The sequence below is a fragment of the Acomys minous genome, assembly GCF_964271855.1.
Source record: "Acomys minous genome assembly, chromosome: 10".
Taxonomy (NCBI): domain Eukaryota; kingdom Metazoa; phylum Chordata; class Mammalia; order Rodentia; family Muridae; genus Acomys; species Acomys minous.
The window spans coordinates 55,286,031-55,574,388 of record NC_140491.1 but is presented as its reverse complement, the minus strand read 5'-3'; the positions used below and the strand labels follow the sequence as shown (position 1 = coordinate 55,574,388).

At 40.6% G+C, this 288,358-nt stretch overlaps 2 protein-coding genes and 1 pseudogene across 4 annotated transcripts; 2 read left to right on the top strand and 1 right to left on the bottom strand.

The window, feature by feature from the left end:
• Positions 1–55,198: 55,198 nt before the first annotated feature.
• VRK2 (VRK serine/threonine kinase 2) lies at positions 55,199–155,140 on the top strand. Its single transcript, XM_084799578.1, has 13 exons — positions 55,199–55,380; positions 57,387–57,527; positions 99,247–99,296; positions 99,961–100,030; positions 101,372–101,459; positions 104,137–104,242; positions 106,074–106,166; positions 123,934–124,066; positions 132,949–133,069; positions 135,955–136,013; positions 140,317–140,483; positions 147,612–147,758; positions 154,757–155,140. Exons 2-13 carry the CDS (start codon positions 57,392–57,394, stop codon positions 155,096–155,098), a joined length of 1,512 nt encoding a protein of 503 aa, XP_084655704.1. The 5' UTR covers positions 55,199–55,380; positions 57,387–57,391; the 3' UTR covers positions 155,099–155,140.
• FANCL (FA complementation group L) lies at positions 155,075–221,790 on the bottom strand. 2 transcript variants are annotated; one of them, XM_084799579.1, is made up of 14 exons: positions 219,466–221,790; positions 212,782–212,840; positions 210,936–210,996; positions 208,004–208,060; positions 203,747–203,847; positions 191,364–191,460; positions 184,063–184,131; positions 160,145–160,295; positions 158,115–158,198; positions 157,829–157,874; positions 157,666–157,747; positions 156,795–156,911; positions 155,610–155,681; positions 155,075–155,212 (listed from the first exon to the last, which is right to left on the bottom strand). In XM_084799579.1, exons 1-14 carry the CDS (start codon positions 219,559–219,561, stop codon positions 155,177–155,179), a joined length of 1,128 nt encoding a protein of 375 aa, XP_084655705.1. In that variant the 5' UTR covers positions 219,562–221,790; the 3' UTR covers positions 155,075–155,176. The 2 variants fall into 2 exon arrangements, with proteins under 2 accessions (XP_084655705.1, XP_084655706.1); XM_084799580.1 differs by lacking the exons at positions 212,782–212,840; positions 219,466–221,790 and adding an exon at positions 211,398–211,579.
• LOC311607270 (high mobility group protein B2-like) lies at positions 219,573–231,255 on the top strand (annotated as a pseudogene). Its single transcript has 2 exons — positions 219,573–219,736; positions 230,368–231,255. The product of its transcript is annotated as a high mobility group protein B2-like (transcript).
• Positions 231,256–288,358: the final 57,103 nt, after the last annotated feature.

The following is a 288,358-nucleotide window of genomic DNA, read 5'->3' as shown; positions in this document are numbered from 1 at the left end:
AAGATGGGTCCTTAGTGTTGTTTACCTTTGCTCTAATTGTTACAGATACACAGCTTTCTTTTTTTAATTTTTATTTTATTAATTTATTCATATTACATCTCAATGGTTATCCCATCCCTTGAATCCTCCCATTCCTCCCTCTCTCCCTATTTCCCCTTACTCCTCTCCCTTATGACTGTGACTGAGGGGGACCTCCTCCCCCTGTATATGCTCATAGGGTATCAAGTCTCTTCTTGGTAGCCTGCTGTCCTTCCTCTGAGTGCCACCAGGCCTCCCCATTCAGGGGACGTGGTCAAATATGAGGCACCAGAGTATGTGTGAAAGTCAGTCCCCACTCTCCACTCAACTGTGGAGAATGTCCTGTCCATTGGATAGATCTGGGTAGGGGTTTGAAGTTTACTGCCTGTATTGTCCTTGGCTGGTGCCATAGTTTGAGCGGGACCCCTGGGCCGTAATCTGCCTATCATAATGTTCTTCTTGTAGGTTTCTAGGACCCTCTGGATCCTTCTACTTTGCCATTCTCCCGTGCTTCTCTCATCTAGAGTCCCAATAGGATGTCCTCTCCTCTGTCCCAGTTTCCTGGTAAGTGAAGATTTTCATGGGACATGCCCCTTGGGCTAGGATACACAGCTTTCTTAATTCAAGCTGCTATCCTGCATACATAAGTAAAGACAGTCCTCATTCAGGGTAGTTCATGTGAACAGCATTTGGTCCTTATCCAGAATCCAACATGAAACAATTAGTTCTCCTTTTTGCTTCACACACACACACACACACACACACACACACACACACACACACACACACGCTTCTTTTCTCTCTTTAATTTATTTATTCACTTTACATACTGCTCACATCCCTCCTCTCCTCCCAGTCCCATCCTTCCGCCCTCTACCCCCAGTCCCACTCTCCTTCTTCTCAGAGAAGAGAGCCCTTGCTACGAGTCATCCCACCCAGCCACGTCATGCTGCATCAGGGCTAAGCTCATCCTCTCCCACTGAAGCTAAACAAGGCTGGCCAGCTGGGGGAAAGTGACCCAGTAGCAGGTTACTGCGCCCATGTCAGTGACAACCTCCGTTCCAGTTGCTAAGAGACTCACATAAAGACTGAGCTGTCCATCAGCTCCATATGTGTAGGGCGCCTAGGTCTAGTCCATGAATGCACTTAGGTTGGTGGTTCAGTCTCTATAAGGCCCCATGGCCTATGTTCGTTTATTCTGTTGGTCTTCTTGTGGTGTTCTTAACCTCTTTGGGTCCTTCCATCCTTCCTCCCCCTCTTCCATATGATTCCCAGATCTCTGTCTAGTGTTTGGTTGTGGGTCTCTACATGTGTTTTGGTCCACTGCTGGTGGGACACCACATTTTTTTGTCCCATCAAATACACATAAAGTTGTCCCAATTGACACCGTTAGTTCTTGAAGCCATAGGAGAATTAAGTCACTGTGTATTACCTGAAGATATAAAAGGCTTTTTGTGAATAATGTGTGTGTGTGTGTGTGTGTGTGTGTGTGTGTGTGTGTGTGTGTGCATGCATATGTGTGTGTTTTAAGGTTTAGTAGTGAGTAGTTCAAAAGAAAAGTGAATTCATCTATTTATTTCAAGGCTTCAAAATGGATGCCTTATCAAAATCATAGTGAACTGGGTGGTGGTGGTACAGACCTTTAAATACAGTACAAATACAGAGGAAGGCAGATCTCTGAGTTTGGAGCCAGCCTGGTCTAGAGAGTAGTTTCATAGTTCTATGTCAGCCAATGCTACAAAAAGAAATCTTGTCTCAGAAACAAACAAACAAAAAAACCAAATCTGCGCTAAAATGGAGTATAATATAGTATTAGAACGAGGATATAGGGGATGAGAAGGCAGGGCAGAGGAGGGTTTATGGATAATTAACACTAAACAATGGCCTTTTGAAAGCCAGTCATAAACGTATTTTTGTAGAAGCTTCCCGAAGCTATACATTAAATTTGTTTAAATGGAGTTACCATATAACAATGTGATGTGCTACCAAGCCAAACCCCCACTATCAAGAATGGGTTACATCTTTTAAAACCATTGGTCAAAGAGATGCTATAGACTACATAGCGCTGCTATTCGTTACCCTCACCAACCAGATGGGAAGATCCTTTCACTGAAGACATCTCATATTTATGTCATCAAACATGGATTGCTCAAGCTGGTGCCCAGTTAGAAGGTTTAACCCTCTGACCAGTGTTCATAGTGCAGGAAAGAACTGTACACGCTACAGAAGGAGAAAAGAAATCATCAGTCTCATCCAGATGAAAATCCTGCAAGCTACAATAACATCTTGGCTGCAAGTTATACCCATTGATACAATAGTGGCACAGATGTCATGGGAGTAAGCAACCAGCTTGTTTTGTTTCTTAGCTGGATTAGGGTACACTCCATGAAATGGAACCTGTATCTGACACTGTTAATGAGGCCAAGAACCTGAGATAGGTGATAGGCCCTAAGGGAAAACCTACTACTTTTATACTACTACATTGCAAGAAACTGACACCTAATAACATATTGCTGTATCCATGGTCTAATGAATCACTCAGCTCCCATCAGAGAGCTTTCTTATTGCAGTTGATGGTAATTAGTACAGACACTCACAACTGGACAATGTGCAGAGAGGGCACATTCATCCTTTAAAGGACTGCGTTTATCGCTCCCCTCCCATTAAGGTTCAGGGATGTATTAGAAAGAGAAGACAGAAGTATTGCTAGAGCCAGAGTGGGTAGATGACCCCAAGGAAACAGCACTTGCCAGCCACAGTAGGGCTGATGCACACATGGACTCACGGAAACTGACAGCCTGCCCAAGACGTGCAGAGGCTCAAACAGGAGAGGTGGACTCAAAACCCCGCCCCTGACTAAGAGGTTCCTTGCAACTGAGAGCTGCAGGGGAGAAGGAAAACCAGTTTTCTCCAATGCAGTGATCTGGATAGATCAACCACACTCCAGGGTGGGCCTTAGGCTCAGGGGAACATAAAAAAGGTCTCCACGGGGCTGAGGACTTTAGTTTATTTGGTTGGTTTAGATGCAAAAACTAATTTCCTTCAGGAAGCTGTATTATCACCGGAGATTGAGACAGCTCCTGGAGATAAATGTTTCAATATAGCACAAAGCTTCTAAATTTGTATACGTTCAATAATATAACTTCAGAACTCACAAAGCAATATGCTAAAGTAGAGAAACAAACAATTCTTCAGTTACACTACTGCCGTCTTAACAAACCTATTTCTACATATTGTATTTCATGACAAGAAAATATGAGGAAACTTAAGTTTAAGACCCATCTGTTTTCTGCTTCTACTCCACCAATGTCTGCTTTAACCCATACTGCTTTTAAACAAGTAGTGTTTTACTTATGCGTCTGTACTTGTGTTTAATATTTTTTCTTTCTAATGTTGAGTAACTTAAAGGTACCACTTCCTTCATAAAGCACCAAAACGCTTCCTGCAACTTGTGTCTGTGCTATCCCCCAGAGAATACCTCCTGCTACCCTTTTGTTTGTTTGTTTGTTTTTTGTTTTTGGGTTTTTGTTGTTGTTGTTGTTGTTGGGTTTTGTTTTTGTTTTTGTTTTTTGTTTTTGTTTTTGTTTTTTTTTTTTTTGTTTGTTTGTTTTTGGCTTTCTGGGCTCCAGCTATCTTAATTTTCAATAAACACAAAGGTGTGCTTCTGCCATCTCTCTGTTGTGAGAGCCATTTGTCCATCTGGAGTGCTTGCTATCCCCCACCTCCAGATAGTAAGGCCCAAAAGAAACTCAGGACAACTGGCTATGAGCATACCCAAGCTCACCCCAGCTGCCTGCTTCCTGCACCTGTGGCACCTCTCTGCTCTTGGTTCTCTTGGCTCTGCTCTTGGTTCTCCTCCCTGGCTCCTCTTGCCTTCCTTTCTCTTCTCTCTTCTCTTCCTCTCTCATTCTCATCCTCTCTCTCCTCTCATGACCCAGGTGACTGTGCTGGTCATGTTCAGCCTACGTCTTTCTCTCCACTCTGGACTCTTCCAGATGCCTCTGGCTGTACGCTACCTCACATCTACAATAAAATTCTTCTTTCCAACTACACTTTGGAGTGTTTGTGTCCTCATGTCATTCATAGATACCATTAAATCCACTCCTTTAACTCCTTCAAGACTTTTCAATGAGGCAGAGAGATTCTTCCCAAAAATAAAAAAATGTGGAAATAACAGCATTGCCCTGGGGATGTGTGTGCTAGAATAATTACAAGTGTATTCAAGGAGACTATATTTAAGAACGAACAAGTTTTTAAAGTTGGAATCAGCACGATTGCATCAGATATCTTGGATCAGTAGTCCTAGGTGGTGGGGGCCACAGTTGAAAAGTAGACATTCATAAGACACTTGTTCTTTCAGAAGTGTGTTCTGAAGATGGTTATGGGGGCTTTGGACAAGGTTATTATGCCAACAGAGGATATTTTGATTGTTACCTTCAAGCTTGAGTTTACAATGTAGTTCAATTGAGTGTTTGCCTAGCACACATGAGACCCTGTGTGATCCTCAGCACTGCATGAAACTAGGCATGGTAACAAACATCCATGGGTGTAGGGGCTGTAAGAAGGAGGCTCAGAAACTAAAGGCCATGCTCGGGAGCATATTGATTTCAAGGCCAGCCTGGTCTACATAAGACCCTCTCTATAAAAAAAAAAAACTTTAAAGCAACTCTGAGCTTTAGTTCCTTGTTTGTTATGGTTGAAACAAGCCATTCTGCTTATCCTGGCCACCTACCCACAACATTCCTTAACCACTCCATGCAAAGTAATAGTATGAGCACCTCCATCCTTGGCACTTTCTCCTGGCCTCGAATACTCCATTTTCTCTATGCATTCACACTTTCCTCTGTAACACGCTGATAGGGAGAGTCTATACCGAGAAGCATCAAATGAGAGAGATGGAGACCTGCTTGATCCAAAAGCAAGAGGCTTTAATGTCCCAGGGCACAGGGGTCTACCTACACACAGGAGTCAGGTGACCCTGAACAACAAATTCATAACATTTTTATACTCTAGCAAAGGCAGACTTCAGTAACAGTACTATAATTGGTCTATAAACTGGTTGGCTCAGGCCTATTGGGTGAGAATAAGGGTGTATTTGGAATGTGGAATTTTCTGTGTTGGCAGGTGTTTGGGCCCCCCAGGCAGTTTTTCCTGGTAGGGTTGGGTAGCCGTAACAGGCTGTGGCAATGGAATTTAATTGTATCTAATTTCTCTGGTTGAGTTTCTACAGGCTGCTGGCAGGTCTAGTTTGTCAGCAGTACGTGGTCATTCCCAGAACGCAGGATGAAGTCACCTGGAAGACGGGTTGTCATACAGAATGTAGTATTAAATGCAGAATATAAACTGCATAAAGGATATGCTATTAGTTTTTGTCCCTACACCTTCACCTTGATATTTCATGGTTTTCTACATATGACACTCAGCATTAATGATCAATTGTATCTAAAGAGAAACTTCAAAGTTTCCCAGTGTGTTGTAAGTCTTTGCTTTCTCTGTCACTTGCAAAAGATATACACACCTAACACCAAAGCCCTTCCTTACATTCTACTAATTTATAATTATTTTTCTGCAGAAACAAATGTTTGTTCTTTTAAACACGTGGAGTCAACTATATGATGTTTTCTATCATGTCCACTGCACTGGTTCTGTAGTTCCTATAAAGCAGTTTACCACCCGCATAACTTGAGCTGGTGGCTCATCCAGAGGCTTGAATTTCACAGTATATTCACTTCAGGTTAATAATAGATTCTACCAAGACATAGCACAAGGTTGTGTAATGCTTAAAGATATAAGCAAGAAACAATACAGATGCCACATTTTATTCTGGAAAAGTCTGCCTGCTTTAATCAAAGCATTCAAAAACATCCCTTTTCTTACAGAGCAATTTGGGCTGAGATGCAAGTGAATTCTCAATACTGGCTGTGGAAACTGCTTTCTCAAAGAAGCATTTTACTTTGTGATGTACCATTTTCACACTCAGTTACACAGAGAGAATATATTCATGTTATCAGAGTCTATTCTTCAGCAAGCCATACCCATAAATCTAAAAATTGCAGGTTGATTTACAGAACGCAATCCAGACCAACCGTGTCTGTCCTGCTAAAAGGCATTATGAAGTGTGCTTTCTCCACTCTCTTCCCTTAAAAACACCATCAGCATGATTTACGAGGTGGTAGGGCTCAGGGGTCAGTGTCCCTGAGTCAAAATGAGGTAAGTCACAGGTCTGTCCCACAGCACAGTAAGGCACATGTGTATACTCTGTCACAAAATCTACACAAAACAGCCACCTAACAGGCACAGACTAAATACAGGATGTACTCTTTAACTAATACTTCATTTTATATATTAAGAAAAAAGCTCTCTTTCTTTAAAATATTGTTTATAAGCAAATATATTAAAATTACTTTCAGCGTAGCAAATACCTGTGTCTCTTCTAAATATGTCCCCCCCGGTTTCAAAACATTGGTTTAGTACTTTGTGATGCACTGTGTAGGCTGATTAGACAAATTGAGTTTACTTACATTAACATATAAACTTCTGCCCTCTGGGTGAAATTTTTTTCAAGATAATCAAAATAGGATACAATTTTACTTTCCAAAAAATCTGTGTGTGTGTGTGTGTGTGTGTGTGTGTGTGTGTGTGTGTGTGTGTGTGTGTGTGTGTCTGTGCCTCTGGAGACCAGAGGACAACATTCAGGAACCAGTTTTCTTTGTGGGTTAGAGGAATTGAATTCCTGCTGCCAGGCTTGTGCAGCAGACCTCTCACCAACTGAGACATCTCGCCAGCCACAATTATACATTTCAGTAAAAGCTTCCAACGGCCTCTTAAACGTCTCATCTGAAAGATCTCTGCTTAACGTCCGAGTCTTTGACATGTGCGAACACATGAGTTTTCATCAATAGCAATGCTTATTTCATTATTATGCATGAGACCCACATTGTCAGGCAAACATTTCCATACAGTTGTTTTCAAAGCAGTTTTTCCATGTAACCAGTTTCTTTAGGAAGGCTGCTGCTTTCTTGTTTGTGAATTTTATGGTGAAGAGCCCAGTTATCTATTTTCTTTAGCAAATACACTAAGTCATAATCTTCTAGCAGCCATTAAGTATGTATCTCTCTAACTTTTCAACACTTAACTTTATCTTTAAATACGTGCGTGTGTGAGGATGGGTCTGTGTGCATGAGTACTGGTGCCCTGGGAGCCCAGAGGCATCTGACGCTCAGCAGCTGGAGTTACAAGCAGTTTGTGAGCCGCCTAACGTGGGTGCCAGGAAGCAAACTCAGGTCCTCTGCAAGAGCACATCATCCTCTAAGTGTTGCGCCGTTTACCCAGCCTCTATCTATGTCTGTTTTATGCAGTTCAGATATGTGGGGATGGGGGTTCTGTGCTGAGTTATGTGGGGGGTGGGGGCGATAATGTGTATGTGGTTTTGGTTTTTCCATTTATTATATCGTAAGTTCATAGGAAATGAGCTCCAGCAGCTCAAGGCTCTTTCTAATTGGCTCATACAACCTGGTACTTCAATTACTCCTGACACTTGCTTCTGTGGTTTCTTTCTCTGACATATTAGGAGGTTATTTGTGTATCATTTTGTTTATCAGGAGGCTATTTCATCTCTTAGTTTATGTAATATGCTCACGTTTTTCATTAATTTGGGTAAAAACCTTGCCCTCCTTTGGTTTGAAGAGTGCTATCAGCATCTGTACATCACTGTAGACTCCCAGGTCTGCTGTGGGTGCCTTGTGGCCATTTCTGTCTAAACATACTGTCTCCTGATACCCATCAAATCACTCTTCTGGAAGATTCACATGGATGGATCCTAAAGAGCATCTGTCAGCTAGCTGCCCCTCCTCTTTTTATGATTTTGAGGAGTTACTCAAAGGTGGTAGTTCTGGCTGAAAGACAAGAACCCTTCATCTTGTTTTGAAAAAACAACCTACAATCTAGGTCTCATCCTAAAGGGAAACTATAACTATATTCAAGTTCCACAACTCCGTTAAGCATCATAATTTATGATGAGGTAGCTGGTGTAAATCATGCTTAGTCATTTCTCATGTGCTGAAAACATATCCTATGTATGAATTTAATTTACTAGGCAGAGAACCTATCATGTAAGCACATGCACACATTACTATATTTACACCCAAAAAAGCAAATAAGGAAATATCTGGGAGAGCCATAGCCAGCCTCTGCCAGGACCACAGAACCTTCCATATTCTTTTCTCTGTGTATGACGTGTCTTTACTATCATATATGGCCATATCCAGTGCGGTTTTACAGTATACATTAATAAGTTTCTTTCTGATTTCTGATTATAAAATAGTACAGTTATTAGATCTAGAATGCTTCTCACACTCAGCTCGATCATGCTCCCCCTTCAGTGCTTACGAGTTCCAGTGGGCAAATGTTCTATTTAACTGGGTGACTCAATTGGTTGATTTGGCTCATCACGATCGTGTTTATGTCATTCAATACTTTAGGCCAGTTCATCTTCCATTACTCAAAGTGTCTTTTTTTTTTTAATAGAAAGAGCACAACACAGTTGCCTGTTGTCCTGTTTTCTGTTGCTGTGATAAATAGCATGACCAAAAGCACCCTGGGGAGTTTAACTCAACATATAGGTTCCCTTCTGCACTGACAGACGTCATGACAGGAGCTCAAGGCAGGAACTTGGAGGCAGGAACTAAAGCAGAAATCATAAATGCTACTTATTGGCTTACTAGCGTTAGCTTGCTCAGCTCCCTTTCCATCCCAGGATCGCCTGCCCAAGGATAGCTCCCCAGGAGGTAGCCCCCCTACTACATCAACTAGCAGTCTATAAAATGTCTCACCAGCATGCCCATAGGCCGATCTGAGTCTGTGGGAAGCAATTCTCTAGTTAAGGTTCCCTCTTCTCAGTATATCATGTTGCAAACCAAGATTAGCCATTCCACTTATTAAAATATTACTTCCTACAGAAAGTTCCTTTAAGGTATTTTTCACATTTGTCCTTACTTTCATGTTTAGCACATTCATTTAATTTATATAAAATAACATTTTGATTACTTCTCATGACAATTTACCTAATAGTTCTATTTTTAAGCATACGCAGCCTGTAGGCTATGCGTCAACATTATGAGTAGGTTTCATCCTACCTAGAATGTTGCAAAACTCCGCTTTCATGCCTTAAACCTGCCACACAAGAACTTCACATAGAACCTCCCTAAATGTGTGGTACCAGAAAACATTAGTTTGTCACGAGCGCTGAGGCAGAAGTTTTACTCAGGCATACCACGTGGCATCTCTGTAATGAAGAGCCGTTTGGCGTGTGATATGGAAGAGCCGAGACTCAGATCAGAAGCCTGAGTTCAAGACCAGCTCCACCCCCTATGAGATTCATGACCTAGGAAATAGCCTTACTTGGTCCTTGCCGCAGTGGGAGCAGGATGATCTCCACTTCTCGGGCAGTTAGAGTCTGTAGCAGAGGAGTTGAGCTCCTGCGAGCTCATACCTAGAGCAACACTTTCACCAAGGATGCCGCCATTTTGTTTAATCCTCATACAGTATCAAGTTTCCATTGATTCATCTGTGGGACTCACTTATCTCACTTCTCCTCTTCCATCTTGGCTGCCTCACGTAGTGTGATTTGCCCCCCCCCCCTTCCCCTACTCTAAATCAACAAAATCGATTTAGGCAGGTGCTCAGTTTGGTTTTCCCAGCCCAGAGCCAACATCACCACTCTTTTTGTTTGGGATATAGGTCTCCACTCTGATAGAAGGCTAGAAAGGTGGGCTACCCAGGGCTTCCCTCCTGACTCTTCTGGGCTTGTCCATGTAGCTGCAGGGGCTCAAGTCTGGTTCTGAACACTTCCCAATCTAATCCTGCCAGATAGCTCATTCTTTCAGTTGTTAACTCTGTGGGTCCAGTCCATCCTTAGCACATCAGCTCAGAATAAAACCTCCGAGAAGATGTAGCACATTACAAGCTTTCTGAACAGTTGTGACCAATTCACCTGTTTCTGTGGTTTTTGAGATATCTTATTGGGAAACTGCTTCAGGCAAAACACCTTGGCTGCCTACACAAGACCTCAGTGGTCAAGTACATTGTTTCTAGATGAATCCTTTGATTTCACATTTTACCAGCCAAGAGTTTTGTTGTTGTTGTTTTGTTGTTTTGTTTTTTGGGTTTTTTTTTATTTTTTATTTTTTGGTAATGTTGGAGAAGACAATGGAAGGTGCTGAATTCTTGTAAAAAGTGCCACCTTTTCTTCAAATTCACACCTTCCCTTGACCAGAGTTCCAAGAGCAAACCTTTAGCAACATTGACTCGACAAGAACGAAAACCATGATTGGTGATAGACTTAATAATACTAGCATTACTTTTTGAGTTTCCACAACATCTCTTCAGTTCTAAACATACATACATACACATACATACACACTAGACCAGATGGCCGTGATGCATGTCTTTAATCCCAGCACTCTCGGATGCAGAGGCAGGTAGATCTCTGAGTTTGAGGCCAAGCTGGTCTACAGAGTGAGTTCCAGGCAGCTACAGCTACATGGAGAAACCCTTTCTCGAAAAACCAAAATAAATAAATAAGTAAATAATAAATAAATTTCTGCACATTCCAAACTACAAGTAAAAGGGGTTCTCCCAACCCTGTACATATGAAGAGGGCCCAGGACTGGAATTTTGATCTCTAAGGTTAAGCAACGACTTGGTGCTTCATTGCTCTAGTAAGCTGTAGTAAATTATGCAAAAAGTAAGCAAGCTTTGTTTGCCATGGCTTTCTTGATAATATTTTTTTCCTGTCTTAATTCAGAGCTCTTAAATTCTTAAGAGGATAAGAACCTTATTCATCTCTTCCGGCATTTCATATTGGGGTCTTCTGCAAACTATAAAGTCCAGTTAAGTAAAGCGATATTGTAATAGTTTGGTAACAGCTCTCATGTAACGAACATACAGAACTGGCCATTGGTAGTTGAACTGGATGCTCTGCCAGATTTGAGAAGGAAAGTTGAAAGTTCTAAGCATCCTGCCACAGACTGGCCCAGGCATTTGCACAAGTGTGGTCACAGTCAGGGGCTCATTGTAAAAACAAAAGATGGACTTCAGTAGGGAAATCCCAAGGGCTTTAAGAGTTCTGAGCCAGGGATCAGGAATAAAGAGCCTATTTACTAGTTTAAGATATTTTATGTGGTACAGCTAAATGATAGCAGTCTGCCCACATTATACAGCAAAATTTTAAGTGAAAAAAAAATACATCTAAATCTTCCAGCCTACTTTAATGTGACAAAAAAAATCACTTAAACATTTTGAAATCTGAAAATTCAAAATGTGTAAAGTTTTACAAGTCCAAACTAGAGAGGCGAGATTCTAGAAAGGAATAAATTTTTTTTTTTTAAAAAAGGATGAATTTAAATCTTAAACTTATTCTGTTTTCTGTTGTTCTTAAGTAATTTTATTTCTAGTTTTGGTGAAAAAATTAAAACAAAACAACTACAATATCCAAAGGAGGGAAAAAATCTGTTAAAGTTCCTGTTGTTAAATGTCATACTTTTTAATTGCAAAAAAACCAGAATGGTAAAATGATCTATGGCTATCATTACTGAGTTTTTATCATCCCAGTAGTTTGTGGAACCTGAGCCATGGAGATTCCATCTTCTTGCTAGACTCCATCTTTTTTTTTTTCCTTTTTTTTTTATTAATTTATTCTTGTTACATCTCAATGGTTATCCCATCCCTTGTATTCTCCCATTCTTCCCTCCCTCCCATTTTCCACTTATTCCCCTCCCCTATGACTGTTCCTGAGGGGGATTACCTCCCCCTGTATGTGCTCATAGGGTATCAAGTCTCTTATCGGTAACCTGCTGTCCTTCCTCTGAGTGCCACCATGTCTCCCCCTCCAGGGGACATGGTCAAAGGTGAGGCACCAGAGTATGTGAGAAAGTCATATCCCACTCTCCACTCTACTGTGGAGAATGTTCTGTCCATTGGCTAGATCTGAGTAGGGGTTTAAAGTTTTATGGCCTGTATTATCCTTGGCTGGTGCCTTAGTTTGAGCAGGACCCCTGGGCCCAAATCTGCCTATCACAGCCACTTTGGAAATCTAGCTGATGTTATCTCAGAAAAATGGGAATAGGGCTTCCTCAAGACCCAGCTATTCCACTCCTTGGAATATACCCAGAAGATGCTCCAGCACACAACAAGAAAATTTGCTCAACCATATTCATAGCAGCCTTATTCATAATAGCCAGAACATGGAAACAGCCTAAGTGTCCCTCAGTAGAAGAATGGATAAAGAAACTGTGGTACATATACACTATGGAATACTATTCAGCTATTAAAAACAAGGAATTCCCAAAATTTGTGGATAAACGGATTGAGCTAGAAATGATCATAATGAGTGAGTTAACCCAGAAGCAGAAAGACTCAAATGGTATATACTCACTTATATCTGCATATTAGCCTAAGGGGCATGTCCCATGAAAGCCTCCACTTACCAGGAAACTGAGACAGAGGGGAGGACATTCTATTGGGACTCTAGATGAGAGAAGCATGGGAGAATGGCAAAGTAGAAGGATCCAGAGGGTCCTAGAAACCTACAAGCTAGACTCCATCTTAGGCCTGTCTTCAAGCTCAGCCCAGTTACTGGAAAAACCACAAACTTCCAGGAGAAGAACCACCCTAGGCCTAATCAGGGGACAGCAGGACAGATGTTATCAGATTCCTGAAGCTTTTACGACCAGACTTGATGGTCCCATGGTGCTACCCCATTCTTGCTAAAATTCCTGTAATCACAAAACAAACAAACAAACAAACAAAAAAGCAAAAAACTTGCTAAAGGATAGCTCGGGGCCCTGCTGCTGATCCCACTGCATTGGTAAGGTTCATGAGCCCTCAAGCTTCAGCAATAAAGGCTATTTATTTTGCATATGACTTCGGACTCTCTGGTGGTCTTTGGGGATTGCGAGATCTGGGCATAACATAATTAGCCTGTATGCACTAACATACATAGTTAGCCTATATTCATATAAGATGAATCCAGACTTATCTGTAGCTACCATTTACACATCTACTAAGACCACGAATATTTGTGATTAGGCAGCAATGGTAAAAGGGTTGATGATAGAGATTACATTTTGTATTTCAGTTGTTAATACAGTGTGTAATACTGGAAAAAAAATGCTTTTTCAATGAAAGCTGTATAAATACTTTTGATTAACTGATAATGTAAGGAACTTATATGTTTAAGAAATAGATACAGAAATTGTCTATAAAATATATGCACACAGCACTTTTTACTGTTATGACGAGATTACTCGGATAGCGAGACCGCCCAAAAAAGGCCACCAGGACTCGATACTGATGCAACAAACACAGAGTCCTGCATTACAGGCTCAGAGCTCCGGATCACAATCCTTCCTGAGGCAGCAGGATAGGAGAGTGATACCAGAGCTCCAAGGGCAGTGGGTTTATAAAGAAAAACTGTAATTGGGGTGGGGGGGTCACAGGAAAGCAAGGACAAAACCATAAGTGGGGAGTCGTGAGTCGCAGGAATGCAGTCCTTTAGACAGGCTGGGTGGGGACCGGATCTCCACGGAAAGCTGTGAGTCTTAGGAATGCAGACCTTCCAGCAGGCTGGGTCCAAGAGGCTGAATCTCCAGGGATCATTGGGTGTTAATTGTACCTTCTGGAGAGTGCTGGCAGGTTTAGTTTATGGCAGTGCATGGTCTTTCCCAGAATGCAGGAAGTAGTGAAATCACCTGGAGGACAACTTTCTCACAGACCATGGCATTAATTGTAGAATATAAATTACATATAGAATATGGCATTAATTTTGCCCCTACATTACAACAAAATTGACTAAAATATTCATATTAATTTAGGTTATAATGCAGAATGTTCTCAATTTACCTAAAATTTCCTATATTACAGGTTATCCCCTTACAAATTATTTCAGAAGATAAAAGGACTGTTGGCTACAAATAATGATATTGTATTGTTTCTACTTTATCATAGCAAGGAGCAGCTAATATTAGCAGAGACAATTCTTTACTAATTGGGTCATTTTTATCATTTTTAAATTTGATATGTTTATAGTGGAGAAATATGGGAGTGTATTACATTGTGACTGACTTTAAATAGCACATTGTCTTATCTTCCTAAAAAGACAAAGTATCAAATCTAGACATTGGATAACAGTTACACAAATTAGCAACACTATATAGTTCGGAATAGCTATAATTATGGTGACATACTTTTACCAGATCTACATCGAGCTATTTGCTATTAGGAGATTAGATTCTCCTAATAAAATGATACTGTAGAAATAATATTGCAAGATAAGATTAGATTTGTTTTTTATTTGGTGTAAGAAAAATTATCATAACGATTAACAATTGAAATCAGACATAGTGGTGTGAAGCATGGTGATGCAAGCCTTTAGTCCCAGCACTTGGGAGGCAGAAGCAGGTGGATCTCTGTGAGATTGAGACCAGCCCTGGTCTACAAAGCAAGTGCAGGTCAGCCAGGCCTACAGAGAGAAACTGTCTCAAAAAAACAAATAAAATTAATCAATTAATTAAAAACAACTAGTTAATTAAATAAAATCAGATAGAGCCCTTGTCCTCATGTGCTATCTGAACTAATGTTATCACTTGTTATGTTTTGATTCTATGTGTTTCATATGGACTTATATGGTTAACTTCTTGTGGCAACATACTGGCCCTGTTTGCTGAGGTTCTGGGTCCTGGCTGGCTGAAGAGAGTTACATAGGGGTCGGTCTTTGAGACTTAAGCCCAACTCTGCTTCTGGTCCCACATTATTTTTCTGGTCTGATTCCAAGATTTGAGGATCTCTGGCTTCATAGTCCCTTCTTCCCTTAGCAAGATGAACTAAAATCTCTTGAGACTATGATCAAAAAAAAAAAAAAATGCTCGTTTCCCATTGAGCTACTTCTATGAAATATTTTGTTATAGCAACAAAAAAAAACATAATTAATACAGGAAATTGGTGCGATGAGTGGAGATGTTGCCATGATACAACAGACCATATGTTTTCTAGGTCTTCAGAACTGCTTAATGGGAGGGATGTGGAAGAGGTTGAAGATGCAGGCTAGAGATGTTCTATAATGCTATACTTTCCTCTTAGAAGAATATTCTGGTGGGTGTACAGAAGACCAGAAAGCTAATGGAAATTCGAACACTAACTACTTACAGATTAGAAGCAAGGCTTGGATGGGGAGGGATTGGACTAGAGGCAATTTCTGATACCTTCTGGAAAAGAATATGTCTACGTTATGATCATGCTCTAAAATTTTTTCCCATATGATTTTTCTTTTTTGTTGTTGCTCTTTCATATTCTTCTTTCATACACTGCATCCTGGATGCAATTTCCCCTCCTTCCATTCTTCTAGTCTCTCTCCCCAAACTCCCCTCTGCCCTACAGCAACTCCTCTTCCATTTCCCTTTTTTAAAAAAGCAGGCCTACCAGGGATATCAACTGAACATGTACTAAAATTAGACTAGACACAAACGCTCATATCAATGCTGGACAAGGCAACCCAGTAGGAGTGAAAGAGTTCCAAATGCAGGCAAAACAGTCAGAGACAACCCTCACTCCCTTGGGAGTCTCACGGGAATACCAAACTACACAACTATAACGTATATGCAGATGCTCTAAATGTTTAAATGAAAATAAATTTAAAAGTAGTTAGTGAATTTATTTAGCAAAGAAAATTTCAAGAAATACTGTATTCAGGCTGTGGAGCGAGAACAGAAAGGGTTGTCCAGATGCTTCAGTAGGCAAGAATGCTTGCCGTGCAAACATGAAGACATGGGTTTGAATCCCCAGGAAGCAAAAACCAGACATGGCTCTGAGTGCCTGTAATCCCAGTAAGATGGGCTTTGGAGGTAGTGGCAGAGACAAGCATCAGATTCCAGAAGCTTATTAGTCAACCAGACTAGCAAAAATGGCAAGCTTCAGGTTCGCTGAGAGACCAGGTCTCCAAGTAGTAAGGAGGTCAAAAAGGGAGCACCAGAGTTCATGTCAGAGTCAGTCCCTGTTCTCCAGACAACTGTGGAGAATGTGTTGTCCATTGACTAGATCTGAATAGGGGTTCTAGGTTTACTGCATGCATTGTCCTTGTTTGGTACAGTAGTTTGAGCAGACCCTCCCCCACCCACCAAGTCCAGATCCACTGGCCTTGATGGTCTTCTTGTGGGTTTCTAGGACCCTCTGGATCCTTCTAGTTCCCCATTCTCCCATACCTCTCTCACCTTTTAAAAAGATTTTTAAAATATTTATTTATGTATATATGCTTTGTCTCCATATATATATATATATATATATATATATATCAAACAAATTGACAGAACGGAGCATCCAGAACCCACCACAGTACTCCACATGTTCACACCAACATAAGCAAGTGTACCCCCATGTAAACACAATCATGAATAAATGGATAAATAAATATCACAGAGGAAATAGTAAGTCCTTTGGATCTAGAATGTACTTTGCTTCTGCTGTCATTTTCAATCTTAGATTTGTTTGCTTGTTTGAAATGATTATTTCATTTTTTTATTTGTTTGTTTTGTGGGTATTTGTTGTTGTTTAATTTAGCTGATTTTTAATTTTATTTAGGCAATTTATTCAGATTACTTCTTAATATTATCCCCTCACTTGTATCTTCCTATTCCTTCTACCCTCCCTCTTTTAGCCTATTCCTCTCCCCTAGGTCTGTGACAGAAGGAAACCTCCTTCTCCATCATAAGATCACAGCCTATCAGGTCTCATCTGGGTAGCCTGCTTACACTTCCTCTGAACGCCTCCCTCCCCACCAAGGGGAGGTGGTCAAATAGGGGACACCAGAGTTCATGTCAGAGTCAGTCCCTGTTATCCAGACAACTGTGAAGAATGTGTTGTCCATTGACTAGATCTGAATAGGGGTTCTAGGTTTACTGCATGCATTGTCCTTGTTTGGTACAGTAGTTTGAGCAGACCCTCCCCCACCCACCAAGTCCAGATCCACTGGCATTGATGGTCTTCTTGTAGGTTTCTAGGACCCTCTGGATCCTTCTAGTTCCCCATTCTCCCATACCTCTCTCACCTTTTAAAAAGATTTTTTAAATATTTATTTATGTATATAGATGCTTTGTCTCCTTGTATATATATATCAAACAACCATGAATATCCATTCCACCTTTTGGCAATGGGGAATTGTAATTTTAAAATTGCTTGTCTGGAGGCAAAGATATCTTTTGGATACCCTATGAAAATTGGGATATTAGCCAAGTCCAGGGAAAGCTACCTGTATCTTTTTCTGTCCAGTTCCTGTGTTCTCTGTCCAGTCTCTGTGTGATCAGTCACGTGCACTAGATGTTTTATAGTTGATTTGCATGCAAATTTTGGAGAAATCAGTAACTAAGGCAGTCTGGGAGTGATTCACCTTGGCTGTTAAGAGATTTTCTTATCTTATCTTAGCTAATAAGAGATTTTCCCTGGTTAGATCTAATTTTTATAAGTGTTGCTGGTAACCATATTTTTTTCATTCCTTGTAGATAAATAAGAAGCCTAAACATATCCTCATCTCAAAACTATTGCACACTTCCATTCGCATGTCAACACATCTTTAGACTATATTGGTTAGTCTAGTTCCTCAGTTTTTTCCCCAAATAATCCACTGTCTCTCAGTTGTTGTTTCTTTTTCACTAACATTAAGAAAATTTAAAGTTGGGGAGACCTGGTGGCACTCAGAGGAAGGATAGCAGGCTACCGAGAAGAGACTTGGTACCCTATGAGCATATAAAGGGGGAGGAAGTCCCCCTCAGTCACAGTCATAGGGGAGGGGAGTAGGGGGAAAATGGGAGGGAGAGAGGAATGAGAGGATACAAGAGATGGGAGAACTATTGAGATGCAATATGAATAAATTTATTTTAATAATAATAATAATAATAATAATAATAATAATAATAATAATAATAGGTTAAAAAAAGAAAATTTAAAGTTAACAGAGCATTATTTAGTCTGTCCCCGGGTAGTTTAATCATTACTTTTTGTTTAATAAACATCTCGTTTAAGGTACAATTGGCTCTTTCTGCAACTGCTTGTCCTGTGAGTTGTGTGGTATACTAGTAATGTGCTTTATATTGTAATATGCAAAGAATTGCTTCATCTTACTGGATACATATGAAGGAGCGTCATCAGTCTCAATTTGTGCAGGTATCCCCATAATTGCTGTTATTTCCAATAAGTGAGTAATTACGCAATCAGACTTTTCAGAACTTAAATCAGTTGCCCATTGAAACCGTGAGCATGTATCAATGGTATTGTGTATATACCTTTGTTTTTCAAATTCTGCAAAATGAAAAACCTCAGTCTGTCAGATTTGATTTCTTTTGGTTCCTCTAGGGTTGCTACCAACAAGTACAGGACTTGGGTTATATAGAGAACACATAGGACATTTTAAAAAATTATCTCTTTGGCTTGTTGCCAAGTGACAGAAAATTTTTCTTCAAACCTTTCCCTTTAGCATGTTTCACATGATTTTTGTGGCATCTAACACATTTCCTCATTTCCTTGTGCCAATGGACCTGGTGAACCTGTATGAGACTGAATATATGATTAATATATAGTGGACAGTTCCTACTTCTGATGGCCTGTTGCAATTGCATAAATAACAGAGTTAATTCTGAATTATCAGGAACAAATTCATCAGACTCTATGAAAAACAACTTTTTCTGCACATAATGAATCAGTAATGATATTAAGACATTCAGGAAAAGCTAATGATACCATAAAGAGTGCATACAATTCTGATTTTTGAGCTGAGGTATATTGACTTTTGATAACCTTGCTTATTTTGTTTGATGTATAACCTGCTATTCCCATCTCATTTGTATCAGTATAGAATGGTGCCTCTGGAACTGGTGTTTTCTTTACAATACATGGAAAAATCCAATTTTTTTTTATAAACTGTACATGTTTGGTTTTCATATAATTGTTATTAATTTCTGCCAAGTAGTTACTAAAAGCTCTTTGTCCATCTTCAATGGTTACCTATAATGACATAATCTCAGCATTAGTAAGAGGTACTGCAATATCAGCTGGATTTGTTCCTCATAATTGATGTAGTTTTTAATTTTTAATTATACTTTTATAATTACTTCAGAACTCTTTTCTCTATATGTCTTCATTTTTTTTCACTTTTTTAAAGAGCTAAGAAAATCCACTCCATAATATTATCATCTCTTTGTATAATGAGCCCAGTAGGAGAAAGAATTGAAGGTAAAATGACCAAAATACAATCAAGTTTAGGATCAATTTGATCCACATATACATCTTTCAATCTTTCTTTTACAAGAGTTAACTCTTTTTCTGCTTTAGATGTTAGACATCTTGGACTGCTTAAATTTGAACCTCCTTTTAATGTTTGAAACAAATTATTTAACACTTAAGTACTTAATCCAATTGTAGGCCTCACACAGTTAATATCTCCCATTAATTTTTGAAAAACATTAAGAGTTTGTAATTGGTCCTTACAGATCTGTACCTTTTGTTGTTGAATTTTTTTGTTGGTTGATTTTATAACCCAAATAACTAAGTGAATCTCCTCCTTGTATTTTTTTTCTGGAACAATCTGTAACCTGTAGCCTAGAAGAATTCTTTGTGTTTCCTTAAATAGTTTCTCTAACGTATCTGCATCACAATCAGCCAACAAAATATCACCCATGTAACGATAAATGATAGACTGAGGAAAATTGCCTACAAATTATTTCTAACAGTTGGTGCACAAAATGCTGACATAAAGTTAGACTATTTAACCTTCCCTGTGGAAATACCTTCCATTGGTATCTTTTTTTATTAGTCCACTTTTGTTCAGAGTAGGTACTATCCTGCTCATGCAAGGGTATTGTGAAAAAGGAACCTTTCAAGTCAATTATTATTATAGGCCATGATCTAGGTAGCAAAGAAAATAAAGGAATTCCAGGCTGTAAAGAACCGGGTTGAATTACTGTTCTTAAATCCATTATCATCCTCCACTTTGCCAGTTTCTTTTTACAATGAACACAGGGGAATTCCATGGGCTGATAGACACTTCTGTATGTTGGTACTCCAGCTGTCCTTGTACCAATTGTACCAGTTGTCTGCAATTTTTCGTTTGTTATGAGTCACAACTCGTGCCACATAGGTCTGTTCAATAACCATTTTATGGGCAAGGCTGTTGGTTTCTCAGCAGTGACCCCTTTTATAAATTTGGAAACTCAGTCCCTGCGATATCCTCTGTTCGGACAATGGTCATAGTTTGTGGTTGTTTTCAATCACCCGTATCAATGCCTTCCCCCAGAGCATCTATCATTTCACCACTAATTTCCTTATTTGCTGTCCCTGGAATTTCAGGAATATTAATTTGAGTACTCCACTGTTGTAGAAGATCCCTTCCCTATAAATTTATGGGTATGTCAGGCACATAAGGTCTCAACTTCTTTGTTTGCCCTTCTGGGCATTCACATTTAATCCCACCATACACTTTGACTTATTCGTGATAATTTGCCAATTCCTATAAACTGTGTGTAAACCTTTTGAAGTGGCCAATCTAGATTCCAAGACTTTTTGGAAAGTATACTGATGTCAGCTCTTGTACCCACCAAGCCTTCTATTTCAACACCATTAATTTGTAATATTAATCTGGGACTCTGATGATTAAACCGCTATTTGTCAGAATGCATGTTTTCCAGTACTCCCAAAATCTCTTGTTCTTTCTATTGCAGCAGCCTTGTCCTTGATGTAAGGAAACAGTAACAGCTGAGCAATTCTATCCCCAGCATTAATTTGCATCTCCTTTTTCACGTATGCCATGATTTCAATTTCTTTCTCGAAATTCCCATCTATGATATCTGAGTGCACAATAAATTCTTGAGAAGTTAATCTACTTCTTCCCAAGAGTATTCCTACTGTCCCTTAAGGTAAAGGACCATAAACACCAGTGGTTAATTTGTAACATTCAATTTTTGTGGGTAAAAGACATATCTGTCACCAGATCCAAAGCTGCTCTGCCTTCTGTGGCATGGATATTTTAATTTCCCTGCCCACTTGGTTTGGTACCTCCTGGCTGACCAAAGGAAAATGTCTCAGTTTTTTGCTGTGTGGCCTCAAGCTGACAGGGCCTTTCTGCTCATTTCCTGACGGTAAGAGGTTTACCTTGTATGTCTTTCTTGGACCTACAATCTGTAGACCAATGTTTGGCCTTTCCATAGTGGCTACCATACCCTGGAAGCCTTTGTGTTCCATTGCAGCCAAAAACTGCTTGTTCTCATCTATGAACACCGCTTTTCACCAGAGTGAGCACACCTGCTATTTTGAGCTCTGAAGCTTCTAGCCTATACTTTCTTTGGAAATGGCCAAATTCACAGCAATTAAAGCACCAGGCATTTTAAACTCCTGCGATTTCTAGCTATAGCTTATCTAATTGCTTTCTTACATTCAGTATTTGCATTTTCAAAACCAAGATCTCTATCCACACATTATCTAGTTTCAAGGACTGATCTGGCTCTATACACAGCTGAACCCAATCTCTTTAAAAAGTCAGTAAAGGCTTCTGCAGGGCCCTGTATTACCTTAGTAAATGAGGTATATTTTTCCCCCGAGGCTCCTCAACCATATCCCAAGCTCTTAAAACTACAACAGGACACTGTTCAATTAAGACATCATCAGGTTGGATATGATCCTGCAGGTCAGTGTAATGACCTTCACCAAGCAGTTGGTCGTTAACAACCTTTGTCCCCTTTACAATATTGTATTTTTCTAATTTTGTGGCTTTGTGCTTCCACCACTATAACTATTACTGCTGACCAGCTTCTAGCCCTGCAGACACCAATCACTTCCAATCTTGGGGAATAACTCAATGCTGCATAGGCCAGTTACTCAATATTCCTTTAACGAACAGAGAATGCAAGCCAAACAATACTCATCTCAATGGTGCTTGGTAAATATTGCCAGGTCACCACATTTCCTGTTGGTGGGAAAAGGAGTAAAAAAAAAATACCTCAGTCTGGCAAAGGTTAGCCCTGACCCTACCCCCAAGCCCCGAGTACCCAAACCCCCAGCCCTACCCGCTCAAGAATAACTGCTGATACAGACAGTTCCTATCTGAAACTGCAGAGGCCGAATTAAGGCAGAGAGTTATGCACCACAAGCTCACCCTGATACTCCCTTCCACTCTAGCACTCCTACAAAACCTCAGCCTCCTCCTGCCCTGACCCCTGCCACCCCATGCCACGGTGCACAGTCATTTCTGCTTCCTTTAAGAGACTGAGGCCCTTCAGTCATTCAGACTAAAAGAACAATTCTGAATCTGGAGATGCCAATGCCTTTCTTCTGTCTTTTATATTTGCTGCTTCCATCAATCTTGACCACTCAGGAAATTCAATAACTAACTACCTTCTGACCACACTTCAGACTTTGGAGAAAAAGCTACAATTCTCTTCTTATTTCTTGGGTGAATTTTTTTTATTTTTCAAGTCATCCTATTCAATTGGATCAGTAGTTATAATCTTCAGTTTAATCTAACTTGCACTGGATTTTGTAGAGACGCCGCTTCTAAAATTGGGCTTCCTTATGGGCATCTATTCAGATTCGCAGCACTGCTAAAATATCTCTTTCATTTTCTCCACAATTTAAATTTTTAATATTTATTTTTTATTTGTATGTGTATTTGTGTGTGTGTGTGTGTGTGTGTGTGTGTGTGTCTGTCTGTCTGTCTGTTTGTCTTTGTGCATGCCAGTTGTGTGCAGGTGCCCAAGAAAGCCAAAAGAGGGCCAATGTGGGTGCTGGAAACCAAAGTCCATTTCTTAAGAGGGACAGGCAGGACTCTTAACCTCCAAGCTATCTCTCCAGGACCAGCCACAATTTATTCTCTGATAAACTCCTTGAGACACAGGAGGTGTTAAATAGGCATATATAATTATATTACTATCCTGAACTGGACAGCTTTTCTCTCCTTTTTTATGGGGGAGCCTTATTTTTCCAAAGTACTAGCTTGAGTATACAGTGAACATTCTAGTTAATAATAGGAAAGACAGTCTCTAAGATTTGCTTATAAAGTCTCATTAAATAGTAGGTATCTAGGCATTGTAGCTCCCATTTATAATTTCTCTAACTGGGAAGCTGAGGCAGAAGAATGGTTTAATTTTATGATTAGCTGGGCTGCAGAAGTAGAAGCTATCTCAAAGGCATAATGCAAACACAGAAAACAAACAAACAAACACATTAAACAGATCACAAGTATTTAAAGTGTTATTTGATAATTATATGAAAATACAAAAATGTGGCACCATAATAGAGATGGTATATATATATATATATATATATATATATATATATATATATATATATATATATATATAATCTTTTTTGTACATTAGGACCTATATGTTTGATTTTTCAGCATATATTAATTAAAAATGGTAGTAGCTTACATATAAACATTTATAGTCCAGTATACAATGTACTTAAAGGCTATTTCACACCTCCATACCATCCTATCATCTCTTTTCTGACTCTTTGCACACACCCACACCCCATTAGTTTCCTTTGTTCCCCTAATCAGATAGATTCTTTTTTCAAGAAAATAAAAGCTTTAAAGTCACAAGATTAGTCATATCTTTTCATGCTGAATAAGAGTAAATATGTTACTAGATTCATCTTGTCTTTTAACTCAGAGATTTCGTTTATGGATTATATATTTGAGTTCTGCATATTTGGAGTTCAATTTGGATTGAGGAATTTCCAAGATATTATGTTCATGAAAGTTTATTCCAATAGGCATTTTCATTCTATAAGTATTAGCATAATAGTGAACTGTGCCTTACTCTTTTTGCTCTTCCTTTTGTTTAATTTTGACTATAGTAGAAATTGAACCCAGCTCCTCAAGTACACTGAAAATTGCTCCACCCACAAGCCCAGAAGTATACCTTTTTAGATCTATGATAATTATGCAAAAAATTGATATGACCTCTTGACTAAGTATATATCTGACTCATCCAATGTATTAGATAAAAAAGCTGTATGTGGAGAAATTATGTCTGAACTTTGATATTGCTTATATTATATAAGAAACATGATCTGATTAATAACCACAACGATTTATCACTATTGTTATTATTATGTATGTTTGGACAAAATGTGGGAGCATGCATATACCAGAGCCCACTTGTAGAGGTCAAAGAACCATCTGGTAGAGTTGGTTCCTTCCTTCCACTTTTACAAAGTTCCAGAGATTAAACTCTCTTGCATGCAAACACCTTACTTCCTGAGCCATCTCATTGGACCTATTTTTCATTTTTACCCCTTGTCTTAATTTATTCATATTTAAGGGGCAAAGAGTTTATTTTGGTTTATGGTTAGGGTATAGACCATCATGGGACATAGGACAAGGCAGGAGGACCCTGTGGCAACTGGCTACATCACGCCCACAATCAGGAACAGGGATCAGGGATAAATGGGTTTTGTTGTGTTGCCTTTCACTAGTTATATAGTTCAGGATTCCAGCCAGGGAACGGTGCTGCCCACAGTGGGCATGTCTTCCAACCTTAACATAATCAATATAATACCCGATGGGCATAGCCAGAGCCTTATCTCCCGAGACATTCTAAAGTCTATGATGAACCATTTCACTCCCTCCCTATGCTCCAGAAATACTTTCTGTCATGAGGTTGCAGATAGTTCCCTATTCTGGTGGTTTGTGCCACATTCCTGAGATGCTTCAGAACCTCACCACTTTGCAGTCCACACCCATCTCATCCGAACCATTTCTGTGCCTCTCTTGATGATATTTTTCTTTCTCTGGAAATTTTTTTATATCATCAAACTTGGCTTATATTTTCTGCTTATGCTCACCACAATGGCATGAACTGGTTTAGTTTTGTTTGTTTGAGACAATGTTTTACTATATATATTGCCCAGACTAGCCTTGAACTCAGAGTCTCCCTGCCTTGACTTCCCCAATACTGAAGTTATAGGTGTGTACAACTATGCCCAACAGTACTTCTAATATGAAATTTGCAATGTCTCTTTAATTGACTTCTCTAGGATATAAACTCACTCACATTAATCAGTGGTTAAGGCTTCTTTGAATTTGTAATGACAGTGCCTTTAAGATATTTTTACATATAAAAGAATTCGTGGGACTAAATACTAAGTGATGCTACCATGATAAACATTCAACACAAGAAAAATACTTAACATTGGTATCACACAGTCAGCAGCACAAGAATATTGATATACAAAAGGTTTTGGGTATAAAGTTCTGCTTTCTTTACAACTATCTCTGTTGTTCAAAGGTCTAGGCTTATATATCCAGGTCACAAGTTCATTACTGAGGGAAGTCAGGGAAGGAACCTCAACCGGAGCTTGAATCAGAAACTACAGAAAAACAATACTTGCTGGCCCCCTCTCTAGCTTGAGCATTCTCAGCCAGCTTGTTTATATAGGCCAGGCCTGCCTGCCCAGGGAAGGAATGACACCACCCATGGTGGACTGGGCCTTTTAATATCAATTATTAATCACAACAGTCCCTCATAAGACATGTCTACAGACAAAGCTGAGAAGAACAATTGATCAAGTAAAACTCCTTTTTTCATGTGATTCTTGACTGTTTTAATTTGATAGTTAATGCTAAGCCAAACACTAAGTAACCCTTAATTATAAAAGTCAAAGTTTTATTCTATGTGCTTATATGTAATATACATATTATTGCATGAAGTATATTATTATTATTTTTAAAGGCATCAACATAGATTTCCTATGTAACCATATGTGTACGCATTTATACATTTTATAGGAATTGGCATATATTATCCACATAAGTAGGGAATCTATGAAAGGCTCATAAGAAACCATGGTTGCTTCTGGCAAGCAGAGCTGGTGGCAAAATACTTTTGTGCAATTTAACATTTTTATTTCATGTGAATTTTTAATAAAATAAATATATCAAGTAATTCTGAGACACCTACAGTTAAAAGCTCCAGTATTTAGAACAAAAGCCGCGGACCTTAAGAAAGCCACAGCACAGTGCAAAAGGCACATAAAGCCCTTTAGCAGGCAGAAAGAGCCTTGGATCTATTCTCCGTGAATTTTTGTTATTGTAACAATGAATAAGATGAAACACATAGGATTGTAAAGGAAACAAATGCATTAAATCCCTGGTGTTTTGTTTGTTGGCTTCTGTAGTTCCAGGCAGGGTACCACGCAGTACAGGCTGACCTGCTTCCTATGCAGTCAAAGACATCATGAGCTCCTGATCATTCTGCCCCACCTCTTGAGTCCCAAGGTTACAGAGATGTGCCACCACATCTGGGCTACCACACCTGGGCCACCACATCTGGGCCACCACACCTGAGCCACCACACCTGAGCCACCATACCTGATCCACCACCGCTGGGCCACCACAGCTGGGCCACTACACCTGGCTCTAGTCTTTAAATACTTAAAATATTAGACCTCACAGTGGGTTTCATATCAGCCAGGCCCCTGCAGTAGTGGTGAACTTAAACACCCTGAGAGGTACATCTATAAGAGCTTTGCTGTTATGATAATGAGTCATCTTCTGCTTCTTTTATTGAAAACAATCCCAGATAATGCTAAGGCTACATGGTTGGGTTTGTTTGTTTGTGGTATGTCTTAATAAAATGCTAAATTCTACCTTAGCATATACAACCCCCCTCACAAAATTATTTTAAAATTTAACAATAGAAAAGCACACTTTATGAGAATCCTTTGAGTTCTGTTTGCTTGTAAGTCCCTTTGTCGCCGAGTCCCCATGAGAAGTTAAAGTGCATCTGGGGATTCTTTTCTTAATTCTGGATCACATGTTTATTTGGAATACTTACTTCCTCTCTGAGGAGACACAGCGAGAGGTTAGTCTAAAGTACCGTGACATTTCATCTGAATGTGTAACCACACACTAAATAAGAAGTGTATTAATTGTTCAGCAAACGTCTTCTTCACACATCTGTGGGTACCAAGTGAAGCTCCTTCTTTTCCTTTCTTTGTTCCTTCTTTTAAAATCATTGTAATATAACCTCCTCTTTTCTCCCACTTCAACCTAAAATCGGTGGATTCCGTGTTTGACATTTTATTTACCTCTTTCTCTTTATGCAGAAGACTCAATCAGTCGCGTTTCCATGCCTGCTCACAGTGAGTATGTCAATGGTGGCTAAAGCCTGCGTCTTCACTTAATTTTATATTGTATTGAGTTGTAATCCTAGAATGTGTGCCTGAAAGACACTGGTCATATCCCTTTTCTTTTTCTTTTTTCTTTTTTTCTTTTTTTAAAGATTTATTTATTATGAATACAATGTTCTGCCTATTTGTATGCCTGCACACCAGAAGGGGGCAGCAGATCTTATTATAGATGGTTGTGAGCCACCATGTGGTTGCTGGGAATTGATCTCAGGACCTTTGGAAGAGCAGCCGGTGCTCTTAACCTCAGAGCCATCTCTCCAGCCCCCACATCCCTTTTCAATACTTACTTGGTTCATTTTTTTTTAAATAGTTAAAACATTGAATACTTTGAACCCTCTTTAAGTTACAAAATGTCCACTTGAAACCCTTAATCAGTCAGAATGTTGGTAAATTATACCTTCATGCAATCCATATTGAGTACCCATTACTCCTGGACATAGAACATTAACTGACTCATTAGCTATTTCTAACCATATGGACTTGGGTTTGGGTGGGTCATTTTGATAATATCCTGAGGTGAGTTTCCTAATTATTGCAATTATGTGATCTCATTCATGAGGCCAGGCTCACGAAATGGTGTCAGTGCCTTTCAGATGGGTGTCGCTGCACCCAGACAATGACTGAGATGAGCAACATGCTCTTTGGTTGTTATAAGTCCCTTGATACCCAAAAAGTAATTACTTGAGAAGTTCTGGGAAACCATTAGAAACTGTCTGAGAGTTGAAGAGCATGAAGTGCTTCAGTACTTAATGATTAGGACTGGCTTGCCCAGAACTGACGGTACAAAATCTCAAGTGCCTCAGTGTAGAAAATGTTCACACATTAAATTTACATAGCACTGTAAGTAACAAGGCAGAATCTTTTTTAAAAAAATAAAAATAAAAATAAAGTACATAAGGAATAAATGAAAAGATCTCATTGTCTGGGAGAGGCACTGTGAATTGTCTCAAAACAAGTGAGAGATGTCAAACTCACACACTAATGAGTGGAGAGATGGCTTGAGGATTAAGAGTGTCTGCTGATTTTTCAGAAGAAGCAAGTTCAATTCTCAGTCTCCACGTCTGTCCAGTGGCAACATCTCTGACCCCTGTGGACACCTGAAATTATTTGCAGGCCACAAACATACATGTATGCATTATTCAGAGTGATAAAAATAAAGATTTTAAGAAGTAAGTTTACATTATAATGCATAAAATGGAGAAAAATTACTGCAGCAAACTATAAATATCTAAAAATCTATGATTTTAAAGTGTTCCGTATTATGGCATTATGTGCCTTTGTGTGTGCTACGCCACAGCATTGCCACCAATGTGTCTCCAGAAGACATCCATTTTCTTATGCTGTAGCTCTGTGCCCACCAACCAAGAACCCTTCCTTCTTCATTCTCCCAGGCCTTGGCAGCTACTGTCCTCTTGTTTTCCAGACTGTGAATTTCAACAGCTCTGGGTATCTCAAGGAAGCCAAATCAGGCAATGTTTGCCCTTTAATGACTTGGTCAGACCACATAGCAACATATTGTCCACTAGGCTCAACCATGCTCTTGTGTATGCCAGAATTTCCTTCCCCATAGCTAGCAGGATGGCACACATCTGTAATCTCAACATTTGGGAAGTGGAGGCGGAAAAATCAAGAGTTCAAAGTCATCCTCAACCACAGTGAGTTTAAGAGCAACAAGAACTTACAGGACATCTTGTCAATAACATTAAATAAATAAATGCGTAGGTTTTTTTCCTTTTTGAAGCTAAATACAATTATGTACATACACATTTTATATCATGAATATAAGCATAGACATACGATACTCCGTCTTGTGTCTCAAGTCAACTGTTGGTAGATTCTTGTACTGCTTTTTGGAGCCTGAAAATAATACTGCTGTAAACATATGAACATATCTGTTCAAAACTCATTCTCTGTCTCTGTTTATGTCTACCTCTCCCCTCTCTCCCTCCACTTTCCCCTCCTCCCTTCCCTACTACCTTGCTCCTTCTCTCTGTGCCTCACTCTTTCCTTCCCCCACCCGGATGAGATTGACTTTAGGCTTTCATGTCCAGCTTACATTACATTCTGAAAGGCTATTTAAAGCATCAAACATTACACATGCACTTCAGCCTCTACTCTGCCTAAGGACACTAACCAAAAACTAAAATAAGATACTTGCAAATAAAATGATCACCCCCTGGAAAGCAAAACTGGAGGAAATTGAAATTCCCAAAGAATCACTCTCTCTTTCATGTTTGTGAAGTCTTTAGATTAATGTGCAATGGTCAGCATTAAGAGTAAAGAGTTCTGCTTCTGGGCTGCTCACAGGTAAAAAGTATTAGCAGTGTCAGATTTGTCAAGAGAGGCCAATTTGGAACTGTAAAGGCTCACCCTTGCAGAATTAGCACTGACCCCTGGAAGAGAACAGTGCTTACACCAAAAGAAGCAGACTACCAAAGCAAGGATGTTTGCTAAGACACTGTAGTCCTACAGATGAATATGTAAATTTATGATGGTGCAGAAATGAAGAGACAGAAAGGCAGCTCAGGATTAGTATGGGTTTGGGTTGGAACTGAAATCGCTAGAGATGGGACCGCACTTATGAACAGTTTGAGAATTTGATAGTAAACATTTTCAATGTCAAGATAGAGAGGCCAGACTTAAAAAGCAGAATCACGAAAAAAACTAAAAAGATTTGTGAGACATTGTGTCATTCAGCAAGAACTAAGTTAAAGCACTTGCTCCACCAAAGCCTCTGTTGGTAATATGGCTTTAAATTCATTAGATTAATAATTCTTGGCTGATGAAATGGCTCAGCAGGCTAGAGATATTTGCATCCAAGTGCTATGACATGAGCTCAATTTCTGAGACCCACATGGTGCAAAGAAAGAATCAACTCCTACAAGTTGTCCTCTGACCTCCACATGCACTCTGTGGCATGTGCCCTACTGCCCCCTCCCACAGCACATACTATACACACAGAAAGAATAAATAAGTAAATAAATGTAAATTTAGATGTATATCATTCAATATTATTCCATGTAGGAGAAACTCCTAATGATGACCATTTTTGGTTGTCAACTTGACTACATTTGGAATTAACGAAAACCCAAAAGTAAATAGCACACCTTTGAGAGATTTCCACATAATTTGAAGTGGAAAGATCCACTTTTAATTCAGGTCTTTGAGATAGAAAGATAAACCTTTCATCCAGATTGTTAGTTCAGATCTAATCTGTAAGAATTCTGATGGAAGCCTACAGAAAAGAACATGGAAGTAGGAAGCCTCTTGCCAACTTGCTCTTGCCTTCACTAGCAAGTCCATTCCCTCACTGGTGTTAGAGCTTATTTCTTCAATTTCAGTGTATACTAAACACCAGCTGAGACATCCAGCCTCATGAGCTGAACAACTTCAGGAGTCTTCAACTTTCTGTCCATAAGTAGCCATTTTTGGATTAGCTGAATCACAGCCTCTAAGTCATTTTAATAAATCCCTTTTATATACAAAGCTAGTGATAGATAGATGGATGATTGATAGATAGATAGATAATAGATGATAGATAGATAATAGATAGATAGACAGATAGATAGATGGATAATAGATAGATAGATAGATAGGTAGACAGACAGACAGACAGACAGACATATTCTATAAGCTATGTTACCCTAGAGAACCCTCACACAGACTTTGGTATGAGAAGTGGTTCTAGAACAGTGTAAGGATAAACTTTTAAATGTCTGAAATAGACTTTCCAATTTACAAAGACTACCATTATGGAGGCCTCTCTTGGGTGCTAAGAGAGTACTGAAAGCCCCTTTCTGCAAACTGCATTACACACTTAAGGAAATTAATGCATTTGATTATTTTGATTGATCAGTTGTGAGTGGCAATGGATTTCCTTTAAACTCTGTATATAAAACTTTTGATAGCTTGTGGGAAAAAAATGATGAAACTTATCATGCTGGTCAGTTGCTTTTAGCATCTCTGGATAAATTGACAGAAGATAGGAATGAGATTTATGAAAAAAATTAACCAATTTATAGCATCTCAGAATACAATGAAGGACCACAGTGAACTTAGTGATGAAAATTTACCAGCTCCAGATGCACATAAACAGTGAAAAGGTTTCTAAGTGTGCCCTGGAAGAGAATCTTATTTCCAAAAGCCACAGAGCTCAAGTTGGGGAAAATCAAACCAAAGCCTTCATTGTAAATTTGGCTGAATTACAGCAAAAATTCAAGTCCCAGCCTTGGAGGGTATTGGTGGTTAAAGTTAAGTGCATTGATTGGTATAGAATGGGATCTTGTAACTTGGGATAAGGGTGTGTGGGAGGGCCCTATTGAAGCTGAGGACTTCGAACACTCAAATTCAACAAGAGTTTTTCTCTCCTGAGAAAGTAGTCTCTCTATCCTCAGCCCCACGATTGAAATGCTGCCCTTTTCCAACTTCAGCTGAGGAAATTAAGCCAGCAGTGACTTTCCCTAAAAGAGATGCCAGGCAAGACAACACTGATGTCCCTCAGTGCCCACCAACACTTGCCTCGAGACTTATAGGCAGACTTAAATAAAGCAGGCTCCTAGAGCCGAGGTAGAAAGTGCACTCCATGAGGAGGTATGCTACACTACTAAAGAGCTTAATGAGTTTGCTAATTCATTCAAGCAGAAGTCTGGAGCTATGTGTGGAATTGGCTTTTAAGGGTAAAAGATAATGGTGGAATGAACATAAAACTGGATCAGACTGAATTTCTTGATATGGGACCATTGAGTGGAGATTCTAGGTTTAATATGGAAGCTCACACAGTTTTTTAAAAAGTGTTAAAATTTCATTTTAATGATTGTCTGAAGCATTTGTCAAAAGATGTCCTACTGTAAAAACATTGAAGAGGCCTGGTATCCCTTGGCTTACTATTGATGAAGGGGTTTTAAGGCTCAGGAATTGCAATGTCAGAGTGGGCACACCATGCATATCCTACACCCCCACAGTGGGAAGGCCTAGAGACATGTTCTTCTCTAATCTTATAAGACACAAAACAGTGAGGGGGCAGCAGCACACTTGAAGAGCTTTGTTGTCGCCATTTTCCCTGTGCCGAGCCTTAGGCTTGGAGTTGCTGCTGCTCACTGGATGAATTAAATGCAGTGGGTTTAGTTGGAACAGTGGCAGCACTGAACCATCCAAGGCAAGGCCATCTTGGTTATTACAACAGGTAGCATAGACAAAGCAGTGTCCATAATGGCCTGACCTAATGGGCAGCACAGCAAAGTGAACCTTGTGACAGCATGATTCATATGGACCTTGGGTACTGGATAATCATTCATGGCGTTTCCAGGCATGACATAGGTAAGAAGCCTACTGAATTTATGTTTGATTCACATAAGCAGGAACATTCTCAAACAAATGAATGAAAGGCTACATTGGATCGTGGCAAAAGTGAATCTCTGCCTGTAAATCAATTTGCAGACTACAGTCAGCTTACAAACCCAGAAAACATTGAGTGAAGGGACAGGCAGGTTCCCCTGAGGAAGGAAGACCTTGATAAAATACCTAAGAGTTACTGTTGTCTTTCTCCAGTCCTTTCCCAGAGGGACCTCTGGCCTTATACAAGAGTAACTGTCCACTGGGGGAAAGGAAGCAAATCAGACTTTTGAGGGCCTCTTAGATGTTGTTTCTGAATTAACACTGATTCCAGGAGATTCCCTCAAAAAAAAAAAAACCTGTGGCCTTTTAGTTAGTAGGGGCTTTTAGATGTCAGATGATTAATAGAATTTTGGCTGAAGTCACAGTAAGTCCGTTGTGTCCCTGAACTCATCCTGTGGTTATTTTTCCAGTCCCAGAAGTAGATAGACTGAGAAGTTAGCAGAATTCTCTCACATTGGTTCCCTGAACTGTGGAGTGAAGCCTGTTATGGTTGGAAAGGCTAAATGGAAGCTTTGAGAGTTGCTTCTGCCAGAGGAAATAGTGACTCAAAACAGTATCTCATCCCTGGAGGAACTGCAAAACTGAGAGCCACCATCAAGGACTTGAAGGATCCAGGAATGCTCGTTCCCACGATATCTCCCTTTGACTCCCCTGTCTGGCCAACGCAGAAGACAGATGGATCATGGAGAATAACAACTGACTGTCAAAAACTCAGTCAGGTACTGACTGAGATTGCAGCTGTTCTACCAGATGTGATGTTCTTACTTGGGCAGATTAACACATCTCCTGGAACACGGTATGCAGCTATTGATATATCAAATTCCTTTTTCTTGGTGCCTGTCCATAAGGATCACCAGAAACACTTTGCTTTCAGTCAGCAGTTGGCCAGCAGTTGGCCAGCAGTATATCTTTACAGTTTTACCTCAAGAATATATTAATTCTGCATCCCTGTGTCATAACTTAGAAGACATCTTGATTGTCTGTTTCTTCCATGAAATATCACACCAGTATACTAGATTGATGACAGTGTACTGATTGGACCAAGTGATCAGAGGACAGCATTCACTTTGAACTCATCATCAGAGTATGGGAAATATATCCAACCAAAATACAAAGGCAGTCCACCTTAGTGAAATTCTTAGAAATTTAGAGGTGTGTGCATGCAGATAAATTGATTCAAAGGTAAAGGATAAGTTATAATTGCACCTGGCCCCTCCCACCACCAAGAAAAAAGCACACTATTTTAGTGGGCCTATTTGGATTCCAGAGACAGCACATTCCTCAGTTGGGTTTGTTACTTGGTCCTATATACCAAGTGACTTAGAAAGCTGCTAGCTTTGTGTGGGGCCTGTAACAGGAGAAGGCTCTTCAATAGGACTAGACTCCTGTACAAGCTGCCCTACCACTTGGATCATGTGCACCTGTCCCATCCAGCAGGACCAGTAATTACGTGGTTGTGAGGGGAGTCATACCTGGAAGATGGGACGGAAAAGAGAGAGCCGAGACCAAGTAGAGTTCCTATCAAGGTCTGTTTATTGAATCAAAAGCAAAAGCTTATATGGGGTGGAGGCAGGGGCCAAGCAGCAGGGGGTGGGGGCCCGAGAATGCCTCCAGATGATGCCATCAGGGGAACATCCTATGGTTCATCTCGGAACAATTCCTATCTTATCTTAGCTAACTATCTCTCATCCCAAGCTAACCTGCTAAACGGCATCTGCAGAGGTTGAAAGGAGGAAGTTATGCAGAGGCTGAAAGGAGGAAGTTAGCTTTGGAATGGGGCATCAGTATTTTGCCATTAGACTCTTTTAGCCTTGAATGACCCTGGGTTGGCTCCGGACATGCACCAGCTGACCTAATGATACTTGAGGTGTCAGTGGTAGGCAGGGATGATGTTTGGAGCCTCTGTCAGGCCCCTGTTGGTGAACCACAGAAGAGACTTTTGGGATTTTGGAGCATGGCTCTACCATCATCTGCAGACAACTATTCCTTTTTTGAGAGACAGCTGTTGGCCTGCTTATTGGGTCTTAGGAAAACCTGAATGTTTGACAATGGGCCCACTAGTTTCCATGCCACCTGAGCTGCCCATCTTGAGCTGAGTGTTATTGTCCCCTCCAAGTCATAAAGTAGGATGCACACATCAGCAATCTATGATCAAATCAAAGTGGTGTATAGGTGATCAAGGCCAAGCATTTCCAGAAGGCACAAGCTGGATTTAAAATGTCCATCCGACTTGGAATGCTTTACCTGAATGCCTATTAAGGCTTGCTCAGTTTACCTAAGACAGACTACCACCAAAGGGTAGCCTCTAGAAAAAAAATAATAAATGCTTCTAGGGACACAGGATATATGCTTCCTCACTTTGCACATCACAAGCTCCATCAGGCTGGAAGTTCCAACAAGCCCTTCCACTTGGGACCCCTTGCTCATAAGTCCCTGGTCCTTTCTGTTGAATTTATATGATATACAAGATATTCATCAGTCTGTCATGGTCCTTCTGATTCCAGCACAGGTGAGCACACCACATATATTATTTAGTGTTTTCTAAAAATATGTAAGCAAAGTAAAATGTGACTCTATGGAAAGTTTTTCACACACCAACTGCTTTGAGACTTCTGTCCTTCAGTGTTCTCCGTCTTGTTTCATTTCATCAAAGAGATGCACAAAGCAGAAGCTGCTCGTGATGCACTCTCTTCTGGGACTATAACAGAAAGCCTTTGGAATGCTGAGCTTATTAGAATAACTGTTATCTATGGTTATTCTAGGGTGGCTAATGAAATGCATGAGGAGACTAGTCTATATAAGATTATGTTTATCATGTTAATTTCCATGATATGAAAACACCCCATATGTTTAGCTAAGGAAAGGTAGTATGACTCTAGATCTACAATAACTCTTTCTTCAAATATACAAGCTTGGGAAGCCAGCAGGCTCCAATAACATGTGGAGGTCATGAATGGACTTCTCATATTGGCATAGAAGCTTTTCGGAAGAATGAATGTAGTTATGGTTCTTTTATAGACTGTATTGACTGTAATGAGATACTACTGAAAATATATGAGTGTACATGTTTTAGTGGGGGTTTTTTTTAGCAAAATAGCTATATAATTTTAATTTAAAATTTTATTTAAAGAAAGCAACGATAAATTAAATAGCTACATCATTTCATGCAGACTAAAGATTTCTTAGTCTATTAGCAATTTTCTGCTTTGACGTGTGAGCTTTTCCATCCTATCATGCTACAGAATTGAAGATGCTGACAAAGCGTGTTCAGTCATGACCAGCACGAGGAACGTCCAGTCGAAGCCCAGTGAGACTTCAGAGCATGATGCAATGATCAAATCTCTTTCTCCCTAGTTCATGATCATCTGAACATTCCCACAGGCACTCAAATTAAGTCATTGTGGAGAAAAGCATCAAGAATGGGTGACAGGAAAGGTTTATATAGAAAAGAAGCTTCTTAAGCAACAGAACACAGGGTTCTGCTACTTATCAAACATCCTTTTTTTGGGGAGGGGTACATGTCTTTATAGTATTATTGAGGCAATTCATAGGAAGGATTGGTGAATTTGTCAGCCACGTGTGGAAGTGGAGTCTATAGAGTCACGGGAAATCGCATATTTTACCATTTTATTTGACTCTGTCAACTACATAAAATTACTTCCTTGTACATATGAGTAAATGCATATAAATTTTGACCCCAGTATGGATAGAGGGATATTGACATAAATTCATTCCAAGGGTTTTACGCTAGGAAAACAACACTGAATCCATCTACAAGATCTGTAAAAGAATGAACATCAGACATGGCAGGGGGGACCAAAAATAAGAAAGTAGGAATAGTGGCATTACAAAGCAGGGAAACGTCTCCTTCTGAACACAAACTTACTTGTATTTGTGTGACTCCAGGCCAAGTAGTCAGATGGTCTTAAACAGCTGCTTTAGGGGTTGGGACAGACAATGCCTTCTTCGTCTGTCTAGTAGAGAAGAAATGCTGAGCACAAGGTTTTTATGTCAAGTGTTCCGTAGTAAGAAAGACTGTGATTATCTGCTATTATTGAGTAGGGCTCAAACAATCCCTAAATCTCAGCCTTTAATCTAGGTGCAGCATGTCTGAATACTGCATTTGGGCTGGGCAGCTATTTTTAGGAGCCAGAGCAAGGGAACCTGTTTTTATCTTGGAGCTTCTGCTACTACTCCCTGGGTGCTTTGTGATCCGAGGCTTCCAGAAAGAGGTGACACTTAGAAGTGACAATAAGTCATATCATTTCCAGTTCATCACCAAGGGTTGGAAGATAGAGAAATGAGACAGTTTCTACTGCAGAGTCATCTGATAGAATAGTTTCTGAATTTTTACATTCCTGACACTTGTATTAAAACACTTAGCAAGTTTCATCTCTCCAGAAAATACCCCTAGAAATTATGAAAGGTGAGAAATCAAACTGAAATTTAATTTGGTCCAATAATTTCTATTTAAAGTAGGGTTTGTTTGTTTGTTTGTTTGTTTGTTTGTTTTTGCTTTATTTCCTTGATAAGTTCTTTGAAAAGCCTAAAAAGCTCAGTAGAAACTGATTAGCTATTCTATATTCCTATTACAAAGTAAATAAAAGAGAAAAATGACGGACATTTCTCTAGACATGAAGACAGCAACATAACTTGAGTCTCATGTTTTCTTTTGTCTACAGCATCTTCTTCCTGTTTGGCCTGCCTCCATCATTTGTCTCTACCTCAAATTGGTCCCCTCGCATTGTTTCCTGGACTGTAACTCTGGGCAGTTTCTAATTAACCTCCCTCTGTCATTGCTTAGATGGGACTGTGTAGCTTTAAATCCTTTTAAGTAGATATAAGGTTCAACGCTTTAAAACTCTCAGGTCTCATGTATCCCTGGCCGACCTCAAACTCACTGTATATGTACCCATAGCTGCCTTTGAACTTCTCATGCTTCTACCTTTGCCTCTCAAATTCTGAGATGTGGACGTAAACTCTCATGCCTAGTTATACAGTGCTGGGGAAGAGCCAAGGTCTTCGCACACTCTAGGCAAGCAGCCTACCAGCTAAAACTCCATGCCCAGCTTTAAGATTCCATATTCTCCAAGAAACTTCCATTACATTTAAAGGCAAAACTAACTAGTGTGGCTTTGATCAAAAACAGCACTATAACTGTCAGGATTTGCATGATTTCACTCTGCTGTTTTCTTAGCTATCTTTTCCAGTGGCCATATTAAATTAATTATGATGCCTCACCAAGGCAGGTGCACACTGCCTGTCCTGTCTTTCTGAAATTATTGGGATCTCCTTGTTGTTTCGAATGGCCGCTTAGGTTCCAAGCTCTGATGAGTCAGCCAGGTAAGCTGTCCTTGAACTTCCTGCCCTTATGTAACAACGTGCAGTGCGTTCACTCTGGGCTCAGATGCACAGAAGCCCACCAACTAGCACAAGCCAGCAAGGAACTGCAGGATGGTGTGGTGTCACCGAGGTGAGACTCTGGTAGTTCAGTAGTTGAGAATATTGGCTCATCTTCCAGAGGACCCATGCTTGATTCCCAGCACCCAATGGCAGCTCACCATCAACTGTAACTTCCTCTCTTCTCTCCTCCTCCTCTTCTTCTTCTCCTCCTCCTCCTCTGAAAGAGAATTTTTAATTAGCATTAAAGCACCAGAACAGCAGAGCTCTCTAACTCATAAGTGCAGGTGGGCAGGTATGCTAGCCCAAGGTCCCAGATGATAAGTCACAAAGAATGCGGAGCTAGGAGACAAAGGCCTATTGAGTGTTCCAGGGACGGGCTGGCCGTAAAAGATAGGGAGGATACAAAAGGACAAATTCCTGAGAGAAACAGGTACCGGACATGGTCAAGTGAGTAATGAGCCAAGACCCCTCATCCGATCTTATGGTGTTTGCTTAATCCCCCCTTGAGGCCCGCATACAATGTTCCAGGTTTGAGTTTAACCAGATGTGTCGTTAGCTCAGATAAACATCAACCCTCGGGTTCCGAGAAAAACAGGGACCAAGGATTGTTCTCGTGTGGCCTTATCCCAGATCTGCCTACGCAACTTGCTAATGTTCAAATGTTTGAAACAACCAATCATATGTGGCCGAACCAAAACTTCCCGCTACCCCTGACCCTTGCCCATATAAACCCTAAGCTCCTGGGCTGCTGGGTCAACCCCTCTGTCTCCTGCGTGAGATACGTGTCGACCCAGAGCTCCGCCAATAAACTGCCTCATGTGTTTACAGCAAGACAGTCGTTTGTGTGTCTTTGGGTGCGCAACATCCCAAGGCTTGAGTAAGGGTCTCCCTTCAGGGATCTTTCTCCTCCTCCTCCTCCTCCTCCTCCTCCTCCTCCTCCTCCTCCTCCTCCTCGTCTTCTTCTCTGCCCACCCACCCCCCCCCCGCCCGCCCGCTTCATGCTTTGGGAACTCATGAAGTTCAAATTGTTTTTAAATCTACAGGGAAATGTTCCTTTCAATGTGTTTAGCTAACAGAAGCCTCTTCACTGCAAGTCACTGTGATCATATTACAATCAGGGTTTATAGGGTCTTTTATAAGGAAACCATCTCATTTATAAAAGATTCATTTATAAGCTCTTGTATCCTGATCACTTCTCGAAGTTTCCTTTCTTTTTTCCTTTCTTTCTTTCTTTCTTTCTCTCTCTCTCTTTCTTCCTTCCTTTCTTCCTTCTTTTCCTTTTTTCAAAGACAGAGATATTCTGTGTAGCCTTGGCTGTCCTGGACTCATGTTGTAGACCAGGCTGGCCTCAAATGCACAATGATCTGCCTGCCTCTGCTTCCTGAATGCTGGGATTACAGGTGTGCACCACCATGCACTTTTAAAAACTACAAAACAGTTCTCTTAGTGGCCATGCGTAAACCAGTCTCCAGTTTCTTCCTTTTAATTCTCAAAGATAACTGTCAACAGCTGGGTGTGGGAAAGATTAAGCTTTGTCACAGGTGGAAGCAATCTTGGCAAGCTTCACCCTTGGGGCACCCCATGAATACCTTGTGACAGACTGAGTGGAGCCATCCTGGGCCTGGAATTCAGGAAACAGACCTGGGGACTCCACCTGGACTATTGTGTTTCTAATTGACCCGCAATGGGAGAAGGAGACCACCCTTCCCACGGGACTCAGGCAGGTGCGGAGGAAAGAGCAACAGGTTCAGACCAGGCTTGAGCGCACGTGGATCAGCAAACAGGCTGGACCAGCATGCAGGCCAGAGTCACCTAAGGACCTGTCCTGTGGAACGGATACCAGAAGGTTCACTCCTTTTTCCCTTTAACCTTTTTTCCTTCTTGTGTAAGCTAGTTGGGTTGTATAATAAAGTTTAATTGTTAAGAAACAGAGCCAACAGCTGGTTATATCTCCATAGTGAAGTGTCTACTCTGCCTTCCATGCCTCAGCACAAGAAAGAAATGAGACAGAAATGGGGAGAGCCGAGGACAGGAAAGAAGGACGGAGAAGGAAGGCGATTGTAGGAAGTTCTAGGGATGTATCTTAAGATGCAGAGAGCAGGTGAGTATAGCATAGAGTTTACTCCTGCTTCCCTTCCCCCAAACAGGATGTTCCTCCTGGGTGAGTTAACCTAGCATACTGTGTACCTCTGGGTTCTAACAGCCTGGATGAGCTTCTTCAGGGAGACCCTCAGATGCGGGAAAGTAAAGCATGTGCCTTCAATCCTCCCTCTGGCCCAGGCAGCTTTGCTGAGCTGGAAAGCTGCTCTCAAGGAATCCTAGGCTTCTGTTCTCCCTTGCTGCCTGTGTGTAAGTAGTAAATCTGCTTCGTGTAACTTGTTATGTGTGTGGGTGTTCTGTCTCACCAGACGTAGATAAGCTGGGAACCAGTGCGCAGTGAACCTGCTTCGCAAATATCATCACATTGGATGTTAGGCTTTAACATATGAATCCGGGAGGGGACACAAACATTCGCTCTATAGCATATGTGTTCTGACATTTACATATTTGAAAATATCTCCACTTTTGCTTTCATGCATAAGGATAACTTGACTGTGTTTGCAATTCTTAAGTGCCATCACTGCGTTCACAGTTCTGTGGTCGGCACTCCTTTCCTTCTTTCATTCGTAACAAAAAGGAGTCAGGCCCACTTAGTTTTGGAGACGTGGCTGTAATTCTTCCTTTCAAATTAAAAAAATAATTTTACATGTTTGTCTTCTAAATAATTGATTTTGATTTTCCAGATAAGTCTCAAATATGACTCTTACTTCAAAGGGAATAAAAGTTTCTTCTGAAGCCAAATATGAGTGATGGTGGCCCAGGGACAGAGATCTAGGCTACTGGAAATACCGCATCCCAATGTGGCAATGCTTCATGAAAGTGTATAATGAGAGAACAAAGTAAATTATAAGTGAAGACACCTTTAAAATACGTTTGTGGGAACATCAGGTGTGTGGATTACAGCAAAGCTGGGAATATTCTCTTAGGATGCTTTCTGTTGGCATTAGCTTTTGGGTTGGTGGAAGCTAGCGCCTTGCTAGGAATACAGTTTAAGGGTTTGGTAGGCAGCAAGATGTCAGGACAGACACAGAGTCAGGTGGCCAATAGATGGCTTTCAATGGGACTAAAAAAACAGCACAGGAGATTTTAGCCATCGTCTGCAACATTTTAAGTCTCCACAATCAGACCATTGAGTCATTTGGCCATCTGTAATACATGTTGGGCTTTTTATCCACCTGGAGCTTAAATTGTGTGACATTCAGTTTTGAATTAAAATTTAGAATATCTCCCCACTCAGTAATATTCCCCTCCCCAAAGAACTTCCTATCTTACCTCCAAAAGTGACATCACAGTGCCATTACATCAGGATCTTGGCCTGAAGTGCCAAATCTGGCTGGCTGGCTGGCTGGCTGGCTAGGCCATAGGTGATCACAACCATCTTCTGTGAGAAGGTAGCAGGGCCATGAGAGGCAGAGAAAAGCTGAGTATGGCACACTGCTGCCTTTAAAGATGAATGAGGCTGTAAGCCAAGAAATGTAGGTTGCCTCTAAGAGCTGGAAACACCTCGGAAATGGATCCTATCTTGGAGCTATGGAAATTTCATTTTTATCCCCCAAAGTGTGCAAGTAATAGAACATGAATGATGCTAGTTTTAGCTTCATATGTAAAGCTATCAAAACATATAAATTGATATAGATAAAACTTTTTTTTAGAATAGTTTTGCTTTATTGTAATAAATTTATCTTTAAGTGAAAAAAGTTTTAACTTTTCTGGGAAAAACGGTCTCTAAATTTTAGGGCATTTCCATATAAGTGACAACACATCTCTGTTTGGTTTTCTACCAAAATTCTTCTTCTCTGATAGGTCTTCAGTCTGGTTCTGGATACCAGAAATATGCAGGCTCTGTTCCTTAGTCTTTTTTTAAGACTAAATAGAAATATAGATGGTTTGGGGGTGAGTTGGTGTGATTTCCTACTAAAAGCTATCCTGTGTCGGACAAGTTTATACAAGGAAAAATTACACTGGTGGAATTATGATGTTTCCAAATTTCAAGGATTCCAGAATAACTCTTGAATCTGGAATTAGAAGAACACCAGTGTCAGTATAAATAATTAATTTGCTTCCAAGTCCCTTGGGATTCAAGGTAAACACTTTGTTTTGTTTTTTTACTTTTATTGAATGTCTATTATTTGTATGTCATTACCAAAATCCCTCTCCTCCCCCAAGTAAAATAAAAGAAATAGACAAACAAAAAATCTTGTCACAGAAGCTGTACTCTATTACACAGTATAGCCTTTTATTCACATATCTTTACTTTCAAATGTTCATTGCTACGAGTCATGGGTCTGGTCTGAGGCCTACACTACCATTACCAGATCCTCACTGGGACTGCTGTCAGACATCCCATTGTTGCCTTGTGTCAAGGAGATTCTTAATCTTTGAATCTGCAGGCCTGGCCCCTTCATGTGTTCCAGCAGGTCATACATGGGGTAGATGTTGGGGTGAGGTTGATTCAGAGCCCTGGATCAGGGCCTGTTCCTGTGTCCTCAGGGGAGGGCCTGCTCTCCCACTCCCATGTCCTTGGGGCAGGGACCAGCTCTCCTGCTCCTTGTCCTCAGGGCAAGGCCAGTTCTCCAGTTCCTGTGTCTTCAGGGCAGGGACAGCTCTCTGGCTCCCATGTCCCCAGGACTGGCTCACCTACCCCCTCATCCTCAGGGCCAGATCTCCTGTTCTTATGTCCTCAAGGTCAGCTCTCCTGCTCCCATTCAATTCACCAGACTGTTGCTAGCTGTCAAGGCCTGAATGACCTCTTACTCCAGTGGGTACTAGATCTTGTGGGCCACCAAGCAGGTGGCAAGTGGAGGCCCCTCAAAATCTTCATTGAGTTGCTTGTAGAAATCATTGATGTTGGCCCGGCTCAGCTTCTTGTCCAGGGCAACTTGTGGCTCTGTTGATTTGCACTTCCAGAGTCTCTGGTTCCATCACATGCTCCATCCACCATGGGCCTAAGTGCTGCCCCTTGTATCCACCTCTGCACAATCCAGCTCTCAGCACTGAGCACAGCCCCAGCCCGTGAGAGGAGGCCCATGGGGCCTGTGATGTGGGTGGTACAGTCCTGACTCAGGCTCAACTTGAAGAGCACCCACTCCTTGAACACCATCTCTTTGGCCTCTGCCGGGTCACAACCTGGGAGCTCACCAGAGTGTGGTTCCATGGTACTGTGGCAGGAGGGCATGGATGATCCACCTGACAGGATTTCCTTTTTCTGGGAAACAACTGCATTGTGTTGTGGAGCTCTCAGCATGGTCCTTTGGTGGCTGTGCAGTCACTGCTGTTCCATGAATTAGACACAGTGTGTGATCAACGCCATCTTGAATGATCTCAGCTTGGGTATTTCTAATACATTGCGCTAAGTGTTTCCTCCCAATCAGGCCACTCTTGGAGGGAGAACATTTCTGTGTAACTCTGGAACACAATCATCCTCTTCAAAATGCATGGAGGACCTCATCTTTTGAGTCCCATGTGGCCCTGCACCCACCCGGGCCAACAATTCCAATTTTTCCTAAGTATTGCCAACAATAATTGGGAACTGCAACTGCTCACTAGCTAGAATAATCAGGAATTGTCATCTTCTTGCTTGAGGAAGACTAACTTAATGAAGCTAAAAATCACTGGACTGGGAAATGTCCTTTTCTTGCTTTGTCGTGCTGTCTGGTATTACCCCTCAGCGCTGTTGTGTGCTGTCCCTAACACACCAGCATCCTTTCTTCTTCCCTCGGGGCCTTTGCTCAAATCCTCTCTTTACCTTTTCTGTTTTCTAACAACTTAATTATTCAGACCCCATTTTAGCTACACTCCTTCAACGTTTCCTTTGCCCTAGCCTGCTGTTTAAGTCAGTTAATCCTTAAATTCTCTCAGTGATAACCCAGTAGCTCTTCCTCTTTACAGCTCAAGTTTTAAAAAGGTAGAAGCCACACCTTTTGTAGATACCACACTCAGGAATGTTTGAGTGAAGGAATGGATCTGGACTGCCTGTGTGGCTCTTCTGGCCATTTCTGTACGTCTCACCTCATCCTCTGTTCTATCAATCCAACTCAATCTCAGAACAGGAAACTGTCTTTTATCTTGGTTCCCCATCTTCAACTCAGCACACAAAACCCAGAAAACCAACCAAACAAACAAAAAACAAACAAACAAACAAAAAAAGCCTATAGTTATTCCTTCAGAAATCTCTGAGCAAGTTACACTAGATATTGCCAGTGCAAGATAGCTCTCTCTTGACATGAGAAATAAGTCTCAACTGTACCAGTGTATCACTCACGAGACCACGAGCTTTCATCCTCCAAATGTCTTGATCACTGTTTATGTTTGTGCTGCTGGAGATGAGACACCCCTGGCTGTCCTGTAGCTCTAACACCATCTAACCTCATGGTATCATGGCGTTCCTTGATTGGCATTTTCTGTATTGACTTCTGGGTTTGTGACTCTTATAAAGAGCATGTTTAACAAAGGTATTCTTTGTCTTTCTTCAGTATTATTATTTGTGAAGCACTTTTAGGAGAAATGACTTAAAGTTTCCTGTGAATGGACAATATTCATATTATTTACTGTTGCTAGCATAGACTTTTTTTTTTTACTTCACTGTTATTCCTTCCTTCCACAGGTAAATTCCAGAAGCATCAGATGAAGCCCAATGACAGGTGTGGATAAATATTCAAGTATAAAATGAGGTCACTGTGTAATAAACCTGTGTAATTATGAAATTATCACTAAAGAAGGGTTTTGGAAGGAAGACTCTCCATTACTAGTTACAACCATCATCCAGGACAAAGACTTTGTACATTGTCCTTTAACTGTTCTATTAAATCCCCTTGAATAAAATGACTACTGTCATTATTGGCGTGAGACATAAAACTTGTTTTTCCACAACTGAGATAAACACATGCATTCTTAATTGTATACAATTGCTTCCTGATTTTTTACCAATTACATACTTTTTTTCAACCAACTATATATGATAAATAGAAGGGAGTATGTGACCAGCATTATATAGTCTTTCCCATGAAGCAAAGAGAGTATATTGGGGACTTTATTTTTGAAAATAATATAATATTATAAACCATCTGCATTCCACATAGCACTAAATTATCCTTCCTGTTTACTAAAAAATGTGATAAAAGACTGAATGCATGCAATGGCTAATCTTCATCTCAACTTGAAGAGCTTTAGAGCCACCTAAGGGGTGGTGAGGTACACCTTGGAGTGTGTGTGGGGGTGCAGTGGGGGTGTGTATTAACTGAGGAGGAAAGAACCACCTGAATATAAGTGGCATCATCCCATGCCTGAGGGCCCCAGAGCCAGAAAAGGAAGTAAACAAGAAAGCCAGGCATGTAATTCTTCCTGGCCACCATGATGTGTACTGGGAAGCTTTTCCACACCTCTCTGTCCTGATGGACTAAACTCTGAATTCATGAACCAAAACTAATGAATCCTGGTTTGGTTAGGTATTCTGGTCACAACAACCTACAAGTAATTAGCACAAGCATACCATTAATTTCACTGTGTATAGATAATGCTCTTAAAATTTGCTGTCATTGTAAGTGAAACATTTGTAAGGTCTAAACCAAGTTATTAATCTACTCTCATTGGTCTAGTCTATATCTCAATTTTTAGAGTTTCTATTGCTATGATGAAGCACATGACCAAAAAGCAAGTTGGGGAGGAGAGGGTTTATTGGGCTTACACATCCACACTGTAGCTCATCACTAAAAGAAACCAGGAAGGGACCACAAATAGGAGACAGGATCTGGTGGAGAGGCCTTGGAGTAATGCTTTTTACTGGCTTGCTCCTCATGGCTTGCTTAGCCTGCTTTCTTTCTTTCTTTTTTTAAAGGCAAGGTTTCTCTGTGTAGCCTTGGCTGTCCTAGACTCCTTTTGTAGACCAGACTATCCTTGAACTCACAGCAATCTGTCTGCCTCTGTCTCCTGAGTGCTGGGATTAAAGGCATGTGTCACCTAGAACCCAGGACCACCAGCCCAGTGATGGCAACACCCATAATGGTCTGGATACTCCTACATCAATCACTAAGAACATGCCCTACAGGCTTGGCTGCAGCCTGATCTTCTGGAGGCATTTTTTCATTTGAGGTTCCCTCCTCTCAGATAACTCTAGTTTATGTGTCAAGTTGACACAACACTAGCCAACACACCCAGGTTGGTCAGTATCATGATTGTGTGCATTTTCTGCACTCTTCTCTAGGTTCATAAAAATAAAATTATATAAACTTACACAGGGAAGAAATATGTGAAACAAATCAAGGAAATACAAACAATTTAAATGTATTATAGAGTTTCTATCATCAAAAAGGAATGTAGTTCAGCACCTGTCTGTTGTTTCTGAGGCTCGGGGTTTACACACTATTAATGTTACCCTTCCTCATCCAGTTGACAGGTTATTCCATGCTATATGTAGTGGAATCCAGAAGAACTCTATAATGATTAAAACTACCTATAACTTCACTTTACAGTTGTTACACATCGGCTACATGACGCTATCAAGTACTTAAAGCAAGAATCACAACACTGAGCCTCTGGACTTACATTTTATTTAATTGCAAAGTCTCTGATGTTATCAGATTTCTTTCCAAGGACCTAGCATCCTCATTATTTTAATTCAGATAACCTGAGTGCAAAGTCTGCAGAGCCTAAGGATAAAACTTGAGCCCTGATAGGTTCTGTTTATATTATGTATTTATGTGGTGGCAGAGAAAAAGCACAAATAATTTTGACTATTGCTTCAAAACTATTTGCATGTACAAAACATGAAATTTAAAGAATAAAAGATATTTATTGGAGAAGACTCATCAAACTCTGTTTTCAGAATGTGCATTTAAAAGGGATAAACCACTATTTTCCTACTGAAGGGTATTCTCAGCATTAAGAAAGGTGAGTTAAGCCAGACATAGTGGTACATGTCTATAATCCCAGCACTCAGAGAGGCAGAGGCAGGCAGATCCCTGTGAGTTTGAGGCCAGCCTGGTCTACAAAGTGAGTCCAGGACAGCCACGGCTACATAGAGAAACACTGTCTTAGAAAACAAACAAGCAAACAAATTAAATTAAATTTTAAAAAAGAGTTGAATTATTTACTGCATGTTTTTTGTTGTTGTTATCAATATCTTTTTTATAACAAAATTTTATTTTATGAAAAAAAAGAGGAAGAGAAAATTGAGGAAGGGAAGTCAGACTACAAAATGACAGCTTCTCTGTTGTAACTCATCGCCATATTCTCCCTGGCCTGTCTTGTCTAGGTCATCAGGACTCCTCTCCCCTTGTTTAGTGACACAAGCTGTTCCTCAGGACAAAGATACAAAGAATCTTAAGAGCACAGCAAGTCCAAAGGCTCCCGTGGTGAGAACTAATGAAAAACAACAAGAAGAAAAGAAAACCTGGGCCCCGGGCTAGAAAAGAGGGATGCTGTAAACAGTCACTGGACAAACCATGTGAATGGAGGGGCCCCTTGATGGCTTATATTGATTGTCAGCTTGGCAGGGGTCTGAACCCACCCAGAAGGCAAGCCTTAGATCTTACCTGTGAGGGTTATCTAGATTAGATTAGGCTCTGAGTACGCCTGTGAAGGATTGTCTCAATTGAATAATTTGAGAGAGAAACACTCCCACCATAATCTGGGTTTGAGTCATGGCCTACACAAAAATGTTAAAGCTGGCTAAACACCAAAATTCATTTTCATCTTCTTCCCACCTGTGGATGTGAAATGAACAACTGCCTCCTACACCTTTTGCCATTACCTCCTCACATGACTTGCTGTGCCCAGGAGCTGTGAATCACAAGGAATTCTTTCTCTTCCTTCTTTCCTTCCTTCCTTCCTTCTTTCCCTCCCTCCCTTTCTCCCTTCCTCCTTCCGTGTCTTTTTCAGTGTATTTTATATCATAACATAAAAGTAAGACAGACAGACAGAAACTGCTAAATTGAAACCATTCAGTGTCCTTCTCTCTAAAGGTTGTTTTACCTCTTATACTATAGGCCAATTGGGAAGCGGACTATGACACCTCAAAATAAACCACTTGGGCATGAAGGTTATTGTGAGGTGAACGCAGTTGATGAGGAGCGGATGTAGTGTGGGATCCTGCTTTTAAGGTCAAAGTCTGGTATCTCCTGATAGCCTCTGAGCTCTGTATAAGAAGATGGGTTCCCTCTCTGCCTGATCTGGAAAACCCTAGATCCTCTAAGGAGAGTCACATAGCCCTCAGGGAGATTACAGGTCCAAGCCTTTCCTGATACAAAACTAGTTCAGTGTCCACCTGGGATTCCTGGAAACATCTACTTTATGCTAATGAGATGTCTTGGTGTCTTGACTTTCAACCAATGACATTTAATCATATCTAGAGTTCTTCCCCCACCCATAGGATAATTAAGTACTGCTTTTCCCCCTCTTATGATAGAGCTGTGTTGTTACATGTAAATCAAGTATCTCTGGTACCCCTAGCCCCAGGGAATCGAACACATTTACCCTTAAGACTCCTCCCACTGCCCAAGATTTATAAGTCCCTGCTTCACATAAACATAAAATGAATGGGCCAGCATCATCTGTTTCATCAAAGATCATCTGATACTTATTATTTATTCTGTGGAAGGAAGGGCTCCCCTTTACCTGGAAGAATTCATCACTGGATTCCCCTGGGCTTGGCTGCCATCCAGTCAGCCATGTGCTGCCAACCCCAGGAGTTTCTAACATTCACAGGCATGTCAGCATGGATCACTGCTGCCATCTTTCTATCACTGCTTTGCCCATAACAGTGCTAGGGCCAGGCCTCTGTTACCACCTGGCTCAGGTTTTGGAGCCCTGAGCTCCTTTGGCCCTGTGCTTCACCCTTTTCTGCCCCAGTGTGTGCACTTCTGGTTTCATGCTCTATGGGGTCAGAGCTTCTAGGGAGAGTACCTGAGAAAGTCCATGCTCCCGCCTGATGCAGAACAACAATGTAGGGGCCCTCGCTGACTCCCCCACCTTCTCTGCATAAAAGCAAGGTAGATTTTTCCCTATGGAAAGTCAACATACATTTGTATGTGAAGCTTTCTTTCTTCAGTTAAAAAAAAAAAATATATATATATCTTTGGAGGTTGAAGAGATGGTTCATTGGTTAAGAACAGTTTTTGCTCCTAGTTCACTTCTCAGCATCCACATGGTGACTCACAGTCACACGTAACTTCTGTTCCAGGGGATCCAACGCTGTCTTTTGACTTCTGCTGCACGCTGCATCAGGCGTGCGCATGGTGCCCATGTGCACACACAGGCAAAGCATTCCTACACAGGAAGTAAAATAAGTAATCTAACAAGAAAAGATAACTTTTTGTTTTATAACAAGCCATACTGATTAGCTTATATCGACTGCACATTTCCTAGTTACTTTCCATAATTTGCTGTACTTAGGAGTTTAAGACTTTGTTTATCCAGTTATTTTTTCTTTCTTTCTTTCTTTCTTTCTTTCTTTCTTTCTTTCTACGTCTTTTCTCTTAGATCTTATGCAGGTAAAAAAAAAACTTACAACAGCAAGGCGGCATAAGTTCTTTCTGCTGTTTGTCTGTGTTTTCTCTGCTTAGTTTTCTAGCACCTGCCAAATATTCAACTACTACTGTAGGTGCTGGTGACATGCTGTAAAACTCTTGCTTTCAAGATTTGCAATGAAGTTGAAAATAGTTAAATATTCATCTAAAAGAAAATTATTGAACTAAGATCCAGCTACATTTTAGAATAGCAGAAAATGTGTAAAGTTAAAATGTGGTAAGTGTGTATGTGTTGATGGTGACTGGAAGAGGCTTTAGATTGAAAAGAGCCAAAGTGTGAAAGGCAAGTCTTGTAGACTCAGCAGTCAAGAGCACTGGCCTTTTCTTCCAGAGGTCCTGAGATCAATTCCCAGCAACCACACAGTGCCTCACTACCATCTATAGTGTGATTTGGTGCCCTCTTCTGGCATTCAGGCACACATGCAGGCAGAGCACCATATACATGACAAATAATCTTAAAAACAAACAAAAAGGTGGGCTCTTCATGACCTATTTTCTCCAACTAGGCGCAACCTTCTAATAATTCATTTGAGTATGAACTCATCAATGAATTAATACATTATCAAAGTTCACATTTCATTGCTCCAATTACTTCTCAATAGCCCCAGAAATGAGCGACCAAGCATTCACTACATGAACCTTAGAGACGTTTTATGCCAACCATAGCATCTCCTATGCAAAGATATCAAATGACATAGATGTCCAATTGGGTTAAATTTCGGACAGGCTTGAATTCTAATTACTTAAACTGTATTGTTTTCAAAATTTCTATATCACTAATTTCTTCGCTCTCCATGGATTGGAGGCTTAGGAGTTGTAAGAGACCTTTCTGATTTTATAAAACAAAACCTCGCTCTTTGGCAGGCAAAGTCTTTTCAGTGAAATAGTCTCCTTTTATCATATTAAATAACAAAGATTGCTTTTTAATAAAATATTTTGCCTGTGCAACATCTGTAACACCTTAATTGATTTTTAAAGTGATCTTGGCCTTGTAAAGTATACTCACTAAATGTTGGGATTTTCCTTATTCCTTTGAGCTGGTATAACCATTTTTTTTTTTTTTTTTTACAATATTGGCCCTCTAGAAAATAGAACCGTCACCAAACCCAAGAGTTGGCACACAACCAAGAAAGCATTTTTAACTGTTGATGTCAAATCACTCATAACTTGTAAGAGCTATCAAAATAGCTTTGTTTGAAATCCTAATTTTCCTAATCTTTTTTCCTGATGACTCAGACTTCAATGCTTTCCTGTATAAATTCCTTTCTCTCTTGTTTCTCATCACATTCACTGAGAAGATATTCTTTCACTAGTTCCAAAATTTGTATTCCTATATTCTGTCAGTTTCCATCTTGAAGCATACACGCAGCAATATGCTCTGAATCATAAAATTCTACATTAAATCCTAACACTTGGAAAAATGTTCTGAGTGTAGGTTTACCTGCATTACTGTTCCCATTTGTATTTAGCACAAGTTGAAAGTCATTAACATCTAAGAAACTTGCAACTCTAATGGAATGCTAGAAAGACTTCGGCTGGAAGGAATATAAACTCAAGGCTTAACACATCGGGGCCCAGTGCTGGCTTGCGGCTTGCGGGGGGGGGGGGGGGGGGAGGGGGGGCGGGGGGAGGGGGGGAGGGGGGAAACGGAAATGCGTGCTGCTGCTCGGAAAGCTGACCTCGTACATCAGTAACGGCGTCCAGGGTGCAGAGTCTTCCCATCTTGCTCGTCTCACATTCTTTTCTTCTACATCAGTTTCATAATTCATCAGTTTTAAGTGTAGAGTTAGGGTTTTGGCACAGTGGAAGTTATGCAAGCACAACTCAAAACAGTTCCATCCATCCGCAAGGCTCCTATCTCTGCCTGAATCTCCTCAACTCACATTCTGGCAACTTCACCTAACGGGAACACTCCAACATGGCCCCACTCACGTCTGCTTCCGTTTACGCGGCGGAAGACTTGCTAGGTCCAACCAGGTTGATGCTTGTATTGCCAGTTTGTTCCCTTTGCTGCTGGGTGATATTTTATTATATAAGGCCTATATTGCTTGTACTTTACCATGCACTAATTAATGGGAATTTGATTCCAGTTTGGGGCTTGTACGGACTCAGCTGCTAATCAACATTTGTACCTACAACCTTTGCTGGTATAGGACTACCTTTCTCTTTTTCAAAGCACTTATTTTTATTCTAAATTGTGTGTTTCTCAGTGTATATCTATCTATGTGTGAGTGTGTGAAGCTGTGAGTGCAGTGTCCGTGGAGATAAAAAAAAAAAGGCGGGGGGTGGGGGGTGGGGGGTGGGGAGGGGAACTCTGAGTCCTCGAAGCTGTGAGCTGCACAACACAGGCACTGAGAACTTGGGTCATCTGCAAAAGCCATATGTGCTCTTAACCCTGAGCTATCCCTTCAGTACCAATTTCCTTGAAGAAACGTCTAGTAGCTCGCATGTGGGGTCACACGCTTTATGTTACACTAGTAGTTTATTTCACTTCGGAAGGTATCAGTTGTGGAGAGCCACAGATAGCAGCTTCCCCGGTGCAATGCGCCCCCTTTTGCGCATGCGCAGTGCGCCCCTTGTGTGCATGCGCAGTGAGCAAGCCCCTTATGTGCATGCTTGAAGGCATGACGTAAGGTGGCATGATTCGAACAAGACATAGCGTGAGGTGGTGTGATCCGAATGCACCAACCAGGAGTGACGACGTGGCGATTTCTGATAGGACAGGCACACTATCAAGGTTCTGTGGGAGCTTTTCCCGGGGTCACTCTGGTAGTCAAGGATCCTGAATAAAAAACTGCTGTAAGAAGAGTTCCCGGTGTTGGTGTCTTTCCTGCTGGACAGGAGCGGCATCGACAATCAGTTAGTTGGATCAGCCATCATGATCCTGAAATATAAGTTAGGAAATTCCCAAATGAAATAATTCATAAGTTTAAAAGTTGCACACGCCTTCCTGGGTTGTGTGATAGACTCTTTTTCTGTCACAACTGGAGCTTCGCACATCCTTTTGTCTCACATATTCACTTTGCACACACTGTCTGTGTCAGCCACTATAAGGGTTCTTAGATTGACTCTTGAGGTGTTGCAGTTTATTTTCAAATGATCCTTAAATATAGCCTAGTGTCATGTCCCAGCATCCGTAGGTGTCCAGTAGGTGGTACTGTTTGTGGTGTGTGTGTGTGTGTGTGTGTGTGTGTGTGTGTGTGTGTGTGTGTGTGTTAGTTGTCACCACCTTCCTGGACATACTATGTCACTGGAAGCAGGCTCTGCCCTTTGCTTTGTGCTTGTGGATCAAGATGTGCACTCTCAGCTTGCTGTAGCAGTGATCTTAGCTGCCGCTTATGGCCTTTGTCCTAAAATCATAGCCTCTTAACCCAACGGAACCATAAACAAACATAAAGCCCATCTTCCTTAAGTTGCCGTTAGTTGTGGCGTTTTATCACATCCAGAGCCCCATACTAGTACACTCATATTCACATAACTGTTCCTCTCAATGGATTGTTACAAGTGCCCATCTGATTATGCCTAACCTCTGACTGTGTCTAATTTATAGATTAAATTCTTAATAAGTAAAATAAAATTTATCTTGTCTGACAAATGAACCTTATAGGATAAAACAATCACAGACTATGTAAGGTTTGGCTCCATCTTTGGTTTCAGATATCTCCTGGGATGCGATCCTGGAATCTATTTGGTACGGATGAGATGGGAGGTGCTAAGCCAGAGCCTGACAAATTGTTTTCCAATGTGTCTGGATAAGTAGTATAAGAAAGCGCTATTTCCTCTACATCATTTCCAGCAATGGATATCTTACTAGTAGTGTGTGCGTGCATGTGTGTGTGAGTGTATGTGTGTGTGTGTGTGTGTACATGCTGGAACTGTGCATGTGGAACCCCAAGTTTCCTCTTCAACTTTACCTTTTGAGACAGGATCACTCCCTGGAGATTCACCTCTAAGGCAAAGGTGCTGGCTCAATGCGCTCCCGTGACCCACTTGTCTCTGGTCTTGTCATCCCTGCCTTGGGTGAGAGGGGCTCTTTGACAGAAACTTCTTTCAGCTCTTGTGTTTCCTCCTCCCAAGTGTTGAGAGGTTTCCCGAGGCCTGTACCATGGAGCTGTTTTATGTGCTGGGCTTTTGTTGAGAATTTTTTACAGGCCAGACAAACACTACCAATGAAGATACACTCCTGTCTCCAAAATGTGTTTTAAAAATGTTTTATAGCTATACCATCTAGTTCTTTTAAGAAATAGTCTCAGGCGGGCAGGGTGGCGCATGCCTTTAATCCCAGCACTTGGGAGGCAGAGGCAGGCGGGTCTCTGTGAGTGTGAGGCCAGCCTGGTCTACAGAGCGAGTCCAGGACAGCCGGCATACACAGAGAAACCCTGTCTCGAAAAACAAAAACAAAAACAAAACAAAAACAAAAATAGAAATAGTTTCACATCTTCTTCCATTTTTGGAGTTAAAAGTCCCATTTCCTTACTTCATCAAATGTAGGACAGAGAGGTTAATCCCACAAGGCAAGAATAGACCACTTCCACAATTTTTGAGCCAAATTTGAAACAAGGTTTATTAACTACTGGCCAGGATGACGGACACCGGCCAGGTCCATACTCCAGATTCCCAGAGTATGGCTGCAAATCACATTAGTCAGAGGCTTAGGAAAGCAAAGCACACAAGGTTGTGTACTTCCTGCCTTCCTCGAATCAGGGGCGCACATACACCCTGACATAATTTCTGCCTATGTACATCCCGCCTATGTGTGTGACCAAGCACATCCTGTGCACTTGGAGCAAGCAAGCTTGTTCATGGAAGGGAAAACACATGGTTTGCTATCTTACATGAACAACAGTTCCCAGCATCCTAGAAGTTCCCTGTTCATGTGGGGCTTACAAGTTTTATAGATCTCTTAGGCAGAGTAATTTAAACTTAAAACATAACTTTAGCTCTACACAAAGAGAACATAATTTTTCCTTTTAGTATTTGCATCTGGGCAATTATTGATAGGTTCTAGGTAAGAAACTTAAGTACTATTTAAATAGTTCTTTTATGAGGATTTGTTTTGCTTACTCGAAAACATAAACTCACTGTACATCCTTAAAGAATTAGAAAATTACTTAACATATTTCTCTCAGTTGTCATGGTAACCTTTAAACCCAATAACTAACCTTTTCCATTTTACAGACGGGAAGGTAGAAATGTATTAAGTAAACAATGTTTTAAACATCATTCAAGTAATAAACGGCAGAACTTGGCCTACCGCAGACACTTGCCCCTGCCTGGAAGTGTCATACCCAGATACAGGCCCTACCCACTCGCAGCAGGCCAGGGGACTAGGTGAGTAAGCCTAGCTGCTGGGCAAGCTCTTGGTAATGGCTGGGTCAACTTGCAATCGGTTGGTGCTCAGGACTGGTACGGGACATCGTCAGTTCTTCCGATTTAAGCGCCAGCCCTGGTTACTCCACCCCATGCTAAGTCTGTTGGCCCTTCAGAGACAGTGGCGGGCTCAGGTGCTAGGAGAGTCTCAGCCACATTCTCAGTTCCTCCCTTCCACCCACTCCGTACCCTGTGCGGCCCGGGTCAGGCTCCCAGGCCTCGGCTGCAGGGAGGCTGCCGGGAAGGTCGCCCTGCCCCTGGGAGGTGCCTGGTTCGTCCCGCCCTGCGGTGAGGCCTTGGCCCCGCCTGACCAGGAACACCGGCAGCGTGGGGACGAGGGCGGCAGGTCAGTCTCCCCTCGGGCCCGGCTCCGAGGTTCCGGTGAAGGCCCAGGCTCAGCCCCGGCCCGGGTCCCACCTGCCTTAGAAACCAGGCCGGGCGCTTCTGCACACCCGGGACCGGCGTGCTCGGAGGCTGGCGTGCCGGGGAGGGTGGGGTGGTGGTGGACAGGCGTGCTCGGGAGATGGCGTACCCCGGGACTGGCATGCCGGGAGCTGGTGTACCCCGGGACTGGCGTGCCCGGGAGATGGCGTACCCCGGGACTGGCATGCCGGGAGCTGGTGTACCCCGGGACTGGCATGCCCGAGAGATGGTGTACCCGGGACTGGCGTGCCCGGGAGATGGCATACCCCGGGACTGGCGTACAGCGGACGGGGCCGCCGCTCCCGCTGGGAAGGAGGGGTCTGCGAGCGTCACCTCGGTGCCACCAAGGATCCGGAAGAAACTTCACGTGTCTTTCTAGTTGTCCCGCTCAGAAGTTGCTCTAGGAAGACCAGGAAGTTTTAGCCAGCCCCTTTCGCGTGGGCCACGACTACTACTCGGTTAAGGGAGCCCAGTGAAACACATCCTGCTTCAGTTCGGTGCCCTAGTTGTTCACCGTTTAGATTTCCCGCTCTGCGTAGGGCCGTGGGCAGGCCGGAGTGGATTTTCGGCTGCCCTGGGCTCATTCAGTAAGGGAAGGAGGGAAAATTCTACTTAAGCGACAGTGGGAAGCTGTAGAGAGAGAAAGGGAGGAAAAAAGGGGGGGTGGCAGTGTGCTAATTTTCACAAAGCATTTGTCCTATTTAGATATTTTTGTAGCTGTAAACTTGTCAACACCCAGGCTCGTCTAGGAAGTGGGAACTTCAAGTAGCATAATGCCCCCAATAGATTGACCCTCAAGCAGATGTAGATCTGTTGGAAGAAGGCTCAGCTCACAGTGAGCAGCGGCCCCCTGGACAGGTGATCCTGGTTTGTGTAACACAGCCAAACAGGCTGAGCCTTTCAGATGGACAGAGTAAGCCTTTAAACTTGGCTCTGCCGCACGGCTTCAAGACCTGTCTGGAATTCCTGCTGTGAACTCCTGCCCTGACTCCCCTTCCGGGTGGACCATAAACTGCAGAATGGAATAATCCCAAATTACTTTTACCCAGTGGTGTTTATCACAGCAATAGAAACCAAACAAAAGCAAAATTTCCCAGTTTTGTTTATTTTTGTTTAGAAATACTAAGAGGACCGTGGTTACTTCGTGTTTAGTTCCAAGCATTTTCTCTGATGTTTATTAATTATATACCCCGTAGGCACCTTGTTGGTCAACCTAAAAAAAAGTTCGGATTAGTGATTTGCTAATATGTATGTAATAATAATTACTTGAATAAAGTTGTATACCCTTCTTAAGGATCATAGGAGCCCTGTTATGCGCACAGCTGTAGTCTCTAAGGCAAAGCTATTTTTCATATTCATGGGAGAGGGTAAGAGGGAGGGGTCAGAAAGCCCGAAATAACCTGAACTAGCAAGTGACCTAGTTTCTTAAGGTGTATTCTGTAGTGTTGCTAAGTATTAATAGACCCCCCAAAACGGATTTTTGAAGTATTGAAGTACCGTAGATATTTTTTTATTTTTAATAGATTTTACTTTTTTTTTTAGGAATTGTGTGTGTGTGGGGGGCATGTGCATGTGAGTGCAGGTGCCAGTGGAGGAGGTCAAATGCATCAGGGCCCCAAGAGCTGGAGTTACAGAGTCTGTGAGCTTCTGTGGCTGCTGGGAACTGAATTCAGGTCCTCTGCAAAAGCATTGGCCGCTCTTAACCACCTGCCAGCTCTGTAGCCCCAGCAAATATATGTCACATAAATTACCTATATGCCAGTGGCTCTTAGATTTCAGAGTATCTGAATTTCTAGCTTGAATATGGTAGGCAGCTCCTCCCAGTTGGAATTGACTTCAGAATCTTAATCTTATTTCTGGGAAAGACTTTGGGAGAAATGAGTTTCAGTGCTAGAGTTTTCACTGTTTACCTCCTCCCTCTGCCAACAGATGTGATGGCACGAAGAAGAAAAGAGAAATACCAGCTTCCGGTTCCACTGCCAGAAGGCAAAATTCTGGGTGATGTGGAAGGAAACCAGTGGGCGCTGGGCAAGATGATCGGCTCTGGAGGGTTTGGACTGATATACTTAGGTAAAGTATGACGAAAGCGCCAAGTGTAATTATGTCTGCAATCATTGTAACTATGGTAACAATGGTATTTTAAGAGCTAACGGAAATAACAGAATTCATAGATTTTTTAAAAAGTAATTTGAAGATAGTTAATGTTTAGTACTATACATTAGGTTCAAGCTGTAACTGACATAACACATTCCCTGTTGTTCATGTTTTCCCCCCAGTAGCTTGTAGAAGTCTTTTCAAAGCTCATAATTGTATGATCTGCCAGACAGAATATTACTTTTCTTTTTGAGAACTTGTTTTCCTGGAAATATACACACACACACATATATATAATGTATATGTATTATATATATTGATATATATATATACACAAAACCACTGATATATATGATATATATATCATAAACAACAACTGTATACATGTAAATACTTTCTGATGCTTTAAAAATATTTACTACATTTTGCGTATGATATGTGTAAGACACATCCCAGGGCACCTGCGGGGGTCAGGGGAAAACAACCTTGTTTCACCTCTATGTGGGTTCTGGGATGCCAGCCAGGTGGTCAGACTTTTGGGAGAAAGCGCCTTTTCCTGCTGAGCTGTACCTCTCACCCCTACGATCTAGGCAGGACTAGGGCCTGGATATTCCCTGACTATAGTGACAGAAAGCATCTATTGCATGAGAGACGGAGCTTCTCTTGTGAGACAGACGTTTACTAGTTCTGTTGTTCTGGGCAAAACTGACAAAGCAGATGCTCAGATTTCCTTCTGTGCTCTGTGATAGGCAGGGAACTGTGCTTCAGTGCACCTCTACATTGCATTTAAATATTTAGAAATTACAATGAATTTAGAGAGACCATTGAGGACTATCTTTTTGTTTGTTTGTTGTTTGTTTATTGTTTTTTGAGACAGGGCTCTGTGTAGTCTTGACTGTCCTGGACTCACTTTGTAGACCAGGCTGGCCTCGAACTCACAGCGATCCACCTGCCTTTGCCTCTGGAGTGCTGGGATTAAAGGCGTGCGCTACCACGCCCAGCTTTGAGGACTATCTTAATGCTGTGCTGGGATGGGCAAGGTGATTGGTTTGATAAATAAAATATTGGTGATTAGAAAAGAAGAACCAGGGATTGGAGGGTACTTCATGCAAGATCTTGGGTACCATGACTTTCAGCACCTCCCACCCCAAACAAAAAATACAATGTATGATTCTCTTATATACACACTCATTCACCCTTTAAACCTACATCTTTTCTGTTGTAGATGTATGTCTTCAGGGGTTGGGCATGTTGGCTCCTTCCTGTAATCTCAGCATTTGAAAGGTCATCTTGCCCTAAATTCCAGGCCAACCAGGGCTATTTAGTAATACCATATCTCAGAACAAACAACCAAACAACCCAAGGGGAAAAACAACACAAAACAAACAAACAAGGGGGAGAAAAGAAAAAAAATACAAAACAACCTCTTTCACCCAGCCTCCTCCCGCCCCCGCCCCCAAGTTACCTGACCAAAAAAATCCTCGAACTCTCAAAACAAATAAACCAAAACTGAACCTCTTTTGGGGGAATTTTGGGTTCCTTGTCAAACAAACATGTTTCTGAATCATGAATGATTAAGATCTTAATCTAGATATCTTACCTTTTGTGTTCCTCTATTTTGAGACAGTCTCAAATAGCGGAGGCTAGCCTTGAACTGTGGACCCTCCTGTTCCTTCCCCTCCGTTCTGGGACTACAGGGATAAACTACTATACCTGGCTATAGTTTGCAGTGAATGAAAGGCATTGAATAAATAAACTATTGTTTACCTATCACCTGTGCCTAATATAATTGGGAAAATGAAATCAGGACAAAAAAACCTTTATAAAGAGGAGCTTCCTAAGTCAACAGTGTTGCTGTGTGGCACCTCAGCAATGCGGTCCCCAGCTCTCCAGCCTTTGGGGAGCTGCAGCCGCTGACTCTGAGTAGAAGACCAGACAGGGTTACATCTCTAGAGTCTATATTAACACAGAACAAAACAACACGGGCAGGAGACACTTTTCAATAGAAACATACTGAGAGTCACCAACATAATTTTAAAATTTCCAAGAACCACATTAAGAAAGTTAAGAGAAGCAGGTGACATTCATTTTAGCTTGTTCATATAAAAATAGTGAAATAGCTGGTTGTGGTGGTGCACGCCTTTAATCCCAGCCTTTGGGAGGCAGAGGCAGGCAGATCACTGAGTTCTAGGCCTACCTGGTCTACAAAGTGAGTTCAGGACAACCAGGGCTACCCACAGAAAAACCCTGTCTTGAAAAAACAAAAACAAAAACAAAAAACAAAAACAAAAACAAAAAAATAAAAATAGAAAATAAATAAATAAAAATTGTGAGCTGCTTTACATCTGAGTGAACTCTTCTAAATCTAGAGAGCTTCAAGTGTCAAGATCCTAGTGACCTGCCTGACTCCTAAGTCATGCAGATCAGTGGCTAGTGAGTGCTTGGAGCGCAGAGGAGTGGCGTTTCTAAGTACTCTCTGAGCTCTTTTCTGAGGCAGTGAGTAAGATGGCTGCTATCCTGGCTTGACAATAGCTCAGAGCCTCGGTTGAATAAATTATTGAGAATGTAACTGTGGCATTGGAACCATGGCCTACCTCATATTTACTCTTCTAACTCTTGAGTTACTTGAATAATTTCGAAGAACTGGAGAAAAACTTTGACTCCAATGATCTTACTCTTTAAAATGTAAATCTTCACATACTTTTTAAAATGTAAATATTTATTTGTGTTTATTTGAATTCAGATATAGGCGGAATGACAATATTACATTCATATGCGTGTTTTATGAATCTGAGTGTGCACATCACAGCCTTGGTTTGCCTCTGGTAATGAAGGAGAACTCTCCCAGCACTGGCCTTTTGAAGTACAGACCTTTCTAAGTGCAAGTCACATGACTTTTACTTTTCTTTTTTCTTGTTATCCGAATAAACTTTGTTTTACAGTGCATTTTAAGATGCATTGTGTTGGGTGGCATCTCTCCACCCAACTTTTTAGAAACTGAGTGCTGGGAAGCCAGGTACTAGCAACTACTCACGGGGACAGAGCCTTTTAAGATGCAGTAACTTTCAGAGAAAAAGAAAGGCTCCCTTCTTCAGAATTACAGGACAGTGCTTTATTGTTCTATCAATGGGCACGGTGAATCACATAATCAGCTTAACTCTGTTAGTGTTAGTTTTCACAGATTATTTCCAAAGCCACAAGTAGCAGATATTGGAGAAGCCCCTGGTGTTGGCGGTTGTGCACAGTTCTCTTCATGTTGGGCATATAGATTACAAAGCACTTAAATTCGAGATTTTCTTAAATAACCATGCCCAGTGATTCGTCCCAGGTACTTCCCAGACACACTGCTTTGACAGACACTTAGCAGCGTCTGCGGCCCAAGGCTGAGAGGAAAGCAGCTGCTGTGTGGCTCATTGTGCATTGTACAACTGTCTTCTAGCTTTGAGATCAATAGCCCAGGCCTGTTGGTAATCAGCAACTTGGAGCAAAGGGGGAGGGGGCAGAGAAGTTCCCTGTTTACTCTTGACGTGGAGAGCTACTGTGCCTGCAGCATTCTTAGGCACAGTCTTAAGAGGGAAGAGAAAAGTCTGAATAGAAGAACAAAGTCTGAGCTCTCTCTTTGAATATGAAAGCGGCTGGCAAGGAGGAAAGGAAACTGGTTAGGGTGTGAGAAAGTCGCCGTCGTTTTAGTACCAAGTGAGCAAAAAAGTTTCTAAAACTCCAGGGAAAGAGAGAACTGAAGGTTTCAATTCCCTTTAATGCTGCATACAGCATGGAAGCCACCCTAACCCAAAGGGAGCCTGCGTAAGAGGGGCCGAAGCTCAGGTGCTGGGGAACTCTGAGTTGGAGCCTGACTTGCCATGACATCACTGACGGACCAAGCTGTCTCTACCTCATAAGACTAATTGCGAGGATTAAATTAGTTGTTTTAGAGTTTGAAACCTAGTAAGCAGTTAATAAGTAGAATTGATTTCGAATCTCACATTCTATATACCCAGTTCTGTGTGTGATGCGTTAGGGAAAGGCCTCCCTTCACTGGAAGGATATTGTGTTCCTTCTGCCTTGAATTGTGGTCGGTTTCATTACTGGTGTTGTAAAACTAAGAGCACAGTGGCTGCCCACGTGCTCTGAGTGTGTTCCGTTTAACGCCTGGTGAGCGGTTCTGTTTCGACGGCTACCTGTTTGCTTTAGATATGAGAAATTGGGCACCAAAATGTAATGAGAATGCAGAAAAGAAAAGCTCTAGGCTAGATGGTCCATGACACCCCTTTAATGTTTGCTGTTAAAGGGACTGTGCCTGAGACTGTGGCACTGAGCCCACATGGTGAGTCGGCCGTGTTCTCTGCTGTCACTATAGATGTCACCCTTAACCCAGTCGGCAGTCACAGGTGAACCCTATTAGACACAAAGAGACCTGCTCAAGGTAACTCTCATGCACTGCTTTAAAACAGTGGTGCACTTCGTCGTGCTGTGGTGACCCCAACCATAAAATTGTATTCTTTGCTGCTTCATAACTGCAATTTTGCCAGTTATGAATCATAATGTAAATCTGTTCTCCAGTGGTCTTAGGTGAGTCCTGTGAAAGATTTGACCCCCCCTCCTAATAGATTAAGAACCACTTCTGTAAAAAATTATGCACATACTTTATTGACAATGAATTGATATCATTGTCTTTTACAAAGAGTAACGTGTTATAACTAAAATTGGCCAAGGTGATTTAATCTTATGGATCATTATTCATGGATAAATGTTTAGAGTTAGTGGAGTAACTTTTGGAGATTTTCATTATTGTTGTTATATTATCCTTTGTTCTTCAGAAACAGAAGAAAGTTTTGGGGGGCAATTTTTGGAAGTTATCAAATTTAATTTTATTTACTGATGAGGAAATATTTCTACTTATAAAAGAATAGAGGAATGTTTTGTATTTTTGTTTGGTTTATTATTTAGTTGGTGGTAGTTGATTAATTTTTAAGGTATGCAGAGTAACATTCAGGAAAGTCCAGTTATAATAGTAATAGCACTGTTAAATGTTATTTTTCCAATGTTTTTTTAAGAGAAGGCTGTTAGTCTTGTGAAAATGATGATAGTAGAAAAGGATATTTTATTTTAGAGATTATAGTAGCTATATATATATATTATATATACCATAAACTAGTTCCAGTGAAGGCTTAGGAAGATATGTAAATTCAAAAGAGTTTACTTTTTTAAAATTAATTATTAATTTATTAGATGTACTAGGCCTACAGGTAAGTAAACATTTATAGCAGATGTATTTTAATTTTTCACGTGCCTTTAATTGGATACTCGCTTTTAGTGTATGCCAGGTAGTGCTGCTCATTTCCCTATCAGCTTCTTCATTTTCAGCAGTTTTAACTAGCAGACCCTTGCCTCTCGGGACAGTTCATAAGCTTCCTGATTCTGCCCCACGTTTATATATTTTTGTCCCTTCATTGCACTGTTGCCGTCTTCCTGCTTTTGCAGTGGTGAAGGCTTGTCTTCTTTTCTTTCTTTCTTTCTTTCTTTCTTTCTTTCTTTCTTTCTTTCCTTCCTTCCTTCCTTTTTTAATTTGCAGCTCACTGCTGTGGGGAGTTTCTTCCTTACGAAATGAGCTCACCTCTGTTGCCACACAATAAAAGAATTCTCTGTGTTGGAGAGCTTCTGGCTTCCTTATGAAATATGGATGGACTCTTGCTTCTGAAGTGTTTTAGCTTCTGCCTCTGTAGAGAGGGGCGGAGAGGAATAAATAGCATGAGGTGCATTCCTTCGTTTAAGACCCAGGGGTATCCATGTATATGAAACAAGTCAGAAGAGAATCTCAGAAACTTTAAACCGCGGAGCGAGACTTCACTAGAAACTAGCGCCTGGGATCACGGCGGTTCCCACAGTTACCGACACAGAGGTCCGCGTGAGGTTTACGTTGCTTCCACGCTCAGATTTGCAATTATGCGTCAGCGTGTTGGCCTTTTCCATCCCCCTCACACGCACTGTGTTTTTCCTGAACACTGCACAGTTGCTCTGTGTCAAAGACTAGTTTAGGAGACAAGATGGAAACCTCAGCAATTGTTTCAAGACAGTTAGTTGTTTGAGAGGTGTACTGCTTCTTTCCAGATGACACAGCCCGGCAGGCCAAGTTTCCCTTAGCATCTTCCAGCCCAGGGAAATGGTTTTGTAGAAAGATAGCCGGTGAAAGCCAGAGACATCTACAGATGCAGTGTGATCCCAGGCAATGAAGCATGTGGCCCTTCATTGGCATTAGATGCCCTTCTCCTGGCAGAAGAACTGCGTTCTGCACGCTGCCCCCTCCAAACCCATCTTTGATTGGCACCTATGCCCTATTGAAACTGGCATCACACCTTCTGAATGGGCGCTGTGCCAGGCTAGCAGATGGGTATGGGCAACGGCATGCCAGAAACCCAGTATGTGAATCAAGTTTAAGTATCAGGGGCCCAAACTCCCATCCAGGGATATAAAAACTGCAGTCTGTTGAGAGCTTTTTGTGCTTAAGGTTAAAGGACATGCCATTTCCACTCCAGCTTAGAGGTTGATTAATTTTGAAAGTCAAACAGGAACTCCTGGGGCGGTGTCAGGCAAAATTCTGTCTTTGGTGAGTGAGAATTGCCACTTCATGGAGGGAAGAGGAAGTAATGAAGTTGCCGAGGAGAGTGACTCCCCCGCAAGTCCCTCCAGCACTTAAGCAGCGTGCGTTCAGCAAAGATGAATATTTCTGCTCTCCAGCGGAGCCAGGTGCAATCAAAGCCAGATCCGCAGCCCCGCTGCAGCAAAGGACCCTAAATTTAGAAAGGGCAGGCGAAGTTTAGAAGAACTCCGCGGTGGTAGCTCTTCTCGCCACGAGCTTCACAGACGTGTGCGGAGGAGGAGGAGATGAAGGGAAAACTCCAAATCGAAAACCTTCAGAGGGCACTGGCCTGAAACAGAAAGATCGCTAACAATCCAAAAGAAAAACCCTGCGTCCTTTCCCCTCCGTGCAGAAGTCTTTCTGATTTTTTTTTTAAATCAATAAAATCGTAGGTTACGGAAATGTTAGGATCAACTTAATACATAAGTAACTAAACTTCCTGTTCTGACTTTCGTTTCCTTGCATGTCTATCATGTATATAAACTTTGCTTCTTGAATAATGGATTTTACATAAAATTGAGTTGTAAACATCATATTCCTTATGATTGTCTCACACTCACCGCAGAACTGCCCCCACACCAGAAAGAGAGGGCACCCTCCTTGTGATCGCCTAACTTGTATCTTCTAAGTACTCTTAAATTTACAGGCATGCCTGTAAGGCCAGCTGTGGCCAGGAGCAGCTTTGCTAATCACATTATAACCCTTGCTTTTGCTTTTTCACTGTGTAAACTTTATCTATGGAACAGATTCCATGAGACCGTTGTGACTACTTCAACGTATTCAAAACATATAACTGCCACAAATTAAACTACTAAAACTAAAGCTGGTGCACTGTAACTGCCAAGTAAAACTGGCACGTCCCTCTGTCAGACTGCAGGGGAGTGTGCCATACAGGCCTCGGAAAACACAATTCATCCAGAAGCACTCTTGTCACTTGCTCTGATATTAAACCAGAGAAAGTGACATTAATTAAAGAAATGACACGAGCCAACAAAGGCAATGAAATTCTATACTTTGGCTTTGTGCAGACCTTCATCCAGCCTGCTCTGCCCAGGTACTGTGGTCGATCCTGAAGGGAGCCAAGGGTTATGACTTTTAATCTCTCCTCTCCCCGTTCAGCAGCATTGTTGAATGACTAAAATCTCCCGCCCTGCGTTGGCCTGGTTTGGTAGTATAACGCAGTCGTAGCTGGGCTTCCTCGAACACCGGTGTGGTGTCATGCAGAACACCCACTGCACTTGGTGTGCAGTGAAAGGTACAGGGGAGTTGGTCTCACAAAAAAGGTCCCCCAGCTGGCAGCTAGCAGAGAAAATAGACTTGGGTTGGAATCCAGGAGGCCTGTTTCTGGGGCCAGCTGACTGGAAACTCTCGTACAGTGAAGAGACAAGCAGGAGAGGACCAGGGTTTCTTCTTTGTTCCCCCTAGGGAGCTTTCTCACAGCCACTATTTCATCAGGAATTATTCACACACTAACTTTTCAGACCCTTCCCGCGTCCAGCAACTCTCACACCTTGTGCCATGTTGTGCAGTCCTCCTGATAGGCAACCTCTCAGGGTGAGGACATAATGGCCTCGCATTGTCACAGTTATTAAAAAATGATTTTTTTTATAGAGAAAAAAAATTAGAAATTTTTAGAAAAAAGAGCACTAAATTTTATGGGATTTCTTTCTTTTAATGCAATGCCTGGTCTGTGTTCGAGACATGGTAATTTCATATTTAGAGACAGTATTTTGTGTACTTTAGGGTGCTTTTGAGGTAAAAGTAGCATATGTTTATTTTTTCAGATGTGTCTTTAAAATATTAGATACCATGTACTTTACTCATAGATTAAAGGACTTATTGGGAAATGTCTGCTCTATTAATGCATAATAGGAAGGAATTTTTCAAAAAATGGTTACTGCATTATATACAACCACTTCCATATATAGAATAAAAGCTCTACTGGGTAATATTTAATTGAAGTAGATTTAATAAGTAGAAACTATTTTAGGGAAAAGTATGGTGTTTCCTGTTGGGTCAACTCTCTGCTCCACATGGACTGTGTAAGAAATCAGCTTTTCAGAGAATGTTTGCAGGAGTAGCTTTAACAGAAAATAAACTATCCCCTCCCTCCCCTACCTGTTTGTCGGTTTGTCTGTTTGTTTGCTTTGTCTGGTGCTGGAGATCAAACACAGGGCTTCTCCCGCCCTCTACCACTGAGCTACAGCCCTAGCTCTGGACTTTTGACCCAAGTCTGTGAACAATGCCATTTACGCACAGTCGGAAGCTTGTGTTACAGTTTCCAAGCATAGGTGTTTGATATTTGAGATTCAGAGCTTTCTAACTGTATAATTAGTCACAAGGTGTAATGCACGTTTCCCATATCAAGCCGACAATGGCTTCAAAGAGACAGCAGTGCTTTAGGGGAGCAAGAAAAGGAGGCCAAAGTTGACACACACAGAGGCAAAACAGTGGAGGAAAATCAACACCGAGTTGTGAAGTCAGGCATTGGAACTCTGTCAGTGTTCAGGAGACCGTCTTTAATTTGCAATCCAAGTGAAAGAGAGTATTTAAATGCGAGAGGCAGTATTATTGAGCCCAGCATGCCTGCTACCACTTGTTTGACTAGCTCAGAATAGAACACTGAGAGGCAAGGGCTCAAAGTTAAATGAACATTTATACATTTTAAAATCAAATGAAAGATTCAGAGTATATTCATGAATTAATTTTTTTTTCAGGAATCCTAAATTTAATCAGCTGGAATTACTTTTAAAGTGTCATTCTATTTAACTTAGGGCAATGATGAATTTGCCTTTTAGTAGGGATGCTGTATTTTATCATGAAGATGAAACAAACTGTCTTTTGTTAATTACTCCCCAGAGACACTGGCCATTTTTCTCTCCTATGCTTAGTGTGGAGTAAAGGCAGCGCCTGCAAATTTATTTCAGACAACACCAACCGGAAGCTTCAGCATGCTTGAGAGGCACGAGAGGAATGTAGCTTCCGTTTCAGCTAGTCTGGGTGTCCCCCAGTGAGCCTTTTTAGAGGGAAGGCTACTACAGCCTTCTGAGGGGACCTTGAACACAGAGTAGGTAACCGCGGAGATTAGTTTCTGCGGTCTGTCTTAGGAAATCATCACCGCTACTAGTATCTCTTTCTCAGCGTGGGCGCCGAGTGCTGGGGTCCGAGGTTTGTGTGTTTTACTTCGTTTCCTCTTCTTGGAGCTTGGGAGAATGCTTGATCTTGAGGCCTAGGGAGGTGGTGATATGCCTTCAGGCCACTTATTTTTGTTGTTGTTGTTTATTTGTTTTCTTTTCTTTTCTTTTTTTTTTTGAGACTGGGTTTCTCTGTGTAGCCTTGGTTGTCCTAGACTCGCTTTGTAGCCCAGGCTGGCCTCGAACTCACAGCGATCCACCTGCCTCCGCCTCCCGAGTGCTGGGATGAAAGGCGCGCGCCACCACGGTTCAGGCCACATTTTAAAAGACCGTCTCCATCTACTTTTGAGCACCGGATTCTTTGCCTCGTGGATTGATGTCCCTTGTGAAAGGACACTCCGAGTTTACAGCTAGCCAGAGAAAATACGGCAAGTGATGTGCTTACGACAAGCTAATTTCTAACGCTACAGCTAAATTTGTGATTGATAGTGCTGGCAACTAACCCAGGAAATCTGTTAGTGTCGGTGCTCAAGTGGTGCCACTCTCACTCACACTGACAACCAAGGCCCGGAACACTGCACACAGGGTCCTATTATTAGGATCACCAAGTCTGCGAAAGAACGTCTGATATTTATAGTAAACCTAGTGCTGAGCACCGAAAAAAAAGGTATTATAGCTTAGGTTGTACACACAATATTTTAATGAAAAATTAGTGAGACTAGTCAACCAGTTGTGCTATGATCAGATGAGAAAGATTTGATGGGTTTTCAGGCTATTCAAAACTGAATAAACTTGTCTGATTTATAGGGATGTTTTATATTTAAGTCTTTTTTTTTTCTGCATAGCCACATTTATTGTGGAACTATTTTTTTCCTTTTTTTAAATTTAAGCCTTAATAAGCTGCAAGACGAGGACATTAAAAGGAGGCCTCTTTAATTATGACACATATTGTGATGTAAGTGTAAGAAACACTCTGGAAGAGAGATAACGTTACAGATACTGATTATTCTTAACTGTCTTTTTTTCTTAGACGATAAATTAAAGATACACAGTTCAGAAAATTAGGTCTTTTAAAAGGTAAGGCACAAAAAAATACTTGGGTAAATAGAATCTTATTAAGGGAAAGATTCATATTAAAGAATGTGTTTCAGATTAAATTATTTTATTTAGACTTTGCAAAAGATTCATTCTTTCGAGTTGCTCAGATGCTCCCATGGGAAAAAAAATTAGGACAGTTCATGTAGAAGTGACTTAAGGTATTGATAGATGTACTTATTATTTATTCCAATGATAGTTTTTATATCTTCTTATTTGGCATGTGTACATAATAAGAAAAAGAACAAACAAAATAGAAGCTATTACATTAAATTAGAATAAACATTTTTAGCAAGACTGATGACATAACCGTATCATCACAGTCCTTGGAAGGCTATGGGATAGGAAGATCACAAGTTCAAAGCCAGCCTTAGCTATATAGTGAGTTGAACTCTCTCTCAAAAATAAAGATAAAAATAAATAAATAAATAAATAAATAAATGGGTTATTTGTTTCAATTTTTGTAGTGTGTGAAGGGAAGGTATTCAGTACTCATTACTTGACATACCTTGTGTCAAGAGATCACACCTTATCACCGACCTCCAACCAAATGTGAGGATATAATTGCGAATGGTTATGAGTAATAGAAACCTTTACAAATATTGGGAGGTAAATAGGAGGAGGAAAATTCTTCACACAGTAAACTTTGGGAAGAAAACAAATCAAAGATCCATAGCTAAAAGAAAGATGTTACATGATTGAGGAGGAACAAAAAGGTGGCATGAACCCCATGACCAGAAGAGCTTCTGCTCCAGCGGGCCGCTTTGAACTAGTCTCCACATTCTGAAATCAATTATTTAATATAAATTGTATGTAACATGAAATCTCCCAAAGAGAAGAGATTGTTCCATCTGCCTCTTAAAGGACGATGTTAAAACCTGCAAGGGCTTTAGCAAAGTGACAGATATGGCAAATAGAGCAGACCTAACTCAAAAAGGAACGATGTAAAGAAACGGTCCAGAATTATTACCAATATTAGCAATATGCAAGCAGGTTTCAGATGATGAGTATCAAGACAAATTATAAAGACCTGCAAAACTTAGGCCTTCCCTTTCCTGACATCCAACTTCACTGTATTAGAAAGTGGCTTAAAGGCATGGGGGCAGGGTTGAGGACCTCTAGTAGGTTCTGAACCTCACATGCAGATTTCATATAAGAAATGAAAAATCATTTAAGGCCCAGAAAATAGAATGTCCATGGTAGTTAAGAGAAACAGCACTATAGTTCCAGTGTGCTATATGGCTAAAGTTTATTTCTTTTAGGAGATACAAATGAACAAGTAAGATTTTACAGAACCTGACATCTTTTTGTAGCCAATTGTCATTAAGATAAAATAGAAGCAAATGACTGAGACATCAAAAATAAATGAATTAAATATGTAAGCTGAGTGTGGTGGCTCCGGAGGCTGAGTTGGGAGGAATACCAGTAGCTGGAGGCTACCCTGGGCTTCTGAGGGAGAGCTTGTCTTAAAATGTGTGTGTGTGTGTGTGTGTGTGTGTGTGTGTGTGTGTGTGTGTGCGCGCGCGCGCGCGCGCATGCATGTATGTATAGGGTTGGATACAAACTGAGCAGATTATATGTATATAATTAGCAGTTAAAGACAAGGACACTGACTTTGAGGGAGATTATTTTTGCACATTTTAAGTGAAGAATAAAACAATAATCAGATTTGTAATTTTACATTTCATAATTAAAGTTCCTAGGAACGTATTAGAGTAGACTACAGAAACAGAACTGATATGAAGAATATATATGTGTGTGTGTGTGTGTGTGTGTGTGTGTGTGTGTGTGTGTGTGTTATATGATTTATTACAGTGGCTTACAGGCTGGTCCAGCTAATTCGCAGTGCCTGTCAGCCGTGGAAGGTCTGAGAATCCGGCAGTTGCTCAGTCCCCACAAGGCTGGATGCTGCAGCTGATCTTCAGTGTACGCTGGAGTCCCAGACAAGTAGGCTTTGATGCTACTGAAGTAACGGACTTGCCCATAAGAGTGAGGGCAAGCTGGCAAAGAGCAAAAGCTTCCTTCCTCCATGTTTTCAATAGGCTGCCACCAGAAGGTGTGGCCCAGTTTAAGGTGGGTCTTAAAAATCTCTCACAGGAGTACCAAGCTGCTTGGATTTTAGTTAATAACAGATGGAGCCATGTCGACAATGAAGAACAGCCATCCCAAGATGTTGCAGTTATTATGTCTGTATGGCCTAGGAAGCCAATAACTGATACAATGAGACTGAAGAGTAATTTAAATCTGCCAGCACTACGCTGGGCAGAATCTAAACTGCTACTAATCTACTAATAAGATAAAATAAACTACTCTAATCCTGTCTTCATAACCTACTATATCCCAATCACTTGCCAATCTGAACCTCTTAGGGCAGCTTCTCTCCACCAACTGTCCTCTCTCAAATGTCAACCCCTTGGCTCCTCCTCCTTTCCTGGAAGCCCCGCCTTCCACTTCCTGTCCTGCTCAGCTGATTGGCTAATCAGCAGTTTATTGACAACTGCTACATCCTCTCAAGGTATTGGAGGATGCAAGTGAAAAGGTAATAGTGGCAGAATGTTAAATGACTAGAATCATGTCAGTTTATTTTTACCCTAAAAAAAGAAAAGAAAAGAAAATGTGGCTGATATGAGCAAGAAACTGTAACTATCCAAAGATAAACAAACAAATGGACAAAATGTCTTCACATTGGTTGAACCCAAGTATATAGGTAAAAGAGGGGAGGGTCTCCAGGAGGCAGCCCCCACCACCTACTCACCAACCAAATATTTCTGCTTCATTCATTTTGTGTATTAATCTTCCAAGAAGCATTCTGCTACTAACACACTATCAACGTAAATAATTACACCGAAAATATGCCTGTGCTATGAACTGACTGTGTACTTTATAGGAAAAGCTTTAATTTGAAGACTTTAGTGGCATTATAAAGGATAGACTTTGTATGAAGATTTAAAATTTTAAATATAAAAATTTTGATGTGCAATTTTTTTTTTAACACACTAAAGTCTAGGGTCTTGTGTGTCGAAGTTTCAGTCTCCATGGCTGGAAGGAAATACCGTGGTTGTTCTGACCCTTGTGTGTTTTCTTCCTGCTCTCTTTCTGCGTTTCCTCCACATTCAGATTGTTCCTGTTTGAAGTCCACATTTATTTCAAAGCCTATTCCTTATACTTTTTTAACCAGTTGTACATTATTATTTCTTTTCTACAATATTTTGGCCTTTTAGAAAAACATTTTCTATTTTGTATGCATTGGTGTCTTTATTTTAAAATTATTACAGAGCAAAATTAGCATTGTGTTTGTATTTTCCTTTAAATTTTAATACATTACCAGCACACTAGGATACAGCACATAGCCACCTTCTAAGCGTGTCACAGCCGCTAAGCTCCTCATCACAACCTCCCTGTCCTATCCTTTATTGTCTGCCTGTTTCAGGTGAGTGGCATCACACAGCACAGGTGTTGTCTGACCCTGGAAGGTGTCTGGGTAGTGTGATGCCTTCACTTCCATTCCTAGGAATTGCATTTGCTGTTGAGTTCCTTAGCTTTGCATATTCGGATATGATCAGCGGGTCTGTACTTAGAGAAAAAGTACTTGCTGGGATTTTGTTTGGCATGGATGAGTTTGCTGAGCACTGACATGCTGAATATGTCCAGCCTGCTACACTAGTGTGCCTCTCCTCTTAGATTTCTTTCATCATGTTTTGTGTAGTTTTAGCACTTTAGCCCTGCGTCAGTTGCGATTTTAATTTCCATTTGTGTCCTTTACATTTATTTATTTATTAGGAAGTCATCTCATTCTTTGGTGTATACATGGGGGAGGGGGGTTCATAGGTTAGTGTGATTTTGGTTTTTCTGTTGGCTGTTTACCAAGATGAAAAAGATGCTTCCTTGAGAGTTCACAGAGTTTTGTTTTGTTTTGTTTTGTTTTTTAAATCAGGAATGAAAGTTAACTTCATCAAATGCTTTTTTATGTATCAATTGGTAGAATACTGTGGTGTGCACTGAGACTCATGATAGGTGGGTAACTGGTAACTTCGACTAGTGAAGCATTCTTGTATTCTTCAAATAAGCCATCCTTGATCTTTATATCTGTATGTATACAGACACACACACAGACACATGCGCACACATTTATTTCTGGATTTGATTTATTTGCATTTTTCTGTGTGTGTTAAACACAGCTAGTAGTTGTATAGCTTTCTCTTCCCCCTTCCTCCCCTCCCCCCTTCCCTTCTATCCTTTTCCTCTTACCATGCTTTTTGCTTTACATATTAAGATAATGATAACATAAACCGCATAAAATGAATTCTGAACTATTATCTTCTTTTCTTTCTGCTGACGAATGTGTAGGATTAGTACTGTTCCTTTAAAAATGCTTTCATTCACTTCTACCATGAAGCCAGTGGGCTCTGGCCATTGACTTATCTTTTTTTTTTTTTTTTTTAATTTTTAAAAATTTCATTGACGTATCGTATGACTTTTCCTACTTTTCAGTTTTTAATAATATTTTCCATCCATCTAAAAACTACAAAATTTGTGCAAGTCACTTGTAGTATTGACATGTTACACTACTTTGTGTGTGTGTCTGATGGTGGAGGTTGAACCTCAAACCTTGTGCCTGCTGGGCAAGTGCTATTCCCCCCAGTTGCATCTCAGCCCCTGTGTTATATTTTTAATGTGTCAAGAACTTCACAAATTTAATATATTGTAGTTATTTTATATACTGTACTTATATTCACTAGAAAGTTTGTTAATACAGGTTATAATTTTTACTACAACTGGCAAATATATTTTAGGAAACTAGAAAAGAGATATGTAATCCATATCCTGTTGAACTAGCTACAATATTTTTCTTCCTTTGTTCCTGGTAGTCCACATTTCTTTATACAATTTTTGTTTTTTGTTGTTGTTGTTTTTTTTTTTTCAGTGTCTTTTCTATCACTGAGTCTTCCTATCTGAAGGGTGTTACTGATAAATATTGAGTTGAAAATTGCTTTTTCCCAGCATCTTCTTTTTTATAGTGTCTGATGAGAAAACCAGTCCTTCGGCTCAACTGGTGTTTCATACTGATGAACTGTTTGGTTCTAGATCCCTTTAAAACTTTTTCCTGTTTGTAGCTCCCAGCAGTGTGACCAGGACTCATGGAGCCCTTTCCCTGGGGGAGTCCCTTTGTGAGGCTCCAGCTTCTGTGTGTACTTGGGTTCTCTTTCCATTGAGTCTCTCCCCGCTGCCCCCCAGTATTGTCTACTTCTCTAGCTCAGTGCCTTCTTAGGGTCTCCTCTTCCATTGCCCCCAGATTCCTGAAGCTCTGTCTAGATTGGAGAATGCCTATTGATTTGTCATCAGTTGAATGACTGTTCCATGTACTGTGTCTGTATCTGTCACAAGGCCACTTGATAATTCAGAGCATACTTTTTATTTAATGGTCTGAGTGTCAGAGGGATCATGTCATCCTCCTCAGAGGTTTCTGTATCTTTCTCAGGTTGTGGTGGATTTTTCATTGGGAAGCATTTGCCTTTTCTTGCCTGGGCACCAGAAACAGTTGCTTTCACGTCTGTTGAATTGCTTTAGTGCCTCTGTCATTTCAGCCTGGTGTCTGCTGATTGCCTTTTTGTATGTGAATGTGTTTTGTTTCATTTTCGTTTTTGTTGGTTGTGTTTTTTCCTATACTTGGTGCTTTTAGATTGCATTACGGATATCTTAAGTATTTTGAGGATTTGCATATTGCTTTTTTATTTTAGCCAGGGAGTATGAATAGTTAAGGATATGAATAGCAAGAAAGTTGTCCTGGTTATATTCAGTCCTCAAGTTCTGACTAGTGCACCCTTGTCTTTGGTGTGCTGTTAGTTCATTTTCACCAGCGTTTTTCAGGTCAGTCCCATGTGGGTTGCATCCAAGGCTTAGGGCACCGCTTAGTATTAGGTACTCAAGTGAGCAGGTAGAGAGAAAGACTGGAGTTCATTAACACTTTTCAGCCTAGGTTTTTCAATCTCTTTTTCTTGTAATCTCTTTGAAATGTTGGTTCTTTGGGTCCTTGTTTTTGGGTTATCTGACTAGGAAGTTAGGCCCAAACCTTCGTCATCACTCTGCGCACCTGTGTTTGGGAAAGCTGGGGAAGGTGTGTACAGAGAGCGTAAATAGGTCAGTCTGATTTGGAGGAACCACAGTCCTTCAGCTTTGAACAGGAGCTTTCCCTCTCCTTCGCCGTGTGTGTGCCTTAGTGTTATGAGTCACCTCAGAATCCCTTAGCTGCTATGCTGAGAGTGAACTAAGGAAAAGTAAGTTTTCCAAATCTCTGTATGTTAGGACATTCATTTCAATCCCTCCCTCCTCATTTAGTCTTAACCTGAGGGATTTCTCTTTCTGTTTGTGCTGATGCAAACTTCAAAATTTGGAGCAGTTTTGCGTTCAGATCAAAAGATGCTAGAAGGTCATACTCCATTTTCCCCATTCTAATATTCCTTGGGAAATACATGCAATATATGCCTGTTGCATGGCTTTCCTGTGGAGTCTGAACAAATGCCTATGTAGAACATCAGCAATCGACCAAAAATGATTCTACCTAAATCTACTTGCCTGCCAAATGGATGGGTTTGCCAAAGTTACTTACAGTGGGGGCATGTGTGGCCCCACTCTGTCGCAAATTCAAGATCTCTTCTGTTAATTATTGTTTTAAACACACAGACAGAGACAGAAACACACACACACACACACACACACACACACACACACACAGGCTACTGAGTTCATTTTCTGTTGCTCACAGTGGCATGTGTTTAGGGCTGGCTGCTTGGGATTGGATCACCTATCAGAGCCTTGTGTCTGGAGCGCTGATTGCCTGTAGCTTTTTACCCAGGTTGGGGCCTTGTGAGATGTCTTACCATCCATGCTGGCTATCAGCTGTTGCAGTAGTTATATAGGTCTGGTGGAGACAGCCATGTAGTTGAGATTTCATGGGTGCAGCTTTCCGGCTATATCTAGAAGACCCTGTCTCACAGCAGCCATCCTGGCTGGTCCTTTGGCTGTTGTGTGCTTTCTATGATGTTCCTTGAGCCTCATGGGTATTTACGTGAACCCTCTGATACGATGAAAGCCAGTCTTAAGAGAGGAGGCTCAGTTCCAGCTTGATTCTCCATTTTCTATGTCTGAACTATGTGATATCTTTAGCAATAGCTCAGGAGACAATCAAGGGCAATGGCTATATGCCAGGGTTGAGTAAAGAAACCACCAAAATGGCCAATCCATGGTTAGGGGGAAAGGTTTGTGTAAAAAGCTGAGCGGCGGAGGTTATAGGTGAATGGTGGAACTATACAGAGGGATGGAAACACACCACGCAACAGATCCACTTAAGAGCTTTAATAAGGAGATACAGGAATTGTCTCTGGAAACACACGTGGGGAGAGAGGGAGGGAGGAAGAGGGAGGGAGAGGGAGGGAGAGAGAGGGAGAGGGAGAGGGAGGGAGAGGGAGAGGGAGGGAGAGAGAGAGAGAGAGAGAGAGAGAGAGAGAGATCCATGTGCAGGGTCTGTTCTCTTATATGGCCCTGGGCAGGGCCACGCCCCCGTGGCAGGTAAACAGTGACATCACAGGTAGGCAGAGTTTCACAAAAATCCTAACAGTTTGTATTGTGACTAAGAGAGAGAAAATATCCAGAGGCATCTGGGAGAGTCCAGAGCAGCCAGAAAAAGAAACAGACTGGACATGGCCAGGGCTGGGGAAGCAAAGGGAGAGAAGGAAGGAGCCAGAGAGAATAGAGGGAGGGGCCCAGGGGAAACTTATAAAGTGCGCGTCGGATCCGGAACTGCCTGGGGGCTCGCATAGTACAGAAGAGCCAGGAGGCCAGTGTAGGCGCTTTGCTTTGAAATGTATGACAAGTGCCTGTGAATAGGGACGGAGGGAGCCTGGAGGCCAGCATGGGCTTTAATATGCAACCACAGCTGTAAGGCACTGGAGAGCCCTGTGTCCCTTCTGCCAGAGGCAAGGGGGATGACTCCTTTTGGAGACAGGAGCCCAGCCTGTTCCCTAAGTTCCCTAGGAATGCTGGCTTTTATCTCCCCACTAGAAAGCCTTCTGTAGTCCAGCTTGAGCTCACTTCTGGACATATGCACGGCCAGAGACATAATAATGGCAACAGCCTGTGTTGTTTCAAGGTCTCGTGGATTCCCTGGACCAGAAATCTCCCTTGACGGACACTAGGGTTTGAATTTTAAGAACGTGTTGTATATTTTTATTATATCTTTCATCAAATGTATGCTTTCCAGATATTTTCTCTCAAACTGTTGATTTTTTAAAAATTCTCTTCACAGTGTCTTTTATAGAATAGAAAAAATAATTTTAGTAAGTTCAGTTTTTTTTTAGTTTTTCTTCATTGATTATAATTTCGTTGTTAAATCTGAAATTTATATTACCTCAATTTTCACCTGTTAACTTCCAGAAGTTTTATGCTTTTGTGCTGTACATTTTTATCTGCTGCCCCCCACTTCCTTTTCATGTCTGCCTCGTTCCTGTCTCTTTTATACTTTCTTTCCTTTTTTGATGCATTTGCACTGTGTAGCCTGGCCTGGCCTCAGAATCCCCCTGCCTCAGTCTCTACTTGGATTCCAGGAGTGTGGTACCATGCATAGCAGTGGCACATACTAATTAATTTTGAGATAATTAATTTTCACATATAGTTGGTTTGATTTTGTTTTTGTTTTGTTTTGTTTTTGTTTTTTGTTCATTTGTTTTTTGAGACAGGGTTTCTCTGCATCACCCTGGCTGTCCCGAACTCACTTTGTAGACCAGGCTGGCCTCGAACTCACAGCCATCTGTCTCCTGAGTGCACCACCATTCCTGGCTCAGTGTGATGGTTTGAATACATTTGGCCCCCATAGACTCCTATGTGTGAATGCTTGGCCCATAGGGAGTGTCACTGTTAGGAGGTGTGACCTTGTTGGAGGAAGTGTGTCACTGTCAGGGCAGGCTGTGAGGGTTCTCATATCCTCCCACTCCCCCAGTGTGGCACACAGTCGCCTTTCTGCTGACTGTGGATGGCACTTCTCCAGAACCATGTCCGCTCAGATACTACCATGCTTTCCACCATGACGAAAAACTTTAAGCCAGCCCAAATGAAGTGTTTCCCATTAGAAGAGTTGCCTTGGTCATGGTGCCTCTTCACAGTGATGAAACCCAAACTAAGACACTTGGTGTCTACATTACACTTTTATTTGAATGTCTAATATCTTATGGGAAATTTTTGCATCAGTATCAGAGGTAATATACTATGTTTATATAATTTCTCTTTCTGTTAATGTATTGATGTAATGTTGGTATTAAACTGCAACAAATTTTATAGAATATGCTAGGATGTTTTCCTTTTATATTTATTTCTAGAAGAGGTTTTAAACTATTTCTCACTTAAGTGTTTATAGACTTCTCCAGTTAACCCAGCTGAGCTTGGCTGGGCTTGGTTCTTATCATTTGGAAGGTGTGTGTGTGTGTGTGTGTGTGTGTGTGTGTGTGTGTGTGTGTCTGTGTGTAGACTTTGGTAAGTTTCCTTAATCAGCTAGTAGGTCTTTTTCATTTGAGATTCAGCCACATTGTATATAACATTCTGTTGTTGGCCTTGCCGTGTCCAGGATAGTCATAGTGCCTGTTGACTGAAATACAAGCACAGTGTGTTTTTTTCTATTTTTTTCTTGGTCAGTTTAGCTTAGAGATTTTTTTCAAGTTATTGATCTTTTCTAAGAACTAGCCTTTGTGATTTGTTAATTTTCTCAGATTTTTATTTCTGATGTCATTGGTTTTATGCTCAAAAGCTGGTAGCTTCTTGCTTGAAGTGGCCTGTGTTGCTCTCCTTTAAATCTTTTCTTCTTCTTCTTCTTCTTCTTCTTCTTCTTCTTCTTCTTCTTTCTTCTTCTTCTTCTTCTTTTTCCTCTTCTTCTTTCTTCTTCTTGGTGTGTGTGTGTGTGTGTGTGTGTGTGTGTGTGTGTGTGTGTGCTGTGTCCGTGCACATGTGTGTGTGTACACTCAAGGCACACATGCCCTGGTGCACTTAGTGGAGGTCATAGGACGATTTGTCGCAGTTGGTTTCCTCCTTCCACTAAGTGGGTGCCGGGGGTGGAATGTAGTTCATTGGCTCAGTGGCAAGGGCCTCTTCCTGGCAAGCCATTTCCCTGCTGGACCCTCTTCTTCATTTGTTAAGGTAGAACTTAAAAGATTGATTTTATGCTTCTAATCTTAGACATATATGCAGTGCTACAAGTCTCCAGGTTAGCACTTCTGTTGCTGTATCCCATGAAGTGTACAGTGTTGGTGTTTGAAGGGGTGAGCGTAAACTGCAGGACTTCCCCACGTTAGGCTGGTGCCATGGCACTGAGGTACACCCTCAAGTCAGCATAGGGGCCTCCTATGTTTTCTTTTTGAGACGGGGTCTTGTCATGGTGACTGGGTGGTTTCTGAATGGGACCCAGGCAACCTGGAGCACAATGGAGTCTAGTCCAAAGGTTCATCAGGGCTTGGCACTTTGGTGGAAAGATATGGAAGAATCAGGAGAAACAATGGCAGAGCTCTTAGCACCAGAGGCCAGTGGCAGGTTCCTGTCTCACAAGTCCCACAGAGACAACCTGCAAATGAGTGCAGAAGAGGGGGATCGGTGTGGAGAGACTCTAGTGGTCATTTAGCTTTCCCCTCAGGAGGAGGCCTAGGGTAGGCTAGGGCGTTGTCTCCTCCAGGCTTGTGCTCGTGGTTTAAAAGATTATTTTGGGGAAGGGTTGGGGATAGACTCACAACCGCCTGTAATGCCAGCACCAGGGCATCAGGCTTCTGTGAGCACCTGCACTCAAGTGTACACTTACACAAACACACACACACACCCACACACAGATACACAGACACAGACATGCACACACACACACACACACAGATACACAGACACGCACACACACACACACACACACACACACACACACACACATATACAGGTATGTATGCATGCATGCACAATTTAAAAAATAACGTATTGTTTGAAAGGGCTTTCTGTAGGGCAGGGCAACTGTCAGACAGCTGTGGGTTGTCTGCCTCTGGTCTTCTAGGAACCAGGGCACCTTCACAGGTGCGGTCAGCAAGTGGTTGTCAGGGGAACGTTTTAGAGTTGGCACCCTATCCTCACTGCCTGGTGGGGTCTAACTTATGGCCTCCTTAACTCTAGTACTCAAGTAAATCTCTTGCTTTGGCCACCCATGCAGCTGGAATTCTAAACCTGCACAGCTCTAATGGACTAATTGAACGCCAACATTACTCTCTTGCCTTTTTTCTTTTTCTTCCTTTACACCTTCCCTGTAAACATAGTCTACCACTAACCGTCTAGCCGGACTCATCCCATAAAATTTGACAACTTGTATTTTCATTTTTTTTAGTGTAAAATATTTAATATTTCCCTTAAGACTTTCTCATTAATGTGTTATCTAAATATATATATATAGAATATATATATATATTCCCTTCATACCTTTCAGTTTTGGTTTCTGATTTATTTCTGATGTGCTCTGAGAATACATTTTGTGCCAATTCTATTCCTTTAGCTTGTTAACGTGGCCCCGTGTATGGTCTGTCTTGGTGCATAGGTCTGAGCTTGAGAGGAACATGGATTCTTTGGTTGCTGGGTATAGCACCCCCTAACTTCGTTGATGAGCGGGGCCTCTGCTTTACATCTACACCCCAAGATTTGCTCGCCAGCATCTGGTCACTTCCCTCTACTTCCCTGGTTTGAAGTTAAAGGCCAGTGGTGATTTGGCTGTTTCCATCCTCCCTTGGTTGGGCTCTGGTTCCAGAGTTTTCCATGGCATGTAAAGTAGGGGGGAGAGGGAGCTAGAATTGGTCTTAGGTGCCTTCCACTGTCTTTTCTTCCTGCACAATTTCTATAGTCATGTTCACCGAGAGGGGTAAGCTGGAATGTCCCTCTCCATCTGGTCTAATGTTTTTAATTATCAATTTCTATATTTATGTATTTTATTCTCTGAAGTGCTTTTGGAAAATTGTTTTTTATGTGTAACTGTCATTCTCCATTCCAGCATTTCTTTGTCATGTGTTTATGGTATAAGACTATCTCTTTTCTAAATCTCTTCCGGATAGCTTCTTTTTCTTTTTTTCCTTTGAATAATTTGGCCAAGAGAATTCTCACATTTTTAACTTTAAAGAGCAATTCTGATTTTTCACTTATTTTGTCTCAGGTTTTTACTTTTAAAGCTTCATTTTGTCACTTTTAGATTTCAGATTTATAAAAAGCTTGGATGAAGAGAGTACCTATGTCCCCGTCACACAGTCTGCCCAAGTCTTAGAAAACCCTGGCATCAACATCCTGGCCATCAGCCCAGATAGGACACCATTAACTTACCTATGTCTCTTACAACCTTGCCAGTTGTCCTAATGACTTTAAAAAACAAACAAACAAACAAACTCAAATCTGGGATGATACAATAGCAATTAGTTTCTTAACACTAGGTAGACTCTTTGGTCTTTTTTTTTTCCCCTAAGTCTTGCAGTGTTGTTCAGTCTACCCAGACTTTAGGGTTCAAGTGGTTCCCCACTGCAGCCGCCCAACTCTCAGGGTTCATGCACACATGGGCAGTATCCAGTGGTTCTTCTGTCTTTCTTGGGCATTTATGGGAGCAGTATTTTTTGACGTTGCACTTTAAGCTACCATTTGGTGTTTGTGTTATCTTCAAGTATCTTAGTGTCAACATGCTTTGTAATACAGAGGACAAATCCTAGGTAGCTGAAGCCTGGGACCCTCTTGTCAGTTCCTTGACTGTCACTTGCCGCACATGGCCCCACAGAAGTCCAGTGTTTTCTAATGTACTGGCTTCTCTGGGACATTTCTGCTCTTTGGGACTTTACCCTTCATCCTGAATGAGTGAAAAGTCCTTTCTGGAGCATTCTGTCCCTTATCTCAGTCACGTCGGATGAGTAGGCTCTCCTCTTAGAGAAGATCAGGATTCCCATACTTTTAATGGTCTCCCTGTTTCCTGTCCTCCTCCTTTCAGTGTGCTTTTGGGGGTGTACAGGAAGACTTCAGAATGTCTTAATTTGGTCCAAAGAAGGAACTGCGCTAAGGTGCTTCCTAAACACTGAGACCCGAAGAAGGCACACACTTTCACATCGCCTCTGGCTGCACTCCAGAGTGTTCAGCACTGTTGAAAAACTCAGTGTGACGATTAGCTATATTGGAGTCTCCTGTACTTGCCACAGTGTGCTATGGAGACATCTGTTCTGTTGCTAAAGGAATAAGGTCAGGAATATCACATAGGACGGTCCCTCCATCACCTTGCCAGAGTTGTTTTGAGTTCTGTTAATTCCCTAACAGATTCTGTGTTTGGAGCAGAAGGACCAGCTGGCTGTTGAACTTTGTTCTTTGTAATGTATTTCTTCTCAGGTGGACACGAAGCCTCCTGTTGGCTTCTCGCAGGTCTCTCACTTTCAGCTATGAATTTCCATTTACAACCAGTATATTATAGAGAGAAATTGGTTCCCTTCATCCATTTACCCGCTGGTTTTAGCCTTCATTAATGACTTTTGCTTACCATTGTCATTACTGTAATGTTTACCAAAAATTGAATTTTCATTTTTATGATTTATTCTACATTTATTAATTAAATTTCACTTGAAAGAAAGAATTGCCTTATCTTTCTCATTTGTTTATTCAGTTATTTACATCACTATGGTCAATGGGTATTTTTTCTTTGGGTTAAAATTTATTTACTAACGTATATTATATAGCTTAAGTAGCTTATCTTGCTTTGCCTGGTCCAGCACTGGAGTCGGCCATTTCTCTAAGCATCCATGGTTCATTTAATCAGGAATGGCACTGAAAACCCATAATGTACTCTAGATATGCTCAGTACTACACGGCGACTGTACTTTGGGGGTTTTAATCTTTAAGCTTGATTTTATTAATTTCTAATTATATCTTTAGCTTTCTAAATTATTAAACTGGTTATTTAGATCATCCATTTTATCCCTTTTTAAATAAAAATATTTCATGTTATAAATTTCCAAGTACAGCATCCATTCATTAACATACCTCTTAAATTTTAAATGAATGTAGCTGGATCCTAATCTAGTGCTTGAGATGCAACTGAATAAAACAGAACCATTTCTATTGTTTGGTTTATACCCTAGCAAAGGAAGACAATAATCTTTTTAACTGTATTCCAGTTAGTTTTGATATATTTTATTATTATTCAATCTTATGCATTTCATGGGTTCTATTACACTTTCTCATTTCCTTAGGGAGCATTTACTGTGGCCAGAGAAGAGGCCTTAATATTTCTAAGAATTTTTTTGTGAATTACGTAGGTCTTGTACTTGCTGTCACAGTCTCTGTGAGTTTATATATGTGCAATAGTCATATTGTACCTAGAAGACACTGTTACATTCGAGTCATCTGTCACCTTTGACCCTTTCAGTTTTTCCACTTCCTTTTCTGCATAGGTTCCTGATCCCTGAGGGGAAGGTTTTGTTGAAGATATTCCACTTAGAGGTTGAGTGCTTCAAAGTCCCTCACTCGCTTCATATTGTGGGTCTATGTTAATTTCCAGTTACTACAAGAGGGGTCTTTTCTAATGCACCGATCTTTGGTATAGTGTTCTCATTAGGGTTCATTTTATTGCTTTGTTCCTTTAGCAGAATCCCTGGAGTCCATGACCTATCCAGTCTCAGGTTCTTGGTCACTTTAGTAGCGTCAGAAATGGATTTTCATCTCATGGATTGGGCCTTAAATCAAGCCAAAAAGTGATTGGTTATTCCCATAACATTTATGCCACTTTTGCACCAGTATATCTTGCATGCAAGTGATAGTTGTCGGTCACAGTTTACAGCTGGAAATATTGATGATTGCTTTTCTCCTCTGGTAATGTGCGGAATACCTTCCAACGCCACACTGCTAGTTAGTATTGGTGAAGCTTCTAGTTGGGCATCTGCTTGATTTCCCCATTTTCAATGGCCAGCATGGAAAAAGGTAACTGGACCCAAAGTTCCACCCCTAACCATGAAGCTGCTTGTCACTGTTGATCAAGAATATCCATTCCCTCCAGGGGAGTGTCACTGGGTGCATCATCTGCACTGCAGGACAAGCTTCATGTCCAGGAAGAGTTATCCAACACAAACCAGGCGCCATGTTTTTTTTGGTGTGTGTGTGTGCATTTTTTGTTTTGTTTTGTTTGAGTATTTTTTGTTTTATTGTTTTTGCTTGTTTTGATCTTTATTTTTGAGAGAGAGAGAGAGAGAGAGAGAGAGAGAGAGAGAGAGAGAGAGAGAGGAACTCACAAAGTTGGGTGGATAAGGATGTGGGAAGGTTCTGGGTATATTTTAGAGGGAAGAATTTTACACAAATTTTTTTATATTTTAAAATAAATAAAGAATTGATAAAGGGAGTTATTTTCTACATATAAATTTGGATACTTTTAACGTAATGTTTTATGCATTCTTGGAGAGAATGTACATTCTTTATTGTTTTTAAGTCTAAGTCTAGCTTCTAGAGAAAAATGGCCAACTGTATGGTTTTGTCTGTCTCCCTGAACATTATTGAATGCCATTAATATTTTCCACTATTTTGTCACTTTGTCATACATGCCTCACTATAGTTCTGCTAGCTGTTGACTTCTGTATTTTGAAACTATTGTTACATACTTTCAGGTTATGGTTGCACAGTTCCTTTCATGATTAGGTTGTTGTCTACTAATTCTTCCCTCAGTTCTTCAGCTTTGAAACTCCATACCATAGCTTTCTTTGTTCTTTCCATTAATTTTGATGTATTAGCTTATTTTTCATCATCTTTTTAACATTGCAATTTGTCATCATCACATTTAAGGTTATATTTTATCAATAGAATGGATTAACCTGAGTTTTAACACCATGGGAATTTCTTACTTTAGCTGATGAACTTAGTCTATTTAAATTCATGGAGATTCTTGGAACTTTATCAAATGATAAACTCATTATTTCATGTGTGCATGTTGAACTCATGTTAGATGCTAATATAGTTCAGAATCATTGTTTTCCTTTTGAGTAATTTCTCTTGTGTTTTTGTGGACCTGATGTAAATTTAGGAATCAGTGTTGCCCATTAAAATTTCACAAAATACTTTAAAACTGTCATTTATACAATTCATAAAGTACTCAGTTATCACAGTTGTGTTGTGGTAACGGTTTACCCCACCAAATTCAAATTTTGCTTGTACTAGTCTATTCTGGGCTTATCAATTTTGCTACATGTGTAATAATTTTAGTTAATGCCAATTCACTTTTTTGCTAACATCCATTCAATGACAAATTTATTGTACAAAACTGCCATCAATATGCAAGATCAATAGAAGACAAAGGGACAGCAAGAATTGAGTTCATACGTATTCAGTGACTGTTATGTTTACATGCTGGAAAACATCTGTATGATGTCATTAGTTCTTAAGTGTATTCTCATCTCAAGGTATTATACACTACTTCAGTGTCATTGTTCGGCTTTAGTCTTTGTTGCAATATTCCACTTATATAAGTAGTTGATGACTATCTTATTTTTTTTTTTCCACTAGACAGCAAAAGCAGATACTGTGGGGTTTTATTTTAATTTTTTATGGTTTTTTTTGCCATCATTTTAATATGTAGAATAGGCTTGTCTTATAGTTAACAGTAGATATTCATTTCTTCAACTAACTGGCTGATTGTTCTAATGTAGCTGGAACAATGTTTGTGTATATAAAAGATGTCTCTAAGAACTTTCTGGTCACTTGATTTTAGATTGAGGTGCTCCAATATAACTTGACTTAGAAGTTTTGGAAGGCTTTTGTATGCTATATCTTGACAAATGTGGAGTTCTCTTAAGTATGTGTGAACACATGATTATGTTCATATGAAACAATGTAAAAGAAAGATTCAGATTACATAGTGGTGGAAACATACAGACTGAAATTGCCCGGATCACAGACATTTAACAGGCTGGATTTTTTCCCCTTAGTGATAATTATAAGCTACTTATCTAGAAGGAATGCCCACTTTTCTTCTGTAAGTTTTAGGTCCTTACAGTTTATTAAAAGTTTAAAAGAAGCCGGGTGAGGGAGTGCACACCTGTAATCTCAGCACACAGAGGCAGAGGCAGGTGGATGTCTGTGAGTTCGAGGCCAGCCTGGTCTTCAAAGCAAGTCCACAACAGCTAGGGCTATTATACAGAGAAACCCTGTCTTGAAAAACAAAAAGTTTAAAAGATTTGTTTGCTGCTGCAGTCTTTTACTTTTAGACAAGAGGCAAGAAAGGAAACTCACCTACAGGACCAAGATTGGGGCAGGGCTACTTCTCCCCAGCCTGATACACATGTTAAACAAATCTGTTCTAAGAAGATGAGTGCCCTTACTTGTCCCATACAGCACCACATCCCTTCTTTGTGGATATTTCCTCCATTTTTTTTTCTTTCTCAAACCTGTATAATTCCTTCCTTCAACAGTTGTGACTACATCCATAAAAATAAAGTAACTGTGTGAATGAAAATGCAAAGATAATTTTAATTGATATGTGTAGTTTCTTTGGTATGTATCTTTTAAAAATATTGGTTCATACTGTAAGATCAATTCATATGACATTGCTAATAGTAGACATTTTGGGAAATGAGTAAGGAAATCAAGCAAAGGTTAGAGGAACTATAATGTACAATTTTTACACCTTTGTTTTTGTTTTATATTTTTTATTCAGAAAGGTTTTTCTGAATACAGTTTCCCCTGTCCCAGCCCCTCCCATATTCTCCTCACTTTTCTATTCACCCTAATCCACAACCTTTTTGTCCCCTCTCTCTAATCAGATTACAAACAGTCATCTAAAAAATTTAAAAAGTATATAAAATAAAAACAAGCAGTGTGTGGGTTGTGTGGTGGGTGCGGGTCTGCCTGGCAGGCGCGGGTTTGCATGGTTCAAAAGATGAGGTCTTCAATGCATTCTGAGGAGGATGATTATGTTCCAGAGCTACACTGAAATATTCCTCCCAAGAGCAGCCTGATTGGGAGGAGACACTTAGCGCAATATATTAGAAATAACCAAGATGAGATCATCTAAGATGGCATCGATGCACACTGTGTCTGATGTGTGGAACAGCAGTGACTACACAGCCACCAAAGGACCACACTGAGAGCTCCAAAACACAGTGCTGGTATTTCCAAGAAAGAAGGAAATCCTGTCATGTGGCTCGTTCATGCCCTCCCACTACAGGACCATGGAACCATGCTCTGGTGAGCTCCCAGGGATCCTGGGCCACTGCTGGGTTGCAGTCTGGCACGGGTGTTTTAGAAGGAGGTGCTGTTGGAGTCAAGCCTGAGCAATGACTGCACCGCCCAAACCATAGGCCTCACGGATGTCCTCTCACAGGCTGGGGCGATGTTCAGTGCCGAGAGCTAGATCATGCAGAGGTGGATACTAGGGGCAGTACTTAGGCGGGGACCCATGACGGATGGAGCACGAGATGGAACCAGAGACTCTGGAAGCACAAGTCAACAAAGCCACAAGTTTCCCGGGACAAGAAACTGAGCTGGGCCAACATCAATGGTTTCTGCAAGCTACTCAAAGAAGACTTTGAGGGGCATCCACTTGCCACCTGCTTGATGGCCCACAAGATCCAGTACCAACAGGAATAGGAGGCCATCCAGGCCTTGATGGCCAGCAACAATCTGGTGAATTCAACGGGAGCAGGAGAGCTGGCCCTGAGGAAACAAGAACAGACGAGCTGGCCCTGAGGATGTGGGAGCAGATGAGCCAGCCCTGGTGACATGGGAGCCTGATAGCTGGCCCTGTCTTGAGGACACAGGGGCTGGAGAGATGTCTGTGCCCTGGGGACATGAGAGCAGGAGAGCTGGCCCTGCCCTGAGGACACGGAAGTGAGAGAACCAGCCCCACCCCAAGGACATGGGAGTGGGAGAGCAGGGCTTGACCTGAGGACACGGGAGTGGGAGAGCAGGCCCTGTCCTGAGGACATGGGAGTGGGTGAGCCAGCCCTGCCATGATGACTTGGGAGCCAGAGAGCAGACCCTGTCCTGAGGACATGGGAGCAGCAGAGCAGGCCATGCCCTGAGGACACAGGAGTGGATGAGCCAGCCCTGCCCTCATGACAGGGAGTGGAAGAGCTGGCCGTGCCTTGAGGACATGGAAGCAGGAGAGCCGGCCCTGCCATGATGACACAGGAGTGGGAGAGTGGGCCCTGCCCTGAGGACAAGGGAGTGGTAGAGCAGGCCATGATGACACAATCAGGAGAGTAGGCTCTGCCTTGAGGACACGAGAGCAGGTGAGCTGGCCCTGCCATGATGACAGGGGAGCAAGAGAGTGGACCCTGCCCTGAAGACAAGGGAGCTGGCCATGATCCAGGGCTCTGAGTGGACCTCACCCCAACATCTACCCCATGTATGACCTGCGGGAGCACATGAAGGGGCTGGATTCAAATATTAAGAGTCTCCTTGACACAAGGCAACAACCGGATATTCTACCAGCAGTCTCACTGAGGATCCTGTAACGATAGTGTAGGCCTCCAACCAGACCCGTGACTCGTAGCAATGAACATTTGAAAGTAAACATTTGTGGATGAAAGGCTATACTGCGTGATACACTACAGCTTCTGTGACAAGATTTTTTGTTTGTTTTATTTACTGGGGGGAGGAGAGGGATTTTGGATGCATGACATGTAAATCATAGACATTCAATAAAAGTAAAAAATTAAAAATAAAAATGAAAACTAGCAAACCAAAATAGGAAAAACAAAGAACAATAGAAATGAACAGAAAGAAAAAGAACCAAAGAAAGAAAGTAAGAACCCACAGAGGTACTGGGATGCATACTTTCCCATACACAAAACCAGAAGTTTGGAAACCATAATGTGTAAGCAGAAGGTCTGCAAAGGTTAAACAAAAATTCAGGCAAAGCATTGTGAGACAAAATAGACTCGAAAATCACCACTGAGCCCATGTTGTGTTGGTCATGTGTGCTGGGCTTGGGGCCTGCCCTCAGTGTGACTGAGTCCATGTTGTGTTGTTCATGTGTGCTGGGCTTGGGCCTGCCCTCAGTGTACTGAGCCCATGTTGTGTTGGTCATGTGTGCTGGGTTTGGGGCCTGCCCTCAGTGTGACTGAGTCCATGTTGTATTGGTCATGTGTGCTGGGCTTGGGCCTGCCCTCAGTGTACTGAGCCCATGTTGTGTTGGTCATGTGTGCTGGGCTTGGGGCCTGCCCTCAGTGTACTGAGCCCATGTTGTGTTGGTCATGTGTGCTGGGCTTGGGGCCTGCCCTCAGTGTGACTGAGTCCATGTTGTATTGGTCATGTGTGCTGGGCTTGGGCCTGCCCTCAGTGTGACTGAGCCCATGAGTGTTGGCCTTCTGTGCTGTGCCTGGGGTCTCCTCAGAGTGACTGAGCCCATGTTGTGTAGGTCATTTGTGCTGGGCTTGGGGCCTGCCCTCAGTGTGACCGAGTCCATGTTGTGTTGGTCATATGTGCTGGGCTTGGGGCCTGCCCTCAGTGTGACTGCACCCATGAGTGTTGGTCATCTGTGCTGGGCCTGAGGCCTGCCCTCAGTGTGACTGAGCCCATGTTGTGCTGGTCATGTGTGCTGGGCATGGGGCCTGCCCTCAGTGTGACCGAGTCCATGTTGTGTTGGTCATATGTGCTGGGCTTGGGCCCTGCCCTCAGTGTGACTGTGCCCATGTTGTGTTGGTCATGTGTGCTGGGCTTGGGGCCTGCCCTCAGTGTGCTTCCTATCTAGTGAGACTCCATTGTGTAAAACTAATTTTTCCTTTCCAAATAGTTGGTTATCGATTGGAGATAGCTTCTGGGTTAAAGATGCAACTTGGTGTATACGTCCTTCTCAGTACTAGGACTCCACGTGGTGTGGACCTGTGCAGATGCTGCGCTTGCTGCCACAGTCTCTGAATTTATATGCATCAGTCCTGTTTTGTCCCGAAGGCCTTGTTTCCTTGGTGTCTTCCACTCCCTCTGGTTCTTACAATCTAACACTTCCTCTTCTGAAGAGTTCCCTGAGCCTGAGGGGGCTCCTTTTGCCAACTCATTTTGTTGTAACCCATTCTGGGCACTGGAGTCCAGTTTGGTGGAGAGAGATGTCTACTTGAGGCTTTGTCTTTCTCATTATTTGTTGATTCAAATCAGATTTATTTCATCAATATATGTTTTACGGAGCTTGTACTATATTAAGTTTCCATACAAGCCCTCAAATTATCTCTCATTTTTTTTTTTTAGCAGTTCTTCCCCATATTTCTTTCCTTACCCTCTCTTTGCATCCCCTCCGCATTTTAACCTTGGGTTCCAGTTCCCCCACTTTCCGTCCATTCATAACTATATTATTTCTCCTTCCTAGGGAGACCTTAAGTTCCCACCTAGTCCCTTACTCTATGCCAAACCTCTGTTGTTATATGGACCTTAGCCTGATTATGGAGAACTTAGCAGCTAACATCCACACATAAATGAATGTGTACCAAAGTTCTTTAGTTTCCTTTCCAAGTAGTTGGTTATCGATTGGAGATAGCTCCTGGGTTAAAGATGCAACTTGGTGTATACGTCCTTCTCAGTACTGGGACATCTAGGCTGTTTCTAGTTTCTGCCTATTATGAATAGAGCAACAACAAACATAGTTGAAAAATGTCTCTATAGTAGGATTTAGAGTCCTTTGGGTATATGCCCAAGAGTGGTATAGCTGGAACTTGAGATCTCTTCCCAGCTTCCTGAGGGACCACCACGCTGATTTCCACAGTGGCTGTACAAGTTTGCACTCCCACCAGCAATGCATGAGTGTACCCCCACATTCTCACCAGCATGAGCTCTCATTTGTTTTATTGACCTTGGACATTCTGATTGATGTAAGATGAAATCTCAAAGTAGTTGTGATTTACATTTCTCTGATGACTAAGGATGTTTAATATTTACTTAAATGCTTCTCATTCATTTGTGTTTCCTCCTTTTAGAACTCTATTTAAGTCTGTACCCAATTTTTTCAGTTGGGCTATTTGTTTTCTTGATGTCCAGTTTTTTAGATTTTTAGATAATTTAGATATTAGCCTTCTGTTGTATATGTAGTTGGTAAAAAAAAATCTTTTCTTATTATGTAACCCACCTTGTTATTCGATTGATGGTTTCCTTTCCATACAGAAGATTTGTAGTTTCATGGGGTCTCTTTCCTTAATTTCTCTGAGTGCCTGTGCAATGGTGTTCCGTTCAGAAAGCTTTTTTTTTTCCTGTGCCTATGAGTTAAAAACAAATTTTCACTTTCTTTTCTATCAGTTTCAGTGTATCTGAGCTTATGTTGAGGTCTGTGATCCACTTGGCCTTGAGTTTTGTGCAGGGCACTAGATATCAATTTATGTGCATTTTCCTCCATGGGTCCATCCAATTAAATCAGCACCATTTGTTGAAGATGCTGTCTTTATCAAAAATGAGGTGTCCATAGGTCTGTGGACTTACCTCTGGGTCTTCAACTCAGTTTCAGTGATCAATCCGTCTGTTTTGTGCCAATACCATACTGCTTTTATTACTATAGTTCTGTATTACAACTTGACATCAGAGATGATATGTCCAGCAGTTTTTAAATAATAATAATAATAATAATAATAATAATTTATTATTATATTATTAAAATATATTATATTGTATATTATATAACATATAATATAATATATTATATTATTATAATAAATAATAATAATAATAATAATTATCATTATTATTATTATTTTAGCTACCTGGACTTTTTGTATTTCCACATGAAGCTGAAAGGCGTTGACTTTATAGATTACTTTAGTAGTATAGACATTTTTATTCTATTAATCCTACCAATTCATGAGCATAGGAGATCTTTCTACATTTTGATATGTTCTTTAATTTCTCACTAATTTCTTCTTTCTATATTTACATTTTATATGTATATATAAATATGTAATATATAAAATTATATACAATATACTTATATATTTGTATTTAAATAATTATTTTATATTATTTCTATTATTCTTATTTCTTATTAATTTCTTATACAAGTCTTTCAGTTGTTTGATTAGAGTTACCATAAAACATTTTATTTTGGCGGGGAGGACGTATTGTGAAAGGCATTGTTTCCCTAATTTCTTTCTCAGTCTGTTTGTCATTTGTATATGAGAGAGCTACTGATTTTTGTGAGTTAATGTTGTATCTTACTTTGCTGACAGGGTTTATCAGCTTAGGAGTTTCCTGGGGGAATTTTTTGGGTTATTTATGTATGCAGTTGTATTAACTGCAAATAAGGATACTTTGACGTCTTCTTTTTCTAAGGTACTGCCTTGATCTTTGTTGTTGTATTGCTGTAGTTAAGATTTCAAATACTATATTGAATCTTAGCGGAACTGGTTTGAATTTCTCTCCATTTAGGTTGATGTTGACTGTGAGAATGCTGTAAATTGCCTTTCTTATGTTATGGTATGTCTCTTCTATTCCAGGACCTTTATCATAAAGGGGTGTTGGATTTTGCCTTTTCTGAATCTAATGAGATGATGTGGTTTTTGTCTTTCAGTTTATTTATGTAGTAAGTTACATATGTTGAGCCATCCCTGCATTTTCTGGGATAAACCCTACTTGATCATGATGGATAATCTTTTTGATATATTCCCAAATTTTGTTTGCAGGTACTCTGCTGAGCGTCTTTGCATCTATGTTCATAGGGAGATTGGTTTGTAATTCTTTCTTTGTGGGGCCTTTATGTTGTCTTGATATCAGGGTTAATTGTGACCTTGTAAAAATAATTAGGAGACATTCCTTTTGTTTCAACTTTGTGGAATAGTTTGAGGAGTATTGGTGCTAATTCTTCTTTGAAAGTGTGGTAGAATTCTGCCCAGTATCCATATAGCCTTGAACTTTTTTGGTTGAGAGACTTCTAATGACTGTTTCTATTTCACTGGTGGTTAAAGGTCTGTGTAGATTGCTTACCTGATTTAGATTTAACTTTGATAGATGGTATATGTCAAGAAAGTTGTTTGCTTCTTTTAGGTTTTCCAATTTGGTGAAGTGCAGATTTTTAAAGTATGCTCTTGTGATTCTCTGGGTGTATTTAGTGTCTATTGTTATACCCACTTTTCACCTCTAATTTTTACCATTTTGAATCTTTCCATCTTTTAGTTAATTTGAATAAGAGTTTATTTAGCAATCTTATTGATTTTTTTATCAACTATATTATGTTAATTTTTTATTAAAAAAAGATTTATTTATTATGTATATAACATCCTGCCCGCGTGTGTTCCTGCCTACCAGAAGAGGGCACCATTTCTCATATAGATGGTTATGAGCCACCATGTGGTTGCTGGGAATTGAACTCAGGACCTTTGGAAGAGCAGCCAGTGCTCTTAACCTCTGAGCCAATCTTCTAGCCCATGTTGGTTCTTTATATTTTGTTTTGTTTCAGTTTTATGTTTTTTTTCATGTTTCAGTCATGAATTTGATTATATTTTGCTGTGCACTCCCTTTTCATATTATTTTTTCTTTTTGTTTTACATCTTTCATCTGTGCTGTTAAACTAATAACATAATCTCTTCTTTTTTTTTTTTTAATGTAGGCACTTAGTACTATGAATTTTCCTCTTAAAACTGCCTTTACTGTTTCGCCAAGTTTCCATGTGTGCGTATTCATTTTCATTCAGTTCTAAAAATTTTTAAATTTATGTATTGGCCCATTCTTCTCTCTCAGTAGCGAGTTGCTCAGTTTCCATTAATTTGTAAGCTTTCTGTTGTTCCTCTTGTTCATATCCAGCTTTAATCTGATATGATCAGATATGATGCAGGGAGTCATTTGAATTTTCATGTTTCTGTTGAGACTCTCTTTGTGTCCAAGTATGTGGTCAATTTTGAGAAAGTACCATGAGCTGCTGAGAAGAAGGTATATTCTTCTGTGTTTGGGTAATATGTTCTGTGAATATCTGCAAGGTCCATTTGATGTACGATATCATTTAGCTCCAGTATTTCTCCGTTTAGTTTCTGTCTGGATGCCCTATGACTGGTGAGCCTAGGTTATTGAAGTCACCCAATATCACTTGTCAGGATCAAGATATGATTGTAGCTGTCAGAGTATTTCTCTTATGAGGTTGGGTGCCCTTGTGTTTGGTGCTTAAATGTTTAAAGTTCCTTATCCTCTTGGTGGATTTTTTTTTTCCTTTGAGTATGTAGTATTCATCCCTATCTCTTCTAATTAGTTTTAGTGTGAAGTCTGTTTTGTCAGATATTAGAATGGCTATATCAGCTTACTGTTTTGTATCTCTCTCCATCTTTTTACCTGAGGTGATGTCTATCCCCGATGTTAAGGTAGGTTTCTTGGATGCAGCAAAAGGATGGATCCGGTTTTCTAATCCAGTTGGTCTGCGTCTTATTCTAGGAGATTGAAACCATTGATGTTGAGAGTTATCAATGTGCAGTGTTTGTGGATTCCTGTTATTTTGTTTTTATGGTGTGGTCTTCCCCTACACCACACCACTTGTATTTGCTGGGCTGTGATTATTTATTTCTTGTGGTTTCTTGGGTATGATTAACATCTTATGAGTGCTGTTTTCCTTCTGGCACCTTCTGTAGAGCTGAGTTTGCAGAGAAATATTGCTTAAACTTGGTTTTCATCATGGAATGTATTTTTTCTCCATCAATTGTAATTGAAAGTTTTGTTGGGCATAGTATTCTGGGCTGGCATCTGTGATCCTTTAGAGTTCATAGAACATCTACCTGGGCCCTTCTGGTACTTAAAGTCTCCATTGAAAAAAGGTGTTTTTCTAATGGGTCTGTCTTTATATGTAACTTGGCTTCTTTCCTTTGTAGCTTTTAATATTCTTTCTTTGTTCAATGTTTTGATTATGTGCTGAGGGTAATTTCTATTCTGGTCCAGTCAATTTGGTGTTTTGGATATTTCTTGTACCTTATAAGCATGCATTTTTTTTTAGGTTATGGACTTTTTTTTTTTTTTTAATGATTTTGCCAAAAATTTTTTTTCCTCTATTTTATTATTTGTAAATTAGGTCATTTCACAGTGTCCCAGATTTGCTGGGTGGTTTTTGCCTAGATTATTAATTTTTAAACATGTGCTTCAGCTATGTTGCTTTTCTCAGTTTTTTTCTGTGGTAGAATTGCTGGGTTCTTGTAAAGATATATTGCTCACAGTGTTATTGATTTCGTTTTTACACCAGTATCTAGGCATCTAGGCTTGGGAAGCTTGTAATTCTAGGTTTTGATGAATGGTCTTGCTTTTGTTGGGTAGATTTTCAGTTAGTTGGTTTCTATATCCTTTTCTGGTTCTTTGGAGAGTGCAGTGGGTGTGGGTTGCCTGGTACAGGGTATTTCTCAGTCCCCATCAGGTCTGGCCACTTGGAGTCCTGGGTACAATGTATTTTTAGGCCTTAGGAGCTGACATGAAGGGATAGAGATGAGCTAGAAGAAAGAGGATCCCGAGAGGTTCCATATGATGGAGGGAGGCTGGGTCTTCCAGGAGGATCTCTGGATTCCTAGGGAACAGAGCCAGATAGGAAGGCAGTCCCTTGCAGGTGGTTTGCTACTGGGCTGAGAATGAGACTGGGGACTTTGCAATGGCAGACAGGAAGGCGACTGAAGATCCCAAGCTGACATGGTTCCCCAGTAGAGAGTGAATCTGGGTGTTAGTGGCTGACACAAAGGGATGGTGTGAGAGAGGAAGTCTGGGTCTCAAGAGGCTCTATGGAGTTCCCAGGGGCTGGGGCAGAGGTGGAAAGAAGGACCCTGCAGGCAGTGTACTTCAGGGCTGAGGGTAAGACTGGGAAGTTGTAATGTTGGACAGGATGGAGCTCTTATAATATTTGATTCACAAGATACGAATCAATGATACAATGATACAAGCATAACTACTGATAAGTTTAGATGAGGAAATCACTACTACTACTAACCTGACATAGCATCTTTACCAAACACTGAAACTGTATGTACAGGATTTGATGTTTGCGGCTATGATGCCAGTTTTCATTTTTTTCAATTCTAGTTCTACCATTGTTATTTTCTCCTGTCTCGAAATTGAATATTTAACCCAGTACCTGGCATATGCTAGCTTCTTGATAAGGATAGCTAACTGAGGAGTGAAGGAATGAATAAAAGACCAACAAAATGGTAGGCCCCTAACTATAACTAATATATGTGTATATTCATTAAGATTTAAAGACAGAATACTCTTGTAATCATTGTGTAAAAGATGGGATTGGTTTATTCTAAAATGTAAACTCTAGATTTTTTAGCGGTTATTTATTATTGATACAAATGGAAAATGTGGACAGACAAATAAAAGATTCTATCTAATTACAGCTTGATGAACCAGCGACGTTATTGGAGTTACGTATAAAAGCATGAAGGATAGATAACACTGATGCCAATTCATGAAAACTGTATTCTTGGCATTCTCTGCCTAGTTTATAGGCAGCTCCACAAAGGAGACTCTCCTCTAGCAATTGTTTCCTGCTTATGGGTATCTCTTCTTCCAGGAAAGAATGTTTGAATGGTTGAATTTGGTGAATTTGCTGTTTACCTCTTGCCCAGCATGACGGTACCATAGCATGCAAAGTATCTCCCTCAGATCTGTTGGTGACAATGCTCTCCCAGCAGCCCAGTGCTATGAAACCAGCCAGTGGGGAAGGAGTTTCCAGGTCTTTGATTTCTCTACATTCTTCATCAGAGGATCCAGTGTGTTTGTCACTAGGGAGTTAACAAATGCTTCTACCGTGTAATTGATACCAGTAGCAAGAGCCTTTATGGCCTCTGTGGCCAACAACTCCTAGGGACGTGGCCCAGCCAGGGCCCAGGGGTTTCACTCAGCAGCCCCATGGCACTGAGGAGTGCCTTTGACTCCCCTCGGAGGTCTTTACTGCGGTCTGGACAGGTCTTCTAGAGGCTTTTCTAAATCTTCAAGATATGTAGAGGTTAGTCTTTCATTCTACAGTGAAACTTTTGAACACAGGGCAGCAGATTATCTGGAGGCTCTTTGCCTTTCATTTCAGCCAAGGGCTTATTGGTCCTGTGACTCAGCAGCCAGGGAGAGATGTTTTGATAAGTTAGCAAGATGCCATAAGGCATGAAAGCACACACCCTAAGTTGCATCTCGTGTTTCCTCAAAAGGCCAGGGTGGGGTAGGGTAGGGTGGGGTTGGGCGGGGTCGGGCGGGGCTACACTCCTGGTGATGCAGCTACCACTGGAATGACTCCTTGATTCTGCAAAGCTCCAAACATACCCACGGTGGGCTCTACATTCCAGTCCTCACTTCACTTTCCTTTTTTTGCAGGGAGTTTACCAATCCTCTACGGGCATTATGTCCCCACATAAAGTCAGGCACAAGCGCTGTCACCTGCACAGTTCTCATCACTTGTCCTCCAGCCCTTCTTGCCCAGGCCTTCAAGGCTTCCAGAAGCTTCCTAGGACAGAGTGTGCTTTTCTGTCAGATTTTCTTCCTAAGAACTCTGCTTCAACATAAAATGCTGCTGCTCTTTCCTTGAGTGACCAAGACAGTGCTTTAGTGCCATGATTTATTAACACACTTGCCTACACTGTGATGTGCCAGTGCCGCTCCGGTCTCCTTAAAATCACTTCTCACCACGAGGTTCAGCCAAGTCCATAAAACCCTGTACTAGTCCCCAGGTCCCTTCCGGATCAGCCTCTTTCCTAACTCTCCTGTGAACACAGTTATGAGCTCAGTGACTGAGGCAGCAAGCCGTGCCTCTGACATGCCCCGTTCCCTCGGGAATGTTCATCATCTTCTGTGTTTTCAGTTAGTGGTGCTCATGGGAACTTCAGCCAGTGAGAAGCAAGTGGCTAATGGCCCGCTCATATAAACTGGTCCAGCAGGGACTAATTTTGCATGTGTCACTTCAGGTTATTGCAGCTTTTGTTTCAAGGAGGGATGAGTAATTTCATGTTTATTTTCTCTTGCCATATCACGCAGGCTGACCCCATCCACCCTCAGTCAGTAGCCTCACTCTCCTGGGGTGGGGACAGGCTTCATCATTCGCTACTACAGGGTGTGGAGTTGAGGGGAGGGTTACTGCTTCCTCCACTGGGCCATGGTTAAGGCCCCATCTGGGATCTTTCTTTCCTCTGCGTAGAGCTTGGACTAGAAGAATGTTTTCTATCTCTTCACCATCTCCCTCTTTCTTCTACTCACTGCTTATCCCCAGGAGTCCAAGTTTTTGCACCCCAAGGACTCTTTAGTTTTGTACTCTCAACACTTACACTTAATTCCTCAGTCTCATCCTTACCCCTGCCTTTTTCCTGCCACAGTGAACCGTAACTAGAAGATAGCAGCCCCAGGGTTGGTTGGTTTGCTTGTTTGGTTTTTGTCACTTAGACCGGTTCTTTCTGGGCAGACAGGTCAGCTTCAGTTGCCTTAGTGCTCACGACAGAGACCATACAGCTGACACTGCACCTGGCTTAGAGTCCTTCTCATACATTCTGGCTTCAGATCATTAAGGTCTATTCTCAGGCCCATTGGTAGCTTGGGGCATGGGACAGACCCCATTCATCAAGTAGGCACACCACCTCATTGCATGTCAAGGAAGACAATAAACCAGGGGCTCCTCCCAGGGACTCTGATACCTTAGATTGTTCGGGCTTGCATGCATGTCTTACGAAACACAGCAGGAACAGGTACTTGTTATTACGGGGAGAAGTCATCCCATCCCATACAACATGGGGAAAGGCAGCCATTTCAGGAGTGTCCTTTCTGGCATTCCACCCACAAGAAGCTCAGCATTAGTTGCATAGATTATTTTCCATTGTGATTGTTCCTCCCCGGCTTATCTTTGGTTTTGTTGGGTGGTGTTTATGTATCATATATTCTGTGTCACTTCCTGGGGATATAATGACAGGAACAGATGAAAGGAAAGATTGCACCCAAAACTAGTTTAACAGACCGATGAGTGTTTTCGAGTTACTTACAGGAGCATGGATGATGGGTCCTTACAGGATAATGGGTGAGGAGTCCTTACAGGATAGTGAGTGAGGGGTCCTTACAGGAGAGTGAGTAAGGGGTCCTTACAGGAGAGTGAGTGAGGGGTCCTTACAGGAGAGTGAGTGAGGGGTCCTTACAGGAGAGTGAGTGAGGGGTTCTTAAGGAGAGTGAGTGAGGGGTCCTTACAGGAGAGTGAGTGAGGGGTCCTTACAGGAGAGTGAGTGAGTGGTCCTTACAAGAGCATGGGTCATTCGACAGCTTGATCAATGAGAAGCCCCCATCCTGACAAGGATGTAAGAATTATATCCCTGGAACACCTTCAACGTGCTCAACCCCATCTGTTTTAGCTTTCTTACCTTCCCCTACATGTGGATCACAGATTGCTATCGTCTGTTCATTTCCTGTGTTTGAGTGCGGGAATATAGAATATGATGGGCAGCGTGTTCTGTCAGACCGATAGGAGTTGCAGACCTCAGTCTATTTTTCTAGATGAGAAATTTGTTCCATTTCCCCAGCTTCAGTGGCACCTATTGTAAACTGGAGATGGTGCCATAGTTATAAGGGGCTTTGTGGGGACTAGAGAGATGGCTCAGAAGTTAAGGGCACTGGCTGCTCTTCCTAAGGTCCAAAGTTCAATTCCCAGCAACCACATGGAGGCTCACAACCATCTATAATGGGGTACACCTGCTCTCTTCTTGTGTGTAGTTGTACATGCAAACAGAAACACTGTATACATAATAAAAAATAAATATTCAAAAAATGAGGCCTTGTAGGAAATCTGGATCACCCACTAAAAGATCTAAGATCTCTCTGTGATTTGGTAGATATCCAATGATTTGAATTAACTATTATTTTCCAATTTTCCCCTTTTCTGCAGCTTTCCCCACAATTAAACCAAGCAAAGATGCAAGACATGTAATAAAAGTGGTAAGTGTTGTTCGTACATTTTTATTCCTGGATTGACTTACCCTCATTCTGATTTATTCTTATTTAAAAACAACTTCTCACCTTAATTTCTGTAACCACAGACCAAATATGATGCTGGCATGTCAAGACTGGTGAACCACTGTGCTGTGTTGTCTTCTATCCTCATCTGACCCGGCCTCTTACTTTCTTTCCTACACTCTTTTAGGTAGTCAGGGTCTAAAAGTTCTGTGGAATTCCACTTCTGTTCAGATCCCCTGGGCTCAGCGCAACGAAGAACGTGTAGTAGACAGTGAAGGAGCCGTGCGAGGCGATCCCACAGTACTTTGCAGTGTGCCTGCCCTGAAGGACGCGTCGCTATACAGCTAGTGGTTATGAATGCATATGGTTCTTGTGCTTTTAATAAGATTTCGCAGAAGACTTCTTTCAAGAGTAAGACTAGATTAGGACAGCAGTACAATATGTTGTCTAAAATAAGACTTTTCAAGTTTATTTAGTGCCTTTTTAAAAAAATTTTTTAGTGGAAATCTGGTGCCTGTGTTTGAATTCTCTAACTATTATGTATTTTGCAAGTGGATCTAAGGTTAACTACTTTCACAGTTGAAATACAATTTGTCTTATCTTTAGGATAATTTTTCCTAGTAAACTTATTATTTTTCTTCCACAGGAATATCACGAAAATGGCCCATTATTTTCAGAGCTGAAATTTTATCAGAGAGCTGCAAAAAAAGAATATAGTAAGTAAAATTAGCTAAACGGCTACTGCCATGTATGCACTTGCTCAAGTAAGTGTTAACATTTTGGTCTTTTTCTGGCCTTCTGGAAAATTTTTTTTCCATAAGAAATTTTATTATAAAGTGATATACTTAACGGTTATAACATATAAAAGCAAGACAGATGGCATCCACATCTTGATATGGCACACATAACGGGTTATATATTTTAACTCAAAGTATTTTTCTACTACTTTACATAACATGCTGACTTGTAGAATTATCAAGAGTTCTCTAAGCATAAAATGTAGAAGGAAATTATTTCTTTTATAAAGACGCATTTAGATAGAAATGGGGTAGTGGAAAAACTAAACTATGTATACACACACACACACGTACACACACACGTACACACACAGAAGGGAGTGGTTGTAAGGTAGACTAAAGTATTTGGAAATGAGAAACTATTAGAGAGGTGACCGTTGGGAAGGTATTTGGTGTTGGATATCATAAATAAGAATTACCAGTTGGAGACTTGAATGTGGAACTATTATAAGCTGATTTGAAGAAGAGGGAAGAGGTTTCTAAGAGCTAAGCGAAACACAGAAGTTGGCCGGAGTCATAATGGCTAGTGTGGTCAAGGTCCCGTGTATCTTGTTTAAGAGAAAGAATGATGGATCTGGTCTGAATAATTAACTTTGCCTTCCTTAATAAACTTCTAAACACTATGACTGTAGTCACCACCAACTGCTTCAACTGTGTCAGAGTGACAAATAGAAGCCATTAAATTTGATTGTTTTATCAGGAAAGCTGTCTTAAGCATGAAACACATATGGTAGAGAAGTGAAAATGGTGATTAAAGTACCTGATTGTTTAACTGGATTAAACAATTCAATTATGATGTTTTTGCAAGCTAAATTTATTCAAAACAGTTATTTTACAGCAGTGTCCCAGTCAGGTACGTTTTCTGCCCACTCTGTGCTTTGTGGCTTTAGACGTTGAAATGCAGGTGGTAGTGGGGAAAGCACTCATCTTTTGTCGTCAATGTGTAGACCACTTAGAAACAGCATATGATGACATGATTTGTTTTCACGAATAGAAATATTTATTAATAAAAGCAATGCACTTTGCAAGACTATGCCTTTTATTGCACTGCTAATTTATCTTAAAACCAGTATTTGGCATTAATTATAGCATTAATAGAAAGTTTGAAACCAGGGCATAAGTGTATCTTTTTTTTTTTAAAGATTTTGTTTTCTTAGAAGGTATAATCACTACTTTGGCTAGATAATTAAGTTTAAGCATCGATACAAAGGTAAAAATACCTTTCTAACTCCTGTTTCTTATAAAAAATTTTCTTTGCAGTCCAAAAGTGGATAGAACAGAGAAAACTTAATTATTTGGGAGTTCCTGTATTTTATGGATTTGGTCTGACTGATTTCAACGGAAGAAGGTAAAAAACATATTATAAATTTATATGATCAGTTATTGTCACCAAATAACCTTCCTCAGTGATTGATTGGATGTGTTTTTGTTTTGTTCTGTTTGCCAGGTAACAAATCACTCAGAAACCTGGGCTGGCTGGTCCCCTTGTTCTGGGTTCTGGTCTCATGGGGAATGGGACTTGGCATCTGCCAGGCTACAGCGATCTCAGGCCTTACCAGGGAAGGACCTGCTTTCAACTGTCACTCCTGAACCCAATGAGTAGTTTTGTTTGTTTGTTTGTTTTTAAAGATTTATTTATTTACCTTTATGTGAGTGCTCTTTCTGCATGTACACCTGCATCCAGAGGGCAGTATAGATGCTTGTGAGCCACCCTGTGGTTGCTGGGAATTGAACCCATAACCTCTGGAACATCAGCCAGTACTCTTAACCTCTGAGCCATCTCTCCAGTCCCTCCATGAATAGTTTTTAAAAGGGAGAAACAAAATGGCCAATTTGAAACAATGTTTCATGTTCTCAGCTGTCAGTGAATACAAATTAAAACTAGACCTCAGACAGGAAAGATGGCGCCATGGCTAAGAGTGCTTGTGGCCGTGGTGGAAGGCTGAAGTTCACTTCCTAGTACCCACGAGGGGGGGGGGGCTCATTACTGCCAAACTCTTAATAGCATTAAACCTGCTTACCTGCTTTCCTTTTCTGGTCTCTATAAGTTTCTAAGTTTCTGCCACCGGAAGCACACACTTACACAGAACACATAGATACAGGTAAGCAAAACAAATCTTAAAGGGAAAACTATTTTCAGATCACATTTCACAAGTAGCACTCATTAAAGACAAAACAAATGACAGCTCCTAGCCTGTGTGCTGCGAAAGAGGAGTCCGTGTACATTGGTGGTAGTGTGTAGACCAGGGAGGCCGATATGAAAATCATATGGCTGTTTCACAGAAAACTGAAAAGAGAATATGACCATGTGACCCAGCAATGCCACTCCTGGGGATTTGTTTGATGGGATCTTAGTCAGTATACCATAGAGCCATTTACATATTCATGTTTATTATTGCACTGCTACCAATATGTGGGAATGGAATCAGCCTAGATGCCCAGTCAATGGAAGGATAATGAAAATGTGATGCACAATAGAATTTTATTCATCCGTAAGGAAAATGAAACGATGACATTTATAGGCAAGAGGATAGAACTGGAGGATATTCAGTAAGTGAAATAAGCTATGCCATCCTCAAGCACGGTCTTCATGTTTCCTCTCATATGAAAGACCCAGATACTTTATATACAGAATGTGTGTGTGTGCGTGTGCGTGTGTGTATGTACATGCATGTGTACATGCGCCTGTGTGTTTGTGTGCATGTGCATGCATGTGTGCATGTGCATGTGCGCGTGTGTGTGTGTGTGTGTGTGTGCGCGTGTGTGCATATGTGTATGTACGTGCATGTGTACATGCGCCTGTGTGCATGTGCATGTGCGCGTGTGTGTGTGTGTGTTTGTGTAAGGAGGGGGCTATGAGAGGTGGAGAAGACATCATGCAAAGGGGGAGGGGAGAATAAGAGATAAGATAATGGCATATATGTGACGTGAAGGCAGGAGGGAGGATGCTTGAGAGGAAAGGAGAGCAGCAGGAGGAGGCTGCGGAGTGACGGGGGTGGGGGCACTGGGAGAGGAGGATGAATGAGACAGAGTATGACACGAAAAAAGAAGCATATAACAGGCTGGAGAGATGGCTCAGAGGTTAAGAACACTGCCTGCTCTTCCAAAGGTCCTGAGTTCAATCCCTAGCAACCACATACATGGTGGCTTACAACCATCTATAATGAGATCTGATGCCCTCTTCTGGTGTGCAGGTGTATGTGTAGGCAAAACACTGTATACTCAATAAATAAATAAATCTTAAAAAAAAAAAAAAAGAAGCCTATAACTTTGTATGGTGACTTAATAAAAGGGACAGTGAAAACTTCCATGATAACGTCACACTTTTGTTAAACAAAAACCCCCCAAAGGGCTCTGTGTATATTCCTCTGATAGCAGATGTAGAATGTGGCTGCTGTGCTAGAAAAGGGCAAATGAAAGGGGACGACTGAACAGAAAAGGATGATGTGGACTTACAAAAAAGATGTGTGGGGATGGTGAGATCAATTCAGCCATTCTAGAACTGCTGCGCACCTATTAGTGACCAAGTTCAGATGCCGGCACCCGTGTAACAAGCCAGGTGTGTCCCCACAGATGCCTCTGGCTTCAGCGCTGAGGGATCGGCAACCTCTTCTGTCCTCTATGCCCACAGGCCCACACACTTTTGCATGCACACACGTATGCCTACCTACATAAGATGTTTATAACAATGGGTAAATTGTGATTTTGTAAGACAAAGAAGTGGTACCATTTTCTGTATGGATAGTGACATTTTTTAGGACGCGTGATAAGCTTGGTAGGAAATTAACTTGTAGTGAACAATTAACACTGTCATAGACGACCAAAAAATGAGGTTTGAAGGACCATTTTTTCAATTATCTAAGACACTGTGAACTGCTGAGCATTAGAGAAAGAACTGCAAAGGAAATGCGAAGCTGCTTCACAGACGAGGGCAGTGGGCTGTGCATGCATTCTCTCTTCCTTCAGATACACTAAGATGCAGTTCAGTCATCACTTCAGTACGGTCCCTTGGTGTCTCCTCACAGGTACAGGTTCATGGTACTGGAGAGACTGGGGACAGATTTACAGAAGCTGTCAGACCAGAGCGGCACTTTTCAAAAGTCAACCGTCCTGCAGCTTGGGATCAGGATGGTGAGTTCCAGATGGTTCCCTTCAAAAATGCCTTCCTCTTCAGATTACTTGCTTGCTTTGGCTTGCTATGGAGTCCTGAGAAAATAGGATTTTCGCCTAGGCAGGTCAGCGTTAGAGAGTAGAAGGTCTTTCGGTGGAATTGATGGCCATGGGCTCTTCAGAGGACAGGCTGTGCTGTGGATGGCTATCACTGCCGCACTCAGTTTTCCCTCACAGCTTGGGGGAGAGAAACACACACGTCAGAGCAAGCTTGTGTAGGTGTGAGAGTAACCTTTCTGTTGCCTTTCATATTTGTGACTTCAAATTATGGCCAAATAGGCTATTTTTCATACTAAATATGGTACGGTTTGATTTAAAACGGTTCAGGTATAAATTGGGGCTGATGGCAAGAATTAACTGTGCGAAGGAATAACACACACATACATGCATACACATGCACCCCCCACACACACACATGCACACACACGCACACATGCACACACACACACACACACATGCACACACACACACACACGCACACACATGCGCACACACACATGCACACACACGCGCACACACACATACATGCACATGCATGCACACACAAAGTTAATTGTGAAGCAATGAACCGTGAATACATTCATTTGCTGATAATGCCACATATTCATCTTATTTTTACGTGGTTTGCTTGAGTCTTGCCTGTCCCCAGTCATAAGCAGAATGAAACAACTCAGGCCAGATTGTGAAGTGAAAATTAATTTCTCCATTCACCTATCCATCTATCTATCCACTTAGCTAGTAAATGTTTATGGACCCTCTCTCTCAATTGTGTGTCTTCACATACACACACACACACACACACCATACACACACACACACACACACACCACACACACTTGGCATGCAAGGTTCCAGGACTTTAATGATGCCCAAGACTTTTCGGTTATTGCACAGGATAGTGACCATAGGCATACTATTTTGTTCTGAGGTCTTCAATATTTGAATCATAATTGTTGATATAATTTATTCCCAGCCTAAATTGCTTTTTTAAATTACTGTGATAAAATACTCTGGCAAAAGCAAGTTAAAGGAGAAAGTATTACATTGTTTTATAATTTGAGGTTGTAGTCCCTCATGGTGGCAGCTGATTGCCTGGCATCCACAGTCAAGAAACAGTCACCACTGTGCCTGTGCTCAGCTCTCTTCCTCCTTCTTCTTCTTCTTCTTCTTCTTCTTCTTCTTCTTCTTCTTCTTCTTCTTTTTTTTTTTTGAGACAGGGTTTCTCTGTGTAGCCTTGGCTGTCCTGGACTCGCTTTTGTAGACCAGGCTGGCCTCGAACTCACAGCAATCCGCCTGCCTCTGCCTCCCGAGTGCTGGGATTAAAGGCATGCGCCACCACGCTCGGCTTCTTTCTTCTCTCTTATACATTACACAATCTCGTTCTAGGGTATAGTGCCACCCATAGTGGGCAAATAATCCCTTCAAAATTAATCTACTCAAGATAATTCCATGCATCTATTCCCAGAGGCTCATCTCCCATGTAGATCTAGAGTCTCTCACCTTAACAATTGAGACTAATCATCCCATTTTCCTTTTATATTTTGATCTGACCATTGGGCCTTCAGGGCCATAAGCATAATAAGCATTGTTAAATCCCAGTTTCTCTCCCTCAGAGGTTCAAGTAAAATACTTGATGTTTGAGAATTTTATTCAACCTTTTATGAATGAACAACCAGGAATTTTGATATTTTAGAACAATTAATAATTGTGAGATATATTATCCTGTGTGGAAGCAAACCATATTGTTCTAGTATAAAACATTGATACTGGCCTTATCTATTTCTTTTCACAGCTGGATGTACTGGAATACATACATGAAAATGAATATGTTCATGGTGACATAAAAGCAGCAAATCTACTGTTGGGTTACACAAATCCAGATCGGGTAAAGAGAATGCTAACCTTTGCTTTCAGTGAGGGCTTAGGAGTACTGTAGTCAAACTCAGTAAAGGCAGACTCTTAACCCCAAGAGTTTACAAATGAGGGCTTAATATGATGAATGTTTCAATTTGTCTTACCTTGCTTACCTGATTTAATCCTTGGACCAGATTAATGAGTAATTAGGATGAAGAAATTAAGAGCCAGAAGGGTTAAATCATTTGCTAATGGGCACATATTGAAGAAGTGGCTGAGCAGGAATCTGAGTGCCTAAGCAGATGTAGATAAAGCACCATGGCAGTCCAGAGAGAAGTGATGGATGTGCAGAGAGAGAGAGAGACAGAGAGAGAGAGAGAGAGAGAGAGAGAGAGAGACAGAGAGAGAGAGAGAGAGACAGAGAGAGAGAGAGAGAGACAGAGACAGAGAGAGAGACAGAGAGAGAGACAGAGAGAGAGACAGAGAGAGAGAAACAGAGAGAGAACAGGCCTCTGTGTCTTCTCCCTATAGTTTCAGCAAAGAAGCATGTTCAGAGAACTTTCCATTATGGTAGAAATCTTCTCCCAGTCTCACAGCATTGCTTGAGAGGAAAGCCAGTTGCTATAGAATCTGGAGAGGAACAGATAACAGAGCACTGTCCACGTCTGGGATGTACTTTTCTCTGTTTCCTAGGAACATAAAAGTCTCCTACCGTGATATTAAGTAATCATGTCCCTTACACTTAACTGAAATGAGTTGACTACTTATGTCTATAAAAAACCTAGAAGACAATTCATTCTTATCATCAATTGGAAGTAACTGGAGTGTCCCCCTGTGGAGGAATAGATATGTCCCACCAGAGGAGTGGTATTCAGTGCTGAAAACGTAAAAATATAACAGTACATAAAAGTCAGTGTGTAAAGGCTGCACATGTCAACTGCTTGGCGTTCTATATTGAACTATGGGGACATGCAAACAATTGGTGTGGCCTCAGTGTTGGAAGCAAGTGGAATGAACAGTCAACAGTACCAAGGTTTTCTAAGGCAGTGACATCAAGGTACACATGTCATTATTTTTTTTTGTCAAGTCCCATTCTCATTGGACGCTGTGAACTTGGGGTGATGCTTATATATCATTGTCACTTTATCCTTATTAACAAGTGTCTGTGTCACTGAGGGTGTTGAGGTGAAAGCTATATGCCTAGGGGCTGGGGTTATATGGGAACTCAGAGCACTTACTGCTTAGTTTTACCCAAATTGCTCAAACTTTATCTGAATTACACATAAAATGTCTCTAAAAATAGGTTATAAAAATATGACAAAAGTAACAATAACTGAAATTTTACTTTAAATTAATTTTAAGTAATAAGTATATATAACTATTACCCACTGTCTCAACAGATTTAAACTAAAATAAAATAAAACAAAGCAAAACAAAAAATAAAAAGACCCCTCTAAGACTCCAAATATTAGGAAACTATAATTAAATGCTTAATGGACCTCTGTGAGTATTGAAACTTTTAAATAAGAGAAAAGGTCTTGACAGAAAATACTGGTAGGCTGAAATTTTAAATATATCTATAAAATAATACTAGACATAAATTATGAGTACCTGAGAAAGATATTTATAATAAACATTTGAAATTACTTAGCAAGCAATAAGAAATTATAGATAAAATACCACATAATTTCATAATGTAGTGATAAAATTAAAAGTGGAGTTGGTGGAAGGAGACATAGCACTGTCCTTAAGACAAACGGAAAATAAGTCACCTTTGCTAAAACTAAAGATGTGGAGATGAAACAGTGAGGCGGCCTCCTTAAAAGACAGAGCAAATTGGGAAAATTCTGAAAGAATAAGTAAGATATATATTCTAATACTCCAAGCCTTTGTAATTCTTTTGTATTGCCAGCTAGTAAGAACTCACCAAGCTCTGTGTGCTTGCTTGCCGGTCTTGGTGAGTGTGTCCATTTTTAAATCAACTTCTCTTCTGAATGAGCTGTAGCACCTTTATATTTTGAGGGTTAGAAGGACGTTTGCCAGATGTTTGTTTAGCAGATCTTTTCTGCGGCTGTGGCCCGTCTCGTGGTTCTCTAGGTGATATTGTTGGTGAACAGGTGTGATGTCCCAGTGTGACATTATCTCGATTACCATAGTTTTATAATGTTAAAATTAGGTGTTCTTATTCTCTGGTTTTTCTCAGTGTCTGTTGTTATGTCCTCCCTTTCATTTCTAATTTTATTTGGACATTCTCTCTTTGACTTTTAGTTAACTTAGATAATGGTTTGCCATTCTTACTGATTTTCTCAAAGAACCAACTCTATTTTATTGTTTGTCTTGTTTTTCTTTGTTTGTTTTTATTTTAATGATTTCATCTCTGAACTTTATTATTTTTTGCAACTTACTCCTTTTGAATGTGATTTCTTTCCTTATCTTTTTTTTTCTTCTAGAACTTTCAGATGTGCTATATTTAGCTACAATCATGAGATGTCTCCTTTTTTTCTTTTTTCTTCTTTTAATGTAGGCACTTATTTTATGTAAAACCTATTTTAATGTAGAGATGAACTTCTCTCTTAGAAGCACCTAAATTGTAAGTTTAAGTATGCTGTGTATTTGTTTTCATTTAATTCTCAAAATTCTTTTTTTTTTAAAAATTCTATCTTGATCAGTTTTTCCTTTAGATATAAGTTTGTAAACTTCTTGTTCTTTATGCTGTTGCTGATAGCTTTTATTTGTGGTAGAAAGATAGGATTCAGAATTTTACTTCAATTTTCTTGTATGTGTTGAAACTTGCTTTGTGTCTGAGTATGTGGTTGGTTTTGGAGACAGTTCCATAAAGTGGTAAGAAGAAAGTATATTATTTTGTGTTTGGGTGAAATGTTCTGTAAATGTCTGCTAAGTTCATTTGTGTTATAATGCTAGTGCCAGCATTTCTCTGTTTAGTTTTTGTCCGGATGACCTGTCTATTGGTGAGAGTAAGGTATTGGAGTCTCCCACTATAAGTACATAAAGGTCATTGTGTCATTTTGTGATTTAAACTGTAGTAGTGATTTTGGTTTTTGTTTTGTTTTACAAACTTGTGTTTGGTACATAGATGTTAATTATTGCAATATCATCTTGGTGGATTTTTCTTTTGATGAGTATGTAGTGTTCTTCCTTATCTTTTCTGACTACTTGGGGCCTTACGTCTGTTTTGTCAGATATGTAAATGGATACACCTGCTTGCTTCTTATTCCATTTGCTAGGGAATATCTTTTTCCATCCTTTTACCTGGAAAAGACATCTATCCTTGATATTATGGTTTGTTTCTTGACCTACAGCAGAAGGATGGATCCTGGTTTCACATCCTTTCTCTTAGTTTGTGTCTTCTTATTAGGGAATTTAGACTACTGACATTGAGAAATATCAATGCCCTATTATTGTCATTGTTGTTGGTAGTGATGTCGGTTTCCCCTCTTTTGATTTTGCTGTCTTGACTATTTATTCTCTGTGTTTTCTAAGGTTTAATTAACCTCTTGGTTGGAGTTTTTCTTCTAACACATTTTTTTTCCCTTTGAGCCAAATTTGGAGTAAGCTTTAACGGATGCTGGCTGGCACCATGGACTTCCCTTGCCCAGAATATGATACATTAGTAGTCAGGGGCTAATGAAGGCAAACTCCGCAAGGCTATGTACTTCCCACTTTCCTCCAATCAGGGGCAGTCATACATACAGAGGCACTTCCTGCCCACATTCCTCCCCCTGTCCTACTTGTGATCAAGCACATTCTCATTCTGGAAACCAAGCTTGTTTACAGAAGCAAAAACACAGTGGCTTGTTATCCTGTATGAACAACAGCCCCCAGCACTCCACGAAGTTATCTGTCCTTGGGAAGGTAGTACTTACAAATTTGAGTTGTTTCTGTTTTATAGATCTCTTAATCAGAGTAATTTAAGCTTATAACTTTAGCTATCACACATCAAGGTGCTGGGAACTGGAAACCGCCAGTCATGTCACACCCTTGGCCAAGAGGACACAGAAACGAATAAACATATGCTCCCTTGTGTCCTTGCTACTGCTCAGCTTGGTTAAGCACTCCTAGACAGGTCACGATTCCTATCTGGGAAATGATGCTGCCGGCAGTTGGCTGAGTACGCCACATCAATTAATTAAGAAAGTATCCCAAGGACATGCCAAAAGCTACGTAGACAACACCTCAGTTAGGTCTCATCTCTGGTGATTCTAATTGTACCAAATTGACAAAGCTAAACATCACAATATATTTATTTTTTCCTTTATTGTTTTTTCTATAAACTAATTTTTACACTGCTCCTTCTAGCACTTTCTGTAGGGCTAGATTTGTAGGTGGAAATTGGTTAAATTTAGTTTTATTATGGAAGGTCTCGTTTTCTCCATCTATAGTGGTTGAAAGTTTTGTTGGGTATAGTAGTCTCTGCTGGCATCTGTGGTGCCCTAGAGTTTGTAGAACATCTGTCCAGGCCCTTCTGGCTTTTAGAGTCTCCATTGAGAAGTCAAATGTGATTCTAATAGATTTGCTTTTTTCCCCCTTCAGCTTTTAATATTCTTTCTTTGTTCTCTATGATTTGTGTTTTGAAAATTTTATGATGAGAGATCTTTCTTGTCTGGTCCAGTCTATTTGCTGCTCTGTATGCTTCTTATACCTCTATAGGCATCTTCTTCTTAATGTAGGGAAGTTTTCATGTATGATTTTGTTGAAAATATTTTCTGTACCTTTGACATGTGCTGCTTCTTCTTCTTCTTCTTCTTCTTCTTCTTCTTCTTCTTCTTCTTCTTCTTCTTCTTCTTTATCTTCTTTTTTGGTTATTCTTACATTTGGTGTTTTCATAATGTCCCAAATTTCTTGGATATTTTGTGGCAGGAGATTTTTAGATTTAACATTTTTTAAATGATTCATCCATTTCTACTATCATGTCTTCAGGGACTGGGGTTTCCCCCATCCTCCATTCATAAAATTTCCCTCTATGGTTCATGTTTGAGTTCCTAAATTTTTCTTTTTCAGATTTTCCTTGATTTGGGTTTTCTCTATTGATTTTATTTCCATTCAGTCTTGAATGGTTATTCATTTTCTTTCACTAGTTATTTGTGTTATAGATTTCCTTAAGGGATTTATTAATTTCCTCTTTAAGGACCTCTATCATATTCATAAAGGCCTTCTTATATGTTGAAATATTCAGAGCCTGCCCTAGTAGGCTTGCTGGGCTCTAGTGGAGACACGCTGTTATTGACGGTGATTTCTTTTTTTTATTACATTTTTTATTAATTTATTCATATTACATCTCGATTGTTAGCCCTTCCCCTGTTTCCTCCCATTCTTCCCTCCCTCCCACTTCTCCCCTTCTCGTCTCCCCTATGTCTGTGATTGAGGGAGACCTCCTCCCCCTATATATGCTCTTAGGATATCGAGTCTCTTCTTGGTAACTTGCTATCCCTCCTCTGAGTGCCGCCAGACCTCCCCATCCAGGGGACATGGTCAGAAAAGGGGCACCAGAGTTCATGTGAGAGTCAGATCTCACTCTCCACTCAAGGGTGGAGAATATCATGTTCGTCGGCTAGGTCTTGGTAGGGGTTCGAAGTTTACTGCCTATATTCTCCTTGGCTGGTGCCTTAGTTTGAGGGGGCCCCCAGGACCCAGATCTGCCTGTCATAAAGTTCTTCTTGTAGGTTTCCAGGACCCTGTGGGTCCTACTATTTCTCCATTCTTCCATGCTACTCTTGCCTAAAGTCTCAATAGGATGTCCTCTCCTCTGACCCACTTTCCTGGTAAGTAAAGTTTTTCATGGGATGTATCCCTTGTACTAGTGTTTTGATATAAGTGAGTATATCAACAAATGGATTGATCTAGAAATTATCATAATGAGTGAATTCACCCAGAAGCAAAAAGAGACAAACAGTATATTGACAGTGTTTTCAAGCTGGTGTCTGGGTATCTGGGATTGGGAAGATTGTAATTCTAGGTGCTGCTATCTGGTCTTGTCTTTGTTACTGAGTATTTATAAAATTGGCCCAAAATTTTTCAAGGTTTGTCTAGGGTCTATGGAACAGATTGTCGGTTTCTCTTAGATATGGAGTGGTATATTATTGAGTTTTTCCTATTGATATCATTGTACTTTGCAGGGCTAAATCTCAATGTATTGTAACATGATATCAATATGGTTCTGTGTGTCCACTGAAATTTTTGGTGATGCTTTCACACTGCCCTTAAGTGGTGCTGGCCTGTCACATTCTCTTCTGTGTGACAGTAAGTGTCTAGCTCATTTGCTTACTTCATGCTAATCATTTTGATATTTCTTTCAGTTTCTGCTTCACAGCTATTTCTTTTGGATAAGAATCATCTACCCCTAGGCTGTGACACCATCTCATGCTGCTGCTTTTCTGTGAGAAATTAGGTGTAAATCTTTATTTCATTCCAATGGAAATAGTTGCTTAAGTTCTTTATCTTTAGTTGTGTCATTTTATGTGGTTTTATTCATTTTTGGACTCTTTTTTAATAGTTTTCTAGTGTTGATTAGTATAGTTTTTCAAATTTATATAGTATTGCATCTTTATATAGTATCATGGCTTTTAAATTTCTTTTATGTCAGTGATCATTTCCTCTCAGATATTATCTTTCATTTTGTTCCTTTTCCCCATGACTTTTGTCTTGGACAGGATGGCTGGAAGGCTGTCTCTGGTCAATGGCATAGGAGTTTTTTGTGAGTCTAATTAGTTCTGTGCACTGTGTATTCACAGGGTGTAGCTTGGTTCCCCTTGCTTGTTCTCTTATACTTACTTTTTAGAAAGTATATGATTTGTATGTTCTTTCACTTGTCCCCACTTTTCCTTTTACTATGACATATCATAGGCCACACTAGATACTCACCTATGTGTCAAAGTGAACGAGAGATAAACCTGTTTTTGTTATGATCCCAAGTATGGGATTGGAACAGTCTTATGAGAAAACAGATGATGTTAATCCACTAAAGGGCAAACCACCTCGTGCAGGAGCTTGATTGTTGCCAGCTGAAAAGATCCATGAACAGACTCTGGGAGGAGATATATAAATGAGCCCAAAACTGGAGGTGAGGCCTTTGGAGACTTGAGATAGTTCTGGCTGTTCATTACTTCCAGTCTCTCCTAGAGAGAACCACTTGAGGGAAGGCTTCAGGGCTCTGGGCTCCTGCTGAGGTTCTGGATTTTGATTACTCCAGGTCCCAGCAGAAAAAAATCCTGCTGACTGCACCAGGAGAATCATTCCTTGGAACTGATATCCTTGCGGTTTCATTTTTATATTCTTTAATCTTCATTTCCTATTGTTTTGATTAGTCAGGTTATAAGTAATGTATGCTCAGTTAATAAGTTTGTAATAAAGTATATTTGTTAAAAAATTGAGCCTACATCAAAGTTTACTGAACAATTTTTGAGTGGCTGCTGTTGCTCTCTTGGTACATTGTTCAAGAGCATTCCTGTGTTTAAAACTTTGAAAATTTGCATCAGTACTTAAGATCAATTTAGATGAACTTAAAATACTTGGTTTTTTGCATAGGTGCTTTATGAATTTCTTGACAGTATTGTGGTAATGTTATCCTCTGCTTGTCAAAGCCAATCTTGGATTTTCTCTTCAAGCTATCCTCATTTAAACACGAGAATTTTATGAAATTATTTCTATTAGGCAAAACGACTAAGAAATGCTTCACTGGTAATATTATACTCAGTACAGGAAATATGATTTCTCTTTTGTGCTGGTATGGTTAAGTAATATATAAATTATAAGATATTTTAAAATAAATTATATTGAATGTACACAAGAGATGCCTTGAGAAAGAATATTGCATATGTTTTAGCCAATGTTTTGAGCATTTATTATGGCATAGACATTATATCATGTTCATAGTAAAATAAAGCTGTAAATCTGTATTTTCTGCATTTCAAGATCTTGGACTTCCTAAGCTATTTTAAAGGTGTTTATGAAGCCTCCTGATTGTGGAATATGGAAAGGTGTTGCCCGGTTGGTCCTTAGGACCCCGAGGTAGGCATGCTGATCTCGTGTTTAGAAGAGAGTGTTGTACTTAGATTGTGTTTCCTTGCACTGGTCTTACCTGAAGTGATGCTGCATGGTGGTTTTGAGTGGCATCCATCCTGCTGTACCCTCCAGTATCACAGTGAGGGAGTTAACAACCTGACTGACGTCAGTGCAGCGGTCCCATTTCTCTCTTGAAAGACACCCCCTTTTGTTGATCAGAGAGGTGTTTCTTTCACGTGCCTGCTATGTCCTTGTTTGTGTGGCGGCTTCCCTGCTGACTTTGATGGATCCTCATCCTGATTGGTTTCCTTCAGTTCCCAGTGCGCATTAACCCCAAGTGCATGCAGCCCTTGTTATCTTTCTTCCTGAAACGGGAGGCTTGTGGGTAGGTATGCTGTCCGTCCTCTCTGTTCCTCTTAGTACCTGGTCATATTTCTTTCTTGTAACTCTTCAAGAATATTTTATTGACAAACTCGTTTTAATGCAGTATTCATTGCTTCATTGAGTACCAGGAGTAGGGCAGCACATGGAACTCCTTGTCTGTGTGCTCCGTGTGTCTAGGTCTGACACTGTCTACTGAGTCTGGGAGGATAACCCACCCAGGCAGGCGTTATGCCAGCATGTGAGTGCTAACACATGAAAGCAAATGTTACTTCTTAGAATATTAGTCACATTCTTGCTATATATCTAGGTTTTCTCAAAGTTGCTTTGGAATTCTTTTACTCTTCTGTGTCAAATGAAATAAAAATCAGGCCCAAATTTAATTTACATTTCATTTTTATAATGCTTTAGTACTACTGGTCATTTGAACCCATCTATTTACTGAAGTATTTTTAAATTATGTTGTAGTCTAATGCATTGCCAGCTTACTAGTGTTCCTATTCTACAAGATTAGTCTCACCACTGCATATTAAAATGTGTCTTATGAAATCAGATTAGAGCTATATTAAAAGTATACACTTGAAGGTACAGAAGATGGACTATTAGCATCTTACTAGTTTTGGAGAATAGTGATGGGGTGGGAAATATCGGCAGTAATAACACAATAACTTAAATTTAGAAACCCAAGTGCCCATATTTAAATTAATATTTTATGAAATATACATCAAGTGTTATGATTCAGAGAAACTGTTAAATACAGAATTTTATAACTAGGAAGGTACATATTTTTACAGTTTATTTTGGAAACTTAAAGCATACTGACAAACAGAGAACTTCATATACATGTTGCTTTTAAAGGTAACATTTAAATTTTTTACCTGTTTTTGGGAGAGGTGTATTAAAATCAATTATAGGTCTTGCAGCATTTTACACACATATATATCTTCAAAAACCAAAAACCACTCACCATATCGTCATCATGTCATTGCTCTTCTTAACAAAATGTTAGACACAGTTTTTGGTTTGTTTCTTGTTTTTCTGAAATCCGTGGACCATGGAAACGTGCTGGTCTTGACTGCAGATGCACTACAGAGTTCTTTTCCTCTCTGTACAGCTTGCCCTTCTGGACAGTGAGTGGCTTATGTGGTCTCTTCCGGTCCCTTTTCTCACACAGGGTCTTTGAATGAAGCTGGCAAGCTTGTGACGTTATGGTTTGAATTTGGAATGCCAAATTCAAATTTTGGAATGCTTGTGTCTTGAGCAGCCCGTCCCCTCACGGTGCTGTTCAGAGTGCAGTTTAGAACGATTTTGCCAGGACAGCGCAGATCACACACAGAGACAGGGCTAGTTTGTGACATATACATGGTTCTTTCCCTCCCTTTCTTCCACTGCTTCTTGTTGGCTGTGAGGAGACCAGCCATGGAAGAACAGTCTGAACCTGTGAGTCCACATCCATCTCTCCTTCTGTGCATTGATCTGTCAGCTATGTGGTCACAACAGTGATGAACTAACAGACCCACAAGTGTGATTTTAGAAGCCACTGGTCTATAACTAGACATTTGCAACAGAGTATCACAATTTTAGTCCAATGAGTTGGCAAACTAGTAATGTGTTTCATTGACTAATATACTTCCAGCAGGTGTCACAAGGCATGGGGTATATTGAACATTCAATAAATAATGATTAATTAGCAACGAGAAATTGAATGTATATATGTATCACCAGCCACATAACATCTGGTATTAGATTAATGGAATATATTAATTAAGTTAAATAATATTTTTGTTAAATTCCTACTTGGAGAGATCTAGCTACTGTATCCAAGATGTTTACTATTTCTTATAAAAATTATGGGTCTTTTCTTTTAAGAAATGTATTGCATTTACATATTTGTTGATTTATTGGGGGGGCGTGTGTTACAACCTGCATGTGGAGGTCAGAAGACAACTTGTGGGAGTTGGTTCTCTCTTTCTACCACATGAGTCCTGGCAATCAAACTCAGGTCATCAAGTTTAGCAACAAATATCTTAGCTCACTTAGCTGTCTCTCTGGCCCTGCACATGGTTTCTTCCAGAGAGAACTCTCCCAGTGTACTTGCAAAGAGAAATAGTAGGGGTTGCTTTGATAAACTCTACCCCTAATACATGTGAGTAAGACCTCGTTTGAAAATAGGGATAAAAATAATACAAAGCCATTACAGAGAGCTCCTTTCCAGTATGATTTGGGGAAATGCCAGAGAGAAGCATGCAGAATGAAGCTGATGTGAAGAGACCCGGGTACCCACGCATAGGGGATGAACACTTGAGCCACCAGCACTGAGGAGATGGGCATGGTGTGGTTATAGTACCGCCTCAGGAGTACTGTCTAGAAGCCTGGGTTTTTATGATTTCCATGAAGACAACAAAAGGCCACCTGATTTATTTTGTTCCATAAATGTTCATATTTATGAAACATGGCATATGTTTTGGTCAGATATTATCTCCCAAGTAGTGACTCTGTAATGGATGCTAGTCCAAGATGTCTATGTTTAAGTAATTTTATGCTTACAGTATCACTTTGAGGGAGATACTCCCCTTATTTCTTGGGTGGTGAAACAGAAATTCAAAGAAGCAAAGTGTCTTGGCTAGAACACTGGTGGACACAGAGGTGGAGCTGGTCTCAGAACGATGGAGCCTGATTCTAGAGCTCCGGTCTCCACTGTGCATTCTTGCTTCCCCCTGGACGCTGGACTTCCTTCTGAGGTCGTGTAGCTCATTTGTACTCAGAGTTTCTCATTGCCTGAAGACTTCATCCTTGCCAGGAAGGAGAGCTTGTTTTTGTCCATTAGCCAGAGCTGTCAGTCAGTCTACCTTGATGGCAGAACCCAGAGCTGAATGGATTGAGGTGTCCATTGCTAACTGGTTAGTTTGCTTCTGGTACAGAAGTGATTTTTCCCCCCCAAATCTCTTCTTCCTCTAACCCCGTCCCAATTCCCTGACACCTGACTCCTCCCCACGGATCATGATCATCACACTTGGTCCACTCCCCTACCCTCCTTCTCAGAGTCCCACTCTGCCTCCCAGCACCGTTGGCTTAGACTTTCTGCTTCTCCTCCCCACTTAGCCGACCACCAATGCTTCTTTTTTCTTTTTCTTTTTTATTTGTTCACTTTACATCCCAGTTGTAGCCCCATCCCTTGTCTCCTCCCAGTCCCACCCTCCCTCCCTCCCTCACCACCCCTCCCCTAATCCTCAGAAATGGGGAGCCCTCCTCCCTAACATCTGATCCCAGCCTATCAAGTCTCATCTGGACTGCCTGCAGCCTCTTCCTCTGTAGCCTGGCAAGGCCACACCAGGGGGAAGTGGTCAACGAGTTGGTACCAAAGTACATGTAGAGCTGGCACCTACTCCCTATATTATAGGACCCACAAGGAGGCTATGCTGCCTATCTGTCCCATCTGAGCAGAGATGCACTAACCAAGGACCACCAATGCTTCTAATGCTGTTCTTTGCCAGAACCTTGCAGCAGCTGTATCCGAGCTTCTTAGATCAGCCTTCAAAGTCTCTGTAAAACACTGCAAGTCTTTCAGCCCGCGCCGCCTCTACTGACCTGTCTGCGCCAGTGCACACAGACCCAGACCCTCCCTGCTTCTCCTGCCTGTGTTGTTTGTTTTTGCCTCTCGAACTTTCTGATCTATTTTGAGGCCCTCCTTAAATGTTGATTCTTTTCCTGTGGCTGGATGCAGGTTCCTTTTGATCACAAACGTGACAGGCTCTTTATTGTCATCAGAGCAGGTGATGTCTTCAGATCTATGGACTTGTGCACTGCCCTCTTCCTTCCTTCTGCGTGTAGCCAATGGCAAAAACTCAGCATCTGGTCCAGACGGATGGAAGTTCAAATCCCATCTTCACCAGCTGCTACAAGTTTGTTCTACACGGAGCGCCTAATTTTATTCATCCCATTTTCTGGTTCTCCAAAAAGACCTTAAAATTACTTCTTTTTTTTTTTGGAAAGTTTAAATTATTTGACTAGTGTAAGTGCTAGCCTTTCTCACTTTGCAAAGACCAAATAAATATGCATTTTTCCTTGAAGCTTACTATTCCCAATGACTTATTTTGACCCCTGATCTATTGAAAGCAATTTGGCTCGTTTTGCCTGAGCTGCCAGGACAAACCAAGCAGAAGGGTGTAGAATAGGACTTAAAGGATGTCCAGCTTGTTCTGACTTCTCCACCCCCCTGTTAAAACTAGCAAGTATGCAAAGACACAAGTGAACCCTAATAAATTACCTGTGGTTTAAGGGGTCTGCCACATCAGGGTGGGGTTTCCCAGGAAGAATGAGTGTGGATTCAGACTTTGGTAGGAGCGGGTGGCAGGGAGCTGTCTGTGGAGAGAAAAGCATTCCCGTGCAAATGGCTTCAGGAGAATCGCCACAAAGGCTCTTTAGTCACCAGTGGCCTCACCCACCAAACTAGAAAGCCAGGGCACTTTAAAGTCGGAACCCATGAAGTGGCCAAGGAGACCGGAAGTGAAGCCTTAGCAGAGTAGAGCTGGAGAGCCGGGTGTGTGGAGCCACTCTGGCCAGGCAACTAAGGAAGCTGAGTTCTGAGACGGACCTGCTCTGTCTATGAAAGTAGTTATGCTAAGGGGGAAGTTGAGTTCATTTGTTAGTCAAGGCTATCTGTGATTTACTGATCTTGTCAGGAAGGCAGGTGCTGAGACAGAATTAGGAGTTCAAGAAGTTTATGGGGGAGGTGAAATGTGATCCTGATGAAAGGAAGCAATCAAAATAGATGAGCGCGCTTTCAGAGTGGCTGCGGAAGGGGCAGTGCCAGAACTAGGCAGGCCGCACATCTCACTGTGATGCTCCTCCTAAGCGAAGCCGGGAAACCCGGTCCTTCAGAGAACATGGCTGCAGGGCAGAAGTGGCCCTACAATCTTCCCCAGGATTAGCTGTGGGTGGGGACTGCCCAGAAAGGGTGGGGCTCCTGTTGCCAACTATCTGACAAGCCCAGTGGCCCAGTTGCTGGAGGTGTCAGCTTACTGCAGTCTTTACAGGAGAACAAACAGGTCTTTTTTGATGAGCTTTGCCCTTCAGTGGCCGGCACACCATCTTTCCTTCCAGGGGCTAACACATCATTTTCCCAACCCAAACAGTTAAAGCTCAAAGTCCACAGAAGCATTAGCTTAAGCTAGGTTCTTACTGGGTGTCACAGACATTTTCCAAAACAAGAAAAATCTTCTTGGGAACTGGTCCTGGTAAAGGGTGGTGACTATTCTATGTGTGTATCGTGTTTATTATTTATCAGTTTGTAGATAGTGTGATGCACCTTCCCTTCTGTCGCACCAACTTACAACAACGACTAGAGATGGGGAATTAGAAGGGAATACAGGAATTATTAGTAAGTGCCATAGATCTCTGACATCAAAGGGAAGGGAAGCAGTTAGAGCTCTCCTTTCTGCTCACAGCAGGGAAGGGGGTTAGGACATTCAGAAAAAGGATACAATGCCCATTTGGATACGTCAAGAAGCTAGCTGTTCAGGTATGGCTCATCTTATTATAAGCAAACGCCCCCTACTCAGCTCTGATGTGAACCTTGAGATTCGTAGGACTGGCTATCTAAAACCAGGGGATATCTGTTTGCTTGCTTAAAGTGAAAACAAACAGCCACCTGTTGTTTCTCTCTTGTATGATTAAAAAAATTAACTAAGCCAAAGTTCACCCTGTATCAGAGGTTGGCAAACTTTCTGTAAAGAGCTAGACACTGACTAATTCAGGCTTCTGTAAGTTTGTGGGCGACTTGGGGGTCCATTGTACTCCCCTTCCCTCTTTGCTTTCCTTCCTCCCTTTCTTTTATAATTTTCGTGAAATGTACAGAAAGAAGGCCTAGACTGTGGCCTCCTGGTGTGTGCTGAGTTCTAGTTAGTATTACTTTCACATCAATCTTAACTTCAGAAATTGAAGAGCCCCCAGTTTTCCATCCCATGGGAGGGGTACCCAAGTCACACGGGCCTGACTTTCAACCCTTCCTCTTCCCTTCACTGCTCCCGTTTCTTTGGACAAGTTATTGGCTACTTGGGGTGCTCAGTTGTCTCCTGGGTAAGATGAAACCCCTGCTGCCTGCCTGGGTGTGCTTGTCTGAACTAAGGGAATTAACTTGTGAACTTATGAACAGACTTTGCTGAGTGACTGTCTAAAGTAGAACTTGAAGAAAGAGTGCTTCTTAGACCCTGCCTTTCCTTGTTTATCGCATTCCCCATACCGCCATCCCCACTCCCCCCCACCCCCCCCAACACATACATTCTAGCAGAACTATAGACTGTCTACTGAGTGTGCTCAGCTTTGCATAATTTGAGTCAAATTTATCAGTTAACAATGTTAAGTCTGAAATCGTCACACAGGGGCCACCGCTCACATATGCAATCAGCAAGAGTGTTTTTATTTCAGGAAAGCAAGAATCCTGCATGCAGGGGCTGGGGCTGCATGCAAAATGGCGACCCTGGATGTTGGCTCGGAAGGCCTTTTATGCATAAGGAAGGGAATTCCAGCAAGAATCGGGTAATCTAAGACCTGATTGGTAGGCAGCAAGGCAGTTACATCGGTTGGTTTTTGATTGGCCCCGTTCGGTAGACCGAGTTCTTATGGCAAGAGCCTTTAATCACAAAATGGGATACATAAGCCACATAAGGATATCAAGCACAGATGACAGTCTTGAGATAAGATTTCTCCAAGATCTTCTGGTTATCACTGGGCTGCCCTTTGGGTGGGGATTTTTATGGTCTTTTCCTGAAACTGATGCCTTTTCAAGGCCTAAGTCACGTCTGGTCCTATAATGGAGACCAAGCACAAAATGGAGTTAGTGTTTGTTTGTTTTTTTCAAACACTTTGATACTTCGGGAGAAATTATTATTAATTTCTTCTTATTAATATAAGAAGAAACTTTACTTACCAAAAGAGCTAGCCACATAGGTCTCTGTAGTATTGCTAACGGTGGGATTCGCCTAAGAGTTTTAGAGAATTGTTCCTGTTCAGTACTAAAGAAATATGTAAATTTTGAAGGGCAAACTAAACTAATTGGTTCAATTCCAAACTGGGGTGAATTTACAAGGTTAGTGAACATGAAGATACAGCTCGAGATAGAGACTTGCCCATTTTCCTGAAGTCCTGGTTTATATTCAGCGCCCTCTCATAATTTGGTTCCGTCTCATGACTGTTAACACTCAAGGAGCATTTCTGGTTGCTGTGCTGCTTGAGGCTGTGACCATGCGAGATTTAAATCACTGAGGTCTGAAATATTTATCGCCTAGAATCTGGTTAATGTATCTTCTTGACTGAACTGTTAGCTTCTGTCTGTACAGTAAGTGTGAACCCTGCACCCTTCCTATTCTGAGCAGCTTCTTGTGGTCCAGAGCTCAGAGATTTCTTCCTGACTCACATAAGAAAGTGAAACTGTGACCCTTCTCTTTTTCCTCTTTGAGACTCAGACTTCCTCCTGTCTCTAGTTCTGGGGCAGTTTGGCCAGTCTTTTCTGGAGAGCCCGAAGTTACATCCCTGTGTAGTTTGGAAGTCTCTGTGCAGGTGTTTATGTGATTCTTAGCAAACAGAAGGGGCATAAACACTTTGATCTGTGGCCCATACTGTGGCCTCTCTCTTCCCAGCCTTCTGTTTGGGCCTTTCCTATTATAGTAGTCTCAAACGAAGTGTCCTTTATTAACTTAGCTTGATGTTAAAGGTGGTCATTCATGCTAGCTAGGAACTGCTCTAGGATACTGGCTCTCTTTCTGTGACTCATTAGGTTTCAAGGTCCATATGACTAGAGTGGGGACCATGACCGACCTATGCGACTTCTTGTTGTCTTGAGTCACTGACGGAGTGTGGTCTAGTGCATGGTGTCTACTCTTTAGGTCTTAGGTCCTACTCAAGCTAGTGTTGAAAGCATGTGAGTAGCTTCTCTATATTTTATAAAAATAGCAAGTAGTCCTGGGTATTAAAATAAGGCTGTTGGCTCAATCTTCAGTGTTGCCTCCTTCAGGAATCTACTTTGCAAATGAAATTTATTTAGTTCTTGAAATAAACAAAGTCAAGTGTGCATGAGACAAAATGGAAGCAAGAGCTGATTGCTTGTGTGATGTGAAACACCTAGCCCCTCATGGCCTAGGGATCAGTTACTCAGCTGTGGGAGAGAGGAATAAACTCTGAAATATGTATTTCAGATCATTCAGCAATTTATGTTGTCTAACAACTAAAGAAACTGTATGTGTCTTATATTTAGCAATTCCAAATATCTTCTATTTGAGATATCCTAAAATGGAACATTTAAGAAACTAATATCTAAATACTAAATTATCTTTCAATAAGTTTTACATTTTAAAGTCCAGTTTATAATACTCTACTGTCATGAAACTACATTTTGAAACATTACCCAAATCCATATATATATATATATATATATATATATATATATATATATACACACACACACACACACACACACACACACATTCTTAAGTTGAAACTGCTTTCTTTTGTGAGACATGGTGAGCATGATAAAATGTGTTTGAGACCTATGAAATGATTCTCCATCTCTACCACACAGAACCGTGTGGTCATCTGGGGTCCACTATGTCCTGAAAACCACTCCCCCCTCCAAAGCAATTAGAGGAAGACGTGTGAGAATTACTTACACTCTGTTTGTTTGGAGAACCTGCTCAATCTGAGAGGCTTCCAAGGGTAATGGTGGTGCTGGGCAGTCCAGAGCAACATAACGATTTGGGCATTTTCAGTTTGAGTTGTTGGCTCTGACAGGCTGCTCACGGGTGTTAAGCCTACTCCTGGTGGAGCTTCAATGATCAGCCTTCAAGAACACTTGCTCTGCCCACATCTGCTCTGCTTCTGTACTTAAACACAGTTGCAAGTTTCAGGAAGGGATTCCTTAAAAGGCAGAGCCTCAGAACCTATGTGAAAGCAGTCGGGAGAGAAGGCACCTAGGAGCGAGGTTCAGTGTGAGCCTTCGATGAAGCAAGGGCTTAGGTCAGCAAGTTAGTCATCCTAGTACCTAGAACATAAATTGTCCACATTTGGCTTTAATGAACCAATGATCAGAGGGCTGAGGTTTCTCTTACCTTTCAAGTTCTTTTTTTAGAGCTTTTAATTCATTTTTTATTTTGTGGTGTGTATGTGTGTTTGCTTGTACTTGTGCATGTGTGGAGGTCAGGAGGACAGAGGACAACTTGTGGCAATGGGTTCTTCCCTTCCACCATGTGGGTTTACAGATGGGTATCTTTAGGCTTGGTGGCAAGTACCTTTACCCACTGAGCCATTTCACTGGTTCACAACTTACAAGTTTCTTAAGACTTAATTGTAAAGGTCATATTTTCAGAGGACAAAACATTACTCATTGACCTCTCCATCTCTCCCAGGTTTACCTTGCAGACTATGGACTTTCCTACAGATATTGTCCCAATGGGATCCACAAACAGTATCAGGAAAATCCCAGGAAGGGCCATAACGGGACAATAGAGTTTACAAGTTTGGATGCCCACAGAGGAGCACGTAGGTCTCTCCTTTCCAGTTTGCATTTTTATTTCAGGACGATGATTGAGTTGAAAGCACCAAAGCTACCACAGGATATGCGCGTTGCATGGTCAGGTTGAGGGGTAAGCACTCTGGTAAGAGTTTTGTGGAAAGTAGTGATTTGCTCTTATCTCAGGGACTATCTGACAGGAAGCAGCAACCACGTGACTGGACAGAGACTGCAAAGTGTGACACTCATTAGGCTGAGAAGTCACAGGTCTGTATGTGAGGCTGCTGGGCGGCGCTGAGGGCCTGTCAGTGGCAGTGGCAGTCATGTGCTATTCTGTTTGCATGGCATCTCTCTCAGAGCCTTGAAAGAGATACTTTCTCCACAACAGCAGTATTTTCCAAACCCCCAAAGTGTTAACTTGGGAAATCTCTCCCAGTCGCCTCTCATAGATCTCACTTATTTAAACTCACTTTGATGGTATTGGAAACACATTTGCAGGTAAATTACATACATAGCCCTTTTATTGGATATTGATTGGACTGCCTTGCATTCCAAGGCAGACTTAATTCAACAATTCCCTAATTAGTTAAAGTCATAACCTATGTCTTGTATTCATTTACCATTAATTAAACCTTAGCTGTTTATTACTCCGCAGTCCAAATCCAATAGCCGACCCAGAAAGCCATGGAGAAGGAAGGAGGAGGTCAATATTGGAAATATATGGTGCTGAGTCCCACTGATGGCTGCTTTGCTCACAATCAATATGCCCAGTGCAACTGTACTTTCTTAGTTGCTCTGTCAGCAAGACAAAAAGTCAATTCTAATGTTATGCTACTGAAAAAAAATGGCGATTATTAAAAAACTTTGGCTTTCAAAATTATATTCTTTGCAAACTTTGTTTACGAAAGTATCGTCAGATATGGTAAAGCAAACAGATAATTTTTAAAGAGCTCTCAAAGCAATGCATCTTCACTGAACGTCAATTAGACATTTGCAGTGGTGATGGTTGTTGAACTGTTACCCTAAACTAATACTTTCTAACGAGTTTCAGTTGGTGCAAACAACTGTATATTATCGCCTTTCCTATTAACAGGACCACTGGCCATGTAATGCAGAGGGTGTGGATCATTTCCAGAGCAATTAAAACAAAACCCACAGTCTTAAGGAAGGCCGTCAAGAAGGTGGAGCCAGTGTGTGGATTATGTGCCACCTTCTTAGGAATACTGTTAAGGGACAGCTTCTAAAATGAAAGGTAGCTTTTATACTCTGGGTCACAGTGAGAGAAATGATAACATGTCATTGTCAAGTCTGGTTTCTCACAAAAGTAAAAATCAGTGTTGTGTAATTTTTCATCATTTACATTGTTAATGACTTAATTAACACTTAAAGTAAGACGTAACATGGCTTTGATTAAATTAGGAAATATGAAAATGAAGTGATGCTAGGCAGGAATGCTTTTTACAATAATTCATTTAAATGCATTTATCTTATGTCTCTGAGTATTTGGCCTGCATGCAACTGTGTGCACCACGTACATGCGCAGTGCCCACCAAGTCAGCAAAGAGCATTGGAGCCCTTGGACCTGGAGTTCTGCATAGCTGTAGACCACCATGAGGGTCCTGGGAACTAAACCCATGTCCTCTGCAAGAGCGACAAGTGCTCTTAACCACTAAGTCATGTCCCCAGCCCGAACAGCGGCGCATTCTGACTTTAATGTCTCTCATTCTCAGTGAGTCAAAGAACTTTTGCCAGACTTACTTTGTGATACAGAATAGAATTTTCAGAGATACAGAAGTTCTCTTTGCTTCGTGTTGTGTCTGGAAACTCACCACACAGATTCTTAAAGCCTTGTTACCGATATTCTAATGCTGGTTCAGTCGAAGGCACACTCGCGCTGTAGAAGGAGAAGCAGAGCAGCCGCAAGTGCTCATGGTTTTTTTGTTTTGTTTTGTTTTGCTTTGTTTTTTTGTTTTTTGACCAGGCCTCGACAGCAGTGTTTCAGAACGTCTTCTTTGTTAATTTTGCACAGTACTCTTTGTGTTGTCTTCACAACATATTCAATACAATGTCTGTTTTGTGCTCAAACTTTTTCCTCCTCCTTCTCACGGCGTGCACCGATTGATACACTGAGTATGCGTCACCAGTCGACGTGTTGGGGAGAAGACTAGGCCCCGTGTGATTGTAGAGGTGGTGCTGCATCCTGAAAGAAATATTCAGGGAAGAGCCAGGGGAACAATTTTGATATTTGCTTGAGTGAATACTCATTTTCTCAGAGATGGCTTAGCTTTCCTATAACAGAGTAGACGTCTTTCATGCATTGTGCATCTTATCATCTATATAAATACATATAAGTTTATCCTCCATATGTAAGTAGATATATGTGGACACATATACATATATTTGCTAAATACGTGTGGTGGATTTGTTCTGGAATAAAAGTGGAAGATTCGATATTCTCACATGTTTTAACAGTTTGTTCCTAATATTTCCCCTTGGATTTTGTAAAATAAAGCATTTAAGCTTGGAATTTTGTTAGAAATGAACTAATCATATTTAGAAGCCAGGATAAAATGGCTCAGATCCTATATGTAAATCGAGAAAATCAGATGTATAGCTATCCATATGTTAACTATTAGTACAGTCACTGTGCGGTTTAATATCAGAAAAAGCTTTCCCTGTACCAGTCCAGGGGAGGAAGCAACGCACAAGGAAGCAACAGGAATCCAGAAGAGTGAACACTGAACCAGAACCGGCAGTTGTGGAAGCATTTCCCACACGGCAAGTGTGCCTGTGTGTAGTCAGGCAAGGCGTGTGCTGGCCCTGAGCAGACTGCGGCTGACCTCGTGCATCCTGGCTGTTATCTAGCCACTGAAGACTTAGTGAGCTTTAAAGCAATCTGCCTGAGGTTCCATTTCGTCCTCTTACCCACATGTTTTCTTATTCATCTTCATGTACAGGGAGCGTAGGGGAAAGGAAAGGAAAGGAAAGACCAGTTTTGCTACTAAGTAGCTCATTAAAACCCAAAAGCTGTGCAGAGGGCTGTACCCAAGATGAGATGGAAGGACAGAAGGATGGCTGGAGGGATGGTGCTTCCTGGGTGTGCTGTGAATGGAGTGGCTTTTAAGCAGTTGCTCCTCCAGACTCTGTGTGACCAAAGGCTAGTTTCTGCGGCTGGCTTGCTTCATTCAGTATAAAACTACAGCCAAGGACATTAGGCTTAGCTCTTCATTATTAATTTTTCGCTCCATAAAAACTAGCATGTATGAACACTGACATACTTTGTTCTTGTTGCAAGATAATTAAAGAGAATTATATGTGTGTCAAATACACTGTTTTAAAATTTGTTGCATTCTTAGTAATGTTAAGAAGCAATATTTGGATCAATGTGTAATATGGATTTTTGTAGATTTTTCTACTTACTGAGGCATGCAGTCAATACCTAATTTCTCTAGAGACAGACTGCATTTAACAGATTGAGCATTCTTAAACACTTCAGACCTGGGCATTGAGTGTATAATACCTGTTTTAATTTGACATCATTGATGAGCATAAAATATGATATCTAAATTGCATTTTAAATGTCTATCTGTTTATATAATATATCCAGTGTGAAGGAAAAATATATCGCATACTTGAAAATTATTTTTGCCGTGTGCTGCACCACATGGAATTATGCTGCTTCTTGTGTGGTTTCATTTGTTTTAGGACTCCCACCTACCAGATAGACGTGAAAGAAATGGAGAACGTGGTTCCATGCCACCAAACTGGTGACATGGCGTGCATGACACAACTAAGTCAAAAGAGCACACTTGCCTTTCTATTCCAGGATATTAAGCACTCTCATGAAATATTTGGATGCCCCATGATTCCCAAGAAATCAGAAAGCTCTTCTGTTAAAAGCATCTTTTTAGGTGAATTAGACTGCTGTGTATAGCCTTTGGCTAACATGGAAAGTCCACAAAGGCATTGCTTCCGTGTGACATATGCCCTTTTGTTTTACATTGGGTTATTTTAGGACATTTATTTTGGGTGGCTTAGGTGCTGTGGCACAGGTGCGCACAGCTTATGGGATTGGATTCTTCCCTTCTACCATGTGGTACCAGGGATCAAATTCAGATCCTCAAACGTAGTGGCAACCAGCATTGTTCACTGAGCTGTCTCATCCATGCACCCCGCACCCCTTTCATATTTATACATGTCTCATTGAGCCATAATATTCCTTGCCTTTTAACTGAACTGTTTGGTTAGTGCTGAAAAGTAAAGTCTCCTTGCTTTATTGAATAACTTTTCCTAATTGATCTACCTCTCTCCCTCCTTCCTTCTCTCTCTCCCTCTCTCTCTCTCAGACACACACACACACACACACATCAGAGCTCAGGATTTAAAAGGTACTAAAGAGAAAAAGCAAAATTCAGATGACGTTTCTCTTTCCTTTGAAATGCAATACTTTGCGTTCTACTCTCCTACTGTCCCCTGAGGAGGTATAACAAGTGGTAGCACATTGGTCAGACTTTGCTTCGCTGTGACAAAGTACCTGAAAAATACAGACTTGTGTTAGTTCACAGCAGTGGTCTTCTGCTTCAGTGATGAGGGATGTATTTGGAAGCCCCACATTGTGGCAGTAGAGTCACATGGTCCCAGCAACTCAGCATGACAACCAAGGAGGAGAAAAGAGGGATCCGAGGGGGGAGGAACAAACATTAAGGCCCTCAGGCATATGCCTTCATTGACTACTTCCTTCAGTAAGGCCTGCTCCCTACTCCTTACCCACTTCCGGTATTGGCATTATATTACTAATTCATCCAGGGAGTAAAGCCCTCAGGACCACACAACCCACCCTCGCCCCCACCCCCACGGCTATTGTGTTTGCATGCCCCAGAAGTCTGTGGCAGACATGTCATACTCCAATCCTAACAGGAGTCACCATAATATTTTATTGCTCTTTGTACATGCGAGTTGACAAAACAGTAACACAGTCACTAGTTAGAGACCTAAAAATAAAGTGTAATTCTCCCCCCCCCCCCCCCCCCCCCGTCATTAGTCCCTGCCCCCTTTCAGGTTATCCTCTTGTTCAGAAATTTCTACTTTCTCATAATTTCAGTAATATAGTAATATGTTAGGCACATCTTGTCTACTGGAAGCAAATGTTTTCAAGTTTGCTTCATTTTCTACCAAATCCTGGGTCTTCTTTATCCTGCATGATCCATAAGAAACGAAGCTAACAGAAAGCACACGCACACTGCCCAGGTGTGTCTGGCGTTAACACACTCTCCAATCCTTGCTTTACCTCTGGTGAATCGGTCCAGTTAATTCCCCTAGTTTAGAGTGCAGACTAGATCTCTAGTGTTACTTTTCTGCTGGTGTTTTGCCAGCATAGATGGACCATTACTACTTTATAGATACATATTTTTAATAGAGGCCCTGTTGTCATAATGGAGTAATATGGATGGAGCGAGCTTTCTGGAAAGGATGGTTGCGAGAATTTTGTGAGTAATTCAGTGATGATGGGAATCTGCTACTTATTTATTTATTGCACAGGCAAACAACTTTGTGTCTTTTTGTACTCTAGGTCAAAATGCCTGTGTCCTATAGCTCCTAAAAAAAAAAAAAAAAAGAAAAGAAAAGAAAAGAAAAATGGTGAGATAATGTCGGTTGGCTGGTTTTAAACTGCTGATGGAGGCAGTCACTGGACTGAGGTGTGCCTTCTCCATCCTCGGCCGTGTAGCTTCAGTGTTGCTCTGTTGGGTTTTGCTCTCCCACGCGAACAATTATTTTACCTGTTTTGCCTCCGTTTTCTTATTGCCAATATGATTAGGAATGCTGATACTGTTGAAATGATTAAGAAGTCACACTGCAGCACTACAGTGAGTGGTGCTGCGGCTCTTCTCCATACATTACATCAGTTGGGTTTTTTTTTTTTCCCTGAAATAGAAGTTGAGTCTCTACCTGTGCCTATTTTTTATGGCTGTTATACTTGGCAATACCTTATCATTTTGAAATGTTGGACAATTGCAAACAACATCCTCTCAGTGCAAAGAGAAATGTGCCTTGCTCCAAGCTAGTAAGAATAATAGAATTAGATGCTAAATAGCATTTGACAACTAATTTAAGGAAGTTTAGAGGAAAGTTCTTGATAACAAAACTGCCGAGCAGAAAGTAAACGTTTGAGTCGTTGGGCAGCTCTATGAGGACCTACAAATAATGATAGTGTTGGTTGTCAGATGCAGCTGAAACCCTTATGTAGTACAATGATTTACACAAACATGTCTTCAAGGGAGAACAGCCCATAACATGCTGTCTATCTAATGAGTACAGTAAACTGTCTGCGTCACTGAGCTGCAGAGCCGGGGCTGGCGTCCACTCTCGCTTTATGGATTCCTGCTCCGAACTCTTTCCGTTTCCTGGTTAGTTCGCGTTTTCAAATGAATTTGGAAAGTTTATAAAGAAACAAGCAGCTTAATCTTAGAAATAGTTTCAGACGCTTATTCATTTTCATTTCATGTGTATTAGTGTTTTACCATGTGCATGCCTGGTGCCTGCCGATGACAGAAGATGGTGTCACATTCTCTGGAACTGGAGTCATGGATGTTTGAAAGCCACCATACAGATGCTGGGAACCAAGCCTGGGTCCTCTGCTAGAGTAACAAGTGCTCTTAACCACTGAGTCATCTCTCCCATTCCTAAAAGTTTTCAAATTATTAATCTATGCTGGAAAGGAAACTAAGATTCTTGCACATATAAGACATGTGCTCTCCTATCGAGCCACCCTTTAGTCCTAGAGATTTCTAGTGCTGTCTACACCACTGTTGCTTTTGAATTAACAAGTATTGCACTGACTCTCCTCTGTGCCCAGTAGCTGGAGAGTGGACATGAACTCGTTTAATTTCCCTAAAACAAGTCAAGCCTTTTTGTCTCTCTGGGATCAAATTTCAGTCAGAGAGACATACTTAAAAACATTTTTAATGCTTCTGTAATGCTTCTTGAGCCAGGAAGATATGACCACTCTGTTTGGCTTTACAAATGTTTTTGTAGGACTGAGAGCAGTGGTGAAATGTTTGCTTAACCGTACTAATTAATGATGCATCTATAGTGAACGATTGAAAATTTGATAATATGTTTAATTAGATAAGACTGAACTATAGTAGTGAAGTGACCTCTACTCTCAAAGGCCTATTTTGCATGAAGACCACTTTATGAAATATTGGTTTTAGAAATCTAATAGACTTGTCCCTCAGCTGGAGGTGGCTGAGGTCTCTGGGAAGGTTCGTTCTACATTAATTCATATTGTTTTTTCCCCCTCCACTTGTGTGTAGCCAGTATCCCCCAAACAAGCATCAGAGTATCATTTTTTGAACAATAAAGGGTGTGAACGTTTTAAATGATGCTAATCAGGAATTCCTGTAATGGAGAAAAGACTTGTGCACACCTCTGTAAAAATGGAGCCATTCCATTATTAACAGGAGATTTATCACCAAGGAAATCATTGAGGAGCAGCACAGTAGAGCCTGTGTTTTTATTTTAACACCAGAGCCAAATCCTGCATTAGGAAATTGTTGAGGCCTCTGCAGAAAACAAACAGCACCCAAGGGCCTGGCCTTCTACTGGATTAAAGGGCCTTTAATAACCCAGTACTCAAGCAGCCATCAGGACCAAGTACAGGAGGAGCAAGCATGCACTCCGCTTTTAGAAGAGCCCAGAGCCAGGGGAGCAACAGTGGTGGCACCATTGTTCTCAGTGGATGGCTTTGTAAATTCAAGCCCTAGTTCACTCACTGACTTTTTCCAAGCTTATTTAACTGGGGACAGTGAAATAGGATACCTGTTTACAACAGCTTTAACAGTCACACTGCTCAGGGTATTATATATCCCCGCACAGATGAACATTCAGGTAGTAGAATCAATATAAATACCAGCTTATTGCTTTTGTAACCGCTTTTCCAAGCTTATAAAATGACTTTATTTTATGGGCACACACTAAGTGTGTTAGCCATTGGTTCAATGACTTATTAGCCAGTGTCAGTTGCATTTAAGAGTTCTTAGGTCTCGTTGTCTTTTGTTATAATGTATTTGATAAAAAGATGTCAAATTGAGATGAAGTTAGTCCACAGTACTTAAGAGTCTGCTATACATAATATTTAGTGGGATCTGAGCATGCTCTTTTAATATGCTTTAAGAAAAACCATCTTCCATTAAGTCTGTTTGGCTTCAGACCTTCCTTCGCCACCGTATCCTCTGGTCCACGTGCCCGCCATGCTTGCCTCACCTTTGGCTTTTCTATTCAGATTAAAGACCAGTGTTTTTTTTTGGGGGGGGGGGGCTTCTTATATCTGGAATCGGTGTGTGCAGCACTTTGGAGCTGTGCGCCCACATTTGCTGTACTCCCATGCAGCTGAAGGGCTTCGTGGGCATGGTTTTAGAGACTGCACACTAGATGGCAGTTTTGTCATATTCTTCTGACTTCAGATGTGACGGACTAGGAAAGGCCGGCCGTGTTTAGTCTGTACTCAGAGGGTCTCTGCATGACCGAGGCAGACCCCATGGACTTCCTGGAACATGTGTTAGCAATTTAGCTGCAGACATTTATTTCTTTGTTTTACTGCTTGGCTCTTTGAGAAAGTGTTGGTGCCGGGTTATGGGTTGTCTGGATCATGTCAGAGGCCATGGGATCAAGTTCATGTGACAGGCTAGACTAAGGAAAGATGAAGTCGGAGGAGGTGAGGAGACTGACCCTGACTCCAGCAGCAAGTCACTGCCTGTCTGTGGACCGAGGCCAAAGGCCCAGACGGTTAACGTGACTCCAGCTGAGTAAACACGACACTTTGCCCATTTGGCTTTTTCATATTTCGTCAATGGGAGCTCACTCAAGGATTTCTCTATTTCTCACGAACTCTCTCATCCTCCCCTTTCTGCAGCCCCTTCCAGAAGAAGCGACGTTGAGATCCTTGGATACTGCATGCTGCGCTGGCTGTGTGGGAAGCTGCCTTGGGGAGCAAACCTGGAGGACCCTGTGGCTGTGCAGACTGCTAAAACCAAGTAGGGATCCTCAAACACACCATCCCTTCACGGGGCAGGACTAAGAAACCATGGAAGGAAGTAGAAATGACAGAAAAAAAATTGCCCCTCGGCCACATGACCACACTAACAATATCATTAGACTGCTTAAAAATAAAGCCATCAACAGACATATAATACATTAAGATAGCACTGTAAAATTATCAAGCGCAGATAATTTTACCCCACAAATATAAAGTAAATATCAGTTTCTAGACATGCTTGTTTTCCAGCACTTAGAATCAGGTGTGGTAGTGTCTACATAACGGACTGTTTTCAAATGAGTGTGGGACCTGGGTGCAGAGGTAGTCTGTCCTTTATATGACTGATAGGAACTGTGCAGAGTAGCAGGGTGAGGTAGGAGAGGAGAGCTTGTATTTCTCAGGTGAGAATAGCATATTTCATATTCCTGTCTCCAAAAGCCCCATGTTTTGTTTCTTGAGTAGAAACAAAGAAAACTTAGAAGAGCCGTTTGTATAAAATACGCTTGCAGCCACATAAACCTTTCTGATATAGGCTAGATTCAAAGTTTATTACCTTGATTCTGTTGGCATAAGGAGGTCAGTATTATAACAGTGTTTATGTTTTACAAGTCTCTCACTCACTGATCAACTGGGTCCAAGGCACAGAGGATCCAGCCTTTCCTCACGTTCTAAGGTAGGCTGACATAGTTGTCTCTGGAGAGGCAGCTGCTGTAGCAAGGCGGTAGGATTTTAGGAAAACAAACAACGAAAATGGACACAGAGGGCAGCTCAGCCACATAAATCAATCTTCCAATTCAAATGTTTTCGGGCTGGGTCTCACTCTATAGCACATGATGGTCTCCAACTCTTGATCTTCCTGCCTTGGATCTTCCAAGGGCTATGGTTAGCGGTGTGCACCAGCACACTTGGATTCCCTGTAGGATCCGTGCTCAAGATAGAAACTTTAGGCTAATGGTTGGAAATGACAGATGTTTGCCAACTGATATGTACGGTAGCTGCACTTGGAGTCTCGACTCCCCTAGTCCCTGACATGTTTGTGCAAGTCAGATTTGGGACTCTAACCAGTCTGGCCATTTCAGACCTTGTGTAACTGGCATGCTGGCCACTGCAGCCAAGTCAACCCGCAGGCATCAACACTCCTCATAAACAGTTCTGGCATACAGTTTGTCAGCTCAGCTTAACAAACGTAACTAATGTGTTCCACTTCAAGGCCAGCATTTTTATTCTAACAACCATTGGTGGGCTTTCTCTTAATAAGACTTACAAATGGTTCGTTTTAGTCGTGTATCAACATGTGCTATAGATGGCTTCATTTTGATGACTAATGAGTATGTCCACATATGTAGTCATGTCTAGTAAAAAGATACTTTGTAAAATAGGGCTCTGATAAGTGAAACAGTACCTCTACATGTGTTAATACCTTCATTTTTATTTTATTAATAATATAAATCCAAATACTAGTAGAGCCAATTTATTATCTATCAAAATTTAAAAGTTTTTGCATTTCTTATGTAATAAGTGGCTCTTTATTTGCCTGTGAAGCTGTAACGTGAGGCAGACACGTTTGGCCACAGCACCGTGTCCCTATGTTTTTGCTGTCAGGGGTCACTTGAGATCATTGCACGTACTGCTGCTTTTCTGCTTGGATTTCTTTGTAAATCATTCACTTTATCTAAATTTTAGTTGCGACTTTATATATTTTTGCTGCACCAACTTAAGAAAGTCATTATTTATTTAGCACCTAATACTGGAAAACACTTACCAGCTGTTTGTTGTTTTGTTTGGTGTGTTGTATTGATATTTCTTGTTAACTTACTTAATCGCTGGATAGTAGAAACTTTTGCCAGGGGAGAACAAATGCATGTAGACAAGTAAAAACATCATCCCTCTCCAGTGATAAATACATGAGGGAGAAATGACGTCACACACGGAACAAAGGTCATGCTGCCCACAGATCACCAGGGAAACCAGGAATGTTAAACACACAGGAGCCTCTCCTTAATGGAGGAGATAAAATGTCTGTTTTCCCACCTGGAAAGGTGGGAATGGATATTGTAAATGACCTGGTGACCTTTTGCTGTCTGTGGAGGCAGACCTCCCCCAAGTGCCCTAGAATGTTTATCCCACACTCTCCCCCCCCCACCCCTACATCTTTATCTTTAGCGCCACGTTCGTAGGACCCATCCTTAGGAGGGGGATGTCACATCTATTTTATGTTCTACTGACCTCTACGCTGTCTTAGTCAGAGACCACACTAGATTCTAGACCTTTTAGCTATAGAACCCACATGTACTTTGCAAAGAGTTTCTGTGTAGTCACATCCTAAGCTTTCCTGTGTACCTGGAATTGACATGATTATTGCCTAGAAAATTTTTCTCCAAATTCCACTGTGCTTAAATATGCTGACAATAAACCACCTGGCATCAGACTCCTGACATTTTGATCCAGGTTGAAAAGTCAGTCTGAACCAAGTTTTCATTCTTCTCTTTATGGATCATTTTGCTGCCTGTCATGACATCCGCAGAGACCCCCCACACCTCTCCAGGTATAAAACACAATTTTATATGTATTTTTTATTCTTGTTTTTAAGGAAACATAATAGCAAGTATTCCTTCATGGACAGTTTGAATTTAATCATCCCTGTTTTTACATGGTTTAGCTTCTAGGTGGTTACGACTGTAAAACTGGCCAGTAAGAACTAAGGATGCCCCCTGCCTCCTTTGTTAATCCTCCCATCCACTACAATTGGGAAAAAAAATAAGGGAGGGGTTTTTTTGCACAATTGTGTTGTCTTATCAACACAGCATCAAATTCCTCTGTTCTAACTGAAACAGTGAGCCTGGGTTGAAGACACTCACCATGTGCCGTTGCTGTTTTGTTTAGTCTGCTGGACGAGCTCCCGGAGTCGGTGCTTTCGTGGGCTCCTTCTGGAAGCAGTTGCTGTAAGTTGGATGATAAAACCTCCGAGCATCTCTGTCTACAGGTCATCACAGTCATCACTCTGTAGATGGTATCCTTACCACTCCCATTCCCCTAGGTGGAAAGCTTCAGGGGTCACAGATAGTTGCTATAGAAGATGTTTAGTCATCTTTGACATGAGAGCCAAAGCAGTGGAACTCTATAGTCTTTCTGGGTTTTCTGGTTTTCTTTAGAGTTTTAGGTTTACATTTTGAGAATCATTCATACATTATTCAATAGCAATTGGTATTTTAGAATTAAGACTTTTTGAATGGAGATAAATTCAACTTATAAAAATAATATAGTCAGTATATTTAAAGAACTTAATCATTATATGCCTGACTTTATATACTGATTGGTCAGCAAAACTTTTTAAATTGGACATTGACCTGATCTAGGCATGTAGAGGTGCATTTTAGAGACAATTTTCTCCTTCAAGTGCATGGAGGACTCCTTCAGTAGTGACTTTAGCATGAAGCTGGCTTGTCCTATATAGCAAGCCAGCTAACTCTGCCATCAGACTGTTGTTTTAGCAGGGCAGCTTACTTAAGGCCATCTCAGAGTTAGCCGTTAGCTGACGTCTAGAAGTGCATGACTGCTGGCATGTGTGTGAATACAGCAATAGAGATGTTGTCTCAGCCTGCCTCCACAGCTCATCGTCAGCCATAAACCAACGTTGTCTTCCACAACAGAAACCCAGCAGGAACAACCCAGGCCTGTTCCTACCTCTTCTTCCCAAGTCCGACTGAGTGCCCTTGGGCCAGGCTTCAGTCTTACCCTTTCTGTGATACTTTTCTGCTAACAGAAGGGACAAAAAAGGGAGATTAGCTAAACATCACAAGTTTTGTTGTTGTTGTTGTTTGTTTTATTCTGTAACCACATTAAAGAACTTGATAAAACTGACATTCCCATCTGATAGTATCTTTTCTCAGTGAAGCAGAAAACATGATGGATCTCAGACGTCATTTCCTTTTTAAATTATGTGCCTATTTTTAACTTCTTACCCTTTCAGCTAAGGTCTAGAAAGGAAGGCCTGACTGCCGTCACAGGTGGATGCTTGTGAGCCAGTGAATGTCCCGTGATACTTCTGTCATTACACAGATATGCTCTGAAATTTTAGTCACATGAAAAAATCTAGTGATGGATTCCTTATTTTCCCACCTATGAACTTAGCCTATGGTACTAATTATAAAACTGGTACAATCTTGAAAACAGTCTGATTAACAGATCACTTACTCCTGTCTTTTTTTTTTTTTTTTAAAGTACAGAAATCAAGTGTCTAACTCAATGTGGTGCCTTCAGAAGTCTTTCTGTCTTGAACTGGTAGTCAGGGACGATGCTCAATGTGTCACTGTCCTGAAAAGCAGATAGCTCAGGAGTGTAGAAATCCATGTATTCTGTTCAATAGCTCTGGAAACTTACAAGTACATCAGCATGTACTTCATGGAATAAGCCCAGTGTTCACACCAGTGCCTCATCACAATGCCCTGAGATTCTGGCTCATGCTAATGAATCCATAATGGAAGTGGTCCTTTCCCTTTTTGCCTTCCTGAGCCTCACTGGTGCTAGTTTTCTCAACCTCATGCCCAAGAGGCCTTTTGTACAGCTGCTCTCGGTGGTTGGAATGCTGGGAATGCCCCCTTGTCTTATAGGCATTTGTTCCCAGCAAACACAGCTCAGTCCTCCATTTGGGATCTTCTGATTAATAGACCTGTACTTATACTAAGATCAGCTTGCCAGCTATTGCAAGACTAAAAAACAGCAGAATGTCTCAGAAAGTAGCACAGACTTTTTTTTTCCTGTTTATTTATTAATTTAATCTCTTTACAGCCTGATCCCTGCCCCCTCCCTCCTCTCCTCCTGGTCCTGCCCCCTTCCCCCATTAGCCCCTTTCCTTTTTCTCAGAGAAGGGGAGGCCCCCAAGGGGTACCAATCCACCCTGGTCACCCTGTCATCTTAAGGACTAAGCATGTCCTCTCCCACTGGGGCCTGACAAAGCAACCCAGCTAGGGGGAAGGGATCAAAGGCAGGCAGCAGAGCCAGAGGCAGCCCCTACTCCCATTGTTAGGGGACCCACGTGTTTACCATGCTACACATCTGCTACATGTGTGTATGTGATCTAGGCGCAGTCAATGCATGCTCCTTCGTTGGTGGCTCAGTCTCTGTGAGCCCCATGGGCCCAGGTTACTTGATCTATAGGTCTTGTGGTGTTCTTGAGCCCTCCAGCTCCCTCTATCTTTCCTCCCACTCTTCCACAGAACTCCCTGAGTTCTGCCTGTTGTTTGGCTATGAGCCTGGCAGAGAATGTTATTGAATATTCCTTTAGGAACTGGATTTGGATGCCCGCAGAGGGACACCAGAAAACACCAGTTAAACTACACCAGAAAACCCCGGTTAAACTATGTTTCAATGCAGGAGCTGCCTACTAGGAATCTGGAAAGCTAATTATTACATAACAGAGCTTGATATGCCTCATAAGTTAGAGAAGAAAAGGGGAAAGTAAGTTGCCTAATTGTCATATTGCTAAAACACAAAACAAACAACAACAATAAAGCCAGGAGCTCTCATGTTAACTATGTTAGCGCTTTTTTTCTAGATAATGATTCTAATCGTGTGCTGTAGAATGGTCACTTTCAGTGGGCTGGAGACATGGCTCAGCTAACAGGAGAGTTCACTGCTCTTTCAGAGGGTCAGAAACTAGTTGCCGGGACACCCTGTGGGGAGCTCACAATCACTTGTAACTCTGGGCCAAGGGGATCTGATGACCTCATCAGACCTCCATGGGTACCTCGGTTCACACGTGCCTGTGTGCCTGTACTCACATGCACACACTTTACCAGAAAGGATGGTTGTGACTATTACTTTTGGAATTGTTTTTTTCTAGGAGGAGAGACCCAGCACCTCTACATGTCTGTCTGAATGGAGGGAGGGAAGGGAAAGCATTAAGAAGTTACTCCTCAGCTCAGGAAGCTGTCTGGGCTTTCCTGCCATGAGTGAGAAAGTGAGAAAGGACGGGGCACTCATATCTGGATCAGTAGTATTTTTTTGGAGGATAAAAGCATCCATGCACATTGTGCAAATGAAAATATGATTTTAGCATGGTCCTTCTGAAACAAAAGTATAGAGAATAGACATTTAGTGCAACACTTCATTGCCTTTTATTATTAATTGTACTCTTTTCTAAAACCTATTGGGCAGGGATAGTTCAGTGGCAATGTTAGTGCTTAGCATATGTGGGCTTTCCTTCAAAGCCCATCACAAAAATAAATAAAAGCTGGGATGAGGGATTTCTACATAGCTCTGGTGATACACTTCTACTTAGAAAATAGAGAATTCCTCATCCTCCTGACCTAATACCAAGAACAGCAGGGATGCCCTGGGATGCCTTGGGATGCTCTGGGATACCTTGGGATGCCCTGGGATACCTTGGGATCCTCTGGGATGCCCTGGGATGCCTTGGGATGCTCTGGGATGCCTTGGGATGCCCTGGGATGCCTTGGGATGCTCTGGGATGCCTTGGGATGCCCTGGGATGCCTTGGGATGCCCTGGGATGCCTTGGGATGCCCTGGGATACCTTGGGATGCTCTGGGATGCCCTGGGATGCTTGCATATAGAGGCAGGGCTGCCCCCCTGGTAAAGCCAGGCATGACTTAAAGCGTGGACTCCACACTTGTTTCTAAGTGTACTCATACAACAGGAGAAGGAAAGCTGTAGGGAAAACTTGCAATGCTTGTTTCCTCTAATGTCAGGTTTATAATGAGTAACGTTTGTTTTTAAGTGGATATTTAAATGTTCAATTAGAAAGAAAGGTCTATGTGGCTCCGCAGTAGTGTTGCGTAGTCCTTAGAGACTGCACTTCATAATCACAGTTGGTAACTGTCACTGCTCAGGGGCTTCACCTGCCATGAACTCATTACAAACATCAGCAAGAGTATGTTGAAAAGATCCACTTCATCCCATTGGTAGCACATCATGTCAGTCATTTTTTAATAGTTTTTTTTTATTTAAAAATTTTTTTTAAAAAATGTTTTTATAGACTTGTTTATTTTTAGTTCACTCAGGTAGGGGTATGTGTATGTATGTGTGTCTGTGTGTGTCTGTGTCTGTGTGAGTGTGTGTAGGTGAGAGTGTGTGTGTGTGTGTGTGTGTGTGTGTGTGTGTGTGTTGTGTGTGTGTTTGTGTATGCTTTAAAGAAAAAGGGGTAACCAGAAAGATTTTGAGATTATTAGAATTTTGATAATTCTTCCCACTTATGAGTGACATGTGGAAACTTTGACACTTCACAGATGAACTCGCCCAGTTCCTGATGTGTGTTCATAATTTAGCTTATGAAGAAAAGCCAGACTATCAGAAGCTCAAGAAAATTCTGAATCCAGATGGAGTACCTTTAGGACCACTGGATTTTTCCACTAAAGCACAGAGTGCCCACGTGCGGACTCCAGCCCGTCAAAAGGTAAGTATAACATGATGCCTGCACTCTTGCCCTTGCACACTGGGGCAGTGCTCCTGTGGAGACTCCTTAGGGCAAAAGTGACTCGCTTGCTACATTGGTTCCTATTTCTGTTAACCCAGTACAAAGAAACCGGAAATTTCTCTTATATGTTGTCTCTTGGAATGGTATCTGTTCCTATTGTGTGTTGATAAAGAACGAAGTAATCGCTGATGGCCTTGTGCATAGTTACAGCAGAGCTAAAGGCCACTCCACCTTATGGACTTTTCTAGGCTCTCTCGCACTACTGTTCTGTGGCTTTGTCTCCCAGTTTCACCACGATACGGAGCTGTATATTATTCTTAGATATTATTGATACACATCTGTTGATATTTGGGTTTATAGAATTATTTTCTTAGCAAAGTTGTTGTCCTATTTGCTGTCTCCTTTATTGTTCCCTCTTTGAATAAATGCCGTCATATCAAATTACAAACATTAGTACTTTAACCAAAGCAAAGAGATATAAAGTCAAAGGATTTTTCAGAAGAGGATAGTAGAAACCTGAGTCTATGATTAGCAACACTATTACACAGATAAGGAAATAACCCTTTCTCACTTGAATCTATCCATAATACATGCATACACATACATACATACATACATACATACATACATACATACACACACACACATATGTAAAGGCATTAAGCTGGAGGTACAGTTTAGGGTTAGAATGCCACTCGCTTTTAACTTTCCTTATGAACTCTGGATCAGCACTAGCACTTGTGAGCCAAGAGTGCAGGATGCAGGCTAATGTGGCTGCTCGATGGATGGCGAGTCAAGTCTCCGTGCACAGATGGTTCTGATTTGCTGAATTTTGTAGCTGCTGCAACCGAAGACATAAAATATCCTTCTAGTCATAAATTAGCTCTTTGGAAGCAAAACCTTGGCACCAGAGCTTTACAACCTTCAATTAGTAGGAAAAGAAGTATTTGAATGACTGTGGTATTGACATCTGTGGGCCTGCATAGTAATCATTGCTAATAGAAGAGAATATCTGTTTGAGGGAGGGTTTGCATGGCTAATTAACTACCAGTGAGAATATGTAATTTTTTCATGATCCCCTGATTGTCACCTTTCTCTCGCGATACAATTACATTTTATTGTAGCAAGTGCCTCACAAACCAATTGTCAGCACTGTTTACATATTGCGGAAGGCGGAACAAAAGTTCATGTTTAATGAAAAGCCACTGGATTTTGATCTTGGTAATTACGGAGACTTATTTTAACAGTTTTATTGACTTTTGTATTTTTGTCACTTTCTAACAAAACAAAGCACCATTCCTTGACATGTACCCCTTTACAGTTATGGTCAACACTTAATCCACGATAGTTTAAGAAGATGGCACCCCTTTTTGTAGTTTTCAGCTTCATAAGCATAAATGAAATATGAAAGAAGTCATTTACAAAATACTATATCTTCTGATATAAAATTCTAATTATTACCTTCCACAATGTTCTGTTCACTAAATCAAAGATTATTTGTTGTAAAACCATGTTTAATCAGAAGATAATACAATGTAGAACATTTTCCAATGAACTTTCATTAAAAATATTTTATTCCTTTTGATGAGACTACTTTGATTATAAGTATTACTACGTAAAAACAACATGTGACTTTAGCATTTCTTAAGATATTATCAGTGTGGTTAGCCTGGTATGTAAATAAAGCAGTTCATAGCATATCAACATTAATTAATGACTTTATTTATCTACCATTGTATGTATACATGTTTAAATATAGCAAAAATATAGTTTCACTATCTGTGGGTAAATTGTATCTTAATTTTAATTTCTACAGTTTATAGGTTTCTATTAATGCTATAAAAATCAAACCTAAAAATGTTGAAAATATGCCAACATAACTGTACTGTCCTCAGTTCCGCTGAGTGATGCACACAGGGTGGTGTCTGCATAGATGATTTCATAACAGAATTATTTAAGTCAAGGACTGTCAACCTCATGGCTACAAATTTTCTCCTTCAAGTGCCAGCCTGTTTTTCAGTCACTCAGCACACCTTGTTACTATGCATGTGGGATTCTGCAGCAACTTGACAGGGTAGTGAATGAATTATTATGACTTCTTCCTTTTTTTGACAGATATTTAAAAATAAGTCATTGTACCTGAAGAAGCATACATGTACAAATAAATTCTTTCTACTATTTATTAAAGGGAAGATGATTATATATATTTTATTTTTGGCATAATATTTCATTCTAAAATGAAATTTTTAGAATTTAGTATTCTTAATAAATGCTTTTGACTTAGAAAGTAGCACACTATTAAGAGTCTCAGTGGAGCTCTTGTCCCTCTCAGGTCCTGCTATCCCCCTTAGTGATTCTACAGACAGGTAAAGGTCTTCAAAAACTTCAGAGACATACAGAATATGGCATTTAAAGATGCTTTTATAATTTTAAAGATTCTATAACAATAAGACTGGTTAACTCCTGGCAACACCCAGCCTACCTCAAAGAAGATGATGAGCATCAAAGAACCTCCTTATGGAGATGGCTTCAAATGTTGCAAACCAGTCACTGGGCAAAATGTCCTCATTTCTGTTACAGGCAGAGTTCTGCCTAAAAATGGACAAGCTTGGATGCAGGCAGAGTATATGGCCAAACTCTGCCAAGACAGTGTAAGCAAGTCCTCAATAGTTCCTGCCTCACAAATATGTCTGTCAGATATACTGGGCCAGAAGGCTGAAGATAATGTTCCAACGTTAAAGAGAGTTTTGGGTGACTATTCAGGCAGCAAATTGTCATTTTCTCATTTTGGAAGCTGCTAACCTGAACTTCCTGTCTATTCAGATAATTAACTTTATTCCTTCTCAAGTCTCTGATGGGGTTGAAGATCAGATAGCTTAGTTTTACAATTAAGACTAGTTGTTTAAGGGTTAAGATGTTTTTAGGTCTATATAGATGTTTTAAGGTGATAAATATGAGATATGATAGATACTGATTTATATTCAGAATTTTAGATACACCAAGATAGGAAAGATGTTTTCTTCAAAGTTGCCAAAACACTACGAATGTAACATTTATATAATTGCTGAGTGTTTCATGGTTCTACTTGCTGTAGGCAATGTATTGTATATATGTATAATATAAATGTATATGTAAAAAAAAAAAAAAGAAAAAATATTTTAAAAAGAAGACTCCCTGCTCTCCACTGCAAAGTTCGGCTGTGAGTCTCAGCATCCGCTTTGATACCCCACTGGGTGGAGGCTCTCAGAGGACCTCCATGGCAGGCTCCCATCCTGTTCCTTCTCTTCAACCACTTCCAGTGTCTATTCTACTTGCCCTTCTGAATGAGCATTAAGCATCCTCCCTAGGGTCCTCCTTGTTATTTAGCTTCTTTAGGTCAGTATATTGTAGTGTGGTTATCCTGTATTATGTGGCTAATATCTGCTTATGAGTGAGTATTTACCATGCGTGCCTTTCTGGGTCTGATGTAGTCAATAGGTAGCACAGTCTCTTTGTGGGTCCTGTGATATGGGGGGGGGGGGGGTAGGGACTACCTCTGACATGGATTCAGTTGCCCACTTGTTGATCGCATCCCCTAGCAGGGTGGCCTTGTCAGGCTACCTAAGAAGGGGATGCAGGCAGTCTAGGTGAGACTTGGTAAACTGGGGTCAGATGGTAGGGGAGGAGGACTCCCCCTTCCTGAGGACTTGGGGAGGCGGTAATGGAGGATGACGGAGCGAGGGTGGGTGGGACCGGGAGGAGAGGAGGGAGGGGCTACAATCAGGATAAAAAGTGAATAAATAAAAAGAACCTCAGTGGATTCACAGCATGAATTTGCAAAGCAACATGAGGTATTTTACGACTAGAAGTTTGATTGTGTGTGGTGAACCATTTGGAGTAAACTGGGATGTCCTCTGGAGCTAAACTGGAAATGAATTTTTGTGAGTATAGCAGAGATGCTGTTGTTATGTTTTGATATTTGTTTTGTTTTGTCCTTCCTAAAAAACAAACCCTTTATTTGCAAGACCTGCCAGCAGCTTTGGAGGTGGCTGCTGTCTCCAGGCTGGTCGGGCTACAAGGCTTCTCACCTGGATGGCCTCCACAGGCCCTTGCTGCCCACTGAAGCATTTGGCTCTGTTCGTTTGTTTTGTCTTGTTTGGATTGACATCCTCTTAGCAGGCATGCTACCATTGAGCTATGTCCCTGGTCACTCTGTGGAATTGACTCTTTCAAATTCAGTGAATAAAAACACATCTCCCCAGTACTTGCTGAGGTCAGTTTCTGCTCCAGGGTTCTCAGAGTGTAAACTCAATGGGGGAACTGCATGTGCAGCCGGGCTGCATCTCCAGTCCCCCGGCTTGTTGTCTGTGCCTCTTTTTTTGAGGAGCAGGAATTCAATTGAGTTGCCCATTTCAAGGCAGAGGGAAGACTGTTGGTCAGAATGAAAGTTTCCCTCATCTCACACAATAAAATAATAAAATGTGGTTCCTTTTCTCAGCCTGAACCTAAGGCAGGGGGAAAGTGTGTTGCTGAGGTGCAAACCTTCACGGTGAAGCTTCAGCCCTCAAGATCCGTCTATGACATTTTCTTCCTGCATGTTTTTCTAAATGAAAGAAATAGAACACAAATCCCTGGTTAGAAGACTTTTTCACTATCAGTGTTTCGGCGTATAAATGTGTTCTGATTTTATAGAACAGTATAAGGTTACAGAGGGAAAACCAAGGAAAATCCATCTCATTTAAGTAGTGAGTTTCTCTGAAAACAATGCCTATTTTTTTCACATTTCAATTTTCCTTTTTATGTTTATTTTCATATCTTTGTAAATAGGAAAGTTTCGCTCTGTTCAAAATTAAGAATTTATTCATCCCATCTTAACCTCAGCATTATAAATTTGTGTAGAAACTTTTCTATAAAGTGGGAAGTAGCTTGCTTATTAGATAGAAGTGTCTGTGGCACCGGGTAATCCCAGTACTCAGGGACACTCAAGGCAACACAGAGAAACCCTGTCTCCAAAAACCAAAACAAGCAAAAACAAACAAACAAGCAAAGTCCATGGCATTGCAGACCAAGTCTCTAGCCACTGACCATATCTAGGAGCTACCATCTCTTCCAAGAAACCTCATGGGGTGAAATGTATTATGACCAATCCTGTTCACATGTCAGATGCTCTTGAAGAAAACCTGGCGCCTTACGTACTTAATGCACAGGAGAGACTAAAAGTCCTCAGTTATGTCAACTAGGAGCGGTCCATAGAACCCCACATCCCCAGTTCTGAATGCATAGCCGGGAGAAATGAGATCATGTCACAGAGACCTGTACATCTTATATTTTAGAGTTACTTGTAGTAGGGAAAGGAGAATCCACTGAAGAATGAATGAAAGTCAAGGGTGAGTAAGAAAAGTCATCCAGCTTTTAAAAAGGAAGAAATCCCCTCTTTCCTTTCATACTAAATGAAATGTGCCCAACAGGTCAGGATGGACATTGCACAGTTGTAACTCATATGTGGAACCTAATTCAACAAGATGTTGAAGAGAAGCATGGTAGACACTGGAAGTTTTGTGTTGGAGAAAATATGGGGATATTAGTTAAAGACACAGACATTTCAGTTAAAAGATGGATGGGTTCCAGGAACCTATTACACAGTATATGGTGGCTATACTGAGTCATGTGCTTAAAACCTACTAAGAAAGTAGATATCATATTCAGACGTGATATATGTACGGACTCAACCATGGTATTTCACAATGCGCGAATGTCAAAACAGAGTAGCACACAACTTAAGTCTTCATTTGTTGCTTGTGTCTCAATAAAGATGGAAGGAAAACCCTTTAACTAATTCAGAGCATGTTTCACAATGACCGCTATGCCCAGTGTTTCAGAGGGTGAAACAAGTATTGGGGACCTTTCTTTTACACTACTGAAATACATACCAAGTACGTGTGTATTTCTTACTAAGCAGGAGGGTGGATTCTCGGTTCCGTCAGCTTTCCCAGTGGACTTAGAGGGTACATGAACAAACAGTAAACTCCAAGTGATTTGGAAGCATTTCCAGTGTGCAGGTTAGTGAAAGGCAGTGGTTTTGCCATTCATTAAGATGCTGAGATCCGGGAGTAGATGGGAGTAAAGGAGAGTGTTGTGACAGCTGAGCCCCGCCTTCAGGGCAGTAGCCTATTTCAAAGAGAAGCAATGAACACCCTTGGCAATAGAAACTGGAAATCGAGAGGCTACAAATTAAGGCTCTATTTGCCCAGCCAGCATAATTTATTCTCTATTTTGGCACTGGCTACTCCATTATTTCCCCTTCGGCTGTTCCTGTCTCCTGCTCTCCGTTTAACCCAGGGAAAGAGGCGGCAGCACTCTGAGCTGCTGCAACCGTGAAGCTGCTGAACAAACACTTCACTCAAGGACCTTCGCTGGCTTTCAATCTTCTACCTGTGTTGTAGGATGTGCCCTCTATTCTTGTGTCTACTTCAAGGTTACTGAGAGTCAGTCATTCCCCAGATGTCACCACAGTGTGAAAAGGAAGCTAAGAGACAGTGCGCTCGTCATCAAGTTAACCTCCAGTACTGGTATAGGGCGCCAGATGACATGAACTCATCCTGCACAAAGGTTAAACTACCTGCACTCTATGTAAGCAACATCATAAGCTCCATGTATACTTGCACATTAATTAGCCTCTCTTCAACAATAGGAAAATAAGGTCCTAATTAATAGGAATTTAAGCTTGACGATAACTGGATCCACTCGCAGCAAAGGTTAATAATGAACTCACGTGCAGTTTGAAAAATGTGACAATGTTCCATAAAAATACAATTTTCATTGTAAGCAAGTTTTCTGTGAAGATAATTTTTAAAGTATGTGTTACAGTGACACAAACCTTAATGGGTATTTTCCCATTGATGAGGAAGAGTCTGGATCTTGCTAGGTATTGCAGGGGTTGGGGGAAGGTTGGTTGGTTGTTCGTTGTGGTTTTCTACAATAGCCATTGTTGCTTTTGATTTGTGTGTTTGTCATGTCTATTGTTAGGTAGCTTAGGTTTTTAAAGAATCTGGACATGAGTGAGTTTTTTTTAAAAAAAGAAATGTCATAGTTTTCATTTCATTATATATTTTCACTCCATACCAACAGGTTGATTCACCAAAGGTCACAAGAAAACCAGCCACCAAGTTTCCACCTAAGTTCCCAGAGAGAGTCTGTAGAGAGGCAAGTGCACCACGGAGAGAGGAGTGTGAAGAGAGCCAGCCCGGCATGCCACTGAGCAGAGCAGTGGGACAGGTGAGAGTCCCTGCTGGCCTCTTGGTGTTACTTAGAATAAACACTTGGAGAATTCACACGCCCTGTGCCCAAGGCCAAGGTTGCATGATTTTTGTCAAGTGAAGACAGAAAATACCCTGTCCACCTGGTACATTTAAAGCAGCCTACAGCATTTGTTTCAGGAACAGGAGATACACACGTGCACAGATCTGATTACTTCCCCTAAGAATGCAATGAAGCGCTTGGATTTCTTGTGTCACCTACCATCCATCAGTGACCCTTCTGTGCACATTCTGCCCTTCCTAAATTCCTCTGCTCTAACCCTTGCCATCACAAGTAAGGCCACCATCTGCCTGTCGGTGGGCGGAGTTTGGAATCCTTTGGATGGAGAGAGTGACCTGCCCTTTGTGGCTGACTCACGCAGACAACAGCAAAAGGCCTCCCTAAGCCGACATCCTACACCAGGAAAGCAAAGCATACAAAATTTATCTGGAGAGAAAAGTAAAGTTTAATTATGTCAGAATAGCCAGCGTTTCATTTGATTTGTGCACCGTTATTCTCACATGGTCTGAAGCAGTTCACAGTGTGAAACAGGATAATTTAATACCCCCACCTTTCTCACCCTCCACCCAAGAAAAATTGATATATGGGGCAGCTGGGATGTTAATCACTAAACTGAGCACTGAATTTGGCTCTGAACTTCTTGGCAGCTGAGTCAAAAATTAGAAGTAGAGTTATGCATTTCTCATCCAACCAGCAAACAAGTTTATCCAGAGAGAAATGTTGCTGTGAGTGCTCAGAGGAACCTTTTACATTTATTCAGTATGAAATAGCATTATTTGTGGTTTTATTTTAAATCTTACATACAGAAATCTATTTCAAATGGGCATATTTTATAATCCCACTTGTAAAGTTAAACACAAATACTGCTTGGTGACAAAAATCAGGAATTCTAAGTCTTTAGTGTGTACTGGAATCTCTTGTCCCACAGTGGAGGGGGACCTGTGACAGTTGGTGGCCAGGTTTTCCAGTGTAGCAATGCACTGGCTTTGGCTGGCCTGGCAGTGGGATGGATGGCACAGAGGTCCTCAGGCCAGCAGCCCTTCCTTTGCTTAGTCTTCTGACTTCAGGATCAGCTGATTCTGCTCTCTAGATTAGGTTTGCCTCTTAAACTCTGCGATGGTGCAGTGATACCATCTGTAGTATTTTATGTCTGCTCCTTTCATCCATTACCTTTCAAGATCTTTGCATTCATCAATATACCAATAATTCCTTGTCACTGTGCAACTCATGTGTCCATAGACATGGGGAATCACTTCTGGTTTAATAGATTTACAGAAAATATTGTATTAATTCTGCCCAGAGACTGCTCTGGACATTGCATTTCTTATGGGACACCGCATTATTAGATCACTAGGCAAAGAAACATGTGTGTTCAATTATAAACTGTTGGCATATAGCAGGCAAGATGGCTTACCAAGTAGAGACGCTTGCCACAGACCACCTGGGTTTGATTCCAGGGATCCACATGTTGAAAAAATAGGACTGACTCCTGGAAGATGCCCTTTGACCTCAACACATGGGCCATGGCATGAACACAGCTACTCAACCCAACAAATAAATGTAAAATCTTGGCAACTACTTGTAGCAAGTGGCTGTACCTTTTATATGCACAAGTGTTCTGGTCATTCCTACACTTTGTCTCCAACATTTAGTATTGCCAGTCATTTGCACTTAACTACTTTCACATGTGGATCAGTACCAACTGGGGAGTAGAGCTGTTTGTATGATGACTAATAGCACTGTTGTCACTGGCCATCCATATCTTCTTCTTTGGAGGGTCTTTGTAAGTGCTGGGATTCATTCCCTGCATGTGAGTTATGGAAGCCTTTTACACAGTCTCCACACAAGATCCTTAGCATGTTTCTGTAACATGGCTAGCCTCTACCTACTCATAACACTGTTCATTCACAGCTGTTTTCCGACTCTCAGTCCCTGTGTATGGTGGGAGGTGGGAGTGGAGGTCCACTCCTTTACACTTGTCTTATCACAGCATCATTTCTTGGAATGATTCTTTTCCACTTCCTAACTAAATTCCTTTGGATGTTATTTTAGAAACCAGCTAAGTGTGCGAGCGGGACTGCTGGGCTGTTTTCTAGTATTTGCCTTTCCTTACACCAGCAGCACACTACACGAATCACTGTAGCTTACAGCACATCCTACAGTTAGGAATTCAATGCCTTCAGTCTTCTTTACAAACTGCAGAGCTTAACCATTAAGCCTTGCTCTCTCTATAAGATAATTTTTAATAATTATTTTCATATACTATATTCTGATCATAGTTTCCTTTCTTCTCCTTCCAACTTCTCACCCATCCACCTCCACACCTTTCTGCCTCTCCCAAGAAAACAAACCGGCAAATTAAAAATAGCAAAAACCAGTCAAACCAGAACAAAACAGAAAAAGGCCCAAGAAGCATATACACACACAGAGACAAATACACACGCACACATACAAAATCAGAAACCATAACATATAAGCAACAAAGCCCATAAGGTAAAACAAACAAGCAAACCCAAACAAAACATGAGATCAAACATCTTGAAAAAAAGTTCTCTGGCTCTGCCATTGCCTAGTTGTGGCTCTTGTTATTAGCACTCATCTACTGCAGGAAGAAGCATCTCTGTTGATGGCTGAGCAAGCAGTTGGGAGCCATTTTATTGTTGCATTCCTGTAGCAATTAGTTTTTTGCTAGGTATCTGGGCTACCTAGTCTCTTGTTCTTGGCCACCCAAACAGTGACATACATGGTTTCCAACTCATGCCTTAGGCCTTAAAGCCAATCATAGTGGTTGGTTGCTCTACAAATTTTGTGCCACTATTGTACAAGTTTATCATGCAAACAGTTCACCATTGTAGACCTCAGGGTTTGTAGCTAGGCTCTTTACTTTTCTCCTCTGGTAGCATGTTGAGTGCCTTTCAGTATTATGAGCAGTTGTCAATAAAGGGGACAATAATGGTGTCTCTAGTTAAGCACCAGGTTGACTTTTTTTATTTCAGTGAGATATGTAGGTGTTGTCTTCTGTAATGGGGCCTTACTGTCAGTTCGTAAAGAGCAAGCTGGAGCTTTGACAATAGCCTGAGTTGTTTGGAAGTTTCCATGGGGCCACTTTGGCCAACATTCATTTAGACGGAACCCATTCCTGGCACTGGAGGTTTCACTTGGTGAAGAGAGATGTTTAGTTGGGCCTTTGTCTCCCGCCACTACTTGGTGACTCCAATTTAGATTTCCTTTCTTCCTTCATACATACATATCTCAAGAATCTTCTACTGTAGTAGGTTTCCGTATGATCCCTCAAACAGCCCATAGTTTGTTCCTCGCAGTATTCCCTCCCTTAACCCCCTCTCCTCCTCCTCTCTTAAAATTTAAGGATGGCCTTGTTAGCTTCCTCATAAGCAAAGCAATGCTATTTTGATGGGGATTAAGGAGGACAGGTAATGCACTGCTGCTTCACAATGTATCAACTTACTTCTTCCCTCAAGTACCAAGCTTATTTCATAGCTATTTTTTTTTGTATATCTGGGGTCACATAAAAAGGAGTCAGCAGGGGCTGGGCATGGTGGTGCACGCCTTTAATCTCAGCACTCGGGAGGCAGAGGCAGGCAGATCACTATGAGTTCAAGGCCAGCCTGGTCTACAAAGCGAGTCCAGGACAGCCAAGGCTACACACAGAGAAACCCTGTCTTAACTCCCTAGCCCCCAAAAGAGGAGGCGTCAGGAGTTGAAAATGTTTATGATGCCCTGTGTTAGAGAAATCCTGGAGTGCTGTAAGCCATTTAATAGTTAACTCTGATGAGGGCTCAAAAAGAAAAAAAACTGATGGAAATACAACAGATTGGGTGGCATGTGGTGGCTTACTGTTACAATCCCAGTAACTAGGAGGCTGGCACATAATGGTTGCCATGAATTTAAGGCCAGCCTGGGATTCTATGCAATAGAACCACAGCCAATTCTGAGTTGCCTGCTGGGTAAAATGAATCTTAGAAAGATGATACCCAAAGCCATCTTGGTCAGGTAGGCCACCCTGGCTTTTTCCTAAAAGTTTTGAAACAAATTGCTGGGTTTTCTTCACTTGTGAGCCTGTAGTAGATGATGCTATACCAAGATGTTTTGAGAGACTCTCTTTTGTTGTACTCTAGGAATGACCATCTTCATGCCATTGGACTTGTAGTTTATTGAGCTTCTTTCATCTATGGCTTCACATTGTCATCAAATTAGAAGTTTCCACCGTAACCCCACCCATGTTATATTTCCTCCTAAGCACATGTGTGTAAGATTACTTCTTTGCACAGAAAATGAGGCTCTATTTTTTTTTTTTTAGGTCAGTCTTGCTCTTTGGATATTTCTTTGCCTAGTGACAGGATAGCTGTCAAAGCATCGGTACCTAACTAGCAACGGAACCCAGCAAGAAATGGGTTGGATCTTCTATGTTGTATTTTTCAGTTACACAACCTGATTATATTTACCTATCTCTGCTAAGATTCCTTTTATTAATGTTTAACTTTTCCTTTAAGTCCTCTCAAGTGTTTGGAGTCTGTCCACTTAACTTAATCATATTATGACTTCTGTTTAATGTTTCTTCTGGTCTCATCTACAGTAAGCATAATCTTAAACTTGCAGATGTTGTGAAGTCTAGGCTATTTTCTCACCTTGTATATCCCTTGTTATTTTGAAATGCTCTTAAAGTCCCTTTATATACTTGTGCCCAATTTTATTGTTTTCTATTTATTTCATCAGTCACAAGGAGTTTGATACCCACAGGACTTGGCCTGAATTTGCATTGGTATTTCCTAAGCTCCCCAGTGATTACAATGTGCATTCAAGATTAGTAACGCTCAAAGGATGGTCTTCTGGGGCTGGAGAGATGCTCAAATTGAGAGCACTGTCTGCTCTTCCAGAGGTCTTGAGTTCAAGTCCTAGCAACCACATGGTGGATTATAACCATCTGAGATCTGGTGCCCTCTTGTGGCGGGCAGGCACACACACAGGCAGAACACTATACATAATAAATAAATCTTAAAAAAAAAAAAAGATAGTCTTCTGGAAGCAATACTATTAGCATTTAGGGCTTAGCTATTTGCTACATGATGCCTGGCCTGTGTGTTGTAGGATGTTCGGTAGCATTCCTACTATGTGTCCACTAGATGCTAATAGCGCTTCCTCCTTGTGTGACAACCCAAGTATTTGTAGAGACTGTATTCTCCTCAGTGAGTTAATGTCACTCCAGGTTGAGAGCCAGATAGATTACTGCATTGCCTTAAGCCTTTGCCACTCCTGTGAACCAGCTGTGCCAGTGTTTCCCAGTTCTGGGGTAAACGTTGCAGCTGTACACACACACCTAAACCAGAGAGAGCAAGCCACGTTTTAACACGACCATCTGAGTGCCTTCTGCTGTGGTCTGATGGGACATGTCTCCTATAGCCTTTCTTGCTGGAATACATGGTTCCCAGTTGATGGCAGTTTGGGAAGGCTGTGATACTGAGAAAGTGGAGTCTTGCTGGAGGAAGTCCCCTGACCTTGCCCTCCTTTTGCGGAGGTGGTGTCACCACCCAGGCTCCTGCTGCTCTGCCTTCCCTGCCTGCTTCCATGGCCCTTTCCATCTGGAACTGTAAGCCAAAATAAGCCCTTCTCCTTCAAGTGGTTTTGGTAAGCGCATTTTATTACAGCAATGAGAAAGTAACGAGGAGACCTTCTCATATATGAAAAACAGTCCCTTATGCAGACACCGGGAAACTTCTTTTAGGCACCAAGGATCAACTCAGGACCTCGTATGTACTTAAACAAACACTTTACAGTGGAGTTACACTTCAGCCCAGCAAAATTTTAAAGTGTCTAGTTTGAAAATATGTTTGGTCTTATAATCCATACTTTTTCCCCAGAACTATTCAACTGTACTATTTCAGTGTAAAAACATTCATAGACAAAACAAATGGATGTGGCTGTGTCCCAAGAAAACTATTCACAAACATGCAAGTTTGTAGAAAATGTGTAAACTTGTCCACCAGTATACTGAGCATCCATTAGCTGTTGCTGAGAGACACTGTAAAAGTCACAGAAGGTCCCTCTTCAAAGGCTAGTAATGTGGAGTCTGTTCCTGATGAGGTACACAGACAACTTTCCAGTGGTTCCTGGCCTTAGGAAATTTGATTGCTAATTTCTTTCTCTTTGTGTGAGAACGATTTTGTATCCTGGAGAAAAAAAGTCAATGATCTTTTTCTAGTGACAAAGACTGTCTGTAAAGTTATTTTCATCTGAATCTCAAACAATAATATATTCATATTTAATAAGAAAACATCTCTTCTAAATGTATCTTTTGTTTGGTTTTTGGTTTTGCTTGGTTTTTCCATTGTTTGAGTCAGGATCTCACTGTGTAGCCCTGACTGACCTGGCACTTGATATGTAGAGCGGGCTGGGCTTAAATTCAGAACTCTTCTCATGCACAGGGATATAGGCATGCACCACTGTGCCTTCCTGACCTTTGAAAGTGACCATTTAGGAGGATGGGGTTGACGGAAAGCTGCTTAGAGTAGCAGTGCTGAGGATGCATGATGGACGAATGGTGGATGGATGAATAGTGAGGAAGATGGGTGTTTCTTTGCTTTCTTAGAGATGAAGCTGTCTTCTTCTAAATTACTCAGTAGCTGGTAGAAGGACAGAGGGTGCCAGAGGTCACCAAGCTAAAACAGAAACCGCAAGTTTGGACCTCCATCACATTAAGTAGAGAGCGGTAGTCAATGGTAGTTAATTGTACCTGTTTCAGTACACGTGAGACAAGTCCACGTCTATAGCATTGCACAGCCACTGCCTTGCGAATACTCTGCACTGTCGCTATACACCAAATGTCAACATGTTAGTTTAATGACCAGACTTGCTTGCTGTGTTGTTTTATTAGCATTGTTACAAAGTACACACTAAAGGCCCGGGAAGCTAAGAGCCAACAAAATATATTTCTTTCGTAGGAAAACTCGAGGAGAAGAACAGTCTATGAGTACTCTGATCTTCTGAGTGAAATGCACAGTTTTCGGCAGCCACCCAGCTATATGAGTCCCCAAGCTTCGTATCGTAAGCCCTATGTGGACTGTGCCAGGAGAGATGCAATCAGGAAGCCGAGACCCCTGCCTCCGCACAGATGCACATCCCCGGGCGATGTGCACGGCACAGACCTGGAAAGGCCCCCAAGGCTGTGGCATGCAGTTCTTCCGTTGACCCTGAGCAAAGAGCCAAAGGCAGAGGTGTACTGCTACGGACTCACTGCATTCTGCCTGCTGATATTAGTATGCCTTGCTTTGTATTTTCTCTAACGTCACCAAATAAATTGTTTCTTGTTTTTTAACAATTCTTAACATTCCACCTCTTCACAGGTGTGTTTTATTCTTTCTTCATGGTTTTCTTCCAGACATTTTCAAGGTAATTGGCTAGAGAGAGAGAGAGGGAAGGAGGGAGAGAGAAAGAGAGAGAGTAGAGAATGAGAATATATTTTTAACAAAATTCTGTGCACATTCTTAAGAATTAAAATAGTACTTTAATTTACTATTGACTTTCTATTAGAAATGATTTCACCATACAGTTTCAAAATATTTTCTTAGGATTACCAAGAGATCAAAAAGATATAACTTTTTTTGATCAAAGATACCTTGGAAATTAAGATATATTTAAGGCTAATTTGTCTCACAGGAAACTATCATAGTTTGATGAAATAGAAAACAACATATTTTAAAACCTTCATGTAACCTAATATACTACCTATCCAGTTTCTATTACACATTCCCCAGAGCCAGGGACACTGTATGAAATGTGAATGACATGGCTTACCTTACTACAATAGGGACATTCGCCAAACAAGACGTTAAAGCTCTGTCTGCTGGTGCTCAGCCCTCTCAGCCACTGTGCAGGAGGAAGTGCGGAACAGCGTCAGTGCGTACACGCCATCCCAGACTGACTAGTTCTGTTTTCTAAAAGGAAAGCCTTTTCTGAACCCACGTTCTCTTACTATCATACTAATAATTTGGAGGTCAGTATTCAAATTTAGACTATAAACTTCTAGTGTATAAGCCGTGTATGGGCCCTTTAAGACTTAGCTGATAACTACACACTTTTACATGGAAAAGAGACATACACGGGGATTTATCCAAGTTCTGGTGGGTCATATACCTAAACCAATTAATCACATATCAACAATTTCTCTGTAAAAGTTATCTTAGGATTTTGAGTTTTTGATCTTATTTCAACAGTAGGTTAATTTTTTACTCTACTGATTGTAAGTATGAGGCAATCCATTTTTTAAAAGATTAAAATGGATATTCACAATCACAAAAGAAAGTACAGATTCCATTAGAATTTCCCGAGCAGACCTATTAAGAGAGGGTGGACAGCACTATCTGTATTCTGCCCCACTTCAAAAGAGAAACGCTGAACATGTCCGGCCCTTTCCCATTGGCAGGTGATTTGCACAGAGACAGTCAGTCCTGTGAGCTGTGCCCTAACAGGAATGCTACCCAGATGAACTTTCTGAGAGATGGAAGCACAATTCATGTAGAAAAGATGCTCAGGTCACAAAAACCTGTGAGTATTCAAGAGAGTTGCTGTATTTACCCAGTACACACATCCAGCTGCACAGAAGAACTACTTCCTGCTCACTAACTTCCTCACTCCACCCCCTCTGCCCCCTCATCTGGCACACCTAGAGAATTCACACAGTGGAGACCGACATTTAAGATTTCACTTATTCCTACCATCGACTTCTTACGTGTCAATACGCTATTCATTGGTGCATTCTAAATTGCTTTTGCCCTGAGATTCTTTGGCACACTCACTAGTATCCAAGATGAAAAAACTGAAGCCTGGGAATTTAAACTAGTAAGTTAAACTTAACTAGTAAAGTTAACTAGTAAACTAATATAACCGAAATACTAAGAGGAGTTGGTGGCGAAAGAGGGGACTACTTTGGTACACAGACCTCAGAATCTGTATCTCATATGCAGATGACTGCAACTTTACCTCATATAAGCACATTTGATGGAAAGGCTGTCCACACTGGGGATTATCACATACTTGGTCAGGAATGGACCCATTAAGGTGGCGGGCGTAACAGATTCCACAGTCCATGCTAAAGTCCTTCAAAAGGAAAGTGTGTGTGTTTAATGTACATATGGTAAGATCCGGAAGGACAAATATGATATACATAATACTCACTTTTATATCTGTATCTTATAAGTAGTTTCTGTATTGTGGAACATACAAGCAGGTGACAGCACCTAGTCACTTGCACTCAAATACACACAGATTTCATTTTTGGCTGACAAGATTTTGGGGTTTTAGTATTTTTCCATGTACATAAACACGCCTGTGTACACACAAAGACAGATCTGACATCAGCTAGTGAGCACCCCATTGTACAATTCTGTGGCAAAGGGACAAAGAAAATCATCGCCATCATTTATAGTTGTCAGCAGTAGCTCAGTCCTGAGTCAGGCCTGCCTTCTTTATCGTTACAGCGTCGATGGTGCTGCTTGCTTCCGAACAACTACCGTTGTCCTTCACAAACTTACAGCAAACTAATTAAACCTGCACTGTAGTCATCTATAAGCAGACAGTACAAAGCCCAAACATCTCATTAGTGTCTCTTCTTTTCTTTGTAGTTTTAATAAATGTGTCTGTCATTAACCCCTTCGCTGCTGAGGACCATGAGCAAAGCACACGTGAGCCACCTATTAGCAGACCTCAGCCAGTTCGCTGGCACCAGTTAACCAAGAGCTCCGTGTTACAACACTCTCCCAGTTCCTTTCTTTTTTGCCTTGTTTTTCTGAGAGAAGCATTTAAATTTTATCATTCACATAATGCAGACTATTAGAGCAATAATTAAACTTACAGATTCTTCCAAGATAGTACGAGCTGGAAAATCAATTTCTAAAACGTCTTTCAAATTTTGTAACAGACTATTTTCTGGATCCCTAAAAACATAAAAAAAAAAAAATCCCTATAAAGTCTGCTAAGCCATAGAACAAGACCAATTATATTGCCAAGGTACCTACCATAAATGTATGTTCCCACTCAGCTTGATTCCTAGGGGTTTTATCACTTTGGATATTAAAAAGAGGAAAAAAGTTTTAATAATTTAGGCTTTGTTGCTCTTGTTGCTGCATACAGCATTTGTTTAGCTATTTGGCTTAAAATCTAAATGATCTATTTTGTTAAAAAGTATAAGTTTAAAATGAGAAATATATTTACAATAACTGTAATATTAGTATTCTGAATATATGACAGCATTAGACAGGATCTTATGAACCTGTCCTGGTTCTTCACCCTGAACTCTCATACCATGGTCAGGTCCCAGGAAGCAAACCTCAGGAAGCATTGCAGGGTGCCTGGGGTCGACCTCTATGTTTATGGACACGTTAGTCCCTGAAATGAAAGAAGCAGCTTTTAGATGTGAGTAGCTGGCCAAGCCACCTCTTTTCTGCTCAGGAAAACCCAGCCAAATGTTTTTTAGCGCCATGTAAGGTAAACATATCATTGTTTAACACTGACAAGTATTTTTGAAATTATGACTGTCCTTACAGATTCAGGGACCTCAACCTTGAAAAGACAAGAGCAAAATTTATATGAGTAACTTAAGCTGGAATTCTGGTAATTATGTTCCAGTAAGATTTCATTTAAAAAGTTTAGTGGACTGATAAATGCTGTTAATATATAAACATTATACATTTAAGTAATGAAGAAAAGTACTTTTTGTAACTTTCTTTACAAACTTAATATTTCATATAATTATGGTCAAACTAATAGCTGGCAATAACTGACATGTCTAAGGAAACTTATATAAAAACTTTGTACTTGTACTTTATGAAAGTTAACAAATGTTTAATTCACATTAGACAGATGTTTGTCTTAATACTTACCTCAAAGAAAGTATTTTTGAAGCTGAGAAAGATGACTTTACTTAGCACTAGGTTCTTTTACAAGCATACCTGTATTGAATATGTACAAATTCCCCAAAGCTTCCTACTAGTCAGTGAAGTTATGTTAAGATCAATTTCAGCTCACTTTAGTAACAAAGTGATATGATAAAGTCTATAAGCTTTTTGATAAAGTTGGCAGTAAAAATTTAAATAAACAAATCTGGCAAAAAAAAAAAAAAAGTCAAAGTAAAAAAGAAATACATGGTATAGCCATCCAATGAGAAAAAATAAGATTTTATCAGTACAGAACACACACTTCTCATCAGCCTTGGGCAACGTTGTCTACCACAGGCCAGAAAGTGCTCTCACTTAGGCAATGGCTATAGGAACACATCTTTCAACTCAAAGCTTGGCCTGAAGCGGGAAGAAGAGCTAAAAGTAGACACAGAATGCGACTACAACTTGGCTTTTCAAACTGAGCTATAGGAAATCTAATAAACAACACTGTTCAAGAATAATTATTTTAATGGGGCCATGATGATAATAAATAATGACATTTCTCTAAAGAAAATGTTTTCAGTCTTAGCATCCACTTGTTGACAAATACACTATAATTGGTTAATTATTCCAGCTAGAAAGTAGCACGCTGCAGTTCCGATCTCCCCAACCCCACCCATCTCCCAAGCTGTGTAGAGAGTACAGAGGCTAAGCTGCTACTGACCGGCAGGATTCGCATCACTACTTTAAAATGGGATGTAGGTTTTACAGTAGCATTTAACAAGGCCAAAGCTGAGGAAAATATTCCTAGCAGCTATTACCATAATATGGTGAGAAATATTATTTAAAACTCTAAAATCTTTAAAAAGGTTAAACTCTAAGACAGACTTTGTTTTGTTTGCTCATGAGGAAAATAACCTCTGGCAGAGACAAGAGCGTGGCAGGGGCAGGAGCACCAGCACCGCGCCCGCGCTCCTGCTCCCGCTCGTCAGCTGTGTCCACTCATCAGAAAGGGGATACTCGTGCCTCAGGGCTCACTTGGCGCCTTATGTTTTCTCTCAGCGGCAAGACCCAATTCAGTGTCCTTCCCTCGCTATCTTCTGTCAGAAAGTATTGACAGATCTTAGCTTCCACGGAAGATGAAGACTTCATTATTTCTAACACAGGCTTCTGTTCTGAGCAGTGTTCATTTTGAATTACCTACCCTACAGTTTCTGTGCCAATTAAATATGGTGTGGATGTGGCCGCCACTGGAGCATCGCCTTCCTTAACGAAACACCTGTCCATCTAAACAGTTACATTGAACCAATGTCGGTTTTAGTCTTAAGAGTTTCAATAGCTGAATCCATACAAAGAAATTTCATCTAAGATTTTAACTGCTATTTTCAAATGTGTTTTTGCAAATAATATAAAATAAAATGAGACATCTGAAAAAGTCTCGTCGTCCTTCCCTACCTAATACAATCCTGCGTGCTGTAGCACTCCGCGGAGGCTTCTCTGGTTCCAGCACCCAGGTCTTCTCATCAATTTCATCCATAGCATCCCAGAATGTCTTCAGCGTCTCCAAGGCCGCCACAAACTGACTATAAACGTTCACCAAGGAGCTCTGTGAAAAGACAGAACCTGGGAAGTTACCAAGCTTTACCCACAGAAAGCCGGTTTCCACTCAAAACACAGTCCATTCAGGCCCTTGAGGCAGCTTTACTTCCCCCGAACGTGAGGCGCAGGCACCAATGCTCCCAGTGCTTCCAGTGCTCCCAGTGCTCCCCGCCACGGCGCCAGCTTCCTTACCCTGAGCAGCACTGGCACTATCTTTGTCACTAGTCTACCCATCATCAAGAATGGTCTCCATGAAACCACGTGATGCATGTTATGCATATGAACAGAGATCACATAAAGTGACAGATAGGAATAAACATTGATGCTATATTATCTACAGAGCACTGAGCATATACCTGTACGTTTACTACAAATTATTATTTTGCTACAAAATGAAATTAAATACAGTGTTATGCATAATTACACTAGATTAACTTTAAGTATTAGCAAACTTTGCAGACTTATTTACTACAAAAGTATAAAAGTGATCAGTTTTTTTTCTGGTTGTTGTTTTTATTTTTATTTATTTATTTATTTTGCTGTGCTGGGGATTAAACCAAGGATACTAGGGAAGTGCTCTGGCACTTAACTTTATCTCCAACCAAGCTTTGCATTAATTTTTTCTTTTCTTTTCTTTTTTTCTTTTTTTTTTTTTTTGGTTTTTCGAGACAGGGTCTCTCTGTATAGCCTTGGCTGTCCTGGACTCACTTTGTAGACCAGGCTGGCCTCGAATTCACAGTGATCCACCTGCCTCTGCCTCCCGAGTGCTGGGACTAAAGGCGTGCACCACCACGCTCGGCTTGCATTAATTTTTTTTTAATTCTTAAAAAATTTACAACTTTTCACATTTGATATTTAGTCAGCCTCTGAATTCAGTTTAAATCATATGAGAGTTAGCTTAAATACATTTCACTTAATAAGCCATGATTGATTTTAAAATTAATTTGTATTTTTTCCTTTTAGAAAAGGAAAGCATTTTTTCTAATATATTATGATGTATTTAAAAGGTAGAACTACTTGCTAAAAATTTTTGTATAGTAATATAAAAATTAGTACTTTACTGTTTCAAATATCCAAAACATGTACCAAGTCTGGAAATAGGACAGATATATTGTCAACAAAATAAGTGGCAAAAGAAGCATTGTGTCCCGAAAACGCTGTAGAGTAGAGCTTGCTCACGCTTGCCACCCATCGCTGCAGTGGCTCTACAGCTTCTCAACTCTGAGCTTCACGTGTGGGGCTGAGCATAAGAGTGGGGCCTAAAACCCTTATGTCTGAAAATAGCACTAAAGGGAGCGTGTCTCTTTTTATGGCATGCCACATTAAGGTGCAGATGTAAGTAACAAATAACTAAACTCTGATGTGGCTAGTTCTAAAATCAGTGTACCAGGGGCTTCTTCTTGTTCCATCTGTATCTATACCTGTGTATGTAAAATATATGAATTTTGCTCTTTACCTAATGTTTAGCCTCATTCAAAAAGAGATGGCAAAGCATTTTCATGGCAGAATCTTTTACTTGAAAGTATTTACAAACACACTGGCCATTTCGCCTACATATAAAAATTCTAACTGCACTTTGAACAATAAATGCTTTTAAAATAAGAAAATGGCAGTTTAAGGGAAAACTGAACAACACAAATAATCCTCAATCTAGACGTAGATGGCAGAGAAAGGAAACCTTAGGCCTAAGAGCCATTATTCGACTTAACTAGAAATCTTTCAGAGCAAATGCTTCAAGGGTAGCTATACATCCCAGAGAAACTGTTTGTCAGCAGCCTCAGGGATGCAGAAGATGGGGCTAAAATGATCTCACTAAACGCCAGAAGACAGACGGGGATTGTTTAATTTGCTGTCAAATCACACACCAACCCTTAGTTTGAAATTATCCAATTAAAATCCTAGGTTATTATTACATGTTAGCAATAATATCCACACAGACATATCAAAAGATAGTGTGGCCAAAGTTAAAGTCAAAAGTCATTATTATGAGGAAAGCAAGGTCTTTAAGAAGCCAACTTTTCATTCTATAATGTGCACAGTATAGATGTCACCAAAACTATTGGTATGGTTGACATACTGATATTTGATAAAGAGTCTGTCAACTTCAAATACGCAATATAAAATGAAAACTCAAGTCAAAAACAAGTAAGAGCACCTTAGTAAGAGCAGCTCTTATTAAACATTTTACATAACCCCGAACCATGGTCTGAGGTGTATAAAAGTCACACCTCTCTGAAAAGATCTGGAAACATAATTTATTTACAAACTAAAGACATCCCTACCTTATGATCTAGCAATTCCACCCTGAAAGAAGTAATAAAACAAGCCCACAATAACAAGGCTATAAAGATGCCCAGTCCATCTATGTTCACAAAAAACCCCAAACCTGTAAAAGTCCAGATACCCTGGCAAAGAAGAAAAGAGAAAAGATGAGAACAAATTCTTAATCTTAACCATCATAGTTATGAATTTAAAACTGTACTCGGGGTGAGGGACTGAAGCCTATACACAAAACAGCATGTTCTGTTTGTCCATTTAGGTGACATTTAAAAGAGGTGCAGTTAAGTTAGAATCTATCACAGCAATGAGAACAAACTGGTTACTTGCTAGGACGCTGTAACTACAGGAAACATTTTTCCAAATTGTACTGTACTTTTATATGCCTAAAATAAGCTGCCCAGTGTGAGACTCTAGAGTCTGAACCAACACAAGCTAATGGGTTGTGTTTCCTGGTGTAACACAATCCCCTGTGCACAAGAAGGCATAATTACATCAAAACTCTTCTTAAAGTACATGTTACCTTTTCCACGAATATGGGTTCTAAAGATGGGCTACCAATATATGTTATCTTAAGGGCTCAGGGGAGGATCTGGTCATACAGATAGCACAGAGGTCATCTAGTTTATTAGCCACCTCTGGCCTTGATTGTGGGAGTATGGGGGAGGCCTGTTTGCAGAGACCCACACACACTTCCTCTGCCCTCATGCTGATTACAAGCCGTTTCCAAGGTGCTGTTGGGGTATCTCCATTAGAGTGTATGGCTAACCGTACTTTTCTATATGTGTGCCTGTTGTTTCTTCACTCTATGTCACCCCAGGTAGGGCAGTCCATAAACTGGACAGTTCATGATGAAACCTTTTCTTCTTTAAGCTGCTTTTAGCCACAGCATTCTTTCATAGCATCATAAAAAAGTAATATAGAAACTGGCACCAGGAGTGGGGTGTTGCTGTCATAAACTGACCATGATGTTTTGGGGAGGACTATAGGAGGTGCAGAGCTTAAAGGGATGTGTTCTAGGGTCTTGGTAGATACGAATGTTGGGAGACATGCAGATAATGGAGGCCTGATTTGTGAAGTGTCAGAGGATAGTCAAGACTACTGGGTTGTTTGGCAGTTTGTTTTAAGAATCTATAGATCTAGCCAATGGGCAGGAGATTCTCCACAGTTGAGTGGAGAGTGGGGTCTGACTTTCACATGTACTCTGGTGCCTCATATTTGACCACGTCCTCTGGATGGGGAGACCTGGTGGCACTCAAAGGATAGCAGGCTACCAAGAAGAGACTTGATACCCTATGCGCATATAAAAGGGGAGGGGGCCCCCCTCAGTCACAGTCATAAGGGAGGGAAATAAGGGAAAAATGAAAGGGAGGGAGGAATGGGAGGATACAAGGGATGGGATAACCATTGAGATGTAATAAGAATAAATTAATAAAATAAAATTAAAAAAAGAATCTATAGTTTCTGGTCAACTGAAGCAAAAAAATTATTTTTCTTATCAGGAGGCCAGCACCACTGACGTGAACCTGTGCATTATTAAGACAAGGATGCTAGTCATTTGAAGCTGAAGAATCAGCTATGATTAATGAGAGAGATCAGCATCATTAGTGTGAAATCTCTGGGGAGTATTTTCCCAAGTACAGGAACAGAAGCTATGGTCCTAGGGAGAAGAGCAAGGCTGCATCTCAAGTTGTAGTTGGACTTAGTAATTCATGTACTTAATACTGGTATTGAAGACATGAGAGGTAAGAATGACAGGGTTATGAAGAGTGGTGCAGGGCTGGCACTATGTGGCAGGGCCACTGTTCCTAATGAGGCTAATGGTTAGGGTGCAGCCTCTGTTGCAGTGAAGAAGCCAGGACACTAGAGAAGCCAGGACCATGGGATTGTCACCAAGAACAGTGGCAGGTATGAAGTGGAGCTGTCCTGAGCCTACAAAACAAGCTGTGTGTGCATTGGATGGCAGTTCTGGAACGGCACTCAAAACCTTTGGAATCCAGAAGATATGACTCTCAAGACATAGAGCCATAGAATTTGGATTTACATTGCTGGGGAATGGTTTTGCTTTGGTCTGATATTTTCCTATGCCCTGATTCTTCTCTTTCGGAATAAGAAAGTGTAACTTGTTTTCAACTTTACAGGAGTCCACAGTTGAGAGTCTCTTGACTCTTAGACAACAAACTTTTAAAGGACTGAAACTTTTTTAAGTAGTGAGACTTCTCAAGTTGTATCAGATTTTCTATTAAGGTGCTTATATGAGTTCATGGGGACACACAAAAAAGGAAAGGTTATGGTTTAATGGTGATGTATTTGTCAAATTGATAAGGGAGGAAATGACCTGGTTGGCTTTTATTGTCAACTTAACACAACCTAGGTCACCAGGGATGAGGGAATCTCAATTGAAGAACTACTTCAATCACACTGGCCTATGTGCATGTATGTGGGGTGTTTTCTTATTTGCTAATTGATGCAGAAGGGCCTGGCCACTGTGGGTGGGTACGTCCCTAGACAACTGGTTTGAGCTATGTAAGAAGGCATGGAGAATGTGCCAAAGAACTAGTGAGTAAGGAGCTCTGCTTCCTGCTACTGCTCCTGTGTTCTGTGCCTGCTCTGGCTACCACCAATGACAGACAACCTGGAAGTGTAAGCTGAAGTCAGCCCTTTCTTCCCCAACTGATTTTGGTCAGCATTCTTACCACAAGCAACAGAAAGCAATCAAGGATACCTAGATGTACAGTTACTTACATGCACATACATACACATTATAGGCTAGGATCTACATATAAGGGAAAACATGTTTGTGTGTTTCCTTTCTGAATGTGGGTGTCCTCAGTTAATGCTATAAGTTTTCAAACCATCCACTTTCCTGCAAATTTCAAGATTTTACCTCTTGTTACAGCTGAATAACATTCCTTTCCCATGTAAATGTTCATATTTTCATATATGTATATATATAGCATTATCTTTATCTTTTAATCTGAAGGTGGACATCTAGGTTGGTTTCTTTTTTCTTTTCTTTTCTTTTTCTTTTTCTTTTTTTTTTTTTTTTTGCTACTGTAAGGAGAGCAGCAACAAATGGAGAGGCAGATATTTCCATAGTAGGCTATGGATTTCTCTGGGCACAAGCCTAGGTGTGAAATATCTAGGTCATGCGGCATTTTATTTTTAATTTCTTGTAGAGGCTCCACATTGATTTCCATAGTAGCTACATCAATATGCACTCCCATCACCAATAAATCTGGGCTGCTCTTTCCCACACCTTCCTAGCCTCTGTGGTCAGATTTCTTGCCCAAAGTCGTTCTTACTGGAGTAAGGACATATGTCAAAGTACTTTTAATCTGGGTTTCTTTGATCTCTGGGAATATTGAACACTATAAAAACTTATTGGCCACTTGTGTTTCTTCTTATGAAAACTGTCTGTTTATTTCATTAGTCTGTTCTCTTTTCTTGCTGTTTAATTTATGCTCTTCTTTCCAAATTCTAGATACTAGCTCTTTGTCCAGAGTAAGCTGATATATATGTTCTCCTAGTCTGTGGACTCTTTCTTCTGTTGATGTTTGGTTTTTGGTTTTTGTTCTGTGCAGAAGCACTTTCGTGTGACCACAGCTGTTGATACTGAGGCTAGTTCCCATGCTACTGAAGCTCTGTCCAGAAAATTCTTGCCTACCCCATTGTCTTAAGAAGTATTCCCTATATTTTCCTCTAGCAGTCAGTTTCCACATTTCAGGTTTAAAATTAAGGTATGTGATCCATTTCAAACTGGTTTTCATACAAGCTAAATTATATGTGCCTAGCTTCATTCTTCTGTAACTGGAAATCTTTTCTTATTCAATATAGTATTCAACATCTTAGCTATAGCAATTAGAAAAGAAAAAGACATTAAAAGGATAAAAGTAAGAAGTCAAACTGTCCCTATATGCAGATATGATTCCGTACTTAAAAGACATTATAGAATCTACTAACAAACTCTTAGATTTAATAAAACTGTGCAATAAAGCTATATGATACAAATCATTATAGAAAGTAGCCACCATATTATAACAACAATATAATCTCAGTGAAATAAATTAGAAAAAAATATCTCTTTCAAAATAACTTAAAAAGAAAAGAAAACTCACTAGGTACCTAGAAATGCACACCTAATCAAAATAAATTACAGACCTCTACAAGAAAACCATGAAACTATTAGAAAAAAGTAAAAGAAGATACCACAGGATGGAGTTAATGTTGTGAAAATGCCTATAGTAGCAAAACTAACCTGCAGTGTTAATGCACTACTCAGGGTTATTCTGCTGTTGTACTTTGGAATGAAGACAGCCTTACTCCACAAACCAGGGTGGGGACACAGCATCAAGCAGCAAGGAGTGCAATGAGATGCACATCCTGTACCTTGTACTATACTGTAACTTGGAAGTATTAGATGAGCTTGTGAAAACTGAACCCATTTATAAGATTGGTCCTGCAGAAGAAACCATTCTATCTTGAACCTAAGATGTCCAATTTCAAATCTATTAAACAGTCTTCATTTACAACATTCAGTGCAAAATTAAATAAGCAAAAATCACAGAAATGGATTGTACCCTTCCTTATCCAATTTAATACAGCAAAAATGAATACTGAGTCTACTAAATACTATGTCCTGTATTAGGTATCAGTGACACTCCACACCGAAAAGCATGGCAGGTGAGATCATGAACTATAGTAAAATCTCCAGTTCCACACTATGCTCTCTGGGTCAGTTATATCCTTCTCAGCAAGTGTCTTAGCCATGGTTTCTTTTGCTGTGAGGAGACACTATGATCACAACTCTTTCAAAGGAAAACATTTAACTCGGGGCTGGCTTACAGTTTCAGAAGTTTAATCCATTATCATGGTGGGAAGCATAAGAGCATGCAGGCAGACACGGTGCTGGGGAGGTAGGGAGCCACTATGCCCCATCTGAGCTACTTACACTTCAAAGGCCATTTTCAGTGACACACTTTAGCCAACAACACTGTACCTACTCCAACAAAGCCACACCTCCCAATAGTACCACTCCCAATAGGCCAAGCATTCAAACCCATGACTCTATATGGGCCATTCCTATTTAAACCACCGCATTCCACTCCCTAGCCCCCACAGGCCTACAGCCATAAGATAATGCAGAAATCCATTCTGTGCAGCATCAAAAGTCCCCATAGTCTATAACAATTTCAAACTTGTTTAAAAGTCCATAGTTCAAAGTCCCTTCTGAGAATCATGCAATCTCTTAACTGTAATCCCCTGCAAATCAAAATGAAAAAGCAGAGCACATAATTCTAACATATAATGAAGATATACATTACAATTCCAAAAGGGAGCAAAGTGAGGAGATACTGGACCTGAGTTAAGACCGAAAACCAGTTGGGCAAACTCCAAATGCTGCATCTCCACGTCTAATGCCAAGTGCTTGTCAGATGTCCAATTCCTTTCCTCCTTGCTGACTATAACACACTCCTTTCTCTCAGGCTGGCTCCACTCCCTGTAAGCAGCTTTCCTCAGGAGGTACCCCAGGACTCTGGAATCTTCAACATCTTGGGGTCTCCAAGGCAACCCAGGCTTCACCTTCACAGCAAATACACCCTGACACATGCCTGGCCCCAGAGGCTTTCCTTAGTTGAGGAACAAGATTTAACAGCCTCTTCCTTCTGTCTTTGACTCTAAAACCAGAACCATGTGTCTGAAGCTGCCAAGTTCTGCTGCTTGCTGGGGATGGAAAATACCTGCCTTGTTCAATTACATCTTTACCAGCTTTCTATTTTGGATGGTTTCCTTCATTGTCTAAGGCCTGGCTGTCCTGAAACTCGCTCTGTGGACGAGGCTGGCCTCAAACATTGAAACTCTTCAATATAGCAGGCAGACTTTTTGAACAAGGGCAGAAAGCAGCCCCATTCTTCACCAAGAAAGGTCTCTAGGCCACATACTAACATTCTCTTCTGAACCCTTTTGAACCAGGTCCCCACAGCTCAAATCACCCTCAGCACCACTGTCTTCCATGTTCCTACTAGCATGGCAAAGTGTCCAACTGCCTTTTTAATCCAAAGTCCTAAAGTCTCCATTCCTCCCAACAAAAGCTGAGTCAGTTCAGGCCTATCTCAGCAATACCCCAGTCCCTCATACCAACTTCTGTCTGAGAGTTTCTATTGCTGTGAAGAGACACCATGACCACAGCCACACTTATAAAGGAAAAATAATAATTGGGCTGGCTTACAGTTTTAGGAGTTTAGTCCAATTCTGTCATAACACGAACCATAGTGGCCTGTAAGTAGGCTTAGTGCTGCAGAAGGAGCTGAGGGCTCTACATCTGGATCAGCAGACAGCAAGAGAAAAGTAAGCCACTAGGCCTGGTCTGAGCTTCTGAGTCTTCAAAGTCCACCACTCCCCATGACAAACTTCTTCCAAAACACCTACCTCAACAAGGCCATACCCACTCCAACAAGGCCATACCTACTTCAACAAAGCCACACCTACCCCAGCATGGCCACACCCACTCCAAAAAGGCCACACCCACTCCAACAAGGCCATGCCAGCAAGTAGTGCCACTCCCTCTTGACCAAGCACTGGAACACATGGAGGCCATTCCTATTCACACTATCCTAGCAAGTAACTCAATCTCAGCCTCATGTGGGAGTTGGCTCTCCTTCACACAAGATAATTAGTTTATAACGAGAAAGGGCACACCTTCACTCACAGTTTTGGAGTTACCAGTTGCAAACCATTGCTTTGGCCAACTGATGAGATAGACAATTAACGACAGGGGTTTGGGACAACATGTGCAAGAAGAGGCCAAGGTCCTTTAATTCTCTTTAAAGATGCCCCCAACAATCTAATGCTACAGGTTCTGACCCTGCCAATGGCAGCGCTCTATGGAGCAAATGTTTAACACACAGGCCATTTGGGGATATTCCTCCACACCATGGCACTTCTATACTACAGATCCTTCCAAGACTTGAGCAGGATAACACATGTAAAATGTCAACTGCTCCGTATGTAGTGTATGTTTACACTGTTGAAGCAAGTATTTTAAGAGATGCAGCTAACAAAATTATATCCTCATCAAAGAAATATCAAATAGGAAAATACTTGTACCAAATTAGACCATGAGTACTAATATCACTAACATGTAAATGGTCATTTGAAGCATCAGCAAAATGGAAATGAACAGACAATAATATGAAATGGGGAAGAAATAATTTCCTAAAGCCAACAAGCATATGATCTGACAGAGACATAACTTTGCAAGTTGGCCATCACTTCTCTAATTGCAGAGCTTCGAAGTGAGCAAAGAAACAGGTTTTAGAGTTCGGAAATGAGGGGGGAAATGGAGTGCCTGTAATATCCCAATTGTCCACAGTGACTCTTCCTCCAACAGATCGCTCGCTGCCACAGTCTCGCTACTCTCTCATTACCTGGCAGTGCTCCTGTTATCTGTGATGCTCTATGGCAGGGCCTCAGGGAAAAGAGAACTGTCCTGCAGATCCTACAGGACCTTAGCCCATGCCCCTAACCCTTTCCAAAATAACCAGTCTTAGCTTCATTATGAATTTGCTCAAATAACTATTCTATTTTTCACTGATACCTAGTTAAAATGGGTTAACACACACACACTTTATAATTTTAATTTTCTTCTCTGTACTTTTTATTTCCTATAAGACACTGTATTGTTTTTATAATGACAAAAATCCTAAGTAGAAACTGGAATAGATGATCTCTTGGCTGACTTTGCATTTCATGATATTTATAATATACTAAAAATACACAGTAATTCAATAAAACACTTTCAAATCCTATGCCAGGGCAACTGGCAAACTAACCCAAAATGCCATTGTTTGAGTACATATTTCAAAGATGATTAAAGAATATGAAATGAAAGAATAAAAATGCACAGTAGAGATGAGGAAAAAGACACCAGGAGTTGAAGGATAGTCTCGGCTTAATAAAGAAAATCTACATAAGAACCAGTCTCAAACAAAACAGAACAGATGCAGGACGGAGAACCAGAGAAATGAATAGTGCATGCACTTGCATTCACACACACACACACACACACACACACACACACACACACACACACACACACAAGCCAAACAAAAACCAAAAGCAAACTCAACATACAAAGAGAAGGCTAACTGCTCCCCTGCCCCCGTCCCAATAAACTCAAAGAAGCAAAAGTATCTCAGAATCAAAACACTGGAACAGAAGTCTTTCAGATAAATCTTGGTATGGTGGAAAGAGAAATGCTAAACAACAATGTTTTCCAGAATCTTCCATTACAGGTAGATATAAAAAGATAGTGAGATAGAGAGAAAGAGGAGTTGGAGGAAGAAGAAAACGACTATGAAACACTGTGAGAAACCTGGAGACTATCCAGAACTAAAAAGAAATGGCTGTGGCCATTCAATTCCACCTATTTGAAAATGTTTACCGTGAAGGACCACATGAAATACATCAACCACAAAAGGATTGTTGGTAACGTAGAGTAGGGCTGAGATGGGAAAGAGGTGCTAACAACAACTCAGTGATAAAATACCACCACCAAAGCAGCTTGGGGAGAAAAGGGTTTATTCGGCTTACACTTCTACATAACCATTCACCACCGAAGGAGGCCAGGACAGGAACTCCAAGGGCAGCAGCCTAGAGGCAGAAACTGATGAGGCCATGGAGTGTGCTGCTTACTGTCCAGTGGCTTGCTCTGGCCACTTTGTTACAGAAAGCTTTCCACATAGTGATGTCAAGCCAAATGGACAACCATGAGGAAGGTTACAACTTTATAGGCCAAAGGTATCATCTGAAAGAAGCCTAGGCCTGCATTTTTTTTTTAATTTAATGAATGGAGTTTAAATACACCCTGGCAGTGGTTTTATTCAATTTGATAAACAAGTCAAACAATAGAGAGGCAAAATTGTTTTAAGGTAAACTTCTGGACCTTTTAAGTGGCATTGGTGTATGTACACTTGTCACCATTTCTATCTATAACACATAATGATGCCAACTTCTCTGAGCCTAAGATGCCCAGAAAGCAAAGGCAAGGATTTGTGTGACGGAAAGTGTTAGATATGAACTTAAGGAATGGGAATGAGGGACTGCAAACAGTGAAACACAGGGGAGACAGGACAAAACAGGGCATCCTCTGGAAATGGTCCTGTGGCCACACAAGCGCTGAGAAGCTGAATAGCCAAGTCTCTTTTGTGCCCTTTATCTCCTGGCTTCCGCTCTCCACTGATTGACTGTCACAAGGGGTATTAAACCTCACAATCTCAGGTGTGCTCCCCCCACCACAACCCCCTCATGTCCCGCACCAGATTCCAGGACCTCAGAGCTAGGAAAGCCCTGGAGACAAGAGGACTACCCCATTATGAAGCCAAAGGAAACAGCATGGCTAAGTGTGGCCAAGGGAGGGACGGAGGGAGGGAGAGAGGGAGGGACGAGGCCAAAAGAAATCAGTAAGTGACACCAGTTCACTTTTCTAGGACTTCACTAAAAAAATAAAATAAAAATCAGTTCACAGACAGGTTTAGTGGCCATAAAAGAGCAACACAGACTCTCTGCCTGCATGAAACACTGTCCACTTGGGGTTTCCTTGAGATTTGAGAGTTCTTTATATAATCCTAACACAGCACATTATTAGTATATAACTGGAAAACTTCCCTTACATGTTGCCTTTCCATACTCATAATAACATGATAAAGGAAAATGAATTTTTAATTTTGACAATGTCCAATTACCGACTTGCTCCCTCCTGGTGACTATCAAGAAGCATCTGTCTCACCTAAAGCTTCAAATATTTTCTGGGTTTGTTCCAGATTTTGGAGTTTTGGCTTTTATACTGTACTTATTACCCATTCTGAGTTCATCGTTTTGTGTGTGTCAGAGGTCAGCCTTCGGCACACAGACTCCGACTGTCTCCGCATCGCTGTGTGAGAAGGCTGCCCTTGCTGTAGCTGTTCTGTGTGCACCTTGTTGAGCACAGGTCTTTGAGTCTGTTCTGCACTGTGCATTCCCCGGAGCTATTGTCTACTATTCTGACACCAGATTATCTGCCGCAAAGAGGATCTCTAAGTCCTTACGTCTGATGTTGTTATTTCTTCCCCCAGTTCTTTAGAGTTGTCTATCAACATCTTTTGTGTTTTGATATGATTTTAAAATAGTTATCAGTGCCTCCAGGAATACATAGGACTTGTCATTGGGCTTTTATGGAGCTCACAGGTCAATTAGGAGAGAACTGACATCTTTGTAAGACTGAATTCTCCAACTCACAGCCTCGGTTCCCTCTGTCCACTAAGAATTTGAGAAAACGTGCTGGCACGTCAGCAGAGATGCATGGACGTCACGCTCATGGACACATGTTTCACCGTTAGTCATGAAGAAAATGAAAACAAAACACATGGAAGACACCACTCAATGTCCACCTAGGCGACTAAAATGGAGGCAACTCAACAGAGCAAGGGTCAGCGAGGCAGCAGCTAAGCAGGAAGTCCTGAGCACCGATGGTAAAGGGTAGAGCAACATAACACTGAGAAGCACTTTAAGAGTTTCCGAAGAAGGTAAAGCTATAACTCCTGCAGGGTCCAGCCACCTTTCTCCTAAACAAGCACTCAACAGATGTGAGAACATATACTTACCCAATGGCATGCTAACTATTTAGAGAAGATTTGTTTTTATATGTAAAAAATGTGTGTGTGTGGAAACGGAGAGGGAGTTCCTAGTCTCAACTGATAGAAGTACAACACAATTCTTGAGCCTTGGGGACATCATGGACGAGGGGGTGGGGGTAGAAGGCTTGTAAGGGCAGAGGATCCAGAAGTCTGCTATGAGATTGTGTCTCCTAGAAATGGCAGGGAAGTTATACCCGCAGCACCTCACAACATGGCTGCCTAAGCATGATCTGAGCAAGGATGGCGCCAGCAGACATGCTAATACGGAAGGCAGAGATCTCAGCAGGGACGCATGCGCACAAAGAGAACCACAGGTGACTTTGTTCAGAGATTGCGGAAGAGTTTTCCCTGGAGACAAGTTCCTGACTGGTTATGCAACAGCAAGTGCTCAGCCCTGAAATGGGAGGTGTTGGAAGGAGCCCACAGGGGAGGGCTTGGAGGGGGGGGAGATGAAGGGGGAAATGACGTAATTATAGTTCACTAAAATAAAAAGATTTCAATTGTATGTATGGCTATGGACACACTCGTGTGGAAATGCAAAGGAATGTGCGGATTAGAGGCTGGCCGTGAGTGCCAATCCTCATTCTGAACCCTGTTTGAGACAAGGTCTCATTCTTGGTTTTCCGCTGTGCTTGCCAGGTTAGAACACTGGGCTTGCACGTGCTTCCCCTGTGTGCCCAGTTTTGATGTGGGCTCTGGGAATTTGAACTTAGGTCCTCATGCTCGAAAGGCAAGCACCTTTAGCCAGGGAGCCACTTCCCCAGCCTAACGGCCTAGGCAACTGTTGAAAACCTGTGTCCATGCACAAGTTAGTGACAGCATGTGCTATGTCCATAAACACCTCACAGTAACGAGGCAGGAGCTGGACGGCACGCTGCAGGGTGCTGAACGTCGTCAAAGCTCTCACACGGAGGAAAGAAGCCCCCACAGGAAAACACAAAGGGGAAGGAGAGGTGTGAAAATAGCAGATCTGTTCGTTATCTTGAGAACAGAGAAGATTTCATGGGTGATCATTTGTCAAAACTCACCCAATTGTACACTTTACATTGCTCCACTTATTTGTCAGTTACAGCTCAACTACATCACTCACTGGACAGTGACAGATCGAGCAGTACTTTTTGCACTGTTTTCCTTAACAACTAAAAACTTAGGCAAAAATATCAATACTCTTTACAGCTAAGAAAAGCAAAAGAATAACTGGTTCACATGTATACACCCATGGAGATAACAAGATCTTATCAAATACATAGGACGCACATTGGAGAAGGAAGGATATACATACATGGGAATTAAGATACTGGCTCTTGCCCCATAGCTGTTATTAAGTCATGTTAAACTATGAAAGCACTTAAGCCTTAAAGTGTGAACACTGACAGTCTCAAAGTGCAGGGCTCATTATCTTTAAAAGCGTTTTGTTACTTTTCTAATACCTGAAGAGAAGCAATAACAGCAGTCACTTCAGCAGATCTCAGAGTGTAACGTCTTCCTCTTAAGCGCTATTATTTCCAGTATTTTAATAATGTTCACATAGTCCTGGAATGTGAGCTTTTGTGCTCTGATGACACTTAAATTAATAGCATCATTTTCTAGTACTTGCAACAGTTGCTTCTCATTCTGGTTTGTGTGTGTGTGTATATATATATATGTGTGTGTGTGTGTGTGTGTGTGTGTGTGTGTGTGTGTGTGTGTGTGTGTGTATGTGTGTGTGTGTCAATCTCTCTCTCTCTCTCTCTCTCTCTCTCTCTCTCTCTCTCTCTCTCTCTCTCACCCCTCCTTCCTCTCTCTCTATGTATTTCTCTATAACACTGGCAGTTAAACCCTCTAACAACCATTTTTATCTTTGCGAGATTCAAAAGACTTGCATAGCGTATGAAAACATGAAGAGATTAAACTTTAGAAATTTAATTTTAATGTTGACTGCAATATTTCCAATCAGGTACCTTTAAAGAAATCTACATATCCAGTTCATTTGAATTTAGTTGCATTTCCAATAAGGTCCTCACCTGTATCTGTAGTTACATCTGTGACTGAATCTAGTCAACCCCATGTCTCCTGTTAAGTCCTGTACTGTTATTATTTCAACTGCAAAATTTGCGCCCATTTTCTATTTGCACGAAGGAGCTATAGGCCACCAGGGATAAAAGAAGCAAAATCACCTCATGTTTGAGAGGACAGCCAAATCAATTTTACTAAAAAAAAGAAACTCTGTCAAGCTCATGTTGAAAATAAGAAGGCACTTTTAATATTGCTGTTAGCTAACTATACTATATACTACTAAACAAAACAACAACAAACATTTGAGTTAATTAGTAAAAAAAAAAAAAAAGAAAATCCAAAAAACCAAAAAGCAAGCCAGTCTATCTTTGTATGTGTGAAATAGTGTAGTATACGTGTATACATGTGTGTGGACACATGTGGAGGCCAGAGGCCAATCCTGGGTGTCTTCTTATCACCCTACACCTCATTCTTTTGAGAGCAGGTCTGAGCTTAGACATCCCAATCAGCCAGACGGGCTGGGCAACAGGATCCAAGGATCTGCCTGACGCTGCCTCATACATTAGTGTCATACACAAATACCACCATGCTTAACCTTTACACAGTGCTGGGAATTCAAGCAGCTCCTCAGGCTTGTGTACTACACATTACTAATGGAACAACCTCCACAGCCCAGTCTAACTTTCTTTTATAGTGTTAATACCTTGACAAAGAAAAATCTAGCTATGTAAAACTTTTTCTTATGCATACCAAATTCTTGTGCATAAAATTTTTAAAAAGGAAGGAAGGAAGGAAGGAAGGAAGGAAGGAAGGAAGAAAGAAAGAAAGAAAGAAGGAAAGAAAGAAAGAAAGAACGGACTACCAGGAAGAACAGCAGTGCATGCTGGTTGCTAACCTTGCTCGCACAGCCTGAGACAAGGCACTAAGCGCGTTGACGGCATTTAAACATGCACACTGTTCTGTTGCCTCTCCTGTCACCTCCTTTAGTTCTGCTTCCCTCTCTGTCTGCCTATTGAGCTACTTTAGCTTTTAATATTCAATTTCTAACTCACAAAAAAGGAAAAAAAGAAAGAGCACAGGAGGTATTTCGTAGCAGGAGTACTAGTGTCTCTCACACGTTTAATAACTGATCACCAATCTGTTTCCAACCTGCTAGATCTTTATCTTCAAACTGAGAGTTTATTTTCCAAAACGCTGTATTAATGTGCTTTCATAAAACACCAATACTTAGTGTATGTGCGAAAATGTACAACGTGCTGGTGGAGGTCAGAGGACAACCTGTGAAAGTCTGTTCTCTCCTTTAACTACATGAGTCCTGGAGATTGAACTCAGGCCCAACTCACCAGGCTTGGTGGCAAGTGGGCTAATCTTCTGACTCATATCATTAGACCTGAAAGAATGATTTAGGACATACAATATTCCCATGAATAAGTATACTAATATGCACAACCATTTTAAATTAGTCCCAAGACATGGAAAGGAAGGGAGAGAAGGAAAGGGTAGTGGCAGCAAATATGAGTAAAATACATACACATATGGAAATACCATTATGAAAATCATTATTTTGTATGCCCACTAAAAAATAATTTATGTAATAGATACGGTATATAAACTTACTAGAAAGGATCCTTTACAGAAACAAACTATGATAGAGGATGTTAATAAATTATATATGTACTTCACTGATATTAGCTATAATAATCTCTTCTTTTCCAATAGTATTTTGAAACATAAATCATAACACTAAGAAGCCATTTGGAATCTGATATAGTTTTTCTTTTACTTGAGGTACCTGTTATGTATAAATATTTTATCAATTTATGGTAAATATTAGGTTAAATAACAGCAATATGTTAGCCAATAAAAAGCAAGATGCTTACCTTTTGTCCATGTTCAAGTAAATTATATATTTAGTTACCTTTCACATCCACACAGCTCGCTAAGACTGTGGCATTTCTTGTTCTTTATCCATATATCATTCTGGAATGTCCTACAATTCTGAAAACCTTGAGAACCCTTAATGCAACTGTAACTCAACATACAAGCTACCACTGCAGAGATATACAATGCACATAGACATGGCAGATCTTCCTTTCTCTGAGCTCTATGGTAAGAGCTCACTATGTACAAATGTTTTACATTTGTGTCTGTAGTGGATGTAAACATATTTTTGTTTTGATCCCTAGTGTGGGATGTGAAACAGATTTATGTGAGGGTGTGTGGTGTTTATCCTCTGGAACCAGACTTTTGAGAGGACACGTGATGTTTGTCCACTAGAAGAGGAACTGCCTCTTGCAGGAACATGGTCTTTGCCAACTGATAAATATCCTAGTATGATATATATGTATATGAGCACAAAACCAGATGCTTGGCTTTTTGGTTTTGACATCACTTCCTATCCTTTGGTTGTTCATCAATCCGCTTCGAGATGTTCGTAGAGAGAAACGCTCGAGAGAACACTTTGAGGCTCTGGTTCTGGCTGCTGCTCTGGGTTCCAGCTGCTGCAGTTACAGACACTTCTGCTGAATTGCTGGCTGGCAGTTTAATGGGTCTGCCGGAATCTTGACTATGAAGAGTGGAATTGCTTCAAGGAATTGAGTCTAAAAAGGTCTATACTCCTGCCCCCATCAGTCTCTTTTCTCTGCTCTCTAGAGTAGGTGGGTTACAAAGGAGGTACAGGCATTAAAGAACCTCACGTAAGGTAGGTTTGTAAAAATTCAAAGCCTACATGTGTTACCCTTGACAATTCAAAAAGACTTTTGTTCACATCTTCAAGTTTTGTTATATGCAGGCTATATGCAGATGGAGTGCCGGAAAGGATTTGATCCAGCCTACGAGACTCTGGTTTATTATGGAGATTCCTGTGAAGATCACTAATCTAGTCTGGTTTACTAAAAGAAGCAGGTATAGCATTTCAGATGTGCCTTAAGGTGCCAAGAAGGCATCCTATCAACAGCCTGGCACATCATACAAGTCTCTATGGGTCTCCATTCACAGAAGACTTTTATTATTACACAGAACTATCTCATGTACACAGACCCCACATTTCCTACTAAGTTTAAGCTAACTTTGATCACTTTGGAAATCAATAACAATTTTCCCTAATATAAAAGTCAAAGGTATCCATCTGTTCTCTAAAGTCACCTACCCACAGATGAGGGGGCAGCCATATCATAGGTCTTGGTGACTGTGTTAAATGAAAAATAACTATACCCAACCACTCATTGCTTATCTCTGCATAGTATAAATAATGACATAAACACCGAATATCAGTAATATCTTATAATGCAATTATTTGGTTACGATCAAGACATTAGGAAGTATGTTTGGGGTATGCAGGCGGGTTAAAACTAACAAGCAAACAACATTAAAAACCAGCCAGTTTGCTTTCCACAGTATAAAATTACAGACAATGCCTAAAATGAACAAACAGTAATACATTTGTGAACACATAATATCATGAATTATAATACTACCACAGTTTGAATGCCAAACGTCCTTGCAAAGGCAAAGCCTTTAATAATGTTTCCCAGAATGGTGGTACTGGACAGCAGTAGAAATTCTAAAGAGGGTGGACCTGGTAAGACGTCTTAGGCCACTGAGAGTCACTGTCTCAAGAGGCGTGGGTCCTTTCTTCTTCTTTTTCTCATCTTGCTAAGCCACATATTCCCACTAAAATGAGATGCCGCTGGACCAGACACTTAAAGTAATGGATCCTATGGGAGCACAGACTCTTATTTCCAAGACTTTGGCCAAACCAAATCCCTGTGTTTTCAAATGATGATCTCAGACATTCCCTGCAGTGATAGGGGAACTGAGGAACACAAATACTAAAAGGGCGTACTAATAATTTAAATAAGATGACACTGGAGAAAGAGAAGTAAGTAGGAAAGAAGGTAGAGAATGCTACTTTACCTAAAACAGAAAAAATATGAAATGATACCTTGAATCCTAACTCAGAACTATTCAAGTTAACTTTTATTTTGGTAGATGATTTAAGTAACAGTTTATCCACACTACGATAAAATGCAATGGCAGAGATTATATTTAAAACTGCGACACAAATCTTTACCTACTAAGGGGAAAGTTAAACAAAGATGCAGAACACCTGGATGAAGAAGAGAAGCCACTGCTGTAAGGACCTAATGAAACAGATAGGTAGCAGGTGAGTGCTGTGAACCTGCAGGCTTTGTTTCATGGACATATGCCAACCCTATTATGAAGAAAGCTCCCAAGATCCTAAGGATTATTTGAATAAATACACATTTTGCTATTGGTATTTTAGAAAAGGAAAGCACAGTTCTACACTGTACAGAAAGACGTATATGGTCACTATAATTTTTCTAATCTTTCTTCTTTGCATTCTCCCTACTCTCCCTGTTTTTCATTTAAGGCCTGGTATTTTTTAAATAGATGATATTGAAAAAGAAAAGAAGAAAGGCAGCTAACAGGCAATTAAGACCCCATGACTCCAACACTGTACTTTTTCTATCACATTACAGAATTTTAAAAATGGATTTTCTTTGCTTTTATCTTTTATTTGTAATACTACCAATGACAACAATAATACTGCGAAGAAAGCAAAAGTACACATAACTAACTTAGGAGTAAAGGAAAATCCGGTTCTGTGAATTTTCTGACCAAATCAACAAAGGAATGACGGCAGCAACACAGCCCAATGGCGTAGAACTCCCATGGGTTTCTTGGAGGACAGTGTGCTCCGTGGGCCTTGATGAGGTTGTGCTGCTTTAACAGAGTATATTTCCCTGAACATCTCTGAAGAAGGAGAGCTCATGTATGAATGAGCTTAAGTAAAAGGCAGGCAAGAGACTTGCATAAGATTATACAGTTTAAGGGCCAAGTGTAGCAGCTCGCCACTGACTGACGAGCTATGCTCGAGACGCTGAGGCTGAAGGCTTGCCTTAAGCTTCAGGACACTGGAATACATAGTAAGTTCCAAGACAGCCTGGGCTACATTGTCCCTGTCTCAAAACAAACCAAACCAAACCAAAACAAAATGAAACAAAAAATGGTGGAGAGTAGACGGAAGTGAGATGCCCAGTTGCTGGCCTGCAGCTGTGAGGAAAGGACCACGCTCCCTGCTGCGCAATAGGACTCCTTTAATTACACTCTTCAGTCATCGGAGGATCGCCTGTCAGAGCTTTATCACTAGTTTCACTCTTCTTCTTCCATGGCACTGTCCCAGGGGGATCAGATTTCGCCATGGCAGGAAATACCCAGGCCACTGCTTACTGCATCTGATCAAATCTAAATATTCCAATTGCCTGTGGCAAGGTTACTTCCCCAAACCTGCACTTAATGGCACATTTTTCAGGTAGAAAACAGCCTGTGACCTGGACAAAATGACTTTCATTTTGACTTTCATTTTGTCCTAAATACCTGACATTAGCACATTCAAATCTATCCCTTGGCAATATTGACATATATGGCCTGTGTATAAAATCTTAAAGGTGACACATTTCATAGCACATGTGATATGAGGGAGATATAATGTTGTTACACGCTATACTGGTATCTACAAGGGGGATTTACTGAGTAAACAAAACCAGCATCTGAAAGGATCCAGACCCTGAGTCTGAGAAGCGCTTTGTGTGTGTCTCTGGCACACAGCGCCACAGCAATAGGAACAGAAGCCTTGCCCTTGCTGCTGATTTCTTACGACACTGAATGTCTCCTCAGAGCCAGAGTACACTGGCTGCTGCTGATCATGCTGTGAGACACCTGCACTGGTACTAGGCCTGTCATGCCGCACAGAGCCCTGCCATCCTCAGCCCGACACTGTGCACGTTATAATTACTCATCCAAATGAGTATGTCAGAGCAGCAGCAGCAGACCTCTCATCAGAGCAAAAGACAAATACATCAAAACATTATCAACTCAGCAGGCAGACGGGGACCATAAGGAAAACCACCCATTTCTAGTATGGATGCCACAGAGCCATGTCTGCTATGCCACAAAGGGAAAGGAAATGAAGATCTTGCAAGTTTAAAGTCAGGGGACACTGAAGCCAAAGAAGAAATGTACAGAAGCAGACAAAGACTTAGTGAAATCAGGAAGCAGGGTTTTCTTACTGCTACACAATAACAGTAATGCCTGTGCTGCTTGAGAGCCACAACTGTTTAAAAATTATTTTTAAAAAAGAAAAAAATAGAAAAGACCCCTAAAAATGTAGGAGCAGAGCCAGTCCACGAAGAACGACCACACACAATGTCACCTCACCTCACTTCGTCCTTTCCAGATACAAGTTAGTGTTGCCAATGCTTTAACATTGAAAAGACGCAGGGTTCATATTTTATCACCAAAAGCTTTATGACACAGGTAGATATTTAAATGCAAACAAAGACTTTTGAAACTTTCTCAATTTTAATTCCATGTATTGCATTAATAAAAACCAGACTGATACAGATGAAGCTATTGTCAAACTGCATGCACATACATAATGTGGACAAAAGTCAGTTCAGATAGTTCTAGAATACTTGAATATAAACAAAAGACACAGATTTTCCTTGACAGGCAGAAAAAAAAAAAAGCAAAACCATTTTAACTGATATATGTGACCACTCTGAAAGTCTGACAAACTATTTAATACACAGAGTTAAAACAGACTCCATGAAAAGATGTCCGTGTTCTATGAAACCAACAAAACAATATGATCGATGCATATCATTTTTAAAATACCTCGACTAGGCAAAGATTATGAATACAGCAATGATTCTCAATTCTTGGTAAGAATTAAAGGCAACTATGATCAAAATAAAAAACAATGATGTAAGAATGTGTGCCTGGATGTCAGTACAGACTTACACAACCATTTTGGGAAGGCAAGCTGGCAGTATTTAGTAACCTCAGAGGCATCATATTCCTTATAGCAGTTATAGGAGCAGTCCGTACAGAAATCCTCACAACTGTGCACTGGGAGGCACAGGCACGTTCTGCTGCAGGCTGATAATAAGACACTGTCGCTACCTTTACCAACAGGGCAGCGAGTGAATTAACTAACTGATGAACATCTAAATACACAGCACCTTAAAGAGCAGATGCACACAACAGATGAGTCCGGAGACACTGGAAATACGGCATAAGAATACGTATGAAAGCTGGGCGGTAGTGGCACACGCCTTTAATCCCAGCACTTGGGAGGCAGAGGCAGGTGGATCTCTGTGAGTTCGAGGCCAGCCTGGTCTACAAAGTGAGTCCAGGAGAGTCAAGGCTACACAGAGAAACCCTGTCTCGAAAAACCAAAAACCAAAACAAAACAAAACAAAAGAATACATATGAATAGCATACTTAGAATTTAATGGAAAGAGACTCCTGTTTAGAAAACTAAGGACACACAGAGGAAATGGAGCCCAGAAAAAGGAGCAGGGACAGTGAACCCCCAAGAACACTGTATTTCTAACAGAAAGCAAGGGCACTATTGTACAGCTAAAGCAAATGTGACAAAATAGTGTCTGTCAAGTGTGAACGGTGGGTTACAAGGAGTCAATGATTCTAGAACTTGTTAAGAATTTGCAATGTATTCTACAGATTTTAAAAGCACAATACCCCAGTTACTGCCAGTTAATCCTGTTTCCTTGGAGCTACTACAAAAAGCCATTTGAGAGTCAGATCTGAAGTTCTCGTGGGCAGTATTATACTAGCCCCATGCTCTCAGGCTGAGGCTTGCACTTCTAGCACACAGGAGCTCCAAACATAAACCGCTCGCAAGGCCTTTTCCTTTACTTGGCATGTCGTATCAATTTCCAAAAGAAGAGATGGGATGTTTTTAAAAGAAGAAAATGAGAAAAATGACTTAAAATGTCAGATTGACTATCTGAAGCCTCAAAAATCTAAGCCCTCTTCAGCACATTAAAACTAATGCATGAGCAGGTGAGATGGCTCTGTGGGCAAAGTGCTTGCCACTCAAGGCCGACAACCAGCATTCAACGCCGGAACCCACATGGCAATGGAAGGAACCAACTTCCAGAGTGGTTCACTATCTCCACAAGTGCACCACCATGCACACAAGTGCATGCACACAACACATACAATAATAACGGAGACCTTCGCAATATCATTTATAACCATTCATGTACAATTTTAAACATAAAACATTTATATAAATTTTAAAGTTCAGAACAAAGACAAAGATGGCGTCTATTTAGAGGCCCCTTGTAAGGCATCATGATGCACTGTTTTCTCTCCGATCTATAACCAGAGGTGCCTTCTCCTAGGTACATTCAACTACCAAAGTGACCTGGTGCAAAGGAGGACAGTGTCATAATGAGACTGTTCTTTGAACTTCAACACTGTCCTCCTTTGATTTTTTAAGGGTATTTTAGTACTAATATCACCTTCTAAGCATACAACATCAGTTTACAGCACGAGTCTAAAGACGTCATCTCTATCAATATACAAGGAAACTGAATTAACCAAAGTAGAGTAAGACCAGACAGGAAAACAGAGTGCCATCAGCAGGCTTCACATTTCATTCCCCTCTTAGACAGGCTATATGACGTCATCAGTATTAATTTTAGCAGCTTTCTATTTGCATCCACTGCTTTCCAAAGACCTTTTTAAGATTTAAATTTAACAAACAATGGACATCAGTAGACCTATATGTTTGCCATAAGAGATCTAGACAGCGTGTGTCTGCCTGCTTATGTGTGCATTTAGAGAGAAAAGGTAGACAATAACTTTTGGAAAATATAAATTATCACAGGAAGATTTATATATAAATGCATTAAAAAACCAAACAATTTTCACCCTAAAACAATCACTCAACTAAAAAGAATACACTTCTTAATTATCTAAAATAAACTTATTTACCTGTGGTGTCCAGGAAACAGAAAATGGAACAGGGAAGTCCACAACACAATCTGGTGGCTCCACAGGGTACTGCAATAAAGCATGAAATAGTCATTCCTGTTTGTGTGTGACAACCTGCCATGAGGCATTTCAGAGAAACTAGGTACCATAGGAAAGGCACTGGAACTACAAACATATTGATGTAACACTTATTATATATCCCAGACAGACAGACAGACACATACTATAAATACCCTGTCATAGTGACACCGGGAGCTGACTAGCAGCACCCTATGCTTGAGGTGATGTGGGGGTTCCAAAACCTGCTAAGTAGCCAGCAGTGACCTGAGTCAGTATCAGTGTCCCTGCCATGACCTGATGACAGACCAAAAGCTACATGTCAGTTTTTCTTTAAACAGAGAGAATTCAATTGTAGTTTAATTCCTCTGGTTATAAATTTCATCTCAACTAGTTTCACTAACCAACTAAGTAGACCGTGTATGCTACAATAACCAAGAAGCACACGCCATGCCTGAATGCAACTGTTAACTTAAATGTGGCTTCCCATAATAAGCGTCTACTTGCATCAAGAAGAAAAAAAATAAAAAGAAAAAGAATAAAAGAAGAAGAAATAATGAAATGCCTTCTGCCTCACAAGAGAAAAATAAAACTTTTTTAACCAAGTTTTAACCAAGAAAAAAATTTAAGATTGGTAAAACTATTAGAAAATTAATTACTTGGTTATATAAAAAGAAATGATCGTCGTAAGAACAAATCAGGTTTCTAAGTTACCAATGATACAAAAGTTTTTTTAAATTAAATTTCTTATTAGATAATTATATCTCAAGATCAATTAAAATACAATCTAGAATCTTCAAAGTCATTTATAATTAAAAATACCCATTATTTGCCATTAAAAAGCTAAATTCCTTAAAAGAAAATGAGTTTTAAGAAGTTTCCTATAACAAGCTATTTTAAGTTCCAGCCTTTACTTTTTTTAGTATCTCATTTTTCATTTCTTTATTGGGTAAATGTCACAGGAATGGAATGAAGAGTGAGAGGAAGAGGAGATGTAGCTTTAACTTTTTTTTTTAATTACTATACTTGAAGCCAGTGTTTTCCAAAGAATTAACATTTTGCTATCAAGATATTTGTGACTAAAATGAAACTAAGTGTCAATGCACACTAATTCTATCTGGCTATACAAAGCTAGCAGCAAAATTAATAGGAAGCCCCAGAAACGTATTACAATGCTTAACTCTAAAACAAGAAAAAAAGATCAGGTTAAGGGAAATGGATGTATTCAGGCAACTCAAAATATTGCAGGCTGCACATCAGAGCAGGGGTGTAGCCATGGGGACACCTTTTTCTTTCTAAGTCACGTGAGTCATTCCTGCAGTCCCTCCCCAAGTGGTTCTACCGCTCCACTCTACAGCTCCAGTGTGTCACTTAACTTTTACAATCCTAGATGAGGTGTTTAACTTCTCAGGCATGCATCTGTGAAAATGACATAACTTCAAATGCTATAAAGATCCATTTCCCCTAAATTATCAGATTCTTTAAAAATATGCAAGGTGGCAAGATGGGTTCAGCAGGTAAAGGGGCTTACCACCAAGCCTGACATTGTGAGTTCAACCCAGAGACTTCACATAGAGGAAGAAGAGACAGGCTCGCAAAAGTTGTCCTTCAACATGTGTCACACACACACACACACACACACACACACACACACACACACACACACGAGTGGGCAGGTGGATAGATAGATAGATAGATAGATAGATAGATAGATAGATAGATAGATGATATAGGTATTAAAAAGCTTAAAAAATAAATATGTGCCCTCAAAACTTCCCTGGGTCAGAAATGGAAATTTCCAATACTTTGGATAGCTATCCATCACCTAGAGACCTACCAGCGGCCAGTCTCAGTTCTAAATGTAAAGATTCATCAGTGTGGGCAGTGGAAGAATATAATGGAAGGCTTACTGTTCTACATGAAGCCTCCAGGGCCCTTCTGTTTTCAAGTACACAGCTCATTACATTAAAAAAGAGAATAAAAAAATAAAATAAACAACAACCCCATGTTTAATTCAGATTTAGAACAGTAAGATTCCCACCCCAAAGGGAGCTAAACAAAAGAAGCAAACTCAATACATGAAAACTTTGTATACAAACCAGCCCACTGTATCATATGTGAGATGATGACCCTGTGTAATATATTCATAATTATATACACACTCATGGACATTTACACTCATCTGTAGTGGTTTTACTGAGCAGTGGCTGTAAGGTCAACAAATACAAGTATATAATGTATACAATACTATTACTTATGTGAAATGCCAATTTATTCAAATAAACTTCATATAAATGAAGGGAACCAAAAAGCAATTTTATGTGTCTAGGAGTTTATTATGAATTACTAAACTGTAAAGCTAACATCATAGGTATTTGTTTTATTTTCCTTCCTCTATTCTTTGGCTTTTGAAATAGGGTCTCACTCTGAAGACTAGACTACCTCTGGTAGTCTGCACAGCCTGGGGTATCTTCAAACTTGGGGTAATCCTTCTTCCTCAACTTCTCAAGGGCTGATATCACAGGAATTAACCCACACTCAGAATTTATTTTTAAAAATCACTTCTGGATTGCAGCAGCAAAATTATAGTGTAGGACTAAATATAATGTTCCTAACCCACGTGGACACAGTTAGGATGGCTCTTACCGTTTCTGGGTACCGGTATATGTGATACTAATTTGCACGAGTTACAAAATGGTCTTGTTCTTTTTGTTTGTTTAGATGGCGCTGGGCATACAATCCATGGCCTTGGGTAAGGCAGTCCATCAGCGGATCTGTAGGGCCAGCCTGAAAACGTTTATTCTGGAAAGCTAATTGACAGCATACATGCTGTACCTAGAAGTAGAGGAGGATGACACACATGTGTAATCCCAGTACTGAAGAGGCAGAACCATGATCATCAGAAACTGGAGCCTGGTCTGGTCTACATAGCAACTTCCAGGCCAATCAGGACTATATAGTGAGACTCGGACTCAAAATATATATTTCTTTGCACGTATAAGGTTTTTTCCCTTGTTCTCGGGATTTTTATTTATTTTTTCCTTTTTTATTACTCTTTTAAATTTTTACATATACATTTATATTGTTACACATACATACAATAAACTACCGACAGCAAGAAGAACCACAAAACAATCAGGAATTATATAAATGTTACATTTATAGTGTTTTAGCTATTTGCATTTGGCAACCTTGAAGAAAACATCTTTTCTATCTTGGTGCATCTAAAATTCTGACACAGACAGAATTCTGCCTAAAAATGGGCAAGATGTAGGCAGAGTTCACGGCCAAACTCTACCAAGACAGGGTAAGCAAGTCCTCAATAGTTCCTGCCTCACAAGTATGTCTGCCAGATACACAGGCCCAGAAGGCTGAAGATGATGCTCCAACACTATAGAGAGTTTTGGGTGACTCCTCAGGCAACAAACTGTCTCTGTCATTTTCTCATTTTGGAAGCTGGTAACTTGCACTTCCTGTCCACTCAGATAATTAATTTTATTCCTTCTCAAGTCTGTGATAGGGCTGAAGGCCAGATAGTTTAGTTTTACAATTAAGCTTAGTTGTTTAGGGGTTAAGATGTTTTTAGGCCTAGGTAGATGTTTAAGGTGATAAAGATGAGATATGATAGATATTGATTTACATAAAGTGTAAGTTTTAATAAATTCTCAGTGTAATAGTTCTGTAAATCTCTTTTCAAGCAAAGCAAATGATCAATTTTCATGGAATCATATACCATCAAGTACATATATTTGTTGCCATGGCTTTCAGATCGCACTGTCTATTACTCCACAGCACACTTTAACCAAGTCCTGGTCAGCTCGGACCAAAAGCAGGAAGGCTGCCCCCAAGTGAACACATATAAACACAACAGCCCTTCAACACACTATGAGCTGTGTTTAGTAAACAGGACTTTATTTGCTTGTTTATTGCAGGACTTATTTTTCTAAAATGGGAGTTATCTAGCCCAAATCAGTACCGAGTTCACTGCAGTTTAGAGATGGTGAGTGGGGTGATGGAATTGTGAGAGTAAAAATAAACCAAACGTACTTCGTTAATGTTTGTGAAGAAGCAAAAGTTTATATATGCACCAAAATCCCAATTAAAGATTTGTTTAAAATAAGACATAGCTTAAATTAAGAGATTATATTATACAATCTTACCATATAGCTTTAGTGATTAATGTTTCTTAACTGATATTCCTAGGGCTAAATACTGAGTGGGGAAGAAGGGGAAGGGAGAAGAGAGAGAACACATATTGAGACAAACTTGGCCTGTCTATAAATCTAATTTAGACAGACAAGCCTAAGAAATCCCATCGATATAACACTAAGATCCTCATGTCTTTGACAAATACAAACTATGTGCCATCTCCTCCCATCCCCATCTCCTCCCATCCCCATCTCCTCCCATCCCCATCTCCTCCCATCCCCATCTCCTCCCATCCCCATCTCCTCCCATCCCATCTCCTCCCATCCCATCTCCTCCCATCCTCATCTCCTCCCATCCCCATCTCCTCCCATCCCCATCTCCTCCCATCCCCATCTCCTCCCATCCCATCTCCTCCCATCCCCATCTCCTCCCATCCCCATCTCCTCCCATCCCCATCTCCATCCCATCCCCATCTCCTCCCATCCCATCTCCTCCCATCCTCATCTCCTCCCATCCCCATCTCCTCCCATCTCATCTCCTCCCATCCCATCTCCTCCCATCTCATCTCCTCCCATCCCCATCTCCTCCCATCTCATCTCCTCCCATCCTCATCTCCTCCCATCCCCATCTCCTCCCATCTCATCTCCTCCCATCCCATCTCCTCCCATCCCCATCTCCTCCCATCCCCATCTCCTCCCATCCCCATCTCCTCCCATCTCATCTCCTCCCATCCCATCTCCTCCCATCTCATCTCCTCCCATCCCATCTCCTCCCATCTCATCTCCTCCCATCCCCATCTCCTCCCATCCCCATCTCCTCCCATCCCCATCTCCTCCCATCTCATCTCCTCCCATCCCATCTCCTCCCATCCCATCTCCTCCCATCCCATCTCCTCCCATCTCATCTCCTCCCATCCCCATCTCCTCCCATCCCCATCTCCTCCCATCCCATCTCCTCCCATCCTCATCTCCTCCCATCTCATCTCCTCCCATCCTCATCTCCTCCCATCCCCATCTCCTCCCATCCCATCTCCTCCCATCCTCATCTCCTCCCATCCCATCTCCTCCCATCCTCATCTCCTCCCATCCCCATCTCCTCCCATCCCATCTCCTCCCATCTCATCTCCTCCCATGCTCATCTCCTCCCATCCCCATCTCCTCCCATCCCCATCTCCTCCCATCTCATCTCCTCCCATCCCCATCTCCTCCCATCCCCATCTCCTCCCATCTCATCTCCTCCCATCCCATCTCCTCCCATCCCCATCTCCTCCCATCCCATCTCCTCCCATCCCCATCTCCTCCCATCCCATCTCCTCCCATCCCATCTCCTCCCATCCCCATCTCCTCCCATCCCCATCTCCTCCCATCCCCATCTCCTCCCATCTCATCTCCTCCCATCCCATCTCCTCCCATCCCATCTCCTCCCATTTCATCTCCTCCCATCCCCATCTCCTCCCATCTCATCTCCTCCCATCCTCATTTCCTCCCACACCCAGTCAAGCTTTGTCTTTTCTCTTCTGTGTCTGTCTGTCCTAAGTGCTGTGGAACTACAGATGGAAAGCAGAAACAGGAAAACAATTTCAGAGAAGCCTCTTACTTCTAGCACAGAGCTATTTTTTTTAAAGCAGCAGAATAATGAAACATACTAATGTCCACATCATCATCTGCAATATCACCAATGAATAAAGTCAATGTTACACTTAAATAGATAAATAAAAAAAAAAAACTTCTGCTACACTGAATCCCTCAATATTTACAATTAGTGAAAACTAAAGTCTTCCAAACGTACTGAAAGGCAGTGTGACACAAAGCTAACAGGTGAATAAGCACAAATGCTTTAGCTAGGAGGACAGATTCACTTAAAATCATGAGTATTGGCCTTCTTAGTGGAAAAGCAACATCTGTCAGTGTATAGATCCTACACACAGGGGTTGGAATGACAACACAGAAAGAACCCTTGCTGCTGGCCAGGGGTGACATTTTCTAAGAACAAAAACTGATTGTTTCTATTTTTTAAAGAATACTTTTTAAAACTTAAGAAGAGAACAAAATCCCTTATTTTAATGAAACAAACCTCTAACTAATTTTACAAATTAACTAGATCTATATCCAATGAATTTGCTGATATATCTCAAAACTATACTTAAAACTTCTGTGTGAACAAGAGAAACGAGTCACTTCTGAAGTTGTTTTCCTGGAGTCACTAGGAGACGGCAACTTTTTGTGCCACCCAAAACAGCATAATATGTTTGCTTATTTTCTCTTTTGAAAGCCTTAAATGCCAGACACATTTTTTAAAAGGACAAACAAAATTGATCTTTTCGTCACTACACTCTTCTGAAATCGGGGTGATGGATGACTACTAGAAACAATAAAAACCTGGATGTCCTGGTTCCCTTCAAATTTCAATGCTTCCCCAGCTGTTACTAAGGGAGTGATTAATACGTTGCGCTTTCTAATTTATTTCTTAAAATTCCCAATCTAGAGCTAAAAAAGAAAGATGAAATGAAAACATAAAATAAATATTTTATGAATGTTTACAGATCACTAGCACACATAAGCTTATAAGCAGATATTACCTTTCTAAATTCTTAAAACATATACATCCAAAGCTTCAGCCAAAACAAGGAATAAAGTGTGCACACGCATGTGCAATGTGCAATAATGCTGGGGGTGGGAGTGAGGAAAAAGATAAAAGCGACAAAAACAACTCAGTCTAAATTAGAAACAAAAGAGTTTCCTAGAAGAACTTTACTGAGGACCGTGGAAGCATCACTCACACTGTTCTACGCAGGCTATTAAAACAATGAATGACATCATGGGCCTTGGAGGCTGCCGACTCCTTAATATTATTCTTGATTATTAGGTCTACATCTTTGTAGTAATTTTAGTAGTACAATTTTGGAGTGAATTAGTGACAGGAAATTGTATCTAGGCTTTTGGAAACTGGATGAATAAATTTCTTGAGGCTTTCTAAAATCAATTCATAAAATCACCCACATCATTTTAAAATAAGCAGCATTTCCAAGCAGTGAAAACATTCCGAGTTCACCTCTCACAGTATTTACTCCCTGACCACAATCACAAGGCACGTACCTTCGCCTTCAGCTTGACAGTGATTAGGTGCTTTCTACCAGAAGCATCGTCTGCTTTTAACTTGATAGTACTGAAGGAAGGATCCACACACGCAAGTCTGTGAGGAAAAGAGAATAAAAAATGATCACACAGAGGTGGGCTATGAGGTGGGGAGATGCTACCATTCCCACTACTACATGGAGAAAATTAATCAGGAATTTCTGCATGCCAGCTTTTCCTCCTGCTATAGATTTACTGCAGTTAATACACCAGCCTAGTGCTTAATGCAGCCATAGATCTTGGGATTATTTACAGTGTGTGTCAAGGCTCATGCTGTGGTCACTGAGCACTATGTTTCGCTTTTCCATCACTGGAACCTTTGGCACACACAGCATGTTTCTGTCAGCCTCTACTTATGTACACATTAAACTTCCTGTCAAATTCTTTGATCCATTCCTGTGGTTTCATACAGTATGAGATTTTTATGCTTCCTTTATTTGTTTTTCTCTTCAATGAACTTCTCCTTTGTTATCAGTAATGTTACTACACGACAATCTGGCTGATATTAGTTCACATACTCAAATTAATCCTATGAAACAGGCTGTACAAGCACAGGTATGGACTGGTCTCTTAACAATAAATTTCCTCTTCGCACAAAATACAGCTTCTGACACTTAACCTAGGCATGTATTCAAGATGACTAATATTTTAAACACATAGCTCAAACTCAATTGTTTTGGTTTTGAATTGCTCTAAACGCATGAATTCTCTACAATGAAAACCAATATCCTTTGAAATACAGCATTCTGTAAACTTGAGTAGCATAAGCTACTGCCAAAGTGGCTCAAAGTTAGCAGTGTGTTTACCAATACACCGGGCACGTGGATGGCTCTTGACATTTTTACAATACTATTCTCTTGGAAAGATAAAAAGTGGGCTAAGAGCATTGTGCAACTCATCACTCAGACGGATGGTATAAGAAGCATCACAGTGCAGAAGAAACATCCACCTCCTAACCCAGGTGACTTCCTCTTAACATCACCATAAAACTTGGTTACTGACCAGGGACAAAGGAAAAATGGCTCCATTAAAGGAAACATTGGCCACTGAACCTGGGAAGACTAATGAAAAGCAGACAGGCATCTGAAGAGCACATGAGTGTAAAACAGTGGATTAAGAAGTAAAACCAAGCTACGAAGAGAAGCTCTTCCTATTCAGTAAAAAGTCCAGGGTCTTAGAAAACAAATGAAATAAAATTATGGTAGAAAACATGTTTGTTTACATGGTTACTCTTTTTTCCCCCACTGATACCTTAAAAATCTATTAAATGCCCCACATCCAAAACCTATAAATATAGTCTCCATCACCTTTTTCATAGATTCAGATACATGTGCACCTGATGGAAAATTTCTGTAGATCCAAAACCAAGAGAAACATATGCATTTGTGTCTTTTCTGTTTATTTATATGAAACAATATTATTTAGAAATAAAAGGATTTCTAAAGTATGCAACTCCAATTTCACAAATAACAAGAATTAGCAGCGATAAAAGTGTAACACCTTTTTATGTGGATACAGCTTTAAAAGCACCGCCTGAAAACAGATGAAAGGGGGCAGGTTCCAAGACGGGTAACAGTGAACAGAAGAAAAAAAAAATCTGTAAAATAGGGTATGATCGTAAGTGGCCGAAAATATGGGCATTTCTTTTTAACACAAGGTATCAACATGGGGAGATAATGTGTTAAACTAAATTATAAACATAACAAATGTAGAAAACTTAACAAATGTTCTATGATTAACAGTGAAAAAGCTTTATGTAATCACAAAAATCTAAACTGTTTACTGATTATACATTTAGAATACAGCAAGACAAAAACTTAAAAGAACACTAGCTACAGAAACTGATATAAATCTACTTAACACCTACAATTTAAAAGAAAGAATGAGTCAGGCAGTGGTGGCGCACACCTTTTAATTCCAGTGCTCTGGAGGGCAGAGGCAGGCAGATCTCTGAGTTCGAGACCAGCCTGGTCTACATAGTAAGTTCCAGGACAGCCAACACTACATGGAGAAACCCTGTCTCAAAAAAAAAAGAAGAAGAAGAAGAAGAAGAAGAAGAAGAAGAAGAAGAAGAAGAAGAAGAAGAAGAAGAAGAAGAAGAAGAAGAAGAAGAAGAAGAAGAAGAAGAAGAAGAAGAAGAAGAAGAAGGAAGAAGAAGAAGAAGAAGAAGAGGTGAAGAAAGGCAAGTCCTGGGAAGCACAAAGAAAAAGAGATAGATCAAGAGTGAATAATAATAATAATAAAATCTACAGTTGCTAATGTAAGAGTCAAGAGCCAATAGCTACATATTGAATGAATGGGATTTAAAACATATTAAACCTCATGTGCTTTGCATCTTCTGAAATACTGTACTTAGTTTGATGAACAACTTTGATTTTCTTTCCTTAAACATTTAGATGCATTTTCTAACAGTCACAGGCAGCCCACATCGAAGGACAGACCACTAGGTTCGCAGGCATGGTCTTCTAAAGGTACATTAGTATGTACTTTTTCAAAACTGCGACGATTCCATTGTTACTGTCAGGCGCTAACGGCATCACTCCAAACGACTCCAAATCCCCTCCTAATCACTCTTGTCACTTCATTTGTCTTCCTAACATCAATCCATCCTGTCTTCTGGGTCAACATTTACCCTTCCTCTTAAATCAAATTAACCCTTTGCCCTAAGATGTTCAGGTCCTCCCCATTCCCTGCGGTGACCCAGCAGCAGAAGTCCTGCAGTCTAGCCACACAGCACCATCCTTCCTGTGGGCATCTGACCTCCTGCAGGGCCCGTCCTGTCTCCTCAGTCTCCAGTTTCACATTCTTTCCTCATTCTTTCCGAGTTTTTAACACTCCTCCTTCCTCTAAGAACTACGCCACGTATTCCGGGACTGAATGTTCTTCATCTTAGCTTACACTCATACCTTCTTAATTGGGTTTTAGTTTGCCAGCCAAATAAGCTTTTCATGTACCAAGTGTGTAGTTTTCTATGGATGAACGTGAAAATGCAGCCTGTATGCATGAACATGCATGAGCTATTGTGAGACTGGCCAGCTTTTTACTGATTTAGGTACTGGCTAAGGAGCTGAAGGCAGATGCAGTTCCTCAGACGTATCCCAACCTAAATGTTTTTTCATTACTGTATTATTTCAATACTTTGGGCATATTATTAGAATGAAATTACACCAACTAATATTTTTACTTTTTACCTGTTACAAAATACGTTATTATTCATTGTAACTAAATCATTACCCTAATTAAGTACTATAAAACTCGTATGTAGTCTAACATTATTGGATGAACTAGTACAGCAGTGACAGCTTATACTTACTGCACAAAGGAACAAGGAACAATGTGAGTCTCATAATGTTCTGATTATTAACTTATTTTTGGTGACTTAACACAAGCCAGGGTCATCTGGGAAGAGTGAATGTCAATCGAAAAAGGACCTCCATCAGACTAACCCATAGGCAGTATTTATTTGATTAGTGGCTGATGTGGGATGTCCCTGGCCACTGTGGACATTGCCACCTCTGCGCACAGTAGTTCTCAACCTGTGCATCGAGACCCCTTAGGGACCAAATGACCCCTTTCACAGAGGTTACCTAAGACTGTCAGGAAACCGAGATACTACATTACAATTCATAACAGTAACAAAATTACAGTTATGAAGTAGCAACAAAAAAAATCATTTTATGGTTAGGGTCAGTCACAACAACATGAGGAACTGTATTAAAGGGTCACAGCGTTAGGAAGGTTGAGAACCACTGCCTGAGCAGGTGGCCCTGACTTACATAGGAATCAGGCTGATGCAGTCAATAAACAGCATTCCTCCATGGACTCTGCTTCAGTTCCTGCCTTCAATTCCTGCCCTGACTTCCCTTCATGATGGACTACAATCTGTAAACTGAAATAAAACTTTTCTTGCCCAACCTAAATATTTTTACATCCTAAACCTATGTGATCCAAGTGCCCATTGGAGCTAGATGTGGTGGTTCACATCTATAATCTCAACACTTGGGAGACTGAGGCAGGTAGATGTCCTTAGGTTCAAGGCTACCTGGCTTACACAGCAAGTTCAAGACCAGCCTCAACCATAAAAGGAGACCCTGTTTTTTAAAATTATAAAACAAAAAATCAACAACAAAAAACTAGAAATATCAACTACCTCATTTATATACAAAGTAAGGTGTATATTACTGATAAAAATATATTTTTCTTTTTTAAATTTTAATTTATTCTACTATTCAGATAAAGATCTTTTTCTTATCAGATTTCACACTGTCTAATGTATAAGTTTATGTTTTCAAATATGTGGGAAATACTGATATTTTAACATGGTATCAAAATCATTAAGTTTCTGAAAATGCATTTAAATCATAAAAATGACTGTGTGTGTCAGTTCAAATGATATTTTAAATTTTAATTTAAATTTTAAATTACAGCTGGCCAGCTGCTCAGGAAAGGCCTCAGAGGGTAGCAAGTCTGACGGGCCAGCACTGTTCAGGCCTTGGCCTTGGGTCTGCAGGTCCTAGCCTGATTTTATCATGTCCTGGTAGACCACATGTAAGAATTAAGTCACACAAATACATTGTGTGGGTTTTCCTACTCACTGCATGGGGCTGGATAAATGCTGACAAAAATCTCACTCCATGGTTCTCACACTCCAGTCTCATGACAGCTTCTCTGCTAAGAAATCCTTCACAAGCAGCAAGAGCTATGTGCTGAGTCACTCACTCACGCTGTCCATATAACTACATCGTGATCTTTCATGATCTAAGAAAACAGAATTTTAAAAGTCTCTCTAAGGATGGAGAAGTTTTGTAAACAGATTTTACTCATGGTAAAGTAGATTTGAGTAGGTTCACCTTCACTGTGTGCCTTTCTGTGCACCTAGAAAACCTTCCATATCAAAGGTATCCCATGACATCCTCAACAGCCTAAATATAGTGTATAGACTCATATTCACATTGTGTAAAAGTAATTATCCTGGGACTTATTCTGAGAATTAAATAATATAAAAAGCAGCACACAACAGAAAACAGGCAGTCTTCTATACGGTAACTTTAGCCTAAGGATACATAATTATTGCCTAGTGATTATGCCAGAAGACATCACATTGTAGGGAGAGTTCTGGAATTTTGGTTTCTTTTTTTAAAAAAATCATAGAAATATTACAGAAATTTTTTCATTTTAATCCCAGGTATGGGATATGGGGCTGCTTCAGATGATCCACTGCAGCTGATTATGATTTGCCTTGTGCTCTATCTAGCAGAGGCGTGGTTTTGCCAGCTGCAGACAGTATCTGTGATAGTGTGACATTTGGGATTCTGGGAACTTTTCAGCGGGTATATAAATGCGAGGTCCCCAAGAGGCAGAGTTGGTGGTTGGTGGTCATTTAGGAGGATTGGTTGCTGTTTGTTCATAGTTGTGCTCAAAGAAGAAACAAAAAGAAGGAAGTTAGATTCTGTGATCTCTATCTCCATCTTTCCCTCAATTCTAGTGATAGGTGAAACTGGAGGGATAAAGAGTGGGGAAAAGAAGATCCCACAAAGTGGCAAAGACCAGCTACATCACTTCCTTACTCTGAGCTTTCATCTCTATGAAACTTAGGAATCTAGTCCCCTTTCCATCATATCAGAACAGTGTGTACAGTACAAAGGAAAAGTCAACACTTCCAATGTACCTCTTAAAGCACTTACTCCATAAAAGACTTCACATCTTGTACTATTTCCTTTATAAATGCATTAATGGCTTTCATGTAATGATACAATTATACTCTACAGTTGTAATTAAGTGCTACTGTAATCATCTAGCTGAGGACTGACTCTTCCACAAGAAGGTAAGTTCCATGTGGCATTTTCAATGGCCTGTGTGTCTGTTGTTATGCCCCCTTTTCATTTCTGATTTTGTTAATTTGGATACTCTCCCTCTGTCTTTAAGTTAGTTTGGGTAAGGGTTTATCTATCTTGTTGATTCTTCTCAAAGAACCAGGGCTTGGTTTCATTCATTCATTGTATTGTTCTCTTTGAAACTTATTGATTTCAGCCCTGAGTTTGATGACTTCTCTACTCCTCTTTTAGTATTAGAGCTTTCAGGTGTGCTGTTAAGTTGGTAGTATGGGATAGATCTAATATCTTTATGAAGGTGCTTAGTGCTATGAACTTTCCTCTTTAGTACTGCTTTCATTGTGTACTGTGTATTGTTTGAGTATTTTGTGCCTTCATTTTCCTTGAATTCTAGAAAGCCTAATTTCTTTATTTCATCCTTGACCCAGTGGTCAATGAGTAGGAAGTTGTTTGTTCAGTTTCCACAAGTTTGTAGGGTTTTGGTTGTTTCTCTTATTGTTAAGTTCCAGCTTTAATCCATGGTGGTCTGATAAGATACAAGGAGTTATTTCCATCTTCTTGTATCCATTGAGGTTTGCTTTGTGACTGAGTATATTGCCAATTGTGGAGAAGGTTCTGTGAGGTGCTGAGAAGAAAGTATATTCTTTTGTGTTTTGATGAAATATTCTGTAGATATCTGGAAGGCCCATTTGATTCATGATGTCTATTAAGTTCATTATTTTTCCATTTAGTTTCTGTCTCAATGATCTGTCTATTGGTGACAGTGGGGTATTGAAGTTTCTCACTATAAATGGGTGGAATTCAATGTGTGATTTATGTTTTAGTAATGTTTCTTTTATGAATGTGGGTGCTCTTGTGTTTGGGGCATATTCAAGACTGAGGTGTTATCTTGGTGTATTTTTCCTTTGATGAGTATGAATTGTCCTTCCCCAACTCTTTTGATTAGTTTTGGTTGAAAGTCTATTTTAGTAGATTCTAGAATAGCTACTCCAGCTTGCTTTTTGGGTCTCTTTTCTTGGAAGACCTTTTTCCAGCCCTTTATTGTGAAGTAATGTCTATCATTATTGCTGAAATGAGTTTCTTGTATTCAGCAGAATGATGGGTCCTGTTTTTGCACCCATTCTGTTAGCCTGTGTCTTTTTATTAGGGAGTTGAAGCCATTGATGCTAAGAGAAACTAATGACCAGTGGTTTTTATTTATTGTTTTTTGATGTTGGTGGTGGTACAGTGCTTGTGTGTGTGTGTGTGTGTGTGTGTAGTGTGTTCCCTTTTGGTTTTGCAGATATGGGGTTATTTATTTCCTATGTTTTCCTGGGTGTAGTTAGCCTCCTTGGGTTGAAATTTTCCTTCTAGTATCTGTAGGGCTGGATGTGTGGCTAGGTACTGTTAAATTTGGTTTTATCATGGAATATCTTGTTATCTCCATCTATGGTGAACGTTTTGCTCTGTATAATAGTCTGGGTTGGCATCTGTGGTCTCTTACTGTCTACATGACATCTGCCCAGACCCTTCTGGTTTTCATAGTCTCTGTTGAGAAGTCAGGTGTAATTCTGATAGGTTTGCCTTTATATGTGAACTGGCTTTTTTCCCTTGCAGGTTTTAATGTTCTTTCTTTGTTCTGTACATTTAGTGTTTTGATTACTATGTGGCAGGAGGATTTTCTTTTCTGGTGTTCTAGAAGCTTCTTGTGTGTTTACAGGCATCTCTTTCTTTAGGTTGGGGAAGTTTTCTATGATTTTGTTGAAAATATTTTCTGGGCCTTGGAGCTAGAAGTCTTCTCCTTCTTCTATATCTATTATTCTTAGGTTTGGTCTTTTCATAGTGTCCCATATTTCTTACATGTTTTGGGTCAGGCCCTTTTTAGATATAAGATTTTTTTTTCTGACTAATGTATCAGTTTCTTCAATTGCATCTTCTACATCTGAGATTCTCTTTCCCATCTCTTGTATTCTGTTGGTGATGCTGTGTATGTAGTTCCTGTTCTCTTCCCTAGGTTTTCCATCCCCATGATTGCCTCCGTTTGTTTTCTTTATTCCTTCTATTTTCAGTTTTAGGCCTTGAATAGTTTTATTCATTTCTTTCTCTCACTTGATTATATTTTCCTGTATTTCTTTAAGGGAGTTATACAACTCCTTCACCTGTTTGTATTTTCCTTTATGTCTATGAGGAATTTTATTTTCCTTCTTTAAGGCCTCTATCATTTCCATAACCTTAAATTTAAGATCGTTTTCTTGCACTTTAGGTATAATAGTATCTCCAGGGCTTGCTGTAGTAGGATAGTTGGTTTCCAGTGGTGTCATATGTCCTGGGTTTTGTTGCTTGTGTTCTTACACTGACCTCTAGCCATCAGGTTGTCTCTGTTGTTAGCAGGCCTAGTGGTCCCTGATGGTGTGGCAGTTTGGGAGTAGGCAGAGAGGGAAGGCTTTAAGATGAATGTTGCTCAGGCCCCCACACAGCCTCCTCAGGACAGCAGGTATTGGTGATGGATGATGTGAGTCAGAGCCGAGTATAATTTACTTCTGCTGGCCTTGTCCCAGGTTGATCAGGCAAATCAGGAGTCAATAGTGGAGAGGGCTCTAAGCTGAATGTTACTTTGGCCCCCTAATGGCCTCCTCAGGATGGTAGGCAATGGAGGTTGGGAACCACATACAGCAAGGAAAGAAGGGAGGAGAAGGAGGAGGTGGAGGAGAAGGAGGAGGAGGAGGAGAAGGAGACAGACACATAGACAGACAGAGATAGAGAGAGACGGAGAGACAGAGAGAGAGAGAGAGAGAGAGAGAGAGAGAGAGAGAGAGAGAGAAGAACCTGTTAAACCACACTGAATTAAAAGAAAATAGAAAAATGTACATCAATGATGTCCTAAGAAGAAGTTTTAAGAAGGAAGAGTTACTGAATAATTTAAAGTACTAGAAAAAGTGAAGGATAAGGACAACTGGGCTTATCCAAAGACGTGTGCCAACTTTCATGACTACAATGTGAATGTAAGAATGAACAGCTGTAAGAGATTACACACAATTTAACATACTTATTTTAATAGCACTCATAAAGAATTTGTGGTAGTTTAGAAAAAGTAGAAAACACAAAAAGAGAAAGAAAACAAAAGTATACAGAAATATAAATTATCAAAATGACTATAAAGTGGGTCAAAAATCTGACACTAAGCTTCTTCTAGCCACTGCAAAGGAAGCTTAACCAAACAATTAATAATTCATATTATTGATTAAGTAAAAGAGCAGATATTCCAGACAAACATAATTTTTAACATATGGACAGAAAAACTATCCTTTATTATTTCTCAAAAATACTGTATCATAAAATGGAAGGCACCCAACATAACTGCCTGTATCTCATGGGGTGGCTGCATTTAACATCCCTCAATGCAAATTGATGACTCCACAATAATGGTTCTCAGCTTTAAAATCCAATTTGGCAAACATAATTCTATTATATACACTTCAACAGTCTAGATATCTGAAACACTTTTACTTGCAATCATGCTTTTAGTAAAGTTTTAATAGTTGAATGTGAAGTTCTAATTTTTGGCAAGAGACCAACATATAAATTTCAAGGCTTGTAAGTACAGATCTACATGCTGCCCCTATTAGCCAGGAAGAGAATGAAGCTAAGCAGCAATAATAAAAAATTTAAGAAGTCTAAATAAAATGCATGTCTGAAATAACGGCCGACTCATTTCTATGCAGAGGCACACCATAAGATTTCTGCTCCATTCAAATCCAATGTTGAAAAGAAGAAAAAAAAACCCCAATGATCTGTGGACTAAGAGGGGAACCTTTCTAAGAAAGGATTTATAAGGAACAGAATGAGAAGCTGAACACATGGACAAAGGACCAGAATCTTCCTTCTAATAGAAATAAATGCATTACACTCTTATTGTTGCCAAAAATAAATTGCTATTGAAAATAATTTGAGACACATTGTATATATATATGTGTTAGTTCTCAGTTTATAGTGTAAATTTATTAAAGAAAGTTTTGTTTGTTTGATTGATTTTTTTGGTAACTATATATGTACAGAGAACATTGCAATGCACATTTATCCATTTAGTGGTGAATTCTTCGGCCTTTGTATCTTCCAGCTTCTCAAGGCCGAGCCACAGATTTAGGACCCAGGACAATGCCTCCCCAGTAGCAGCAAATTTAATTGTATCTGTCATTGCAATTGGTCCTAAAAGCTTCCACCAGCTTAGCCAGAGCACCCTTGTCTTCTGAGTTAACCTGTATGAAGGCAACAGTGGTGCAAATCTTCCTGTGGACCAGCCACCAAAGCCTGGCCTTTCACTTGATGATGCAGTAGAGGACCCCCATCTTTAGACACAGAGCAGGCAGAAAAATCACCAGCTCAGTGGAGTCTATGTCTTGGGTAATCAGCACCAGCTGAGCCTTCTTGTTCTCCATCAAGGTGGTGATTATATTGACCCCTGCTCGAAGGACAGGTGGTCTCTAAGATGGGATGTCGCCTTTCCCATCATCTTTCTTCTCGACAGCCAGCCGACTTTGCTTCTTCTCCTGCTTTGTCTCTGGCCTGTACTTGTGGGAAAAGCTTAAGTGACTGGGGAGCTGTTTAGCGGTCCAGGATCTGGATGAACTGGTTAATGGCAGGTGGTACTTTGAGTTACTTTTAGAGGATGGCGCTTTGCCACTGCAGCCTGATGTAGCGGGGCCACTTGATGAAGCATGTAAAATGTCTATTAGGCTGGATCTCCTGCCCAATTTCGAAGTTCTTGTGCCTTTTCTCAAACAGAGGACTCCCCACCTTTTTGGCCTCTTTTTATCCCAACAGTGGGGCCCAGAACCCCCAACCTTCTTCATCTTGACCTTCGTTCCTTTGGGTCCCTATCCCTGTTGAAGGAGAGCATGAAATATGTTTTCTACCTATGATGGACTCCTTGTTTTCTCTTAAAATGCTATCTGATGTTTGGCTTCTTTAAATTAGTGGTCAAGAGGCCAACTTGGAAAACCTCTAAGTGCCAGTGCATAGAAGAATGAGGAAATGTCTTAAACACATTCAGAAGAATTTGCTGGTGAAAAATTCAACATTCGAAGTGGTAACTGAGTCAGCCATTGATTTATCATAGTAATAAAGAACCCTAAACTAGACCTGGTGGCAGCTGCACTCTGCCTCTCTGCACTGTCTCTTTGCAGTGATACTTCAGCTCCAGCAGAAACCTTGTAATACACATAATAACAATGTGAGGTTTTAAAAATGTCCACACTAAGAATTAACTTCAACAACTAAAAATCAGGGAGATTACCAGACATTTTTTCCCCAAAGATGTATGGGTGAAGTTTTAACAAATTTCCCTCTACTGAATTTCTTTTAAGTTTCCCTCTCCCGTCCTGTCCCCCTCCCATCCTCTCTCTGTCCATCTCTTCCTTCCCTCCCCTTCCTTCCTCTCCTCTTTGTCTCCTTCCTCCTCTTCTTCTCCTCTTCCTCCTCCTCTTCTTCTTCATCTTCTTCATCTTCTTCTCTTCTTCTTTCTCTCTCTCTCTCTCTCTCTCTCTCTCTCTCTCTCTCTCTCTCTCTCTCTCTCTCTCTCTCTCTCCCCTGTCCCTCTGTTTTTAACAGGGTCTTTCTACATAGCCCTAGCTATCCTGGAACTCAGAGATTCACCTGCTTCTGTCTTCCTAGTGCTAGGATTAAAGGCATATGCCACCAATGCCAAACTTCCTTTAAGTTTTGCCACCAATGCCAAACTTCCTTTAAGTTTCTTTATTCATGATTTTCTTTTTTTTTTATGATTTTCTTCAGAGAAAGAAAAATGATTTTTCCAAACCTTATTTATAAAGATTTACCGCTGAAAAGTACAAAAGCACTTCAAATACATGCAGATATTTGCACTTAGGAAAGCAAAACTGAATAACAGCCAAATGTAGTTATGCACACAATCATAAACACAGCAAAGCCCCCTGCAACTTTCTATTCTGATTCATATTTATTAGTATTATACTTTTGCATACATACACATATACGGTATGTAGGTATATGCACATGTGCATGTGGAAGCCAGATATTGATGCTGTATTTCTTCAATAGCTCTCTACCTTATTTCCTGAGGGTGAGGCGCTCCTTTGTGGGCTAAGGTTACTGCTCAAGTTAGTCTAGCTGGCCAACCTGCTCCACGTGAACTGACCTACCCACTCAGTACTTTCCCAGGTTTCAAGCTTGCACGGCAACAACTCTACCCACTGAGCATCATCCAGCCCCAGCATCATTTTTAAACATGGACCATGCAGGACATTCACAATACTGTTATGTGCCTAAACAGAATGTCCTGTTAAGATCAATCTTCATGTGCATAAAACTCCAGTCTTTCAACTCACATGTAGGTTAATATTTCAAATGTTCCTTTCTGTAGCTGACAGCAACGCCCAGGATCAGACACTCTACGCCAACCAAAAGCAGCCACATAGCTAAGCTGTAACAACTAGAAAAGCATAAGGCTGCGATGTGTAAAACAGAGGCATTTCTAAGGTATATTTTAAATAGACGTACTTATCCCAACCAACAGCTCCTATCTCATTAAGAAGGTCTGTGCAGAAACTGTGAGAAGGTGGCTGTACACACAACTCTTGTCTATTCTTCAAAGCACCTTCCTGTTGAAAGAAAAACATTTTAATCAGCTATGAAATAATAAAAAGACAATTATTAACTGGTTACAAAACAAAATTCCATAGTCCTTTCGTCATCCAACTAAAGTGCTCACTATCTTTATAGAAAACCCAGGTGATGCTTTCTTTCGTTATGTTGTTCAAAGATAGTGTACAACAGCAGGCACAGCAGTCGGAGTCCCCATGGAGATCAAGAGAAACTGAAAAACTGCTTCCAGAAGTGTAACACTCTCCACAGATCTGAAAGAGGTCTGAATCTAGACTTTTAACACTTCCTAGTTCTGACGGAAATAAAATAACCCACTCACTGTAGAGTTCTTTTCGAGCATTCACCAATCTCTGTGATTAAAAACGCTCATGCCTGATTTATCACTAAGTGGTGCCACAAAATGTTTCCACACCTTCCTGAGGTTCCACAGCATCTGGTAGCACCATTCTCGAGGCTGTCGCTGAGGACTTAGTGCAGGCACTGTCGGTCAGAACAGCCTCAGAAATAAACAAACCATTCTCAGAGTTTTCAGGACATTATCTCAAATAGTATTAAGATCACCAACTTTGTCCACAATTTCTGAAGGAAGGTAGACTACAGGATCTCGTTTGTATTAAGAAACACAGCACAAATGTAGAAAACAGAACTGTAAGCCAAGGAACAGTGAGAAGGGCTTATGTGAGTTTACATTAACAAATGTTTCTTGAAAATGAAATGACCAATAGAGCCAGAACTTATCATCCAATAGCTAATGGCAGTAATGAGAGTTTAATGGGAGATAGTCCTGTTCTGGTTTCTATGTTCTTATATTTGCATATTAAAACTGCAATAAACAGGAGAAAATTTTAAACATTTTCTCTTAATATCAAGAGGATATGAAACAATTATGTTTCTTTACCTTACTCTGTTAAAGTTCCTATACTGTGGTCTTTGATGCAGTGGGGAAGTTTGTTATTTATTACAGTTTATAAATTCATAAATCAATTTAAATTTAGACATTAATCCTAAACAATTCTGCTTTTGAGCATTTGATCCACTGATACCTCCAAGAATTGCTCTGAGGATTAAAAAAAAAAAAAAATAGACTCAGAAGAGAGATCCAACAAGTTTCCAGTGTATACCACATGACACCATAAAAGGCTCAAAGCAACTACAAAATATGAAATATCAAAATGTTTGCATGTGTCAGTAGAAATACTGGAAGTACGGTTTTGATATAAACAAAGATACCAGAAGCTTAACAAGTTCAGCCTAGCTGGTATGGCTTGGAGCTCAAGCATCCCTCCAAAAGCTCAGGTGTTTGATGATCTGCCCCAGTGGGAAACACTAGTGTGATCTGAGTGGGCCAGTCCACAATGAGTTCAGAGCCCCATGGTCCATCAGGAAGCAAGGCCTGGTTGGAGAAAGTAGGTCACAAAGTGGCAGGACCTTGAAGGGCATATGTTGTCCTTGTCTCTTTACATCGCTCTCTCTGCCTCTAGTCCATCATGAGATAAGCCACATTTCTCCTCCCAAGCATAGTCTTCTGCCTCACTACCCAGGAACCCAGAAAATATGGGGTGAAGTGACCATGGCCCTCTGAATATGAATGAAAAAAAAGCTCCTCTCACTTAAGTTTTCTCAAGTGTCTTATTACAGAGACAAAAATTAGTCAACACAACAAACAAAATAAATAAATAGTAAATAAACGTAATTAGAAACCAACATTTTGGGTAAAAAGACAGAAGCATAAATGCAAAGAAAAAGCCAATAGATGAATGGAGATGTTGTTATGTCTCATGATTACTCTTTCCATAGCTCTGCCTGCTGAAGAGAATGGGGAGCAGAAACAGCAATGACCCCCCCCCCCCCCCGTTTCTAGACCATGGTATCTGACACCACTTCCTGTGATGATAGTGAGTATTATTACTATAAATAGATCCCACAGATCGATTAGAGTGGCCAACTTCAGGTCTAGAATAAGATGCGTAAATATGTCTAGAGTAATTGGCATCACAAAGCAGGAAGATTATGTGACATTAAATGACAACAGGCGCTAACATAAAGCATTTTGAGTTGACCAAAAATAGGATAATTTCAGCATCAGAAAGAAGATGACTGTAGTAGAGAGTAAAGCTAATCAAACATATAAAACTCATGAGTTAATAATGATTCTTTAAAACATATTAGTTCCTGTGATAGTTGCTAGGCACTTACTCATTACAATAAAAATTGATTGTTTTTTAAAGAAAAGAATCACTCACCTTGTTGCTCTAGTATAATCTATACCTCATATTAACCAAATAATGCACTGTTCTTTATTCAAGTACTTTTGGTTAATAAATCTAGAGGAGAGTTTTGTTTTATTTTGCTCAGCATTTGTGATACTGTCCTGTGACAAAGCTTTACACAAGCTGTGGGGCTTTATCTCCTGTACCCCAAATTGTAAAATATAACTTCACACACACACACACACACACACACAGAGAGAGAGAGAGAGAGAGAGAGAGAGAGAGAGAGAGAGAGAGAGAGAGAGAGAGAGAGAGAAATCCTTTATAAGCCCAGTGAAATAGTGGATACAGTGGGATCAACAGCAGGTAATAAACTCCCCAGGTGGCAAGCTGATAGGAAACTGTAGCAGATGCAGCCAGACTTACTGACCACCCTTTACTAACTGAAGAACACGCAGACATCATACATCTGCTAGTGCATCACAGTAAGAAGTATAAGCATCAATTACTCATCTCAAAAGACCTATGCTAAGCTCTACCTGCCTGTGTAGATTACAAAGAAAACACACTGATTATCCCTTACCTAAATTGCTTGGGAAATGTTTAGGATTTTAATTTTTGTTCCAGTTTTTGAACTAGTTACATATACATGGTAAGATATCTTTGGGATGGGACCAAAGCATAATATTCATATTTTATTCTTTATACAAACAGCCCAAAGGAAAATTTAAGCTATATCATTAACAATTCTCTGCATGACACAAAGTCTCACTCTGTGACATTTGTTGTGTGTGCTATCATGGCAGTGTTCAAAAAGTTTGGGATATGAATGAAACATCTTGGTTTGGAGGTAATGGATGCTCAGCCCTTAGGAGAGTGTGTGGAAAGATTCCTCGGATGTCTAACAAGCTCAGTTTGCAATGTGAGAAATTTTATAAAGCGCATGATATGCTTTGTCCAGCAAGTAAAGGGAATGAAAAGAGAGGAGCAGAAGCAGGGGGGGTGGGATACATTAAAGCTCACATCAGCATCAGAGTTTGAGAGTGGACTTTCCACCCTGAAAAGCAAACATCTGTAAGGAACTCTCTGACTTCACCGCTGTACCTACATATTCAGAACCATTAACACTGGCTTTTCTTCACATCATAGTGTGCCCGTGTGCTGTTCACAATGTGTGATGCAAGTATCAAAGGCCAACTTCATGGCGTTGGCCCTCTCTCCACCATTATGGGAGTTCTGGAGCTGAATTCAGATGTCAGGCCTGCCGGCCAAGTGCCAGTAACTAAAAGCCATCCTGCCAGCACCAATTAAATATTTTGAAGCAGTTGGCTTATATATATATGCTGATATATTTATAAAGGAATTGATACAATCTCCAGGATTTCATACAGTTACAGTACTACAATATCTTCCAAAAATTTTATGGAAGAACTATAATTGAGAAAACGCTGAGGTTAAGTCATAGGGCCAGGGTACTCTCTACAATCATCTCTCATTTGTTCGTGTTGAAAAGCCTTTCAGGAATATGTATCAGTATAAAAAGTTAACTATACTTTATCCTACATAATTAAGTATGACCACCTCATACAAGCAAGAGGATCTGACTTCAATCTCCATCACCTATATAAAAAGGTCAGACATGAAAGCATAGGGCAGTAGCCCCAGGTCTGGAAAGAGAGACAGAAGATCTCTGGGGCTCACTGGTCACCCAAGTTAGCTGAATCACCAATCTTCATAAATCAGTGAGAGAAGCCATCTCAAAGATAAGGTGGAACACAACTGAGCAAACGACAACTGAGTATGTTCACATACATGTAGACACATGTGCATATGCTCCCATACATGTGCACACATGCAGACATCAATTCACAGATGATTACCATTAAAAAGTTTCAGAGACAATAAAGACTTACTAGATACAATAAGAAAAAGATATTCTTACCAAAATCATCTTCAACTCCATCATGAAGCTCATTAGATCAGGAGAGTGCTTCATTCTCTGAGTCAAAAGATTTTCAAATAATAACTCATGAAATAAATGTTCTACTCATTGAAATCAAATGAGGATAACTATTAAGTCAATCCAAAGTCTAAGGTTCTAATTATTGAAACACTTGTGATCACTTCTATTCCTACCAGCTTTGTTTTGGAAGACTAACCACAACTGTTGTCTTGGTTTGCTTTCTGTTGTGATAAACACCATGACCACAAGCAACTTGAGTAGGAAGGGTTTGTTTCAGCTCCCAGCTGGCATCCATCTTGAAGGCCAGGAACTCCAGGCAAGAAAAAGCTGAGATCAGAGAGAAGCATACCACACAGGACCCCAGCCCAGAGGTGGTACCATCCACTGTGGGCATCAGTAATCAAGGAAATGCCCCCAGACTCACCTACTGGCCATCTGGTAAAAATAGTTTCTAATGGAGCACACTCTTCCCTATAACTCAAGCCTGTGTCAACCCAGTTGAATACAACTAACTAGACTTGCCCATCTGGGGAAAATATAATGAACTGTGGGAGAATTGACTTAAGACTGTACACATGCCCCATTCCTGCAGCACTAGTCATTGAAGGAGCTAGGAAATGTAGAAAATCATTATTTTAAAAGGAGAAGGGAAGGGCAGATGAAAGAGACGTGAATGGAAAGAGGAAAATAAAATATAAATTGTAACTTTTGGATTTACTAGGTTATTTTTGGATTAGGTAGATTTATTAGTGACAGTATATACTTTGCTTCTTGAGCTTTAAGATCATGAATTTCATCCCTTCACAACTAGCTCATCCTAATTCAAAGAGAAACATTTGATACAGTTAAAAAAAAAACATAATAAAATGGCAAAAGGAGCAGGCTATACCTTGTAACACAGAATGAAAATTTCAGAAATCTGATATTCCACTGCTTCCAATCTTTTACTCTTAAAATAACCATAGAAGAAATGGTTATATCTTAAAATGCTTTCTTAGGTAGAACGCTACATCATGTCTCTGCTTGAAAAAAAAAATACTGCTTGCTTTGTGCTTCTGTTTTACATCTGGGAGCATTTCACTAGCCACACATTGTTCCAAATATAGCTAAATGTAAACTTGTTCCACGTTTTCAGAAGAGAAAATTAAAGAGTCTATGATACGTGAACAGTGCATGAAGTGCTCTGGTGGAGCACATGCCTGTAGATTAAATCTTACACCACAGCTGCTCCTACACTGAACAACTTGCAGCAAAGCCCTGGGACCCACAGTTCAGCAGCTCCACCCAGCTCAACACCTTGCTTTATAAGGGGGTTTTACTGGAATGTGGCCACGCCCACATGTCCTTCGCCTATAGCTCTCTAGGTGCTGCTGCCAGAACAGAACATCACAACGATGACCTGGCTTGGTTGTTCACAAAACCTGAAAATTCAACTATTGTCTTTATAAAAAGTTTGTTGGTTGTTTGGGTCACATTTACTGACAATAGTATAATAGAAAAATAATAACATTCAACTGAACCTAGGAATAGAACAAAACAAAACAAAACAAAAAAAAAAAATTGAATGCTGGGTTTTACCTGACCAGCTGGCTGTAAGGTAAGTGATGGTAACTTTAGGCCTCTTTCAGAATAAGCAGAGGGAAAATGAGCCATTTGTTCAACTGTTTCCTTAGTTTCTATGAACAAATTTCTTGGGCTATTCAAATGTCTCAATGGACTCATTCTTAAACTTTCATGTACAATATACATTAGTGACAAGAATAAGGGAGCAGAGAAAGGAGAGAGTAGAGACCGTCTCCATATTCCATTAAAGCAATGCTGAACTCATCCAGTTAGCACAACAGTCTGCACTCGGCAGTTCATCTCCTGCACTACTCTGTGACTCAATAATGCTTTTTCTAGACGGTGAACGACCTTGTCTATTATCACACCTAACTCATCTTTAGCATAGAATGGAATATAGAACATGAGGAAAATCAGAAATGAAAAGATCATCAAAAGAAGTGCAATTCTATTAACATCTATTTTTCTGCAAGAGACATTACATTATTTTCATTTATTTCAGTACTAATCTCTTTTACAATGTTTCTATAATCTCCATGGAACTTTTAAGATAGGGTACAGCAAGTACTAAGCATAACTAAGTTACTGTTGCCCACCTTTCTGCTTAGCCACCCTCAGCTCCTCTCTTTATAAAAGATCACATGAACCTACACAACTTCCTTTTCTCCTTTCCTGGTCATAACCTAGAACTACAAATCCTGTTATTGTCCTTATACAGCCTAGGTCCAAATTATTTTCCTATCCCCACTCTTCAAGTTCAGCAGAGAAATCACCCAGGAAATACTGCATAGGGATAGGGTGCATATGGATGGAGTGCATATGGATAAGGTGCCTATGGATGAGGTGCCTATGGATGGGGTGCCTATGGATGGGGTGCCTATGGATGAAGTGCATATGGATAAGGTGCCTATGGATGGGGTGGATATGGATGAGGTACATATGGGTGGGGTATATATGGATGGAGTATATATGGATATGGTGTATAAGGATGGAGTACATATGGATAAGGTGCATATAGATGGGGTACATATGGATATAGTGCCTATGGATGAAGTGCATATGGATATGGCACATATGGACATGGTGCATATGGATGGAGTACATATGGATAGGATGCATATGGATGGAGTAACCATGTTTAAAACCCTAAAGGCTCAAGGCTGCAAATCAACTTCAAACCCCAATGTTGCCTTGAGATCTGTTATATAATATACAATATTTAAAATTCTTGAAACATACAAAACTCAACAACTAATAAGCCAGCTTGTTTACTGCAAAGCAGGGCTTTAAAGAGCAAGTTTAGAAATCTCTATCCTCACTTGACATGTATGACTTTTAACAGACTTACCTGTTGGACTATTTGATGGTATTCATTAAGTATGTTTTTCAGCTGCCAACTACACAGTAATCTAAGATTTAACAAAAAAGTGGTTTATTCATTGTTTGCTATTACAAAGAGAAAATGTATTTGTATGCAAAAGAATCATATAAACATAATTCTGACAAGTAAATACAAACATTAACCACTCATACTGCTCAAAGGCTCATCTTCAAAATGTCAGTATTAATTTGACTTAAAACATAACTAACTGCTATCACTAGCCAGCAGGTTAATAATGCATCTCTGCGAAACTTCAACACAGCCAAATAAAACTGAACTAGACTCTTCCTTATAGCAGGAAGACATAATATATAGTTTGGATCATAATATATCAAATTTACACTTGAAAAATCCAAATTCTAGATTCAGATAACTGAAAAGATATTTTTAATCACCTAGGTAACGATAAGTTCATCACTGCCAGCTCACCTCAACTCTGCACGCAGTATTGGTAGCCAGTCCCTTTTTGAAGAAATGACTTTAATTATCTAGATGTAGAAGGTCTGGGTTTGGGTTGCACAGATAGCTCAGTGGTCAAGAGCACAGCTGCATCATATTCCCAGGGCCCACAGGTCAGCTCACAACTGTTCAGAACTTCAGTTACAGGGTAATCAATACCCTCATCTAGTCTCTGAGGGCAACAGACACACATGTTCACAGGCATGCATACAAACACAACACTCACTCGAGAAGGCCAGGCATGGTGGCGCTCCCCTCTGATGCCAGCCCTTGGGAGGCAGTGCAGGGGGATCTCTGAGTTGGAGGTTAGCCTGGTCTACAAAGCAAGTTCCAGGACAGCCAGGACTACATGAGAAACGCTGTCTCAAAAAACCCAAAATACATACATACATACATACATACATACATACATACATACAGTAATAAGCAAGTCTAGGTTTTTCCAAACTACATCCAAGCCCATCACTCCCTGCTCTTATATTAAAATCCATCCCCACCACATCTCCTCTCTTAGCAGCAAAGTCGTTTTTCCAACTGTCCCTCCATCAGTGGCACTGTCACCCAATAGGCTTCCCAACTCTTGCTGCCAACTTAGTCTCTTATTAATTACGCCTTTACTGTGGCATTCCCTAGCATATCTTTGCTATATCTCCTCAGAGAATTAAGCTGCTTAAGTGCAAACCATCTTCCAATGTTCATTACTCTTCTTTCAGCATCCGTTATCCTTTCTATGTACCAATCTATAACTTTCAATTTCCTGTTTCCCACTCATCTACTACAAAACTCAACACTCCCTCCACTTGTGATCGGTCATAAAATCCTTGTGCTTCTACTTAGGAGTCAACTTTGGTTTCTTTTTCTTTACTCGGGGACACTGAAAAGCAAACCTGAGGTTTGAGGTGAAACTGGCATGCCAAGCCCTAGCTTCTGATGAGCTGTTCCTACCCATGTCAATTTTACTCATCCTGGACACCCAGGAGACGGAATGGTTCTTCCCAAATTACTAATGCATGAGCGTGCAGTAAATATCAGTGAAAGCTGGGCGGGGCATCCAATCCTTTCCACTGCCCTCTTAAATGCTTACTCAGAACTTGGTAGGGAGGTATACACAATTGTTGTCAACTGCCTTCAGTAAAAACAAACAGAGAATGAATACGTTAAGTTTAGAAAGTAAAGGGGCAGTGATTCCCAAACAACAAACTGATTTGGAAGAATCAGAAATGCCTCAGGGATCTCAGCACTATCCTGATAAGCACTTCAGGCAAAACTCCAGCCAGCAGGATCAGCTGCTACCAGGCCACCCGTGCCACTAACCCACACACAAATATATATATATACACAACCACCACATCACCTTGCCTTCTTCAGTTGCAGATCTTTAGGCAGCACTATTTTGAGGTGGAAGTCACTGCCCTGTAAAAAAGAAAAGTGTAAATGTCACAAAAAGTTAAAGTCACACAAAACATATTTTCCTATACTTATAAAGCATATCAAATTTAGCTAAATGTTTATACTTGAAAAATATAAGCAACACACACACACACACATATCACAAAATGTTTTGTTGAAACATTACAATAACTGAGAAACCACACATTAAGAAAGGGATCCGGTTCTTAAAGAAAAAGACATAAAGGAAAAGAAATACTATGAAATTGTAGCAAACATAAAGAAATGTATTTCTAAAAGTCTAAATTCACAGAAAAGATATGATTTCAAATTGTTTTGGATGTGAAAAAAATCACAATATAAAATTTTAAAAAATGACTAGGTAATATTATCAGGTTTGCAACTTTCTAAATGTTAATAAAATGAAAATATATTGTTATATAATCTTGGTTTTTAGACAAAATAGAAATAATTTTTCGGGGCTGAAGAGATGCCTCAGCAGGTAAGCAAGTTTGTTGTACAAACATGAAGAACAAAGTTCAAATCCTTGCAGCCACATAAAAAGCCTGTAGCCCCAGTGCTGTGTACAGTGTACAATGCACAGTGCAGGCAGAGGGTCTCTGGGCTTTCTGGTCTCCAGCCTACCATGTGTCAAACAGCAGAGAATGAGAGAGCAGGACAACCGATGTCTTCTGTGACCTACACATATCCACGAGCATGCACACCTACAGCCACACATCTTTATTCCACAGATAGACAGTGTGGCAGTATGTACACCTGCACACACACGCACACACACACACACACACACACACACACACACACACACACACACACACTCCCCTATGTACTCTGGAACAATTTGATATGGGGAACCTTCAATAAATAGGTAATATATTAACTTTTTAAATCTAAATATTCAATAGTTATACAAATTTTTACTCAAGAGTCTATGGAAAGGAAAGAGTGTTCTCTGAAAAAAAAAATATATTCAGCCTTACTTTCTCTCAAAAGTCAATAGGTAAGCAGTTTAAACTTTGTAGCTTAAATAGGATGATACATGTGAAATCTGAGGAAAAATAAGCAGAAAAGACAAACAGAAATGTAATCTTTTACTCCAACAATATAAAATGAAAAGAGTAATAAAATTCTTAAAAAACAATTACCTTGTGGAATTTTAGCAGACTCCCTCAAAGCAGATTCAAAAACAGAGGAACACAATTAAATGTACCCCATAACCTTTACTTTCATGGTAATATTACAGTTCTAGCTTTCATTACATTTAAATGTCCTTTTAAAAAATGAAACAAAATGTACTACTGACCTTTTCAAAAGGTCAAGTAACAATAATTCACTATTTCATTAAAGCACTAAAAGGTATTATGTAATAACTTTAGCCTAACTTCATAGACACCCCACACATAGGTGTAAAAATGATATGAAATTCACAGGGTACGTGAAAGCAGTAAAGCAATTCTACTTTACCTGAAAGAATAAAATTCAGAGTCCCATATTTGGGAAATCCAGGCATTGTAAAAGGTCAAGTGTCATAAATGGGCCAATACTCGACTATTCCAGGAAAATACACAAAAGTAGGCTTTCTGTAGTGAAAGCAACTGAGCAGTATTGGTCTTTGTCAAAAAGCAGATGTTTCAGGCTTCCAGATAACAAAAGCACTAAGAGTGTCTAAACCCGAATGTCCTCATACCTCGTCCCCCAAAACTACAGTGATTAATAATACAAACAAATAAAATGACAAAAAAAATAGCATATTTGCAAACAGGAGTCAGAGAACACAATGAATTTGCAATGACTTGTAGGAGGGATGAAAACCACTTTGGAGTAGAGCTTTCTGGGTTCCAACAGCAATGAGAGTTAAAAGTGTTATTAAAAAAATCACAGAAGAATGAGGGGATTGGTGTTAAGTGCAAAAATAATAACAAAGAATTCTTGGAGAACAGAACAATGACAATAAGGAAGAGACCTAGTGCAAACCAAAAACTCAAGGAGAGGTCATGCACTGTATCTGAGCACTCCCAAAGATGACGTAGGATGGTCATGACTTTGAGGCTTTCCTGGGCCATGGATTGAGATACTATTTTTAAAAAGGAAAAAAAGAGGCAAGGAGATGTCTGAAAACCTTTTCAGAACAGCAAAAAGATTAGGTACAAACACCCTTTGGAAACTGCACATTAGGAAGAAAGAATAGCTGTGGATAAACTTGAGCTTTTACCACAGACTAGGAACCCACCCTGTATCTTCACTCCCCTCACCCCTTCAAAACATAACTCGCTGAATAAACTACACTTCCTTCACCAAAGGAAGATGGTATTCTTGAATCAGAAATTTCACAAAGACTGCAAACAGCAAAACACTCACAAACCATAAGACCTGTGGCCCCAGTCCAAAGGTGCTGTGATGAAAAGACAGGTGAGAAGCCAAGCATCTCAGGACCCAGGACCCAGGACCCAGGAGAAGAGAGCCCGGGAACACACACCATTAGAATAGAGAGTACAAGGTCCAGAAATGAACATTTCAAGACTGGAAGGTCTAAAACCCAAGACCAGAAACTGAAAGAAGCAATGAGCACCTTGACTAAGCTCAGAAAGAAAAGTAAACAAATCAAAATGACATTAAGATGACAGAATACATTTAAACATTCTGGGGGAAGAACCAAGATAAACAAAATGTATTAACAGTGGAATAATAGCAAGAAAAATGCCAAATGACCATGAAAAAAAAATGCGGCTGAAGTAGAAAGCAGCAGAGAAAGACCAATGCACATATCATAGGCTACACGGAAAGGAACAGAAAGAACAAATGAATTTTTGCAATCATAGCCTAGCTCCACTTTCTGCAAGTCCCCACACTAAAATGGGCAAGGTCACAAGAGAAAAATAACTCATAGTAATCCAGTCTGGAAAAAATATCAGAACATAAAAATTAGGAGAAGGTACCAGAGAGATGCACTGGTGGGTAAAGGAACTTGCAATCGGGCCTGAGTGAACTCAATCCCTGTGACTCCTGGAGGAAGGAGTGAGCCACCTCCTGTCACCTTCTCACCTCCAGATTACACCCTGTGGCATGCACACACTGCACACATGCACATACACACACAGAAGATGATGTAATTTTTTTTTAAATGAGGTCTTAAGGAAAGTACTGAAAGCTAGGAGACATAACAAAGATTATGCAAACCACTCTTGTTTTGGAAAGAGAAAGCTGAGGACTGAGGACTGAGCCCATGACTTAACACATAGCACTAATTCCCAGTCTAGTCTACAAAGAGATCTTTCAGCTCACTCAGTCCTCTTATAGCCCAACCAGGCAAAGTAGGAAACCTTGTAATATAAAAGCCATTAAATGCCATACCCAGAAAAGTATTGCTTCACTGGTACAGAAAAAGTAATCTCTGCTCATGTTTAACAAAAATAAAAGGTAACCCTGAAACAGCTGGAGCCTCCTCAAGCAATTTAACTACTACTTACACTTGTTAGGATACAAGTGGGTATCGTAACAAAGTAAATTAGACTTTTGCAGAAGAAAAAAGTAAGGTCCATAACGGGGAGAAAAATCAAGAGATGCAAATTTTACAACAGCATGAATTAGATACTCCAGGGGAAATGAGCTGCCATCTCATGATGGTGGTCACATGCATTATGAAGTCAGGAAATGAGGCCTCTGGCTAGTGCTCTGTGGAGAATCTCTGAAGCCAAGTCTGGTCCAAGGCCTGGCAAGTGTCTTCATTATTGGAAGTCCATGAGCTACCCTGATCGGGAGCCACCAGCCAAGTTGCTTCCAAACTCCTGATCTGGGGAAGCGGATAATTATTTTGTTGCTTTAAGCTTTAGAAAAGTGAAGCAAGAGGCAACCAGCATAAGAAGCATCGTCACAGATCCTCAGGCCTTAACTGCCAGGGCAACAGGGGCTGGGAAGGTGCCTCAGCTGATGCAGCGCTCACCCTGCAAGCGGAAGGACTGAAGTTGGGACTCTGGGAACAGAAATAAAAGCTGCCTACAATCTCAGTTCTTGGCAGGCACATCAAAGGACCTCAGGGACAAGATGGCTACTTAGACTACACAGCATTGGCAAGCCCATGTTCAGCAGGAGACCCTAACTAAGTGAGTAATGTAAAGAGCTATCAAGGCAGACATCCAATGTAAACCTCTAGCCTTCTGCGTGGTGCACACGCGCGCGCACATATACACACACACACACACACACATGAAAGAGAAAGAAAAAAGGAAGGAAGGGTAATATTACTAAATAACTTTAAGCCAATAAATTCAGAAACCTAGATGAAATTAATTCCTTGACTAACACAATCTACCAAAGCTTGTTCAAGAGGAAAGGGCCTAATAATAGAGAGCACCCCTTTCATTTACTCACAAAGGATTCAGTCACGTAAGAACATTGTTGAGGCACCAAAAACGCACTCATAAGTTCCACAAGCTGATATTTTATAAGCCATTCTGATTATGGTGCAACACAACTATTAAGTTTAACAAAGACTGAAAGTAGAAAATCTAGAAATGTTTTCATTTAACATTTGAATAAAGAACTACAAGTAGAAATTATATAAGCACCAGAAAATGGTGATAAAACACCATATGTAAGTATCTACAGGGCACTTTTAAAACAGCAAGATGAGGAAAATGCAGTGCCAAAGCAACCTTAGAGACATAAAAAAAAAAACCAGGAAATGTCCTGTCACTGGCTATTACAAGACAATACAAATAAAATAAAGGAGGTAACTGTCACAATCACATGTCAAAAAGAAATAAGATGACTTTGGTCATATGGTGGGGGAGCGAGGCGTCTCCTTCTGTCAGAGGTCGAGGGGAGGGGAAAAGGGGAAGGGGGAGATACAAGTGAGGGGGTGACAATCGAGATGTAATCTGAATAAATTACAATAAAGGGGGGAGAAATAAGACCTGAAAGCTATTCCACATAGCAAAATGCAAATTCAGAGATAGAAAGGGCATGGTGGTGTTAAAAAAAAAAGGCTTGAGAGTTTTGGGAAATCATCATTTGGCACCAATCACTATTATTAACTGACTCAAGCCAAGATCGGGAATTGAAAAGCTGCAGTCTATGAATGAATGTGTGATGGCTCAAAGAAGCTCACCAAAAAGGACTTGCTAATTTCAAAAGAAAATCTGGCAGAAGTCACCCTAAACTGGTGACTGGTGTTATTACTATCAACATTGGGAGCAGCTGACTTCATGAGCCTTGAGGGGAAGATAGCAGTTTCTGGGGTGCCCATGCCCACATGCATTACCAGAGTTTAATGGTGAGAAAACAGCAAACCTAATAAACTGAACTCTTAAAAAAAAATTCAAGTTAACAAAAACACAGACTAAGAACTGTTCCAAAATAAAGAGATAAATAGTCCATGAAAATCTACATCAGGTAGCAGTTTTAGTAACTGTACTATGGTTGATTTCTAGTGTTTTTATGAAATGAATGGTAAATTATTGAGCGATAACGAAGCAAGAAGCATCTACTGTGTGTACAGGACCAAGCACAATCACAGTCAGGATAAAACCAGTTCTGCTGGACAGTTTTTGGACAGTGTTTGAGACTTAAAGGAGATGCTTAAGGAATAAAAAAATTACACATTACCTATGCAGCCAAGGCTAATTTGTTTCCGGACTAATCTGATGGTAATTGTTTCTAAAGGGCTATTAGAGACACATACAGTAATGTGAAACCCTTGCTTCCGCCTGTCTTATCCAGCACTTGCCTGGCATATGCACCACAGGAACGCACACATACACAAAACTTGAACTTTTCTGAACGTTTCTGTTACAGCAAAAAACACTTTAACTGGGTATTTGAGCAATTAAGAAAGAAGAGGTGGATAATTTGTTTCCTTCTCTGGCAAATTTTAACCTCTTTTTGAATGTTTCCATGGTTTTGAAAACACATAAGGAAGCTCAGGATTCCTGTTTGTGTTCACTCATCACAGCATTTTCTTAACTCCCAGTAATGCTTACGGACAAGGGAAAGTTTCACTATGAAGCAGATTTGCTAACGGCTCAGTACTCTAGAGAATTTGCTTTAAGGAGACCTCAACACACCTGGTAATTAATGACATGTCATTAAAGAGAAAGTTACACACAGTGGAGTTTAAGATTCAGAAGAAGAATCCACATTTGAAATCCTAAACTAAGGTAATCTGTTGTACCATGGCAGAGGGGAGCTGGGGGTGGGGATGGGGGTGAGGGGCTGACTGTGACATTAAAAAAAAACAAAAAAAACAAAACAGCTAGAGCTCCAGAAATATCTGAGGCCATCACTACCAAGGTTCTTAGCCTTCTGTAAAGCTCGATTTTCCTCAACTTCTATTCAATAGTGAACCCCGAGAGCTCCGCACATTTCAAAATCGTGTGAGTGCAGTGTCTCAGTGATGAACATGGTCAAGTTCTACAAAACTGCACCTCACTCTTCAACCACAAGCCAGCCCCCGCGGGCCGCCCCGCCCTCCGCCCCGCCCTCCCGGCGGCACATAGCGACCACGCATGCGCACAGTCTGGCGCCGAGTCTCCCTCTCCGCCGCGCTTGCCCCGGCGGGCCACCGAGTCCCGGGGTGCGGGCGCGCCACGAGTGACAGGCCCGCGTGCGCGAGAACGACCCCGCAGGGTACCTGAGCCGAAATGAATCCCTCATACACAGTTTTCTCCCGGTTCTGAGGCAGAAGCAGCGGGAAGTGGCGCAACAGGTTTGCGTCCGCCTCGGCCATGGCGCGCAGGAATGGCCGCCGCGCACGCGCAGTCTCCGGAGGAGCGGGGCGGAAACCGGCGTTGGCGGGAAGACTGGAGACGTCCTGAAGTGGGGGTGCCGCCGTTGGCCTTGTACAGCTCAGGGGCTAGCTGGTGTCCGAAGGAAGGGAAGAAAGGTCACTCTCAAGTCCACAGGTCTGACTGATCAGAGTTATTCTGACCTTGACTGTCAAATAAAAACAACGAAATCCACTTGTTGATTTTATTGAAGACTGCTGCAACTCCAGAGCCAACTTAACTCCACCTGACAGAGCGATTGCAGTGTGCACGTAGCATACTGCCCTTACTTTTTCATGTATTTGCTCTAGACTATGTCTCCTGCTTACTCCCAATATATACCCTTCAAACCACCTGCATGTGTAAATATGTTGTAGTATGTTCAATACCTCATATATACTGTCTGCTGGTTCAGTGTCATACTGTGTTTAATCAGATATGTTTGAAAGACCCGCATGCAAATCGAGGGAGATTCAATTTAACTCTGAATTATTTCTGATTCAGTGCATGCACAAATACAGCAAAAACGTGAAAGATCGGTGAAGGACTTGCAGAGCGTTTTCTCTAACAAACTTCCCCATACATTTTGCTAACTTAGGAATGCTAACTCATTCTCTTTTTACCAAGTATTGATTTAACGTTTTAATAGTTGCTATGTGTTAATTTGGTATTACAATTAGTCACTGTTGACTCCTACTATTTTTAAGATATCACTGTGATGTGCCAAAGATTGTGCAAAGATGAATAAGGTATTCCTCCTTTCTATTCTTATTGCCCTCACTGTAGATTAGATTTTTAAAGATTATAGTTTGACAGAATTTGTCACAATATTGTGAATGTTTAGAGAAAACAGTAAGTTATATTAAGACAGTGGTTCTCAACCTTCTTAATGCTGCTACTTAGATTCCTCATGTTGTGGTGACCTGCCTCTATAAAATTACTTTTTGCTGGTTTCTAACTGTAGTTTTGCTACTGTTATGAATTGCAATGTAAAATAATTTTTGACATACAGTTTTGCCAAAGTGGTCACAACCCACAGGTTGAGAAACACTCAAAATGTGACTCAGATTACAGTAGTGTCAGCACTAAAAACTTGTACAACTTATGTAAGTGTTAGAGCTCTTAGGGGAAAGGTTTCCCCAATACAAGTGTTGTAGCTCTAAGGAAGCAGAGGCAAGCAGATCTCTGTGAGTTCGAGGCCAGCATGGTCTACAAAGTAAGTCTAGGACAGCTAAGGCTACACAGGGAAACCCTGTCTTGAAATAACAAGTGTTGCAACTCTAGGGAAAGGTAACCTGGCAGTCATACCACACAATAGACCTCACATAAGGAGGGTAGCTAGATCTGCTTGGGCAAGAAGCACCAGGGAACTAAGCTGGAACTAAGGTTTCTTGAGGGTGGAGTTTTCCAGGGTGGGAATTGGTGGGGTTTCAAGTCTTGAGCTTGGAACTAGCTCAGGGATTGGTGCATTTTTAAGCTCAGGAGTTGGTGAGTTTGCAAACTCACATTAGTGAGCTAGGACTTTTTACCCTACATCTTAAAGAAATAAAATTTCATCACCTCGGTGGATTCAGACCTACCACCTTGGCATTTGAATAAACAAAACATCATCTCTGGCCCTCACAGCAGTTCTGGAGACAATCAACCCAGAAGGTCTTCTCTATGCTTGGAATAACGAAATAGCCCTGTCCCTGGAGATGTAGGGACATGAAGAAGAAGCTGTATATGAATTGCTAATACTTTCCCAGATTGTAACCATTGGATCATACCTCCTTAATATAGGCATACTGTCTCATAAAACAATTAGTGCTTTCCACATTGTTGAGTCTCGGTTAGTTAGGTCCTTGTGGCATGTGAATGGTAGTAAATGAATGTTTGTGCTTTTCTTTGGTCAGTTTGCCTTTCATATACATGCTCTTTTTTTTTTTTTCTGTTTTGTCATCATGTGTAATTGTGTCCCAGCATCTTCCTAAAGTGTCTACAGTAGAACTGTCATCTCAGCTCATGCTAAATAGAAGTGAATTGCAAAAGAAAACAAGTTTACTGGTGGGGAACTTGTACAACTTTTTAAAGGCATTGGTCTTGACTGTTTAATTTATTTAAAAGACATGCTACTGTGGTCCTTGATTTAGCAGCTACTGTCCTTCAGCTAGATAAAGTCTTGTTTTATTTGTTGTATTGCTGTATACTGACAACATCAACGTTTTCATTATTTTCACTCAAGAGTTGTGCTATAGTTTATTTGTTTGGAGGAATATGTACATTGATCTAGAATCTGAATCCTCACCATAGAGAAATGGAAACATCTGAGTGCTGTTCAGCATGAGTGATTATTTTTACAGTGAATATACTTTAAAGCCACTGAGCTTAAACAGGATGTAAGAAAACTTGTATGCTCAGGCACTAGGTGATTCCCAGATTCACAAAAGGAGTCCTCCACCATTGAAATCCCTTCTCTCAGAGAGCTCAGTAAAGGCCAGAAAACCATAGACACATGTAGGTAGCAGTCCCATGGACTTCATACTTGCAAATATGTAATACCAAACTGGTGACATTCCCAGTGAGATAGACCAAACTCTGAAGAAACTTCTGACTTGAACACTCTGGAGTCTCCAAAATAGCTAAAATGGCTCCTCAGACTTTCATGCACACCATCACAGTAGAGTATTGGAAATGGTATTGCCTGCCACACAAATGATGAAGAGGTTCATGCAAATCAGACCAAGGGAACTCAAGGCAATTTCTTAGCAGCATTTTTGTTAAGAGCAATCTGTCTCTTAAACACTGTTGTTAGGCACCAGTTTGACAGAGTAACTGAGTGGCTAGAGTGAGTCTCCTTGTCCACTGTGCCATCACTGCTGCTGCTTCCTGCTCAACTCAACAGCCACTTGACCTCAGCCTTGGTTGGCCCTCAGCTCCCCTCCTCCCCAGGTCCATCATGACAGGAAGCACTTGCTAAAGCTGCAGTAGCCCTCCAGCTTCTCACATACCCAACAGCAATGTCTGTCAGTATTCTTCTTTGAATTTGTTTGTTATGTGAGTCTCCAGCATAAAGATGAGCAGTACAGATATTTCTATAACTTTCACATACCATTAACTCAAACCTTACGAATCCCAAGTTGTGGTAGCAGTGTCCCTGTAGTATGTGTAACAATCCTACAAATGGTCCTAATGCATGCTGAAGTACTGTCTGCTCAGTCATACAACTCAGTCATTACAAATGTTTAGACTATGCACTAGGCGATGGGGATAGAGTTAAGGAAAAAGACTAGTATCTTGAGGGCAACCCTCCACTGGATATCAAGTGTAGAATTTAAGCCTTGATCCTAGGCTTCTCCTTCTTCACAAGGGCAAGAAATAAATTTCTGTGGTTCAGAAGCTACCCAAATTATGCTTACTTCTGTGATGGCATCCTGCATAGAATAAGACATTTCACAAATAGTTAATGTTGAACCAGGGAATATACTATGTGATTGAACATAGTGTAGTGGACGTAAACATGTGTTTGTTTTAATCCCAAGTTTGGGATGTGAAATAGACTTGTGTAAGGCTGTGCAGTGTTTGTCTGTTAGAAACAGACTTGTGAGAGAACAGGTGATGTTTGTCCACTGGAAGAGGAACCGCCTCTTGGGGAGACTTGGTCTTTGCCAACTGATAAACATCCTAGTATGGGCTCTGAGAGAAGTTTTTTTGGTCTTGGCTGTTCATCACTCCACTTGGAGACACTCTTAGAGAGTGTCTCTTTAAAGTTCCTGGTTCCAGCAGCTCTTCTGGGTTCCAGTAGCTTCTGCTGAATTGCTGCTTTGCTGTTTAATGGGTCTGCTGGAATCCTACAGACTACGCCAGTAAATTGCTCCAAAAAACTAAGTCTTAAAAGGTCTACATCTCTGGTCAAGGGGCTGCACAGGGCATGAGGCAGGCTCGGGGCCATGGGGGATTCGAAATATGAGCTCCTCAGTATATACTCACTTATATCTGGACACTAGCCCAAGTGGCATGTCCCATGAAAGCCTTCACTTACCAGGAAAGTGGGATAGATGTGAGGACATATTGTTGGCACTCTAGGTGAGAGAAGCATGGGAGAATGGGGAAATAGAAGGATCCAGAGGGTCCTAGAAACCTACAAGAATAACATTATGATGGGTGGAACTGGGCCCAGGGATCCTGCTCAAACTACAGCACCAGCCAAGGACAATACATGCAGTAAACTTCAAACCCCTGCCCAGATCTAGGCAATGGACAGGACATTCTCCACAGTTGAGTGGAGAGTGGGGTCTGACTTTCACACACACTCTGGTGCTCCATATTTGACCACATCTGCTGGATGGGAAGGCCTGGCAGCACTCAGAGGAAGGATAGCAGGCTACCAAGAAGAGACTTGATGCCCTATGAGCATATACAGGGGGAAGAGGTCCCCCTCAGTCACAGCCATAGGGGAGGGGAGTAAGGGGAAAGTGGGAGTAGGAGGCCATCCAGGCCTTGACAGCCAGCAACAATCTGGCGAACTGAAGAGCAGGAGAGCTGACCCTAAGGACACAAGAGCAGGAGATCCGGCCCTGAGGACTCAGGAGCAGATGAGACAGTCCTGAGGAATTGGGAGCTGGAGAACTGGCCCGGCTCTGAGGACACAGGAACTGGAGAGCGGGCCCTGCCCTGAGGACAGGGGAGTGGGAGAGCTGACCCTGCCCAGAGGACAAGGGGGCAGACCCTGATCGAGGGCTCTGAGTCAACCTCACCCCAACATCTTCCCCATGTATGACCTGCTGGAACACGTGAAGGGGCTGGACCTGCAGATTCAAAGATTAGGAATCCTCTTGACACACAGCATCCCAGTGTAGATCCGGTAAAGACAGTGTAAGCCTCAAACCAGACCCGTGACTCATAGCAATGAACATTTTAAAGTAAACATATGCAGACAAAAGGCTATACTGTATGATACACTACTGTTTCTGTGACATGATTTTTTTGTCTGTTTGTTTTATTTTATTGGCAGACGGTGGATATGAAATGATGGGGAGAGGAGAGAGATTTTGGTGCATGATATGTAAATCATGAAATTCAATAAAAGTAAATATATATATTTATATATATAAAATATATAAAAGTAAATATATATATATAACATAATAAAAGAAAAACAAACAAACAAACAAAAATGGTCTACTTCTCCTGTTCCCATTAACCTCTTTTCTATCATTTCTAGAGTAGGTGGGTTGGAAGAGAGTCATACGCATTAAAGAATCCCAAATAATGTAGGTTTTGAAAAAGTTCAAAGCCTACCGGTGGCGCCCAACGTGTGGCTTGAGCATAATGGGTAATTTACCTTCTAATGCTATATAGAGAAAAAAAAAAATACAGGTTTTAAAGGTATAAAGATACCGTTTCAGGGTGTCAGCAAAATGGCAGCTGCTGTTGTAAGGATTTTTCCTGCTTTATATCCAGAGGGAATTTTCTGGTTTTTGCTTTGTCTTTTTTACAATATTCCATATTTAAAAAGATTTGGAAAAAGACTGATGAGATATGAAAACCAAAAGTATCACTAAATTCTATAATTCTAAAACAGATTCCAGTGTTGGTGGTGCAACAAAACAGTTTACAGGTAGTGATGAAAACACTTGGAAAACAAATAACACCACTGATAAATGGGGAGGCAGGGGCTGTTCAGATTCAATGATAGGTAAAACCTGGAGTTTACTACTCCTGCTACCCTGCCCTGCTCCACACACCAGGTGTTCAGAGAACCAGTGAGCAGAAGCGGGCAGAGAAAAAGGAGAAAGCCAAGAAGTTGAAAGGGTTCTAAAGAAACAGGAAAGCAGAAAGGCTGAAAGGGCTTTGGAGGCAAGTACTCTGACAGAGAAATTCTCTAGGGCCACACAGATACCATCATCTTCTGCAGTGTTTGTGCAAAATATCTCTGCTAATGATGGTGGTGAGGCTTATGATAAAATGGCATGACACCCAGTAGATATGCTAGATTTTAATGATATGAACTGTCAGTAATAGATCCAACTAAAATCGTAGTACCTTCTACTAATGATGAGATTACATCATTATGGGTAACCAATAAATATTGACAAAGATTTGTAGTAACTACTTGGAAAAAATAATAACAAATAACCAAAAAGCAAACATACACCGTTTGTAAAAAAGAACTAATTGGATTCTTCCATGTGTTGTAAAAGGAACACCAATTCCAGAGGCACCAAGCTTCTATACTGATGAAAATGAGATGAGAATGGCAGCTTATAAATCAGACAAAATAACTAAGGTAATCAAAAGCCCATATACCTCAGTTCAAAAATCAAAATTGTGTACAGTCCTTATGGTGCTATTAGATTTTCCTAAATCTCTTAATATAATTACTGACTCTAAATATACAGAAAAGGTTGTTTTATATGTAGAAACTGCTAAATTTACTCCTGATAACTAAAAATTAACTTTGTTATTTATGAAATTGCAACAAGCCATCAAAAAATAGAAACTATCCCTTGAATATTACTTATATTTGGTCTTGTACAGGTTTATCAGGTCCATTGGCACAAAAAGAAATGAGGAAATTGACTAATTGATAATAAAAATGTTTTAGAAGCCTCAAAAATTCATAAAAAGCATCATGTTAAAAGTAAAGTTTTTAAAACTCCTCTATCACTTGGCAACTAGCCAAAGAAATAATTAAAAAGTGCCATACATGTTGTTTGTATGACCAAACTCCATTGCCTGCTGGAAGGAACCCTAGGGGTACCAAAAGAAATAAAATCTGGCAGATGGATGTGTTTCATTTTACGTAATTTTGAAAACAAAGGCACATATATCATACCCTTGATACATACTCAGGGTTTCAATGGACATCTGTTTTAAATTCTAAAAAGGCTGACTGAGTAATTTCACTTATTAAAAATAATGACACAAATGCACAAATTAAGACTGACAATGCTCCTATATATGTATCCAATAAGATGAAAAAAATTGCATATTATAATATAAAGCACATTACTGGTTTACCACCCAACCCTACAGGACTAACAGTTGTAGAAATAGTTAATCATAGCTTAAAAGAGATGCTCATTAAAGAAAAAGAAAGGGTAAAGACCCACCGAGACAGATTAAATAATGCTTTGTTGACTTTAAATTTTCTTAATGTTGGTAAAATAAAGAACAACGGCAGCTGAGAGACATAAGGTTATAGAAAAAAAAACTGAGGAACTAGGACAACCAATATACTATAATGATCTGTTTACAATGGAATGGAAACCTGCAATAGTTTTACAATGGGGATGTGGTTATGTGTATGTATCTACAGGGAATGAAAAATACAGTTACCAACAAAACTTACAAAGATTAGATCTGATGAGGAAAGACCTCCTATTATCTTAAACATACATGTCTTTGAATAACAAGAAAATCTTATGGGCTACCTGCTCCTTATAACATGCCATTCTCTCATACTGCATGGATATTACAGCTGAAACAAATGTATAAAGTTGATGCCTTATACCTGCTCAAAAATAAGACAAAAATTTGTCTTCACATGATTTGTATGCCTTGAATATTCCATATATAGGCATGTATATGTAGAAATGTACCTATACGAATACTTTTTAAAAGTTTGCTTATTTTCACAACAAAAGACCAAATAATAATAAACACAAAACAAGTAGCCTAGGTAATTCAACCTCAAAGACTGCCTCAGCTACTGTTTCCTCAAGAATTTACATACATGTCAACTTTAAAAGGGCTAGCCCAAAGGATCAATCCCCCAAAAGACTAGACAAAAACAGTTACAGCTAGTTTTTCCAGTGCTTGACCAATATCTTATTTTTCTAAGGGTACCCAGAAGATGTTTTTACCCCCAGACAAGAAAAAATAATTTTAAGATCATGATGCCCCCATTCCCAATAGATGGGATGGATGATGTTGGTAGGTTACCAAAGTTTGTTATTGTCTAAGGGGGTTGGTTAAGAAGGGTTATATTTAGGATTTCTTTCTTTCTCCCTTCTATCCTTCTTTCTTTCTTATCTTTCTATCCTGTCTAGAGTTAGGGGGGAAGGGTAATAATAAAAGGGGAGATAGACAATTATAGGATAAAAGGTAGATTATTAAATTTACCAGCCTCAAATATTTTACATTGGTATTATATGTTGATAAAATTTTAAATTATTAAACTTTTGTTTACTATACTGTACATATTATTTATTGATAGATATTTTAGATTAATTTGCTCAAGTTTTGTTTAATGTATTGTACATTATTGTATACTGATAAACACTTGAAATTATTATGTTCAACTTTTGCTTAATATATTGCACGTGTACAGCTCATTTAAAAATGTGATGTAAAGTTCTAGTCTTATGAAAGATAACTATTGCAAACTGTTTAATATCAGTGGAGATACAAGTTAATAGTTAGTCACCTATAAATCTTACTTGTAGTCTTGTTAGATACTAGTTTTGTTCATTACAAAATGTTTCATTTAATCTCCTGTGTATGTCTTCAAGGTTAAGCAGATAGTAATAGCTAAAAACAATGTTTGCCTATTTAGATATACTGAGGCACATAAATAAGTTCATCAATTGATAAGTAGATAGATACATAGATAGCTAAATTGATAGATAGATACATAGATAATAGATAGATAGATAGATATGATTATGCACTATAGTAAATAAATAAATTGTCTTCAAACACTTTAGAGATCTACAAAATATGACATTCAGTAATAAAGGGCTTTGCTAACAGAGAGACACATCGACTCCTGACAGCACCTCCAATCTGTTTCAGTGAAGATGATGGGCATCTAAGAAACAAAATAGCCACTAGGCCAAAAAACTGTTCTTATCTCTATTGCTAATAACAGACTGACTGTCCAAACTGTGAACAAGCCTGACACTGTGAAATTGACTGCCTAGCTTTACAGAGTCTAGGTGGGTCAGTCCTTCAAAATTCCCACTTTACAGAAACGTCTGTCAGATATTCTGGGCTGGTAGGTTAAAGAATGGATGCTGCAGTGATAAAAAACAAAAACAAAAAACCTTTGGTGACTGTCCATGCAGTTAACAGTCTCTCTCATGTCTATACTTTTGGAAGCTGCTTGCCTGTACTTCCTTCATAGTAGATAATATTTTCTTCTTAAGTCTCTGATGTGGTTAAAGACTAGATAGCCATAGTATTACTACAATTAATCTTTAGTTTTTTAAGGGATAAATACATGCTTCTAAGTTGATAAATATAAGTTATGATTTTAAAAAGTGATTTAGAAAAACTTTGGACACTGTGATAGGACTCACTAAGATAGGATAGATAGTGGAATACTTTCTCCAAGATTATCAAACATAAATGGACTAGATCACGGAAATGTAACTTTTACCTGATAATTTTCACAATTATTCTTATTGTATATTATTTATTTTTTAACAGAAAGGGGGAGGATGTAGTGCATGTAAACATGTTTTTGTTTTGATCCCAAGTGTGGGATGTGAAACAGACTTGTGTGAGGGTGTGTGATGTTTCTCTGCTGGAAACAGACTTGTATATATAAATATGCCCAAACAAGAGGTAGGGGCTTCTTGGTCTTGACTGTTCATCGCTCCATTTCAAGATGCTCCTAGAGAGAACAGCTCCAGCAAACACTTTCAGGTTCCGGGTTCCAGCTGCTGCTCTGGGATCCAGTGGCTGCGGTTGCAGTAACTTCTGCTGAATTGCTGGTTTGCTGTTTAACAGGTCTACTGGAATTCTACAGACTACGCCAGTAAATTCATTTCAAAAAAACTAAGTCTAAAAAAGTTCTACTTCTGTTCCCATTAACCTTTTTTCTCTCCTATCTAGGGTAGATGAGTTAAAAGAGAAGTATAAACATTTAAAAAAAAAAATGAAATAGGCTTGAAAAAGTTCAAAGCCTACAGCAAAGCAGTAATTTCAGAAGACAAGAAAAATTCCTATAAAGAACATTTGAGAAGGATGCTCAAGAAAAGTTAAAGCCAGCCCCAATTAAATGTTTTCTTTTATCAGAGCTGCTGTGGTCATGGTGTCTCTTCACAACAATAGAACAGCGACTAAGACACTATGTTTACTCCTATAGTATTTATGTTAACATAAACACACTCGATATATTAGTGGGACCATAAAAATTAAGAAGATATGTAATCTCATCAAGTACTTTATAGCCTTTTCTGCTAAGACCTTCCATTTTCAGGACTTCAACATCTCCCATCACCATGCTCTTCCTGTGGAAACTTTAACCTTTCTCAAGCTCCCTTCTCAAATGCTCTTTATGGGGATTTTTCTTGTCTTCTGAAATTATTGCTATGCTCAATCATTTAGTATATTCCCTAGTTCAGCATTAACTACTTGTGAAATGTCTTCTTCTACTCAGGCTGTTATCACAGCAGTACCATAATTTGGGTATCCTCTGGACCAAGTATATTTCTTGCTGTTGTGAAGAAGCCGAGAATCAAGGCTTACATTATACATTTGCTATCCAGTGGAGGGTTGTTCTCAAGATCCTAGCCTTTTTCCTATAATCTTATGTCACACTCACTGCTGTCACTGAAATATGCTATCCAAGGTAAGCAAAGGCAGTAGCTTCCATGTCTCTGAGCCCTCATCATTCATTTAATAGGAATTTCAAAAAAACAATTACTAGTGAAAAAAATCATTTATAGGGGAAGTAGTATTAAGTTATTTTCATGGTGGTTAAATTTCCAAATGAGCCTTTGTCAAAAATAAGTACATGGTCGCCGGCCGCAGCGACTCGGCCTTCTTCTCCTCAGTAGGTCGACGCCCCGTACCCTCAGCGTGGGCAAACGAGACCCCAACAAGCTGAGGGGCAAAATGTCCTAGTATGCATTCCTTGTGCAGAGCTGCCAGGAAGAAGCACCCCGACTCCTTGGTCAACTTCACTGAGTTCTTGAAGAAATGCTCCGAGAAATGGAAGACCATGTCTGCAGAGGAAAAGTCAAAGTTTGAAGATTTTGGCCAAGAACGACAAAGCTCAATATGACAGGGAGATGAAGAATCACGTTCCTCCCAAAGGGGACAAGAGAGGGAAGAAAAAAGATCCTAAGGCTCCAAAAAGACAGCCGTTGCCTTCTTCCTGTTTTGGCTCTGAGCATCGCCCAAAGATCAAAAGTAAACCCCGGGCCTGTCTATTGGAAACAAAGAAACTGGGCAAGATGTGGTCTGAACAATCTGCCAAAGACAAACAACCTCATGAGCGGAAAACAGCTAAACTAAAGGAGGAGTAGAAAAAGGATTTTGCTGCACACCGCGCTAAGGGCAGAGAAGTGAAACAGGAAAGAAGGGGCCTGGCAGGCCAACAGGCTCAAAGAAGAAGAATGAACCAGAAGAGGAGGAAGAAAAAGATGATGAAGATGAGGAGGAAGAATAAATGGCTGTCCTAAAATGTGTGGAGTGTATGTGCTCAGGCAACTGTTTTGCTAAGAATGTGAAATTCAAGTGCAGCTCAACACTAGCTTCAGTATAGAAACTGCACAGATTTTTGTATAGCTGATGAGATTCTTTGTACAAAAAATACTTTAAAAAAAAAAGGAGTTTGTAGCTTTTTCAGGGGCTACAGTGAACAGTTAGATTTAAAGCTTTTGATGTTGAATGTTCCTAAATATTTAATGGTTTCTTTAATTTCTTATGGTATCAAAAATAAATAAAAATTTAAAAACTTCATAGGAATTTGTACTAACAGTAATTTTTTTAGGATGTTGCTTTTTTTTAAATTTGTAATAAAATAATGTATGTTAAAAAATAATTCAGTAGCTAAGAAATCTATTCACTATCAAACAAAGTAAAACAAGAATATTACATTAAGACTTACTAATCCAATGGTCCAACCACTACACTTAGGTGTTCTAGACTGAATAGTAAAAACGTATGCTCTCATCACTTCATTGTTGTAAGCTATTGTTTATAAGAAACACAATAAAATAAACAGCAGAGAATACTCATTTTTTTTGAACATCAGAAAACAAAGGAACTACTTATATCACTGTAAATAAGATTTAAATTTTGGGATATCTCTTACGAGCTACATGGGGATCCACTCCAAATTTCAAGCTCTTTGAGGTAACTTAGGTACGATTTCTTTTGTATAGTGTGTCACAAAATAGTATCCTTTAAATTTTATGGTTTTGAAAAGCTGAATTCCTAACTTAGAAAACATATAAAAACATTGTCTTGAATGAAAAAAATCGATGTTCTAGAATTGTATATATGCGGGTTTGAATAAGAAGGGCCCTGTTCTCATTTTCTCTCTGTCTCTGTCTCTGTCTCTGTCTCTGTCTCTGTCTCTGTCTCTGTCTCTGTCTCTGTCTCTCTCTCTCTCTCTCTCTCTCTCTCTCTCTCTCTCTCTCTCTCTCATGTGTGTGCACATGCACGCACGTGTGTGTATGTGTGTATACATGCCCTTAGTTCTTGCTATGCTCAATCAGTGTGTTTTCTGGTGCATTATCAGTTATTTCCTGAAGGTCTTTGCCTGAAGGGGGAAGAACCTATCAGGGGCAAATTCAGGTAGAATTTGACCCCCAGAAGCCCCTCTAACACCCTGATCCCTGCAGAAAACATCCAGGGCTATGATCAGCAGCCCACTCACTCAGGGAAGCCCACGCAGGAAAGCCTACTCAGGGAAGCCCACTCAGGAAAGCCCACATGGGGAAGCCTGCAACTCTAACACCCCGATCCCTGCAGAAAACATCCAGGGCCACGATCAGCAGCCCACTCACTCAGGGAAGCCCACTCAGGAAAGCCCACTCAGGAAAGCCCACACAGGAAAGCCCACTCAGGGAAGCCCACTCGGGAAAGCCCACTCAGGGGAGCCTACTCAGGGAAGCCCACACAGGAAAGCCCACGCAGGGAAGCTCACTCAGGGAAGCCCATGCAGGAAAGCCCATTCAGGGAAGCCCACTCAGGAAAGTCCACATGGGGAAGCCTGCAGCTCACTAAGTAACCCCAAATGGCCTACAAAGCCCACCCTCCAACAGCTGACAGGGCTTTCAAAATGTTTAAAAACTCACCAGTCTTAATATTGAAACATGCAGTTTCTATCCCTCCAGTCATCACCTGTTACCCCCACTATCTGACACTGATATTGAACTTTTCCTGGGAGCTTCTTCTTTTAGTTGCCACTAGAAGACAGATGCCTGCCCGTAACTTCAGTAAGATGAATTAGAGAGGCTGTTTCAGTCGGCTGAGAAGAGAAGTGAAGGCAGAGGCTCAGGAAATACCAAAATTAGGAAGGAATGGAACCATTTAAGAGTCTCAGAGGACTGGAAAAGCAAAACACGAATATCCTGGTAACCAGACTCTGTCATGGGCGAGAAAAGAAGAGAGCTATTCAAGATTATAGCATGAGTTACAGTGTGTGGAGCTACGAAAAAGGTGGAAGCAGTTGACAGATATGGGGTGTTTGGACCCCATAATTATCAGTCTTCAGATTTCTTTATCACAAAACATTGATTAGCTTGAAGCAGCACTTTGCTCTTTCCTTTTTTCTATTCAGAAATTTAAAAGCAGCTCATAAATTGTACAGTGGTGAACAATTTTGGTATTGCTTTTCCTGTTTTAATCTTTGGAAACAGCACGCTCATGAGAAATAAACGTCGGGGGTTTGCTTTAGCGGCTTGATTGTGGCGGGCGACTCAGTAGAGATGCTGGAGCTTCTACCACAGCGGCCCAAGTCTCTTAGAGAAGGCTTCCTTCCAGGATGGTTGCCAGGTAGCGAGTGTGGGTCCTCCACAGGCCTACAGTAAACGGTCTCTGCTGCACTTCTCACACACTCGAGGGGAAACGACATACGCAGGCAGTGCATTTTAGGACCAAGAAATGATCCGGAGCTGTGTTGCTTTAAAGTTTCCCGAGACTCCTCAATGCCTCTGAAATTATAAGCAAAGGCTTCTCGGAAAAGACCAGAGTCAGCACGGTTAAGTAACATCCACCCTCCAAAAACACATGTGAATTCTGTTATGGTGATTCAGCGATTTTTTTTTTTAAGCGAGCGGATGTATATCAAATTTAAGTTGTATCAAAACGATTCTGAAGTAACCAAAGCTCGACCCCTATTTCTTTTCAACGTGTCAAATATAAATGGTAACACTTGGTCTCTTTGTGAAGCCACAGCTGAAAGGTTTGAATTAATGAAATGGGTATTTGTTCTAACAGAGGGCTTATGGTTCCAAACCCGGAAACAGCTAGCTTAGCAGATAGAAGCTAAATTAATAAATATAATTTCTTAAGTTCCGGACCATTAAATAACATCTAAAGATAAGGATAATCTTAATTATAAAAATAGAAAAAAAATCTAAAAACTCCATCTCACTTGCCATTAGATTTTAGGGAGCTAAGTTTCTTGTTACCCTTTCCTTAAAGTTGTGAGCTGACTGAGGAGCTGAGGCAGCACCTGGGTGAGAAGACAGCTTCATGGACGCTTGTCCAAATGAGCTGTAGTGACCACCTGGCCCTGTGGATATGGCGCCTAGCGTTAAAAATGCTTAGGTTTCTGTTAGGACGAATTAAGGAGAAAATGGCCATGGGATGTATGATTTCCCATTTCTACACTATGAAATTCTCTGTCATACACATGCACTCATGTGCATGCATGCCCACACACACACAAACACGCACATGCATGTACACACACACATTCACATAAGACCTTTAAACGGTCTCATATTAGCATCACTAATAGCATGCAAAATATTCGTAACTAATTTTTAGAATAAAGATCCAATATAAAGAAGCTGGGGTTGTTGGTCAGGGAGTAGAGCGTTTACCTTACCTCCGGGCTGATGGCCAGGATCACCAACACTGAGTGACATACCTGTAATTCCAGGACTCAGAAATTAAAATTCAACCTCTGCTGCTTCCTGAGTTCAAGGCCATCCTAGCACTCTTGAGAATCTTTCACAAATGAACAAACAAATAAACAAATAAACAAAAGAACAAGAAATCCAGTATAAAATTGATTATTAGTAATTATGAAACTATTTTATCACCTTTTCTTGTATTTTACACATTTTCAAGATGGCTTTTTTTTTCATTGAACTAACTTACATTTTATGAATTTGTCTTTCTTTCATTGCAAACATCTATATTTTGTTACAAAACATTGGGCTGAGGCTCTAACTCAGTGTTTCTTAACTTTCACAAGCCCCGAATTCTATCTCCAGACACACACACACACACACACACACACACACACACACACAGAGAGAGAGAGAGAGAGAGAGAGAGAGAGAGAGAGAGAGAGAGAGACAGACAGACAGACAGACAGACAGATAGACACACACACACACACAGAGACAGACAGATAGACAGACAGACACACACACACACAGAGACAGACAGATAGACAGACAGACAGACACACACACACACACAGAGACAGACAGATAGACAGACAGACAGACACACACACACACGCACACGCACACACACACACACACACACACGCACACAGAGACAGAGACAGAGACAGAGAGACCAAAACAAACAAACAAAAACTACAACACAACATACACCGAAAATTTGAAGAAAGAGGGAGGGTGGGTGGGAGGGAGCAAGGATGGAGAGAGAGGAAGGAAGGGAGAAAATATAAAAAAAAAAAAAATCCCATAAGGATTAGTCATTAGTTACTGGATGAGTGCATTGTATCATAGAGAGCAATGAAGAAACTTTTTTGTTTGATTTGCTTGTTTTTCGAGGCAGGGTTTCTCTGTGTAGCCCTGGCTGTCCTGGACTTGCTTTGCAGACCAGGCTGACCTCAAGCTCTGCCTGCCTCTGCCCCCTGAATGCTGGTATTAAAGGCGGGCGCTGCAACAGTGAACATTACGGCAGGTCAACAATCCCAGCACATAAAGTCTGAAACAACATGATGGAGAGCTCAAGGCCAGACTGGGATAAAGGCCAAGATCTTGATTGAAAATTAAATAAGTAATAATAATAGTACTTTTACCTAACCCATTTTACATTTGGGGAAAAGTTCTCCTGTGTACACAGGGATGAAATATTCTATGAATACAATAGTTATAGTTTTCAACATTAAAAACAAGTAAGACTTGTTTGTGTCCTATGTTGGCCCTTTATACAACTTGGTTTCTACTTAGTGATGTATCCTTTCTGCAGACAAATTAGAAGAAGGGAAAGTAAAAATAGTCTATAATATGAAAATAGCTTATTTTTTATAAATTTTGATAGCTAGTTAAACTAAAAAGCAAATTAAAAGTTGTTCTAATATTCTAAAGTTATTTTATTATGTTTTGTTTTTTTCAAAATGGGAAAAATATTCTGAGTATCTTTGTGAAGAAATAGCAACAACTGTCTTAACATTCTTCAAAATCTTAACTATAAAAAGCTGGTATTAGCAAGTCTGTGGAGAGGCAGATGCCATCCGACTTCTAATAGCTATGTGCAATCTGCAAACTGCTTCATCAAAGCAACTCATTTGTACACAATAAAAATATAAAAACTGCCTTCTTTTGAACAAGTACCACACATGGAAATGTAATCTCTCCCTTCAAATAATCCAAATCATTTATGGAAATAGAGACTCTCAATTGATCAACAAGCTACAAATGACTTAGTTGTAGCAATGTGATTACTTGTCTAAAAGCCAATGAGCTATGTACATGCATGTGATATATGCACATAAAAATATATATGAAATTCTGATTTGTATAAAAAGCCACAATGAAGATATCAAAGGAAGGCTATATAATTGACTTGTAACTCAAGGAGAGTGGGTCACTTGCTTGTCTATGTAGAACAAGGGACTTAATTGTAATATTAATTTTTAAAAAAGCATTAGCAAACATATTTAGAAATGTAAATGCTGTCAGGATTGAGATCACCTCCGAACTCAGTGAAGCACTCATGGATGTGCAGTGAAAAGACTGAGTGGAAACGGCACCTGTTTACTGACTACAGTGAGTTTCTTGGATACCAGTGAATATGCATCAGTCTCTTGTTCTCTAAAGAAGTATAGAATTTATTTTCAAGATGCTTTATTAACTTTTTCTACTTTTAAATATTAAGACACAATTCACACAAAGTTAAATTCATGTTCTTAGTGTCTGATTCTGTGATTTTAGTCAAATATATATTAAATTATAATTTTTATAAATTTTACCAGATTACATTTTGATAACTTACATGAGCTCATTCTCCCACAATTTATGATTAACTACTTCCCTATGACTTGGATGGTAAACTAAACTTCTTCAACCCTATCAATCTGGGCTACGTTGTCTTCTAAGATTTCTTTGAGACTTGGTGGCACTCAGAGGAAGGACAGCAGGTTACCAAGAAGAGACTTGATACCCTATGAGCATATACAGGGGGAGGTAATCCCCCTCAGGAACAGTCATAGGGGAGGGGAATAAGGGGAAAATGGGAGGGAGGGAAGAATGGGAGGATGCAAGGGATGGGATAACCATTGAGATGTAACAAGAATAAATTAATAAAATAATTAAAAAATAAAAATAAAAAACAATTGAGATGTAATATGAATAAATTAATAAAATATATTAAAAATAAAAATAAAAAGATTTCTTTTATCTTTAAATTTTTTTTTTTTTAGTTTAAGTCTATTGGTGTTTTTCCTTTGTATGAGGATGTCAGATCTCCTGAAACTTGAGTTACAGACAGTTGTGAGATGTCATGTGGTTACTGGAAATTAAACCCGGCTCTTCTGGAAGAGTAGCCAGGGCTCTTAACCGCTGAGCCATTTCTCCAGGCCCGGTTTAATTTATCTTAGTATGATGAGGCTGAATGGATTTTTACTTGTGTAAAAATCCTTTGTTTCCTTTTCTGTAGCTTTATTTACCTTCTTGTTTCCCTTGGAACATTTTTTTTCATGATAGGTTAATCTTGCAAATGCATCACTTCACAGAAGTCACTTCATGATCCCTAGAATCTTCTGTGACTCTAAAAATAAATCTGCAAGAAATGAATGGGTTTGAAAGACTAATTACATGTAAATACATATTATGTGAACAATAATTATTTTAAAGTCACTTATATATCTTTCTTTTCAGTTATAGATAGTTTGGCTCTTTATGCACACCAATTAGCAGTTTCTAAAGAACGTTTTTATGCACTGTAAGTAGAATTTCATTGTTGAGTGTTATTAGTATTTTGTCAACAATAGATGCCTTAATCGTGTACATTTTCAATTGGACAGTAATTTCTTTCAAGAATAGATTTTGTAGACTTATGAGCCAGTCACTTCAGGTAAAGATGAGGCTCATGAGCAGTATGAGTGGAACTCAACAAAGGCTTGAAGAAATGTCCTTACAAGCTTACAGCTGTGATGTATGGGAGAGGATCTCTAAACTATTTAAGATGATCATACAAACCTTACAAATCCAGATGCTGACAATCTCCTTTGTAGTTACACACCATCCAAAAATCATTCTAAATTGTCCTTTCAAAACTAAAGTAACTTTACATACACAAGAAATAAAGTTCATTTAAATTGATAATATTGTAACTATTCTAAATGAACAGGACTTTGAAAATATTCATCAAAACCTTAATAGTTTTTTTATGTAAATGCTTATATCCACCTGAGCTGGATTCATTTTAATCTCTTTCCTTGAAATCTTTTAACTGAAAAAAAAAAAAAAAAAAAAAGAAAGAAAGAAAAGAAAGAAATCTTATAACTGGCCCAAAGGAAAAGAGAGTGAAAGAACATGCTACGGAGACATCACATTACAAGGTGGACAGGTCACATTTGGTAGCTCGGACTCCATCTGTGGACTGGACAGACAAAAGATAAAAGAAGAACTCACACAAGTGTTTAGGTCTCTTTTGGTGATACTTATTTAATTATGGATATATGTTAATATAAGTATTATGTAGAATATATTTACTTAAATATAGCATAAGAAGCAATATTGTTTTATATAAATTATCATTCTGTAATTGTTCCTCTCTATATTTAAAATTTCTTCAAGTTTCCAAAAATGTATACCTATGTTAGTGTGCACAATCTTGGTAGGAGACACATTGTAAATTACATTCTTCTAGAGTCTTATGTTCATGAAATCCAGGGTAGATACAATAATATAGAGATCAAATAGCCACATCAGTAAACCAAATGAGTTTTCCCAAAGTTAAAGCCATGTAGGTGAACCTCTTCCTCAGTCTTAGCTTTGCTATATGTAGTTAATTTTCAAGTAGCTCCTTTCATCTGAGTATAGTTTTCAATACTGTAAAGAATGTATTGACCTAAAACTTTTGGTCTCTCAGCCATTCATTCCTTCCTGCATTTCCTTTCCTGGTCTTTTTTTCTCATGAGACTTACTTTTTCCTGTGCTCTTGTGTATAAAACTTTGTCTTTCTCAGTGAATAGTATCCTATAAGCTTTTTGGGGGTAGGGTTCTTTGGTTGGTTGGTTTTTGCAGTGTTGGTTTGGTTGTCATACAATAGCTTAGTTTATCATTGTTTAACATTTTTCTTCCTTTTTCCTATCAACTTTAAAAGATAACTTCGAGGTATAGTGATCTGGTTTGACAGTTACTTATTTTCAAGGCCTAAAATACATTGTATTATGCTTTCCTGGATGTGGTGGTTTGAATAGGAATGGCTCCCATAGACTCAGGAAGTTCCAATATTAGGAGGTGTGGCCTTGTTGGAGGAGGTGTGGCCTTGGAGGAGGTGTGGCCTTGTTAGAAGAGGTGTGGCCTTGCTGGAGGAGGTGTGGCCTGTTGGAGGAGGTGTGGCCTTGTTAGAGGAGGTGTGGCCTTTTTGGAGGAGGTGTGGCCTTGTTGGAGGAGGTGTGGCTTTGTTGGAGGAAGTGTGTCACTGGGGGTGGGCTTTGAGGTCTCTTATGCGCAGGCTTCGCTAACCCCGTGTGTCACACTGTCTTCTGCTACTGGCCGATAAAGGTGTTTAACTCTCAGCTCCTTCTCTAGCACCCTGTCTGCCTGCATGCTGCCATGTTTCCCATCATGAGGACAATGAACTAAACTTCTGAATTGTTTAGTTCAGTTCTGAAAAGCCAGCCCCAATGAAACATTTTCTTTTATAAAAGTTGCTTTGGTCATGGTGTCTCCTCATAGCAATAGAAACCCATACTAAGACACTGACTTTTAAGGTTGGTAATGAAAAATCTGCATCTCTCTGTGTTTTGGATGTTTGCTGAAAAGGGATGTACCCTCCAAGTTTGTTTTGTTTCCTTTTTTTCCAAATTGGCTTATTTGCTTTTGCTTTAGCTTTATCTAAGTCTTCCTGGTATGCTGTCTTCATTAAATTCTTATTCCTACTACTAGTTAGGGGAAATCCTACTGATGTCATAGAAGTCTCAGAGACCGTGATTTCATAGGACTACCAGGCCTAATCTGCAGTAGAAGACGTTTGTAGACGTCACCTGGGCCACTGATAAATTTCAGAAACAGTGCCAATATTTACTGACTGGGAAAAATGTATCCTATAGTTGTTTTGGTTTTTGAGCACAGAGCTCAAAAATTATTACAGAGTGAAATAAGAAGGCAATGGGAAAAGAGGAATATTAATCAGAAGGAAAGTGTATGCATTACAGGTAAGAGAAATAATACAGAGACTTTTATAAAGTGGATATAGAGGTGTAGATGAAGCATAGCGATAAAAGCATATTTAAATGAGACAGAAGATAAACCAAGACAGCTAAACATTAAGTACAAAAGTGTGAATTAAAATGGTAAAGAATTAGGATTTTCTGCCTGGCATACGATCCTGGTCAAAAGCCTTTGACTTGGGAGGTCATAGGTCCTTCGGTAGAACCCGCTGTCTATGTTAGTAGATGGCCATGCTGTCAAACTGCCTTCTAAATACTTATATTGAAACCACAGACCTGGGCCACTGTCAACCTTGATCAGAAAGGCTTCCTTTGCAATGGACAGAAGGCTATGGAGAGATGCACAGGTCATGGTGCTGAGAACGGAGACTGCTTGACTCGAAACAGAACATCTGTATTAAGCCCTCTACACCGAACCTCAGAGCATCAAGGAATCTGAGGCAGAAAGAACACTAGAGCTGGGAGAGAGGGAGGCGTGCCATGAAATGTTGCCTTCTGGGCACGACAGCTGCCACAGTGATCTCTCAGCAGCTGCAGTTACCTGCACAAGACCTATTTAAGATCATGCTAGCCAAAATCCTGGCACAGTGGGCTAGGTGCTGTCTGGGCTTCACCACTTACTGAGCAGCTATTGGCTATGGACAGTTGCTCAAGAGGGAGGGTCATTTTTTTTTTACTGAGAATGTGGCCACTGGCAGGATTCCCATGCTTCGTGGGTGGTCCCACACACATGTACATAAGGCGGCACTAACTGGATCCAGGGGGTTCCCAAAAGCAAACAAAGGACCACAGCAACAAAACCTATGAAGTTGAAAGGGAAACGATAGAAGGAAAGTTGGAGCAGGGAGTCGAGGGTAGCAATGATTGTATTCCATTGTATACATGTAAGAAAATGTTAAAATATAAGAAAACATTAAACTTTTTAATTAAAAATTATAAACAATGAAATGGAAGGCATTATATCCTCAGTCAATATTTTTTCCTACTAGAGATAAATGTGATTTCTCTGTAACTTAAGATGGCTTTTTGTAAGCAAGTGGTGGAGGATAAGAGGGTAGCTGCTCGTCTGCTAGTCCCAGAAATTCAAACAATTTTAGTCAATATGTCTTTCCTACTGAGAGGGTGGAGTTCCCCAGCATGAGATCCCGCTGCTCCTACCTGCCAGGTGCAGCCTCACCTCTGGTGTCTGGGGATCTTAGTGTCTGGGGATTAGGTTTTCTATGCAGTGCTGTCTGACTGGTGCTCTGAGACCTGCTGCTGCTGTTTACCTTTGCCTCTGGGTGGTCTCCTCCCAGCTGTTTTCTGGAAAGGAGGGAAGAACTTTCTACTTGAAATCTTTCAAACATCAGTCATAATGGATGACTTTAACAGATCAAAATGTTAGCGTACTTTTCTTGTTTAAGAGATCTGGAAAGAGCATTGTGCCAACAGTGTCCCACGTCTCATGACGGAACCAGTCCTCTACATACCTCGGGTGCTTTAATTCAGCATCAAGATATTTAAATATCTACTATTTTGTTAGTCTAATATATTCAAGTGAGTTTCCTAATAGATGGGTGTACAAGACCTTAATATTAAAGTTTACAGACGTTTTCTGTCTTCTCTAGCTCACGGAAGGCAAGTGTCTGTGGGCCTCTGACACCATTCCGCTTTCCAGAGGCTAGCTGCTCTGAGTCCGCCAAGACTCGCTCCCCTCGGAACACCTACCTTCCCAGGAAGCACACACACGAAATACCTTTACAAGATAAAAAAAATCTGATAGCCACCTTACCCGAGGGTGGTAAATTTAGACCACAAGAAACATACAGCTGAGTCAGTCTTAGGTAACGCTTCTGGAGTGGCCTGACTAAGAGGGGTGGGGCGGGATGGGGCTCCACAGCCCGGAAGAGCCAAACCATGACAACTGTCACTGTGGGAACTTGATGAGAGTCATAACGACGTAGGGCTGTTTGCCCCTTAAAGGTCTTCAGCTGTTTGCCCCTTAAAGGTCTACAGCAGTACCAGTAATTCAGAAATCAACACACCTCTGGGGGCAAGGCTGACTGCTCTTCTCAACATATAGATGCACAACTTGTATACATGTATATACATAAATATAGTACAGAAAACGTATATATGTCTATATCACAGAAGTTAAACACCCTATACTCAAAGGATGGACGTTCTCTAAGACAGTTATCGAAAACACAAGGTAGGCACCCTTCTCTGAAGGTACGTCCACTGAGACTCCCAGCTTGGCTTTGCTTTCAGCTTTACTACAGTCATCAGACCCTATGTCCCCTCGCCATCTCCTGTGCATACTGGCTAAGATTGGCTTCACTGTGCTGTACTGACAAACAGTCCCTAAACTTACTGGTTTCATACAAGCAACATTTATTTCTTACTCATGCTACATTCCGACAAGTTGACATGTTTTTGGCACAGGGACTCTGGCTGATAAAGACCCGGTTGCAACCCAGACTTCCATAAAGGAAAAAGAAGGAAGAGATAAATCAAGTACTGGACCTAATGGCCTCTAGAAAGTCATTCCTGTTCATATTTCATTAGCCATAATGACTACCAGGGCCACTCCTTCCTTCAAGGGAGCCTCAATGTATGCAAGCCCTGGGTGCTTAGAAGAAGAACCGGAGCATTTTGGCGAACCGCTCTCAGGAATATGCTAGTTTATAATTTTGTAGAACAATATTTACTGTCTACCAGGGTTGGTAATTGAGAAGACGGTAAATGATCATTTTTGTGCTCACTTGGTAAAGCATTGCATTAGGTCACATCTTATGACATGCACACCCCAGGTATATGCACACAGCACACAACTACATGCAAAGCAGGATATTTGATTGGTGATACCTCAAACATAGAATACCGGTGAGGGATTCATTAGATAAACAGACCCTTCTGAAAAGATGCAGAATGATAGTTACAGCAGCGTTAAGTGGTTTTGGATGTTTGGGGAACCTGCCACAAGGTGTGTCTGATTTTGGTTTCAGTTGCTGTAATAAACATTGTCATCAAAAACTTAGGAGAGGAAAGGATCTCTTTGGCTTATAGGTCACCAGTAAGGGAAACCAAGGTGGGAACTCTAGGCCAGAACCTGGAGGTAGGACAAGAAGCAGAGAACATGAAGGAAAATACTGCTTACTGGCTTGCTCCTTCTGCCTTCCTCAGATGTCTTTCTTATACAGCCCAGCCCCACCTGCCCAGAGATAGCCTCCCCAAACTTGGCTGGACCCTCTGATGTCAATTAGCAATTACAAAAATGCCATACAGACATGGCCTCAGGCCAATCTGTTCTAAAGACTTCTTCAGTTGTGACTTTCTTTTCCCAGGTGACTCTAGGTTTGTGTTAAGTAGACAGATGAAGGTGACAATAACAGGGATGAAATTAAGGTTTAAGGTTAGGTACATAAAAAATAATCACAAGGAAAGAGTCTCATAGAGGGACTCTGATGATGGGACTTTGTCTAAACAGCAATTCAAAGATGTTGGGAGAGGGTTTTATAGCAATTAGTTAAAAAAAAAAAAAAGCCATGAATTTGAAGGAGCGTGGAAAGGTGTATATGGGAGGATTTGGAGGGACGAAACAGAAAGGAGAAAAGTAATGATCAAATTATAATCTCAAAAATAAAATACACACAAGGCCATTAATAGGAGGAGTTTGCTGTTGTTGCTGCTGCTTTTGTTTTAAACATTGAACCTAGACCTCTTGCCTGCTAAGCATATTTTCTATATGCTCTCAAGTTTTATCTGACAAATTCAACTAGAAGAAAAAAATTGAACAGAGGCCTTAGGTTCCACTGGGAGACAATTCTGATACTACAGCCAACCATGACAAAATTATGAGGAACGAGAGAGAGAGAGAGAGAGAGAGAGAGAGAGAGAGAGAGAGAGAGAGAGAAGAGAAGGAGGAGGAGTTAAGCCTTCCTACCACCCCTGGCTCTCCTGTGAGAGAGAGAGAGAGAGAGAGAGAGAGAGAGAGAGAGAGAGAGAGAGAGAGAAGAGAAGGAGGAGGAGTTAAGCCTTCCTACCACCCCTGGCTCTCCTGTGCACTGATGAACTGTAATGGCTAAAGCAGCCAGCTAAGGAAGAGGACAATACTGGCCTTCTTCCCCCTCAGTGATTGCATTTAATAATGTGTAGTAAATGCTGCCCACATGTGAATAACTCCCAAACTTTTCTTTCTAGCTCTGCAGGTTTGTGTTTATTTATTTTAGAGCCTACATATTATTTGAAATAGTTTGTATCAAAAATGGACCTCCAGAAAATGATAACTTCATAGCCTCTGAAGGAAATCTGGCACCAAGAATTAACATGCACTAAAACTATTGGTTAATGGCTGTGGTGGAGCAAGTATGTAGTGGTGGAAGACGTGACACTGTCAAACTCGCAATCATGGACATGGCTGTGACTAGAAATGGGACCCCATCCAATATGTCCCAGCTCATGTGCCAAGGGAAGCTGTCCAGCCTCAATCTACTCAGGTTTGGGGAAGGGACTTTTAGTTCACAGGAAACTAAGGGACACAAAAACAAGTTATGTGACTTTGGCAAATCCAGAGTGTTGAGAAAACAGTTACACAGTGGCCTCAATTTCTTCATCCAGTAAATGGCGCAGGGGAGAAGGGCAGAAGGACCATGGGGGGTGGGGGGCAGAAGGACCACGGGGGCGCGGGGAGGGACAGAAGGGACAGAAGGACCATGGTTTCAACTTAAGAGGGACTTAACCACAACACCTCAGAGCATTATAAAATCTGTTTGAATCCTGATACGAACAGATTCATTGTAGAAGGACAATGAACTGTAATCGTAACAGCGACCCTTGAAAAGGGAGCTTTTCTGATTGACAAAGTATGGGAAAGATATAAACATCCAAGCTCAGAAACAATAGAAAGAATATTAATACATTTAATATTACCATATTAAAATAAAAGTTCTCTGAAGGACAGATGGCATACATCTTCAATCCTAGCACTTAGGAAACAGACGCAAGTGGATCTCTATAAGTTCAAGGGCAGCCAGGGACACATAGCAAGTCCCTGACAACAAATTTTTAAAAAGTTAAATATCATAAGCCAATTTGGGAACAATTTTAACCTCCAGAGAATATTTAGCAATACTTGGGTTCATTTTGGGCCGATACAGGAAAAGATGCGGAATATTGATGGTTGGATTCCATGAACACCCTCCAATGTGCAAGACACTCACCACAAAGAATGGGCTAGCGCCACATGGCAGTGGCTCCGAGGGTAAGAAACCCTTCACAGGCAGCTAAATATAATTACAAAGGAAGTGCGGACCGGTGCTGGTTTGTCTACTCTGAGCTCGGCACAGCTTCTGCCATGGAGTTTAACCATGACAACGTTGAATAATCACTTTAAAGTTATGTAAGCTTCCAAATTCTTGGAAAATTACAGGTCTGGGGGTGAGGCACGGAGAGGAAAATTGTTTATGAGGCTGAGCTCAGGGATAGGCCCCCAGAAGAAGGATTTACAATGTACGCCATTAGCATAGTGGGTAAGTGGGAGTAGAAGCCTCAGGAGCGAATAACAACTGTTAGACCCGTAGGATGTCAGCCTCACTGTGGATGAAAATCGCTTGGGTGGATTTGAAAAACTGATGACGCTTAATCTAACCCCAGAGATGCTGATTTCGTCTGGGAGAGAGGCAACACATAATAGGTGTCATGATTTTAAATTATTCATATTTTTTAGTGGACAGCAACGATGGAAATCTAAGGGTTTTTTTGAGGGAAGGAAGAACCCAGATGAATGCTGTGTTGTTATGTTCATTCATAAGACATGCTGTAGTCAGTGTGGTCACTCTCAAAGTTGGCTTTAGTTTTAATACTTTACTAGGTTTGGTAAAAGAAATGAGAAAGGAAAGGCAAGAGAGTCCTTGGCAAAACGCAGAGGAAAGAATTTAAAGACTTGGAGAGAAGAGAAGGTCAGTTGAATGCATCGTGTGTTTCACCCCTATATCCTGCTAGGGCCCAGAAGGTTTCTTTCACTTGCCAAGGAAAATAGAGGGAAAAGGAAATACCCAAATATTTAAAGTGCTCTACTGGCTTTCTTTTTCCTGAACTGGGACTCATGTAGAAGACGCTGCAGTAAAAATGGTATTCCTGGTCTCCGTGGGGCTGTGCAAGGCCAGCTGAGGCCTGGCCCAGGTGATGACTGTTAACAGTTTGAAGCAACGTGGGTATTGTTTTAATAGCCAGATGCTATACTCGGGGACCCAGGAATGGCTTCAGTAGCAGGGATTGCTGGCTGTGGTTAATTAATCACGGGGTCCCCAGGAATGAGATAGACAGCCAGCCAATTAAGGTGTGTCTTGATTTATTTAACCAAAGCCAGTCTAGGTCTGGTGAACAGAGACCGCACTGGAGCCAGTGTGCTAAAGAATTTGAAATTCGTAGACTCAGCATTGCCCAGTGAAGGGGAGGCCAGTGCCTCTGAGGAAACACCCTGCTTACCACCACAGAGGCACACTTTGAACCTCTGTCTTGCCCTTTCTACAGCACCTGGCAGTTGTTAACAAAATCCCCAAGTGCTGAGGACATAGAGACCAAGCTGGCAATCAGCTGGCACGGGCTCAGGGCTATCACCGATTCTTAAGAATCTGCAGTTGTGCTACAATCAATACGTTGGGGGTGGGCGGGCAGGATAACTATGAAACACAGAGAGAAACACCCACAGTTTATTGCACAGTAGACTCAGGACTTCATCCCCAACCCTGTCAGAAGTGGGCGTGGCGTGGGGTGGGCAGGCAGGGTCCTATTCTCAGATCTAACATTACTTGTTGAAGTGAATGTTTGGGGAGCAAGAACACTCCCCCCCCCACACACACACACCACCATTTCTCTAATTATAAAGTAAGGGCAAGTATTTTGGAAGGCCAAATAGAAGTCGTTTGATACTTTACTTCCATGTCAAAATAGAGAACACACTCTGCAAGTTGCTTCCTAAGAGGTAATAACTAAATATTAGATTAGTAGGCTAGCTATGACTTTATTGTCTGATTCTTTTTTGTTTGTTTTTGTTTTGTTTTGCTTTGTTTTTGGTTTTTCAAGACAGGGTCTCTCTGTGTAGCCTTGGTTGTCTTGGACTTCCTTTGGAGACCAAGCTGGCCTTGAACTCACAGAAAGCCATCTGCCTCTGCCTCCCAAGTGCTGGGATCACAGGCGTGCACCACCATACATAGCTGTCATCTGATTCTTTAATTAAGTTACTAAAAACAAAACCAGGCAGTGGGCGCAGGTCCGCGTGGCAGGTGCAGGTTGCGGTGTTCGAAAGATGAGGTCCTCAATGCATTCTGAAGAGGAGGATTGTGTTCCAGAGCTACACAGAAATGTCCCCCCCCCCCAGAGCGCCCTGATTGGGAGGAAATGCTTAGTGCAATGTATTAGAAATACCCAATCTGAGATCATCCAAGATGGCGTCAATCACACACAGTGTCTGATCTGAGGAACAGCAGAGACTGCACAGCCACCAAAGGACCATACTGAGAGCTCCAAAACACAGTGTTGGTGTTTCCCAGAAAGAAGGAAATCCTGTCATGTGGATCGTTCATGCCATCTGCAGCAGGACCATAACACCACACTCAGGCCGCCTTTTCAGATTAGGCCCAGTGCAGTGCACGCCAAGGAGATGGCGTTTGAGGATGGGGTGCTGTTAGAGTTGAGAACTGCACCACCCACACCACAGGCCTCATGGACCTCCTGTCATGGGCTGGGACAATGCTCAGTGCTGTGATCTGGATGCTGCAGAGGTAGATACTAGGGGCAGCACTAAGGTAGGGACCCATGGCAGATGGAGCACTAGATGGAACCAGAGACTCAGGAGGCAGAATCAACAGAGCCACAAGTTCCTTGGGACAAGAAGCTGAGCTGGGCCAACATCAACGGTTTCTGTGAGCTACTCAATGAATACTTTGAGGGACCTCTACTTGCCACCTGCTAGATGTCCCACAAGATCCCATAGGAGTAGGAGGCCATCCAGGCCTTGACGGCCAACAACAATCTGTCGAATTGAATGGCAGGAGAGCTGACCCTGAGGACATGGAAGTAGGAGAGGTGACCCTGGGAACACGAGAACAGGAGATCTGGCCCTGAGGACACGGGAGCAGGTGAGCCATCCCTGGGGACATGGGAGCCTAAGAGCTGGCCCTGCCTTGAGGACACAGGAGCTGGAGAACTGGCCCTTCCCTGAGGACATGGGAGTGGGTGAGGCAGCCCTGCCCTGAGGACACAGAAGTGGGAAAACCAGCCCCACCCTGGGGACATGGGAGCCTGAGTGCTGGCCCTGCCTTGAGGACACAGGAGATGGAGAGCCGGCCCTGCCCTTATGACATGGGAACAGGAGAGCAGTCCCTACCCTGAGAATACAAAAGGAGGTGAGCGGGCCCTGCCCTGAGGACATAAGAGTGTGTGAGGCAGCCCTGTCCTGAGACTTGGGAGCAGGAGAGCTGGTCCTGCCATGATGATATGGGAGCCAGAGAGGGGCCCTGCCCTTAGGACAAGGGAGTGGCTCTGATCCAGGGCTCTGAGTGAACCTCACCCCAACATTTGCCCCATGTATGACCTGCTAGAATACATGAAGGGGCCAGATCTGCAGATTCAAAGATTAAGGATCTCCTTGACACACAGCAACCGTGGGATGTCTGACAGCAGTCCCAGTGAGGATCTGGTAATGGTAGTGTAGGCTTCAAAACAGACCCATGACTCTTAGCAATGAACATTTGAAATTAAACATAGGTGGGCAAAAAGCTATACTGTGTGATACACTACAACTTCCGTGACAAGATTTTTTGTTTGTCTGTTTGTTTTATTGTACTAGGAGGAGGAAAGGGATTTTGGTGCATGATGTGTAAATCGTAGACATTCAATAAAAGTTAAAAAACAAGAAAACAAAACCAGCAGAGACTCTAGTTGATTCTGCTAGTACATGTTTTTCATATGAATATAATTATTTATTTATTTGGTTATTTATTTATTTTGCACTTAGGATCCAGCTCTTGGTCTTGCCCAAACTTTTTTTTTTTCTGTTTATAGGGATTGCCAGAAGTTTGCTTTGATAGAAGAACCCACCATTTTTTGTTTGCTAAGATGTATTTGCTTTGTTTTATGCGTTGAATGGTTTGCATAAATGTATGCCTGTGCAGCATTTGTGTGCAGTGCCCCTGGAGACCAGAAGAGGGCATCAGATCCCCTGAGCCTGGACTTAAAGATAATAGTGAGAGGCAATGCCAGTGCTGAGAGTCATACCCTGGGTCCTCCAGAAGAGCAGTCAGTGCTCTTAATGTCTGAGCCATCTCTCCAGTTTGTGATCCCGTCCATCTTTATGATCCAACTAACCCAGGGGCAGGTTAGTTCCGTCACTCCAGTGTACAGTCTGGTTTGCTGGGAACTTGAACATGCTGCGATTACATTTTGACCCAGTTCTTTCAAAACATCATGCTCATAGGGCAAGAGGAAGGTGGAAACAATTCTGCATGCTTTCATAAGCTGTATGCATGTCTGTGAAATTGTGTAAAAATAAAATGACTTCATGTAACAGGCAAAGGTCTGTGGAGTTTGAGGAGCTAAGGCACTTACTGTAGATATCTAAACGTCAGGAGTGAAATATCTGTAGGTCTTATTCATATCATTAACAAATTAAGCAAGTCTTGTCTATCCATGTTCGGAGACATTTAAAAAAAATGGGAGCTTAGTGTTCCACCCAAAGGTTCAGTCAAAGGAATCCTGGCTACTGATCTTTATAACTTAAGAGTTCCAGTGTTTGAACTTTCTTCAGCAAACTCAGATACCAAGTAAAGGCTTGTTAGCTGAGGTAGGAGCTAAACAGAGAGGGGCCTTTCAGTAGTTAATGTGTTATGGGGGACTTATGACTTGAAACTAGCTCTGAAGGTCCTTGTTTATCACAGGGTTCCACCGGGCTTTGCTCAGATAATGAACTGAGCATGCTGATATCGGAGCAGCTATAAGTCCATGGTACCCCATAATACCAAGCTGCCTGGAGCCTGTGTTCTAAGTCTTCCTCAGACTTCTCCACTTGCTTCGTTTCACAGCTGCAGCCTGAGAGAGCTCCCTTTAAGCAAATGATTGAAGAGGTAAAACCTTAGGCCTAATTTTTTAAATTATTTTAACTTTTATTGACATATTTGGTGTGTGTGTGCTCATATGTGCTAGTTTGGCCTGCAGAGGCCAAAAGATGGTGTTGGGTGTTAGCAGGACCTTGTGAACCTTCTGATATAGGTTCTCAGAACCAAACTTGGACTCTCTGGAAACGTAGCAAGCTCCCTTGACCATTGAGCCATTCTCTTGACTCTTAACTCTAATTTTAATATGGCTGCACACTGTTCCTGATGAAAGAAGACTGCTCCCTGGCTCCTAGGGAACCAGAAAATAGAAATCTCTTAGCAGGCAAAGCATGGGACTTAAAAAGCAAATGCTTCTCAAAAAAAAAAAATATGGCCACAGAGGCAGGCAGAGCTCTGTGAATTTGAGCCCAGCCCTGTCTATATAGTGACCTGGCCAGTCAGAGTTACATGGTGAAACACTGTCTTAAAGATAAAAATATTAGCTACACAGATTCCCGGGCAGATGCTTCATGTGTGGATTTTCTAGAAGAATGAGAGAGAAGGATCAATGAAGGAAAACATAGGGAACTAAGATGTTTATGAAGTGGCTCTTTCAAATAGTCCCAGGGCCTGAAATTGCTTGTGCATCAAGTGAACATTCTGCAGGTGTCCCATGAAGACTAGGCTCCCAAGTCATCAAGTGGACAGGTGAGTGTTGACCAATCCAGAGGACCCAATGACTTCGGCTAAGAGATCAACAATGCAGGAGGGGAAAGTGGAAGACAGAGAAGGATGTCTCAACCGACATGTGAACAGATGGAAATTCTTCAACATCCTTGACATTAGTAGAGAAGATCAGAGGCCGAGGCCTTAATTCAGTGGTAGAGTGCTTGCAAGGAAGCCGCAGGCCCTGAGCTTGGCATGCAGCTCTGTGCTGAGGGGAAGGGCAGGCCCCAAGAGGCAGGGAGGGAGGAAGGTAAAAGTCACAAAAAAGAGGAAAAATAAAACAAGAACTGACCGAACAAAACCCCTCACGAAAACTCAAAGAGAAAAAGCAAACCCCATACAAATTTTTGAGTTCACAGATAACCAAAATTGGAAGCACAGGTTGAGGGGCTCGTTCAGAGAAAAGCTTAGAGTTAGTTATTGGTAGCTTGAAGAAATGGCGGAGATCATAGTTTGACACAAACAGTTAAGAGTCTGATTAACAGACAGAATATGGCGCAAGAGTAGGACTATGACTTTCATTAGGAAAGCAATCTGACCTTGTTCACTTCATTCAGTTCCTTAGTAATCATTGCATAGGTTACAACACTGGCTGGTCGTGTCTACAACTGGCCGTGCCTGGGATAGCAGGAGAGGACAAAATGCATTGAGTGTCCACCTCAGAGTGTTTGCAATGATTTGTCACAAGTTCTATTATAAACAGAGAAATTACAGTGAATAGATTAAACAAAGGGGAGCTGGGCACCGGGGTGCATATGTTAAAGTGGTAGGCTCTTGAAGTGCGCCCCTACAGTGGTCGTTGGTGTTTCCTCCTCTGCCTTACAGTTCCTGCTCTCCAAGTCTTACCCCTGCTGCCAATTCATGCACACAAGCTCTTTACAAACCTTGTTCGAAACCCATCTCAAAAAGTACTCTTTAAATTATCCTAATTATAACCTTAATTTACATCTGCTGCAGTCTATACTTTAATCTTATACTATGTGAAGACTCAGCAGTGTAGCCATTTGCACTTGCTTGATGAGTCTCTGAAACTGTGTTTTCACCTGGTGTGCTTTTGTTCTGTTTTCTTACTCAAACTGAAAAATTGCCATCAAGTGCCCTGGTGTGTGCATGCATCAGTATGCTTCTTGTTACAAATGAGACCTTCTTGAATCATATGGATAGATCTGATTGATTGATCTAAGAATTTACTGATCAATTACGAATTTTGTGTTTCTATTGAAGATGAAAAGCAAGTTTCAATTTAAGTTGATATTTTCCAATTTTTGAAAACACACATTGAATAATGCTGAAAAACAACTTTGGCAAAAAGGTTAAAATTGTCAACTTCAAAGCCCAGAACTATTGGAACCAACAGATTGAGTTTTTAGGAGGGTTTCAGTTTAGTTTGAGATTCAGCAAGGTTGCATAAAGATTATATAATTAAGAATTTATAGTCAGGTGAGTGGTACCCAGCTGTAATCCCAGAACTCAACCAGCTAACAGGAATGTCATATAATCCTGACAACCTGAACTAAATAGCAAGAACTTGTCTTTAAAATAAAATTATGCCAGAAAAAATATATATGAAAGTCATATAGAAGATTGCTGAGATTGTGATAAACAAGGGAATGCAAATGAATCTTTCATGCTACTGATGGACTTTCTAGCCCACAAATTGTTTCATTCTGTTAGTACCGATGCTATTCGTTGTTTTCCTGCCGACATTTTTCATGGAACCTTCTTGTGAACTGACCCCTTGGGTTCCAATAGATTTTATTTTGACAAATGCTGCTTTGTAATGTCACAGAAAATATTTCCCCTGGAAAAAAAAAACACTTTGTTTACTCCATTCATAAAAGACTTTGGCAGGGCTTGGTAAACTCTATTTTTTAAACAACTCAAAATAACGTATTCTTTGCTGTAGGCTTATACATTTTATGAGGTGTGTCAAAGATTCTGGGCATTGTATTTTAAAAGACTTGTTCAATGGCAACTCTAGAAATTGAATTATTTTACTCAGCTCTAAATAAAGAAAGTTAAGTCTCATTTAAGGTAATATTTTTTAATTTTATAAACTCTATTGTAAAAAAATAACTTGCAAATAAAATAAATAAACAACACACACAAAATTATCAGTCCCATATTCTGAACATTTTAGTGAACTTATATAAAACAGCCATTCCAAAGAGATGGAGGCTAACACTGAATTGTACAATTTCACTGTCAAATATGTTTTTATGTATGTAACCCAAATGAAAACTCCATAGCAGAGTTAGAACTAGAAGAACAATTAGCTTTATGTCCTGTCTTATAACTTGTGTCCATATCTGCATCCGGTCCCTCCTCTAGAAAAATAATTTTAAACAATTATTAAGAATAACTTACATGATGAATTATAGATTTCGAATGGACACTTTGTTAGCAAAAGACGATACAGATAACTTTGCATTGATAAGAGAGTGAAACAATCTTAGACAATTAAGATGTGCATTAGTCAGAGTTCTTTAGAGAAACAAAAGTTATAGAATGAGTGTGTGTGCATGTGAATGTGTGTGTGAATGTGTGTGTGAGTGAGTGGGGGAGAGAGAGAAAGAGAGAGAGAGAGAGAGAGAGAGAGAGAGAGAGAGAGAGGGAGAGAGCATCTAAAGTTTATAAACTGTTTTCTTATTTTGTTGCCGAGTGGATTTTTTAGTCATTTTGGCTTTCTTAAAATACTTTAAAACTTAACTTTTAAATCTAGAAATTCTGGGAATATTGCTTCCTGTTTTTACTTTATTAGTATATGACTCTGTTTTGTTTTTAATGTATCATCTATGAAACATATTTTTATTACATTTATTTGTGAAGGAAACATGTGTGTCTCAGCATGCATAGAGGTCACAGCAGCATGACTTACATGAACTGGTTCTCTCCATTTACTGTATGGGTCCTGAGAATCAAAGGCAGGTAGACAGGCTTGTTGGCAAGTGCCTTTACCCTCTGAGCCACCTCTGTGACCCATACAAAGGACATTTTTAATGCCACCTACTAGCAGTAGATACTCTTTAACTACTCTTTTATTTTTACAAGAATATTATCTATCTCTGCAGAAGAATAGATGATCTGCTCTATTAGATGAGATAGATACATTTCAGTTGCTCTATATAATAGTTAAACATGAATTCTGGGGAGATGGTCTGATAAAATAATAATCTGATTATATTGACTCGAAATGCAAAGCTTTGGGAATTAAACTATATATATGTGTAGAAGAGTTATAATAAGGCGATAACTTATTCCTATAAAAGTATTCTTATTATATTGAACATGTCCTTTGTGATTAACTAAGTTAGCTGCTATTTCTATTACCTAAAAAAAAAAAATCTAAAAATGTACAAGTATTCAAATACCCGAGCCTATGGGAGACAGTTCTCCGTAAGCTTTGAACTTTTACAAACTTGCTTTGTTTGGGGTTATTTACTGCCTAGACCTCCCTTCCAACCCACTTGCTCTAGGTAGGAGAGAAGCGGGGTTAATGGGAACAGGAGAAGTAGACCTTTTTAGGCTTAGATCCTAGGAGTGGTTCCACTTTTCCTCGTCAGGATTCCAGGAGACATGTTAAACAGCAAGCCAGCAATTCAGCAAAGGTGACTGCAATGGCAGCAGGCAAAATCCAGGGCAGCAGCCGCCACCACTCCAGAGAACGCTTCTCTCTAGGAACTTCTCAGAGCAGAATGGTGAACAGACAAATGATGGGGAGCAATACTAAAAAAAATAATATATGAATAAATAATAAATAAGTAAAGCCCAGCCTCTTGTTGCTCTCAGAGTCCATACTAGGATGTTTATCAGCTGGCAAAGGCCATGCTCCCACAGAGGCAGTTCCTCTTCTAGTGGACAAACACCGCATGTTCTCTCAAAAGTCTGTTTCCAGAGGACAAACACCACACACCCTCACTCAAGTCTGTTTCACATCCCACACTTGGGATTAAAAACAAAGACATGTTTACATCCACTACAGTTTTCATTTAGACCACCACAGTTTCTGAATCATCTGAATGCAATGACAAGAAAATGTAGAGCCTTTCCACATTGTATACTTTTCCACATGGCTAATTTTACCGAACAGTGCTTTGGCCCTGCAAGCCAAGGACTGTCCCACTTCCAGAAAGGAAAGAACAGTTATTCTGGAACTACTGAATTTATACTTAATCCAATTTAACCATGCTTACCAGAGTGTCAAAAATAAGACTTAAGATGTATAACCCATTTGGGATTATCTACAGATACCATGCCATAGAAAGTTCAAAGAAGGAAAAAAAACCATTTCTCTAAGCAGTGTCCTAATTGATTTCCACGTGTACCTTTGCCCTCTATGACTCACCCAGGCCCTTTGAAAATAAGAAAGATATTATGTCACTATCCTGATAATTTCTCTCCTATAGTTACCTGTTCCAATCCTGTAAAAACTCGGTTCTCCCGAGGCTGTTAATACAGCCCTACAGGGCGTCTCTTGTCCTTCTTCCCACTCTCTGGTTCCACGTCTACCCAGGCTTACTCATGTTTCTGGCCAGTGACTTCCCTGCTGGCCCTCGAGCAAGCTGGTCTTGCTTTTGTCTCAGCACAGTGCTGGCAGTTGTGCCTGAAATGACTATCTCTACAAGTCACTCCTCAAATGGCATCTTTTCAAAAGGTCTCTCAGTCAACTGGTTAAAGTTATAGCATGTTATTACATTCCATTCCTTATCCTCCTATTTCCGTAGACTTTTTATCTTTTAACAAATATATATTTACCTTATTGGTTTGTTACGAAGTCATTTCAAATTTGGCTTTGTTCAAGTTTCCTGTTTGATATTGGAATACATCCTTAGTAAATATGGTTATATTATATGTCATTTTAATGAAATTTCGTACTTCATTTTTTTCACTAATGACTTACTACCTTGTCTGTTTTACATTTATTATATGTTTGATCAGTTTTCTTATTTGAGGTCAAAATGGTTCATAAAGCAGTGGAGACAATTTGAAACACAAAGGATATATTTTGGCCCAGGAACTGCTAAACAAGCACAGTGTGCAGTGGTGGGTTCAAGAGGTATGGATGCTGGCCACTGGAAGCTGAAACTGATCATTTAAGCACAACCAGCCAAGCATGACAACTCAACTACATGAGAACTTACCAAAGAACTAACATGTAGTATCTCATTTAAAGTTATCATTTAAAACAGTTATCATTTTTAAAGCAAACTAAGAATAGTAAAAAATGCTCAATAAGTGGGTCAGCCTCATGAGCTGACCAGAAGTCAAATGGTATTCTTGATTTGAACTGCCCTTGTCTCTTACTCGAAGCCACAGGGAGACACGTTTCTGTTGGATTATTACATGTGATGACTAGCCTGTGATGACTACATGTGATGGCATCTGATGGTGACTAGCTTAGGGGCTGGACCAAGAACAAGCTTCTAAGTACTTACCAAAACAAGACTGGTCCCAATAGTGGTCACTGTCACTGTGTTCTGATGCATTACAGCTTTCTGAACCTGGTGTTGTAACTGCATTTTTTTTTTTTTACTACTTTATGGGTTCCTTACTTTCTTCTGCCTTTCTCTGCCCTTATTCCATTTTTTTCCAATCCCCCAACACTACGTAAGAGAGAAGGAAGGATTGAGGGGAGAAGAGGACATCATTATCACTACATCACTTCCTGCTGATTAGGGGTGTTGAGTTCCTTGGGGCAAGCTTGATCTTCATGGTCAGAATATTCAGGTTTTCTTGTCTTGACAAATCACAACAACAAACAATGGCCAGCAACCAGCAGCAGCAGAAACAGCAGCAGGAGGAGGAGGAGGAGGAGGAGGAGGAGGAGAAAGAAGAGGAGGAACAGCAGCAGCCACTCTTGGGGCTCTCACACTTATATATCCTCTCAAGATTCCCAGAACCCCAAACATCATACACTTGCAGAAACTGTCTTCAACTGACAAAATCACACCCCTACTAGCACACAAGGCAAATCATGGACAGCTGCTATGGATAAACTGAGGCAGCCCCATATCCTACACCTGGGATTAGAACAAAAACATATTCCCATAATATTTCTGTGTTTTTAAAGAAGCAAAAAAATTCTCTCTACACAGTGCAGCTATGATCTCTGAGAAAGTTTAATTAATACAATTGATAACATGCACTGGAAACTGCAATGCCTGCAGTCGACACTAGTAAACAAAAGAATCCATTTCTCCATGACACTGTTCAACCACGTCGTGCCACACAAACAATGCTTCGAAAGTCAAACACATTAGGGACCAGCTTTGTGTCGCCCCTTGTGCTCATCTGGCCCACTTCCATCCCATTGCTATTGAAACACTTCCCCACCCAGCAAGATGAAGAAAATGCTTTTCAAGAGTTCACTGAATCCTGAACTGTGGATTTTTATGATACTGGAATAAATATCTCATGGGTAAAAATACATTTATTGTAATAATTTTTATTTTATTAGTACAGTGTGTCTGAGCCTAGTTATAATGACTAAAATTCACAACCTCCAAACACAATTCCTTCTCGACCAACCTAGTGCTTTTTTGCTCATTGTCTATACCTCTCCAATAGTGTATGCAGACTCCATGGGAGAGGCATTCTTTTCTGCCATAACTACGGTGCTTTGAAACTCCCTTGAAAATAATAGAAACTCAAATATTTTCTAAATATCTTACCACATATACAAGTTCTTACTTCATTTCACCAAGTTTCAGTAAACATAGAGTCATAGAATTGTTAATAAAAAGTAAGCTACACGATTCTGGGCATTTCATTTTCCTGTGATTTCTAATATTTTGAGTCAGTTAAGATATCTGAGGCATATACTCAATAGAGTGGATCGCCAGAGTACCAGCATGAGTGGGAGCTGTTGTCTGTGGTCACAGGAGGGAATCAGACCCACGTCCATGCCGCTCAAACTGAAATTTGCTGTGGTATAAAATGAATTGCCTCTAAAAACCTAAGGTAATTATGTGAGCTGAGTGGCTCTAAAGGTTACCAGCTTAACTTGGGCCCTTACTCGGGGGTGGGGGTGGGGTGAGGGGGGAGCCTGCACTTTGAAGGTAACCATAGTTGAGTGCATTATCTCTTATGCTCTTATGGGCTTTAGACATTCCCTATTTTGTCTTTCCTAGAATTACACATATTGAAATAATATGTATTAATCTGTCATATATAATAATTAGTCATAAGTATTTCTAATGGATATTGATTAGCCTTCTCTAACAATAACAAAATCATCTAATATTCTGACGTCTACCGTGATAGAATGGACATACAAATAAGTCCTGCACTTGCACTTCTGTTTGAAGCAGATGCCAAAATCCAGTGATGCCCCATACATTCATCAGTGCTCACATGGAGCCAGGATGGATGTTTGGTCAAATCCTAGGTAGTGATGAGCGGGATGGTGAGTGATGTAACATCTCACTCCAGTGCAGAATAGAGCTGGATTCTTCCATAAGGCTAGCATCTAGTGTGGTACACTCATTTTTTCCTTCAGTATTTGATTCCTTCCTGTGAAAATATTCAGTGATAACCTGCTGGGCAAAAAGAAGAGACTAAGAATAAATTAATAAAATAATAATTTTTTAAAAATTAAAAAAGAAGAGACTAATATATACAAGGGTGTCCACCTGAGTTAGAAAGGTGAGCACTTTTTTTTTTAAGGATCTATTGATCTTGTTTATCTTCTCCATAAACAAGCTCTTAGATTTGATTCTTTGTATTGTGTTCTTTGCTTCTTTCTTTTTCTTTTTCTTTTTTTATTAATTTATTCTTGTTACATCTCAATAGTTATCCCATCCCTTGTATCCTCCCATTCTTCCCTCCCTCCCATTTTCCCCTTATTCCCCTCCCCTATGACTGTTCCTAAGGGGGATTACTTCCCCCTGTATATGCTCATAGGGTATTAAGTCTCCCTGCTGCTGTCCTTGGTAACCTGCTGTCCTTCCTCTGAGTGCCACCAGGTCTCCCCCTCCAGGGGACATGGTCTAATGTGAGGCACCAGAGTACGTGAGAAAGTCATATCCCACTCTCCACTCTACTGTGGAGAATATTCTGACGATTGGCTGGATCTGTGTACGTGATCATCAGGGAAATGCAAATCAAAACAACTCTGAGATTCCATCTTACACCCATCAGAATAGCTAAGAAAAAAATTCAAGCGACACCAAATGCTGGCAAGGATGTGGGGAGAGAGGAACACTCCTTCATTGCTGGTGGGAATGCAAACTAGTACAGCCACTTTGGAAATCTATCTGGTGCTATCTCAGAAAAATGGGAATAGGGCTTCCTCAAGACCCAGCTATTCCACACATTTTTTTCTATGTATTTATTTTGTCAGTTTAAAAAATGTTTAAAAATGTATTCTTTGAGAAATTTCTACATGAATATAACACCTTATAACAGTTATGATTATGTACCTTTAAGTACACTATAATACATTTAAAAATTAATTTATTTATTCACACTACATCCTGATTGTAGTCCCTTCCTCTCCTCCCAGTCCCATCCTTCCTCTCTTTTCCTCCTCCCCTACTACTCAGAAAAGGGGAACTTTCCCCCTCACCAAGTCACACCAGCACATCAACTCACATCATGACAGATAGCATTGTCTTCTCCTTGGTCTGAAGAAGCAGTCCCGCCAGTGGAAAGTGATCAAATAGCGGACTTTTTGTTTGTTTGTTTGTTTTCAAGATAGGGTTTCCCTGTGTAGTCCTGGCTGTCCTAAACTCGCTTAGACATCGTAGACCAGGCTCAAACTCACGGAGACACACCTGCCTCTGCTCCCCACACCCAAGTGCTGGGATTACAGGTATGTGCCACTGGCCCAGCAGTGAACACAACTTTTAAGAAACTGTTGTGTTGTTGTATAAAGAACAGGTTAAGGAGAAATATAATAATTCTATTAGTCATAGAAGGTCTTGAAGTCAATGCCTTAAAGTAAGGAATTTTGACTAAGAGTCGAAGAAAGAATTTGTAAGACTTTAAGAAAAGAAATGATAGGATTACAACTAGGTTTTTAGGATAAACATTACTCATTCGACTGTGCAGAGGCACTCAGTATATACAAGCTCTCAACTGTACAAGTACAGGAGGGCCAAGGTGAGGGCAGGGATCTTACAAGAGGCTACAATGATAACAAGTTTGCTAACTTCTAACTGGGAACTTGATAACTCACAATAATTTGAAGTGTGCTTTCCAACGGCTTTTGTTCGCCTTTGGTTTTTCGTTCATTAAAGCAGATGGAGAAAGACTGAGATCCTCTGAAATAATTTGTCTGTGCTGTGCTGGTGATTGGAATGGCTTAGTGCTGACACTGATGGGCAGAATGCAAATACTAAAACAACAGCAGAAGCACTAAGTCCTGCTAATTTTTATTAGCTGTGGGGTAAGATGGAAATATTGAATGTAAAGTATATTTCTGGTGGAAACAGCAATAACAAAAGTCCTTAGTACAAAATATGAAACAAAATAAAAATTTCAAGTTTAATTATAATAATTTCATTAAAAATATAAGTAATTCAATAACATACACATTTAATTATACAAGATATATATATTCTTTTTATGTGTGAGGGAGCTTTGTATTATGTTTATATCAGAATTTGATGTTTGGTTTACTTTATAGTTGGTGTTGGAGACTAAATTGGGCCCTCCTGTATGTGAGGTATGGGCTTCAACACAAAGCGACTTCTCCAGCCTCCAACATTTAAATGTTGAAATAAAATGAAGATCGAACACACAACTTCCATCTTTTGTAAAGTATGTTCAAAGAAAAGCTGAAAAGCTCTAAGAGGAAGAATAAAAGAGCTAGGGGACACAGAGAAGCCGATAAGGAAAATTAAAAGAAGGATTTTTACAGGGGAAAAACAATTTCATTTTATTGTAAAGACCTAAATGAATAAAAGAAGACTTTGAATGTGAGGATGATTAAAAAGACAGAATCATTAGCTAAAGATATTTACAAGTTTAGAGTCTTTCATTTTGATTGTAATTTTAATTAGCTGGACACAGGGGGGAGGAAAATGAAAGACTACATCATCTACTTACTCTTTAAATTGCCTTCCACCTTAATTTTCTGCTCTTCAGTTCTTAATTTTCTCTATTTTTGTTCTAAGTAATCTGGTTATCAGGCGAAAGTGATTTTCCCTCAGCCAGGTTTAGCATTCAGGATCTGTATCTGTGAACTGAAGTTCTTTCTGTTGCTTTGGTTTTTATTCTTTCAACAGCACAAACTCTCTCCAGGTAACTTTCCTCAGTCCTTTGTTTATGCAGCGGGGCGCTTTCTATACCCATGACAGGTAGACAGTTAATACAAAGGCTCGCATTTTTAAAATAATTACGCTCTATTTACACAGTTTCCACAAAATTTACTCATAAAATTTAGAAAGCAAAGCTTTAAAAAGCTGTAGATTTTCTGTTCATTAAAACAATTTTTCTATGTGCAAGTAAGTTCTTTGCATGCATTCAATAAAATAGCCCCAAAACTCAGTATTAATTCAGTTTGGGGTTTGCATGTGTATGAATAATTTTTTTTAAAAATTACATTGACATAGAACAAGGCACATCTGCTTAGAATAACCTACTTTAGAAAGGGTTTATCTTCAAGATATTATCTGGCTTTTGAGTAGGCTATTTATTTGCATTTGTTAAAGAAAACAAAATTAGCATAGCTAACCATGTATTATGTGTCTCTCAGTTTGCCCTGTCTCCCAAAAGAAATTCACTTAAATAATGTGTAGCCTCCCTGTTGAAGTGTCTTGGGGTCGGAGGATGAAAGGCAGTATTTAAGTGGTGACAATTATTGTTATTATTCTGCCATGGATAAAGAGTAACAATTGCCTTTTAAAACTATTGTGGACAATTTCATTTCGCTCTCCAGTACCCCAGAAACAGAGTGTTTGAGCTCTGCACCGGAACCATGCACTTAAAAGTAAAACGACATACAGCATGGTGGTGGATGGCAATAGAATGCCCAAAAGATCACAGTGGCTATCAATCATAAGCCATCAGGATGGTGAGATTTGAAGGACAGCAAGGAAACCTGACTGTGTAGCATCAGTGATCTTGTGTCTAAAACTCTACCCTTTGTATTTCCTTAAGGCTTTCTTCACTGTCACTTACAAGCATTTGTTCAGGTGGACCATCCTTTGAACCTTACCTCTTTTGCATTGTTTTCCTAAGAATGAGCTTCTGGGTATTTACAAATAGAGTGGCAAAGTTGGGGGAGGGTACAGGGTGTTGAGGGGGAAAAAAAGGAATTAGAGGGAGCTTTGAGGTTTAAAACAATGCAGAAAGTTAAATACAGCAGCAGAAAGGAATAATTTCTGACTGATCCTGAGAACGCGAGCATTGGCACTGGAATCCTTGGGCAGTGAGAACAAGGGATACTATAAAAAAATTCCCTGACTGGCAACTCTTCAAATACGGGCTTCTTGCTTATCTCCAGCATAGGATTTATGTCTGAGGTGACACCGTCGAGTAGTTACCCTTCCAGGGATGGAGACACATCACCTCCAAAAGCTAATCTTTTATGCTGCTCTTTTGGAATGAGGGGCCTATTTGCTTTCAGTTTGGTTGTGAGAGCTCCTTGCCAGTGCTATCTTTCATTTTTTTCCATTTTGTCTAAGAAATGTATTACTCTCCCACTTGTGCATCAAACACAAGCTGAAGTGCTTATGTACACAAAGTCTTGAGGCTCCACCTTTTCTTTCGGGTCAAATAAAGTCAATTAGTGACTCTATAGTGGCCTAATTGAGTTAGTGGAGAAGGCAGGGTATTCGTCAATAACATGATATTAATGCCACCTGGGCTTCCTACCAGGCGCCTTTCCTGACCTTCTGGCTCTGTGGCACCTTTGTTTAATAGTCTAACACCCACTTGCACTTCCTGTTTAGTTGGGTAATCCAGATCTGTGTTTAAAAAAGGGTTAAAAATAAAAGCCAGAAGGCCGTTTGTTCTCAAAGGTTCCTCAGGACCTTTCATGTCAAAGGCTTGGCTGGTTGGTCCTCTGGGAAGGTAGTGGAAACATTTTGAGGGGGAAGGGGTAGCCACTGTCCAGCCACAGTGAAGTGAGCAGCGTCGCTTTCCATCAGGATGCTTGTGTTCACCTGGGACCAACTGACCGTGGACTGAGGTCTCTGAAACTATGAGTTGGCATGACCCATTATTTTTTTTTTTCACTTATTTTTCTCAGCTATCTTGACATAGAGATGGGAAGCCGACTTGCATAAAAAGTAAAGGAATTTTTCTCACCAGCAAGACCCAACAGTGAAACAGTATCTGTCAGGAATGATCAAACTCCTACTACATGTCAAGCATTGTCCTAAATGCTTTAAATGTGATATTCATCCAAAGAACCTGCATAAGTGGAAAACTACATAAATATATTTTATCAAGACCAGGGAAAGGGCCAATAAATTGCCCCAAATTACATATCCAGCAAGGCAGGACAAATGAAGACTGCAGCCTGCACAGCTGGGTCCTCAGCTGGTGCTCCCAGCAAGCTGTAGCTGTGTGAATTACACGTGGGGATGAAGGCAAGAGCGGCCAGTGCTGATAGGTTAGGTAAGGCTCCTGCTTCTCTGGATTTCTACTTACTAAACAAGAAATGTTGCCCTGAACAGTTGTTCCCCTTGAAAGGGGAAAGTAGGAGAACAGCTCTTGCTCTTCATCAGCCGTTGGTACCCATCTGATGCTGTTCTTCATCAGCCATTGGTACCCATCTGATGCTGTTCTTCATCAGCTGTTGGTACCCATTTGATGCTGTTCAAATGAATGAGCATCTGGCAAATCTCAATCAGCATTTCACATAGAAAAGTCTTTAAATGTTAATATAAGTAAATAAGCTAATAAACCAACAAATGGAGAATTATTCTTTATTAGAAATAATAAAATTATATGAAAACAATGTTCTTCTATGTGTATATTCTCCCAGTTGTATATTTAATATTTTTCTCTTAGACTTTTAATTTCATGCTATCAATTTCAATATAACATTCTAAAACAATACTAGGATGTGGCACAAAGGAGCTAATTCATCTTTACTGGTACTCATAAATCCTTAGAAGAATTTAGTTTAACCAAATCTCTAGGAAAACAGCAAGAATAATATTGTAAGGTAAAAATAGAGAATACAAACTTTTCTTGGTAGGAACATGGAGTTGGGTGCAGGCTGATGCCCATCCGATGGATATGAAATGTTATTACTTTGTAAAGAAATAAAAGAATAATAAGTTTAGAAAATTAACTATCAAATTACATTTTTTAAAGAGGGGCACTTAAAATGTTGATGAACAAATATAAGATGATGACTCAGGCCACTAAAAGTAGGCAATATGTGGGTTCTACTCGACGATACAATAAGTACTGGGAATTCCACTTTATCACATGGCGATTAAACAGCGTACTGCTGAAAAGGCAGATGTGATACTGCCACAGTAAAACCAGCCTTTTAAAAAGATGCCTCTAATTAAATCATGAAAAATCAAAAGAGGAAAATGTTGAGGCAAACCATTTGAAGACCTTATTAATGGTGCAGCCAAGGGGAGGGCTTCCTCAGTTTTGAACTAGCAAATGCCAAAGCTCGTGTGCAAAGTGATGGGCAAGCATGTCTCCCTCCCGACAAGTCTTATTTCAGGTTGGACGTTTCCTGTTTTGTTCTTGTTTTCTCCAATATCAGGATCTTTTGGTTCAGTTAAATTCTAGCTCTGATACTTTGACATTTGATTTCACTCTTTAATCAATCTCTACTTGTGTATGTACACACATGCAGTTTGTTGCTGTTTCTTGCCTTGCTCTTTGCATTCTACCTGAGTGAAGAGTCTATCCAATCAATTCAGACTCTCTCTTTCCAGAATAATGTCATTTAGGTGTTCACTGCTTAATGTTTGAATATGCTTTTTTAACTAATTATGGTAATTTTCTCATAAATACATTTGTTTTTAAGGCTAACCAAATGCCTTGTGACAGCTGCCATATTTCATATTCTGCAGTTTTCAACCCCAAAGTTCCTTCTAATTCCCTTTTTCAATGTCTTAGTCCCCTTCTGCTTTTCAAAATTCTCCCCAAAATTCATCACCGAGAAAGTCTGACATGTATAAATATAAAATAGAATTTTTTTTGTTCTTGGGGTTGAGGCAGTAACGCAGAGCATATTTCAGGCATAGCAAAAGATTTTTCTAGATCAAAATTAAAGTTTTTACTTTGTGAAAATGGGTTTTAAATCTCTTGATAGTTATTAAAATAAAGTTCTTCCAGGACATAGACAGCCCAGATGAGACTTGATAGACTGAGGTCAGATATTAAGCAAGAGGGATCCCACTCTGAGGATCATTGGAGAGGGAAGGGGATGAGGGAGGGTGGGATTGGGAGTCAACAAGGGACGGGGGTACAATAGGGATATAAAGTGAACACATTTTAAAAAATCAAAATAAATCATTAAAAATTAAAGATAAAGTTCTTCCACATTCATAAATAACAGTAACTGTCTTGGGTATTTTTTTCTTTATGTTGCTGTGATAAAATATCTTGACAAAAGCAACCTAAGGGAGAAAAGGTTTATTTCCCCCTGAGGCTTAGGGTTAAACTCCACCTGGGGACTCACAGTATCAGGAGCCTGAGGCAGCTGGCCGCACAGTATCCGTAACCAAGCAGTGGAGAGTAATAAATGAATGTATGCGCTCAACTCAGTTTTCGCTCTTACAGAATCTGGACCAGAGAACGGTGTCACCTGCGTTGAGTCTGTCTTCCCACCTCACTTCGCCTAATCAAAACTTTTCACTGGCCTACCTCCTAGGGTGGCTCTAGATCTTATTGTGATCAATTACCCAGTAGCCATTAAAATAAGAAATCGAACAACAACAGAGCCCTAGACATTTATTAAAAATAGTAGTAGTAGCTAATATATGTTCATTTATCACATCTGCTGAATGGTGGTTTGAATGAGAACATTCTCCACAGGCTCGGGTATTCGAACATTTTGTCCCTGTTGGGTGCTGTTCTTTGGGGAGCTTGTACATCTTTGGAAGGATGTATGCCACTAGGTCTCTCGGGTTTTTTTTATTTTATTAATTTATTCATATTACATCTCAATGATTATCCCATCCCTTGTATCCTCCCATTCCTCCCTCCCTCCCATTTTCCCCTTACTCCCCTCCCCTATGACTGAGTGAGGGGCTGAGGGGGTCCTCCTCCCCCTGTATATGCTCATAGGGTATCAAATCTCTCCTTGGTAGCCTGCTATCCTTCCTCTGAGTGCCACCAGGTCTCCCCATCCAGGGGACGTGGTCAAATATGGGGCACCAGAGTTCGTGTGAAAGTCAGGCCCCTTTTCCCACTCAACTGTGGAGAATGTCCTGTCCATTGGCTGGATCCTGGTAGAGAGATGGCTCAGCCTTAAAGGCTAGGCTCACAACCAGTTCACGCTCTGTTGCTTGCAGGTGAAGGTGTTATTTCTGTCTCCCTCCCACCATGATGGATTCTTATTCCTCTGGAGCTTTAAGTTAAAATAAGCTCTTTCTTCCATATTAATTTGGGTCAGGTTGTTCTGTCACAACAGAAAAGTAACTAATAGAGTCTCTCTGATTGGATAAAAGCCAAGGATAGCAACCCTATGACCATCTGTATTTTCCTTATCTACTCACCCAACCTGCTCACTAGCCTATTGACCTAACCTAACTACATGGTTTAGAGCTGGAGCTATTTCCTCCCACCGTTCTCCAGCCCCTACGCTTCCACTCAGCAATGTCTCACTTACCTGGCCAATGGGTTGAACCATTTTTTTCCACTGGCCAATGTGTTGAACCACCTTTTTCTGCTGTACTTCGAATACTGAGAATAGCCAGAGAAAGAAATCTCTAGACCACCCATGAGTTGGTGCCATCACAAAGTTACAACTTGCAATGTTGGGGCCTCGGTGCCATACTGTAACCTGGGTTGCCCTCTCAAGCCTGCCTTTCCCATCAGACTTCTGTAACTCCTCAACACCTTGTGTCTTCATGACTTTGTTAGCAGATGGGCTTGCCTTCTGCTTCAGAGACCTCAGCTCTCGTGTCCACCTAGGGCACTGTCCTCACTTCACTTACACCTGCCACTCAGGCTTTCTTTTCTAAACCACAAAGCAATATACTTAGCCCTGCAGGGCAGATACTGTGGTCATGAAGGTAGTTTTCCCAGGTCTGAGCTTACCCATTGCAGTGTGGATGCACTGACCCCCTGAGATTTCCCCAAATGTCAGAAACTGGACTGCTTAATTTGTGGCAGTGGGGAGACTGCATTTGCACTCTCCCCTGAACGACAAAATCACAAATGATGGAAGAAAAATTAATATGTTTTTTTTCATTTTCAATAAAGTTTATACCTTATAAGGAGACAAGGAAAAGGAAAGCTTGTAAATTTATTCAGCACAAATGACATGAATAGGAACTTTTAACAAGAAAGACCAGAGACTGGTGAGAAGGCGCAGACAAAAGGACCCGAGTACACAGGACTCACATCAGGTGGCTTACAAACTGCCTAGCGCTCCAGCTCTGGGGGATCTGAGTTCCTCTTTTGGACTCTGCGGGCACCCATACACACATGCCACACATTCCTACCTCCTCGCTTAGACATAACTAAATATAAACCTTCTTAAAAGGCGAGGCCAAAGGAACAAACTGTATACTTCTGCTTAGCTTTGGTGGAAAGTGGACAGTCCTTTAGAAACGTGACTGCACAGAAGAGTGTGTGGTCCAGTGACAATGAACGCAGGGGAAGCTACCAAGGCCTGTTTGTTCAGATTCTTCACGGAATTTCTATGTCTCCATTGTTTCTCCTGGGGTGTTAAGGGCCTTGCTGGAACAAGAGTCTTATGATCTTTTCTTTTTCTTTTTTTTATTTGTTTGAGTAATTTCTTTCACTGGACTCTTTTTTTTTCTCCCATTTATTTATTAATTTAATCTCTTCACAGCTAGATCCCAGCCCCACTCCCTCCTCTCCTCCCGGTTCCACCCTCAGCCCTCCTCCCCTCTTATGATTCTTTTTTTCTAACAGGAAATCAAAGGACAGGTTATGGTCTGCTGCAGGGAAGGAGAGAGGACCCAATTAAAAAAATAACTCTGCTGTTTTCTGAAATGCCAAGATGCCATGTTTAGAGTAGGAAAGCCTGAAACTTGTCCAAGATTGGGTCTCTTCCCTTGTGCTGGAGACCTTTTCCTGCACTTGGGTGATTTCAGCACTCACTCTCTGTCCTAAGACTGCATTTCCTATTGTTATCCCATTGTTTTATTTTCTCTTGATTTTCTTACTTAGTCACTATATTGCTATGAAGAGACACAGCAACTCTTACAAGAGAAAGCATTTAAATGAGGGTTGCTTACAGATTCATGAGTCCACTATCAGTATGATAGGATCGTGGCAGGTGTGTGGGCAGACACGGTACCAGAGAAGTAGCTGAGAGTTACATCCTGACCTGCAGAGGAGGGGGGGGGGAGGGAGGGAGGGAGGGAGCGAGGAAGAGAGAGAGAGAGGGAGGGAGAGCGAGAGAGGGAGGGAGAGAGACAGGGAGGGAGAGAGGGAGGGAAAGAGGGAGAGAGAGAGGGAGGGACAGAGGGACTAGGGTGGGGGGGGCGGAGAGAGAGAGAGAGGGAGGGAGAGCGAGAGAGGGAGGGAGAGAGACAGGGAGGGAGAGAGGGAGGGAAGGAGGGAGGGAGAGAGGGAGGGACAGAGGGACTGGGGTGGGGGGGGAGAGAGAGAGAGAGAGACAGACAGACAGACAGACAGACAGACAGACAGATTAGGCCTGGTGTACGCTTTGGAAGCTCAAAGCCCATCCCCAGCCACACATTTCCTCCAACAAGGCCACAGATCCTAATCCTTTCAAATAGCGCCTCTCACTGTTGATTCCGTATTAAATAAGCAGCACTCGTGCCCACCCACAGCCAGGCTTTCCCCTTTCAGTGTCCACCACTCCCCAGCATGCTAACTTGATCAGAAGGGGCAAACTCTCTTGTGGTTCATTCTGGAGGCCTTTGCTCATCCAGCTGGCCAAGTCCAGTGGCCATGCTCTGCGCCTTGTGCTCTTCGGTCGGTTGACACTATGGACAGTTTCTTGAAACCCTCTACTTTGTGGTTGGCATTGCCTTGTTTTTGTGTTTATGATGGTTCCTCTTTGCCTTTTTCACCGTGCCCCCAAAATTTTGTTTCCACTCACTAATCTCTCTTCAGCTTGTCTATTCTGTGTAAACATCTAGCAATTTCATCATTTTTCATGATTTTGAGTGTTATTTAAACTAATAGATTCAGTGAATATGCCTCTCGTCTTTATGTATTCAACTAAGCATTTAAAATACCGTCCCCTGAAATATCCCTTTAGATGTCTAACAATAACCATATTTGTATCATATCCTAAGTGACACGCATCTCTACCCACAGTTCCTTGTGTTGCACACTTTTCTGTGAATTCAGTGATGGCTTCACATCTGAATGTCCCTGCTTAAGCATGTTTTGTCACATTATGAGGTGAAGATAGAACGTTCTGTTGGTGTAATGGAGGGTCTCGCTCTTCCTTATCTGTCTCCCCATCCTCACCTCTGAACTCACCAGGCCTCATGATTTAAGCCTTAGAAACCCCAAACTATTTACTCTCTTCCAGGATCTCTGCACGATTCTATCGTGGGCCTCTTTGTATACGCTATTTCTGTGTCTGAAATACTAGTAAAAATCCTTGGTCATGTGCTATTTGGTTTTTGTTCATCTTTTAAAACTCATCGCAAACAATATTCCCCTCTAAACTTTATCAACCAGTAACTGTGGAAATATGAGAAGTCAAAGCAATTCGCCACTTGGAGGTGAATTCGCCAAGGCAGTGGGTGGGCTTTTTCTGATTACTTGTGCTCCATGGAGGGTATTGTAGCAGCACGCAATGAAGACTAGGTGCTCGGGCACCGCAAGTGTTGAGACCACACCACGCCCTTCAAGATGCCATTGCAATAACGTGTTTGAGTTCCTCCGTGTGGGTGTACTCTGCTATAATGTCACGGTACTTCCCACTTTGATGGTAACAAAGTGAAATGACTAGGTATGAAGCATCGTCACTGTGTGTTGGAGACTGGGCTGAATGATGCAAGCAGGGAAGTACCTGCGGGTGCCTAACGGGCCCTGGAAAGCTGTGGCCCAGTCTGGGGACATCTTACACCCTGGGCTAAAGCATCAAAATATTAATTTTCTAGCACATTCTCCAACTATTCTTGAAAATAATAAGCAAGGAAGGAAGAGGAGACTCTATAGGTCCAAGGTCACCAGAGAACTGCCCTGCACTAGGCCAACAGTTTTTGTGGATACATCTATAGATGAGTCATTTCCAAAGAGTCGTGCAAGTGTGTAGTACCACAAGCCATTGTTATGGTGACCTCTCCCCAGGATGAATGAATAGGTACATATGCACATAATATGTGCATATGATATGTGAGTGTAGGGTGTCTGTGTGCCATAGTGCACATGTGGATGTCACGGGGCAATTTTGTGGAGTCACATTTTTTTTCTTCCACATTTACACATTAAACCTGGATTACCAGGTTTGTGTAGTAAGTCTCTCTACCCACTGAGCCGTCTTGCCTGCCCAACTAGCTGTTTAGCAATTACATTTAAATCACATGAGTTATTTTCATTCTCTAGATGGCATTCCTTGTCTTAGAAACACCTTATTTATACTTCATGGCTACAATATTTTCTGGATATTCATGAGGGATTATTAGAGGTCATTTGTTTTGTCCTCGCTCATCTTCTTCAGCAGGAATTCAACCCTTGAAGGTCATTTTACCGTTTGCACTCCTGGATCATTCTTCTCCATCTTCTATGGTTCATTCAATGTCAAGCGATACTTTTATATAAGTAGAAGGACATGTGTTCACAAGCAGCGTTTCTCCCTGTCCTTTGCTGTAGGGGTGCATCAGCTCTCAGGGAGCCCCAAAGGCAACAAGCTTCCCCTACTTCAGAATTCCTCCCGGAACAAGCAGCACATTGTTGTTGTTGTTGTTTTGTTTATGTGTTTGTTTGTTTTGAAACAAAAACCTTCTCTTATTTTGTTTTTAACTTGGAAAATAAGCTCATGGCTTTTGAGGATTCTTCCATATGAGGATGGGAGTGTGAAGGAGGAGGCCCTGGGGTGGCTGAAGAGTGGTGCCTGAGTTCCATGAACGTGCCTGGCAAACCCTTTCTTCCCAGTCTCTCCTCTTCGAACCTTGGAATTCAGAATCCAGCGGTGTCTGGGGCCCATTGCAGGAGGCAGACAGGCCACGCTGCACCCGAGGCTCTCACCATCTCTTTGCTTTGACCATTTGTAGCCATCTTCCTTCCCTATTACAAAAATTGGTTGAAATTTTAGTCTCGTTGTTCTGAAGCTGTCTTGGATTTTTCCCATTTGAATATTACTATCCAAGTGATTTGCTTCTCCCCAACACAAAGTGAGGACTTTGTATATTTTAACTCATTTGTATAGACGTTTTCTAAAATAAGAAATTATTACATTAAAATTCATATGTGATATAGACACTGCCTTTTTGCTTTGACTTATTTTGAGAAAAATGATACTTCTAAATTTCTCTCCATCTTTCCTATATTTCTATTCTGTTACATTTTTGGAAAATTCTAGTTATTTTAGGTCTTTGTTGTTGGTGTATTAAGGGTTCATTTGTATTATATAGGATTTTTCCCCATAATAAATATATCACCTATCAAAATGTACTTTGGTATATGGAAAATTCCCAAAAGAATTTTTTTGGTAAAAATATTTTTCCTTTATAAGAACATATGCAAAAAATTTTAACTTATGAAAATGAAAAAGTAGCCTGAATTGATCTGTTGAGTTGGTAGCTTGGGACAATGAATTCAACTCACCTCTTTCTCACTTGCTTTCTTACATCCCTGGTCCAATATTTGAAGATATTGTTGATTTAGGGAAAATAAATTGAAAGCTCTGACATGTAATATAAAATGTATAATGAAATAAATCTGATATATCACTTACTAGACAATTATATTAAAAACTAATTATTGTTGTTTTTAATCCTCACTGGATCGAGAAACTTTTTGAAATATTAATCTGCTGCACAGTATAGAGTTTATCTTGGAAATATCATCATCTCTTATTTATCTAATTTTATATCCAAACCCTGGTATTTTAGTTAGTTTTGAATTATATGTTTATAGTGTAAAAGCTGAGTTTTTGGCCCAGAATTTTACATATACTTTTAGTGACATATTATTTCAAGGAGTGTTGAAAAAAATTATAATCTTTCAGGGTGTTATGATTTCTCAAGGTTTTGGAATTCTGAGCTATTATCATTTTTTGTGATTTTCTAATAGTCTAGTTATTTTAGTCAGGTTGTCCTACCTTGGTGCATATGGATAAATAGTATTTTGTTAAATATCTTAGCATAATTGTGGTTCTGTCAATATCTTTTCGGCTCTTTAATTTTCTTCCCTTTAGCTATTTTGCCATTTTGGCTCTGTTACTTGGCACTTAATATCAGTTCCTGTGCGGGTTGGCCTGGGGTAGGCCAAACCTGGCTACGGAGCCAGCCCACAGGGTTCTCAGGAAGCGAGAAATCATGGGCTGAAAACCAGCAAGATTATTTGATGAGGAGAGACAGGAGGTGCCAAAAGCCCTGGGAGATGCCAAGGCTGTAAGAAAAAAAAAGGGGGGTTTCCTGCCAGGTAGTCAAAGACAAAGATGGAGAACAGGATCCAGTGAGGATGGGGTCAAAAGAGTGAGGGGCAGGCATGGGAGCCAGTGTGTATAGTGACCAGTCTTGTAAATAACCTTCAGCAATAGCAAAGGAGAAACCAGGGTAGGGATAGCCTTGTCCTCCTTCTCTGGCCTGACGCTATGTAGCTTGGGCAGCTTATATAAAAGTTGAGGATTCCAAAAGAGAAACCTTTCTTGTCAGACCGATTTAGAACCAGGACGTTCTGAAGCTCATGCCTGCCTGGCTGCAGTAAGTGTTTTCTCAAGGGCCTTCTACAGGCCAAAGGTCATTTGCTTGTTTTGGGGGGGTTACCCTCCCAACCCCGTTTAACCTGGATCATGCTTTGCACACTTCACATGTGTGCTCAGGTGTGTGCAACATATATCTTTAACATGAGAGGTTTTTGACAAACAGGTCTCAGGATTAGCATGCCTGTGGAGGAGCCTGAGTCCCTTCTTTGAGCCTCCACCGAGCTGTGTGCTCAGTCCATAACTTTCACTGTTTCCTGGGTTGCTGTGACTTAATGAGTCGATGCAAAGGAAAACCAGTCGCCTCTGCAAAACATGGACATCTTAGAACATTTCATTTCTAATTCTACAGTTAATTTCAGAATCATTTCACTGCCTTGCTGACATGACAGCGTTTGACTAATTTGTCTTTCAAAGGACTGGTAAACCTTAATTTCTTGCAGCAGCTTTGAATGGATTTTTGTTTCTTACCACTGACTCTTAAGTCATGTAATTTGAAAGCTAAATGTGAACTGTAAAACTCAATCAATTTGGTAGTATTCCTTTTAATAATCAATTTTTATATAATTAGCCCTCAAACTGTGTTCAATTACCAACAATTAATCCTACGCACTTTACAGGACAACACTAGTTTCACACTTAGCAGCATTTAAAAGGAAGGTGGTGTGAACCCTACAGCGAAAGGTCCTTCCCGAGGAGCCAGGCTTTGTCACAAACTGGAGGATGGAAGTGCTTTGTGTCACAATCCACTACAGGGGCCCATGGTTTTCCTCAGCAGACATAAGCAGAATCACATAGCCTTTAATTACACTTTCCAATGGGATGGCCAACCTTTTAAAACAGATTCTGAAGTTTATGTTGTTTTTTGACAACCTTCCTGAGGTAGTATCTTTTACACTATGCTCTATACTTAATTGCTCTACTGAGGCTATGAGAAGCCGAACACTGAAACCAGACGTGACAGAGAACGAGTGACACAGTCAAAGGCAGAGCACTGCCTGGAAACTTGTGGAAAATCATGAAAAGCTGACTTGGAAGTTGCCTCAGTGGGTGACAATGCTTGCAGCTCAAGCATATGGACCAGAATTCAGATGTCCAGTACACTCACTAAAAAAAAAAAAGCTGCGCAGGACTATACAAGCTTTTAACTTTGGTGTTCTGGAGGAGAGGGGTGCACCAAGACAAGAGGATCCCTAGGGCATGCTGCCAGCTAGTCTAGCATTGAAGGTGACTTTCGGGCTCAACAAGAGATCTGTTTCAAAGGGAATAATACAGAGAATGGTAGGGCACTGTACCCAATAGCCTCCTCTGGCCTCCCCATCCTTGTATGCATACACCAAACATCTTATGACACCCAACACAAAATAAAAATTGGATAAAAGTTAAATTAGGAAATTCTTAAACAAGAATGCATGTAGTACATTTAGGACGTAGTTCCGTGTTATAGTGCTTGCCAAGCATCCTAAAAGCCCTGCGTTCAGCTTCTGCACCTCAAAGAGCAAACTAATGCACTTAGTTCATATTTGATGCAAACATATAATGCTACATGGATTTTTCTAATTTAGTCCAGGCTAGCCTTGAACTAGAGTTCTACCTGTCTTCCTCTGAATGTTCTATCACGTGCATCTGTATTACCTTTCTAATAGTAACCACCCTCTAATGACAATTTACACTCTATTACCTTTTCTGGTTTGTATGTACCTAAGTTCTTTCTCCTAGTATAAGGTGTCTGAAGATGACACCATCATGTCTGAACCCTATGAAGATATTTTCACTTAAGATATTTAGAGTTATCCTAATAATTCAAGGCCAAATACTATGAATAAGCCAAAGCTTGAACTCTCACCTAGTGTCCAAAACTGTAGCCATGTGTTGAGTTGCATTCTCATCAAAAAGTGTACACACACACACACATACACACACACACACACACATACACACACACACACACACACACACACACACACGAGGTACACACACACACACACACACGAGGTACACACACTTCTGTTTACTTCTGTATTTCACAACTTGGACGTTTTTGCTACTTCCTGCTACTAATCGGTTGATGATGGTTGTAGCCAATTTTAATTTTTTGTAATTCATACCCAAATATGCAAATTGATGGGCATGTTATAACTTTTTTTTTAATTATAGAGACAATTTATGGTACAGAGTGGCACTGCTCCAGGATCTGTGCAGTGGCCAAGGAGCTGCGTGGTAAATTTAGCTCTCAGAGTGAGTAGCCACATGCACAACACCTCCCTTTATTTCCCACTATCCCTTTATAATATGAGTATAACAACTTTTTTGTATAGTTGGAAATCGGATCATGAATAATGGAGAGTGGCTAGTGTACTGTGTGAAACACACACACACACACACACACACCACCACCACCACCACCACCACCACCACCACCATTATGTGACCAGTAAGAGTCCACAAAGATTACAGAATTTATAGACACTTACATGTCATTGATTTAATGGTAAGATGAAGGACCAACAAAGATGGGTATATGAAAATCTCCATAGCCAAGCCTGTAAAGTTTATGAAAATGCATGTCATGTAACCTAAGAAGTTGATGTTTGTAACAATTGTCGAACACTTCTATAGAAATTCATCATTGAATGTCATGTATCGTTTATTATATGTTTTGTCCATTGCTGTGTGTTAATTCCAATGTGTTTGAAATGCATCTTAAAGTCCAATAACAGGCACTCCCTCTAAGGCAGGCGTTCCTCTTCCTCCCAAGAAGGCCTACATTTTGATTGTGCATTTAAACCTTACACCAGAAAAACAAAAGCCATTCATCTTAAAAGTAGGACATTAAAACAAACAAACAAACAAACAAACAAACACAGCTGGGAGTGGTGGGGCAGGCCTTTAATCCCAGAACTCGGGAAGCCGAGGCAGGGGGAATCTCTGTGAGTTCGAGGCCAGGCTGGTCTACAAAGTGAGTCTAGGACAGACAAAGAAGACAAAGATAAACAGAGAGACCCTGTCTTAAAAAACTAAAAAACAAAACAAAACAAAACAAAACAAAACCCAACAACAACAACAACAAAAAACCCAAACCAAAAACCAACCAACCAACCAAACAAACAAAAAAACCCACTCAGATTTAAAGTAACCCATAGGAAAAGGATCTGTGTTCTTTTAAACTCACCTACTGTCCTATTTATTAAATGAGTACCCCGAATGCCACTGAGTACAGGTGGAACTGGTGAGTAAGTGATGGAATGGGAGCCTCTCTCATCTTCTATGTACCGCAGCATCCATCTTTACGGCTTAATGCCTCTGCAGCACTGTGGTTCAGCAGGGAGGCCGGTCTCCTCCACTTGCGTAGCCCTGCGCGTCTGCCTCCTCGTGCCTTCCTAAGCTTCCCTTGCTTTCTGAAGCCAATATTTAGAAAACTCCAGCAAACTAACACCTGGTAGACATAAATCACACGCCGAAGTCTACCACTGGACAAGCTCAGGAAGAAATAATAGATCAACTCCATGAAGAACCTCACGATGAATTAAGAAAACCTTAAACTTAATCCTGTAACCTGACAAGCAGTCAGCCCACTGACTTATGGAGAGCCATAACGTGGGAATTAGACGCAATGCCAGATGGCTTCGAGGACTCAAATTAAGAGGGAGGAAAATGGAAACAAAACTGATGTTGATGATAAACACAGGTAGGGAACCTGACAAGGAAAAGGCAGTAACAAAAACAACACACAGGACTAAACTAATATTTTATACCATATTCTCTTTCTTTTGTTTCTCCCAGCAAGCTTGACACAAAGTAGTAATGTTTGACTAGTCACAGCCCTAATACCAGATGCCAGTTTGAACAGGTGCAAAAACAAGGAAGGAACAGGATGCTACCATTTGGAACATCAGCTTTTCTTTTTATGTCTGCCCCAATATGCTCTGTGGGAGCTCACCCACTAGGTTTCTTATTGTTATTTCCTTGATGAGGGGAAGGTGTACTTGACAGTAACATAGCGTTGCCCCTTAGTAGATGGGAAGGAGTATATAGAGAAATGACCAATTAGTTTTTCTGGGACCTGTTATAATTTCAACAGCCCACCATCACGAGATGATGCAACTGCTAGAGCAATGAGATCACAGTGGAAGAAGTAGACTGTTCCCTGTATTACTACGCACCGGTAAGGTGCTGCCACAGTCTTCCTCCGGAGAGAGATAGCGGCAACTGGCGTTGCCAATTATCAATGTTAAGTGTATGATCAATTGAACAGGGGCTCAGCAAACAGGCAGCTTGTTCCACAGAGTCGCTTGGTAAATTGGATGCGGGCAGACAGAGGAGCACAATCTCCCTGCTCCGTAGGAGGTCTCTGTTTCATTAGGTTTCCAATTGATGTTGCTGCAAGGTAATCCAAAAATGTGTGATGGGGGCCTCGTTCTAGTTTTTTCATTAGCACTCCTTCACAGACGGACCGGAGGCAGGTACAGAACGCAGATTTTGCCAGGCTTACTTCTATCCTCTCGGAGGCTATTGAGTACCCGGCATCACTGCTGGGAACTTAGTCTCTCTTCATTTAGAGTCACTGTGGTGACTCATCACAGTTTGATATGATCAACTTCCTTAAGGATGCCGTGGAGATAGAGGGAGGCTGGCTAATCTTCCAAAGAACGTGACTTAGGGGAAAAATCAGCTTGTGTTTTATACTGAGCAGTAACATGATCGCACAAGTTATGTGGGAAAAGAAAAGCAGGGATGGAGCCCATTGTTTGAAGAACTCTATCAGAGATGTACAAAGAATGGAGGGTTTTGTTTGTTTGCTTGCTTGTTTGCTTGTTTGCTTGCTTGCTTGTTTGTTTGAGATATCCTAGAGGTGATGCTAGCAGACTTCCTCATTTTCATCCCATAAATGATGGAACTGCACCTCTGGCTTTTCCAGAGCATTGCAGTTATTGCCACCAGCCTAAGACAGGAAGTGGAAGCCGGCATTGTTGTCACTGCAGGCCATGCCCAGGCACTGTGCACAGCGTGTGTGGGGCAGGCAGCTACCAAGAACAGCATAATTCATGCCCTTTGTATTCTTCAGCTTATACATGCTTCTTTGTGAAAAGTTCCATCATGTTATTCAATAACGTATCCCTAATACGCTGCCCCTGGAGACTGTATTCGGCTTTCCCCAGGGTAGCACGTGTTCATTTCCCATGGAAAGCATTGCACAGTTCTGCTGGGTTTTCAGAGACAAAAGGCATCATTTCCACTTCTTCTTGTTCTAGTACCTAAGGTCAGTATCCATGTTCTTACTGGCTTGAAAGACTTTGTAATTCCCATTTAGTGAAAGAGCCAGCCAGCAACATCCTACCTTGTACGGATTACAAAATCTCACCCCCTTATAAAAGAAAACAAAAAAAAAGGGGGGGATGATGACTTCTTTGTTGCTCAATCCCCCTGTGGGACCTGAGAACAACAGCTGCTACCCTCATGCCTGGCAACAAGGAACTTCTCAGTGGCCATGTGTGTTATCTACTCCTCAGTTACGATGATAAAACACCATAACCAAGAGCAATGTATGGAACGAGAAGCTGGTTTGGGCCATAGTTTCAGAGGGAGAGTCTATGGAGGCAAGGGAGCATGGCAGCAAGAGGCAGACATGGCATCTAGAGCAGGAAGGTCAATGCACATCCTCCTGAGCACAAGAGGCAGACATGGTGTCTAGAGCAGGAAGGTGAGTGTACATCCTCCTGAGCACAATAGGCAGACATGGTTTCTAGAGCAGGAAGGTGAGTGCACATCCTCCTGAGCACAAGAGGCAGACATGGTGTCTAGAGCAGGAAAATGAGTGCACATCCCCTTGAGCACAAGCAGGAAGCAGGGAGACCAAATGGATGTCTCCAGAGGCTTTCGATCCTCAAAGCCAGGCTCAGTAACATCCCTCCTCCAGTAAGATTACACCCCCTGACCCTCTCCAAAGGGTGTCCCCGACTAGGGACTAAGTGTTGAAATGCTAGGGCTAATCACCACCCAGGCCTTTCTAGAATTGTCTTGTTCTATGTCAAGTTGGCGCAAACTAGAGACATTTGGGAACAGAGGACCTCGTGGGAAAATACTCCCACTAAACTGGCCTGTGAGCAATACTGTGGTATATTTTTTTAAATTAGAGATGGTATGTGAAGACAAACTTTCTGTGGGTGGCGGCACCCCTGGGTTGCCAGTCCTGGATTCTATAAGAAACCAGGCTGAGCAAGCTATGGAGAGCAACCCTTTTCTTCCACAAGTTGCTTGTCACCATGGTCTTTCATCACAGCAATAGAAACCTCAACCAAGACAGAAACCCATCTGGGCACAATCTTAGAAGAAGTTCTGCCTGCACAGGACTCCAGCTTTTCTCCTCTGCTCTTGGTGAGCCTTATCTTTACTTCTCTGTTTCCAGAAACTCCTTTGTCTAGTACATCTGGACACACAGTGTCCCAGTCATCAGCTTTCATGTACACCTAGAAGGTTAAACTTGTCTCCTTCCTTCCTTCCTTCCTTCCTTCCTTCCTTCCTTCCTTCCTTCCTCCCTTCCTTCCTTCCTCCCTTGCTTCCTTTTTTTCTCTTATTACTTACCTAGCTACTTTAAAGACTAGTGCAATAATTCTAGAATATGAATCTCAAGGGAAATACTAAACACTTCTAAAGAGAATAGTTTATTTTATATTTTACTTGTACAAAATTTTGTATATAAATATAGAGAATACTTGCACAATGGTGTATATACAGTATATTGTATACATAAGAACAAGTATATATATATGTATAAATGCATATATATATATATGTTTAACTAATTAAATTGTCAGACCTTTCCAATGAGAGTTGTGCTTATTGTTAACATTAATTTAAGGAGGAAACATCTTCATTTATTTTAAGAGCATTTAATCTTAGTCAAAAGAATGAACTATGCTGTGTTTCTTATAGTAACAACTAATGAGAAATTGTAATTAAATGATTGAAGCAGATGTTTAGTGTATAATTGTATCACAGACCTCCAGACATACCTCCTTTCCTGTTGTAAACTTCCTAAAGGTCTTCCTAAAGTCTCTAATCAAGTTGTCAGCTACATATACGTATACTTTACACTTCTTACTTTGCTAATATTTAGTCTGTTATAGCTACTCAGTTTCTTTGGATTCCTATAATACAAATATTGTTTCTGGTATGATTGATGATATTGTTGGGCCTACGTATCAATATATTGTTGTGTTTGATGTCCTGTAGCAATGTTTTTAGTTTACCTTCATGGGCTTGTACTAGCATAACTGTTTTGGCATAAGGTCCAAATCGTATTTCCTCTGTTGGAATGAAAGGATTTGTTGGTCGTCACCACAGTGAGCCTGGTGTAGTGAAGTCTATGTTCTCAGTCATTGGTTTCTTCAGCAGGGAGTTGTATCTTCCTGGACGTGCCATCCCCACCCCACCTCTGTCACTTAGAAGGCAGTCAGGCCTAAAACAAGCATTTTTAAATTTTGACTTCTGCATTGACTTGGACCTTAGAAATACTGGACCATCTTTTGGGAAAAAAAATCAGAACTTAAATATTCAAATCACAAAGTGTTGGGCACCGCTATGCCAACTGATCTGTTTCTTGTGGCAGTGGCAAAACGGGCAGAGGTAGAAACTGAAAGGGGAAGTTAGTTCAGCACTCAGCACCCTATCCATGACACTGAAAACAAAGACCACAGCAAAGCAGGGATCAACTCGGGAATACTGAAAGTAAGGAAATGTCACAGGCACCAGAAAACTTGAGCTATCACCGGGGGGCAACACACCGCGGCAGGAGCTTTCTATCTCTGCCCCTGGGATGCTTCCTGTGGGTCACCGGAGGTCTCACCCAGAGAAAGCTTCTAGCTCATTGTTGGGACAATGACCTTCACCTCCAGTGAAGTTCACCCCCTGTGTACTCTTGACTTTATAAAGAAATCCTCTCCCAGGAGTCCTCCTGAAACTCGGAACGAGTTTCTCCTAAAGCCTTGAGCGTGTTTTGAAGCTCCATCTTCTCCCAAGTGAAAGTCACAACTTCCAGTTTCTGAAAGGCTGGAGAATCTGGGCAGCTTTCTAGTAACAGCACACTAAAAAAAAAAATCAAGACTTTCAGATTAGATCTTATATGGACCAGAGAAATATGCCGGTTCAATGTCTACCATTTTGTTCACATGAATTATCAGGAAAATTAAAACCTTGAATCTTAGCAAATGAAAGGAATTCTGTTATAGTAACGTGCAAGCCAAATCTTCCAAAACATGACATTTTAGGGAAATAACTTGCTGCAATTTTATTTAAATGATACTAAAGAAAGAAAGATATAGGAAATACTTTCTCAAGATAGCACTTTACATTTTTATATCTAATAACTTGTCTCACTGTTTTTTCTTTTGTCTTCTTCTTACATCTTGGAGGGGAAAATGGAGGTCTCTCAAGAATTAACAGTAAGAGTTGTCTCATCAAGGAGGGACAGTTTTGTTGTAAGAATGCCCCTAAGCAAGAATTCTAAGTCAAAGACACAGGGGCAATCTGAGTTTGCATTCAAGAGCCTTCTGCCTATGGCAGTCCTCTTACGTTATGTTCAATTGGTGTATAAGCACCACGAAGGAATGTTCCAGTGACTCCCATGTTGTGCATTTCATAATGTGCCTGTGGACAGAAAGTCCATTTAATTCAAATTCTGATTGTTCCTTAAAAGCAGAATTTCAAAAGAATTCAATTTATCCGCATACTTGACTTAAATGTTTATTGCATTTCTATTTCCCACCTAACAGTGAGCAACATGTTATAAAATGAAATGCATAGAAAACTAAGTCCTATTTCACAGCCTGCTTATTTACCATTTTAGGTAAGAAAAATATTACGTTGTCCTGAATGGTTAGTTGTTGATTTGTATTGGGAATATCATTACTTTGGCTAGATGATTTTGCCAAAATAGATTGAAGTGGTGAGGAATTGTCACAAAAAAAATTAGATTATTGTGGTCCTCGCATCTCAGCATAAGAATTGATTTGGCTAAGCCTGTGGGAAATGAAGGCTATTGAATCTGCATTTCCTAGGAGTTGCAATTGGCTTTGCATGTAGTGGTGACTTTCCCTACAGTTGGCCTCCACGCTGGTGTACCCTCGGGAGAGCAGTGCTAGGAAAGACAGCAGGGGACTCCTGGGCACCTTCCTGCCTTTGTTTCCGGGCTGCTTGTCCATTTCCTGAGTGAACCGGACTTAGAGGGACTAACACTCCCCAATAATCTTCCTTTGGATTTCCTCTGTAGACTCAGCAGGCACTATCGCAAGAATTTATTCTGAAGAATATTTTTTCACTCAAGGATAGGCTGATTTTGCCTTTTATGTTTTGTTTTGAGTGAGAGCTGTTAATTTAAGCAAAACTTTTTTGAAATGACTGAAATTATTGATTATAGTGATATATAGTGATTGATTATACCGACCTAGGTTTTTCTTTGTATGGTCAAATATTATTTTTCTATCATTTAGATAGAAGTTTTAAGCAATGCTTTGTGTTCTTTTAAAATGTCTTTACAAAATTAATAAAATTTATAATTATAATTAAAAAATATTTTACTTATCAACCTATCTGGACAACTGAAGTTCTAATCTCTCTAACGCTTTGGTCTTTTCATTCTTATTTTATTCCTTTTTGGTGATATTTTGACATTCTTTTTAAATTGGTATAAATGATAGAGTCTGAGGTCTCAAATTATTTGCCACAGTCACTGGGTTACGTCCTTGCAGCCGATCTGATGGGCTCTCTTTCTACCTTCCTACCAGAGGAGGTTTTTTTGTAAACTAGTGATATAAACGATTATTTTTAGTTAAGAGAAGCCCCGGGAAAGATTAAAAAAAATGGATGTAAAGACATTCCCGTTCTTGATCTCATCTCTTTCTCATCTCAACCTTTGGAGAGTCTTGCTGGAAGAACACACGGGAAGGCAGGAAGGCTTCTTACAGATCTGTGAGGCCCTCCTTCCACTGACGTCCCAGGGGAGCTAGAACGGTACACCTCTGTGCTTCAAAAAGTCTTTGGACCAGACAAGCGGCCTTTATCTGCCAACATTTCAAACATATTCAATCAAATATTGATCTAGAAAATCAGCTACTTTTTCGTCGAGCAAAGAGATTAAATTAGTAGCGCAGGCCCTACATATGGGCGGGAAGATAATGGTGGACTCCTAGGCTCTTCCTAGGATCAAAAGTTTGCGTGGACACCCAACCTGATTTAACGTTTTCTGTAACGCGTGGAGACAAAGGGTGAAAGATCTGCTTTGCCAAAGTAATGTGCTGGAGATTAGCTCACGTGGCGAGTCCTTGCATCAGGGAACCAGGTGATGGTTTTCAAATCCATCTCATCTCTGCAAATGAAAGGAACGGAACGTGGCCTGTTTCACCTCACTGAAAGGGTTTCAGCACCAGAAATATCTGAGGCCTCTTAACTTGAGGTGACAGTAGCACACGTTCCTCTGACACATAAACAGCCCTCCTTTCTATTGTGTCCTGTTTCCAAGCAGTCCATAGTGTCATGTTATTAAGAAAGAGGAGGCTTGTCTGCCAATTCTCCCGTAACATGAGGCTAGCAAAAACGAGCAGTAAAAGCTCTGGAAAAGACAAATAGTTTGTAATTTTAACCTTATTTTATAAAAATCTGTGCTCAAAGTGGAATGTTATAGATAGAGTGATCTTGTGCTCACACTCACTCCTAAATTGGGTTAGTTCAGTTTTAATTAGAAATTTTAAGTTGCAGGAAAGTTCGTTTCTTTCAAAAGTTACTTATGACATATTTATGTCACCTTTGAAATCTAAAAATCATTTTTATGATTTGTCCCTGGAATTTTACCTTAGTGTAGTAAAGGGAAGAACGAATGGATCATCAATTTTATAAATTGTTTATATTCAAATCAACATTTTGGGAGTTAAAAAAGCTAGAAAATAAGGCATTAGTCTTTTTCCTTTGAGTCTTCACCTGCCATAGTAATCAAAATGCACCTAATGGTCAGAAGCAGATGGGAGGGAGACCAGTCATGTGAGAAGTCACTACACTCACTAAAAATAAAATTGTGTGTTCTGGAGTTGTTGATAGTTGCTTCATGCAAACTAGAATCTTAGATAAGTCATGCTTTGAAGCTTGACTCTGACTGGAATTTTAAGGCTCTGACATTTTTTTTAGAAAGAGTATCTCAAAAAGTGTCAATGTGGTTAACAGTTTGGGCTGAAGTGACTGACAATAAAACCAAGCTAATAGTTTAGCTACACTATCATTGTTAAAATCTGGGCAGTACATGGAAGGAACCAGAGTTCTGAAGAACCACTGTCAAGGAGCAGCTTCCCTACTCAATGACGATGCAGTCATGGCCAAGTGTGCCTGGGTCCCGGTCTCAAGAATCATAGAATAAACACACAGTAGTACTTCAGTGATGCATATGACAAGAGAAAAGTGGTAGTATTAGCTAGGTTCCCAGCTTATAAGGACATCTATTTATTATTAAAAGCCAAGGCAGAGTCTTGTATGAATGGTGATAACATGAATTGAAAGCTTAAGGACTCAAGAACACGCAACTTCACAGGACTTTTGCAAAAGATATATCAGGATTCAGTTTATAGCAGCCTCAGTGAACAACTGTGGTGTGCTATGACTCAGCTTAGTAAGCAACTAATGTGTGCTGTGACTTTTAAGGTAAACCAGGCAGTATTAGATTGTTAACAGTGTCCAGGTATAAATTAAGGCAGGAAAAGGAATCCATGTTCGACATTGATCAGGAGTATTGGGTTCTGTCTCTGGGAAGCATGGCTTGGGGGCTATTGAAAATCTGGTTGTGTTCGGAGGAGCTAAATCTGTTCAGGGAGCAGTTCAGAAGCCACAGCCATGGGAAACATCTGAATGAAGTGAGAGACTTGGAAGACAGGACAAGGAGACCATCATAGTATTCTTAAATAATTAATATGCTGTCATGAAGATAAATTAGCTAGTCTTGTATCGGCACACAAGACAGCCCTCGGACTTTCCAAAGGGTGGAAATTACAAGCTTAGCTTTAACATTAGTAATAAACCTCCTGCCAGCTGGGCATAATTAGCCCATCTCTGAGGTAGTAGATTCCGAGGCATTAGAAATGTTAAACTAGTGGTTTGAAGAAGGCATTGTCTAAAAAGTATTATAGGAAGAGTAAACTCATTGAGACTTTGGACCAAATTTTTACTGAGGCCATTTTTTTTAAGCTGCAGATTTCTGTAGTTTCATCATCTTTTAGAATAGACAAACAAGATTTTTGACCCCTAGACAGAAATTTGGGGATAGATATCCCAGTGGTTAAAAAAAAAAAAAAAGAACATATAACACGTCACTTTTGACTTAAACATACTTCAAATCTATTTCAGACAGCAAGCATTTGAAATATAAAGAAAGACAGGGTACAAAAACAAGCTCTGATATGCTTTATATGCAAAGTTCTCCGAGAAAAATGACAGTACAGAGTCCGAACATAGGTGCTAATGAAGAAGTACTGAAGCCGTTAAGAACGAAGCTAAGAGTTACTTCCTTCTTTTGCTTACTTTGGGAGATATAGATAAAAACAGAAGAAAGACCACTAACTGAAGCACAAAGCAGGGTATAATCTCTTCCCACCAATGCTCACCAGGAGTACTTGTCACCATGAGAAATATCATATAAGAATAAGGATTATGGCTCTGGGGCTGGGTGAAAGCACAGTGGTTAAGAGCATTTGCTGTTGCTTTAAATAAAAGAGTTCAGTTGCCAGCACCTAGATTCTGGGTGGCTGAAAACTGCCAGTAAATCCCATTTTGAAGAACCACTATTATCTTCTAGACTCTGTGGCCACCTGGGCACATGGGCACATTCCACCTCCACATGTACGTATAACTAAAACTAAAAACAAATCACAGAGAAAACCATGTACAGGTCTGTATCTGTCCTAAGACAATCCCACACTGAGCCCTGCTCAGAGATATAGAGCAGGAGCTCTGCTAAAGAGTTCTAAACACAAGCTATAAGGTTTGTATGCTCACATTGGACATAAAATATTTAACAAAATGTGTGTAAAATTGAGTATATCATGGCACTATGATGTGATTTTTGGACCAAAAGTATGTTACTTGTTTCCATTGACTTATCCCTACTTGAAGATGTGAAATTTCCTTTCCTCATGGTATATTTAATAACAGCTGTTTTAAAACTTAATTTATAAACAACACAGTTCTTCTATTAAGATGTGAAATTTTGTCATTTTTAATGTACTCATAGATGGAATCATGTCAAAACAAGGTTGATTTTAGAGTTTTATTTTTAACATATGAAACCCTGTTCTCTCTGTGGCTGTGACTGCCTGTGCTCCCATCTCTCCAAGGTCTGAAACAACAACTGAAATTGTGTTGGTTTATTTGTCATAGTATAGGCTATGTATATCAATCATCCGTTACTATTTCTAGTCAAATTATTGTAAATTGCTTCGATATAGCACATTTTGCTTTGTTAGTCAATTGGTTAAGGTTAATATTTGGGCTATTTTGGTCTTTAGGCTATTATGACTTAACACTGTTATTAGCATTTGTGTACAAACTTGTATCCGCTCCTTTGTTCTTTCCCTAGGGCATAGATCAAGAAGAGTACACGGCATCTTAACCTCATTGCTATGGGAAAGTATCTGACATAAATAATGTAAGGGAGGAAGGATTTATCTTGGGATGGGAAGTCACAGATTGCAGCACATGCTGGGATTGGATTTGCTGCCATGGCATGCAGTGAGGCACACATCATAAAGATGGAAGGTCATGAAGCACAACAGGTCATGCCATTGTCATTGAGAAGCAGAGAAAGCAGCAAGAAGAAGTCAGAGCTGACTCATATCCCATAGCGTACTCCCAAGTAACCTCCTTCCTCCATCTAGGACAAGCTTGGCCCCCTTCCACTAGTCTACTCAGATTTTGGACTCATCAGTGAATCCAGCCATTGACTGGGTCAGAGTCCTCAAAATCTTATCATCTCTGGAATCATCTTCTAGACTCAGAGCTTTGTTATACTAATCTTCTTGGCATCTCTCAATTTAACCAAGCTGGCAATTAAGAATAATCATTGTGCTTAGTAACTCAATATTTAGCTGTTAAAAAACTGTAAGACTGCTGCCTGGAAAGGTGGCTCAGTGATTAAGAGCATTGAGTGCCCTTCCAGAGGACCCAGGCTCAACTCCCAGCACCCATATGATGTCTTACAATTGCTTGTAAGTCTAAATTCTGACACTCTTGCATATATGCAGGCAAAACACTAATGAATATAAAATAAAAATAAATTAATTTTTTTAAAAACTGCAAAACTGTTGTCCAAGATAGCTGTGTCACTTGATGTCCCCATCCACAGTTTATGAAAGTTCTAGTTTCTCCAACTTTTAGTTAACATAGTATCTGATTTTAATTCTAGTCATCTTGGTAAGGGCAATGTGTGACCTAAACCTGGTTTTATAATTCTTTGATAACTAATAATGTTCTCTTTTCATGGGAGTGTTGTCTAGTTATATACATTTTAGAGATAGCTATTCAGATATTCTGTGTAATTTTAAATTTAAAAACTGTTTTTATTGAATTGTAAGATTTTATATAGAAGCCTTAATAGATACATGGCTTATAAATGTTCTACCTATTCTGTGGATCAGTTTTTTTCTTTCTGTGTTTTGTATTTTGCATGTGGAGAAGGATAGATCAGGTCTCATGGAGGACATGGAAGCCAGTTTATAAGAAATAGAAACAATTCTTCTTAGGACTCTATGGTCAAAAATCGATCTAGAGGTTTTTCACTCTGACGATGTTTTATCTGAGATTCTAATTCCAAAAACAGTCTTGATTTTGATTGACACAACTATAATTTTCCTCATCATTTTTGAAGAACCTTGAAGAATTAAGATCAAGTGGGTAACAAGGAATGGGAGTGCTATCGACAACAGGAAATGGCCACAGAGACAGCAAAGTTCTCCATCTTATGTTAATGTGTATAAGCTACATTTTCTTTATCCTAAGTCATGAACCTTTTAATCTAGGAAAAAGTGAAAAGTGACAAGTTGGCATGTGTGAAAAATGTAAAAGGACCTGTGGAATTTTTCCTCAAGGACAACTTGGTCAGCATGTCTGAGCTTCTTTGCCACCCTTGCTTGCCTCTGGAGAAGCAGGTCGCTTCCGGGCTAGAGATGCTATCAGCCACTCGTGGGCTAGAGAGAGATGCTATCGGTCACCCATGGGCTAGAGATGCTGTGCTGTGGAAGGAATTGTGTTTCAGCACAGACGAGGGCAGATTGGACATGACCATCTCTCCTGTAAGAGCCTTCCCTGGGGCGTGCAGACACACAGTCAGGAGGACACTCACTTCACAGACCCATTGAATTGACACTTGACTGGGCCTGCTGCCTCATTCTCAGGGGTCTCCC

Coding starts and splice junctions, on each gene's coding strand:
- FANCL (XM_084799579.1), bottom strand. CDS start 219,561: ATGGCCGAGGCGGACGCAAACCTGTTGCGCCACTTCCCGCTGCTTCTG. Junction 203,848..208,003: donor TGGAGTTGAAGATGATTTTG/GTAAGAATATCT, acceptor TTCTTTCAACAG/GAAGGTGCTTTGAAGAATAG. Junction 158,199..160,144: donor AGCACGCAGGATTGTATTAG/GTAGGGAAGGAC, acceptor CTTTCATTTCAG/GGACTAACGTGTCCATAAAC.
- VRK2 (XM_084799578.1), top strand. CDS start 57,392: ATGGCACGAAGAAGAAAAGAGAAATACCAGCTTCCGGTTCCACTGCCA. Junction 124,067..132,948: donor GGATGCCCACAGAGGAGCAC/GTAGGTCTCTCC, acceptor CCCTTTCTGCAG/CCCCTTCCAGAAGAAGCGAC. Junction 133,070..135,954: donor GTGCAGACTGCTAAAACCAA/GTAGGGATCCTC, acceptor TGTTTTGTTTAG/TCTGCTGGACGAGCTCCCGG.